This window comes from Ursus americanus, chromosome 2 (genome assembly GCF_024610735.1).
Source record: "Ursus americanus isolate L20-20 chromosome 2, mUrsAme1.1.p, whole genome shotgun sequence".
NCBI classification, from domain to species: domain Eukaryota; kingdom Metazoa; phylum Chordata; class Mammalia; order Carnivora; family Ursidae; genus Ursus; species Ursus americanus.
The window spans coordinates 68,259,785-68,509,016 of NC_142128.1; the positions used below are offsets into that span (position 1 = coordinate 68,259,785).

Sequence of the window (249,232 nt, forward strand, 5' to 3'; positions counted from 1 at the left end):
GTTCCCGTTGTGACCGCTGCCTAATCTTGGCTCCCTAATTATCACATCAGTCCTCTGAAGTGGAAAAGAGGCAGTAATTATCCCTATTTTCTATTGGGGAAAATTAGACATAAAGTACTCAAAAAACTCATATCTATGCCCTGGTTCTAAATGTAAATTTTATTTACATCACAGCGTATAATACGTTACCCTGTATTAATCACAGTAAATGTAAAGGTGCGTGGGGAGGAGGAACATGGATACATATACAGTGTCTCATATTATACATAAATTCTTTCAACGAGACACTTATATTTTAGGTTCTAAAAAGATCCAGAAAAGGATGCATTCAACGATAGTGGAAAGAATATAAAAGCTTTCAATTCAAATTGAATTAACATCCCTGAACAAGTTGCTTGATTTCCCCGAGCCTGTTTCCTGATAATAAAGTGGGAATGGTAATACCTCACAGAATAGTCCTGTGGATTAAATAATACATTCAAGACTACCTAGTACTATACTTGGCACATATCAGCTCACTACTATACTAATTAAATACTAATTTCCCTTCTTACTCCCTCCTTCTTCTCTACCCCTTTTGTGGATCTTAAATTCTTAGGAGACACAGTGGATGCCTTGTCTTTTGTGATTTTCCCCCAAAATTACAAAAAGACAACAATGGGGCATACTAAACTTCTAAGGCAGCAAGCAGGACATTTTCATATTTACAGTGAGCTTGGTTATGAAACCTGTATGATTGATTTAATACCTATACCCCACCAGGGCCTTAGCCCTGGACAAATATAATTAAATGTGCTGTCCATAGTGAAAGAGAACATATACAATTATTAGTTTCTGTAAGTTTTCAAAGTCTTCCATATGTTTAAAATTTTTTATTAAAAATTATTACAAAACTGATTAGGACATTGTGAAGGGAAACTTTATCATATTCCATTGTGAACATTTGTGGGTGCCTCAACTTCCCCTGAGATGAACTGAGAATTAAATGAAAAATGACATGCAAAGTGTTATGTTTAAGAATACCATGTCTGTCCACAATATGCTTTAATCAGATATTCTTAAATACTTTACAAATTCTAATTTTCTTACTACAGAGTCTGTGAATAGTGAATAACAATGTGCAATGAAATAATCAAGATGTGGGGGCACTGGACGCCTGGGTGGCTCAGTCGGTTCAGCGTCTGCCTTTAGCTCAGGTCATGATCCTGGGTACCTGGGATTGAGTCCCGCATCGGGCTCCTTGCTCCACGGGAAGCCTGCTTCTCCCTCTGCCTTCCGTTCCCCCGGCTTGTGTTCTCTCTCTCTCTTTCTCTGACAAATAAATAAAATCTTAAAAAAAAAAAAAAAAAAAGATAAGCGGGCACCTAGGTGGCTCAGTCGGTTAAGTGACTGCCTTCAGCTCAGGTCATGATTCAGGGGTCTTGGGATGGAGACCCACTTTGGGTTCCCTGCTCAGTGAGGAGTCTGCTTCTCCCTTTCCCCTCCCTTTGCCCTTCCCCCTGTTCGTGCACTCTCTCTGAAATAAATAAAATCTTCTTTAAAAAATAAAGATTTTGTTTATTTGACACAGAGAGCGAGCAAAAGAGCACAAGCAGGGGGAAAGGCAGAGGGAAAGGGAAAAGCAGGCTCTCCGCTTGATCCCAGGACCCTGGGATCATGACCTGAGCTCAAGGCAGACGCTTAACTGTCTGAGCTACCCAGGCGCCCCAACATAATGGTTTTGTAATAAGAATTTTTTTTTTAAAGATTTTATTTATTTATTCGACAGAGAGAGAGACAGCCAGTGAGAGAGGGAACACAAGTAGGGGGAGTGGGAAAGGAAGAAGCAGGCTCATAGCAGAGGAGCCTGATGTGGGGCTCGATCCCATAACGCCAGGATCACGCCCTGAGCCGAAGGCAGACGCCTAACCGCTATGCCACCCAGGCGCCCCTGTAATAAGAATTTTTAACTGGGGTAAAATTTTCAGGGATCAATAATATTACATTTCTTTTGGCTATATTATTTTCACATTCAGAATCAGGGAAGAAGAACTATCTGGCTCCAGCTGTATAAATAAGCTAAAATTGCCCAAGTCCAAGTTAAATCCTTCTATTCTTAAGAGGTGAACTTACATTTCAACAGGAAGAATTCAATCTCAATACTAGGAAGTTCCAGGAAATACTGCCTTACTATATTTATTTTATTTGCTTCCGTTCCCCCCTTAGATTGTTAGAGTATATAATACCCTCTTTGGAGATTGTCCTAAGTTCCTTGGGTAATTTAACTGCATCCCTACCTGGAAGGAGAGGAATGTATCTTCAGCCGCATGATTACAAAAAGCAGTAATAATTATTATAATCTAATTAATTTAACTGGCTCAACCAAAAAAAAGTCATGCCACAAAAAAATAAAACAAAATTAATCTGCGTATAATGGCTCAAAAAGTTTTTCAAAATTAAAATAACAGAAGTTTTTTTCTGAAACATCTTCTGCCAACCAGGACGTTCTGAGAATAAACTTATATAATCAGCCCATTAAACAAACATAATAGTTTAGATTTACTAAACAAATACTGTATGCGAAATAAAATCTTTTATACTCAAGTGAGTAAATTCTGGCAAATAATCCTGCGCATAAATAAAATATAATTTTTGTGCTTTTAAATGTACTAAGTGAGCTGGCTATGATGCATCTATATTCTTTTGTGAAGAAACTTTTGTTAAATAATTTCCCACACATACACTTAAAAAATAAATCACAGTATTAGAATCCTCCCTTTTTAAAAGCAATGACACCTGTACCCAGGTAACAAAACATTTTCAGCCTGGCCTCTATTCTCATCAGTTAACATACCTCCCTCTAGTGGACAAATGGAAACTGTACATTTAGTCTGTAGAGTTCTTTTTACCTTTTTTCTTTTGTTCAATCCTTTTCAGTTTAGTTGTCAAAATTATCGGTATTTCCTTGTTTTATGATACCATCTCTCCTTTCCACCAGACTCAACATAGTTCCTGCTTTTTCTAAGAGACATTTTAAAGACTCATTTCTCAGAGAACCACCCAAGGAAGTGATCAGTTTCAGTTCTGAAGACAGAACTGTAATTGAAATACAATTACATTTGGGGTAGGAAGAAAATAAAGAAGACATTGAAGGAATTAAAACAAAATATCGGTAGTAAAATAAGCAGCCAACTCCAGATTTATGACAGAAAACACTTCACTACAGTGAGTAAATACTAACAATAAATGCAAAACCCCAGCAACTACCTGGAAATTAGACTGGGCAGTCCCAGGATTCCTTATGTTTGTAATTCATAAGCTACTTCAGTTGATTCATTCTTTCAATCAATGTGAGGATCCCAAGGGTAGAATCATAGAGTACTAGGGAATGTGTGGATCTCTGGGGGAGAGGTAACATGCATGCAGTGGGCTCGGGGAAACACTGCTATTTAACACCGATTTTAACTAAATGCAGAAATCACTGCAGTGGCCAGAATTACGTTGGTTTGCAAGTTTAGAATGACTGGCCATTATTCCTATGCCACCACTCTTCCAAAACCACACAATGAGCTGAAAGCAGTGAGATGTGGGCTTGGGGTGGGGTGGTGTGTGTGTGTGTGTGTGTGTGTGTGTGTGTGTGTGTGTGTGTGTGTGTGTGGTGTTGTTTTTCCACCCACAGTATTCCCAAAGGCTAGTCAGGTTCCATCCATGTCCTTTAGATTCAGGTCAGGTCCCAGCCACCCATGAACGCTCTTGGAGCCGAGGAACTTTTGAGAAGTCAAGGCTGGCTTGACCATAAACGGGTACTTCCTTGGTCAGGTAGTACCACACTTTTAGAGTTGGAAGAGGGCCTCAAAGCCACGTATTCTAACTTCTACCCAATACAGGGATCCCCTTTGCATCCCTAATTAACTTCCACTTGAACACTTCCAGTGATGAAGGAATTCACTACGTCCCAAGTTCACCTGTTCTGTTCTTCGGGGGTCTCATTGCTAGAATGCTTTATTGGGCTAAATTTTGCATCCCTTTAACTTTCATACATTGATCTTCGATGTGTCCCCTGACGCGGTAAAAATTTCCATTAAATGAAGAGACGTACCACGCAGTCCCTACTCCAGTTCAAATATTTCCAGTTCTCTTCGTTGTTCCTCCTATGAAAGATTTCCAGCTCCTTCCCTGCTCTGACAAAGAGAGCTGACCTCGTAACTGAACTTGCCACCGCACGGGCCACACCAACTGATGCATCCGGTCCGAACCGGCGAACATCCCGGCCCTGATCCACACCTCCGCGCACGAGCAGGAGTGACTGCGTCCGACGCGCGCTCTGATTTGAAAGCGGCGAGAGCGGAAGCCAGGCTCAGAGCGCTGTCCAATTAGGGGCTGCGCTCCTCTCCCGGGCATTGCCGCGGGCCAATCGCAAGCCCCTCGTGGCGGGAGGCGGAGCGACGCCAACCGTCTGGGCGTGCGCTGGCGTGGGCAGCAGCTGGTCCGGGCGGTGCTACGCTGTGAGGTGAGTACCACAGGTAAGAGGGGTGATTTCTGATTCTCCAGCGGAGAGAACGCGTCCCGGCCGTGGTCCCTGTGTATCTTGGGGACCAGAGGTCCTGTTTGTGCCTAATGTCGGAGTTTCCTGTCTTCGGAAGGAGAAGCTGGGAGAAGCGGCTGCTGAGCGGAGGCTCTGCTGGAATCTACGCAGCCCGTCGGTGGTCAGAGCTGCCCGAGCCGCCCCTGCCCCGCAGGGAGAAGTGTGCCCCACGTTTCCAACACCAGTTATTCTGACTTACTACTGTATACTGTAGGCGTTGTTGGTTTAAAAAGGAAGAAAAGATTATGGCGACTATACCCGCCCTCAAGGGATTTTTGTCCCATGAGAAGAAGCGGTCAGAGATGAATAATAACTCCCGATGCAAGTTGGTGTGGAAGCACAGAGAGGGTGACGATGGAAAGGCGTGAAGGATTGGGATGCTTTACTAGAGAAGGACAAGAAGTGATCGTTTAATGTGTACTGTCTGCAGATGGGAAAGAGAATGAAACCCTTAATGGGCAGCAAAAAGGAGTCGGTGTGGCTGAAGCATAAGTTTGTGGGGAGTAGTTATTGGATATGAAGTTGGGGTTTGATTGTAAAGAACCTTTGAGCCCAGAAAATGCGCAGTAATTGATAGCTTTTGAGCCAAGGAGTGTCATATACCAATTCGTGTTAATATAGTGAGATTGGGGTCTGGTTGCCTCCATTAGAGAAATTGTCTTGCTTATTCTCATCCTATTCTAATCCCTTTACCCTGCCTTTCCCCCTGGGTTCTCATTTTATATAAAGGTATGCTCTGTTTCTTGTGGATTCTTGTGTTATTGTGGTCGCTTTCTCAGTATCTGCTTACTGAGAAAAGTAGTAAAGATCTGTGTATAAAACGCAAGGTAACTTATCCAATGAAATACCTGTTTCCAAAAGATGATGGTCTTATGGGTGCGTCTAAGGAAATTTGGAAGTACTTTAAAAAATAATTTATATGAAAGACCGTTGTAATGTAATTCTGTCTAACAGTTTAATTCACCTGTAGTATTATAAATCTCATTTAAATATTTCTGGAAGAGTTTGTGAATTGTGGAGGAGCAGCAAGCCTGGAGATTAGAAAAGGAAGATCCAAAGGACCATTTTGTCTGCAGCACAGTTCAAGAGACTGTCTTTACCTAGCCAATACACAAATTTAGTCTCCTTTAAACATCCGTATGGTGGAGGTAGATGGCCTCGATATAAGTGTATGATTATCATAACAACCGTCCAATAACTACAGTTTGTGCCCACCAGGTAATCTTCTGATTATAATTAGTTTTCCAAGTAGAAATAGCTTAAGGAGGGAATGTATGGGATTAAATTAAAAATTTTATCATAGTCGTACAAATTAATAAATTGACCTTTTAATGTAAATTAAGCCTTTGTGAGTGAGCCTGGAATAAATTAGTACATCTAAACCCTACTGAATCTAGGTTTACTGCCAAATTGAGTATTCAGTTTACAAAACAGAACCAGACCCTGAGATGTATATATGTGTGGACTTTTATGAGGTGACTCTAAAACTCATATGGAAGAGCAGAGGATCAAGAATAACGAAGACGTGCCTGAAGAAAAAGAAGAAGGCGGAGGAACTCAACTTACTATATATCAAGTCTTATTAATAAGCTACAGTAATTAAAACAGTGAGGTATTGGCTCAAAGATAATCCAATTGACCAGTGGAACAAATTGAAGAGTCCCAAAACAGATCCACACCTGTATGCAAATTTAGTTTATGACCCTATCAGTGGGGAAAGGATGGACTTTCCAATAAAAAGGACTAGGACAATTGGTTATTCATATGGAGGAAAAGATCCAAAAGTGGACCTCTACCTCACACTATACACAAAAATCAGTTCCTACTGGATTAAAGGCTTAAATGTGAAAGCAAGATTGTAAAACATTTAGGAGATATAGACAAATATCTAAGTTTAGGAAAAAAGAAAAATTTAATACATAAAAGTGTAACTGTACAGGAAAAGATTTTAAAATTGATTACGTTAAAGTTAATAGTTGTGTGTCTGTTAAAAGACATGAAAAAAGACATGCCACAAACTGGAAGATATTGCATGTAACTCATATCAAAAAGATTAGTATCCTTTGAGTGGCAGCTAAAGGGGAACTAGAGTTAGGAAGGGTGCTGAGTGTGTGTAGGTGCGGGTGTTTGTTTTAGATGAGAGAGATTTTGAGCATATTTGAATGTTGATGGGAAAAAGATTGGAAATACTGAAGAATTGGGAGGATGTGGAATCCAGAATACTTGGAGAAAACCTCAGACATTTAAGCATTCACTAACAAATATCTCAGAGTGACACTATCTCCATCATATTCATTCCTTGCTGTCCTCACAAAGCATATATAGACTTCCTCCCACAGCTAGTATTTGTCAAGCCTTTTCTAGGCCAGGTATACTGAGGATGCAGTGGGGAGCAAAATTAGACCCAGGCTCTACCCTTATGAGTTTATAATTTGTCAGCGGAAACAGACATTAATTGGAAACTTGTAGTGTTTTTGTTGTTTGTAGAACATTTATTTTTAAACTGTGCTTGAATAGATAACAGGAAGGAAATGGAAAAAACTCCCAATTCCTTTCTCAGAGTAGGGATTAATATGAAGAGTTTGTTTTTCACTAAACTGAAGCCATGTGCTAAAAACTCAAGTCGCTATTGCTGACTATTTCAAGGTTGCCCCTTTTCTCCCCAGTGAATCCCAGCCAGCTTCTAGTGTGGTGCAGTGAACGTGGGTGGTTCCTTCTACTTGGGACCATGCAGAGAGCTTCACGTCTGAAGAGAGAGCTGAACTTGTTAGCCACAGAGCCACCCCCAGGCATCACTTGCTGGCAAGATAAGGACAAAATGGATGTTCTGCAAGCTCGTAGGTATCATGTCATGCCTATGACGATCCTATTAAAGATTGTGCTGAAATCTGAACATTTGTATATTCTAAAGTAGAGAACAATGGCAAGGTCAAAGTACCTTACCATCTTTCTAAACCTAATTTGTTTACATGTATAAAAGGTTTGCTTGACATTTCTTCTTTGGCCTTTTATTACACCTTTTGCTGATTTATAGCCAGGATTTGGGCATTAGCTCTGAAGCAGTGTTTAGACCAAAGATCACCATCTCAAATAACTGTGAGGCCAGACAGGAAACATAATTAGAATACTGCAGTACAGACAAAACAAATCTGCAGCTTATATTTGATCTGTGGTCAGTATTTGTTTGACACCATCAACTTTTTGGGTACATTGCTGCATTGCATGAGAAGCTTGTTAAAGCGCTAAGAGAGAATTACTGTCCTAGACCCAACTTTTCTTTAGGACCGTAGACTTTATTAGGAGTAGTCATTCAAATCATCTGATTACCTCTTAATTTCCTTTTTTTTCTTTTAAGAAATATTAGGTGCGGCTGACACACCTTATGAAAAAGGTGTTTTCAAGCTGGAAGTTACCATTCCTGAGAGGTTAGTGTGAATTAGATTTTTTTTTTTTTTTTTTTGAGAGAGAGAGAGAGCACATGAGGAGTGGGGTAAGGGCAGAGAGAGAGAATCTTAAGCAGGCTCCATGCCCAGTGCGGGGCTTAATCTCACGACCCTGAGATCATGACCTGAGCCAAAATCAAGAGTTGGACGCTTAACTGACTGAGCCACCCAGGCGCCCAGTGTGAATTAGATTCTAAACTTGCAAGGTAAAGTACGGTTATTGGAAGATAGAGTAATGTAGTAGAGTATTAAATGTAGGAGTTAAAGGTCCTAGGTTTTAATCCTACTCTTATCATGATGTAATGTGACCTTGGGCAAGTTATTTCCTCTCTCTGGAGTTCGAATTCCTTCTCTAAAAATGGGCTAGATCACATCTAAGGCCTCTCTTTTCTTCATTGTGCTAAAATATGCATAACATAAAATTGATCATTTAAACCGTTTTTAAGTGTTTGGTTCAGTGGCATTAAGTGTATTCATGCTGTTACGCACCTATCACCATCATCCATCTCCAAAACTTTTTCATTTTCCCAGACTGAAACTCCATACCCATTCAGCAGTAACTTGCCAGCTCCTCCTCCCCCCAGCACCTGGCAACCACCATTCTACTTTCTGTCTTTATGTTGAGGCCCCTCCTACTTCAGGTCTCCTTTAAGGTTCTCATCAGGTGAGTTGTAGTTGTAGTTTTGTGCAGAATGGGGAAGGGAAGAAATGAATGTCTAACTGTTGATATGTAGATGTCTTTTCACTAGATCAGATCCTGGCCAAACTTGTTAAAGTCCTGAGAGAAGTAGCTTGATAATCATGTGATGTATCTGTTCTGAAAATAGGCTGGGAATTTCCCAAGGTTTGTGTCTCACTAAAAAGGCATAATAACCAAATGTAGTGGGGGCATCTGCGTGGCTCAGTTAGTTAAGTGTCTGACCCTTGATTTTGGCTTGGGTCATGATCCCAGGGTTGTGGGATTGAACCCTGTGTTGGGCTCTGTGGTCAGTGGGGAGTCTGCTTGAGATTCTCCCTATCCCTCTACCCCTCCCCCACACATGTGCACGCCCGCTCTCATGTGCTCACTCTCAAGTAAGTAAATCTTTAAAAAAAACATGCAATGTATAAATCTTAATTTGATCCTGTTTTTCAAAAACCTGGCTATAAAAAAAAAACTGAGGATATCTGAATAGTAGATGATACTAGGAATACATTTTTAATTTTTTCATAGGTATACTGATAGTATTGCAGTTATATAGGAGAATGACCTTATTCTTGGGAGATACGTGCTTAAGTATTTACAGGATAAAGTGGTTTGATCTAGGTGGTGGGTACATGAGTGTTTTTAATGCTATTATTTCAACTTTTCTGTTGTTTGTAAGTTTTCATAATAAAAATTTGAGGAGAGAAAAGGTTTGCCTCTCAAAGGCTGTCTTCCTGATTAGTCACCAGGAAGGTGTTTATAATATATGTTTATAATGAAACATACTTCAATAAAAATTCTCTATTGTTCTGTGCTTTCAAAGGTACCCCTTTGAACCTCCTCAGATCCGATTTCTGACTCCCATCTATCATCCAAACATTGATTCTGCTGGAAGGATTTGTTTAGATGTTCTCAAATTGCCACCAAAAGTGAGTGGTGGGTAAAGGGTGGACACAGCATTGTGTGGTTCTCATCTATAAAACTTGAATTAGAGTATCACATTCTTAGTAATACAAAAGCAGCTGCCTATCTGTGTATAGGGTGCCTGGAGACCATCCCTCAACATTGCAACTGTACTGACTTCTATTCAGCTGCTCATGTCCGAACCCAACCCTGATGACCCACTCATGGCCGACATAGTAAGTATCCTCATTGCCTCTGCAGCACATGTCCTACTTTCTTCATACCTCTCACTTCTCATGTATGAGGATAGCTGTGGCAGCTGCAACTTAACCGCTACAAATCATTCTTCTCTCCATTGACTCTTCTATGATTTTGTCGCAGTCTTCCGAATTTAAATATAACAAGCCAGTCTTCCTCAAGAATGCCAGGCAGTGGACAGAGAAGCATGCAAAACAGAAACAGAAGGTATGATGATTGTGCAGTTCTGATTTTACTACTATTGTCAATCCATTAAAAGTGTATTTATCTGTAAATGCATAAATGGTTATCAACTTTGCCAAATTTGTACTGTACTCCAGAGCAGCTAATTGATCTTTTTCTCCTATTATTACAACTTTCTAACTAGTTACTCAACAAAATAGCCTGGTAGCTCAACCAACAGTACATTTTTCCTAATGGTTGTCATCTTTGACAACACTAGAGGGCAGGCAGCATCTGCTTAATTTTTTTTTATATTCTTGGGGGTAACAGGATAGAAGAGAGGTGACTCCGATTCTTTTTTGGAAGTTTTCTTTTTTAGCACTGAGAAGGGACTACTGCAAGAATCAGGAAGGAGTGAGAGAGGTATAGGAGAGAGGGGGAAATTAACATTTCTTATGGGACCTTTCATAGAAGGGAGAAGGAAAATTTCCCCAATTTAAGTTGATAGAGCTTCCTCAATTAACAATACAAACTGTAGGAACACAAAGACTTGCATATTCTGGTTCTTGCTGAGTTGTAACATCCTTCAGATTGAGTTAAGTAGCAGTTACTTGTGAAAAGAAATAAAAATTTAAAAAGATACAGAAGACTGAGGAGGATGCTTTGGAAGGGAATATCATATATAAGAGGCAACAAAGAAGTACTTGGAAAGAATATTACAGTAGCACTTCGTTGTTCTCCATCCTGGCTCCTAGTGTGAACCTTACATGTTACCGTGTCTGCTGCTCCTTAGGCTGATGAGGAAGAGATGCCTGAGGCTCGGCCGGAGGCTGGTGACTCAGAAGTGTGCAGCACGACGCAGAAAAGGAAAGCCAGGCAGCTGGGAGGCATAGAAAAGAAATTTCGCCCTGATGCTTAGGGGTTTGTCTTGGTCGTAGTTAATATATTCTTTGTTAAGTTGGTCTAATTTGCCTACCTCTCCTCGATGTTTTTCTCTCTATTTGATGACATTATCATCTTTCGTGTCCTGTAACACAGACCTTGTGTATTTATGTGTTCTGCTTCACACTGATTCTCTGAGGCTCGTTTGTTTTATTTAGCTTGTACATACGTAGTTTGAAACCTTTCAAACCTGAAAAATAAACAACCACTTAATGTCGAGTGTGTGTTTATCCTGAATGTGTGTCTGGGAGCAAACTGTCCAGAAAGCTATATAATAAGAATGTTAAAATATTTGGAATTGTTGTCTTTAGTTTGCCAACTTACCAACATCACTAGGGATGGTCAATGTTTGACGTAGATGTAAAATCGCTGTTGGAAACAATTCAGTTACCACCAGGCCTTCAAGGATTCTAGGTTTTCAGAAGTCTTAACAGAATGTGGGAATAAGGTAATGGACCCTTTTGTTCCTTTTTTTGCAGTTTTCACTTTTTGTGATTTACATAGCTGGTCAGAATTACCATGGTACTAAGTATTTATGGAACACCTGCTGTGTACCGAGCATTGTGCTCGTGTTTTAGAAATAATGGTGAAAAAATCAGACATGAGATGAACCAAATAATCATACAACTTTAAATAAGGATTTTTGTAATCACTTTCTGTCCCTAGCTTCGTTTCATGGCAAGTCCTACTCTGAACAGATAGGTGCCAAACTTGAATCCCCTACTCACGATTTTATAATCTACTTAGAATTTATTATTCTGTTGAGATGACAGAGAAAACGGATTTGAGCAGAAATCAGTTGAAGTGGAAAGAGGCTGCCCATACTGAGTGAAAGACTTTCTGAAGAATGTAGATATTAGGAGTCTTAGGTAGAAAAATAAAGACTGTATTGTCCCTGTCCATGTCCCGGTGTAGCAGTTTCATCCCGGTGCAGTGATTTTATACCTAGGCTAGGCACCGTGCACGTAAAATGGAGCATCTCTGAAAGGGCAATGTCTACTCAACCACCTATGAGTTACCTTGTACCTCTCTCAGCACAGCCTGCCACAGAACACATGTGGTATTGGACTCAAGGCAAACAAGACAAGAAGTGTGAATTTATATAATCCGTTAATGACAGATGATGGCATACACGAAAATATAAATTTCTTTTGTATCTCCCACTTCATCCACTTCCAACTTCTCTAGAATTCTTGAACCCATTTCTCAAAATTAGTTCTCTTTTTAAAGCCCAGAAATGATTTTATTCCAGGCTTTTCTCCTATATTCATGCATATTTAAGCCAGATTTGGGGTTCCTAGATAACATTAGTGTATCAGTTGGGATGCTTTCAGCTGTGAGTGAAATACAACTCAGACTGGTGACAATACAACAAGGAAAGTTCTAATGGAATAAATGGAAAGTCCAGGGATGGGGTGAGCATCTGGGTTGATGTGTTCAGAGGCTCAACAATACCAGGATTTTAGCCTCTCTCCACCTGCCATCCAGAGTAACAACTTTGTCTTGGCTGTCTCCTCCTTAAACATACTCCCCTTTCAGAGTGTCTCCTAGCAGCAGTCAGGGTATGTACTTTCTAATTCACACCCAGCAGGCCATGGAGAGAAAGTTCCTATGATTGGACCCCCCTGAAACCAGTCGCTGTGGTCAGGGAAATGCCATGTGCTGACTGATCAGGGTGAAGCCAGACATTAAGTGTGAGATGGGGAAGCGTTGGAGGAAAGGAGCCCCTCCTATGGGACAGACCCCCTACACAACTGATCCGGCACCAGATCTGGTCAGTTCTACCAGCCACTTCTCCGTCCCTCTACTAACACTAGTTCAAGGCATTCTCGTCTCACTTGTTCTATAGTCACAGCCCTTACCATGTCTGCTTGCCTCCAGCCTTGACCCTCTATAGTCCACACTTCTCACAGCAGCAAGAATGATCTTTTGATGATGTCAAAGCCACATTTTACTTCCCTCCCTCCAAGTGGCTTCCTTTTGCAATTAGGAAAAAAAAAAAAGTCCAGTCTCCTTCCCTGGGCCAGAAGACCCTGATCCAGCCCCTGCTGGCTTTCTCTCTCCATCCTTATGGCATACCCTCTACCCCTATACACCACACTCTGGCCACACAAGCCACTCCCAACCTCTTGGATACATCTAGCTCATTCCTTCTTCAGGGATTTCTACGTTGTCCAGGATGGCCTCAGCTCCAATGTAGCTGCCGCAGAAAGTCCTCGTCTGTCCCATCTAAAGGAGCACCTTGAGTCCCAGGCCCTCTAGCCTATGGCCCATTATCCTGATTCCCTTTATTCATAGCATTTGAACCTATCAGAAAATGTGTCCATTGTGTGTACATTGTCTGACTCCAAGTGCTGGGGATATGGTGGCAACAAGAAACTTCTCTAACTGCAAGAAAAACAGAGCCAGAAGTGATTAGAACTTATCTATCCATCTCTTAGCAAGTACAGAGGACCTGCGCTAGAGAACAGAAATGAGAGAAAATGAGAATGAGAAATGCCCAGGTCCCTACCCCCAGCCCAAGAAACAATGGAAAAAGGGATAAAAGCATGGACACTGGGGTCAAGAAGACCCCAGCCCAGCCCCGGCAGTGCTGCTTACCAACCGTGTGCCCTTAGTATGCTTTTCAATCTTTTCTGTGCTTTGGGTTCCTCCCATAGAATGGGGACAATGACAGTACCTCACTCATGAGGCTGTTGTAAGGATTGACGGAGATAATGCACATGAAACGCCCGGTACAGGGCCTGGCACAGTGCTGACATTTACTGGGGTGGTAAATGCGTGCTGGGGTAGTGCGTAGCTGGGGATGGGACAGAGATAGATAGTGGTCCAACCACAGTTGGACCCCAAAAAGATGTCCTGCCCCTCGCCTACTCGCCAGTCTGCTCTGCTCCTAGGACGAGCAAGCTGAGCAAAGTTTCCCCGCTACACACCCCTAATTAAAGAGGAGAGATGACATCCGTGACTGATCATATAAACATTGCAGATTCCAAGCTCCCCTCTCCTGCTGCCCCCACTCCCTCTCCCCAAAAGCTATCTAAATAAGAACAGATTTTACCACCCACCTTGTGGGCAGTCTCGAAGCTAAGGCTGGGGACTAGCTATTTATCCTTCGGCTGCTGTGGGAATTCAACACACACAAATAAAGCTCCTTTTCCAGCCAAGTGTGTATTTTTCCATCAGCGTGTGGCCCCCCTGCCCAGGTTGTCTTGTTTAGGTTGGGGCAGCCTGAGGGAGGCAAGAACAGGGTGGGGGGTTGGGGGCTGTGGTTTCAGAACCTGCTCCCCAGGCTGGCTGGCTGCAGGGCAGTGTGGAGTCCCACAAAGGACTGCCAGGGAAGCCCGGGAGAGGCTGGATAAGCCCGGGGTGACGGACCCGATGTGCTATGCCCAGAAACGACACGTTCCACTTTCTCCTTGCTCCTTGGCGAGTTGCCCCTGGCTCCTACCATGGCTTCCAGCAAGTGCCCATCCTTTTCTCCGACTCTGTTTCCATCAAGGATGACAGGTTATCCAGGGTCTCTTCCACCCCACCCCCACCTCCCACCCCCACTCCAGGATTTTTCCCCTTCATGTGCTTTCCCCGCTTGCCTTTCCCCCTGATCCCACAATCCCACTAGACTACGTCCCCTTCATTCCATGGTCTGCATCCTTTAACCAGGACCTTGCAACTCTGCTTCAAAAAAAGCCCTGCTGAGGGATCTTTCTCCCAAACCTCCCATCAGAGGCAACTTACTTTTGGGGTGCTGGTGGTGATGGTCGTGGTGGTGGTAGTGGTGAGTTTTTTATTTATTTGCTAGGTTCTCTCCAGACCTGGGAGTTATGTCTGGGGAACTCCCCAAACAGGGTCAGGTGGTGATGTGGTTCCTTCTGGGGGAATGTCTAGGTTTCCGTCCCCTGATGGCCCATGACCTCCAAGGTGTCTCCTAGTGCTGATATCTGGCAGTTCTGTGATCCCCTAACTACCTGTGGGATCCACGGCCAGAGCCTGCTGGCGTCAGACTCACTGATGAAATAAATGAGGTTGGTCTCAGCTACCTTCTCACCTACCTTTCCATCCGCCCCCCAGCACTCTCTTGCCCTGCATTACTCCCTGGGGCCTCCCACCCACCTCCCACTATCCCCACGCAACAGCCTATCCCGACATCATTCTTGCTTCCTTATTCCCACTCTATAACTGCCCTGTCCACCCTGACAGTTGGTAAGAGGTCAATGGGTTTACTCCTGGGCCATGGGGAGGGGGTGATCGGTGGGGGGGGGGGTTGTCCAAGAAGCCTATTTACAAGTGACAGACTCTAACGAACTCACACGAACAAACGAAAGTCCTCGTATCACAAACTCAGAAGTCCAAATGTACTGTCAGGCAAGTCTTCAGAAGGACTTGAGATAGGAGCCCATCCTTGGACCGATCACTGCGGCCAGGGAATAGAATAAACCGAGAAGACTGGCTCGAATCCCAGCTCTGGAACCTAGAGTGGAGTCAACACCACCAGAACCACATGCCTGAGGGAGCAGTGGGGATCGTTGCCTTTGGAAAAGCCAAACTGATGTTCCCGGAAGAAGGGAAGCGGCCATGGGGCCGGGGCGGCCAAAGCAAGACGGGCCCCAGGCAAAGGGCGCGAGCGGAAGGAACAGGGAACTAGGATGGTGGAATTCCAGCACCGTGCTGGCCAAGGGAGGAGCTGTCACAGAGAAGGGGGTCAGGGAACTTGAGGGCCCTTCAAATCTCACCACAGAAATAGCTGCCCACTCTGCTTTCTTATAAAGAGAAAGGACATGTGCAAAGGGCACGACACAGGGCTACTGAGTGGAGTCCCAGTTCTCAGGAACAGAAACGCAGTTCAGACAAGAAGCCATCTGTTGTTCTGTGTTATTTGCCTGTTTTGACCAGAGGTCCCCATTAGGCTGGGAAACAGAATTTTTACGGATTACTTAAATATGTTAATTTTTTTTTCCCCAACAGAAATTGAGCACCTTTTTTGTCCAAGGCCCTGTGGAAAGAACTGAGGACACAACAGTGGATAACACCAACAGGGTCCCTGCTCTTGTGGAAACTTCCTGGCAGGCCCACTGTCCGTTCTGAGAGAAGAGAGGCAGCTCTGAGCAGCCATAATTTGTCTGATGGGATCCCGCATGAACATATCCATTCCTAGGCTACAATGTAGTGGACTGGGACAGGTACTGGCCTGAGCAGTCAGGCCGTTAGTTGACCACTGACTTGTGATCTGACCTAGTGTAGGAAAAGAAGCTTGGCTAGTCAGGTTCTCCATCTCTAGGAAATACCAAGGGAAAACAAGGGAATTAGCCAGGAATGGAAGCCGAAAGAAAGGATGTGTAGAGAGGGCTTGAGGAAGAACAGGGGTCATCGTGAGGCCCACGTAAGCAGAAGTTATGCATAAACATAGCCCAGGAGTCAAAAGAAGCCATGAGGTAAAGAAAAGATATTATTACCTAAAACTCTTGTCTTTTTTTTTTTAAAAAGTCAGCCCTCCGCGTTTACGGCTCACTCACACCAGCTGCACAATGCCGGGCAAACGGTCAGCGGCGGTTCAGAGCCCAAGGCCAGATCTGGGCCGCACTGGGTTTCATCTTGGGGCCTCCGATGGCAGCAGCGAGGCGGCCTGGTCCCAGGGAGCCTCTGCCTTCTCCTTCTGCCGGACACGGACCCGCTTGCCCCTCGGGGGCTGACCATCGGGGCGCCCCCAGGCTGGTGCTCTGCGGCTGCTGGCACCCAGAGGAACTCTCGGGGTGGGCGGTGCCGGGCCCACAGCCAGTGTCGGCTCCAGGCCCCAGCTGGGAAGCCCCACACCGCCCGGAGTCCCTGGTGCTCGGCGAGCAGCGGCGCCCACACGTGCGGCTCCATGGCTTCAGGAACAAGATCTAGAACTGTCTTTTGACCCAGCAATTTCACGTGTGGGACTGTGCCTTACAAGTATACTTGCACGTGTGCTAAATGACATACATCTGATGTTACTCGTTGCAGTGTTTGTAGAAGCAAAAGTTTAAGCAAACCACACTTCTGTGAGAAGGGGGGCATAAAATGTAGGGTACATCTGTATAAAGAGATATGAGAGACTAAAAAAAATGAGAAAGCACTCAATACTGATAAGGAAAGATCTGTGAGCTCTGTTAACAGGTGAAAAATTCTGCAGAAGCAGAATTATGGTACACTACCTTGGGCGGAAAGGAGAAGTAAGATTATATATGCATTTTGTTTGTATATGCATGAAGAAACTCTGGAAGGATATCCAAGAAACTTGTAACAGTGGTGACCAGTGAGGGTTTGGGAAATGGGCAAATGGGGACTATTAAACAGATATATTTTATTCGAACCATGCAAATGTATTACTTGTTCAAAAATTAAATTTATAAAAAGACTTTTAGGTAAGAAGGGGGTGAGGAGGAGCAGTGGACTGTGGTGAGAAGCGGACAGAGGCCAGAGCAGGCTTACAGGGGGCAGCTTTGCTGGGCTCCAAGCCGACTGGCCACAAACTCCCACTGGCTGGATCTCAGAGCTGCCTCGCATCCAGAATGGCCCTCGGGTTTCAGCCACGCCAGGCCCAGCCCCGCTGCTCTTTCTGGTCTTAGATGTACTGAGATTCCGCCTCCCTTCTTGCTCTCCACAGAGCCTCTTGGGAACACCCAGCGGCTTCACTTAGCCCCTGTGTCTCTTTCAATCCTGTCCGGTACGAATAGCTGAATGGTGTTTTGCCAGTTGGGCCACAAGGATGGGTGGGTTTGGAATTCCGTCTTCAGTAAGAGTGGAGGAAGGGTGCTCCTGGAGGCACAGTTTGGCCTCTCAGAAGGGAGTCAGGCGCTAGGCCAGTAAGGCCCTGACGGGCTCGCATCTCCTTCCCATGCTTGCAGGGTTTTACTGAACCCAATCTCTTTCCCTTACCTCTAGAAGGGAACTGCCTGCTTGTCTTGGGGACATCACCCCACTCTGGGTCCAAGCTTCGGGGAGAAGATTTTCAAGGCAGAGAGTGGGTGAGGAAGGTCACCCAAGTAGAGGAAAGGAAGCTGATTCTTTGGGATTCACAGAATCAGGAAACCCCAGGAAGACGCTTTGGCTCTGATGCTCAGGGACTGGGTAGCAAGAAGTCCACAGTGTTGCCTGCTTTCTCTAGATTATTCTCCACCTAACCCAGTGTCCAGCACACAAAGGGTGAGCCAAATTGATTCTGATCCTTCTAAACTTCAAACCTGAGCCTCCTTGGCTGTGCCCTGGATGCCCCAGAACTCAGGGGACAGGGTGAGGAAGAGCCTTGACTCTCTGATCACTCCTCTCTCAAGAAACCAGCCCCACCTCTGGCTGCACCCCACAGAGCTACTGGCGGCAGCAGAAAAAGTTGAGGGACACACGTGATACCTCACTGGTGCTTTATTATACAGAAGAATCCAAATATTTACATCTTGACAATTCTTACACTTCACACAGCTGGAGAGGGCATGGGCCTGGAACCCAGAAGTGATATGGGGGTTACAGGGTGGGTGGGAGAACTTGCTACACCAGAGCAGAGGTAGTTAGAGGAGATGGTGCCAGAAAAGATCAAGGATCCTAGCTACTTCCCATCATCCTCACTTTATTCAGGCCCTACCAATTGTTGGCAACTCTTCCTCCTTCCCCTCCCTCAATCCTTGAACCTTTTATTCTTCCTGGAAAAGGAAAGTTGGGAAGGAGGTTGAGGAACAAGAGGTGGGGAGAGGAAGGCAAAGAGATGGCCCAACTAGAGGCTCTGTTAAGCCATAGTCTTCAAATCTCAGCACCGAATTAAGGAGTTTCCTCTTGATGTGCACAGGGGTGCTTTAAAAACCATGGTCCACTAGAGAAAGTTCTCTTCCACAAGCTGGTCTGAGAGGAGACTGTGGTTGGCACTGTTTGCCAAGGCACAACACACAGAGGCCAGGGCAGCACATCCCAGGTCAGCAGTTCCCAACGTTTCTACCACCACAGCCCTTTGGATGGATTCGTCCCCATGGGCACCATTTTGGAAGATTTCACATGCATTGCGTCATTTGGTTTTTGCTTTTGTGTTTCATCAAAGACGTACAAAACCGTCATAATCTTCTACTGATTCTAATGGAGATAACCAAAAGAGTAACATACTGACTTGCTAGAAAGTCCGTCAGAAACAAAGAAACTACTTCACCACCTTATTTTGGGTAAATGTACATCAACTAGGTTTTTTGAATAATGAAAACAGTTCATGGAAAACACCTCCACTCCCTCCCTCCACACCTCTCCTATGTCCAGAAGGGCCAGACTTGGCAAGTGCCCAGGTCTGTAGGAGTAAATGATGAGATGACAGCGGTGCCACCCTAGAGCTTGCAGCCAAAGAACACTGGCACCCTTTTCACAGAAGAGGCCACCTGCAGGGGACTGTTCCCATGAGTCCTAGACCTCCAACACATGGCCACTTCACTCCACATTCCACTCAACACTGGCTCCCTGGCTCCAAGGGGGAAAGGGATCACATGGGGTGGGGGTAGCTGTGAGGAGGGGCCCTGGTGACTTCCTAGAAGTCAAGGCTCCCAAAAATCACACCAACTTTGTCATCCCTGGGGCACCTCGGAGAACTCTCCCCATAACAGTCACCAACTCCCAGTACCCAAAGTGGAGCAAACTCCTTCCATGAAAGGCTCTTGATCAGCCCTGGGACACAGGGGGACAGCCCTGGGACACAACCAATTGATAACTGAATTCCCCATCACCTAGCAAGTGCCTACTCCGAGGTGAACCCTGTGCTAGGACCCCAAGGTCCTTCTGTGATTACAAGGTCAGCACATTTAGCTTCAGAGCCAGTAAGAGTCCAGGCAACTTAGTTGCTCAAACGAAATTTAGAAATGTGCCAAGTTCCACTCACGGTCTCTGCTTCACCCCTCCACCCCAGCCTGGGCAGCCTTGGGGACTTGCGTCAGAATTTCCACTGGGCACCGGGGGCAATGGGGAGGTAGAAGAGAAGCTAAACTGCAGGCTAGGAAGGACCTTCTCAGAGTTGTCTTAATAGTAGAGCCCCTTTTCTGTGCCTTGGATTCCCTTCTTGTGTCTTTAAGAATGTCCTAGCTCTTGCCTCCTCAACCTGAGATAGAATGCGTGTGTATTTCGGGTGGGGAGCGCTAGAATGCTCAGAGGCGCTTAGTGACCCATAAGGTAGGAAGGTTATGACCGGAGAGGCAGAAGCGTCATGCTTCTTTGGGGCCCCCAGGGATCCCAGATTCCTATAATGTTTCCTACAAAACAATACATACAATGCAAATATCCCTCCAGTTTGCTGGCCAGGAGCTCCCTGTCCCACAGAGAAGGCAGGACCTGGGATGCGAAGAAAGAACTAGGCTTGTGGCAGGAGCTGGCAAGAGGCATATGGTGGGGAACCACAGGAAGGCAACTCAGAGCCAGAAGGAAGCCAGGCAGCCATAGGCTTCCCTGTGCGTACCCCGCCAGGATCCGGGGATGCTCTCTCTTACTGAGGGCAGAAGTTTCATTGGTGGTTCGGCTTGGGGAAGAGGTGGGACCCACGTGGGATCCCCTAACCCCTGCCCCAATGTGGGGGGCCGAGGCTGGAACCACAAAGGTGGCCTCTTCCCCATCCTTCCCAGGGCAGAACAAGAGGGATGGGAAAGCAGAGACTGGAGAGTCTTCTCTGGTTGATGGAATCATCAACGTTACCCCAGGTGAAACTGCTACGATCAGGGTTTTCTAGGATCGGTGGCACCTTGTGATGTCACTGGGTAGCACGAGGTGGTGGAGAGGTGAGGGCCCTGGGAGAGAGCAGTGTTACATTCTGTGAGACGTTAACAGCCCATGATAACCAACCAAACGAAAACCTGTTGTCAAATAATTTGGGGAAGTGGGTTAAACAAAGGTCAACAGACTTTGCTGTGGGAATTCGTGGCCTTTGCTCCACTAACATGCACCGTGAACCTCTCAGAAAGGGACAGAATCTGTAGTCTCTTCTAAACCTGATTGTGGCAGAGTCTTCTTCAAGGCGTATCTCGAGATTAACAGAACACAGAACACATTTTGTGTCCAATCCGTGAGTCAAAGGGCAGATGCCCAAATGCCTTTGGCAGTGCCATTACAGGTCTTTCCCGGTGAGGTCCCCCTGCCCATTGTACCCTGATCCTTGACCCGCTCAGCCCCCCACCCCAATCATTGTTTAGTGCTTCCCTCATCCCTCATTTCCCTTAGGCAGACAAATGTCCAGATCTCTGGTCCACCGCTTCACACGTGACTGGAAAGAGGCCCAGAGGAAGGCCAAGGGGAACCTAGGCCGAGAAGCGCACGTTGGTGATGGCCATGGGAGAGAGGAGACCAGTGGAGCCCAGGGCCCACGGCCTGGGCCATCCTGCTGTGGATCACACTGTTGAGTTTTGGTTGAATTTATTTTACAAGCAGCCATCATTCATGGAGTGGGAGGAGAGGGGAGGGAAGAGATGGGAAAAAAGAGTGAGGAGGGACATTTATAAGTGTGAGGCAAAGGTGGAGCCAGAGGGCTGGAAGGCCCTGCCCACGGACAGGCCCCCACCTGCTGACATGGCTCCCTCTGCCCCGAGCAGCAGTTCTCCATCCATGGAGGGTGGTGGGTTCCCAAAGTGGGTGCCCTCTGGCTCTACAAAATGGCTGCCCTCCAACCTGGGGCCCCCCGGCTGCTGACAGGAGATGAGGGTCACTGAGGGGAAACCATAGGTCTCCAGCCCAGGGGGCCGCCCCACCTCAGAAGCTTCCAGAATGAGATCCACATCAGAGAAGGCCACCAGGGCCTGGGTAGAATCGCAGGAGCTCTTCTCCAGCTCGCTGGCAGCGGCATAGGCCAGGGGCCCTGGGGTCCCCGTGCAGGGCCAGAGCCGCCGCAGGTCATCCCGGAAGTGGGGGTTGAACAGCAGGTAGAGCAGCGGGTTGAGGCAGGCGGGCAGGGGTAGTACCACCAGGAGGACAGACTTGACGGCCTCCGGGGTGACGGGAAAGAGGCCCAGCATGGAGGCGAAGCTGAGGAAGGCCACGGGACAGTAGAGGAGCCCATCCGCGAAGATGAGCCAGGCCACGTGCCTCACCATGGCACAGTCCCACACGGCCTCGAAGTCGCCCCTCGGCAGGTCGCAGTAGAGTTTGATGTAGGCCCCAGCCACGACCAGGAAGCAGAAGGAGTTCATCATCACCAGGGCCACGGCAAAGCCCAGGGCAGCCGGCTGGCCCGCGGGTGGGGCATAGGGCAGGCAGAGCGGGGACGCCCCGTATTCTCCCACCGAGGCGAGGGGCAGGGCCGCGGCCAGCCCGGCCAGCATCAGGCAGCCCAGGGCCCCCGCTCGAACGCTGCTCAGGGACGGGGCCTTCCCGTAGGCCCGGACGCAGGAGACGGAGACGCTGCACTGCACGGCGGCCAGGGTGAGCAGCAGCACGGACGCCTCGGACCCGAGCACGGCCAGGAAGCCTGTGGCCTGGCAGCCCAGCCCCATCTCCCAGCGGGCTCCATACTGGGCGAACTGGCCAAAGGTCAGGGCGTCGACGGAGGCTAGGAGGCCACAGGAAATGCCAGTCAAGGCGTTGGCGCCCGCAATTGCACCTATGACAAACTTGACCGGGGGCAGGGCGCCGGGCCCGCCGGCAAAGACGCTCAGTAGCACGAGCCCGTTACAGAGCCCGGAGAGCAGCACGATGGCCCACACGGCCAGGCGGATGCCCCAGCTCTCAAAGAGGTGCTCGCAGGGCTTGAAGGGGCCTGCAGGAGAGAGGGTCACACATTACCCCGGGGTCAGAGGCTGCTGGGCCTGGGGTCCTGGGGATGCGGCCAGGGAGGCTGGCACTGCCTCTGTCCTCAGAGAACTCCCAGGCTGACAGAGGCTCACCTGGTCTCTGAAAACTGTCAGGTGGGGTGGGGTGGGGGGGGGCGTGGGGACACACACAGCTCTTCTCCCAGGGAGCTGCAAATGGAGTGAACACTCACCCAATACGTGTAGAAACAGAAACACATACTAAACAAATTCGTACACAAAGTACAAATTAATACAGCGCCAACCCAGGCATTGAGGAAACGTTCAGCAAAGCAGTCTTTTCCAAGCAGCAGGATTTAGGAGAAAGGAAGGGACAAGGCGGCATAGAAGAGTGGAGGGGGCATCCGAACTGGGATACGCTGGGCTGGAGACACAGGGGTGTGAGGGGCTGCTCGGAAGTGACCAGTCTGCATCCCAAGGCTCTGCTTCTCCCAGCCGGTGCCCAGGGATCCACTAAGGACCCCACCGTGGACGAGCGCTGGCCAGGTATTGCGCCCAGCTGGCTCTCCCTTGCTCTGTGACGGGGAGACAGGCCACAGTCAGTACTCCCAGGGTCCATCAGTATTCGGGAAGAAAAGCATAATAAGTAAATGAAAATAAGGATGACGCTGGGTTTTTCCAACCTGGTTTTGTACAAATGGCTGAGATCGTGGTGTTTTCCATCTCTCCCTTCAGGTTCTGTCCTTAAATCACCCTGTAACTTTGGACATGTTACGTCTTCATTTCTTTTGGCTTCAGACTCCTGTTCTCCAATGTATTTCTAGTAGCTTGGGAATTTGAGAGGCTTTTGTGGGAACTATTTTTTAAACATATTTTTTTCGACTACCATATAATAGAAGGTCATCGTAGAAAGTTTGGAAAATAGAACACGGAAAAATTAAAGCTGCTTATCTTCCCACCTCTCTGAAAGAACTCATCGTTTTGCTATTCCTCCTTCCATTTTTAAAAAAATACATACATACATATATGTTTTTTTAACTAAATCGGGATTTTCCGTATATAGTTTTTAGTTCCCTTTTTTAAGTTAAAATTTTATTATGCACACTTTCTCACATCTTTATCTTCCTCCAAAACAAACGTTTTCCGTGGCTGCGTAGTAAATTCTTGCCCATATGGATGCACCATAATTTATTTGACCAATTGGTACGATCTATTTTTAAAGCAAGTTCAAGTTGGACTTTGCCTTTTGGAGCCTCCTCTTTTACCTCATCACTGCTGATTATTGGTTTTCAGAGGTAAAATTTCTGTGGCAGCGTGAAGCATGTGGGTTTCCAAGTCAGGAAGAAAACACCACCTGTTTCCTCCAGACCGCGTTGGTGTTCTTGCGCTGGGCTGGCACTAGAGGGCGTGCTGTAGCCACTGAGCGCTGCGAGCAGCTGTTGGCAGGCCGAAAGCACTGTTTTGGCTCAGAGAGAGCAAGGAGAAGGCCAAGGGGTGCGAACGAAAGAGAGATGTAAAACTGGAAAATGGAGGGGAGACGAAATAGAGATGCACGCCATTCACTGCTTTCTGTTCATTCCGAACAGTTCCTGTCCTGGCTTAAGCAATGTGCCACTGCCTTCTGGGGGTGGCCTGCTAGCACGTTATACCCAGGGGAAGGGGCTTCTTCACTCTAAACACGTTAGGCTGCATTGCATCGAAGGGAAAGAGAATTCTCTTTCTTTCTTTACAGCAAGATTCAGGTGAGACTCTATAGGAGACTTTCTCAGCTGTAAGGGCTGGTAAGTCCTATAAGGAGTTATCCAGGGGTACTGTGGAGTTTTTCCATCCCGAGGAGTTTTAAGAAAGAGAGCAGAGAGGGATGGAGAAGGTGAGCTTTCGGAGGCTCATCTGGCTCTAGGATTCTGAGAGCCTTAGACTGAGGGAGTGCTCAGAGCAGTGCCACACTCCACCCTGAACAATAGGGTCAAGACATCCTTTCCTGCTTCTCTCTTCAATGAAAGACACTTTCTCCTGGACGTTTAACTTCTCATTGGCCGATTTGTGAAGGTTGCTTTGACTCCCTCTCCCTGCTGTCACTCCTCCCCCACTGCTATTCCAAACGGCCACCCAAGGGAAGAACTCCAGCTCCTTCCCTGGGAATCACCAGAAGAGGCTGTCTTCCCCCCAGAATGTTGGCTCTTAGGCAGAGAAGGTGCGAGAAGCATGGTTACAAACATGCCTGCCTGAACTGGCATCTCATCTAAATACTTGGGCCCTCCTTCCCCGGTCCTGCCCCGTCCCCACACCAAGGCACCCATCTCACCTGGAATGGGGCTACACTGGACACTGGGGCGTGGCTTTGCATCCTCCATCTCCAGCTGGAGCTCGTCCAGATCCAGGTCATCTGAGAGGTGAGACCAGAAAGTGGCTTGGGGCCCAGGTCTTGGTGACAGTCAAGTTCCACCTTCCTCCAAATGCCCACCTCTTTAAGCTGTCATCCCCAACTCAATCTGCTCGGCACAGGCCATGCCAGCAGCCCTGCACATCTGTTGTACCCTCGGGTATAAACATTCAGTCAGTTCCTATTATCCACGTGCGGATTATTTGCATTGTCTGTTCTTTACAGCAAACTTTCATCTGAGACTTGCTCGTCTCATCCTACAACTCAGCATGCTGTGTCCTCTCCAGGCAGCCTAGTTACCGTGCATGCTGCTTAGAGTTGAGGTAACAATGGGAGCCGGTAATCAAACAGTTCTCCACACCGGCCAGTCCCCCACTGTAATTCCCTGTCCAGTTGTGAACGCCATGCACTAGGAAGAACATCTTTTTATTTTTTTAAATATTTTTAGAGAAAGAGAGAGCCCAAGCAGGGGTTGAGGGGCAGAGGGAGAGAGAGAGAGAGACTCTTAAGCAGGCTCCATGCCCAGCGTGGAGCCCGAAGTGGGATTCAGTCCCAAGACCCTGAGATCACTACCTGAGCCGAAATCAAGAGTCAGACACCTAATCAACAGAACCACCCAGGCGCCCCAGGAAGGACATCTTCTTAAGACAGGGTAGTGAGCTGGGCTGTATTCAGAGGAGGTAAGCCAGGGATAGTGAGTGAATGGAAGCCATACGCTTGAGAAATGGGCAAAGCCGCTAGGGGATTAACTCAGGCAAGGCAAGAGTAAGTGGGGAAACCATGGCCGTCCTCAAGGAGCTGAGGCCCCATCAGGCATAAAGGAACTGTGCTCCTACATGCTGTGTTGTTGCGGGGGTGGGGGGGTGTAGAATCGGGATGGCTGGTAGAAGGAGGCAAATTAACAATCTAAATGGAGAAGTTTTCCTTCTTAGTAACACAAACGAGCTCCCAAGCTTAGAGCTGACCAACAGAGGGGTGGGCCTGAGGTCCAAGAGTGCTGCGGGCAAAGCCTGTCATCCGCAGGTGGGCAAGTGCAGAGGAACTCCAGGATGAATAAGACGGTCCTGTTCTCGGGGAGCTTAGGGGGACGGAAGTGGATCAAGTACTCAGGTCAGACGCACTGTGCCAACTAGCGGATTTACGTATCAGTGAGGGCTAAGGGTCTCTGAGCTCTTACTCTGTGCCAGGCTCTGCCCAGAGAGTCGTCATCTTCAGGTCTCATTAATCTTCCCAGCAGCCTCACAAGGCAGGTGTCCTTTGAGACCATTTGACAGATGAGGACACTGAGGCTCCTGGAAGTGAAGCAGCTTGCCCCGGGTCTCCCAGCCGGTGCACCACAGGGCAGAACTCCAACCCCCGTCTGACTACAGAGCCCAGGTATTCAACCGTTATGCTTTCCTGATGGGGGGGGGAGGGGATGGTGGGGGCAGCTTTACAGATGCACGAGCTGGGCATAATTTGTCACCAGAGGGGCTGGAGCAGAAAGCCCCAGGTGTGAGAAAGGGCACTTCTATGCTGAGTGGGAGGCTGGACTAGATCCAATTTACCGATCCTTCCCATTCTAAGTCTAGACCCTGCAGTTCTGTCAGCCTGAGAAAATAGGATTAGAAAGATAAATCCATTGTTAAAGAAACTCTGTAACTTCTTTGAATCAAGTGGGATTTTTTTCCTCCTCTTAGTCACTATTGCGATGTTTCTTACACCGGAGCTGGTGAACCGCAGGGGTGTCAGGGATACCATGGGGATCCCTAAATTCTACAAGAATTTTGAAACGATCATCTCACACATCTTATCATTTATGAAGACAAAACTCTTGCTTGCGGCAAAATTCATCATTGAAAGACTTTTTTAAGAATAAGACTTCAGTTTCTCTAGTGAGACTGGGCAATGTGTCTGAGGCCCTAAGTGGTACGAGAGACTTGCTTCTCTTCAGAAGGACACCTGTAACATTACCCGGGCTTCAGGGACAGTGCCCTGTGGGCTCGCCCTCCACCGCACACATAAAGGAGAGATGACTCTGTTGTGCTTGCCCCCATCTTTGACTCCTGTGGTTTGTTTCCTTCCTCCCCACTTAAAGGGTAAACACCTTCAGTCGGGCATTTTCCCAGGAGGCAGGAAGGCTCTGTGGAGCTGCCCTTGGCCCAGACACCATGAGGGCGGGCGGGAGGCCGAGGTGTGCCCACAGAGTCCTGGCATTTCCTCTCCTCTCTACCTTTCACTCCCTGCCCACTCCGGCTCTCCAAAATGGAGCTCAGCAATTCTTTGAAATCAGAATGCATGAATGAAACGCAAGGGGTGAGGCCCGTGGACTCCGTCTGAGGCTGGGAAAGTCACAGCCAAGGTGTTAAGTAACCACTCTTCAAACGAGGAGGAAATCAAATCTGGCTGCATCCGAAGCTCCTGGCTTTCTTCCTCAAGGCTTATTAGCTCCCACAGGAAGTGGGGGGGCCTGCCCTAGCTCCCGTTACCGGCGGCAGGCAGCCCACGATTCTGACGCCCTGTGGCTCTCCAAGACCTAAGCCTGGTGGAAAGTTTCACCTTGAGGAAGGAAAGTTTCCATTCCTCCTTCCAGCCCCCTGAGGGAGTGTACAGCAGACAGACATCCGGGAATGTCCCCTGGGGATAGCTGTCTGTCGGCCCAGAGCCAGCCTGGCCACTGGGCTCCTCACGGGGTCCTCACGCCCTCCCCGGGGAGGGGTCTGGAGAGAGACCCCAAAGACCCCCTAACTGCTTGTGCAACACCGGCCTCCATAAACTGTGTCCCGGACTACGCAACACACCTTCCCTCCACGCGCACACCGGGAGGCCCCCAGTCCCAGCAGTAAGAGCGGGCACGCCAGCAAACATGCTCTGCCCTCTAGGAGGCATGTAACATCATCCTCGTTGTGCAGATCAACAAAACAAGGCTCAGGGAGGTTCAATAGCTTGTCCCAGGCAGCTCAACTGGTAAAGGGTGTCGCTGGGTTTAGAACCCGGGTCTGTCTACATCACCAGATGTTCTGCTTACATGTTTTGTTTTGAGTTTTCTATTTAGCTTCCACTGTGGAGAGACAGAAACTGAAAACAAAATCCAGATACGAGGGGTCCTTGTTGCTTCCTCCCAGTCCTACCTGTGTTCTGTCACGCGGGGTGAAGGCGAGGGGGATGGAAGCCTCCTCTCTGCCCTTTATCTAAGACACCAGTTGACAGACGACCCCTTAGAGTCCCTTCGGCTGCCTACCTCCACCCTCCTTCCCTTTACCCCAACTGTTCCAGAAACAGACCCATGGGGCCCTTCTCAGCAAGGTCCTCTCGCACCTAGTGGCCTCTGAGGGGCAGGATGACCTGAACAGTGATAATCCCCACTCTGTTCCATTTGGCTCTAGGACATATAGCAAGGGACTTTTTTTTTTTTTAGACAGATTTAATTTAATTGATTTAATTCAATCCTGCTTGGCTCAGGCGGATTAGAAAGTGGATGTCCTCTCTGCGAATGCCCTGAAGTTGAAGGGCCCGTGTAGCCAGGGGGCAGCTGGGGAGAAGGAACGTGTGAGCCACGAGGGCAGCGGTGTTCCGCAACATGCGGCTTGGGAAGTGCCCTGGGAACCGCGAAGGGCTTAGCGAATATGGAAACATTACTACTGTCCTTGTCCATCTTCATCGCTTCTCCCCAAGCACCTCTGGGCTACGTTCTTGGAGAGATAAGGTGCAGAGTTCACCTCCCAGGTCACCCTTGGGGTTTCCCTCCACAGCTGTGCCAGAGCCCCTCTCAGGGTCCCCCAGGTCTCCTCCCTACCTTCCTCTCCACAGCCACCCACCTGCCCTGGCCAGGGCCCCCATCACTCACAGTGGTTCTCAGCTTGTCCAGCAAGAAGGCCCGGGGGCCTCTTCGGAGTGTCCTCCTCATCAAGGTGAAAGTCCTCAGCCTCCCACTGCCCCGAGGCCTTGAAGAAGCTGGCACAGACGCCATAGGCACAGCACTGGTAAGCATAGGGCACCTCCAGGATCCTGGGGGTCGAGGGGCCACAGGGGTAAAATGAGCTGCTTTAGGAATGGTTAAAATGCCAACCCAGGGACCTGGCACTCCGCACCAGCCTTTCAACCCCAAAGCACCCTGATTACTGTGCAGGCAGGCCCCTGGGCTTTCTTTGTACGGATCTTACAGCCCAACTCCTGCCTCTGAAGGGCTCCGAGTATCTTCCAATCTTTTCCTCACTCATCTTGTGAATGAGATGGAGAGAAAAACTTTCCATCGCTTACGGAGTGCCCTCAATAGGCTCAGCGTGGGGAGCAGCTCACCCAAGATCACACAGCACACCGGTGCTCGGCTGCTCTCCCAGCAAGCAACTCTTCTTTTGTATTTCAGGAGCCGGGGACTCCTAGTGACTCTCGCTTTACCCTCGCCCTCAGTAGGACCCACGCCCTGTCCCCCAGCCCCACCCCCGGGCACAGCAGAGCTGAACGTGTGCCCTTTGAGGGCGAGGGCAGATGCCCGCAGGCATCTCGTTGGCTGGCGGCGGAGGCGGCTTGGGCCACACAGGCTGTGCTGCTTCAGGCAGAAGGCCTGGATGTCATTAGCACTGGGGGCCAGCTGGGCTGCTCGTTTTCCGCTCCCCAGTGCCCCGGGCTCGGCCCTGACCACAGGGGCCCAGACGCTGCCCAAGGGAGGACAGGCAGTCTGCATGCACTGAAGGGGACAAGGAGCAAGGAGGTCAGGGGGGCCTTCACATCATCTTACTCTTGCCCTCCCAGGAGGTCTCAGCGTCCCCTGGGGCTGCTGCTTGGGACGGAGAGAAACGCTGTGAAGGAGATGAGGAGGAAGGGGAGGCACGAGCCCTTCCCACTCCATAGTGGCCAAACCCTATGCCTCTGGGCCATCAGGTTTTTCTCAAGGTGAAGCCCGGTGGCTTTCTCTCTGTCCTTCCACAGCCTCCCCAGCTACTCCGGGGCAAACCCATCTAGGGGTAGGGGAAAGCCAGGCCCTCACCTCAGTTTCGGGAAACTGTCCTTGGAGAAGGCCTGGGATAGAGCCGGGTTCCCTCTGAGCTTCAGATGCACCAGGCCCCCAAGTCCAGCCAGGGGCAGTGCGGCCAGCTGGTTGTCTGTCAGGTCCCTAGGACAGTGCATGGTCAGGGTTATTGGCAGTCGGTGGGATGGCTGAGGGGGCAGGGCTGTGCTGAGGGTGTGACCAGGCTGCCTGGGATGGAAGCAAGAGGAGAGGAGCAGAGGACAGAAGATCAGCATAGAGAGACGAGAGCACTACATGCTGGGGAGGAGGGTGGTCAAGGGTTGCTAGAGGCACCACCCATAACTCACTCACTCACTCACTCATTCATTCATTCACTCATTCATTCATCAAATATTGGAGGTCAACTATATACCAGGGACTGCTCTAAGGTAATGTCAAGCCATCCCAATTCGTAGGTCACAGAGTCCCTTAACCACAGCGCCCAGGTCCCAGTCCCATCCAAGGGTCCCTGTCCACCCCACAAGGGCATCTGCCGGTACTTGCTTGCCCCCATTTCCCTGCTTTTCTGATGACATGAGAGGCCAGAGTCAGGGATTGGACAGAGCTGGCCTCTGGCTACATGCAGGGGTTTGGTCATCCATTCTGTTTTGCAGGGCTGGCTTTGTAGCCAGAGATGAGGACATGCACGGTCTTCTACTGGAGACACACTGCAGGGAACCAGGGCTCCAAACCAAACACCAGGACCACAGACTGTGCGTCGTGGAAACAGCCTGGCCTGAAAGGCAGGAAACCTGGCGCTGTCACCGACTCCCTGCATAACCAAGGGGAGTCACAAATCTGCCTGAGTTTCAATGTCCTCATCTTTCAAAGGGATAAAAATATCCACCCTACCTATCTGGCAGGAGTAGAGCAAACAGGAGAGGGAAGACCGAGGTGCGAGTTTTGCAAGGCTCCGGCCCAGAGCCCAGAGAGTGGCAGACGGAAGGGGCGCCGTGAACTGCCTGGGAGGCTTGCGTTCTGGCCTTGCTTTGAGTGAGCTTCTCCCCCCCCCCCCCCGGGCCTGGAGGCCTCCCCTGTGAAGCGAGGGATTGGGCTGGGTGATCTCCCAAGGCCAGGGCTGAAGCTAGCCCGTGGAGTCTGGGTGTTAATCAGAAAAGGGTCCTACTGGGGTGGACACACCTTTAGGACATGCAAGCAGTCAGCTCCCCCTTGGGTGGGAGCCCTTGTGCAGTACACAACCTGCACCACAGTGTGTGGCAGCCCCATCAGACGTCCCTTTTAGCTCTGACCCAGTCATCATGCAGCCAGCACTGTATGCTCCCTGTTTGCATCCTATGTAATTTAGGGGACCTGGGATTCTCTGCCCACCCGGCAGAATGGCAGCCCTCTAGAGTTACTGCTCACGCAGGGGACTGCTGAGCTGAGACCCTGGCTCCCACGTCTGCTGCCACTGTTCCAGTTCGTGAAGGAGTTTCGGGCTCGAACATCCTCTTTGTTGGTACATGTAGAGGCTGGGGGAGGGCCTGAGACGGGGGCACCAGGAGGGCTGAGGCAGCCAAAATGTTGCCAAACATTAGCAGATGATGTTCCAGAGCTTGCAGGAGGCAGGCTTTCTGTTTATCAGGCCCCAGAGTCTGTCAAACGGACTGTCAGAATGATTGATTAGGCTGGAGGCCACCTCCCCGGGATGTGTGGTCAGACATTTATGCATGTCCCCACTCTCGGGTGGGCCCTCCTGCCCCCCTGGCCAGCCCGCGGTCCTGACTGGTCTCTATCAAGTGGCATGAACGAGCCGTGAGCACTTACAGCTTGACTAGCGAGCGCAGGGTCACGAAGGCCTCAGGGTGGATAGACCGGATGGCGTTCCAGCTCAGGTCCCTGTGGGCAGAGAGGGTATCACAGGTGGGACCAGTGACATGTGGAGGACTCATTTTTCCCATCCTGAGTTCTCGTCTTACTCCCCATCTGAGCCGCCCCCAGTAGCAGAACCCTCAGCCTTTTGGGGAAGGTACCTGCTGCCAGGCTCCCAACCTAGCTGTGGCCACAGAAAAACGGATTTGGCAGACTGGCTTCAGAAGCCATCTGGAAGGGGAGGCATCTCTCCTCGTGTGTGTGAGCATGTGTGTGAGCGTGTGTGTGTGTGTGTGTGTGTGTGTGTGTGTGTGCGCGCGCGCACTGGGGGCAGGGATACAGAGCAGGGAAGCTTTGTGCATACCACTGTCACGTATGCTATGGCTATGGAGCACGCCTGGGAGAGGGGCACCGGGGGCCCTATAGGGCCCACCCCTGGATGCTGCAGGATACTCACAGGGCTCGCAGGGAGCTCAGCTGGCTGAAGGTGTCAGCTCCAATTTCCCAGATGCGGTTGTGTTGGAGGCCGCTAGGGCAGCAAGAGAGACTGGATGAGCCAATAGGCTTAGACCCTGGCTCAGTTCCACGCCCCCTGCACGCTAGGAGGAAGAAAGGAGAGCCCCCCACTTCTCCTGGCGTGGGAAGAAAGGGCCCAGCCCGCGGAAGTCACCAGAATTAAAGGGAGCACAAGGAGATCCGGTTGCCTTGGGTAAGTGGGTCAGGAGACAAAGCCACAAACCATCCCTGTGGCCCAAAAGGGAGTCAGCTTCCAGGGTTCCCACCGGGGCTGGCTCCCAGCCCAGCCAACCTCACCCCTGGGTCCTCCAGACCTTAGGCCAGCAGCAGAGCACTGCCCCGCCCTTGGACAACCCTGTGACTGGCTCAAGCTGGGGAGCAGAGCTCAGTGGACTGCTTGTCTGAATGGGAGATGGAGCCTGGGCCTCAGCAATGTTGAAGACCCTCTTTCCTTTGGCATCTAGACAGACAGGACAGACCCTCACATCCCTATCCTGCCTGGGCCCCAAAAGGCGCTGCCCTGCCTCGGGTGCAGGGGACAGACATGGGAGGCGCAGGAGACCCAGCAAGTTTGAAAAAACAGAAGCTGGATGAATAGAGCTCAGACCATTTTTTAAGGGATTTTTTTCCCTGTCAAATTTGAACCCTAGGATCCTTCTGCGGATGAGTGTGCACATGGACACATACACACTTGTGTCCTGCCTCCGAGCCCTGATATGACTGACCCTGGCCCTCTGCTGGCCTGAATCACTACTACTTTTCATTGTTGTGCCTGAATCCCATTGAGCCACCTCGAGCCTGTTTGTGTGGACCTATCATCTATGGTCTCTGGAGGCCTTGTCTAGGCCTCGGCTGAGCCCCCAGACCTAACCCCCAGATTCAACAAGCTCAGAGGAGGGAGAACTGTCCAATGTGCTTGCTGACCCCTCTCCTCAGACTTGCCCCAAGGCTGGCTTGCACGCCTTCACCTGGCCCCTGACCCCCCAACTCACATTTCCTCTAGCTTCTGACACCTGTGCAGGCTGGGCAGCTCCTCGATTTGATTATGAGACAATTCCCTGGGGAAGAGAGAGAGAGACAGACCAAGTGAGGGTGAAGCTCGGAGCCAGGAGAAGCCATTTTGGCCAGGACATGCCTTCCTGTCAAGCAGCCGTGGGCTGGGAGGACCCTGCCGGGATGTGGCTGTTGACAGCTCCCGACAATGAGACTTCTCTTCTCTTTCCCCTGCTGGGTCCCACTCCTCACCGCAGCACCTGGGTGGAGGGGATGTGGCATTTTTCCAGCAGGGCTGCCTCACCCACAGGAGGGCCTGGGGGACCCTGGGAGGGTCCTGGGGGAAGGCGGACAGGAAGTGAGAGGGGCACAGGCAGGAGAAAAGGAGCAGAGGGTGCAGGGGCTCTGAGATGGCCAGCAGGGACCATATCATGCCTTACTGGGCAAGCTGGTCAACGCCAACCCAAGTAAATGTCACCTGTAGTCCCCATGCACAGAGTCCCAGGGAGAATAAGCTGGGGCCCGTAGGGATCATCTGGCCCAGCTCCTTCATTAACAGATGAGGACACTGAGGCACAGAGAGGGGACAGAACCTGCCAAGGACACACTGCCAGTCAGTCGCAAGGCTGGGTCCGGAGCCCATGTCTCCAGACACCCAGTCTAGTGCTACTGTGTGTGCGATGTCTCACAGGTCAGTCTCCCCATCCTGAGCTGTGGGCTTGGGTCCGTGTGGAGGAGCCTCAGATTCCAGCTGGATTCAGGAGGGAGAAGAAAACTCCCCTTGACTTCACAGGCCACTTAACTACCTCCATGGTCCAGAAGAGGTTAATATTCTTCTTACTAGATAAATAAGGTCACTGACTGAGCACCTGTTATGTGCTAGTGCTGTGTGCTAGACGTACATTTTTTTCAACCCTTACACATTTATCCACATTCTGCTGATGAGGCATTGAAGCCCTGAGACGTCCAAATTCATACAGCTGGTAAGCGGCAAAGCTGAGCCTCAAACCCTGGTCTGACTCCAAAGGCCATTGTCCTTTTGCCCCCAAGAGAGGACAGCCCAGTCCCTCCCGGACAGGTTCTCAGCAGAAGCCCAACTTGCCCACTCTCCAGAAAGAGAGGAAACCCAGTGGGACAGAAGCAGGAAGGGCCCCTGCCAGCCCATGGGAACAAGGGCCCAATGCCAAGACTGCAGAATGCTCGTGAGCCACTCACAGGACACGGAGCCTGGGTAGCTGTTGGCACATCCCCGGTGGGAGCAGCCGGATGCCTGCACGGGTCAGGGTCCTGCGGAGAGAGCAGAGACAGAGCTGGCACCAGGCCCAGGGCCCTGCCATCCCTGGCCACCCATCTCCAGCTCCAGGCCCGATACTGACAGGGGAGCATAGAGCTGACAGAAGAGGAGTGGCAGGAGGCACAGGACAGGGGTGAGGCTGCAGGGAGAGAAAGGAGCAGGCCTGGCATCTGAGCACAGAGCTCCCCTGGAGGCGGGTGGGGGTGGGCAACAGACAGAGAGAGACACAGCCCAGGGGCTCTCTGCCTGGCAGACATTTCCTGCCTGCCCAGCCTACCCCACCCACCCATCGTGTCCCCACCCATTGTCTTATAGTGGTCTCCACCAACACGGGGTATGTAGGACAGGAACTGGAATCTTGTCTGCCCTCCTCTGAGAGGGGGTATAGCCATGGGCAGGGAGGAGATAGGAAAAATGAAACAAAACAAGCCCAGTGGAGCCATGGGAACGATGCGTGGAGTCTGCTCCCTGTGCCCCGGGGAAGGGGGAAGGGGTGGGAAAGAAGGGAAGGACCTAGGGCTGGGACAGAGAGGGCTGTGGGGGCAGGTTTGGCTGGGGACAGGGTGTCCCAAGAAAGACCCAAGGCCAAGGTCATTCTTGGGGAACTATTACTTCCCTCATGGAAAATTTTCCGGATGCCAGCAAATCTAGGGGAAGACAACAGAGGCACAGAGGAGAGACAGTTCCTGTCTCAGCCATGCCATGAATGAGCTGTGTGACGTGTGGCAGGCCGGTTGGCTTCCTAACATTCACTCTGGGTGTTTGCTTGATTGTTCTATTCATCCTCTTAAAAGTGTTGAGGGCCTACTGTGCTCTGACACCCCTCCCCCTCTCTACAGGCTATAATAATAGAACATATGAGAAAGTCCTTGTTGGAATCACGCTTCAGAAAGGCAAAGGAGATGTGTTTAGACAGCCCTTCTCCCCCGTCACAGGTCCTCAGCACACTCATGGCCTGGGGTTAGGAACTCTGAAATCATGCCCGAAAAATCCAAGCACAGTCAGGAGAAGCCCAGCCTCCTCACCCCCAAACCCTCTGCCACCCCGGCCTCGCCTGCAGCTGTGCCACAGCAGGAGGTGGCCATGGGTCCCTGGGGCTGAGCCGGGTGACCTCTGCACCAGGCTGCAGCCAGCAGCAGCAGCAGGCCAGATAAGGGGCAAGCAAAGGATCTGGGCAGGCCCCCGGGGACGGGCGGACAGAACAGTTCCTGGGGGGGAGCAGGCACACAGAGGACGGGGAGGCCGAGTGTAGTCACTCACAGGATCTCCAGGCTGGTGGTCCCTTTGAGATCTGGGAACTCCTGGATGTCCGTGGCACCATTCAGGGATCTGGAAACAGACACGACAAACTCTGAAGGGTGGGGTCAGAGCATCTCGATATCTGGGCTCCCCCCCAGCACTGATCTCCCCTCGAGTCTCTATCTTTTGGGGAAATGTCATCCTTCCCCCCAACCTCAAAAAACCCCAGCTACTCAGGGCAGAGCCTGGCTCAGCAGGGTCCAAACCTCCATTTCCTTAAGTTGGCCCAGCCCCCTAGAGCCCCAACGACGGAACCCCCAAACTGGCATCTGGGCCCCAGCATGCAAAACACAACAAATGAACAAACAAAAAAATACAGGCCAGGGACATGGGAACAGCCTCTGTCTAAAAGGCTCCAGCGTGGGCACTTCTGAAAAAGTTCTTGGCTGCAGGAGTTTGCTTATTAGAGTCTGAGATGGGGTCTCCCCCAGATCGCCATCCACTAAAGCTTTATCACAACCTCCCCACGAGCTCTCTCTTAGACCACGTTAGACTTGATGGCTTTTCCCCTGCCCGCCATCCCCTACCGGTAAGGTGAGGACAGGGACCCAACAGGAGCAGGGCAAAAACAGGTCCTGCCAGACCACAAGGAGGCAGTGTAGGGTCCAGAAAGGAGCCTCTTGGATCTGGAGTCGAGGGTCCCAGCTCAAGGCAGAGCAGAGCCCCGGAGCCTCATTATCCATCTACAAAATGTGCTACCACCACCGCCTCACACGGTTAGAGTGACAATGAAATGTGATCATGGACATGAAGGGGAAGTATGTGCTTGGAGACATTAGATATGTTCCTGGGATGCCATATGTGGCATATAATCCGTGGAAGATGTTTGAAGAAGTGGGACTTGGGCTAGAATGAAAAGAGTGAGAGAAAGGAAACAAGGGAACACCGTAGGCCCGAAGCAATAACGGTGCAGCAAAGGGCCGAGGGATCCATGCTCCAAGGCCCCTGGAGAACCAGGCCCTTATCCCAGTCACCGGTTCCTTCGGCAAGTATTTATGGAACAGCTCCCCGCAGCAGGACCCTGAAGAGGCCAGATAAAACTCCTGGGCTCTGGAGAAGGGCCCTCTCTCACTCATTTGGGATCTGGGAAGAAGCCCCAGGGGGCCGAAGGGAGGCTGTTCAGTGCAGCCAGAGCTGGGAATAGGCCTGAGCCGAGCAGAGGCTGCAGCCCCGAAGCCCAGGCCTTGCAGTGGGGGCTGTGCCTGCAGGTGTGAGACCTGCAGGAGGCAGGAGGCCGCGGGAAGGAGTGAGGCCTGGGGGGAGGACAAAACTTACAGTGTGTGCAGTTTAGGCAGGCATTGGAATGCTGACCTTCCCACAAACTGGATCGGGTTATCATAAAAGTGTCTGGAAGAAAAAGACCCAAACAACAAATTTAGTTATTTGGTCCTTTGAGCTGGGACCCAGGCCAATCTCTGCCTTGTCCTCTTACCCATGAGCTCGGGAACGAGCACCTAGGGGAAGGCACCCCCTCCCAGAGTCCTGCCTCCCCAGCCCCCACCCCCACCCCCAAACGCGGCTCCGCACCAAGAGACGGGAGAAGTGAGCACTCACATTGTCTGCAGCAGAGGGTTCCCCATGAAGGCCTTTTCTGGGATGGCCTTGATGTTGTTGTTATGGAACCCCCTGGAAGACAACACCACGAGTCAGTGAGGACTTGGAGAGGGTGTAGAGAGGGAGAGATGGAATTCCATGAAGCTTCTGGAAAGCTGACTAGAAAGGCCATAAGACCAAAGAGACGTCAGCCCGGGGTTGCCAGGTTCACCTCCTGCCCGGGACGTGTCTGCTTCATTCCTTAACATACCCATCCTTTTCTCGGACTCTTGTGAAAGGAGTGAGACGTGGAGCCTCAGGACGCAGGGGGGCAGGGCTGAGAGATGTCCCCCAGATGGAGGCTGGCTTGGCCTCCAGGCATGGAGACTAGGGAATCTAGAAGGGCAGCGACAGGAGGGGGAGACGCAGTGGCTGCTGAGGGACTGGGTGGCTGCATGCGGAAGTGAGGAGGGAGGAAGCTGCTCAGTGTTCAGGGCTCTGGAAGCCAGGAATGATAAGCTTGGTTAGTTGGGGCGAACACTGGAAGATAAAAGTTGGACTGAGAAGCACATGATCCGGGCTGAGCAGGCCCCTCCCAGCCACCCTCTTTTTCACTGGAGATTTCTAGTGTCTCCTCATGCCTTCCTTGCCTCCACCCTCCCCTTATTATTGCCACCTTCACGCTCTCCCCACAGGTCCCCCCAGACACCCCAGCCCATGCCACTGCCTAGGCCGCTCTCTCCATTCTCTCGTTCCTTTGTTAATTTGCTCGTTACATGTTTTTGGACTCCTCCTTTGTGTCTAATGCTGAGCTAAGCTCTGGGAGATTTAGGAGTTTAGAGGCCTTGCCCTCAAGCCCCTTTCTCTCAATAGACCTAGAGACCTAGAGACAGACACACCCAGCCCTATACTCATTGGTGACTCATCAGCAGTAGAGGACTTCAGACAGTTTCTCATTCCGACCCTTCCCCCCGTTGGTCCAGGTACTCCTTATGTGCTACACACCAGGCATCCATACCGCCCGACTTCTCACGGGGGTGGCGGTGTCAGGGAGTTGGTCCTGCAGGTTTCAGGTGGTAGCTTGAGTAAAGACGCTAGGCTGCCTGAAAGTGCGGGGCTCTGCTCAGAAATGTCAGGCTCCCTTAACCTGGTCCCGCTTTACTAACAACAGATCTGCTACTGTTCTTGGAGAGCCTCTCCTCCAGTAAGGCTGGTCTCTCTTGTGGTCATCTCTCTGCCCACTCAACTTCCAATCCCTACCTCTCCACGCTTCTTCTGTCTGAAACGCCTCCCCTCCTCCCCCACCATGGCCACCTAAATCCCATGCACCCTGTAAGGCTAATTAATCTCTGATGTATTCGTCCACAATGTTCTTTCCATGTCACTCTGGATTCCCAGTCATTTTAGCTACTACTATACAATTAGGGCTGGATTTATACACCGACCCTAAGCTGCTCTGCCCGGGTCCCTGACAGGCCTAAAGCATCCTCAGGGACAGCCCAGGACTACTGACTCCTTGCCGGTGTTTAGTAGCAAGCATAGTGCTTGGCACAGTCAGCGCTAAAACAGAATACAAAGAAGTGGTATCCGTGGGGAACCACATCCGGCTTCTCATCTCCTCCTTGGAATCAGGAGCTGAGCACGGACCCCGTTAACCAGCCCCCAGCTCCTCTCCTCATCCATCTCTGGATGCACCCCAACCAAGGCAGGGGCAGTGCCAGGCCCAGCCTACCAGGAGGTGGCATGTGCCATGTGTCTCTCTGGGCTGGAAGGGCCCACGGCCATTTCTGCTGATGACACACCGCTCAGAAATGCTCCATGCCAAACTAATGAGGTCTGTGACTACTCAGACCCGCGCTGGGGGCCGGGGAGGGCACGCAGCCCCAGTTTTTACAAGGACCACGGGAGCTGAGGCTGTGAGGGAGGCCCAGGGCCAGCGGCCGCAGCCCCTCCCTTGGGAGAAGAGAGAAGAGGACACCCCCAGAAACGAGCAGAGGAGCTTACAGTTCCTGCAGTCTGCCCAGCGTCCGGATGGCGACAGGGAACTCCTGCAGCTCATTATAATTCAGGTCTCTGGAATGGAGAGCAGAGCCGTCATTAGAAGGGTGGCTTAACGGGGCATGTCAGGGCCCCTGAGAAACACAAACTTGGCTCTGGGATTGGCCGGAGAGATGAGTTTTCCAATTTGTCAGATCCAGCTGTCAGTGCCTGGAAACACATTTTTGGAATGTTCTTATTCCATTCCTACTCCACAAATCCTCCGGCTTGAAGGCTTCCTGGCAGCAGAACTGTTTTGAGGAGACCCATGAGGGATATGGATACCTGGAACTGACTCCTTCAGGAATAGTCCCCGCTGGCTGAGGAAAATACCTCAAGCCTTTGGAGACATCAGTGCCTGGGGAAGGGACGGAAGAGAGAATGAGGTCATCTTTACCACCTTGTCAAGAGCCCTTGGGATTCTAGAAGGTTCCATCAGGTGACTACTTTGGCTAGCTGTTGCCTCTGCTGTCTATCAGAAAGATCAGTGCTTCTTATCTTTGGGTGGTGGCAGAATGGCTAGTTTTTATCTTCTCTTACACTTTTCTTCATGATTTTTTTTTTTTACAATGAACATGTGTCACACGTACAATCAGCAAACAATGGAGGCAATTTTAAAAAGTAGTAGCAACTAGGGGCGCCTGGGTGGCTCAGTCAGTGAAGCGTCTGCCTTCAGCTCAGGTCGTGGTCCCAGGGTCCTGGGATTGAGCCCCGCATGGGGCTCCCTGCTCAGCGGGGAGTCTGCTTCTCTCTCCTGCTGCCCCTCCTCCCACTCGTGCTTTCTCTCTCTCTTCTCTCAAATAAATACATAAAATCTTAAAGGAAAAAGTAGTAGCTGCCGAAGTTGGAAAGGAAGCGGGGAACACGCATTCTAACGCATGATTAGCAGGAGTTTAAATGTGCATAATCTTTTAGACATAATTCAGCACTATCTTTTCAGATTAAAAGATTCATACCCAGTCACCCCAAGTCCAGGGATTTGTCGTACAGAAAAGTCCACCCCTGGGCGTAAAGGTATATGGATGCGGACGCTCCCCACAGTGTTGTTCAGGCGGCCGGGCCAGACCGTCGGCCCACAGGTGATCACAGCTTTGCTCCTTCCACGCTCTGAAGGGATCTTCTGTGTTTGTGCCCTTGTCGCAACGACAGGGTAACGGGAGAGGAGAAATGCACGAGACCAAGAGCCAATCGGATTTTCATTAGAGAAGATTTGGAACCGCCTGTGACAAAGAAGCTCCAAAGGCAGGGGAGGCCCTGCTGAAAGAGAGGGGTGCTTGCGTTGTGGGGAAGACAGTACAAGGTGATTGGGGAGTAGGGAGTAAGAGCCACGGAAGACTTTGCTGAGTTCTGCTCTATGCTATGTGCCAGGATTCCCTCCCTACCACCACTATGAGAGACTTCAGAGGAGATAATCAACCTTCAAGATTTTTTAATATTTACTTTTTTAAAGATGTTTACTTTCAAGTAATCTCTACACCCAGGGTGGGGCTCGAACTCGCAACCCTGAGATCAGGAGTTGCACGTTCCACCGACTGAGCCAGCCAGGTGCCCTCAACCTTCACTTTTTTATTTATATTTTTTTAACCTTCAAGATTTTAAAGTTGACTTTTGTTTTCCTCAGTGGCCAATGAGTTAGCCCCAGGTGGAAATGTGCCTGACTGTGTGGGGGTTGCCCTGGTGTCTCCAGATTCCTGTGGCTGAAGTTTGTGGTACAGTCTCAGGTACAGTGTCCCTCTTGACCCCCCAGGATGACCCCAGGCCAACTTCTCTCCACCTTTTCAAGCCATCCCTGCCCTGACCACTTTCACAAGAGGACTATCCAATGCCACGGCAGGGGACCACGCCGAGGCCCTTTAATCACAGAGTAACTTGGCAGGTTTTGTGGGTAAATACTACTGTTAACACAGAGATAATGACAGGTTCCCCTACATGACAGGGTCATTACACTTAATAGGCCACAGGTAGAGCCAGAAACCTGGCCCAAGGGCCAGAAGAGCAGTGACAACCGTCTGGCAGCCAGTGAGCCAGATAATTGCACCCCCCCAACACACACTAATTACCCGATTACACTCAGACTCCCATGGTGATCTTGGGTAATTACAGCATAAACCCTCCTGCTCTGCTCTGCTCCGTTCCTTCGTGAATCCTACACCTTTCCCTCCAATGACTCAAAACTCGATCCACTCAGATGGACTCTTACTGGTCTTAGATTTTATGAAGGATTCATCCTCACATCTCAGTGTCTCCAAATCAAGGGTCCCCCTTTTAACTTCACTCAGCCCGTTCAGGAATTCTTTACTGTCGCGCAAGGAGGACTGGATCAGTAACAGAAGAGCACCTTCCCTTAAAGCCTTCATATCGCGGTGTTATCGTCAATGCAAAGAACCGCACTGGCCTGACCTCAGAGCTGTAGCTCGCTGTTCCATCTGCCTGGAACACTGCAGATGTTTGCACGGCTCATTCCCTCGCTTCATTCAGGTCTCTGCCCAAATAACACCTCATCAGAGAGGACTCTTCTGATCGCTCTGTTTAATAAATACAGCCCATCACTCGTGTTCCCTTACCCTGTGTAGTAGATTAAAGGTGGTCACAGGTCTTCTCATCTCGCAGTACAGAAGTGTATCAGATCAACAGCCTATATGCCTTAAACTGACACCAATATTTCAAGGATAGCTCAATAAAGCAGGAGAAGAAACATGGCCACAAGTCCTTTGTGGCTTCTCCAATCAAGAAGTGGCCTGTAGGGGCGCCTGGGTGGCTCAGTCATTAAGCCCTTTGGCTCAGGGCGTGATCCCGGCATTCTGGGATCAAGCCCCGCATCAGGCTCCTCCGCTGGGAGCCTGCTTCTTCCTCTCCCACTCCCCCTGCTTGTGTTCCCTCTCTCGCTGGCTGTCTCTGTCTCTGTCAAATAAATAAATAAAATCTTAAAAAAAAAAATGAAGTGGCCTCTACATCCTCACTCCTGAGACTGGGCTGGCTTGTGCCTGGCGCTGGCCAACACAATGAGGCAGAGGTGACATGGTGTGAGCTGCTCTTAAGTCACGAGAGGCCTCACAGCCTGTGCCCTCCTTTGGAACATTCCCACAACCACGCAAGGAAGCCCGGACTAATCCCCTGTGGAGGAGCCATGTGGAGGGGACCGGCCAAAGGCCAGCACCACGGCCCCACTCACAGACATGTGAATGATGCTTCTTAGAGCCTCTGGCTGTCGTTGAACCTCTGGCTGACTGGAACCTCGTGAGTGAGCCCAGAGGAAGGCTCCAGCAGAAAAATTCCCCAGCAAGACCAGCCAATCCATAGATGCATGAGAAATCATACATGACTGTTTCAGACCGCTATGTTTTGGGCTGACCTCTTATGCAGCAATAGATAACAAGAGACACTGCTTTCCATTTTCAAGGAACTTTCATTCTTGGGAAGAAAATAAACACATACATGTCAGATATCAATATGTTCTATGAGAAAAAGTTTCATCTTCTAACCACCAAAAATACTGGCACAGAACAGTAGCTCAACAAATATTTGTTGAATGAATGCATGAAAAGGTCTAGATAAATTGATTAATGAAAAGCATTAATGGACTCTTAAGAGGATCTAGGATATTTGGCAGAACATCCTTAAGATTTTGAGGCAGATGTCAGAGAAGGCACTAGATAACCTTGAGGGGCACTGTGAGGCTTGCCCGGGGCCCCAGAGACCAGGGGACGGGAAGTGATTTTGCTATCACCGAGCCCTTCTACAGTTCACCGGACTCATGTCCAAGCAGCCAAACTGAGTAGTTCCAGCCTTCCTTGGCGGTTTCTGGACAGGAATTCTGCCAGGAATGGCCTAACAGACAGTGGGAAAAGACACACAGTAAAAAGCATGTGAGCTAAAAGGCCATTTTTGGGACGTAGAGAAATGTGGAGAATAAAAACTGTGCAAATGTCAAAAGAAATACTGCAAACTACACACTAAGACATCTACACACATTCAACGACCTGGGTAGCTGGCAAAGTCCTGCTTCATATGGTGCTGTGTAGATGTAATCTCTGGCTCTAACGGTCCAGGGAACATGTCTTTGCAACTCCCTCTGCCCCTCATGGATTCAATTCAGTGCAACGGATGTTTGTTGCCTGCTCAAAATGTGTAGAGAATTCTGCTGGGGAAAGTGGAAGGTAAAGAGATGGATGAGAAGCAGTGCATTTGGGATAAATGCACAAGACAATCGGATGAGTGGCCTCGGCATAATGTGGCAGGTGCTGGACCTTCAGAGATCGCACGGAGTTGGGAAGACCAGGAGGGCTTCGTGGAGATGTGGCATTTGAACTGGGTCTTGTCAGCAGGGTAGGACTTCAATAGGTAGAGAAAAGGGAAGGACAGGTGGCTCAAGCAGAGAGAGAAATGGTTTACAGGAAGTATGTGCCGTGGAGTTTGGAGGACATGTGGCATAGTTTCGTTGAGCAGAGGGCAGTATTTGGAGGTGAGGCTGGAGGGGTGTCTCCCTGGACTGTTGTATACTCTCCTAACTGGAGTCCCTGCCTCCAAGTCATCCCCAGGATAACCTTGGTTGAGTGCTGATTATGGGCCAGGCACTAAGTGCTGTGCCTGAATGATCTCTTAATCCTCAAATCAGCCTAAGAGGCGGATACCACTATTATACCCATTTTACAGTTGAGGAAAGTAAGACACAGAGATGTTAAATAAGTTGCCCAATCACACCCAGTTATTAAACGGCTGTGCCAGAGACCACTGTCTGCCCACTGAAATCCACCCTCTCCTTGCTCTACAGTCGCGCAGCCCAATACCATAGCCACCAGCCACGTGAAGCTGTTTCAATGTAAATTAATTACAAGTCAGTAAAATTCAAAGCTCAGCTCTCAGTTTCACTAGTGACACTTCAAGTGCTCAAAATATCATGGAGTAAGCGGCTACCATATTGGAAGCACAGGATTTAGAACGTTACCATCAGCACAGAAAGTTCTGTTGGACAGCAGCATCCTAGAGTAATGGGAGGAAGAGCCAGGAATGCGGCCAAAGTGTTTTCCAGCCTCCTTTGTGGTAGGTGTGCTCTCCCATGGAAGGTGGGCAGGAGCGATCTGTCCTACATTTAGTGCAGGATTTTTACTTCTTAAAATTTTTTTCAAATTTTATTTTATTCAAATTCAGTTACTTAACATATAGTGCAGTATTAGTTTCACAGGTAGAGGTCAGTGATTCATCAGTGGTCTATAACACCCAGTGCCCTCCCTTACGCTCATCACCCAGTCACCCCATCCCCTGAGTTCTAGTGCAGGACTTTTAAATAGCCAGCCTGTCTCCTCCGTGGTCTACCCTTCCACGAGCTGGATGCCAAAGACAGGCTGTGGGGATGGCAAGATCCTAAGAAGCCAGGTCTCTGAGTCACCACATGGAGGAGGGCCACTTGCCAAGAAGAAACACCCGCTTTGGACTATTATATGATCCCGAAATAAACTTCGATTGTGTTTGAGCCGTTGTACATGTTTCGGCCTATCTGTCACACAATTCAGCTACCTTAACTAATTCAGCATCGCAGCCGGGATGTGAACCCTGGCAGCGCGAGTCCTCAGTCCACACTCGGAGCTGATACGCATCTGCCAGAAAGATCTTTTTAAAATGCCGGGCTGCCTGCGTCACTCTCCTGCTGAGAAATCTGAAAAGGCCTCCTCATTACTCACAGAACAAAGTTCAAATTCGTCAGTGGGCTCTGATGCCGCATGTAATCTTCCGCGCCATCTACCAGCTCGCCCCGCATGGCTTCCCGGCCTCGTGTGTTGCCTCATGTGTTTCCTTGTGTCCCTCATGCTCACAGCCTGGGATGCCCTTCCCCCCAGCCTTACCTGTCGAAATCCCAGCCCCTTTTGAAATCTGGCTCAAATATACCTTCCTTTGTGCACCCAACCCCATGCCTGCAGTCAGTATGAATCATTCACTCTCTTGGTGCTTTTCTCCAGAAACATGCTTAGCATTAGAGTGGAAATAATGGTGGTGGTGGTAATAATGATGATAATAATAATAGTAATTACTATGGAACAGTTGCAATTCTGGGTTATCTATATTAATATATATATAACATATATTAATTCATTTCACTCCTGTGGCAACCCTTTGAGGCAGATACGACTATCATCTTCATTTTGCATGTGAGAAACTGAGGCACAGACAGAGGCAATCTGAGCACAGAATGGAAGAGCTGGGACTGAAGCCCAGGCAGTTTGAGTCCAGAATGGGGTTACCCGTGTACGTAGCGTCTTCCCCATGAGACAGGAAGCATGTGGGCTCCCTTTTGGGTCTCCCGAAGCCCAGGCGCAGGGCCACATATGTGAATAGTCATTGTCAAGGATGACCATTTGAGCTACTGTCAAGGCCTGGTGATGGAGACTGCTTTGGCCTTTGTGGCTGGCCGCACTAGGGCAGTGTTTCAGCCCCTTGGGATTAGAAGCTATCATGCAGAGTCTTGGCACAAGCTCATTTGGTCTGGCTCCTCCATTGCAGGGTGGTGTAGGGTGCCCTAAACTTCAGCTGGAAAACTCATCCCTGGCTTTATAGTCCATTATCTTAAATAGCCCAGAATCAGCCAGAAGCCCAGGAAGAGTTCATTGTTCTGTATGCCACTCCCAGGAGCTGGGAACCCGCGGAGAAGGGCTGAGGTTACCATTCTCCGCTTCCGCCAGGATTCAGTCCAGAGGCTGCAGCTATCTATGGCTAATAGTCCCCTTCCTCTGCTCAGCCACTTACAGGCAAATCCAATCAAAATGGATGGTAGACCCACACAATCGGTAAAAGTAGCTAAACAGGTAAGCCAAGCCCCAAGCTCCTCAAGGACCCACCTCCCCAGTTTTCTCCTTTCCATCTGGCTGTGCAGAAATGGCCAACTCCCGAGATCTCTGGGGAGCCTCCCCATGGATTTAGAGCACAGAGATGGCAGGATTTAACAATCATCTTGTCTAGCCCCGTCTTTTTATCGGTGAGCAAAAGGAGGCTCCAAGAGAGGCAGTAAATCACTCCAATCCCACAGCCTGGATCTGAAATTAGGCCTGTTGGCTCTCGGCTTAACATGTTTTCTGTAGTCCACCCAGAGTTGTTTCCTAGCCAGGCTTCAAGTAGCAGGGCTGAGAAAAAAGTTTTAGGGCGAGTGGGAAGGAGGATAAACGGAAGGGGAGGACCAGGCTTCCTCCCAGGGGAAGAAACTCCCGCGGCGGTCTCTTTGGGTGCTAACAAGCATGTAAAAGCCAGTTGGTGATGAGGCTAGATCTCTATTTGTGTGTTACGCGTTTTAGGGTAGAAACACCTTTGTCCTCTGTGTACCAACAGGATCACCTTGAACCAGTCACTAACTTTGCTCAGTCTGTTAGGGATGCCCATTACATAAAGCTTCTCTGTGCACCTGGTCCAGAGCCTGCACAAAGTAGATATTCAAATAATGCCAATTCGGGGCGCCTGGGTGGCTCAGTCGGTTAAGCATCTGCCTTCGGCTCAGGTCATGATCCCAGGGTCCCGGGATCCAGTCTCACATAGGGCTCTCTGCTCAGCCGGGAGCCCGCTTCTCCCTCTGCCTGCCTCTCCCCCTGCTTGCGCTCTCTCTCTGACAAATAAATAAAGAAAGGGGAAAAAAATAATGCCAATTCTTTCCCCCTCTTCCTTTTACTAGACACGAGACAGCAGAACAGACACTTCTATTCATCAGACACTGCAACAGCAGACACACAAGTGGGTCTATCTACTCTTCACAACAATAAAGGAGGATTAATATAATTAATTGGGCTTCCGCTTACACTTTTATTCTCAAGGCTAATATTTGTGTTTATTTTCAGATCACAGATAAGGGCACATGGAGGAATGTGGGTGAGCCTAGCCCCCCAGTGTGAAACACAAAACACAGACGTTCCTGACTGTAAACTCTGAGCCATTTTTCTCTCAAAGGCCTGTAAACAAAGGCAGGCAACAAATACGTGACTTAATTGCTCTTCCCGTATTGCAGACTGAGCCTTTATCTCTATCTGACTCCACATGCCCGGGGCAGATGACCTGGCGAGCCAGGAACCAACAAAGACTTTATGACTAACAGCATTGTTTTACCTTCTAAACAACCTACATAAAAGGCCACCCATTAATAAATGCAGCAATTAGTAAAATTGTCCTCAGTTTCTATTGAAAGACACAGACACGCCTTCCTCCTAACCTCCCTCCACCTACGCTTGCGTCCCTGCCAGAAAGAAAATTGAGAAAATAGCCGAAGTGATAGCAGCCCCAGTTGTAATGAAAGTTGCCGGCCTCTGACAGGGCTACTACTTGCTTTCCTGCCCTCATGAAGCACCTGGGATCAGAGAAGCCCAGCCCTGGAAGGGAGGCATGGAACAGTGCAATCTGCTCCCACACGGGACTCCTCTCTGAGACTCCAGACGGACGGGGATCCAGTTTCTGCCCGGACCAGGCAAATGGCAGGGCTTCCCGACGTCACCCTGCAGATTAAGGAACCTTCCTCACCCTGAGCTGGAGCACAACCTTTCCTTCCTCCCTCGGCCCGTGTCCTCTCAGCTGAAGAGCGTAAGGTATGCACGACTGTCTTCCAAAGACCATCATCGTATTCCACCCAAGACTTCTTCCACATTCTTTGAAGGTGTGTGGACATTTCATATTCTCACCACCCTCCCCAGAAAAGCCCTACTCACACTTAGGAATGGTACAATAGGGCCCCGTCCTCTCCATGTGGGCAGACCCCGAGGCAGCACCTCCCTCACCTGAATGCCATGGGCCCGTTAATGCAGGGGACCTGAAGGCTTTGAGACTGCCCTGGTCCAAGCAGGATGCAGCCTGAGGATTTGTCCTAGTGACTTCAACTCACTGGTCTAATGTCAGGGTATTGGGCTTCAACCACAGGGCTTATGGGGAGGGGACCCTGCCCCAAGGCAAGGATAAGGGACCATCCCAGTGGGCTCAGCCCATGTTCGAGGCTTCAATTTCTCCATCTGTACTAGGAGAGATCTGGGCTGGAGACTTCACACCACACTAAGTATGGATGACCAGGGCTGGGTTGAATCCTAGAGACTGGATAGTCCACTGCCCTCACAGTTCTGGTGGAGAAACTGAAGCTCAGAGAGGAACAGGGACTAGGCAGTGGCCATAAATCCATCCATTTGTTCAACAGATATTTATTGAGTACCTTCCGTGCCAGGCACCATGTCAGGTGCTACAAAAACGCATGGAGTGGGGCGCCTGGGTGGCTCAGTCAGTTAAGGGTTTGTCTTCAGCTCAGGTCATGATCCCAGGGTCCTGGGATCGAGTCCCACATTGGGCTCCCTGCTCTGCAGGGAGCCTGCTTCTCCCTCTCCCTCTGCCTGCCATTCCCCCTGCTTGTGCTCTGTGTGTGTCAAATAAATAAAATCTTTTTAAAAAGAACAAAACTCGGGGCGCCTGGGTGGCGCAGCGGTTAGGCGCCTGCCTTCGGCTCAGGGCGTGATCCCGGCGTTCCGGGATCGAGCCCCACATCAGGCTCCTCCGCTGTGAGCCTGCTTCTTCCTCTCCCACTCCCCCTGCTTGTGTTCCCTTTCTCGCTGGCTGTCTCTCTCTCTGTCAAATAAATAAATAAAATCTTTAAAAAAAAAAAAAAAACAAAACTCATGGAGAGATGGGAGAAAACCAACAAATAACCTACATAAATAAATAAATAAATAAAATCAATATCAGATTAGTGAGCACCACAGAGAAAATTAAGTAGGAAAGGGAGATGGAGAGTAATAGGAAGTGTCACAAAATGGTGATCAGGGAGGACCTCGCTAAAAAGGTGACATGTGGGCAAAGTCCTGAAGGAGGTGGATAACTGTAGAAAGAACACTGCAGACAAAGGGAACAGTTGGTGCAAAGGTCCTGAGGTGGGAGCATATCCATCTGGTATATCCAAGGAGGCCACTGTGCCTGGAGTAGATTGAGGAAGGGGTGAGACCAGAGAGGTAGCAGGGTGTCACATCACCTGGGACCTTATGGAACTTGTAGGCTTCTTTCCAGAACTTTGTAGAACTTTGGCGTCTTTCCAGAGTATGATGGGGAGCCACTGGAGGGTTTTGAATAGAAGAGTAACATGATATAATTTGTATTTTAAAAGAATCCCTCTGGCTGTTGTGTTGAAAATAGATTGTAGAATGACAAGGATGAAGGCAGAATGACCAGGTCAGAGAAGTGTGTTGGCTTGGGCCAGCACGGTAGCAGTCCAGGGGTAAGAAGCAGTCAGATCCTGGGGAGCTAGGGAGATGAGGTCAGAATGCTGGCTACAGTACACGAGTAATAAGTTAAAAAGAAGTCAGGACTCCTGATCTAGAACTCTTTAGTCTCTGTGAGAGCAGGGGCTGCAATCTTCTTGTTCATAAATGTTTCCCTGGTGCTCAGAGTGACGGCCTGGCACATACTAGCAGCTCAATAAATATTTACGGAATGAGAAAATCCAAAGAAACAGAAAAGAGAGTGGTAATTATTGTTTCTTTTTTTTTTTTAAGATTTATTTATTTGAGGGAAAGAGAGCAGGGGCAGGAGCAGAGGGAGAGACTCTCAAGCAGACTCCCCACTAAGTGCAGAGCCCAAAGTGAAGTTCCATCCCAGGACCCTGAGATCATGACCTGAGCCGAAATCAAGAGTCAGGCGCTTAACCGACTGAACCTCCCAGGCGCCCCTGGTAATTATTGATTCTTACCAGCTCCTCCTTCCCACAGATAATAAGGACCAGACCTGAACTTCACTTCCTCTCCATGGTGTCTGCCAGAGAACCTGTTGCTAAGTGGCTCCCACGGGGTGTCACCAGTGCCCAACTCCCCACCCCACTCCCTTAACCTCCTGCCCCGCCCCCCGGCACCCACTGCAGTCCAGCTGCCCAGGGTGCCTGTGGGAGCAGTGGAAGTTGAGAGTAGAAGCTTTGGCCCCATTGCCAGTGACAAGAATGGTGACCTTGGCCACCCCAAACACCAGGGCGATGGGAAAGGGAATGTTGTACCGGGAAGAACTATTAATAACATGTCATGGTATTAGGACACAAGACAAACTCGCTGGGCAGCTCGATTTTCTGCCTGTGAGAAGTCATTAGTGGTTCTGCAGGGAAAGCCAGAAAAAAAGTTTTATATGGAACAATAAATTCCTCTATAAGCCACAAAACCCCACAAATTTGCAGCTAATAAAGCCACAAATGTAAGATGATTAAGAACTGGCGAGGAAAGAGGTCCTCAGTTCTTACAGGGTTCGCCTGGAGAGGCTGTGTGGTCTGATGGGCTGAAGCTGCGCCAAAGGCAGAGAAAGTAAGGTTCAAGTCCTGGCTCTTAAAGAACTGGATGACCTTGAGTGAGTCAGCCACTCTCTGCCTCAGTTTCCCCACCTATAACACAAGGATGCACAATTCCCGCCTTGTTTTTCGGGTGGGGTAGGGGTGGGGATAAGTGAGCTCTGAGGTGCAACAGCCTTTACAAAACTACTTTTGATTCTCTTACCTGAAGGGAATTACCAGTGGGATGGTCAGCACCTGCCTTAAGATTAGAAAGAAAATTGACAAGATCCATTTGAACCTCTGCCCCACCCACGCGCCTGCCCAGGAGGGCCCGGCCTCAGAGGGAGCTACAGTGGGCGGAACTGTAGCTCCCTCAAAAATATGTCCAAGTCCTCACCTCTGGAACCTGTGACTATGGCCTTCTCTGGAAAAAGGGCGTTTGTTGATGTAATTAAGGATCTTGAGGTACGATGATCCTGGAGTAACAGGATGGCCCTAAATCCAGTGACAAGTGTCCTTGTAAAAGGAGACAAGGAGAAGGCCATGTGAGGACAGAGGCAGAGTCTGCAGGGACCGATGCGTCTATAAGCCAAGGAATGCCAAGCGTCGCCAGCAGTCACCAAAGGTGAGAGGCAGGCATGGAACAGATTCTGCCTCAAACCTCCAGAAGGAACCAACCCTGCCAGCACCTTGATTTTGGACTTTGGGCCTCTCCCAGGGTTTGGTTTTTGTTTTTTTTAAGCCACAAAATTTGCGGTGATTTCTTATGGCAGCCACAGGAAACTACAGAGTAGCCATGCCCTGACTCCCTGGGAAATCCTATCCACTTTACAGAGGGGATGAGTCACCCCATGGACTGCTGTGAAAGGACACCTCTGGGGGCACCTGGGTGGCTCAGTCATTAAGCGTCTGCCTTCGGCTCAGGGCGTGATCCCAGGGTCCTGAGATCGAGCTCCACATGGGGCTCCGTGCTCAGCGGGAAGCCTGCTTCTCCCTCTCCCACTCCCCCTGCTTATGTTCCCTCTCTCACTGTCTCTCTCTCTGTCAAATACATAAATGAATAAAATTTAAAAAATAAAATAAAAAGAAAGGACACCTCTGGCAATACTCTCCCTGCCACCTTAAGACAACGTCAAAAGATGGAGGAGGAGGAGGAGGAAGAAGAGGAAGAGAAAGAGAGGGAGGGAGGAAGGAAGGAAGGAAACAAAGAAAGAAAAGTTATTTAATTAGTATTTGGGGGGGAGGCACATTGCTGTCTATCAAGCATTGAATGGGAGGACAAGAAAGAGAAAGCCAACATAAATTAAGCACTTACAGAGTTCCAGGCATGGTAAATAACGCTATATGAATGGTGAAATATCATCCCCATTTTCTCTGATGGAAACTGAGGCTCTTGAGAGGTCAGATGACTTGCACCTGTCACATGCTGGTGGCAGAGCCGGGATCTGAAAACAGGAGTGCTAACTCCAGTCCAGTCCTTGAGCGACTCTAGGATGTCCCTGAGCCCCGGAAGAGCCTCCAGTGGGAACCTGCTCGGTTCTTCTGTCCAAGCCAAAGGCTGATCAGCAGGCCCAGGACTGAGAAGTGGCCAGATCCTCCAGGACCAAGTTAGAGCAAAATCTGTTGGTGTGGGTGGTTTCAATGACATGGAGACAGAGGAACACTTTGCAGCCACAGCTGCTGTTGGAAGTAAAAATTTTCAGCAGAAGCAGATCACCGGGGCGTCCGGGAGCAGCAGAGGTTTACGTGGAATGCATGATCTTATATTATAAGGCAGAACTTTCTAAGTTCCTGCTTTCCCCCCTCTCCTCCCAGACCTCAGCTGAATGCTGGTCCTGATTTATAAAGGGAGCTAGAGCCAGGACGTTTCTGTTCCTGCTATGACCCCAAGTTCCCCTCCAAAGGGGGAAAGGTCCAGCCAGCACAGGAGCTCCAATGGGGTCTGATGTGCTCAATGAGCTTCTAACAGGGCCCAGATATCGTTGCCCAGGAACGAGGGGGGAGAGGCACTGTTGTCCCCACATCTATCATAGCCCTGCCCCTCTGAGTTCTACCTAAGATACAGACATGAAATTCCCAGATCTGGGGAGTGGGGGCTGCCCCATGGGTTGTAATTGCAGTTGCTAGGCTGTATGTATGTATGTATTTAGCACAGATTTTATTGGTAGGTATAGCTGGGGATTCAAGGATCATGACCCGACAGCACCCGACTAGCATCCTGTGGCCTCTAACCATGGATTTCCAGGCACTGACCTAAGGGCGCAAGGGCTTGGTTTCAGGTCCCTGGGACCTCCTGGGAGAACCTTCCCAGAATCATTCCTGGTCATGCTTTCTCTTATTTCTCAACCTGGGAAGTCCTGTAATTAATCTGACCTCACAGGAGCTAGGGTTACGTGGAGCAATGTATTAGGAGGCAAGAGGTTTGGATTCTAGTGGTTTACCATTACTTACAAACTACAGAAATCTGGGCAACTCATCCCAAATCTCTGGATTTGGTCTGATCTGGAAAGTGGAGGAAAAGGTATTTCAAGGGTTCAGGGCTGGCTCATCTCTGATTCTGAAATTCCCAACAGGGGTGGGACAGCCTCACTGTGGGAGCAGAAAGGAGCTAGGGGTGCAAGACAGAGTTTGTCCTGTCTGCCTCTGGCTGGGGTTTCTTAGCAAGGTCTGGAATGATGATGAAGACATCAGGAAAAATGGGAGCAGGGTCCCAGGGCCTCTCCCTGAGACCTTCTCATAGTGCAGCGAGGCTTGTGCCTGGGCCTGTGGAGTTCGCTCTGCTCACCTAGACCCTGGGCCCTGCCCAGATCACTTGGACTAGCGGGGTTCTTTCAGAGTACAAGAGAACATGGTGCGTGCTCATCTCACTCACTCCTCATGCTCTGAGGTAGCCCACTGTGCAGACAGGGGAAGCGAGGCTCACAGAGGTGAGGCCCCTTGCCCTGGCCGACCCAGCTTGCAGAGGTGGAGCCAGAGGTGGGACCCACGCGGCCTGGCCTCCAGAGCAGAGGGCATAAGCGAGCCCGTGTTGCCATGGGTGTGTTTGTACCGGGTATCTGTGTGCTGTGCGGGGGTGTGACGTGGGAGTGCCCACTGTAGGGTGAAAAGCATGGAGGGCCTGAGCCGCGCGGGCGTGTGGCGCGTGCACTGTGCGCATGCTTCGCCTGCTGCGTGCGGTAGGCGATGGCTGTGTGACCACGCATGCGCCGGCTCGTACCTGGCCCCTCCTCCCCAGGTGGAAGGCCTGGGTGCCGCTCTCCCTCGGAGAGGGGCCTCCAGACAGAGCCAAACCACAGCCTGGGCTAGGGGGGTTTGATCTTCCCCCTGCTGCGGAGATGAGAGAGGTCTAAGTGGCAGAGATTTACGGGGCCCGAGGGAGAACTACCCTTCCAGTGAAGATGCTCACATGAAAAGCTCCGAAGTAATAACCAAGGCTGCAAAGTGTGCCAATTATGCAACAATTAAAAGGTTTGACTATCTTTCCTTCTCCTTTTATTCTCCCAGCCACTCCTCCCCCTTTCCACATCTGGCTGCCCCTGCAGGCTCCCCCGCAAATGCTGGGGGGGGGGGGTAGAGGATAAAGAACACACTTTTCCCCTTTTTAATTGGAGATCAAAAGTTGGAAGACGAGCTTATCCCTCAAGGGCAGGGAGGGAAGGGGTGTTGTTGAGATTGAAGCCCTCAGAGGAGGGGATGGGGAAGAGAAAGGGGTGCAGGGCAGGTTCCTAACATGGATTCCCAGGCTCTGTATAACCGTACACACATCATCTCATTTAATCCACACGTCAACCCCGTAAGATCAGTGTGATTAGTGGTATTATACTGCCGATTAGAAAACTAAGACTCACGAAGGCAGATGCCTTGACCAAGGCCACACAGCTAGTAGAACTGGCATCACCCCAGGCTATCTGATGCTAATGGCCATAAACTTTGCTATAAGGCTTCCTCCTGTCTCTTAGCCTTCCTTGCCTTTCCCATGTGGACAGTGGGTGCAGGCCCTGGGCTTCGTGTGACGGAGCCAAGCACTCTCATAGATGAAAGGTACAGTGGGCACTTAGCGGCAGGATTGCTCTGTAATTAAGCCAACACCAGCTGAGCCAAATGCCCTGCGCAGCAATCCAGTGGCTAATTGAGAAAGAATTAGGCAGTGTGCCCCAAAAGTGAAGAAATAGCTGCTAGGTGGCTTTTTAGAGGTGCCAACCCACACCCAGTATACGTGCCCCCTCCCCACAGGATTTCACAGCAGAACAGCCCCCGCACTCCAGGGCAGATAACACTGGGCTCCTTCCCACTCTGCTGATGCCCAGCAGCTCCAAACACCCCCCCCCAACTCTTGTATCTCCTGAGGGAGGGTGGTGTCGGGGCCATGGACCTTCAGAGGACAATGGCCACTCCTTACATCTGAGATCCCCCAAGCACCTAGCACATAAAAGACTTGCACAGTTCACATTCAACTTAGATGACTGAGGAGAGCAGGGCACTAAGCTAGGAGCTTTCACGGACATTTTCTCAGTCAACACATCCCAGATCTGCTCTGTCCCTAATTGAGGGAGTAACTCTGGAAGCGCCATGCCACTTCCCTGGACCTCAGTTGGCTAATGTGTCGATGGAACAGGCTAGAGTGTCCAGCTTTAACTGGCCAGCTGTCTGTGAAGACCAGAGAAGAGAAACATAGAGCCCAAGTCACGCACAGTGGTGGGGAGAGGTTCCAACTTTCCTGACTCCAGGCTGTGGCATATCCTACCACACCCCACTCCCGGGCACTCAGTCAGTGGCGGGGTGAGGACACGGGGAGAGCTAGACCCAGCTCTGCCATGTGTCCTGCTTCGGGCTGAGCTCAAGAGAGCAGCCGGGCTCCTGGGTCTCCCGCCCACAGGAAAGAGGAACGGAGTGTTGGTCTCGGGCCCCCCCATTCCCTTCCCCTCCACAACCACAAACGCAGACAGCCCAGGCCTCGTGGGCTAGACTTGCCAAATGGTTTTCCCCAAACCATTGCCTCCTCCGGTCACAGCTTGTCTCCCAGCATTTTCTCCTGGGCTGCTTTGGATTCTTGAAAATCCCTCACCTTGGGAGCTCGGGTGTGTGTCTGGGTGTCAGGTGGGGAGGGAGGAGGTAAAGGAGGGGAGGCAAAAGGCACTGTGACCGTGGCCCTGACACCGTGAGCCCTGCCCCAACCTTAGTGACTCATTCACGGTGACCAGGGGTGTCCCTCTCTCCCCGGCGCTGGTGGCCTGCACCAGGTGGCTGTGGCAGCCAGCTCCCTTGTGGGAACTGTGGGACCCCGGCTGGCATGGCCAGCAAACTCAGAGAGCCCAGCCAGTTGTTTGCTCAAATGGGGCCCACTCAGCCCACTCTGTGGGGGCTGGCAGGACTCCAGAGGAAATGATGGGAGCGCTTGGGTGCATTCTGACCTTAACTGAATTCCAGGATGATGATGTGTGAATAATATGGCTTTTTGAGAGTCAACAACTTGGGTGCTTTTTATAGTCAGGCCAGAGTGCTGAATGGGCCATCTCCCCATTAATCATTCGGCTAGTTAGATCAACTGGCAAACGGTACCGGCATGACTCCATGGTATTACCCTCCCTTCTGTCAGCAGCCACCCTTAAACAGATGTCAAAACTGCCATCAAGTCAGCCCCAGCCTCACCCCCAAGCCTTCTATTCCCCAGGCTCAATATCCTCATTCTTCTGGCTCTCCTATCTAAAATGTGCATTATTTCGGTGGTCTCTGCTGGCAGGGATCCTACATTCCCCCTCTCTGGGCTGTGCTGAACTCCCAGAGGGCACACTCCACCCACCTGAAGGAGGAAGGAATGCATTCAGAGTGACATCCTAGAGAGAATGCCAGGGAGGGCCACGTGGGTGAGCAGGCCTGGAGCCAGAGCCCAGCATCCCAGTCTTGCCAGCTTCTCCCTTCACCAGCCTCCCCTCCTGCCTCCGGGCATCCAGGCTTTCCTCACCAGGACAGGGCCCCACCACAATCCCAGCACTCACAGCGTCTCCAGATTGTGCAGCCCCTCGAAGCTGTGGGTCCCCAGATGCTGGATGCGGTTGTTATGAAGATGCCTGTGTGGGAAGGAAAGGCACGTCAGAATGGGTGCCCACAGCATCAGGCCCGGGGCGGGGGGGGGGGCGGTTAGAAAGCAGACGGTGGCTTAAGTCGGAAGGTGGAGGCAGAAGCATGAGCAGACTGACCCCAGTGGTCCTGCCCTTTGTCTCCAGGGACGAAATGATTGGCCAAGACTGACTTCTGAAGTTACAATCTCCAAGGCTGGATCAACCATGGGCTACATGGTTTTAACTTCCTATTGAAGGAAAATGCGAGAGGAGTGCCCAAGGCCAAGGCTAAGGCAGGCTCCCACTAAGCTCTTGGAGAGAGGCCTGATGTCAGGGGGCTCCAGTCTGAGGCTTCTTCTATAGTCCTGCTCCCCAGGACCCAGCCCGCCTGACTCAGTGGCCAGACGCGCTTATGGGAGCCAACAGCAAACCGCTGTAGACAACATATAATTAAAGGCTAAGCTTTCTGTTATAGCTGGAGAGAGCTGTAGACAGGCTCCGAGATGGGAGACTAGTGAGACCAGAGGAGTCAGGGAAGGCTTTACAGAGGTGGTGATCCAGAGCCGAACCTTGAAGGGTGGGTGATCTAGCCAAGCAGAGGGAAGGCCATTCCAGGCAGAGGTAACGGGGGGGAAAAGAGAGGGAGGTGGGAATGAACGTGTGCGTCTGTGCTGGATGGTGAAGGACCTGCCAGAGCGCATGTAGCTTGGGGAGAGGCAGGAGATCAGTTTGGAAGAGATTTCCAAGGTAAACAAGTGACAGAATGTTCTCCTCTCAAATCCTAATGAAATATGCAAAAATAGCAAAAACAAGAGACCCCTGCCTCCAGCCTAAATATTACAAGTAGCAACAAAGCAAGGACAGAGACATAACCCAATGTAAATAAACTGCACCAACTGCTGACCGAGGAAAAGCTCTGGAACTCCTAACAGCCCCACTTTCTCCAGGAACTGAACTGGCAAGAAAACGAAATCCTGAGAATTTCCTCTAAAAACCCAAATCTTAAGAGAAGCAGCTCTGTGGATAAGGTTTATTTCCCCTCCCCATGTCTGGCTTCCAGAGGAAACAGGTGCAACTAGGGAGTAAAAGAAAGGCTCCAGGCTACTCACTGACTCGAGGAAATGACTTGAAGCCCAAGGGAATTCTTGGGTGGAGAGAGGGAACTCACACATTTAATACACTGAATCCGAATGTGCAGACAGAGCAGAGCCCGGGCGGTCTGACCAAGACCGGGCTCCCCCGCAGAGCACACTCCCCCTACCTTCACCCCGCCACCAGGGCACAGAAAAGCAGATGGAACCTCATTTACCCACAATACTAGCCCACAAACTACAGCTTGGAGGGGAGAAACCAGGGGGCCCCAAGGTGACACAGCTAGAACAAGTAGACAGCTTGCTACACATCAGCCAGAACAAAGAAAGCACATGGCAATTACTGATGCATCAGGGAGACCGAGGCCGGGGAGGAGAGAGGGTGCACAGGCAGGTAAAGATCCAAGCCAAGAAATAAAAAATACAACAAATGGATGAGGGACAGAAGGAAATTTACCATAATGGCCTCGTACCATACAACGAGCGCAAAACACAGTATTTCCAAGATGAAATTTTAAAAACAAAAGAGAATATGATATTGTAGGCAACAAAAACAAACAGGACCAAAACTACATTATTAAAAAACTAGTCAATAAACTCGAGCCACGGAACAGGGTCAACGCTGCCGAAAACTGAACTGGTGTTGGAGGAAAAAGCTTGAGATAATCATGGTGAATGTGGCTGACTGAGACAAAAAGGTCAGAACAGAAATGTATAGATGGAGAAGACATAAAGGTGACTTGACACAAGGGTAGTTGACGTGTCTGAGGGAGAGAACCCAAACATGAGATGGAAGATGTATTCAAACACAGAATACAGAAGAAAATTCTTCCAAAGTGGAGAAGGCATAGAATCTGCAGCTCCCAGGCATACACTGTCCCAGGAAGATGGGATGCAGAATATTCTACACCGTGACATAGTCTAGTTAAGCTAGCAGAGTTCAAGAATTAAGAAGCCTCTTCAGGCAGAAAAAGGAAAACACTTACAAGGGGAAGAAATCATGCAGGCCTCCAAGATGCTATCCAAATACCAAGGCGACAGGAGGACCCCATCCAGCAGAGATGGATAGCGATGGGGGTCTTGAGAGTCGTGGGTCCTGTAGGTCTTCCCCATCTTTGTCCCCCTGTGGCAGCAGTTTCCACTGGGAGACAGGCCCCTCCCATAGGCAGCTTCTGATTCGACACGGAAAACGCAGCCCCCCCTTAGCCTTCTGGGAATAAACTATCTCCCCTTAACAAGGGCCTTTGATTTTCCTGACTGCCTCCATGCCTGTCTCCTGACTGTCACCAAACTCTTATCATTTCTTCCTGCCTCCTGTTGGGCTCTCGTTTCCATTTTCCAGCCCTTTCAACTCCCCCAGCCCTTCTGGTCTACATCCTCTCAGCTTCCTAAATATCCAGCTCCAGGGTTCCAACTCCCTCTTCCAAACCACTCACTTAGCCCGGGAATCCTGGGCACGTCTAGCAGCCCAGCCTGGGGCAGGGCGTTGGGGCTTCTAGTCCGAATGAAGAAACAAGATTTGCACGAGTGACACTGCTGCTGCCCAATTAAGTGCCGCCGTCAGAGCCAGAGCAGTGATGCAAAGGCGTTCTGCACGTGTCACAGCAGCCTGATAAAAGTACCGGGTTGGGTTTGGATTCCAGAGAAGCCCCTTCTCCTCCACCCCGCTTGTCTACTTACACCGCCAGCAGACTCCTGTGTGCCAATTGGGTTTAACCAAACTTTCCTACTTCCAGTCTTCCTTATCTGCCTCCTGGGTCTTTCTACACCTCATTCCATAGTCCCTGGACAGCTTCTCCCAGCCTCCCTTCCCCTCCCAGGTCCTGGTGAGTTGGAGGCAGGACAAAGGGGTCATGTTTCCGGCCCTGCCCCAGGCAAAGGGACCAGAACCCCTTGAGCTCTGCTCCTGCACCAGTAGGTTTTCTTCCCTTGCCCCTCCTTTTGCCCGGTGGAGTCCCCACTCCCCTCCCTAGATCTGCAGCACTCCGCCGAGCATTCCAATTCCCTGGTTCCCAGCCAGACTTTGGATTCATTCTTGATTCCCCTTCCTTCTGGTCTTTCCTAGATCAGATTTATCCTTCCTTCAAAACATCCTTCACAGTCACGTTGCCATGTTCCTTCTGCCACCTTAAACTAGGCTTCGGTTGATAGAGGAGAGCCTCTTAACTGTTCCCCTGGTTCCCATCCATCTTCGAAATCAGCCTTCCTGAAATACCCCCCTGCTCATCTTTACTTGAAAACCTTCAAGCTTCCCTTCCCCACTGATAGACAAAAGCCAAACTCCCTGCTCTGACACCGTGAGTCCCCCCCACCCACCTTTCCAGCCACGTTCTGCAAGAGGACCCTCTGCTCCCACCAGACTGGCCTATTCGCTGCCACCAAATAGCCTGACTTTCCCTTCGGACACTGCTTGGAACACTGTCATTGTCTTCACCTGTCTGGTTCTTCATCATCTTCCCAGGACTAGGACCCACCCCACCTTCCCTGAGAAGCCTTCCCTATCACCCCCTACACTTACCCAGCCACCCCAGATTTCTGATGCTGCGTGGATCTATATCTATCATCAGGATCTTGGCATAAGTTACATTACACCATTAGCAGTCTTTCCCCATATTTATTCCACTCTTTCAACCAGACTGTGAGCCTCTGGAGGGCAGCAGCTGTTCGCATACTTCTCTGACTCTTCACTGCCCCACAGAGGGATTCTGGAAACACCTGCTGCCACTTATTTACTTGGGACCCCTCATGTGGCCCTCATTTTCCTAGTCTTGTCTCTCGTGGAGATCTGACCCCATTCCCTCAGGGTATCACAGGGTTGTCACCAAACAAGAACCAGTCACCTCGCTCTGTTTACCCTCCATAAATACCCCTACTGACTCCCAGAAGGAGGGAGGGAATGGCCATCCTGATAGAAGGATGTGATCCGTAAGGATGCTCTTCTTGGTTTTCCAGTCTCCCAGGACAGAGAATCAGACAAACAAACTGGTGCCCGACTTTTCGGCTTTCAGATGGACCTACACATCGTCCATTCTCTGGTTTGGAAAATCACACCAGATTTCCAAGAGCAGGGGAGGCACGGCTACCGTTTAGCAGAGTCACTAACACACATGTTCCCGCAGCAATTGGCGTGTAACCCAAAGCAATTACACATGACCTCAAAGCCCTTAGTAATTACCCTATGAACTTACCAATCACTCGTAGCAATTAGCTGGGAGCTAATTTGCACCCTAAAGTTCCCATCGGGGAGGCAGAGGTAACCCCGGTCCCCAATTCCTGCCAGGGATACTATCTCCCAGGTAATTACCTTGATGGGGCTTTGCTGTCTAATTACAAGTGATGGCTTTTCTCTGTTTCTCCAAGTCTGGGAAATGAGAAGAACTTACCCTATCCCTGTGCCAAAGCACAAGAGTGCGTCATCCGATTGTCGAATGTGGCAGAAATCGCGTAAGAGATTGGTGACTTATATTCCAATCAGGTTGGTATAGTTATTATATCTGCAGAGTGAGAAACTAGTAGCTTAACTCCCGTTTTCTGATTATGGTGTTCTGGCTTCTCGAAGCACTTCTGTAGCTCTCCTGTCATTTGGCCTCACAATAATCCCCATGGGGCCAACAGGAGATGATCATTCTCATTTTGAAAAGGAGAAACTGAGGCCAGAAGGTTCAGTACCATGAAGAGAGAGCAAAGCTATCCAGGCTTCCAACCCAACTGTGGGGTAAACATGCGGCCCCAGCGGGACGCAGCCGGGAGTGGTGGGGGAGGGGAACGGGGCAGAGCAGCACTCACAGCACCACAAGGCTGGTGAGGTTCTGGAAGGCGTAGTCAGGGATGTGGCTGATGCGGTTGAGGGCCAGGGTCATGGCCTGCAGGGCAGGGAGGTTGTTGAGGGCCCTGACAGGGATCTCGGTGAGTGCATTGTCGTCCAGCCACAGGTGGCGGAGGGAAGACAGCCCCTCAAAGCTCCTCTCCGGGACCAGGGAGATGAGGTTGGCATCTAGACGCCTGGTGGAAGAGAGGATGGAAAGGATCAATCCAGGGCAAGATGCAGACCAAGATTTGGGACTGAGCTGAGCTGGGCCAGCCCAGACCCCAGCAGGGCCTTCAAGGTACCCCAGGACTAAAGCTGCGACTTGGCCCGCACTTAGCCTATACCCCACCTCTTCAGGTTCCCAGGTTTCACCTCCATTCCAACCCATAACTCTTGATCCTTTATGCTATATGCTCCTATTTATGGCATCAAGTCTTCCTCTCAGACCCAAAGTTGACCCGTGGCCCCTGTGTGGATAACCAATCTCTCCCTCACACCCGCAGGTTTCTAAATCTATGCCATGGCTCCCCTGCTCCGGGTGTGACGCTGTTCTTCCCAACCCTGTCCTGCGCAAGGCCTATAGGGTTGGGAACATAGGGATGTTCCACCAGCTATAGAGGGAAATCTCTTCCCTCTGGACCCATCCAAAGAAAATGTCTCCCCAAAGATTCAAGCCAATTCCCTGTCACACAGCCCTAGCACCACTTGCTCCTTGTCTCTTCAAGGACCTGGTCGTTGATGAAGTGCCTGCCAAAGTCCTGGGGCTTCTTGCTCAGTTGATTCCCCCTAAATGCTACAGTTGAAGTCCTTGCTAGGCTACTTTCAGAACAGGTAGACAGACGGTGGTGATTCTGTCTGCAAGACAACCAGAGGTTCCTAAGGGACACGGGAACTTCTGATGCAAATTCTAGAAGATCTAGAAGTTCAGCCCAGCAAAACAAGGAGACTGCCCACCTTAGCTTTTTACAGCTGTGTCCCAGCCATGATGTCTTTTATCAATACACTATTGTCTTCTGCCTCCTGGTCTGGGACTTGGGCTGAAATCCGATCACCCTAAGTAGCTGGTCCCACAGGGACCAGACAGGCTGGCCTGTGACTATGGACCTACTCCTGAACTTTTCTATGTTGAGGGAGGCTTTGCCCTGAGGCATGGCTCTCCCACACATATATGGCACCTCAGTCACCGACACCCAGCCTTTGTCCACAAAGGCCCTAAGACTCCATAGCCCTGAATCTTAAGAACAACTGATGTGACTGGGGGTGTGGGGTGGGCAGAGGAAGGTCCAGCTGGGCTTCTATCTCTTCCCTAAGCCATTTCACCAGCACCCTTCTTGCCAAATGTCTTAAGGGCCACTGGAGAAACTCCCTGGCTCACCACCAAGGGGAGTGAACAGGTCAATGCTGGAACCTTAGATGGGAAAGCAAACGACCTGGATTATCCTTGAAAGCTGAAATTAGGAAAGACCTCCCACCCCCATCAAACCTGACCGGATGAGACCAAAAACCCTTCAGTGAGTGCTCTCTACTGGCAAGGCCTATCACTCCAGATGTGGTCTGCCAAGGGTGGTCACCATACTCTTCATGGTCTGACTGGCTGAAACTTCGTGAAAATACAGACTCCCAAGATCCTCCCCAGGATAGTGTAGTTCAGAAACTCCAGAGGGGGCCTGGGAATCTGTTTTTTTTTTTTTTAAGTAGGCTCCACGCCCTGCATAGAGTCCAACATGGGGCTTGAACTCATGACTCTGAAATCAAGACCTGAGCCAAGATCAAGAATCGGGTGCTTCACCAACTGAGCCACCCAGGTGCCCCTGGGAATCTGTTTCTAAAGAACATCCTAGATGTTTCTTGCACAGACACGTTTGGGAAATATTGGATAAACATCACCTATGACGAAGACAATGTCCTTGCCCTTCCTGATGTAGCTTACGATACAGTGGGAAAGCCAGACATATTCACAGGACAGTGACGGCAGGGGAAGCACAGGTGCAGGGCATCTGGAAAGGCCTCCAAGAGAAAGTCATGTTTACATAGAGACCTGGGGGCCGAGGAGGAACTGGTCAGGGGAGGAGATGGGGAAAAGAATCCCAAGCAGAGGGAAGGCAGGTGGGAAGGTGAAGGTGCAGCACAGTAGGGGGCTGAGAGTAGTCAGGTGGGGCTGAGAGTAGTCAGGTAGGGCTGCAGCAGGGGAGGGAGGGGAAGCATGAGAGGAGAGTGTAAGGTGAGCTAGCCAGGCAGGTGGAGCCAGAGCTCGCAGGGCTTGTAAGCAAGGCTGTGTTAAAGGAAACAGGGAGCCACTGAAGGGTTTTAAGCAAAGGAAGAACGTAGCCAGGTATCTGTTTTGAAAAGATTCCTCTGCAGACCTTGTTGGTATAGGAAAAGGGCCAGACTGGAGGCAGGAAGATCAGCAAAGAGTTGATTTACACAACCTCCTTGTCCAGAAAGTCACAGCCATGGCCATAGAAGCTTGAGAAGTGAATCTGGCCACTCTGGTGTCCAGTCCCCAAAACCATCCACTCCTAGTGGTAGTTCCTGTTGCTCCTGACCTGGGGTAGTACTGGGCTGGCCTGGCGGGCTCCCTGGCACAATAAAGTCACCCAGCAGTCCTGGGAGTCTTCTTAGCATCCCATAAGAATGCCACTGCCCCACTTCCTTCCACTCGGTGAGGGCAGTATCTTGGCCCCAGCCTTCTCAGAGACCGCAGACAGACAGCTGAGCCCTGAGTCTGACTTAGAACCACACAGGCAAAGTGCCCTTTGAGACGGCCTTAAGCAAAGATAGGATTCAGACAAGGAGAGGTGGAAGGTGGTGTATCATGAGTGGAGGCCTCGAGGCAGGAGATAGAGGGCCAATGTGGATGCGGGAAGTGGGCACAGATTTCAGACATCCTTAGGAAGTCAAATCGATAAGGCCCAACAACCCACTGAATGTAGGGACCAGGACAGCTGGGGCCTGGCTCGTCAGACAGGCCTGGGTCTGGTGCTCTGCAACTGCCTACCTAAAGGGGGGATTAACAGACCCAGGAAGCTGGAATCCCCAAGATGGGGAGTGCTCCCTTTCTCTCTAAAGCCTTGGGCTGGGAGCAACGCTGTAGTGACAACCATGACACCAACAGCAGTCAACGCTTCCACGTATTGAGCCCTTGTCCTATGCCAGGCGCAGAGCCAGGGACAAGTGTGTGATCCGCACCTTGCAGCAATGCCACGGCGAAGCTCTGGTTAGCCCCATTTTACAGAGATTAAGCGGCCCACGGTCACTTAGCTAGTGAGCCATGGAGCTGGGGTTCCAACCCAGGTTGTCTGGTGCCAAAATCCACGTGCCTCGCCACCGTGTGATGCTCGTACTGGGGGGCATGAGGAGGGTGAGAACCCGCTGGCCTATTTGACAGAGCCTGGGAAACAGGGCAGAGGCCGTGACTGGGCCCCTGCTACGTGGTGGCACCTGCTCTATGGACAGAGGAAGGTGCTACGGGGCAGACAGGAAGCGGCGCTGGGGCAGGGCAACAGGGAAACAATCTTTTCCTCTGTGGCTGTGGGGGCATTTGGAAGCTGCCTCTCGTGCATATGCGTATACGTGTGAGCACACACGTGACCCAACATGTGCACGTGTGCGCTTTCACATGCAACCTGTGGCCCCGATTAGACCACCGCCTGCATTTTGGGCAACCCAGAGGCAGGAGGGCCTGAGAAGGGCCGCTTCTCCCAGAGGCCGGGCAAAGCACAGTCCCAGCTAAGGATGCTCCTTTCCCAGGTAAGGGCTGGACGGGACCCGCCGCCAGGACCCTTTCCGCTCTGTGAGAGGGGACGCCTCTCCCGCGAGGCCTTGCAGATCTCCCGGAGCAGTGCGGTGCAGCGTGCCTGGGGCTGCAGGAGGAAGGTGCCTACAGCCCTCCTGTTCCTGAGATCTGGGGACAGGGATGTGCCAGAGGGGGAAACCAGGCAAGCTGGCAAATGAAGAAGGTGGGATAAGCACATGGAAGAAATCAGTCAGATCTGAATTTGTGTTTGGGGTGAGCAGAAGGTCCAAGGATTTCACTCAGGCCAGGCAGGCTTGGGCTGGGATGTGGACCCAGCAGAGCATTGCTGGATTTAGCAAAAAAAAATACATGTTGCCCATTGAAATTTGAATTTTGGGTAAATAACAAATAACTGTTAGATAAATATGTCCCATGCAATATTTGGGATGGCGCCCAAATTTGAATTTCAGATATACAAGGAACAACTTTTTAAGAATAAGTAGGTCCCACGCAATATTCCTATTTTATGTGGTGACTCTAACCCCAGGGGCTCCTGTGAGCGTGGAGGACGTGTGGGCTTAGTCACAAAGCCCCTCTTTACCTTTTGGGTTGGTTTCCTCGCTATATAATGTGACTACTCGCCCACCCCAGAGACTGTTTTGAGGTTAAGTGCAGACAAAAGGCCCCAGCATTACCTTCCCTTCTAATAAGGAGGCTGTCCATGGGGGCCCTGGGGACCCAAGGGAGAAACTGGGCAGCTGGCAATTATGGGTCCTCCTGGCAGGTTTGCCTGTGAGGACAAAATACCCCCTTCAAAGTGGGCTCCTCAAGGAGCCCAAAGAGGAGTCTGGGGAGGCAGCAGGGAGGAAATGGAGAAGTACTGGCTTCTATATTCCCCTTCCCCTCTTGTGGGACATACCCTCCCTCCCTCAGGGACCTCTGAACCTTAGGGAGCCCCGAGAAGTCCCCTATACTCTCTCCCTGTCCCCACCAAACAGGATAGGGTGCTCCCTGAAGAAGCTGCCTGACCCCCCTGAGTTAGGCTACAGGCTGTCCTGAGGCCCCTCTGGGGCAGGTGGGCCCGGGCTCCCATGCCATCTGGATGGGGGGGCCAAAGGAACCTACAAGCAGCCTGAATTCACCATTTGGGACTAATGGACTTTTCCGAGCAGTTCCTCATCCACAGGTGGGAGAGCCAATCCAGACCGACTCTGGTTTGGCAGGAAGAAAAGAGCAATTATACCAATTAAGTTCTGGAATAAAATCAACAACCCCCAACAGCCCTTCTCTTGCTCCCACGTGGGCCTGGGCTCCTTGAATGATTTCTGACTATAATTCTTACCTGCGGTAATAGGGCAGATTAGCAGGGACCTTACAGGCCAGTTTGGGCTTGCTTGGGCTCGGGGGGGGGGGGGGGGGGGAACGGCGTAACCTCTAGAGGGCCAAACTACTCCTCATACTCTTCAGCCCCGCGCTGAGGCTGAGGCGGGGAAGGGGGTGGGGAAAGCGTGAGTGATGGCTGGGGTGCCTTCCCTCCAAGTCCAAGTCCCAAGGGGCAGGTGGTCTGAAAGTCTCCTGGCCATAGGACATTCCAGAGAGCTGGTGACACGGGGACCCGGTCCCATTGGACTAAAACGAGATCAAGACCTAACTGGGGGCAAGTAGCAGCAAAAGAGATTTAGGTTAGACAGCAAGAAGTTGTTCACTGACAGTGACCCAGAAGAACAATGGCGTAAACTCAGAATCACATTATATCAGCTTGAAGGAGTCTGGCAGCCTCCCTCATTTTATATAAGGAAACTGAAGCCCAGAGAGATAAAGAAAAATGCCCAAAGGGAGTGGCAGGGCTGGGACTCAAACTCAGGGCTCCTTTCCATTTCTTTCTACCAACCTGGCTTCCCTAAAAGGACTGGATGATGGAAAGACACACACCTCTCTGAGCCGTAGGAAGCATGTTTATATTCGAAAACCAAAGTCCCTTACAGCCCACAGAGCATGCAATGGACCCTTTCTACAATTTCTTGCTTTAATCCATCTTATTTCCTACCAGACCTTAGTCAAATACAAGACTAGAAGGACAGATTCAGAGCTCCTAGTGGACCACCAGCTGACTCACAGATGCTACCAGGTATTCATTTAAACGGGATCATTCATGTGAAGCTCTAAGTTCAGTGCCTGCCACCTAGTACCTGCTCCTTGGACACAGGGTGACTTTCAGTCTAAAGGTCAGCATGTCCCAGAGCAGGACCAGGAGGACAGCAGGGAGAAGAGGGTGTACTGGAGGGGAGGGGTGTCTTTCTGTTCTATTACACTCAGGTCAGGTGTGACTTGAGTCCTCTCTCCAGTTCTGAGCTACATGATATGAGAAGATATGGTGATTATAGGACAGGATCCTTAGGAGTACAGAGAGGCTGAAAACCAGGATCCATGAAGATAGATGGGGTTGAAGTAGGCTCTAAGGGCCAGGGACATCTGGGGAAGACTCTTACTTTTCATCTATCTAAAGAGAGATGGTGTTTACAGGGCCCCTCCATGATGTGGCCCCCCATCCTAAGAAAATGTCCCCAGCCAATCTTAAGCTCTGGAACATTCCTTTCCCTCATCAGCCCATCAGGTTTTTGCAGAGTGGGAAAGGGGGGCCAACGTGCCATTTCAGATGCAGAAGCTGAGCGAGGGGGAGCCCCTGGCCGGCTCTTAACCCGTGACCTGGTCACTGAGTTTGGTGGCGCTTCTCTGCTCCAACTCCCACTCCAGCCCAGCTACCTTCTTCTCTCCTTGAAGCTGCTCTCCATCCAGGCCCTCCTGGGCAGGATGGGCTGTGTGATTTGTGGGGCCTGATACAAAATGAGAATGGGAAACCCCTATTCCAACAAGATTAAGAATTTCAAGATGGCAAGAGCAGAGCACTAGACCTTCCGAGCCGAGGTCCTCAATAAACTGCACAGGGCACACGCCCGTGAAGCCAGTCCTACCTCTGAGCTCAGAAATCCTCTAAAGCTGTGGGCCAGACCTTCTGTTGTCAATTCCTAACTATGAGTGTGAGGGTAAGAAGGAGGCCGGGGTGAGGTACCTTGAGGCCAAGGACTGTGTATTTGGCACTCAGTCGTCAACTGGGTGCTCTGAGCAAAACCCAGGCTGGCTTTTCGCCTCGAGGCCCCCAGTCCCCCTCCGCAGCACATACAGGCACAGAGCTGACTTTCATCAGGACAAGGAGAAGAAAAGAGAGGACAGGGGTGGTATGGCGGCGAGGGGCATCTCCGGATCTGGTTGGGGTGGAGTAGAGGCAGGGTGGAAGAGGGAGGATATTGAAAATGAAAAAAGAACAAAAAGCAGCCACCATGGAAATGGTTATTCTGTGGGGAAAATATTCCATGTGGGAGCCGTTCATTGCCTGGAGGGACCAACAGCCCTGACGGAAAGGCTGCCAGGGAAGGTGAGGGTTCCAGCAGGGAGCAGGCAGGCGCCTGCACAGCGGCAAGAAGGTGCCCCCAGGCTGTCCACAGACAGGAGGCCCCAGCCTCCTGCACCAGCACCGGCCGCCAGCACCAGCCACGGGCTTCCACACAGAGGGCCACGGGGCTCTAGCAGTGTGGTGAGGGGCTGCCCCCTATGTGTAGCATGCCCTGGCCCTGCTTAGGAGGGTGTGTGTGTCTGGGGACCAGGCTGACTCAACCAGTTTGGGCCCAGTACTCACGTGCCTTTACCTGTGCACACACTGACAGCCTTCCGAGCTCCTTTGTGGAGACCACAGCCTGCCCCCTGGGAAGGCCCTTTGCGGTTCCCTGAGGGATTCCATAAAGTCTCTACTGCCCCCAAATATCTCCTCACTACCCATCAGGTTGCCTGAAATGCCCCTCGTTACTTGAGTCTCAACTCAATCACCAAGTGTCATTCCTTTGGTCTTGAATTCAATCAGATTGGATTTAGTTCAATCAAAAAGGATTAAAAAATTCAATCCGGTGGATTGGATTAAATCCACTAAACATTCACTGAATACCTACTGCTAGGCCAGCATTGTGCTCGGTGCTGGGATTCAAACATGCATAACACAGAGTCCCTCTTCAGAGAAGCTCTCAGACTATTTACTTTATTATTTAATAAAACAATATAAAAACTTGAGCTAACATTTACTGAGAGTTAGCTGATTGCCAGGTGTGCTCAGCATTTTACATATATTTTCATATTTAACCACCCCCCCCCGCCGCCCCAGTCCGATGGAGTAGGAATCTCATTGTCCCCACCTTACGTGTGGAAGAGGAGGCACACAGAGGTGAAGCCATTTGACTCCGAAGCCTGTGGCTTAAATGCACAACCACACACACTTCAGTCACGTGTATGGTAAATACTCTGGAAGCTGGGTCCCACACTTTCCTCCTGTGGGAGCTCCAGAAGACCTCACAGAGGAGGTGGCATTTGAGCTGGCTCCCAAGGGAGGAGTAGGAGTTTTCTGAAGAGGCAGTACTAGAGAAAGAGACACAAGGCAAAAAGAACAGCACGAGCAAAACCACAGAGGCAGGGAGGGAATCTGGTGCACAGTCAATGATGTCCAAGTGAGTGAGGAGGGTCTAGAGATGAGACAGCTGAAACTGGGAAGGGGCAGATTATAGTGGGTCACAGGTAAACTGGCATTTTAGGAAGATCACTGAGGCTCCTGTGTTGAGATTGGATTGGGAAGGATGGGTGAAGGCAGAGGCAGGGAAACAGGTGGGACACTCTCAAGTACGGAATGCAAAGATGTCTCCTTATGAAGAAGGAAGGCTCTTGGCGGACAGGGCCCAGGAGAACAGAAAGGGTACAGACAGGGAAGGTGTGAGGCACCAAGGAAAAGCAAGCTTAGTTTTCCAAGGCTGTCAGGCCAGGAACTCTGAGGTACACGCCTCACGCCCCTCAGCTGCATAGAACAGACGGGTCCAGGGTCAGGTGCATAATTCTAGAAGTCTTGCCAGTGCTGCTCATGTGCTGGGGGACCTCAGGCTGCCCCACTACCCTGATCCGCTAGCTCATGGGGGCTGTGGGAGTTGAGTGGTAGGGAAGTCCACACTTTGCCTTAGCCAACACCTTTTATTCCTGTCCTACGATGGTAAAGAGTCAGGGGAAGGAAAAGGGAGAAGCTAAGCAACCCCTGAACCAGAGCTCTTCACCTTCAAGTGGCCATCACTCAGTCCAGGCTTATTGATGAGGCTTCCCCTTAGCAAGACGTGAACTGACGTCAGCACTTGTCTTGAAAGGCCCTTTCCGGTCTATGAAAGGAAATTTCCTAGTTAAGGAGAGCGGTCCAGTGGAGGCTCTGAGAGAGCTGACAGTTTGGGGCTAGAGCCAGAAAAGGCACTGACAGTGTGTCTACACGAGAACTAGCAACTAAGCCTTGAAGCAAGTGATCGAACTCCAGACCCAGTTCCAGGAGCTTCCCTTCACACATCTTCCCTGTGCAAGACAGTGATGTATATGTAGTTTGGGCAGCTAAGGACTTCCCAGACCCATGATTCCTCCATCTTGGGGGCTGTAGGTCTCTGATCTCTTCTAAGATAATACTGTTCAATAGGGCTTTCTGTGATGAAAGAAATGTTCAATATCCAAAATGGTAGCTGCTAGGCCCATGTGGCTTTTGAACACTCGAAATGTAGCTGGTGTGGCAGAGGAACTGCATTTCTTAATTTATTTAATTTTAATTGACACACGTCCTTAATGGCTGCCATACTGGATGACACGGCTCTAAGACATTAGTGAGGCTCAACACAGGACATTAGGGAGACAGACATGAATGAGATGTGGTTCCTGCCTGGAGGAGCTAACAGTCTAGCAGTGAGGATGAATAAATAAAATACCAATTGTGATGCAGAGTGTGTGTGTGTGAGAGAGAGAGAGAGAGAGAAAGAGAGAGAGACAGAGTAAGAGCGCAAGAGAGAGAATCCATGTGTGGTATGCATCCAGAGTTGGGGAAACAAACAGAAGGGTGTGCAGAATTCATCCAAGGAAGGAAGGTAGGACAGGTTTCCCAGAAGAGGTACATTTGTACTGGGCCTCGATGAATAACTGAATTTCCATCAAGTGGACAAGGACCAAACATCCCTGGCAGAGAAACAAGTGCGTGCCAAGGTGCAGACCCAAGTACAAGTGAACAAGCCGTGTGTGCCAGGAGCCAGGGCTTGAGCAAGATGGGATAAGTAGTTGGGAAGAAAATGTGCTGGTCCTTGGGGCTTTATGAATCTGAACTTTAACTTGTAGGCAGTGAGAGGGTGCAGGCATTTCTCAGCTGAGGTTGAGAAACAAAACTCTGGTTGGGGAGGGGAGGCTGGCAACAGTCTTGTGCCTCTGGATGCCCAGAGCTCTTGCTCTCAGACAGGTCTCTTTCCCCTCTCTGGGTTCAGTTTCTTCACCTGCAAAGGGAGGAGGATTAGCTCTAAGTGTCTTTCTTGCTCTGTCCTTCTAGGTGTCTATGCCTTCTTTGGACAAGTCTTCTGTGTTGTATCCCTGTGCACCCTAGACAGGGGCTTACCGGGCAGGCCAACTTATAAGCATGTGGTGTCATGCAGAGGCTTAGGGCAGCCAATCCCCACCCCCATGACCCACAAGCATTTTAAGATGAATAAAATTTTACCTATTGGACAATATTCCTTTTTAGAATGCAGAAGTTGCCTATTAATGCTTTTTTTTTTAATCTGGCAAGTATTATTAGGTAGACTTTTAATGGAAAACAGCTTTTTGACAGAAATGTCTGGAAACGGGACACAGACTTGGAATGCAAGAAGCTTAGGGCCAGAGAGAGCTGGGAGAGATGATCAGCCTAGGTGGGAGAAAGGTTAAGGCCAACTTTGGACATTTGAGCAACTTCGCCAAGCTCCCACTTTGATTGCTTTTCTCTCCATGAGACTGGAAGGCCCCTGAGGGCATGAGCTTTGTCCTTTCCCTGAAACTGGCCCACAGTGGGCATTCGATCTGGGGTTTATTTTTTGTTTTTTGTTTTTTTAAGGATTTTATTTATTTATTTGACAGAGAGTGAGCACAGCAGGCGGAGCAGCAGGCAAAGAGGGTGGGAGAGGAGGCTCTCCGCTGAGCAGGGAGCCCGATGCAGGGCTCGATTCCAGGACCCTAGGATCTTGACCTGAGCCGAAGGCAGATGCCCAATAACTGAGCCACCCAGGTGCCCCTGTAGGGTTTCTTTTATTGATGAAATCGTGTGTGTTTCTAACACTGCTCAGAAAATTACCTGCTGAGAAGAGACCACCAGTCATAGAAGTAAGAGCTGAAAGGGACTCCACTCAACCAAGAGAAAGGGGGTGATCATCCAAGGTCAGAGAATGAATCGATAGTAGAGCCAAAGAAGGGTTTGGGCTTTGAGTCCAGTGTTTACTTCTTTCCTGCCCTTGTACACCTGGGAGAAGGTGTTCATCCACCTCGGCCCACACAGTGCCGTGGGGACGCTTTCCCAGAGACCCCGCAAAGGAGGATGGCTGCTCCCCTCTCTGTGTTGCTGGCTGAAGTCTTATGAAGAGCTTGATCTCCGAGGGCCATTTCCAGCAGAGTCCAACATTTGGGTCCCATCCCTTGGCTCCTAGCCATGCCTCTACACACCTAGAACCCATCCCCAGGCCCTCACAGATTGTGCACAAGTTCTGACAGTCCAGAAACTAAAATTCTTGGGAGTTGGAACCAGAACACTCCGGGAGGGGGGGGGGTAGATGGGTCCCACGGTGATGAGAGCATGGGGAGCAGAGAACCCTGACTGAGTCACCAGAAGCTTAGAGAACAAGCTGCCCTGTGGAGCGGGGGGGTGGGGGGGTGTTTGAAGGGACCTTCGATTAATCTGTGTGTTCCTGTCATGATTGAAGGGGAAAGGGCAGCTTAGAGCTACAGCAACGCTTTTCCTTCCTTCTCCCTACACATGGGAAGGTCTGAGTTTGTTGGAGGAAAGTGATTTCATCAGTTCTGATTTATGCCACCTAATAAGATCCTTCCCCTCTCACCGTCAGCTTTTCAACAGATCAAAGGTGGGATATTAAAACAAAGGCAATTTCAACTGGTTCTCCAGGCTATGCTAATGCCCAGATCACCCTTTCTCTCCATCTGTCAGGAGAACTGATGGATGTGCAAGAACCCCAGGAGGCAGGGAAGGCACTTCCTTTGTATACATCAAAGGATGATACCTGAGCATTCCTCCAAGTCATTCCTTGTGTTTTAATCGGCAGCAGTATATAAATATAATTACCCACCCTTCCAGGAGGGAGGCAGGGATAAGACTCTGTGTATAGCCTTTATGAGATTCCCCTGAAGACATAGACCTACAGATCTGGGCTGAAGGCCAGCTTTGTGGGTGACGATCCCAGAATCCTCGGGTGGGGACTACAAAAAGCCATCTCGCCCATCCCCCAGCCTCTAGCCATTGGATTCCAGACATCAGGCTGGCTTCTGGGGACCTTCCTGGGCTGTCTGGGATGTGTTTGAGAGCTGGGTCCTGTGGTTGCTGGGGCCTGGATGCCTGCCCTTGGCAAAAGGCAGCTGTGGTTGGTGGAGGAAGAGGTAGATGGGGATTTTCCCAACTTGCCTCTCCAGAGAGGGGGCAGTGATGTCATGGGTTAAGGGAATATAAGCAACATACAACACTTTAAAGATACTTAAAGGCCATCCCAGCAGACTTTGCAGTAATAGGTGCCATGGGAAACCAAGCCACGTAGTAATACTTTAAATGTACCATGGGAAGAGGAGGAGAAGGAGGAAAGGAAAAAGTCTGTATTGGATCTGGCTTCCTTAACACAGGGTTCCAGTCCTTCCCATTCCTCATTTCTAGGGGCTCCCAACCTCCCTGTGGATCAGTATGAGAACTAGGGAGGTTACAGATGTACGGTATCAATCTTCTCCTCCCCAACCTCTCTATTTCCCATCAGTCTATCTATCCATCGATCCATCGATCCATCCGCTCGTCCGTCCATCCGTCCGTCCGTCCATCCATCCATCCATCCATCCATCCATCCATCCATCCATCCATTCAGACTAGAGAATCCCTCCCTCCTCTGATAGGATGGGTGCGATCTTGTCTTTCTCTTGATCAGAGTCATCCATAGCTTCCAGTAAACTCTAAACACTTTAAGCTTGGGTTTCAAGATTCCTTTTCTGGAATGACTCTCTCCTTAGCCTCGTTTCTCTGGAAGGTCCCCCCTCTCCATTTCATCCAGGAAATATGCCTCTCTGTCTCCCTCCTCGTCCCAGAGTTCATGGTTTATTGATCTCTGTACCTGTGAAAGGTTGGTGCCACCATTTGAAATATGCTTCTCCCACCTCTCTTCAAAGCTCTACTTAAAAATCCTCTCCTTCAGGAGCCTCCTGACCTAACCCCACATGGGGCTGGTCCTTCCTATACTCATCATCTTCTCAGTCCTTCCTGATTGATCTGTAAGTACTCACTGTACCCCAACTCCATATTAAAGTCACTGACACAGCGAGACTAGCCATAATTCCTCTCCTCTGGCCTAGGAGGGAAAAAGAAAGAATGAAAGAAATGAAAGAAACAATGAAAAGAAAACACACTCAAGCTGTTTTCAGTTCAAATGGAGGAAAACTTAGCCACCTTCTCACTAAAACACCCGTGAAGACACAGAAAAATGGATGAAAACTTAGACCTTGACCAAAACGCAACATTTAAGCAGGATCTGATACCTCTGCTAGCTCTGAGGTCAATGGAACCAATGCCTCCTTCCCCATCTATGTATCCTGAATCAGAATCCAGAAAACTGGACAGCCACATTCCTATACTGTGTGAACGATGCTCGTTGAGGTAGCAAATGTATTACCCACCACCACTACCACCCTCACCCCTATTTGTAAATTTACCCAGAGATTTCGACTCCCTGAAAATAATATGGCAGGAAGGTGGAGAGAAGGATTGGAAGGGACACCTTCATCCTGGGAGGTGAGTGTCCCCAAGGCCAGGACCATCCTGTGGCAGATAGAGGGCAGCCCTAGTGGTCACGCATCTTGAGATAGAGCTCCACAGTAGCGTCACCTAAGGAGCTGCCTAAAACCATGGTGCCTGGGCCTATCCCTAGAATTTCTGAGTCAATTCATTCAGGTGGGGCCTAAATATAGTATCATTTAAATTTCTTCCAGTGATTCTAATGTTCAGCCAGGGTAGCAAACCACTGGTGTAGGCTTTCATATAGTCCTTGGTTGAGAGAATCAGAGAACTATTCCCTGGGTGGGGAGTAAGGTTCTACCACAGGACACCAGAGCTACACCAGATGAGTATTTGCTTAGATGCTGCAAATTGGCCTGGGAATCGTACACACCAACCTGCTTTCCATCTGTGTATCTGAGAAGCTGATTGAACTAGCACCAGGAGGCTAGAAAGCAAAACAGTGTAGCTCACATGACCTCCCTAGTGACAATTACTGCACCTAGATAAAATTTACTGTATTCAAAGATAAGGAGAAAAAGCTCAAAATCCAAGAGATATTTGTTAACCCATGTTCCTAGCATTATTCACAAGAGCCAAAATGTGGAAGCAATCCAAGTATCTATTTACGGAAGAATGGATAAATAAATATGGTATATGTGTATACACATACAATGAAATATCATTCAACTGTAAAATGGAAGGAAATTCTGACCCACTCTACACCATAAATAACCCTTGGAGATATTATGCTACGTGAAATACAGCAGTCACACTTATATGAGAGCTACCCAGAGCAATAAATTCACAGACAGGAAGTAGAGTGGTGGTTGCCAGGGACTGGGGGGATTGAGGAAACATGGAGCTGGTGTTTAATGGGCAGAGAGTTTCAGTTTTGCAAGATGAAAAGAGGTCTGTGGATGGATGCTGGTGATGGTTACACAACGCTATGAATATACTTCAGGCCACTAAACTATATACTTAAATACGGTTAAGATGGTAAATTTTATGTTATATGTATTTTGCCACATTCTTTTAAATACATTTTTTTCAAAAGATAAAAATTTTAAAGCACTTTTTAGAAAAAATTCTGAAGAACAAAAACGTGGTAATAGCATCTCAAAACCCAGAAAAAGATCAAATCTCTGAAAATAATTTATTACCAGAATGAGAAGAAAAAAAAAAGTAGAAGCTTTTTTGGCATCCTCAATAAGGTACAGGAAATTATGACCTCTATGAAATAGGGGCAAAAATCCAAAGAAGAAAAAAAGCTGAGACAGAAGAACAACAGCATAAAATGGGAAAAAATAAAGGTAAATCTGGAAGACAAGTTGAAATGCAAAGGGAGCTGGGGGGGGATGTGGCAATGTTGCAGGGAACGTAAAGTTGAAAGAGCAAAATTCAGATTTGCAATGTAGGTAATAGAAGTAGAACTGGCACTAGAGAAAACTGAATCAGCAATGGGGAGAATAAACACGAGACCCGATCTTTGAAGTCAGAATAAAAGATGAAAGTTATGAAAATAAGGAGAGATAAAGAGGAGAGAGAATTGAATTTGAGCTAAAGAACTATAGGTATTCCTGAGGATTAAAGCCAAAGCGAATGGAGCCGAAGATGAGATAGCTCTACCTGGGGGGAAGAAACAAAACAAAATACTTGGAGGCTGAAAAAAATATATTGTTAAGTGTTTATCGTGTTCCAGGTAAACTGAATGAAAAGAAATTCATAGCTAGTCACATTCTGGCAAAATTTTAATTGTAAAGAAGACATTAGGAACATTATCAAAGAATTGACTTCTCAAAAAAAGGTCTGGGAACAAACAATTTATCAGTGAGTTCTTCCAAACTTCTAAGTAAAAAATAACTTCCATGCTTTATAAACTGTTGCAGGAATAGAAAAAGCTGGAATGAGTCTCAATTCGCTCTCTGAATTCAGTTTAGACTAATAGAAAAGCTATCAATGAAAGCACGGAAAATAAGCTATAGATCATTCTCAATCATGAATATTTTATTAGGATATAAATATTCTCCTATAACACTGACAACAGAATAATACAAAAGAAAAATCTACCATCTACTACCATGAGGATAGGGTAATTCCAAGAATACTATAATAATTAAAATAATGAATTCTATTACAGTACAATGGGTTCAGTATATATAATCTCAGTACATACTGAAAAGTTACTCAGTAACATCCCCAAATCCTAATTTTAAAGACTTAAAATGTTGAAATAAAGGAATGCTTTATCCAAATGATAAGTACTACTTATGTTAAAAAATATCAAGCATCATAGTCTATGGGAAAAATCTTAGAGATTTTCCTATTAAAATACAGAACAAGATAAATATATTCATTGTCATAATTGTTAATAATCATAATCATTCTTCTGAAAATTTTGATTAACTCATAAGGCAGAAAACAGAAATAAGAGCTATACTTATTATTTGTAAATAACATTAGATAGCTCCAAATCCAAGAGAACCAATGATAAAACCCTTAAGATTAATAAAGAATTCAATAAAGTGACCAGATAAAAATATTCCACAATATTTTCCTAAATTCCAGCAACAAACAGAGGAGATAATGGTGAAAACATCTCCTTTACATTACTAATACCCTCTAAAATAAAGTTCATGAACAGGGGTGCCTGGGTGGTTCAGTCAGTTAAGCATCTGACTTCAGCTCAGGTCATGATCTTGGGGTCCTGTGATTGAGCTCTGCAATCAAGCCCCATACCCCACATCTGACTCCCCACTCAGTGAAGAGTCTGCTTCTCCATCTCCCTCTGACCTCCCTCAACTCGTGTGCGAGCTCTCTCTCTCTCAAATAAATGAAATCTTAAAAAAAAAAAAAAAAGCTCATGAACAAACAAAACACAATAAATATTGTGGAAAAATTCTAGCAAGAAATACATAGGTCTTGGGGCGCCTGGGTGGCACAGCGTGATCCCAGCGTTATGGGATCGAGCCCCACATCAGGCTCCTCCGCTATGAGCCTGCTTCTTCCTCTCCCACTCCCCCTGCTTGTGTTCCCTCTCTCGCTGGCTGTCTCTATCTCTGTCAAATAAATAAATAAAATCTTTAAAAAAAAAAAAGAAATACATAGGTCTTTAATAAAAAAAACACGAAAAGATTACTGAGATGTATAAAAGATGTTTTGAATTAAGGGAAATAAGTCCTGTATGAGAATAAATTTTATAAATATGTAAATTGTCTACAATTCAACTTATAGATTTAATGTCTTTCCAACTAAGATCCCAATGAGATTTTTTTGGCAGGGGTTGGGGGTATCTTCGCAAAATAAAACTAAAGTTCGTGTCGTAAAATAAATAGATGAGAAAAATATAACCAAAAAATAGACTAGAACTTCCCCCTATCAAACATTAAAATACCTATTAAGAAGCTTTAGAACTAATTAACGAGTATAGCAAGATTGTAGGTTATATGATCAATATATGAAAATCAATTGTATTTCTACACACTTACAATGAACAATCCAAAAATGAAATTAAGAAAATTCCATTTACAATAGTATCAATGAAAATAAGATACTTAGAAATAAATTTAACAAAAAGCACCAGATCTATACTTTGACAACTATAAAACATTGTTAAAAGAAATTAAAGAATGCATAAATAAATGGCAAGATATCTCATATTCATGGGTTGGAAGACTTCGTATTATTTAGATGGTACTACTCTCCAAATTAATATACAGATTCAACACAACTGCTATTAAACTTCCAATGTCTTTTTTTCCAGAAATTGACCAGTTGAGGGGCACCTGGGTGTCTCAGTTGGTTAAGTGGCCAACTCTGTGTTTCAGCTTAGGTCATGATCTTGGGTTGTTAGATTCGGCCCCCCATCAGGCTCCATGCTGGCTGGAGGAGCCTGCTTGGGATTCTCTCTCTCTCCCTCTCCCTCTGCCTCTCCCCTTTCCCACTCCCCCACTTAAAAAAAAAAAAAAAAGAAAGAAAAAGAAAAGAAAAAAGAAAAGAAATTGATAATCTGATCCTAAAATTCATATGGAAATGCAAGGGAGCCAGAATATCCAAAACGATCTCTAAAAAGAAGAACAAAACTGGAGAACTCGCACTTCCCAATTTCAAAATTTACAACAAATCTACAGTAATCAAGACTGTATAGCACTGGCATTAGGACAGACATACAGATCAACTGAATAACATTGAGAGTCCAAAAATAAATTCATACTTTAATGGACAGTTGATATCAACAAGGGTGCTAAGACACTTCAACAGGAGAAAGAATAAATCTTTTCAAAGAATAATCTTTGGGGTGATGAAATGTTGTGCTGGAACAACTGGCCTTCTACATGCAAAATAAAGCTGGAGCTCTACCTCACACCATATATAAAAATTAACTCAAAATAGATCAAAGAACTAAAACTATAAAACTCTTAGAAGAAAACATAGACATAAATCTTCCTGACTTTGGATTAAGCAATCGTTTCTTAAATATGACACTAAAAGAACAAGAAACAAAAGAAAAAACAGACAACTTCATCAAAATGAAAAGCTTTTGTTCTTCAAAGACACTATCAAGAAAATGGAAGGGAGGGGCGCCTGGGTGGCACAGCGGTTAAGCGTCTGCCTTCGGCTCAGGGTGTGATCCCGGCGATCTGGGATCGAGCCCCACATCAGGCTCTTCTGCTATGAGCCTGCTTCTTCCTCTCCCACTCCCCCTGCTTGTGTTCCCTCTCTGGCTGGCTGTCTCTATCTCTGTCAAATAAATAAAATCTTTAAAAAAAAAAGAAAAGAAAATGGAAGGGAGCCTGAGCGGCTCAGTCGGTCAAGCATCCGACTCTTGATTTCAGCTGAGGTCATGATCTCGGGATCCTGAGACAGAGCCCCAAGTTGGGCTCCTCACTCAGCAGGGAGTCTGCTTGAGATTTTTCTCTCTCTCCGTCTCCCTCTGCCACTCTCCTCTCTCACACACCCTCTCTCTAAAATAAATAAATAAAGCTTTAAAAAAAAAGAAAATGGAAAGACAAGCCACAGAACAGGAGAAAATATTTGCAAATTATAGATCTGATAAGGGACTTCCATCTAGAATATATAAAGAACTGTCACAGCTCAACAATAAAAAAAAAAAAGACAACCCAACCAAAAATGGGCCAAGAATCTAAGCAGCCATTTCTCCAAACAAGATAAACAAATTGCCAATAAGCACGTGAAAAAATAATCTCATTAGTCACTACAGAAATGTAAATCAAAACCACAATGAGATGCTGCCCCACCCACAGGATGACTGTAATGAAAAGACAGTAACAAGTGTTGATAAGGATGGAGAGAAATCAGAACCCTCATACCATGCTGGTGGGAATGTAAGATGTTGCAGCTACTTCAGAAAATAGCTTGGCAGGTCTTCAAAAAGTTGTGCGTAGAGTTACCATATGACCCAGCAACTGCACTCCTAGTTAAATACTCAAGATAACTGAAAACATATGTCTCCACAACGTTCATAGCTGCATTATTCACGATAACCAAACCGCAGAAACACCCCAGTGTCCGTCAGCTTGATGAAGAGGTAAACAAAATGTGGTATATCCATACAATGGAATATTTTTCAGCCACAAAAAGAAATGAAGTATTGATTACATGCCTGGATACAGAGATGGATGAGTCCTGAGCACATCATGCGAACTGAAAGAAGCCAGACACAGAATGCAACCTAGTGTATGATTCCATTTATATGGAATGTCCAGAACAGACAAATCCAAAGAGACAGAAAGTGGATTAGCACTTGTCAGGGGCTGGGGGGAGGGGAGATAGGGAAAAACTGCTGATGAGTCATGAAAATGCCTTGGTAAATTCGATAGTGTGACAGATGCACAAGTTTGCCAATACGCTAAGACCCACCCAACTGTCCACTTTGTAAGGGTGAATCTTATGCAATGTGAACTATATCTCAATTTTCAAAACTACTGAAACCTAAAATAATTACACTGGCGCTCTGTTAGTACATTCCTGAAGAAAACAACAAAACGGATCCCAAATAACGTGAAAAGATTTAACGTATCATAAAAGAAGCAGGTCTGTTTATAAGAACATGTGTGTTCATAGAGAAATACACAGAAATGTTAACAAGCATTGCGTCTGGGTGGTACACTTGTGGGTGATTTTTATTTTCTTCTTTTTATTTTTTGTATTTTCTAAATTTTCTACAATGAGTCAGAACAAAAATAAACATGTTTTTTTAAAAACAAAGTGCGTCAGTGTATAATTAAGTCCCGGGCTCCGGAGTGCTGAGATGAGGGAGGCCGGCAAGGGAGCTCTCCACGGAGCCGGCACAGGGAAGGCGCTGGGGAAGGAAGGACCGGAGAGCCAGCAATGGAAGGAGACGCACGGCTTTGTGTCACCTCTATGTCCCACCTTTCCGGATCTTCTGACTAAGCCGTCACCAGGCCCCGGCCATGGAATCTCATGGCCGTGGGCCTCCTCTTAAGCCCAGAGCCATTGCTGTGGCCTCGGCCCTATCCTGCAGTGGCCTAACTGGCCTCACTGTCCCCCTTCAGCTAGGTCCATTGTGCCCTCTCAAAGCCATACGTTTGTCTCTGTGAAAACCCTGCAGTGACCTCTGTTGCCTCCGAGACAGTCCCCGGCTGGTCGTCGAAGGCTCCAGCCTTCCCTGCAGGTCATCTCACAGGCAGGTTGGCACATGGTGCTGCAAGCTAGGGAAGCTAGGCCCGTCCCAAGCAAAGCCGCTGTTCCCTGCATCCAGCGTTACACCTCCCATGCCTCTGTTCTGCTGCCTCCACACCCCGCTCAGGCTCCTCCCCTCCTTTGACCTCCACCTGTCCACCTTTTAGTCTACCTTCCATGCCCGAGTGCGGTCTCTTGCACGGAGCTCTGCTGATCGTCCCAGCCACAGGGCATCCCACACACCCTGAGGCTCTCCTTTCATCTCAGCAGCTGGGATGTCAGGCTGCCGGGACTACCAGCATTGTGACTCCGTGCAGCCTGATGGCCACAATTAGAATCAGATGACATGGGTTCTCTAAAGCCCTAAAAGCTTTGGGAAAGATAGCTGTAGCTCCGTGCATATGTATTTAGAGGCCCTTTATGTTCAGCGTCTCCTTCCTGCCCTTGCTCTCGGTTCCACACGGAGCTACACAGCTGTGCTACCGGCATAGTGACGTTCCCCCTTTGATGTGAGAGGGAATCAAGGACTGTGCTCTTTATGTGTTCAACCTCCATGACAAGACTGATCCAGAAATGCTCTTGGTAGATTCTCATTTTATGAAAGACCCCAGCTTAGCTGGACCACGTGGAGATGACCATGACCTCGGAGGATGAATTTGGGTTTGAAAATCCTGAGACAGATGTGGAAAAGTTCAGGTGTCCACAGGAAATGGTAGATTACACTGCAGATAAGAAAACGGTCTATGCATAACGTATCAGACCCCCCCCCTTTTTTTTTTTTTTACTGAGAGAAGACTCAGACGATACTGCCAAGTGTCTGGAAGGGAGAATGCATTTTGGCATCATTGCTTTCTTGGACAGCGTCATTCTGTTGGACTTGTATTTAAATTATCTAAGTATTTTGTCCTTTAAAAATAAATAAATAAAACCAAAAAAGAAAAAAAAAGGAAACTAGGTTGTCAAACTTCTCACCTCTGCAGAGTAGAAGTTCGATGTTAGACAGACACAGATTTGAAATCTCAGCTCTGATGCTCGGTGCCATGGAGTACTTGGCACAGCGTCTGACACTGCAGGAGCCCAGCAAGTGTTAGCTGCCCCCTTCCCACTGCACTCTGGACCAGCTGTATTCTATCATGTACTGTTCGTGACTGTGCCCTGTACGTCCCGATTGTAAGGTGCTCACCATGGGTCTGCATAATGAAAGGGATACAGGATGGGTGAGACACACTCACTCATTGCAGGGTGACAACCTGAAAGGACCACTCCTGGGGTCAGGAGTTGGGGGAGAACCTATCCCTCTCTGGTAATCTAGTTTTGTGGCAGAGCCCGGTAGGGTGTGGAGGACCATAGTCCTAGCCTCCAGAGTCTATCTTGCTCAGCTCCTCCCAGCCAGGGTTTCTTTGAGCCACCCAAATCATCCTCCTCAGGTCCCCTCACTAGTGCAAAATGATGACACTGCAGGAGACAATTATGGAATTTAGTCTTATAATAAGACCACTATTTACTGCGTGCTTGGGATCTACCTGGTGGAGATTCTATCTGTTACCTATACATTACCCCGTGAGCCTTCCTAACAATCACTTTCTCATCCCCAGTTTACAGACTACGAAGCCAAGGCTCAGAACAATTCACCCATGACCCTTAATCTAAGAAATGGCAGGGCCGGCTTCCAAAGAAAAGCAGCAGCTATTTCCAGAGAAAGACCCTAAAATCACAAGCCACCCTCTGAGCTGAAGGGAGACAGATTCTCTGGGCCACCACAATCTAGAGCCCCAGACTGAGCCAAGACTCAAAGAATGCTAGACCTGTGCCAGGGTCTTCCCAGGCTGGATACATGAGGGTTTTGATTAAGGGGTCAGTGAGAGAGCCCATGCTTGTGCCTGGCACAGCACCAGGCACCCAGCAAATGCTCCCTAAGACTTAATTTCCTTTTGCCTTCTGACTTCCCAGACTCAGAGCAGCTTGGGCCCAGTCAGATTCAGAACACTTGTCAGGTCATACTATGGGAGAGATGAACCAAGAAGGGTAGCCATCTCCCCTGGGCTAGGCATGCAACCCTTTCTCAGAACTTTTCAGACTTGCCAGAAGGTGACCACTGAGTGTCCCTATACCCACCCCACCCCACGCCCCAGTTCTGAAACCAGATCTCTAGACAGTACCTAAAGAGTATTTATTGTCTGTACCCACACCCTGTCCCTCTCCACCAATCTGAAATCTGATGAGCTTCTCCTCTAAGTCCTGCAAAGACAAGAAGAGTTCTGCTTGAGTCTTTCCTTCTCTGCTCCGGCTAGGGCCTCCCCTTCTGCCCTCCTGGTTATGAAGACTGAGGATCCCTGCTTCAGGTACCTAGTGTTTCTCTGTGCCCACTGGGCGCAGAGTTAGATGGACTCGGTGTAGGAGGATTTCCTGGAGAGATGAATGTGGCATTGATATAGGAAGTAGAGAGGCAAGGTTTGGCAGAAAGGAAGAGGAAAAACATCCTAGTCTGAGAAAGAGCTTACGTCCAAGCTTGGGGGTAGAAGAGGACAGGTTTGGGGAGCTAAGGGGAGGTAGGGGTCAGTGACTTTGCTGGAGTGGGTGGAAAGCAGGGACACCAACATGAAAGCAGATAGAACTCAAATGAAGATTTGCCCCAGGTAGTCCTTGGGGGTCTGTGGGTGGCTTCTGATCAGAGAAGCAAGATTACTTACACAGTGCTGTCTGGGGACTTGGAGGAGCCTTGGGCCTCACCCTTCACCACACCCCCTCTGATCCATTCTGCCTCAACAAACAACAGAACTAAGAACCCAGGGACTACTTAGTTCCTTCCAGCCTCCCCAGCACCTCCCCTACCCCACACACCAGACAGTGCTCTCCCATTCAGTCCCCTTTCCCTCTCTTGGCTCCCACCTCCTCTCTCCTCCAGGTGGGCCCCTCCCCTGCACTCCAGATGTTCCGAAGGAGTTTTTACTATAAGGCCCTTCAGGCCCCAGGTTAGCAGATGTGCAGCTGAAAGGCAGGTTAATGGGGGCCAGGGGAGCCCGCTGAGGCTGAGGCTGGGGGCCGAGGCAGCTGCATTGGCCCAGAAGGCCTCGTGGCTCCCTGAGGAGGCCTAGCAGCCTCGTTCCTGTCGGCTGCAGCTGACAGAGCAGGAAGGAAAGGGGAATGGGCTGCGGGGCTGTCCCAGCTGGGGAATAGAGCCTCCTGACTCCCTGGCTGGGATGAATCCGGGCTTTCCTCTTCATCCCCACCCCCACCCCACGCTGGAGCTCTGGAAATTATGAATGCCCCCCAGGTAGTCAGCCTGAGAAGTCAGCTTCCCCAGCCCCTGCTGCTTTATTTTACTAAGAGCTCCATGCCCCACAAGGGCCAAGGGCTGCCGGCACAGCGATCAACCCTAAGTAGCAGGTAGTTCTAAATAATGTTATTCTTGGCTCTGGAAGGTATGACATGGGTTTTAAAAAAAATAAGTTTACCTCCCATTTCTGTTTTATTTAGGTTGATACACACACTAAAGTGCAGCCCCTGAAAACACGCCATCCGATGGTGGGGGCTATGGTCCCACACACCCCTCCTCTCGGTGCACACACAGCACAGAGGGCACGCACACACAGCACAGAGGGCACGCACACACAGCACAGAGGGCACCCACACACGGCCAAAGCCACAGTGTGTCTGTATCAGGCTGTAATCTGCGTTCTTCTCACTTTAAACCCCTTGGGTCACCTCCATGCTCTCACTCCTTTCTGAGCTCTGTCTGCTATCCTACCTCCCCTAAAAGCGACAGGAGAGGGCAGGAAGGGCCGTCGTCCCCTAGACTTCCCGCCTTTCTCAGGGCGGCTCCAATGTTCTCTGGAAGCACCCACAGGCAGGTGGGAGGCAGTGAGCGGTGGTACAAAGCGTGGGCATCAGAATCAGACACACTCGAGCTTAAATCCCAGCCCTCGGTCGCACAAACTGTGTGTTACTGAGCAAATTACTTCAGCTCTCTGACCCTGTCTCCTCATTCATTCATTCGCACCCTCACAAGCAAAGACGTCCAGGCGCCTGCTACATGCCCGGCACTGTACTAGGTGTGGGGAATCCTGAATTAAACAAATGGATCCAGTCTCTACCCTCACAGAACTCAGAGTGTACTCTGTAGAAGGGAATGTGGACAAGGAAACAGGAAGGGAATAGAATTGCAGGCTGCTCTGTGAGTGCATTGTGGGGGCACCAGGATGGATGGATTGGGGGGGTCAGGAAAGGCCTCCCGCAGGAGGAGGCATTTAAGCTAAGGCCTAATGGGTGAGTGGGACTTGGGTCGGTAAGCAGGAGAAATAGGAACGAGTGTTCCAGGAACACTCAGGAACACGGGCTGCAGGCCCAGGGGAGCCACGCATCGTTCCCTCCAGCTCCTGCAAAGGCGGGAGGGTGAACCAGGGGGAGGAAGGCAGGAGCCAGTGGCAATTTGTAGCTGAGCCAAGGAGTTTGGGCTTTGTCTTGGGGTAATTGGGAGCCCCTGAAGAATTTTAAGTAGGGGAATGACATGATCAGATTTGTGTTTTAGGACCCACATAACTGCGATGTGGGGGACAGATTAAGGTAACTTCAGAACGGACACGGGGGGCCATTCGGAGGCTGCTGCTGCAAGCCAGGCAAGAGATGGTGGCAGGCAGATGATGGGGCGCAGGGGAGGAAAGGCAGGAGGACTTATTTCCAAGCAATCCGGATGTACAGTCCCTGGGACTTGACCGATGAGATGTGGGAGTGGTGAGAGTCAAGGAGGACTCCAAGTCCCTGGATGAGGGAGTGACACGAACGGTGGTGCCATCTCTTGGGACAGCGCATGCTAGAGAAGGACTGTCCGCAGGAGGGAAGATGACGAACATGTGCGAAATGTTCTGTGTGAGGTACGTTTGGCTCATCTAAGTGGAGATTCCACTGGGCAACTCACGTGCCTGTCTGGGCTGGAGAGGGTGACCCGGGACCATCAGTGTGGAGGGGAACTGAGCCCACAGGCAGATAAGAAACTGCCTGGGGACAAACTGAGGAGCACACAGAACAAAGGGACAAGGAAAGAGCCCCCCCCCCACATTCTGCCATTTATAGGGTGGGCAGGGGGAGAGGCACCTGTGAAGAAATTGCGGAGTGGCCAGAGAGGTAGGGGAGAAGCAGGAGACCAAGTTCCGTGCACACGAGCCGCAGGAAGAGAGGACTTGGAGGAGAGTGTCAACACTAGCACATGCTGCTAGAAGATGGCATGAGATAAGTTCTGGAAAGAGCATGTTGCACTCAGAGAAGGTCCAGTGACCTCGGTAAGAACCATTCTGATGGTCTAAGAGGCCCACAGAAGCTGGACTGAAGGTGACAAAGTGGAGGCAACTGGTGGGGACTGGAAGCAGGGGAGGGGAGAGGAGAGAGAGCAGCAGCTGGAAGGGGCCTGGGGCAGGGTCCTGGTCGTACTGGCCGGCCGGCTGCTGATGGCACCTGGTGTGATGTCTGGCATATGGGAGAGGCTCCGGGAAAGTCCCTTCCCTCTTTCCCTCCCTTCCGTCTCCTGCCTTCTTGCCTTCTCTTCCCTCAGTCTTGTCCCATACTGTCGCCTTGACACTGAAGAGAGGCATGGGGCCAAGGTCACCTCTGCTGGATGGTCCTCTGTGGCCCCCAACCCCACAAAGGGGCTGCATTCCCACTTGCAAGGTGATCAAGACAGGACATCCTGAAAAAGCCCCTGAAGAAAGAGTTCATTTCTTCTAGGAGACACAGGGAGAGGGGAGAGAGCTGGGATGGCCAAGCTTGCCCTTTTTCCTCAGGGAAGAGATTGCTTTGCAAGGGGACAAAAATGACCTCCTCTCCAGGGGCTGCCAGGGCCCCCCAAGGCTCAGCAACCTTTCAACAGCCACCACCCCAGAGCAGCTCGTCCTCACCAAGCACTGTGAGCCTTCTCTCCTCCCTCTCATCACCCAGGCCCCTCCAAGGTCCCCAAAGGTCCTCCTGACTAGCTCATTGTTGGAGTGATTTTATTTAAGGGTGACAGGGGAAGGAATTGGCTCCCAGTCCAAAAGCAGGTGTTAGGGCTAGAGAGGGGAGAGAAGTCACCCTGGTGAGAGAGTCTCCCAGGGGGTCATATTCCAGAACAACTGCTCTTAAAGCCATCTGGTTGAAGAGGTCACAGAGGTTCATAAATAGATCGTCCCCTTTCAGAGCCAAAAAGCATCTGTTGGCCTGACCTGGGTTCCAGCTAGCTGCAGCCCTGCCACTAACGCACTGGGTGACACCGGGAGAGTTGCCTCCCCTCTCTGCTGCCTGGTTTCCTCACCTGTGGAAGAGGCACTTGGACTGGGTGACCCCACAGCGCCTTCCAGCTGGGTATTCTAAGGTCCTGTGGTCTGGGGTGGGCAGCCTCCACCCACGTAGCCTCAGCCGGTGGCCAGAGCAGGAGCCCGGTGCGTTCACAGCCTTTTCCGGTTGGTGTGTGGATCCCCACACTCCAGCAAGCGGCTGGCAGCCACCTTGGCTCCAAAGGCTCATAAACGGGTGGAAAATTACTCATAGACTCTCGGAAAAGACCACACTTTCCCAGACCCTGACAGTCTTCTCTCACTGGGATGGAGGATGGCGGCAGGCTGGGGAGTGGGGAGCGGGCGGCTGGTGTGGCAGGGGCGCAGCCAGGGACGGCTGGCTTCAGGCACACAGGCACTCTCTCCACCTCTTCCTGGCTCTGATCTGAGCCTTCTCTTAACTCCTCTCTGGACTATTCCAAGGCTTCCGTGGCAAAGACTTTTGACAAGATGTTGTGAGCTCCCAGAAAATGTCAAGAGTGGATCGGAGTGAGATGGGGCCAAATCCCTTCCTGCCCCCAGGCCAAATGTGGCGAGTGTGATTCCAGAGGACTTTCAGAACAAAGTGCTCTACACTTTCCCCGTCCCTGTGGTTTTAGGCAGCTGGGAAGTTCTTCCCAAAGTCTAACCATTGTGTCTCCACCTGCATCCTCCAAGAGATCCTCTGGTACAGCTCATTGCCTCTAGGTGGGTCCACAGTCAAACCATTCCAAACCTCGCATTTCTACCCTACAGGTGCCAAGGGAAGATGGGGACGTAAAAGGGGCTTTAAGGCTTGAGGACTTTGCATAGAAAGTCCTTAGGGCCTAGGGGATAAGGGCAGGCATGAATGGACATGGACGACTGGGAATGATCATGGCCCATCTTAACTGAGGTTGGGAGAGGGGCACGGTGCCCCAGAAGCTCCTGGACAACAGAACAGTGATTCTCAAATTGTAATTGTGTACAGATAGCCTGGAAGGTAAAGGGGTAGGTCTTGTTAAAATGCAGATTCAGATCATTGGAGCTTGAGAGAGGGCACTGCCAACACGTGCCATGGCTCCCCAGTGCTGCTGGCCTATGAGCCACGCTTGGAGTAGTGAGGGTCAGAACAGTGGTTCCCAAATCTGGCTCTGCCTCAGATAGCACCTGGGAGGACTCTTTCTCACATCTGGAGTCCTGGGCATCTGCCTTAGAGATTCCTAGTCAGGCGCTATGAGAAATGGCTGGGGCATTTTGTAAGCTTCCCTAAGTGTTGTGAAGCAGACGACCGTGGGAACCAGACCTCTGGGGTCCCTCCCAGCTACGGGCTTCATCTGCATCGTCTAGGATGGTGGGCTTGGAATTCGGGTGAACTATTTATCAATTCTATGATCAACTTCCCAATCCTTAATTTTCTCTTCTATAAAATGGAAATCATAGTACTTCCTGTAGAAATTTGTCACAAGGAACAAAGGTGATACCTGCTAAGCATTAGCCTAGGGCCAGGTACACAGTAAGCATTCAACAAACATTAACCACCAGCAGGATTCTAATCACACCCTTACTGGGCTTCACCTGGTTTTCATCATTTTGGCCAACTCCCATTTTGCTCTTACACACTAATTTTGTATCATGTCCCCTTGCACTGACCTTCTGTCTTGGAAGCTTGAGACCGTAGTGTATGGGAGGGGCGGAGTGAAGGTGGGCGTCTGGTGTGTGTGATATTCCCACATCAAACCATGAGCTGACGAAAGGCGGGCTTTTGTGTTATGACTGATCTCAGTAACTTCCAGCCAGGCATTCCGGCACTGAGCAAAGCCTGAACAAACAAACCAATGGGGAAGGATGGAAGGGTGGAAGGGTGGAAGGGTGGAAGGGTGGAAGGATGGAAGGATGGATAGATGGACAGATGCCAGGGGCTAGATCTCCTCTTTCCTCTGGACATACCGAGGACCCAGGCCAGGGCTCTGCCCTGATGTCAGCTGCTCAGAGAGGGCATTAATACAAGTGGATGGAAACTTGCCTCTGTCTTCTCCCCACCGGGGAGGGGGTCACCCAATTCTTGGCTCTACCTGGGGCCCATGTGCACCTAAATCACATCTGAGTCATTGGGTCCCACACCCCGACCCAGGGTACTCCTGCCTCTCTCAGATCTCTTGGGCCTAAGCCTCGAAGAGCTCCATGGGACTCAAGGGGCAGGCGGGTGGGGAGACCCACAAGTCTGGACTGAGGTGTTCCTCCTGGGGCTGAGACACCACGCTGCTCCTGGGTGGCCCTGCTTGGGCCGGCTCTATCCCAGACCAGCATTTACAGCTGAAAAAAACCTCCACAGGATCCCAGGACCCAGCCCACCACGGACACTCTCCTAGAGTCTCCTGGAGCCAAATTACCCATGTTCAGAGCTTCATCATATGCAGGGGGCTGCCCGCGTGCCCGCCCACCCACCCACCTCAGAGCAGCCTCTGCCCCAGACGAATGTAGTAATCAACTCCCGGAACCTTGGGGAGATCCAAATACGGTAGCATATAATCATGGAGCCTGAAATAGCTGTGCCAGGGAGGCCATCTGCCACCTCGTGCGTCCCTGGGGACCCCTCAGCTGGGCCCCACAGCACGGCTGGGCCTCAGGGCCCTTTCTGGCAGGCAGGCAAGTTTGGGTGGGACTGACAAGATTCACTAGATCACCTGAAGGGCTCAGGGGCAGCTTGGGGGGGCTTCTCCATGCAGACTGGGCATCTTTGGGATGGGACTTGGATCAGAACTACCTGGACCTCAGGGCCTTTTTCTCCCTGGGCCTGCCCGCCTTGGGCTTTACTTTGCCAGATGGCCACACAGCTGGCTCATGGGCTACTGCCCTCTGTAAGCCTCCTGTTCTCATTCTGACCTGACCCTCGGCTCTTCACCCCATGTGCTCTCCCTGAGGCTGCAGGCTCACTTGCCCTTCTCTGCTCTCCCTCTTATTCCTTGTGGCTGGTTGGAGAGGGGCTCCCTAAAAGGTAAGTCCATGTCCTAACTCCCAGAACTTGTGAAGGAGAACTTATCTGGCAAAAAGGTCTTTGCAGTTGTGATCAAGTCAAGGCTCTTGAGATGAGATCATCTGGATTGTCTGGGTGGGCCCTAAATCTAATGACAAGTGTCCTAACAGGAGACCACAGAGAGACACAAAGAGAAGAGAAGTCCACGTGAAGATGGAAGGCAGAGACTGGGTGATGCGGCCACAGGGAATGCTGGCTACCAAGAGAAGCTGCAAGAGGCCCTGTCGACACCTTGATTTCAGACTTCTGGGCTGCAGAACTATGAGGGAATGAACTGCTGTTGTTTTAAGCCACCCAATTTGCTATGGCGGCCCAAGAAAACAAATAGATCTCTTTTCTCCAGGACTGATTCTTAATCTTCAGTGTTCATGGAATCCCCTGGTGGGCTTCTTAAGACACAGACTGCTGGTCTCTTTGGTCCACAGATTCTGTTTCAGTAGGTCCAGGGTGGGGCCTGAGAATTTGCATTTCCCAGGTAATGCTTATGCTGCTGGTCCAGGGACCACACTTCCAGAACCACTATTCTACAAGTTCTATTCATGACTGTGTTGGCCCATTCTCTCCCTCAAAGGCACCTTCCTTGTCTCCCCCAGTGATGTCCTCCTCCTGCCACCGGTGCTCAGGAGAGCAGAGAAAATGCCTCCTTGAGGGAATTCTCCAGTCTTAGGCATTACTGGCTCTTTCTCTTGAAATCACCCTGGCCTTCCACTGGGGCCTTTCAGAGATTTGCTTCAGGGAGGCTGTGAGTGGTATGGTAAGTCATGGTTGGGCTCTTCTGTTCTCACCACAAGAAGACCCTACTTAGTTCCCCCCCTGACTCCATCTCTAACTCACTGGGGATTCTTGAGCAGAGGACCCCCCTCCCCCGCCGTACCTTCCCTCTCAGGTGGGTCTGTAAAATGGGCTATAAATGCTGGTGCAACTCCTTGCAAGGGTGAAATAGAAAAGCTGTTCCAAAGGCGCTTAGGTGGCTCAGTAGGTTAAGTGTCCAACTCTTGATTTCAGCTCAGGTCATGATCTCAGGGTCGTGGGATCAAGCCCTGCTTTGGGTTCTGCGTTCAGCAGGGAATCTGCCTGAGATTCTTTCTCCCTCTGCCTCTGTCCCTCCTGGCTGCTTGTGCTCTCTCTCTCTCTCTCAAATAAATAAATAAATCTTAAAAAAAAAAAAGAAAAAAGAAAAGAAAAGCTGTTCCTCATGAAAAGTTTCTAGAAAGATCTTAATGCTCTTCAGTAGGTGATTATTAGGGACAACCAGCCTCAGGCCCTCTCTCTTTGGGGGTTATGATCAAAGCCAGTGGTCTTTAGGGATCAATGCTCATGCCAGAGTGTCAGCAGCCCTAGCTCCCCAGGCAACCGATATTCTCTCCTTGTTATGGACTGAGTGTGATGGATTTAGGAGGTGAGGCCTTCAGGAGGTGATTAGGATTAGGTGAGGTCACAAGGGTGAAACCCATGTGAACGGGCTTAGTGCCCTTGTAAGAGTCAGGACAGAGCCTGCTTCCTGTCTCTGCTCTTCCAGACGTGAGGGGGCAACCAGAAGTCGGCAGTCTGCAACTCAGGAGAAGACCCTCATCCCCCTACTCAACCATGTTGGCAAGCTGACCTCAGACTTCCAGCCTCCCAAACTGTTGGAGATGAATTTCTGCCAGTTACGAGCCACGCTGTCTATGGTGCTTGGTGAGAGCAACAAAAACTGGCTCCATTCAACCCTAGAACTGCCAGAGTAAGGGCCACAAGAGCCTAGTCCTGGCTTCTTGGGCATCCCCCAGCAGAATGAACCACCCAAAGCCAGCCCTGGGAGCAGGCGCTCTGGAAACACCTTGGTCCCCAGAGCCCCAGCGATGACGCAGTCCTCAGGGCTTGTCGTCGGCTCACTCAGCAGCCTCAGAACGCCCTTGAGAGGCAGCCCAGCACCACAGTTATATGCGTGGACTCTGAGCCAGGCTGCCTGAGTTTTGGACCATGGCCCTGCTACATACTCACTGTAATAACTTTCATCAAGTCACATCACTCTCCCTGTGCCTCAGTGGTCTGCTCCTCTATAAAATGGGGCGGTGAGACTACCAGTAGTAAGCATCCCAGAGGAGGACTGCGAGGAGTAAGAGAGGTAAGAAGGATGAAGACCTCACACATGGCACACAAGTGCCTTCTAAGGGCTGGTTATTATTAGTCTGGCTGTGGTCATCCATCTGGGGGGACAACTGTCCCTTGGAGGGGGGTCAGATGTATGGGATGAGGGGGACCTACTCAGAAGCCCCTTGCTTTCACCTTTTCTGATCCTTGTCCTCATAGAACTGGCCTCTGGCACTGGCCAGAATGGTTTAGCCATTTTCTCGCGGAGAAGTCTGAGTCTTTCCTCCTCATCCCCCCTCACAAATTCCCAGGAGACTGGAAGGGTTCAAGGAGAATGCTCTCCATTGCACAGAGATAAACTGAGACCCAGAGACAGCAAGCACACAGCAATCATAAGCGACTGAGGAACAGGGCCAGTAATCCCATTAGGGCGTTCTTGTATCTCTGGAGCTTGACACCTTTCTCTTGGGACACCTGTCTGCTAATCAACTCGTTTGACCCTCCCACTTTAGAGATAGGGAACCTTGGGCTCAGAAAGGGAGACTTGACCACGGCCTCACTACTAGTTAGTGACAGAGCCAGGACTTAAATCCAGGTCTCTGGATCCTAAAGCATGTATCTTAGAAGACGCATTAAGAGATAGAGGTTAAGAACATGGTACTTTGGGGGCACCTGGATGGCTCAGTCGGTTAAGCATCCGACTCCTGATTCCAGCTCAGGTCATGATCTCAGCGTGATGAGCTCGAGCCCCTGATGAGCTCCATGCTGGCCATGGAGCCTGCTTAAGATTCCCTCTCCCCTTCTCTCTCTGCCCCTCCCCCTCTGCTCCCTCCTCTTGCACATGCACATGCACACACACACTTTCTCTTTCTCTCAAAAAAAAAAAATGGTACTTTGGAATTAGAGCTCAAATAGAATGCCAGCTCAGTTACATCCTAGCTGTGGGATCTTGGGCAAGTTGCTTAACTTCTCTGGCCTTTATTTGCCCCTTTTATAAAATGGGAATGATAGAAGAGTAGCTTCTATCCCAAAATGGGATTTCAGGATTAAATGAGATATGAATGTGCATTTTGAAGTATGTTAAGTGGGAGCCACTACTCCCTCCCCACATCACCCTGAGCCCAGCTGCCTTCCCATGCACACAGGTACACCCCACACACACACACACACCCCTCTCCAGCCCCGACTTCTCCAACTCTACCCCCTCAGCGGCAGGCAGCCAATGTGTTTTAGATTGGCTGGCTCGCGCTGAAGGACTTGTGGTGCTTCTAACTTGGGTTTCAGTTTGGAATCTGGCACCACTCTTGATTAATTTCCCCAGCTCGGCACAATGTTGGCCAGTTTCATGTGGCTATCCTTTGCAATTATGCATTTCTCCCCGTAGGGTATCCAGGATTGGGCTGTTTTCCTGTTTTCTCCCCTTTATTCCTGCCACTGTGCTTTTCTGATTCTTCTCCAGGGATCAGCCAGCCTGCACTTCCCGGGCCCCACCCCAGCCCCATCCTGAGGTCTTTCTGGGCTGTTTTTCTGCTTTTCCATGCACTCTCCCCCTGGCCCTGCCTCACCCCCACCCAGTTTCTATTTTCCCCCAGGCTCCGCTGGCTTCCCGTGGTTTCTCTTGGCCTTGGCTCAAGCCTGGCGTGACACATCTGGCATTGCCATCCTCTCCCTCCCACACTGGTCGGGGAAGAAGCAAGTGTATCCAGGGAGGGGGTATTGTGGAGCTGGGTGCTACCCACCCAGGTGCCAAGCCAAACAGCCTGTGTACCATGCCCAGCTGGTCACCTAGGGCCCCATCCCCTAAACCCAACCCCACTCCTGACTAATCCAAACCCACTTTCTCTTCCCCAGTGTCTGGTTCTAGCTGGTAGAAGGTGAAGCAAAGGACTGAACCTTCACTGAGGTTCCAGGAATGTCCACAAGAGTTTGTGAAGGGACCCTGCCTTTTGGTGGCAAGGAATAGCCTTTCCCAGAGCCCTGAGCCCCTGGGTGGGTCTGGCCTGCTCTGGGGAGGATGTACCATCCCCAGGAGAGATATGGGCAGGGATATTTCTCCTATATACTGCCTTCCTGATCCACTGACTTCCTACAAGAAGGAGGAAATTTCCATTTGTTTGTATTTATCAGGAAGGAGAGAGGGCCATCCGGTGATAGGCACCAAAAGTGACTTCCCTTGAGCCATGATGGGAAGGGCACGGCAGAACAACACTGGGGTACAGCCCTGCCTTCCCCACTCATTAGCTTTGACCGTGGAATAGTCTCTGAACTTACCTGAGCCTCTATTTCCTCATCTGCCAACAGAGGAGGCAATTATGAAGGAGTTTTTGTGAGATGAAGTCAGATCACACACACAAAACATCTCATGTAGCGCTGGCACACAGAGGGGCTCCTAAAATTGTCATTGGCTCCCACCCTCCCCTTTCAGCCTAGCAACCTGGGCTGGTTTTATTGTCTCTGTCTGAGATGGAGGAACCTGAATTCGTAGGACAGAGCCTCACTTAGAGGTCCCCAGCTTCCAAAAGCTCAGGATATAACACCCACCAAATCGAACATTCGAGTTGGGTTATGCACTCCTCCTCTTCTCCACACACACACACACACACACACACACACACACACTGATGTCCTGCAGGTGGGGTGACCCCCTTTCCAGTTTGTCTGAGATGCTTGGTCACCCTACCCACAGGTACCTCAGCAGGTCCAAAGGGACCTCAGTGTCTCCCCTCTCCCTGTGCCCCTCCCCAGAGCGCTCATCCTCCGGGGGTCACTACTCACTTACACTCTTACTGGGCTCTCACCATGTGCCAGGCTCTCAGCAACCAGCCTCTCTGTCCACCCAGATGTGGAAGCCAGAGACACGCCCATCAGCTTGACGCCTCCTCCCCTTCAACTCCACCTCCAGCCCGCACCACAAGCACTAGTAATAACTGTAGTAGCAGCAGCGAAAGGTACTGCTTTTTTATGTATATTAACTCATTTCATTCTATCTTATTGAGATACACAAACACCACCTCCACTTTACCAATAAAGAAAAGAAAGCAGAGAGGTGAACTAACCTGCTTAAGCCCTTACAGGAAGCAAGTGAAGGAGCCCACCCGGGACATCTGCTCCAGATCCTGACGACAGAGCATCTTGCTATTCCGATGCCTGCCTTTCTCCAGTTGCCATTAGGCTCCGTTGGTTCACCAGCCCCTTACTGGCTCCACACCCCCAGGCTGTCCTCCGTAACTACTGCCAAAGTAATCTTTCAGCAATGCAAGCTCTGTCACACTGCTCTCCTGCTGAAAATTCTCCTGTGGCCCAGGAGTGTTCAAATCCTTAGCAAGGTCCACGCCTACTCATTAGGCATTACCTCTTGCTAATTCCAGATCTCTCTCCACCACTGCCCCTCCCACCAGTCCCCCCAACACACACACAGTCCAGCCAAACTCACTTCCTTGCAAAGTTTTTGGAATTACTGGGCTCCTCATCTTTGTGTCTTTGCACGTGCCATTCCCTCTGCCTGGAATGTCCTTCCCTGATTCTTCGCCCCATTGATGCTTACTAATCCTTCAAGATGCAAGTCGGGTTTTGCCTCCGTGGCAAAGCCTCAAAAATAGATCAATGACAAGTTAAGTGAATAATATCATAATAGCCTCACCACACATCACAGCTGTGCAGAGTCTTCTTTTTACAAATCCCTCTCCTGTTTACTATATATTTGATCTTCCTGACAACCCTGTGAGATAGGCAGGGAAGATAATTACTCCCAACTCAAAGGTGGAAAAACTGAGGCACAGAGATGGTAAGGGACACAGTAGTCGGGATCAGAGCCAGGACGTGAAGCCAAATTTTCTGCTTCACAAGACAGTGCTCTCCTCACAGGATTGCAAGAGCCAAAATCTGTTCATCTGCCTTAAAACTGTGGAAGTGGGGGACTGGGTCTCTGACCCCTGCCCTGACCCACCCAGACAATGGGGAGTAATAGGGCTGCAGGGAGAAGCCAATTACCTAGGTCCCCCAGCCACAGTGGCTGCCCATTTATCAGAAAGTACAGAAGAAACTGCCTAAGAGCATCAAAGCATCATGCCTGGTCTGAAAGACAAGACCTTTGGAATTGCTAAGCAGGCAAAAGATGTGATTCACAATTAAAACAAAACTTAACCTTAAAAATAAGTGTGAAGTCCAGCAAAATTCTAATTTTTTTTCCCTTATGAATACCTCTTTGACGCTTTGGATGAAATGTCAAATTCTGCACACACGAACCCCTCCATTTTTGGCTGCCCCTGCTTTGTTGGTGCCCTAAGCAAATGTTTAGTCTGTGTTCGGGGGTGGAGACCAAGCACAGGATTTGCTGGCCTTTGATCTTCTGATGTTGGCCTCTAGGGAAATGCTGGGTTGCCTGCCCCGTTCAGTGGTGACCTGGATGGAGGGAGAAAAGATGTCCGGGGCCAGAGGCCCAGCATTTGTTGGGACAGAGGGTGGGAAGGTGAGAGAGTGAGTGGAGGCAGGAGCGGGCCAATCAGGCAGCTGGGGGGCGCTGGGGTTCAGACACAGGAGCAGGAGGGTAGGAGACAGCCAGGGCAGGGGTAGGGGAGGAAAGTCCTGACCATGGTTGGGTGTGGCACACATAGCTGGCCAGGGCCCCCACAGCTGGACCCCTCTATTTATGGTGCAGTGGGGCCTGAATATGGGTTATAGGAAGGAAAGCCACTTTCCACCTCCTTCATCCTTCCACCTGGATGGGTGGACAGTTTAGAATCAGATACATCAATGGACTGGGCAGGGACCACAGCAGAACCCACAGGCCGAGGATGCCACGGGCCTTCGTCCTGACACAGTGCATGTTAACTGTGCCTCGGTTTCCCCCATGGTTAAATGTTATGCCCAGGCCTGTCTCTCAACTTTTATTTCTCCCAAAATATCCATTTACTCTCCCATCAGATACAGATATCCTTGAAAATTCAGTTGGTTCAGTGGGCCTGTATTAGGCACCTGCTAGGACCCAGGCCCCTCGATGTGCACTGAGTGAATAACACTCAGCACCTGGCCCAGAGGATCACAGCTGGCGAGCTTACATCACTAGACAGCACCTGTTTCTGCTTTCTCCCTTGGACCGTCTTGCCTCCATGATGCCCCTACTGGGCAAGAAAGGAACTGCAGGGCTCCTCGACGAGATGGCTCTGTCCTGGGTGGCCAATGAGTCCCTGAATGCAGTCCCACCCACAAGTAGGGGAGATGGGTGTCTGAGCCTAGCCCCCCTACAAGCCCTGGGAGCTAGAGCAGGCTAGGTGGGGGGAGATAGCCCCTTCCTGACACTTCTTTGGTTGGCACTCTGCCCCAGGCTCCATGGCAGAACGCCAGACACCCCAGGACCGCTGCCCCGGTGGCCCCACCTAGGGAGGTCCCATTCCCACAGTCCTCCGGTGGGGGCTTAGGGCCTTCCTTCCCGAATACACACGCAAATATACACGTACACACACTGACGACAACAAAAAACCCCGGAAAAACCAAAGCCCGGAGCGGCCTGCTCTCTGGAACATGGAGCGAGAAAGGGGGGCCCGCAGAAAGGAGGGGAAGCCGAGGCAGGGGGCCCGGGGCTGTGAGCCAGGACCCAGGAAGCTGGCTCCCCAGCCCAGCCCTCCAGTGACTCACAGAGACTGAAGGCTCGGCAGCTCCCACAGCGCCTCCGCAGGGATTCCTCCCAGCTGGTTGTTCTGCAGCATCCTGTAAGGGGAGGGAAGGGCTTGGAGGACCCACGCAGCGTGCGCAGCTGGGGGGGTCCTCCCTCAAACCCCTGACCCACACCAGACCCCTCCCTCTCGCCCCAGCTTCCGAGCTCCAGAGAGCCCTGGTCCAGCGCCCTGCCCCGTTAGTGGTGGTTCAGAGGCTGCCGAGGAACTGTGGGCTGTGCACGGGGCTGGAGGGGTCTCAGAAGGGCCTCTGGGACGAGGCAGGGCTGACGAAGACCATGGGGACGAAGCAGAGAAGACATGTGGGGAACCAAGACGACCTGGAAGTCAGACCACTTGCAATTCTGTTGGTCTGGTCAGGAAGGACACTGGGAAACGGAGGTTTTTCTCCCCAGGCCTGTGTCTGAAAGGCTGGAGATGCCTGTGAGGAAGGAGAGGGTGTGGATGAGAGCAAGACCCCTCCCCGGGTGGCAGGGCCCCAGGCAACTATTTTTCTGTGGAATCCATGTCTACAGAAACAGTCCGACGGCCCCATCTCACACGGCCCCACAGAAGAAATAACATGCCAGCTGACGGACATGATCCGCTCAGGAGGCTGCTCTTCTGGAACTGGCCTGGCCACAGGACCCCAGGACCACCCCATAGGTAGGAGTCCTGGGGCTCTTCTGGGCACCTGGGAAACCTGATGGGCAGGGCAGAGGGTCAGAGAGCACGCAGAGGGAAGACATGGAGGCCTGGGCTGTCCCTCCGGGTGGCTCTGCTGAGTCCACGCATCACAGCTGGCCTTAAACATGTTTGAACAAGGTACTCTAAGGCACAGGGACTCTAAGACGCAGGGCCCTGAGCACGGATCCTGCTGGCCTGGATCTGAGGGAGGGAGGGAGTGAAGAAAGGGTAAGGAAGCCCCTGGGTGGCACTGCCATCCGAATGTTCTTTACCTGCAGGCCTGGAGAGCTGGGCCCCAGAAATGGGGAGAAGGAGGGCACACAGGGTATGGGCACTCTGGAGTCCAGAGAATAGCTGGGGAATCAGGAAGGAAGCTGCCCAGTGCCCCAGGCAGAGTGAGTGGGTCCTCCCCCAGCCCAGCCAGCCTGCACAGCACCCCGTCCGGCAGCCCCTGGTCCACACACGGCCCCTGAGGCGAGGGGTGCATCCTGATAGGCCAGGTGCCTCAGGAACCTGGAGGGGATGAGCACTCGGTGAGTCCTACTGTGTGCCAGGTATGGCATCCATCCTCTCCTTAAGGCGACATGTCAAACTTTCAGAGGGGAAAGGTCAGCAGACATACACATCTTGCTTGGTATGGCTCGGGAAGGTCACCGTGCTTCAGGAAGTTGAAAATCTTTAAGTTGAAAAATAGTAGCAGCTAACGTGCCTGATCGTAGAGCTTTGTATGTATTGACTCAAACTTACCCCAGAGGGTTTGGTCCCAGAGTCCAAATACCTAACCATTACACACCTGGCCTCCATCAGCAGGGCAGGGGACAGCGAGGGCCAGAAAATGAGGAGTGGGAAGAGAATACACCTGAGTAGTTACCCAGCCTCCTATGTGACTGTCTTGGTCAGAGCCACACCTGTTACCTCTCCTAAACTTTTATAGATAGGTAAGAATCCCACACATGAACTAAACCATAGGTACCACAAGAACAAAAGAATGTTGGCCTCACTGCGGGCCTGGCCAGGAGACTAAGAAGAGCCCCTGATCCAGGCCAAGCTGAAGAAGGGGGAAGGAGAGCCAGACCCTGAGGTCTGCAGAGAACTGGGGCCTTGGCATTGGGGTCCTCCCTGCCCCTGCCCCCGAGGCTGGCTGAGCGCAGCATGAAGGGAAGGGCCAGGCTGCAGGCAGAGGCAGTGCCCAGGGTCTCCTCCTGCTCATACTTTGTTCTCCTGAAGGAGCACACTCCACGGGCCCCTCTGAGCCAGGCTCTACACAGCACAGGATGGGACCTCTCCAATTACAGTTTTGCTTCAGAGGTAGAATTTAGGGGCACCTTCGTGGCTCAGTCAGTGATCTCAGGGTTGTGAGATCAAGTCCCAAGTCAGGCTCCGCACTGGGCCCCTCTCTCTTTCCCTCTGTTGCTCCCCCCGCAACATGCTTTAAACTAATTAATTAATTAAAAATCAACCTTAAAAAAAAAAACCAGGTAGAATTTAAATCTGAGCCTCCCAGGCTTCCTTAAAGTGTAGCAGTCACACCACAGGCTCAGATGTCAGACAGCCCTGGATGTGGGTCCTAAGCTCTGCCTCTGTCCAGCTGTGTGATAGCTGCAAGCTCCTACTTAAACTCTGTGGGCCTCAGTTTGCTCATCTGTAAACTGGGGGTGATGATAATGACCTTATGCACTGATTAAACAGATTAAATCCAATAACCCCCAGGAAACACGCATCACAGGGTCTCAGGCGAAGGAAGCGCTCGGCACGTCAGTGGGCGTTACTATTGACCTCGTTTATCACAGGCTGGATGGCTCGAGTAGGTTACTCCCCCTCTCTGGGCCTCAATTTTCTCATCTTTCAAAGGAAGAGGCTACCAGATGATACATAAACCCTCACTAAGTTACAATATTCAGGGACCCAAGACATCTGCTGCCCTCCGCCCTGCTTAGTACTTCTATCCTTCTAGACGTGTCCACCTCCTGCATCTGAAGAGTGGGCACTTCACTTGGGAATCTCAGGGGGCTGCCTTGATTCTCATCCAGAGGCCTCAGGATGCTTGCAGCAAGGGTATGGAGAAACAATGGTTGGGGCAAACGGGAAAGGCCACGGGCTGCTCAGGCCACCTCACAGGCCCCCACCCCCCCAGGGGCCCCAGAGGCTGCACCTAGTCACTCTGCAGGCAGAACCCCCCCTCCCCTGAGCATTGCAATGTATCTCTACCCCCATCACCTGCTCAGATCCCCCTACCCTCTCCTCTGTCAAATCCCAGATCTAGAAAGATCTTTACGGTCTCTGAATTGTACCTCTCTCCCAACACAGATGCCTTAGCACCTTTGCAGGGCACGATCATCCTTCCAGTGCCAGGGAAGTCAGCACATCCCCAGACAACACATCCCATGCCAGGCAGTCCGGTCTGTTTGTCAAGAAAGTCCTTGCTTTCATGGAATCAAAACCCACTAAGCTGAAGGTCAGCATGGCAGTTGGCTTTGGGCCTGGCACTGTTCCCCTTGCTCTTCCTGGCCTCCTTTCCCAGCCATCACTCCTTTAGGGAAACACAAATGGGTCCTCAAAGCTGGAAGTGCCTTTAGAAGGAAAGAGCCCTTTGTTTTCCAAATGAGGAGGTGGGGGCTCAGGAAGGGGAGGTGACCTGCCCTCAATTACAAAGCCAACAAATGGCAGAATCAGGCATAAGGCCCGTTCAGTCTCCCAGGCCACTGCTTTGGTGACCACATTTCCCTGCTTTTCTCGCTGGCCCTGGTTCTACCAGAGTCTGTCCAATGTGCTGGGTCTCAACCCTGGCAACACAGTAGAACCACCTGGAAAGATTTTTTTTCTTTTTAATCCCAGTGTCCAGGCCATACTGCATACCCAATTAATCTCCGGGGCCGAATCTCTGGGCAAGGGATTTTAGGCAAGCTCCCAGGTGGCTCTAATGTGCAGCCGTTAGTTTAGGGGAAGCCTAGCCCTCGGGACTCCTCCCTCAGTTACCTATGAAGCACCGCTGGGGAATATCCCTCCAGTTTGAGAGGCATTTGGGGGCAGGAACCATGAGCACTAATAGCTAGAAGGTTCCAGAGAGGTGATCCACCGGTGGTTGATAAAGGTTCTTCCTTTGGTTCTGTGGAGGGACCTTGGAGGTCACTGGGGTGGGTGGGCAAGATAGAGCCTGGGGTCTCCCCACCCCCCTCATCCACTGTAACCAGAGAAATCCTCCCTCATCTGTTTTATATATCAGGACTTCTGTAGGAGGTGTTTGTGTTTTAAGTTTCTGCAGTTAAAAATGTTGGCAAATGTATTCCAATGTCTCCATATTAAAGGTAAGAAAACTGAAGAAGTCTGGGTGTCCTCCTTGCCACCTGTTCTGGGATCTGCAGCACCTGAGACCCATTTCCTGACATCCAGTCTTGACAGGATGAGGGCAGTAGGCTCCACCTCCTGGAGGAGAAGGGCTTAGAGGATCTCCCTGGGCTCCTAGAGCTTCTAGCATCCTTCTCCCAGGACCCAGGCAGGAAGGCCCCACTCTAAAACAGCTCACAAGTCTCTCCTCCCTCGTCAGTCCAATTCATTTCATCAACACCTGTGGAAGCCTGACTCTGGGCCAGGCATGGCTGTTGTCCAGCCAGGTGGAGAGTAAACACAGTCAATCGAAGGCCGCTCAATTCAGCATGAAGAGAGCAACACTAGAGGCCAGCCCAGGGAGATATCCTCAGGGATGGGGCCCAAGGGGTAGTCACTCGGCCCCACCCGTCAGCGGCCTCAGGCTAGGGCTTCGGATGGGATCAGCCACAGCTCCCCTTTTCGAGACTCAGGCTTCACCAAGGCGGCATGAGCTAGGAACCCCAAACCACAGTCTCCCAGAGGTTTGGAGCTCAAACCAGGTGTAGGTAGTCTGGGGAAAATCTCTTGCCCAGCCTCTTGGGGGCATGGAGGGGAAGCAAGTCCTTCAACTGTCAACCCCCGTTTCCCCGATCTGGGTCTGGTGAGAAGCAACTGAAGCCCATCAGGAGTCTTTCTAGATGAGTCAGACCCGCCTAACATAGGTATGGTGGTGGCCTTCGCAGGAAAGGCACCAAGGCTCGACTCACGCAGCCCTCGAGAGGAGGCGAGAGGAGGTGGGCAGATGTGAGGAAAGAGGCTTGTGAGCGAAGAGGTGGCTGGGGCACACTCTCTCTCCCTTTCCCTTTCGCTCCCTCTTTCCCCCTCACCTCTCTCTCTCTCTTCCCCCCTCCCTTTCTCTTCCCCCTTTCCTCTCTCCCTCCCCCCTCTCTCTCCCTCTTCCCTCCCCCGCCCTTCTTCCTCCTCCATGTGAGGCAGGAGCCATTTAGGACAGAACAGCCTCCTCACAGGCCAGCTCCACACGGTCAGGCTGTGGGTCAGGATACAGGAGCTCCAGCCTCCTCCGTCCCCTCACCATGACAGGACACACAGGGCAGGCGCCCTCCAAGGGCCAGGCTCTCTCCCACACACCAGCAGCAGCAAGAACTGTGCTTCCCTTAGGACAGTTCCGATGGTGGTGATGGGCAGGGCCAGGGGCAGTGAACCCAGGTTCTCAGCCTTCCCGACTCTAGAGGACAGACATTCCTACCTACAGTCTGGAGAAAAGACGTGAGACTGGAAATCCCCTGCAGGGCTGGCTCTCTCCACAGGAGCCTGGCCAGAGCCTGTGGGCTCCAAGACTTGGAAAAGCAGCAGAGGAAGGAGAGGATCCAAGAGTAACACCTCCAGGGCAGGCATGGGGCTGTGGTGGGAAGGACAGAGGGAGGGGTCTGCCACCGTCACTTAGGAGAAGATCAGAGAGGGAATCCCCCCTTCTTTGTCCTTTGCTCCTGACAGGAAAGAGGCGGTGCCCTGCAGGGTCAGGCCTGAGAGAAAGGAAGATGTAGTTCAGGTAAGAGTCTCAGACCCCAAGAAGACAAGGGAGTAGCTAAAGGGACGGTGTCCTGGTACAAAAAGAGATTATTGTCCTGATAGTGGACTTTACTGCCCTATTTTTTTAAGTCACCAAGGCTCTTTTTAAGATTTTTTATTTATTCGTTTTGAGAGAGACAGCAAGAGCACAAGCAGGAGGGAGGGACAGAGGGAGAGGCAGGCTCTCCACTGAGCAGGGAGCAGGACTCGATCTCAGGACCCCAGGATCATGACCTGAGCCAAAGGCAGATGCTTCACCGACTGAGCCATCCAGGTGCCCTAACTGCTCTATTTTTCTTGCAGTTCTGAACACTGAGCCATGGAAGGACAGGGCGGCAAGAGAATCAACATGAGGCATCAGAAAGTCCTTCTTGCCCAGATGCAGGAGGAATCCCCTGCTTTGAAGCCCTTGAGTAAGAGAAGAAGCTCCCCAAGACCACCCAACTCCTCTCTCAAGTACAGAACTCTGCAGGCAAAGAACTGACACGAAGGCTTTGGGGACCAGGTGGTCTTCAAGGAGGGGGCAACGTGGGGGTCAATGACAGAGTGGGGAGTGGGAGTCCCGCTGTCCTTGGCTCCAACCAGCAGCCTCTCCTGGCCGCCCAGCTCATGGAGCCAAGGGCGCCGTTTGCAGAAAGGGGGCGGGAGGCTTGTGGTTTCTCTGAGGCTTTGATTTATTGCCTAATGCAGGCAAAGAAGAAAGAAGAGGCTCATCTCTAAGCTCAAGTCTTAGGAACGGGACAGGAGTCTCACATCTTCTGAAGGCCCAGCAAACAGAGCCCGCTCTCTAATCCTGGCTGCAGGTCTGAGCCTGCCACTGGGCACAGACACGCCACCAAGCAGGCTGCCTGTGCTCTGTGTCTGGCTCGGGATGCCTCCCCACACCCCAGGGCAGCGATGTTGACGGGGATCAAGACAGACCAAGAGGAGAAGCAGGAAGGAAAAGTGAGAGGCGGGGCACAGAGGGGCAGAGGGAGGGAGAGCAAGGACTGAGACAGAGAAGGGGAAGGCAGGAGAGACCTGGAGACTGAGGCGGGGGAGAGACCCTGTAGGACCCAAGGGCACTGCAAAAAGGAAGGGAAGGACACGAGACTGTCACAGCCTTGGAGTCAGAGACTCAGAGGCAGATCCAGAGAGAGGCTAAAGGCCAGAGGGGTCCAAGACCGGCATGAAAAGGAAGAAAGTGCTTAGCCATGGACCATGGACTGCTGACCACCTAAAAGCCTGAAGCTCACAGGCCATGGGTCCAAGGCCATTATTGCTGGCCCATAAACAACTCTGAGCACACTCGGAAAAGAGATTCCTTTCTAGGTGGCTATAGCCCCAAGCCAGGCACAGGACTGGATTTCAGCCCCTTCTTACCCATTCAGCCGGATGCTCTGGTGCAGTAAGCAACCTGCTCAACCATACAAAGAAGACCTGCAGGTCAAGTGAGGGCTGAGGGAGCAGCAGAACTGGGGAATGGCTCACCAGCTTAGGGACGCTCCAAATGCTCATTCTATTGCTCCAGGATCAGCCTTCAAGACCCTCATTTTCTTCCCAAACACGTCCCTGTGGTGATGTGCCCTCCCCAGCACCCCCTCCTACCCAATTTCAGACCCTAGGCATCCCCTTCCCCTGTGACCTTTCATTCTCACTCCTCATGAGAACATGAGGGGAGCCTTGGGGGAGACAGTCTTGGTTGGGACAAAGTGAGCCACGGATGGGGATGGAAGGAGATGGTGCCTCAGTTTTTTCCTTCTCGAAAATGGGCCATCAGTTCAATAGCAAGGGGGTAAGTTAGTGAACTAACACAAGGTCCTCTCCAATTCTCACTTTCCTTTTGCTTTAAAGGAAAAATAAAAGGAGCTGGGATGAAGAAGCCTGAAAATAGAGGGAGGAGGCAAGATATTTACTGTGGGAACGGGGACTCAGAGGCATAGCTGCAGAGACCAAGGTTGGGTCTCAGGAGGAAGCACGGCCAAGGAAATCCAATCTGGATTCCTCCTCTCCTGGCCCAATAGGTCTCATGAGGGGAGAGCAAAGACCTGCCTTTCTGGTCATTAGTCACATTACAAACAAACAGACAAACAACGATACCTGACTTCCTGACTTCCGTGGAGGGTTGCCATAACTATCGGGTGCAATGAAATGTTTGTTTACAAATCAGAAGGTTTGTTACAGAAAAGGTGAAAGCAAAGAAATGGAAATCACAATTAAAATGAAAAGTAAAGATGAGGAAACCAGCAAGCCAGTGACAAACCAAGACCCAGGTTACAAATCTGCAACCTGCCCACAGTTCTCAAGGTTGCATCTGTGGACAACGGGGAAGACTTATACTTACAGGATTTTCAGGCTGTAGAGGCCAGAGAATGCTTGTCCCGGGATGTGTGAGAGATGGTTCCCTGAGAGACGCCTGCGAACCAGGGAAAAGCATCAGTGATGTTGGCAGGGAACCTAAATGGGGGGAGTGGGCCCCCCCCTTAGTCAGCATCTTGGGATTTGGGAGGGGTTGATAACTACCATTTATTGATAACAATAAACGTGTTCAATGCTTCATGCCCATTCTCACTTAACTCTCACAATAACCCTGTGAGGTGCCTAGAGTTCTTTCCAAATTTCAAAGAAGGGATCTGAGGCGCAGAGAGGAGGTCAAGTCACTTCCCCTTAGGGTGACAGAGGTAGGCAGTGGCCCAGACCTGATTCGTGTCTAGGCTCCGGGCTGCTCCACAGTGTCACGTCCTCTCCCCTGCTAACCTGGATGACTCACCTGCCGCCCTCCACTGCCGAACTGCACCGCATCCTGTCACCAGGGGAGGGCCAGGTACAGACAGGGTGGGATCATGTCTCCCCATGCCCTCAACTACACAGCTAACCCCCGCTAATCCAGTAGGGTTAGGAAATGGGGTTTTAGAATTAGTCCAACATCCGGGTCTAATAAAGTATCTCCACGTTTGTCATGGGGTGATCACCAGTTCTAAAGGGAGCAAATGTGACAGAATAGCCCTAATGCCCCAACCACACTGAGCAGAGTCGAACCGCGGACGATGCGGAAGGCACCTGGGATCTCCCGAGTCCCCAACGACGTTATTACGTACTTCGGTTCCTACTGAGACACTGTGCGTGTAGAGTCTGGGCTGACATACCTCAGAAGCTGTTGTTTTCTTTTTTAAAAATATATCTTTAATAAGAATCTTGTTATTTGGTATTTGCTTTAAAAAAAAAATTGCATGGAAAGGCATCATGATATCTGAGGTCCCCAAGCTTGGACCCTATAGGTGGGCATTTGGCATGGAAAGGTCCTTTAGCTGGAACCTTTAAAAGGGGCCCAACCCCTTCTCGGGGACCCAAAGATGGAAGATGAGCCTTCGGTTCTCAGGCTGTGCCGTGGATGCCACCTGTCCCGGCGCCTCAGCCTTCACGCCTGCTTTTCGCTCCCACCCAAGATGTGGCATCTCCACCTCAGAAGGCCCCTTGCTGCCTCCAATTCCGTCACTTCCTTCGAGCACTGGCTTCATACTCCTCCCCCAGGAAGGCTTCCCCGTCCACAGGCTAGACACTCCCCCCGACACACACCCTGACCACTTCCTTACCCAGAACCCCCAGGGGTCCACATTCCCCTGCTCACCTGCTGGGCACAGCTCTGCTGCCTCACCTAGAAGCTCCCTGAACTTCTATCTTGTTTTCCCCCAGAGCATCTTGAGCTTGTCTTTCACACAGAGGGGGAGCTCAATAAGTATGGGGCCTAGAAAACCCAGCCACGGCCCTGGGGTTGATCAAATCCTAACTCCAGCAGGGGCAGGCTGACAGCATCTTGGGGGAGCACTGTCTAGGGTGGAGATAGGAAATCGGTTAGGGCAGCAGCCGGGCCAGGGTTGGGGTGGAACTGTGAATGTTTTCAGAGCCAGGAGCGCATGCTTTGCAAAGTTTAAGCAAACCTTAGTAGAGCCCTGAGGATGGACAGTGGTGCAAAAGCAAGAAAAAGCAGGCTGGGGACAGGGGTTAGAGGTTAGGAACAGGGCTGGGATGAATGCGAGCACTGGGAGCAGAGTGACCTGGCTTCCCCAAGCAGACAGGCCGGGCACTCTAACAGAAGAGATGATTTATTCACAAGTACCCCTGGAGTCTGAGGCCAGCCCCAAGGACTGCAGACAGAGAGCAACAGCTGTGGGAAGGCATTAACCAGGGAGGAGTTGCTGGAGGAAGTGGGCTTATGTGTTCGGCCGTGATAGAGGAATGTATTGTGCCTGACATGGTGGGCACCGGTTGGAGGGGAAGTCTCCTGCTCAAATGCAAGAGGGGAAACGAGGGCAGTGAACATGACTGGCCTCAATGGAGCAAAGTTGGCCAGGCAGGTTTAAGCCAGGTTGGACGAGGGCCTTAGAAGTAGATCCTTTGGGCACTGGGGAGCCAGAGAAGGTTCTTGAGCTGGTGAGATGCTCCCTGAAGACAGGCAGAGTATATTGGAAAGGAGGCTGGTGCAGTGGGAATAGAGAACAAGGGGTGCTGGGAGGCTGGTGCTACAGCAGTAGCAGTGGGAATAGAGAACAAGGGGGTGGAGGTGAGAGACACTGCAGAGAACGAACCACCGGGACATGGGGGTGGCTGGTAGCTGGACACGAGGGATGAGAGCAGATCAAAGATGACACCCAGGAAGAGAAGCAACCACTGACAGAGGGGAACCACTGATAGAGCTGGCCTCAGGGAAGACCGAGAGCCAGATTTCTGAGTGCCTATTCCATGTGGTCCCACAGGGCGGCTGGGATTCACAGATGGCCCAGGTATGAGCTGAATACGCTGCTATCAAGAACAGCTTCCCACTCCCTTCCCTTTGACCTCCAGCCCTCCTCCCGGGGAGCCCTAGCTCCTACAGCGATCAGTGGTCCCAAAGCTTCGCCCCCGAGCCCCAGAAAGCATCTACTCACAGCTCCTCCAGGAAGCGCAGGTGATGGAAGAGGCCAGGCTGCAGCTCCGTGAGGTTGTTCATGCTCAGGTCTCTGCATGGAGAGAAAATGGGAAGGGAGCCGTGAGCTGCCCAGTGGCCCCGACCTGTGCCATCCAGGTCCAGACACCCACAGCACACCCAACACACACATACACCCTGCCATCTCATTCCAGAGCCAGCCTGGCAGGAGCAGGTGCAGTCTCTAAGAGTGAGCACTGGGCTGGGAGTCAGGCCTTCCAGGTCCGTGTGTGTGCGTTCCCTCCATGGTTTCCAATTTTGCCCTCTGCCTTTCTCCTCCCTCCGCCAGACTCCCCCAGGAATGGCTGCGGTTAGGACTATGAGGGAAGCTGACCTCCCTGTCATGGGAGAAGCTAGAGAACCATTCATAGAGCTTCAGAGCAGAAGGGGAGGGGTCACTTAATACAAGCAATGCCTCATGCATTCTTTTTACCAAAGGGGGATCCGAAGCCTAGGGATTACTGCCATTTCGCTATATGGAGCAGGTTTATGCAGTATTCACGCACTCGTGTGCTCATCCCTGCAATGGCCATTTATTCGATCCCAGAACCAGTGGGATTTCCCTGCCCTCGGAGCTCTCTGCCAGTCCCTTTCCTGTTAGCTTTCCTCCCGTAGACTCCTGCTACCAGAGGACCTCCAAGCAAGTCCCAAAAGATGCCAAGCTTCCTGAGGCAGATCCTGACCCCTCCATGGATTCCTACCGTGGATCATTCCAACCTTCCCATACAATGTGAGAGACCCAGTGGGTGATTTCAGGATCACTGTCCTCTAAAGATACCTTGACACAAAATAGCCACAATATTAACAGCTGACACTTACTAGGCCTACTGTGTCAGGCACTGGCTAACCTTTAACCAAATAATTCCAGGTAATTCTCACGACAGCCCCAAGGTAGATTCCGTTGTTATCTCCATTTCACATTCAAGAAAACAAAGAGGAAAAAACATTGAGCTTTGGAGTCAAAGGCCCTGAGGTCAACTCCGTCTTCTACTTATTTATCAGACCTTGGGCTCTTAACCACTGTGACCCTCAGTTTCCTCATCCATAAAAATGAGATGAATAACAACAAACCCCAAGGAGGGTCCGTATAAACAAGCCAGTGCTTACAGACTGCCTAACAAATAGTACATACAAAATTGATATTTGCTTTCTTCCCTCCACCTGCCCTCAGTGACCTGTGGGCAAGGGTCCTCACCCAGCAGGCCTGGGAGCTAGGTGGGAAGGAGCTGGTGCTTTCATTGGTTGGTCCTGCACTGTGTTAGCATTTCCTCGGTTTGTGCCTGGGTGAGCCGTGAGGTCTCAGAGTGCCTGTGTGTGTGTCTTCCACATTTGGGTTCCATCCTATTTCGAACGCTTAATAGCTGCTTCCTGCCTCTGCCAGCACCCTCCCTGAGGGGTACAGAGGTGGGTCCGAACCAGACCACCAGATCGCTGGGCACCACCCCCCCCCCCCCCGCCAGGCCTGCCTGCAGCTTTCTCCCTTCCCTAGGAATGCACTTTTGCTGTCAAACCTGAACGTCTCCATTTTCCCCCAAGAAATGAGCGTGCTTTATGTGGATGCTCAGAAGGGCAGGCTGGCGATGATGGGGAAATGTGTGCTTGGGAGCCCAGTTCCAATCTATAAAAAGACTGTTTAGTCTCAAATGTTTTATCTTTGATAAAGCTTAGACTCCGGACGCCATGTCCTCTAAAGAGGGAAGACATTCCGTTCAGGGTAGAGCCAAGGAACTGGCCTGCTGAACTCAGGGCTGCTTCTTGTCCACAGCTTCCTCTCTGCTCCGTGTGGAGACAGGAGGGCCATCCCTGGGCCTGCCCCGTCCAAAAGAGGGCTAGGCAGAAGGGGGGGGCTGGTATGCTGATGGCCACGGCTTAAGGAGCAGAACCAAGAGAGTTCATTGATGAATTTTATGTCAGAGTTTTGTTCTCAGGATGTATCTAGACTCCACTAGCCTGGGCTTCCGGCAGAGAGGTAAAGATGCAGGGGTGCACCAGACTGTGGCAGGGGAAGGAATGGCAAGGCCCACAGAACCTGTGTCTGACTGGACTCCACCCCTTAGAGTCCTAGGCCTGGCGCAGTCTCAGCCAGGCAGGGAAGCACGAGGTGCCCCAAAAACGATTACCTCTAAATATTTACCCTGTGCATTTCTGGACGTGTCTCCACAGGAGTGGGAGCGGGAGTTCAAGGAGCACGCAGGGCATGTGACTCAGACCTCATCACTCAGCTGTCCCTCCAGGGGCCGCACCTCAGAGGCTCTGATGTGGCTCCATGCCCCCACCCCACTCCCTCTGCCCCCCCACCCTGACTAGCGGCCTCATTGTTCTCCCCTGGGGAGGAGGGGGCCTGGACCCCCCAGCCCGCCTCCACATCCTGCCCAGGACAACACAAGCCCAGCTGCAGGGCTCGGTAAGGGGGGGGGGCATGGGAGGTGGATTTCCAATGGTGAGGGGTGGTGGGAGCCCCATTCAGACCTGGCCTTCTCACAAAAGGCAAGGCGTAGGGCTGGTGCCCAGGAAAGGGAGAGGAAGAGGAATGCGTAGAGCTGAGAGAGGGAGGTGCAGGGCAGGTTTCAGAGCTGAGATCCTCCAAGCGGATGCCACAGGCCCTGGGAACGGTGGAGGGCCCTGGCAAGAGGCACCGGGCCCTGCCTGGGAGGCGAGGAGGTGTGCCTGAGCAGTCTCTGGGAGGGAAGCAGCATGCGGGCACTCTGAACACAAGGGTCGTCCTGTGAAGTGATGGTTCTGAGACAGGACTTTCCTGGGGGCTCAGCTGTCCTTGTGCAAGCCGGCGAGCACATTCAGGCCATGCTTGGACCCAGGGCAAATAAAGAGGGCAGCCAATCCTGGGGGCGGGGGCGGGAAGCTGGGGTTTGCTTGTGGCTGCATCTGCTTGGCTGTATGAACTTGTCAGTATCTACGGAGGGGGCTGTATTGGGGTTCATGAGCTCTTGGATGTGCTTGTCTTGTGGGGTGCTGGGCACGCCTGTGCCGTGTGTGAGGACACGTGTGTATCTATAATGCGCGCATGGGACTAGTATACTGTTAAAAGTCATAAACGTTCTCAGAGCATCACGTGTTATAAAGACAAATTCTTTGGGAGAAATAAACAGCCTCACCGAAGTCTCACTCCTGTGGTTGGAAACCTTCTTTGGCTGTGTGACCCCTGGCGAGCCGGGTTCCGTCTCTTGGCTACAGGGCTCCTCTCTGGCCCCTGTCCCGGCCCCAGGAAGGGGCACAGGTCGCTCAGTGACACTGTTTGTTGGTTTCACTTGTGGCTGAATTAGATTCTCCATGCCTGAACCCAAATGCTCCACTACTATCGCCCCGTGGCCACTACGAATACACACGTGCACACGCATGCGTATTCGCGCACACACGCACGCACGCACGCACCAGCGCTCTCCAGGACCAGCTTCCTGGGCATGCGTGTTGACCTGTGCAGTTGCACGCACACCCACGCGGCCCAGCTCAGTTCCATTCTCTGCTGTTGTCGTTTGGGAATCCTTAATAAATTTTGAACAGGAGGCACCACATTTTCATTTTGCACCGAGCCCAGCACATTGCTTCTCTCAATCAGACTGCGGGCGGGGGGGGGGGGGGGGGGATTGAGAGGATGGGTTGCAACCCCATTCTGAAGTTTTCTTGCAGGACCCAGAGGGGCTACATGTTCTTTTAGCTGGACACAGCCATGGGGGGGAGGTGCAGGAGAGGGTCAGGGGGCGAGGCTGGCAGGAGGGGAGGGAGGGGAGGGAGGAGAGAGAAGAGAGGGGCAGCCCTGGGCACGGGAAGTGGAAGTTTCTGGCTGCACGTTAGGAAAATGTTCTCAGAGCTTTACACTGTGAGGCACCAGACCACCCAAGGAAGCTGGGTGAGGCAGTGTCACCATGGAGACAACAGGGTTTGATAAGAGGGAGGATGCTGGGGAACTAAGGGGACAGACAGCAAGACCTGAAACTGGGTGGAGGGGGGGCCTAGGGTACCCTCCCCCCTGGCAATCTGGCTGATCCCCAAGGGCACTGGTGAAGTTGTTCTGTTTGCATTTTTCCTTTGGGAGAAGAAACAGAGAAAGGCGAAGCCCCTGGGCTCTGCTGGAAGGGACTGTCCCCACCTAGCTGGAGAAGCCTCCCAGGAAGCAGGGCCCCTTCAGCATTGTCTCCGCTGTGGGCTAAAGTTACCCGTCTCCACAGCCAGGTAAAGGGCAGTTAGAGTGACCAGGAGATAAGCCCCGGTCCCCAAGCGTGACCACACCCCAAGGTTACCTCCTCCATGAGGCCCCTGCCCAGCCCATGCAGGCAGAGCTGGTGTGGCATCCTCCGGGTGCCTACAATATTCTGTACACGCTCCCTCAGTGACGATGACTGAGCTCCTGCCATGTACCTAGCACTGCACCTGCCTTCACTATTACCCCAGCACAAGGCTAATTAGCTGCGTGATCCTGGTCATGCCGCTTGACATCTCTAAGCCTCCATTTCTCATCTGTAAAATAGGGATAATAATAGTACTCACCTCACGCTAGTTGTAGCAAGAATTATGCGAGTTACTAAATGTAAAACAAACATAGTGCTTAGTAAATATATCTTATTAATGTTATAGTCATCTAACCGAATTATAATGATTAGTATATAATAACCCATATGACTATGAGTTTCAAGGCGAGGACTTAATCTTAGACCTCTCTGTATCCTCCAACCCTAGTGGGATGCCTGGCAAATAGGGGTGTGCAATAGACACCCAAATTAATGCATTATAGACGGAGATCGATGATACAGCCTTCCCCAGCTTCTCTTCTTGTGGCTGACAACCCTTGCTCCTAGGAAGTTCTCCCTGTTTTCTAATTTGAGTTTTTCCCACTGCTACATAAACGTTACAGAGGGCATAACCTCTGTAAAGAACCTAGTCGGTGCTTAGTCCCAGTCTGATGCACAACCCGTGGGGCCTATTGCTAACAACATCTCTCAATCCAGCATCCTCTAGAAAAGGTAAAAGTGAGGTCAATCCTCTGAAGGATCCCTCGGGCACCTACAGTGGACCTTCAGGTTTCTCTTTGGCCTCTTCCTTTCAGGGTAACTGTCTCTGATTAGGGCCTAATGGGCTGCCACAACGTTCCTTCCCCACAAGGGCCAGGCCAGGCCTGGCTCACTTCCCACCAGGATGGGAGACAGCTTGGGGGTTGACGGGTAGCAGGACAAGCCAGTGTAGATATAGCCCACTGTGGGGGATGGGGGAGTCCCTCCCACTGAAAAGGGCCAGTAGACAGGCTGGCTGCCACGGGCACCATCTGGCGCTCAGGGAACACTTGCTGAATTCCTCGGTCAACAAGAGAGGCAGGTGCCACGGTAGAGAGGGAAGAACGTGGAATCCGGAATCAGGGAAGCTGGTTCAATCAGGCCATACTGAGGTCCCCTCCAGCCCTACAGATCATTCTTTCCTGACTGGCTGCAGTATGCCCAGCACAGGGGTAGGCATCTGGAGGAACAGAGACAAAGCACAGGGCAGGGTCTGGGCCCTCCAGGAGTTTACAGTGTTGCTGGGGAAGGATTGTTTACTCACAAAGTAGCAACAAAAAAACCCCACATATGTACTCTGCTTTGCGGTTTACAAACAGCTCCTGCAGCCACTATCCCAATTAAGTTCTGAGCTGTGTGTCCAGACTCGAGACTAAAACAGAGGCTCAGAAGGGGGAAAGGGTAAACCACTATGGCTTCCTGGGGCAGAAACGAGGGTGGGGTGTATATGAGACATGAGCAGCTTGCAGAACTGAGTTCAGAGTGGAAAGCACCCAGACAGCACCCCATGTTACGCAGTGGGGGAGGGGGCTTGTCAGCAGGGTGGACAGGACTGGCCATTCACCACAGGGCTGTTAGAATCCCTGGCCTCACTCCTTAGTACTGGTAGCATCTCCCAGTTGTGACCGTCCGAAACACCCCAGGCATTTCCAAACACCCCCCTGAATGAAAGTTGCTTTCCTCTTCTTGCACTCCATCAGTTTACAAGTGAGGAAACAGATCCAAAGCTGGACAGAGTGACCTGAGGTCACACAGCAAGTTGATGGCAGCGAGAATTAGATCTCCTAAACCCCAGGCAATGCTCTCTCCACCCCACCACATTGATCTTGGGTTTCCTAAAGCAGCCTCCCCTGCCCAGTTGACTCCCTTAGGTGGCACCTCCTTATCGGAGATGACGTGGTACCAGCTGTCTTCTTTGAGATTCTAAGCACACTGGTTGACACAAAGTTCTCTTGGATTTTTGCAGTTTTCCCAGATTTCGAAACAAGGGAGTGTACTCCAATCAGGATAAAATGTATCGGTCTTCACATGACAGCAGGACACATTCTCTTAAGCTTTGTACAAAGTCCTAGATGAGAACAATGCTGTAGTTTTCAATACAAGGACTATTGCCTCATTGTGTCATGTCCTGACTCCCATGTTTGTAACGAGCATGTCTTCCAGACTGGAGTGGCAGGAGGGTGTGGAATGGAGGGGCGTAGTGGACAGTACAAGAGAAGCTGGAGGGGTGGACGAGGTGGCCCTACCCCCCTCCCCTGACTTGGGGCTCATTTCTAAGGGGAGAGAAAGTCCCCCGTGGTTTCTCAGCAAAGGTGAGGCTCGCGCAAGTCAGATTGAACCAGAGAGAGCCAGGACCCCCAGAGCATCCTCGGGCGACCCAACTCATTCAGGGGGAGCAGGGAGGGGTAAGGGCAAGGGAAGGAGACATTCTTACAAGTCAAGCAAAGAAAAGTACAAGGTGGTTTTTTTTTTTTAAAGCCCTGGGTTAAAAGACCACCGAAGTCAGGGAATATCGCTCATGGGTATCATGATATTTCATCTGTGGGCGTGGGTCTCAAGTTCTGATGGCAGAGTAAGGAGGCCAAGGAGGGAAGAGGCCCAGGAGAGGTCCCTTCTACTCAAAGATGCTAGATTTGGGATTTCGTGGTTTGGTGCCATCAGAACCAACCTCAGACCAAACGCTATGGCTCTGCCTTCTTCTTGTCAAACAAATAAGGGGGTAATCTGATGGCAACAGCATGCCAAAGGTGTGGGTGCCTGGGCAGAGCGAAGAAGGGGACAGGCAGTGGGGATGGAGACAGAGTTCTAGGATGGGCTCTGACCCTCAGTTCCTCAGGGCAATCTCTTTGTGAGGAATTCAGGCTCATCCCAGGCTAAGGGACATCTCTGGCTCTGCAGGGTAAAGTGGCTAAGCGGGGTGGCCCACGGAGTCCCCGAATTCCCGTCAGAATTATTACAACATTCAGGTGCAAGGGCTGCTTCCGCCCAGGCAATTAGTCATGACCCTCGGAGACCTTGCATGGGGTAGTCAAGAGTTGGACCAGTGAGGGCTGTCCCTCTGCCCATGCCCAGAGCCAGGCGAAGGTTCTCAAGAGCAAAGCATGGCCCAGGGATCGCATAATGTGTGTATGTGTGTGCTTCTCCCCCACGGCCCAGCCATGCCACCCACAGGTGGAGAGGTTAAAGGGCCGCGGGCCTCCTGGGCCCAGGCAGGGCTGCAGTGTGGTCTGAGAACAGCCCGCTAACGTGAAGGGACAGAGCCTCTGGAAGCTGGGGAGGACGGGTTCCGGACTCCCTTCTGTCCGCTCTCCCTCCTGAGAGGCAGCATAGACCACCGGCCGGTGCAGTACCCAATGCCCACATGTGATTATTTCACTTTAAGTTCATTAAAATTAAATCAAATTAAAAATTGAGTTCCTCGACTCCACTAGCCACATTTTAAGGATCAATAGCCACACAGGGCTAGCGGCTACCACGATAAACAGTGCGATCTAGAGCATGTCCAGCATCAGAGGGACATTGGACGGCACAACGACAGCCTCCGGAGTCGGACCTGTGTTTGCTCTCCAGTTCTGCCACTTACTGGCTGTGTGACTTTGGGCAAGTTACTTCACCTCTCTCTGCCTTAGTTTTCTCACTGGTAAAGTGCTCAGCCAGTGCCTGCCACAGGGTAAATAAGCAACTGATATGACCCGTGAGCACCTCTGCCTGCCTCTACCATTCACCGAGACCCAGCTCGAGTGCCTCCTCCTACAGGAAGCCTCCGGTCTTCATCCGTACATCCATACATTTACTCATCCAGCCATATGTCATTCAGCCAACATTTACTGAGCACCCCACAGGCCGACCCTGGCCAGAAGGACTGAAGACGCCTGCAGCAGGAGCGGAGCGAATCAAGCCAGCCAAGGAAGGCAGCAGTGGCTGTACATTTGGGGACCTGCCCACTGAACCCCGTCAAGCTCTGGTCTCCCCTGACCCACCAGCTCTTTTCCAGCCTTTATTCCCATCTCTGGCTCCATCTAGAAGGGCACCATTTCCATACACAGAGGTGTTTGGGTGTGAATTCTGTCTGCCCTCTCACACTTGAAGCACCATACAGAGGACGATGCCATCGCATTGGGTAAGACCTCACCAAGGGGAAGAACTCTGTGTCCCTCCTCAGACTGGGAAATCCCTGAGGGGTGGGGTAGGAAGCCGAGGGGGCACAGGTGGGAAGGACTAGGGCCGCATGAGGACCAGAGGTGGAGTCCACTTTGTGCGCGGACCACAGCCCTGAGTCCTGTTTGTTCAGCAGCTGAGGCTCTTGGTGCTGCTGTCTTGAGCCTTTATTTCACTGGATAAAGGGACAGGGTGTGTCTGGGGGTGGAAAACCGAAGAAAGGCCCCTCTATTCAGAGTCACATACCTCCTACCCCCACATCCCAGATGGAAGCTTTCCTCTCCTATGAGGATCCCTTCGCCTTCCTGACCCAGCAACTCCACCTACCTCCACGGACGGACACAGGAAGGAGCACCCAATTGCCACCTACTCCCACCCCACCCAGGAGCCCCACCAGGACACCTTTTGCACCTGGTCCCAGCTTCAGTTTGAATCTAGTGGGAAAGGGCAGAAGCTGGAAGCTCGAAGCATATAGTAAGAGCCAATTCTGCTGGGGCAGACCCTGGGCTTTACAAAGGCTTTACAGACCCATTTTACAGAGGACACTCAGCAAAATCAAGGTCCCTCTGATGCCAAAGTCCCAAATTGTGTCCAACCCCACCCCTCTGCCTCTCCAGTTCCCCTCCATTTGAATGTCTTTCCCAGTATATAGAGTTCTGGGACATCCTTGGTCTCATTTAATTTAATCCTTTTATCAAGCCAGGGAGTGAAGCAGTATTTATTCCTATTTTAAATGAAGAAACGGAGGCTGGGAGATACCGAGTTACTTCACATCTACTCACACAGCGAATAAGTGGCAGAGCCAACCCCCCCTCCCCCACCAGCTGGCTCTGTTGAACCCAGTTGCATGGGAGCCGGGAGCCAGTGCGCAAGGCGGCAGCTCGCCCCCCAGGCACCCGTGTCCATGTTGTGGGCTGCCCCTGGGACTGAAGGGCCCGGAAGCAGAGAGGCAGCCGCTGCAGCTCCGGGAACAATGCAGAGGGATTAAGGCTGCCCGGGAGAGCCCCACCCATCTCGTCATCCGCAGGCTCTGAGTCCCGCTCCCAGGGACCCAGAGAACCAGTGGAACTTTCCGGAACTCTGCTCCCCTCCTCCAAGCCCACCTGGGCGCGCCTCGCCCTACTTTCCTGGTCGGCCTCGGGGAGGTCCTGCCACACCCGCGCCGCAGGCAGGCTGCTGAGGTCCCGAATGCCTAGAGCCCCCAGGGACTCCTGCCGCCTCCCCTCTGAATCTCTCGGGTCTGCTGCCTCCGTCCCACCCTCTGGTTGGTGTCCCCAACAACCTACCCTCTTCCCCAACTCCCTACCTATTGGGTTCATCGGACTTGCACAAAGACTAGATGTAAGATCCGGATCTCACATCCCTGCCCAGCAAGAAGTTCTTCCTGAAGTCTAACCTCACTCCCTCATGCTGCAGTTGGACTGAACAGAGTTCTGCGCCTTCCGTTAGGATGTAGTAGTTTGTGGGCTTGGGTGTCAGACTGCCTGAGTTTGTATCTTGGCCCCACCACTTACCAGTTGTTTGACATTGGGCAAGATACCTTTCCTCTTTGGGCTTTTAGTTTCTGCATCTCTAACAGGTTACGTAATGGTTCCTCTTAGGGGAATTGTGAGGGTTACATGGGAGAATCCTTGTGTGTCGGGGGTAGTGGCTGTGCCTATCAAGTGGCATGAATGCCAGTTAACATCCCTCCCCTCCCCTGCATTCAACCCCTACAGCTCTTCCTCCTGGAGAAGCAGCACAGTAGGGTCACAACGGAAATAGGGTGGGGAAGCAGAGGGGAGGGGAGGGGAGGGGAGGGGAGGAGAAGGGAGGGAGGGCGTTCTGGGTCAGCCCTGCCCTTAGGAAGCACCAGCTGCTACTTCTCTCTGCTGCTTCCAAGTGAGTGCCACCTGCCCCAGCCCTGATCTTAGCATCCTTTGATCTTCTGATCTCTGGCCAGGGTCCCCCAGCCAAAGGCATTCCTGTCTCCTAGGCCTCCTCCAAGGAAGAGCAAAGGGCTGGGCTCCTGCCCCTTCCCCCAGGCTCCTGCCTCCTCCCTGTGCGTGTGTGTGTGTGTGTGTGTGTGTGTGTGTGTGTGTGTGTGTAACCAGGACTGCCACAGAAGCCCTGGGACAAGGTAATAGTCAGGTTCCATCTGAGGTAGTGGTGTCTGGGGGAGAGGGACATGGAGAAGGGCTGGCCACTGGACTGCCACTGGGCATGGTGCCCTGGGCTGGGACTGGACCCTGCTGGAAAGGTGCCTTCAGCCTCAGTTCCTTGTTCCGAGTGCCCTTGTGTGCAGAGCCTCGCTGAGCACTGGAGGAAGCATGTGTGCCCGTGTGTACAGACAGGGAGGACTCCGCAGCCGGAGGAGAGATGCAGAACCATAGACCCAGCCGGACAGAGCCTTGAACGTTAGTGCTGGAAGACTCTCCAGTGCCTGGGCCTCAGGAGGAAGCTGACCTGCGGTAGCCAAGAGGGACAGGTTTAGCCATTAGAAAGTGGCCTGAGTACTTTGCAAAGTGGGGGACGGGGCTGGGGTGCTTCGGTTGGCAGTGAGGGATGGTGTAGTAGGCTGAATGGTGGCCCCCCAAAGACACGTCTACATCTTAATCTCCGGACCCCGTGAATGTGATGATACTTAGAATAGGGTCATGAAGAGAAGGATCTTGAAATGAGGAGAGCATCTTGGATTATTTGAATGGGCCCTAAATCTGATGACAAGTGCCCTTATAAGACACACAGAGAAGAAGGTGATGTGGAGACAGAGACAGAGATTGGAGTGACATGGCCGCAAGCCAAGGGAGCTGGCAGCCACCACAAGTTAGAAGAGGCGTGCAGTGGATTCTTCCCTAGAGCCTCTGTAGTCAGTGGAGCCCTGCCGCCATCTTGATTCTGGGTTTCTGGCCTCCAGCACGTGAGAGAATCAATTCCTGTTGTTTTAAGTCACCCTGTTCGTGGTACTTTGTAATAGGAGCCACTGGAAAGTATACAGTAAGTAGTCAGATGGGTCACAATATACTGCTCGGCCCTGCGGCCCTGCCATGGGCTCCCCCTTCCCTCAGCCCTCTCCTCACCCTCCTCCTCCCTCCTGATGCCTCAGACCAAGCTGATAAGCCATTCTGCACATCACCTAGGAAACTCATTCTCACCCAGGAGACTCCCCGGGATCTGTGGCCCCGCTATCCCACTCCTGGATGAACAACCAACAGAAACACATCCAGATGCTCACCAAACGCCGTACAACGCCATCCACAATGCCCCCAAACCGGGACGTGTCCAACGCGCAGCAGCGGTAGGATGGATAGACCGCGTTGTGTTCTCCCGAAGTGAGTATGCGCAGCAATGAGCGAGAGTGAGCGATGGCTGCAAGCAAGAGTGTGGTGTGGACGGATACCTCAAACACGGCGAGGGGAAGAGCCCAGACATAAAAGAGTGCTCCATTTATGTAAAGTGCAAAACACAGGCAGTACGCACCTATGTTGTTAGAAATCATGACAGTGGTTACCCTTGGTGGGGAATGGGTAGTGCCTAGAGGAAGGCATGGTGGGTGGAGGATTTCTAGAAAGCTGTGGACATTCTGTTTCTTGGTCTGGGTGCTGATGATGCCAGTGTACTCAGCTTGTAAAAATTTAACAGGCGATAGGTAGTCTTTTCTGTGATGTATATTATTCTCAAATAAAAAAAGTTAGTTAAAAGAAAGACTCATTCTGAATATCTTCCATGAACCTCAAGCTGGCTAAGGGTTCCCTCTAGATTCCCACGGCATCTTGTCAAGACTTCTCAACTTTTTACCTCATTGGATTGAAATCGGAAGTTTAATCCACGACTCAATATCATCTCACTCATCTGTGGACTCCCAGGACATTGAACACAGGCTCTGGCACATAGTAGGTGCTCAAGAAACACTTACTGACATCTGTTGGCATGGCCAAGGGCTTTGGTGTTCTCAGACTTCTTTCCCAGAGTTCCCTAGCCATCGGTCCCAGCACCCTGGACCACCGCAGGATTCCATGGTGGGACACACTCCTCCCCACTGCTGCTCCCCACCTCCTGAGTACCCCCACGACCGGCCTGTGCCTATCCTCATCCAAACACGTACAAGGCGGTAACCTTCTGACCCACCAGCCTGAGATCTCTACTAGCACAGACCACAGGGCTCACTCATCTTGGACCTTCAGAGCTTAGGCAAGAGCCAGACACACAATGTGGATTGAAGAACCAGGAGCCTCAAGTCCCTGGAGCTCTCTCTCCATCCAAGCCTAGAGGCAAGCACATACCTTTGTTCGTCTTAGCTTGTTTGAAACTGGGTGGAAATTTTCAAAAGATGTGTTCTTTAAAAGAAAAAGTAGTAAAGAGAATGAATAGGAAAGGCAAAAGCTTCTAAGTAGAAGGGTTTATAGAACAGATGTCTCACTCTAATGAAACCCAAGCCTGGCCACGAGCTGGCTAACTGGCAGCTTAAGAGGCTCCCCAGTACGGCTCCGTGCTCACCGCAGCCGTCTGGGTTGGGTGCCACACCTCCGGCCTGCAGCGGAGCCAGGTTAGGGCTACCACCAAGTCTGGAGAGGGTGGCCCTCCCTCCCAGCATCCCTGCACTCTCTCTCAGGTGAGCACACGTGCTTCTGAGGCTGGTTTCTGCTCTGCACCTCCTGCCTCTGGCCATGCATTAGTGATTCATCCGTTAGTTCTTTCCTTCCCTCATCCCACCAATACTTTCGAGCACCCTTGTGCAAGGGGCTTGTGCCAGCCCTGAGGATACCAGGGAGCATTGGTGGCTGGGGCCCTGCTTTCCAGGGCTTCCCAGCCTAGTTTGGGAAACACCCCAGTAACCAGAACTTCGATCCCAGGGGGATGAGCCCTGGAGCAGAGCAGGCACACAGAGGGGAGCCCTCTCCCAGGGTTGAAGGATTAGGGAAGGCTTTCCTGGAAGAAGAGACATCTCGGGTATCCCCTTGTATCCGAAATCAAGCTGATGCTTCCCCTGCTTCCTCTGAAGACTGGCCCCCAGAGCTGCAGGCTTCTTGTCTGAACCCTTCGCTTAACCACATCCTTGAGTAAATCACAGTGATGTCCACGGGGCTCTTTCTTATTGCCCTAGATATAAGCCAATGGGGCATCACCTAAGTACAAACTAGGTTAACGCAATTCTGGGTGGGAGGGTATGGGGGGGGAGTGGCTGGCCAGAGACTGAGCTGATGGGGTGACTTACGGCAAGGAGAAGCTTTGGGGCAGTCCCTGGCGCACTCCAAAAGGCAGATTCTGACTCAGTAGATCTGGGGTGGGGCCTGAGCTCCCGCACACACTAACAGTTCCCAGTGCCGACACTGCTGGTCTGCCACCCATACTTGGAGTCAAAAGGCTTTGGGAGATCCAAGGGACTGAAGAACAGAAAAAACCTTCTTCAAGCAACTCCTCCCAAATAGTTTTTCAATCACTTTTTTGCTAAGTATTGACCAGACTGACTCACAGAGATGTCCAGTTGTGGCCTGGCCTGGACAAGGCCAAGCAGAGGCTAAAATCTGGCCCTTGCCCCACTCACCTACTCTGCCCCCTCCCCGCACTGTGGGGCCACTGGGGCAGTGAGCTGGCTGGCAGCAGCCCCGGGGGGTTGTGGGGCAGGGAGCCGCCGTGCTGTGCAGTCCCCACGGAGGGGCAGAGACCCTCAGCAGCCCCTCCAGGATCCCTGGGGACTGCACAACTTCTCTACCTCCTGCCTCTGAGGTGGACTTTGTAAGGTGGGCTCACGTCCTCTTGGAGAAAGTGAAATGAAATCCAGTCCACCCCCCAGTGCATTTGAGGCTATCAAAGCGGGGGTAGCGGCTGGCTCTCTCCCCTCTGACCAGAACAGGAAGGAAACTCAGGGATACTACAGCAGGAAGAAGGAGGGACACCAGGAAGAACTTCCCAGTGATCACATTCTTGAGGAGCCATGCTAAAGCAAGGGTGGGGTGGTGGAGGACTTGGTCTGCCCGTGCAGGGCTTCTAGCTTGGGTTAGGGGCAGGGGGCTGCAGCAAAACTTCAGGAGGGCCCCCAGGGCAAGCTTCTGAGTTTCCCAACCTTTCCCGTTTGCTACACTCTTCACTCCCTGCCCCCTACAGGCTCCAGCGCTGTCCATCTGGGCCGGGCACACCAGGGTTCTAGGGGTTAGCCCAGGTATTTCCTGACCCCAAGCCCCACCCCCAGCAGGTCCCCCGGGCCCCACAGCATGGTGCCTTTGCACCCCCATGCCAATCTGGAGGGTGAGGCTAATACTTTCTGGCAGGTAGAGGCAGGGCAGGCAGAGGGGGAGGCGGCACCCTGGGCTTCTGCATTCAGATCAGGGGAGCCAGCCACGAAGCGAGGGTTGGCGTGGCGTCGGCTGGCGGGGGGGTGGGCATTCCTCTTTCCGCTGGCTGCACATAGTTAATGGGGGGCCTTGTTCTGGCTGGGCACGCAGCCCTGGAGGTGCTGGTGATGGCCGTGCCTTGTCCCAGCCCCCGGGATCTCAAGTCTCACTGAGTGAAACTGCAAATCTCCGGGGACCCTGGCACCTCCCTCATCCCACAGTCTCAACATGGCCTCGCTCGGGCTCCTTCCTCCCCTTCTCTTCCCCCTGCCTCTTCATTTATACACGATCATTTGTCTCTATAATATCCTGGGATCAGGAACGGCCAGCCCGGGGCGCCTGGGTGGCTCAGTCGTTAAGCGTCTGCCTTCAGCTCAGGGCAAGAACCCGGCGTTCTGGGATCGAGCCCTGCATCAGGCTCCTCCGCTGGGAGCCTGCTTCTTCCTCTCCCACTCCCCCTGCTTGTGTTCCCTCTCGCTGGCTGTCTCTCTTTCGAATAAATAAATAAAATCTTAAAAAAAAAAAAAAAAGGAACAGCCAGCCCGACAGGAAACGGGCCCCAAGAGATCAGAGGACTTGTCCAAAGGCCCTCAGCAAGTTGGTGGCAAACAGAATTCTAGCCCGGGATCTCCTGATTCCAATTCCGCTAACCAGAGAGCAGACCTAGGGCTCAGGTGGGCCAGTGTCCGGGGAGTCTCAGACAAAATTGGAGGAGGGGACCTATTGACATCTTCCCATTCTTCCAGAATGGGCAGCACCTCACTGCACAGTAGCCGGAGGTGGGAGAGGCGGGAGGGGCGGAGCCAGCAGGGTTCTGCAGGTACTGAGGGGGCTCGCACAGGGCACGAAATCTTTGTCTGCCCCCACCCCGACCAGCCACGGTGGCTGTTATATGGAGAACTGTTGCTGCAATACCGGGTGCTGAGCAGGCTGTGCCTGCGAGGAGTAGACACTCAGTAAACGTTTATCAGTTGAATAAATGAATAGTAATAGTTAACGCCCATTGAGGTTACTATGCGTCAGACACTCTTCTAAGCATTTTCCATATATTATCTCATTCAGCCCTCCCAACAGCCCTCTGAGGTGGCTATCATTAGCGTCCCTATCATGTCCAGCTGAGGAAATGAAGGCACCAAAGAGTAAATCCTTTCCCAAAGACCTGTAAAAGTCAAAGCCAGGATCCGAGCCCTGGAGGGGCAGCTCCGGAGCTCATGCGCTTAACTACTCTGCTATTCTCCGAAAACTGGGACGGGCTGCAACTCACACAGAGACCTGCCCATTCAAGCAAAGGCCTTGCCACCCACAGTTACACCGAGATTCAGATGTGCCCCATGCATCATCTGGGCACAGCGCACCCCATACCCCTGGCCCCTTGCAGACGTCATGCTCAGGCCAAGGAGTGCCCCCAGCCCAGGAGCACCCAGTGTCCCCTCCAGCCCTGAGGCCACCTCGGGTGCATCCCCAAGAGGAGCTGCCTCTTCTGCCCTGAGGCATCCCTCCTCAAGGCACCCCTCCTCCCATCCATTCCTGTACTTGCGTCCACCCCCCGGCTCTATCAGGATTGTAAGGACAGAAGACATGTATCTGTCATGTGAGGAATCAGAGGACAGAGCACAGAGACGTGGTCTCATTTGAATCTATGACCACTTGGAATGGGAGATGGGAGGCCGCGCAAGAGATTTCCTCATTCTAAAATTCAGAAATATGGGGCTCGGAGAGGTGAAGAGCAGGACAATTTACAGGACCCCGTGCAAAACAAAAATGTGGGGCCACCCTGTAAGACGGCAAGAGCAGACAGCATTCACCCAAGCACGGGGCCTGTGTGGCGGCCGAAGCAGCCCCGGTCTAAGGGGTGAGCCCAAGTCACCCAGCTCCCAAGTCCGGAAGCTGGTAACCATGCTGGGAGAGCTGGGGTCCAGTCCGGTCTAAGAAGTGAGCTGGCTCCCGGGCTCCGGGCTCTCCTGGGTCTGCCCCCAGGATGAGGGCGGGAGCCCAAGCCCTGTCCCAATTCTTGTTCTCTCTTGCTTTTGTCCTAGACAATAGTCCCCTTCCTTTCTTCTCTCCTCCCAGCCTCCTAATCGGCTCTGTCCACCACAAAGGCAGGGGATTAGTTTACGGCCCCTTCCTGCCTCAGCCTTCACAATCCCTGGACACTCGATCCACCTCCCCTTCCTCAGACACCCCCACCCTCGGGCTGCCCCAGATCTGGAGCCCAGCTGGAGGGAGAAAGACCGAATGCATAGTCCTGTAGTGTTTGTGGCCCTGTTCAGAGTGCCCCCTGCAGGTAGAGGCTGGTACACGTGTATGTGTGTGTGTGTGTGTGTGTGTACATGCAAGCACGTGCCCATGCGTTTGAAGGGGGGTTGTGATGCGGTCCTAAGAGGAAGGGAACCAGGAGCACAGATCCTGCCTTCAGGAAGCTGCCCGTCGGAAGCCCGAGTTCTGGCCCTTCCCAGAGAGCTCCAACTTCTCGTGCAAAGAGATACCGCTCCTGCCCTGAATCTGAACCCAATGAGGCAGAGAGTCTTTGTCAGGGGGACAGACAGATGGACACACACACAGCCCCTCAACAGACATGGGTATGCAGTCCTACTTGATATTTTCTTGGCGGCATGGGGGGTGGGGAACAACATCCTCTACAGGCTAGGCACTCTTCCAAGCAGGACCTTGCTTAATACAACCATTTCATCGGGGACAGACGATTATTCTGTTTTGCAAATGAGTGTCCACCTAGGGCTTCTAGCGCCCACTCCTGTGGTTTTTCCCTTGCACAACTGCCTCTCCAGAGGTTTCTGCATCGACGGCATCAGTTAGCACGAGCTTTCCTCCCTCCATGCGCCTGCCTGCTGCTCCTTATCTGGACCTGCCTGGTGCCCGTCTCACTCCCCGCAAAGTGTCACCTTGATTTGTGTGCTTGTCTTATCTCCCTCTCTGAGCCCCCGGGGCAGAGAAAAGAGGAGCCCCCAAGCTTACCTCTGACCATGTCTCTCCCCCTTCGCCGGGTGTCCCCCTCCCCATCTGAGAGGGGGAGGAAGGACAGGACATCCCCGCCCAGGGCAGATGCAGCAGAAAGCCTTCAGCACCGTGCTCCCAAATGAATATTTGCTCCCCACACAGCGTGAGAGTTTGAGCGGCATTATCACTGACCATTAACAAAGGGGACGGGGAGGGGCAGCTGGGTGGATCAGTCGTTAAGCATCTGCCTTCGGCTCAGGTCATGATCCCAGGGTCCTGAGATCGAGCCCCACATCGGGCTCCCCGCTCAGCGGGAAGCCTGCCTCTCCCTCTCCCACTCCCCCTGCTGATGTTCCCTTTCCCCGCTGTGTCTCTCTGTCAAATAAATAAATAAATAAAATCTTCAAAAAAATAAAAACCAACAAAAAACAAAGGGAACGGGGAGAGCGCAGCATAAGCTGGGACGGGAGCCATTATCAGGATGCGAACAGTGTGCTATGGCAAGTGGGCTTGAACCTGGGTTTGAACACACTCTATCCTCAGAGTTAGCCCCACGGAACAGCACAGTCCTATATGCAAAGGAACATGAAGCAAATTGGGAGAGACCCAGGGCCTGGGGAAAAGAATCCTTAGGCTGGGTCAACCTAAGGGAAGGCTTCCTTCCTACAGGAGGTGTTAAAAGCCCCTTAGCGGCTGCTGCCTTGGCTTGTTTCCCAGGAGTCAATGGTAACTCAGGTCGGGGGACCATTCAAACTTGCAAATCACACAGGGAGGTGGAAAAAACCTCAACAGTTTTGATCCTCCATGGGCCACCTGAGCGAGCACCCCCTCCCTGCCCTGCGGTGACCCTAGCAATGAACTGGGCTGGGGTGGTAGAAGGGGACAGTGATGGCACCTCCTTTGCACCACCACTCCTCCCCTCTTCCCCCTTCAGTAGTCCATCTGCCTTGGCTTTGAGCCTAGGGACCATGTCCAAATCCCTGACAGCAGTGCAATGGAAGGCACTCAGCACCCTCCTCCCATCCGCCTGTCTGGACACTCTCAGGGACACCCCCACCTCCTCCAGCACCTCCAAGGGCAAAGGGGAGGGGACAGTGGCAGGGAGAGAGGAGAGGAGAACTGTGTTCTAGATTCAACCCTCTGGGTCTCACTCCCAGCCAAGCCCTAGATTGACGGAGTGGCATCGGTAAGACGCAGGGCCACTTTGTACCTGCCTCAGTTTCTCTTTCCAAGGGAGATCAGTGTTGGGTAATAGCAATAGCCCCTCTGTGTCGGGCATATGCTGGGTGCCAAGCGCTCTGCCAAACTGCAAGCTTGATACTCTTCTGCCCATTTTGAAGCTAAGGCACTGGCGGCCCAGGGAGGTGCAGAGTCAGGGAGCGCCGTCCAGTGAGTCAGTGCTGGAGCTGAGATTTGAACCCTTGCGGTCAGGCTGCAAACAAGAGCTTCTTCCTCGGCAGCAGAGAGAGAGACAGAGACAGAGAGGGTCTCGGCCCCTGGGGTGCCGGATGCTGCCTGGGGTTGGCTAGACGCCTGTGGCTGGGAGCAGCCTAAATGATTTATCCCAGCTGCTAAACACCTTGAATCTGTTTTTGTTTTTCATATGTGTGGCCTGAGGCGAAAAAGGCCGAGAGCCTGCTCTGGACTATCCCACCTCGAGGAGTGAGATAGAAAATCTATGGTGATCAAGTAACAGAGCCCCAGGATGTTCTGTGTTGGAGGCTCTTGCTTTCCCTTCTCCTGGAGGGCCTTCCCTATCCACCCCCATCTGAATCCCCTGGTCCTTCAGGAATCAGGATGGCGCCTCTCATCCCTCCCCCGGGGCCTCCCCTGACCAGCACGGTCCTCCCTGTCCTCTCAGTGGCCCTGACCTCACTGCTGGTCCTCCGGGGACCTTCCCCATGACCATCTGGTACAGTGAGCCAGCTCTTCCTGTCTCCCCTCACATCCCCATCCCCATCCTGACTGCCTCACAGAGGACCCAGCACCTTCTCCTTCAAGCAGCCCCCACAGAGGAGCTCCTAGAGACCCTGCTGGCCGATGGGATGGGAATGAAACCACCGCCACCTCTCGAGAAAGACAAGAAACCGGAACTAGGCTTTAAGGGACTGTTCCACCTGGGAGTTCAACGTGCCCAGAGTCTCGCCCATTCACTCAGAGCTCCAGACCCCCCCACTCTGACCCCCCGAGCGGCAGTAGTTAGGACGAAATCCCACCACTGGCTAGTGGCCTCAGGCCAACTCTTAGCGTCTGAACGTCCCAGTTTCCTCATCCGTAAGATAGGGATAACCCTGGGCCTTCTCTCCCTGAGTTCCCATGAGCTGAGGCAGGAAACACCAGCTGCTAGGTTAAGGCAGCCAGGCCAGCGCCATGGCACTTTCCTAGGCCCCAGGGATGACCTTCCTGACAATCTGGTTTCTTCCTGGAAGAAAAGTAATAGTCCAGGAAATGAAAATGTCAACCTGGAAGGCATCCCCACTGTGTGCAAGAGCAGATGGGAGAGGCAAAACACTGGGCTGGAGGTGCTTCCCTGGCCCCCGCCTTAGATTCTGTATCTCACACGATTCATCAGAGGGGGCCTGATGCCCCAGGGCTGGGGAAATTCAAGATGCAGACCTTCCTTATGAGCTTTGGAGGAGGAAGAGGACAGTGGCACAGAGGACACCTCGGCAGCTCTAGGGGTGCCCTGTTGCAGAGCAGCTGGGCCCAGCCCCCACCTGCCCGCTGCCAGCCCGCCTGTGGCCTGCTCTGGCATGGCTCCGGGGGGCGCAGTGCCAACCCCTGAGCCCTACCCCCCCCATGTCCTTTCACTGCTTCCAAAATAACTCTGCTCCCTGCCCAAGTTTGGCCTTTTGGGTGTTTTTCTCCTCCTGAGACCTGTTCTTCCATGTCTGAAGGGCGGGAGGAAAGACCTGAGTTGTCATTAGAAATGGGGACCACCCCTTTTTTTAGTAAGGAACTAGCTAGCACAAAGGGGCTCCCACAACCCTGAGAGCCCCTGATTCAGTGAGTCCATTTCAGTTTGGCTAAAAGAAGGCATCTTTTCCAACCTGAAAAAGAGGGTTGGAAATTTCTCCCCCACCCCTGTCTCTTGTACCTTCCCAATGCCCCAGTGGGACTCCTTGCCTTGGCCCTGCACCCAACAGAGTGAGTTACTAGACTAAGGTCACACAGCCCATTAGGGACGAGCTCAGATGAGAATCCTTACTGGCCCCTAAGGGCATGTGGCTGGGGCAGAAATCCCAACTGCCCAGTGAGCACACCTGCTTTTCCTCGGGCTATACCAGGGAAGGCCCTAATTCCACAGAACTCCCACTTCTGGGGAGAAGCTGGACTCTCCAGACAGGAGTGACCCGGAAGCCCAGACTTCTCTTCTCTGGAGAGTCTCCCACCAGGTATCAGACCAGGGCCCATCTCCTCACGTGTCCCTGTGACAAGAGGATCACTTCCGCCATCATCTAGGGGGCTGGGAGCTCAAAGCTGAACGGGCTCTTTGAAAAGCCCATTTCCCTGAGGGACAGTGGGAGGGGGCTTTATTAGGACAGAAGGAGGGAGGGAGGGAGGAAGAAAGGAAGAACGTAGGCCTGTGGGCAGGCGATCTGATGGGGCTCTAGAAGACCACACTGGCACCTTCCATCCCCACCCTGTCACAGGTGGCTCTGTTATTCCCTTTCTGGGCCTCAGCAGATCATTTGCAGTTCAAAAGATGGAGAAAAACAATATAAATTGTCAACCTTTGAAAGTGGGTATAAACATGAAAGACACCCTGTTTCACTTTCTTTGTCTCATGGGCTCCTCCCCTGCCCCCTTCCAAGTAAATACTGTTCCTGCTCCCACATTCAAGATGAAGAAGCTAACTGTGGAGAGGTTAAGTGACTTGTCCAAAGACTCACCGCTCCTAACTAGTGGGGCAGAGACTGGAGGCCACAGCCAGAGCCTCCCGGCCTCCCGGGCAGGGCCTCCCCATGCGGTGCCCTGTCCTGTGCCCCGTCCGTCTCTCGGCCCGATGGGCACGGGGCAGAGTGGGAAGCGGGCTGTGGCACGTGTGGGGCCATCAGGGTTGAGAGCCCACGGCATGGGGGAAGGCGGGGTTGAACGGGGGGGGGGGGCAGGCTGGGGGCCAACTCTGCTCCGAGCCAGGCCTTCTTCTCCTCCGCCAGCCACCCCACCCGGCCGCGCCCAGCGCTTGCTGCTGCCAGAGCCCAGAGGTTTCCTTTTTCTTTTGCCTAGGGTTGTTTCCTGCCTTTCCTTTGAACTGGGGTGTTGGCTCCTCCACGCACTCATCCTCCTCCGGCGACCCCCCAGGACTGCCCTCTGATGGGCCCGTTCCCACAGGCTGCACTTTGGAGGAAGGCTGGCACCCCACTTCCTGGAATCACTCTCCCTGGCTTCGCCCTTCTCCTCTCTGCCCTGGTCTGGGTGCTGTCTGGGTCCCCCTCCTCCCTTCCCGCGGTCCCTTCCCCTACTGCCCACCTCGGCCAAGCAGTTCTCACTGGAGGCTTTCTCTTCCTGCATCCGGGGAGCAGGCTCACGGTTGGTTTCTCCCTACCCCTCCCGCTCCAGTTTTTCGACGAAATGTGTAGACATTGAGGTCCAGAAAAGTTTGGGAGCTCACATCACAGTAACCAAGAGACCAAGGATCAGACCTCACAAATCCCAAGTTTCAGGAAGGCAGAGATGGCTCAGGCTCTTAGAATCTACCAGAAAGGGAAACTGAGGCCTGACCCAGGAAGGGTAGACTTGGAGTGAGACAGGAACTCGGGCACATTGAGCCCCCAGGCACATCCTGCCCAAGGCCGGCTCTCATCTGCTGAAGCTGCTCATTCATGCGTCCTTGCTTCTTCCTGCGATAGGCCCGCAAGGCCCATCAGGACATGCTGGGAGGAGGCTGGCATCTTTCATCTGCTGTCCACCTCCTGCCCCGGGTGCCCTAAGACTGCACCAGCCAGCAGAACACTATAGCTGCTCTGGGTTCCCAGTACAGCGCCTTCAGTCTCCTTGCCAGCTACTCCTCCGTCTCGTGGCCCCCACCACACACACACACACACACACACACACACACACACACCCCAATTCCACGCCTTTCACAGAACAGTCCTCCTCCTCTCTTCCCAATGCTAGCTCCAGGACTTCCTCCTCCAGGAAGACTTCCATGCCTAACACTTCTTGGCCCCAGTCACCATAACAACAACATTGGCTAGCACTGACTGAGCTCTTACCACAGGTCACACACTATGCCAAACCCTTTACAAACACGACTTCAGTGAATCCACATAGCAACACTATGAGATAGATATTAGCTCCCTTTACAGATGAGGAAACTAAGTCACAGATCAACTGGACCAGGTTCACATGGCTTAGTGATGAGTCATCCCTCTGCTCTGTTATGGCTGATGCCTGTGCTCTTAACCCCTCTGCCATCCCCCAGTGGCCTGACTCCATCTGGTCATGGGTAACCCCCCAGGCAGTGATGGGGAGGATGCAAATTACCTAGAATTGAGACCCTTACACACATACGCACACACACACGATGACCTTGAAAACAAGCTCAGTGGTTATCACGGGCAGTCTGAAAGGGAGTGAAGTCCCAAGAAGACAATGAGCAGCCTGACTAGGGCTGCCCAGAGGATTGGCCCCTCTCTTAGCCCCCAAAGCAGTGGGCATTGGAGATGGACACTCAGGGCCAAATGCAAGTGTAGGGGCCTCCCAAGAAGGCTTTTCTCCCACCATCTGCTCCTGATACGGCTCGACTTTGGGAGCAAAAGGAGGCACAGAGTAACTACTCAGATTCTCCCATTCAGGGACAACTCTGGGTCTTTGCCAACAAGTATTTGCTCTCTGGAGATCCCCGTCCCTTCACTGTGTGTATGGGGTAGAATACAGCAAGAGACATCATGTCTTCATGTCACCATCAGTCTGGAATGCCCCCAGAGCTCCACCTCCTCCAGATGGGTTTCCAGAACAGGACCTACCCAGGAAGAAGGTTCAAACCCCAGTGAGGCTCACGGCCACTCAGTTTGGGAGGAGACTTCAAAAAATGAGAGATATTTGAAAGATGGTGACTATTTCAAGCCTGTCCTCCCAACTTTGATCAAACAGGGATGGTGTTGGGGTTCAAAAGAATCATTATTTTTGGACTTGAGTGTCAAAGTAAAGGATAGCAGTTGGGTGTAAAGAAGACTTCCTGGTCTTCGCTAGAAGCAAGAGGGAGGAAGGTAGAGGTGTGTTCACCATGAGAGGTAGCTGCCTAGAAAGAGGGACTCTCACCCTCCTGGGGTGGGGAAGCAGATGTGAAGTAATTTTTATTGGGGCAGGTCTAGGACCCCCAGGTATCTGCTGGAGTCCATGTTCCTTGGTGCCACCTATGGTTCAATCTATGGCTCCGTCTGAGATCCTCAGGTACCCAGGAAGGCCGGCCACTTCCTGCATACCTGTCACTTCCTGTACACCTATCACTTCCTGCACACCTGTCACTTCCTGTACACCCAACTGCCTGAATCTTACTTTTCACCTTCTCGACCCTGTGTCAGGAAGACTCAAGTGTCCACTCCCCTCCCGCCCCCACCCCCACTGTCGACTGACTCCTTGGGCTGCAGGCCCCCCGAACAACCAAGCATCGACCAAGACCGGCACCCGCAGATGACTCCCTAGCACATACCTTTCTTCTTCCTGCCAGAGACCATTCCCTTGGGTTCTTTTTATTTTAAGATTTTATTTAGTTATTTATTTGAGAGAGGAGGGTCGGGAGCAGAGGGAGAGGGACAAGCAGACTCCATGCTGAGTGTAGAGCCGATGTGGGGCTCGATCCCAGGACTCCAAGATCATGACCTGAGCCAAAATCAAGAGTCGGACACCCAACTGCCTGAGCCACCCAGCAACCCTCCCTTGAGTTCTGTACTCACCCCTGGACTCCATTTCCCTCCTGTGTGAAGTGTCCTGGGAGCTTGCTTCCACCTCCATTGAACACCCAGCAGCAGGCATGATAATAATAGCCACTATTTCTACGTCTTCCCCTGTGTGTCAGGCACAGACATATTATCTCATTTCGTCCTCCCTGCTACCCACTTCTCTCCATACACAAACGATGAACCCGAGGCTCAGAGGAAGCTCAGTGACTCAGTAGGTAGCAAAGCTTGGAAGGAACCAGGGTTTGGGGGCCCAGACAGAGAGGCACGGCTGGTTCCATCATCAAACGTAAATCTGCGGCGTCCTCCGCTAGAGCTGGGCTCCTTGAGGCAAGGCCAGCCTGGGCATTTCCTGACATAGCTGGGGAGGAAGCGAGCCCCACGACCTCCCTGCCCTCGCTCCTTTCAATGACAACCCTCATGCCTGCTCCACCTTCCTGAGAGGCAAAGGAAGAGAGCCACCCCCAGGCCAGCTGCCCCCAGCAGAGACCCTTCATCTACCATCCACATGAGACCTGTCCGCAGTCCAGGGCAGGGGACATGTCCCCCCAGTATTCCAGAGCCCACTGTTAAATCCCCCATATTGTCTCAGGACCCTACTCCTCCCCTCTCCCGCTCTCTGAACCACAGTCTGAGTTTTGGGAGAGAGAGGCTTTCTCTATTCCCACAGAGACACAAGACAAGCTCAGACAGTGCCACTGCCACTGAACCCAAATGCAGACCTCACAGCTCCAGAGAACTGTGACAAGGTGGTGGAAAATCTTCCATCGGCATGGATGGTGGGACACTGGGATTCCAAAGGTGGCACTGTACCTCTCCTTCCCCAAGTTCTTCCAGAAAAAGGGTCAGTCTGGAAAGACAGGTGCTGAGAATGGAGGTTGGAGCAGCCAATCTCTGGAAGGTCCCGTCCCCTCACCCCTTCAAGGCCCCATCCCCCCACCCCAGGAAAAGGTCCTTCCTTCTGCTCCCCCAGAGAAAGACTCTACAAATGCCATTTCCAAACTTTCTAGCCCCAGAGCCCTCTCTTCAAATGAAACAATGTCATATACCCCCAATTTATAAAATGGCTCAAAGTGGGGCTGCCCTAGCTGTAGCAGGCATGGGGGCCAGAGCCAGCCCTCCTCTGCCAACTGTGGGGACACCCTCACAGCCCCCCAAGGGGCTCACAGTGTTTACCCCTGCCGTCACCTCCTGGTCTGTGAAGGATTCAATTTGCCCTTTTGGAATGCGGACACTATTTACTCCCCCCACTCCCCGCCCTGGTCCCCCGCCTGTGCTTCTTGAAGGGACATCCAACTAGGGACAGAAGGACTGGGGGCGGGGGGAGCTCCAGGAAGGGTTGCAATTCAGGACCCTCCACACGCCGCCAGGACAACCCCACAACTGAGTGTCCTGATTCCATTTAGCTCAACAGACACTGCTGGACTCCTGTGAAAACTAGCCCAGCCCCCTCTTCCTCAGAGATCGCAGGTCCTGGAGCCCCAGAGCCTGTCCCTGGGACAGAAGGTCCCAGACTTTCCCACCTGAACTCCTCTGAGAAAAGGTGAAGGAGCCTGAGCAGGGCTGGGGGTGGGGGCAGGTTTCCTCCCCAGAGCAAAGGTGGGGGTGGGTGAGGTGGTCTGGAATGCGCTCTCACACCCTCCTCCTGCCCAGGTGGGAGCAGGGAGTGCCCCCAGCCCTGAGGCTCTGAGGGAGAAACTCCTCTGAGCCTACCTCGGGACAGCTGCCCCCAATAGGGTCCCCTTCACGCGCCATCTCACCCCAACTCAGCTCTAAAAATGGTTCTCTGGTTTTCGGCCTCAGAGCCTGCCCGCAAATTAGTGTCTCTGACAGCCTCTTGGGACACGACTTCAGGGAGGCCCCTGGGGGAGCCAGGAGGCCTCAGCAGAGGGAGACGGTGCTGGCAGGGGCCCTTCTGGAGGAGCCAAGAGTGAGCAAGGCCCCGCTCCCAGCTTCTGGGATCCCCCCACCACCACCACCAAGGCCACCCAGCCTCAGTATGACAGCTCTGCTCTCCTTGCCATGGCAGAGGGACAGATGATCTCTGCACCCCACTGGAGCCCCTCCCCTCTCCTCTACCACCAAATCAGTCGGCTTCTTTTCAGCCACGGTCCTGGGCACTGCTGTGCGGGGGGGGGGGGGGGGGGGGGCGAGCCCCGGGGCCCTCCAGCTGCAGTGTCCAGACACCCACCTCTTACCAAGCCTGAGCTCCCACAGTGAAGGGGCCATTCTCATACAGGGGCCACTGAGAAACCGAGGGAAGCCCGGCCTCATCATTTGTCTGATCTGCCCTCTCAGACTCACTCTGCCCCCCCACCGCCCCCAACACACAGGCGCGCCTCAGCCCAGTCTCGCAGCAGTCCACTTGGAAGGGGAAGAGCTCTCCCCGGATGCCCATGCCTCCCGGCCCCAGCCTGGCAGGTGCCCTAGCCGGAGGTCGGGGCTGGGCGCTAGCGGGCGGCCAGGCGGGAGCAGGGAGGGACGTGCGGGCCAGTACTCACAGGTAAGCCGTCAGGGGGTCCAGGTCCCCCGGCACGGCGGAGAGCCCGAGCTCCGAGCAGTCGGCCGACAGCATGATGCCGTCCTCCTGGCAGTGGCAGGGGGCCGGGCAGGCGGCGGGCGCCGGGCCGGGCTGGGGGGCGCCGCGGGCGCACGGGGAGGCGCACAGCGCGGCGCACAGCCACAGCGCCCTGAGTGCCGGCGGGCTGGGCATCTCGGCGGCCGGCGGCCGGGGCACCTGGCGGGCGGGCGGGCGCTCCGGCGCGGTGGCCGCCGCGGCTCGCCTCTGGGTCCCGCGGCCGGGCCGGCGGGCTGCGCCGTCGAGGGGGAGCGCCCCGCGGGCTCTGCTGGGCGTCGTGGGCGGCAGCGGCGGCAGCGCGGGGACGGTGCAGTCAGAGAGGGGCAGGCATTGTTGAGTGATCTTCGTTATTCAGTTTCACAGGCTGGGCTTGGCAAGGGAGGGAGACACAGGGAGGAGGAGTCAAGGAAACTTTCTGTGCTGTGGCTCGCTCCCCTTCCCTCCTTCCGAGCTGGCAGGAATTTCATCCAGGAAAGAAAAAAAAAAAGCAAAGAAACCCTAAGAGAGCGAGCAGAGACGGCACGTCAGGGACCTGCTCTTGCACTTGTTTGGAAACCATGGGATGTCCCAGGACCCAGGCTTGCGGGATGGGGACCCTCTTGCTTGCAGGGTCAGCCACCGGTCAGTGGGACTTGCAGGAGGCCCTCTGGAAGCAACCTTAAGCATTCCCAGAGGCCCCCAACCCCTCTACCACATTTTCCACAGAGACCCAAGAGGGAAATGATTTGTTCAAGGTCACATGGCTGGAGGGACAGACCCAGAACTGGAATTCAGGGTCTATCCTTGTCACCTTGTCTCCTGGAGGAGGGAAGTGAGGACTTGTCCTGAAAGGGGTCATTTGGTGAAAGTTCCACCTTAGGCAAGGATGGGGGCAGTGCGCAAAGAGGAAAGAGCAGCCGGCCCGCCACCAAAGAAACGGGTGCGGATTTCCACCCACTGAATGCTTTGCATGCATGCAGCCCCAGTCAGGTCTAAGGCCCTGGGATCACCTTGATCCTGTGGGGGACCAAGCTAGGTAGACAGACTGAGAGACTGAGCCAGCTGGGCTCTCGGAGGCGTCCTGAAAGTCAGCAGATTGGCGCCACCTGGAGCCCAGTACTGCAGCTGCAGCCCAGCCAGCCGGAGGCTGGAATCCCAGGGTTCTTCTGGCCCATCCCAGGGTCCGGAGGGGCAGGGCAGACGGTGGCTAAGGCTGGCATCAAGTCCCTACTCTTAGACCAGATTGGGCTGGCTGTGCTTCTTTCATGTAGCCTTTTGTTTTCTCTGGTCTCTCCCACGCTGAGCCAAACTCCAGCGCCGAGCTAGAGACTGTTCTGTCTCCCATTTGGGCTCTATCTTCCCATGGTCCATCCAGAGTGTATACCCAAAGCCTGGAGACTCAGAGGCAGCCACTATTCCTTCCACCCCATACCTCCAGACCCCTCCATACCTCACATCATCCACCCCCCCAACCCCGTTCTCTGCCACTGCTGCTAACCTCCCAGGTCCCCAGGTCAGCCGGCAGACCCTGACCCCAGGCTCTAGTTGGGGCCATGGCCCTGAATGTAGTTGAGCCACCTAGGAAAGCCAGAGAAGGTCCTGCACACATGATGCCGGCTCCCATTACCGGAAAAGACCCACAAACAGAAGCCGTCCCTGCCTTCCCAGATCAGCCTGTTTTCAGCCTCACTCATCCACAGCTTGGCTCCATTCCCCTGCCTGTTTGCAGCTCCCGCTGCTCCAGTGTGAGGGGCCCAGGCTGGAAAAACCATGGTTGAGCCTGTTTCAACCTCCTTCATGGAGGGCTTGGGGGGCTCAGAGCTAGTCTCCAGCCTGCCAATTTGAGGGTCATAATGGGGCCAACCTCTGGGACTCCTGATAAACATAGTTTAGAAGAGGCCGTGACATCCATTCCCCCTGGAGGGAGCACCAGAGTCTAACCTCATCCTGGGAAAGCTCCTGATGGAGCAGAGAGCCCTACCTCTGTTCCCCTTCTCCAACCAGGCCTGACAAAGGCTGTCTCTGACCCCGACCCCTTGTACTTTACTAGGAACTCAGACTGGCCAGTGAGACCTCTGCCTCCTCTTCCATTTGGGGATCTAACTGCATTTCAGGGCCTCCTGCTCTGATTTGTCCAGGCTCTCTGTGTGCCCCCCCCAGGGCCCTCCACCAGGGACAATTGGTGTCAAGCATCAGGCACCTTGCCATGCGAAACTGTGCAGTCTAATCAGGGAGTCAGACAGGAGCTCATGAGGCCATATTATGTTCCATGGTGTGCAGTGGGATGGCCTGCTTTCTCCTGGGTCCTCAACCCCACCCTGTTTTCTGTTTCTTCCCTGGTTTTCCTTGCCTCCAAAATTCCCTCACTGCTCTCTCTCCTCCCTTCCTCCTGTGGCGGAGGGGAGCAAGGGGGGCGCGAAGGAGCAAACTTGGCCACTCTGGCCTCAGCAGCAGCCTCCCACGGAGCAGCAAAGCCCCCAGTTCCTGCCCTGCACGTCGGTGTGGCTGCGGGGCCTGCACCCTCGTGGGGCAGCGGACGGTGGCTGAGGAGGACCCTGGGGACACTGGCAGGTAGAGACGACTAGGGATGGCAGGAGAAGGCAAGCGAACTCAAGGAGAAGGGAACAGGATTGGTCGTACTGCGTACAGGGGTGGGAGGTGGGGCAGGAGAACCCTGAGTAACTGGGACTCAATCGTGGCACCCCGAGACACTAGAGACCAAAGTCTAAGGCCCCTGGAAAACTGGACGATGGGGCATCAGAAGCTGCTCCCCGTCAGCGTGCAGGCTGTGGGTCAGCCACTTCGGCCCTAACCCCTGCTCAGGGTTGCCCACCAGGCCCTGGCATTGGGCCCCAGGTCGTGCAAATCTTTGAGGCCATTTCTTTCCTCCATGGAGGGCGGACGGACAAAACACACTCAGTCTCAGGCTTGACCACATTCTTTATTCCTCAGTTCTGCCGCTTCACAACACAGGGCCCAGCGTGCAGGCTGCCCTCCCAGGGAAGCCAGGCCCCAGCGGCCTTGCTGAGGCTGATTGTCACTGCCCAGCCGGGCCCACGGCTTCTGCTCCTGCACAGGCACGGTGACCAGTGCCGACTCAAGGCAGCCCATCCGCGAGCGCGCTGTTCAGACAGGTGTAGAGGTATATATACTGCTCCTGGGGGCAGACGCGGGAGGGAGCTTCACCCTGCCTGCCCACATCTGCTGCGGAAAGGCTCTCTGGTATCTCCCCACCCTCAGCGGTCCATCTGGCAGCATCGTGGTCCCCAGCACCACCTAGTGGCTGCCCAAAGAGTGCCGCCTAGTGGTGGCTCCTAGAACCTTCCCTGCCCCCTCGCCTCTTCCCACAATGGAGCCCTGGTGGCCTCTCACCAGCGTTGGGGTCATGAGGCCACAGGCCTGTGACTGCTGCAAGGCCACGTTAAAGATGTCCACGGTGCACTCGGCCCCTGCCTGCTGCAGCAGCTGGTCCATGGCCAGGAAGGTGCCCAGCTGGGCCACACCCCTGCTGCAATTGACCTCCAGTTGGATGGGGTACCAGGGTTGGGGGGGCAGAGGGGCAGAGAAGGCTGGGGTATCCAGGTATATGGGGAAACCCAACCCTGGCCTGGGGAATGGGAAGGGACACCGGGCATCTGCTGGGGCCTGCCCCCTGGGGCCCGAGGCAGGAGGGGGTAAATTCCCCAGAGATACCAGGGCAGAGCAAGGAGATGCGAGCACTGGGAGACTGTGTCCTTTGGACCCATGACCCCAGCAGGGCTTGGTGAGATGTGACGGCCTGCCACAGAGGCCGTGAAGGGGTCCGGGCACCCCTCCCCCCAGCCCTTTCTTTGTCCAGCAGCACCTGGAATGGCTGAGCAGTGTGCCTGGCTTCGTCTTGTCCCGAGAGCAGCACCGGCCCACGGCAGCCAAGAAGGGTAGCAGGGTGGTGGCCGGGAGCTCGTACCCTGGCTCCCAGCACGGGAATAGCAGTCTCTGCACCTGCCTTTCCTTCCTGCTCTTCCCCTGGGGGCAAAGCCATCGGCACCGGTGCCCAGGAGGAGCAGAGGGAACCCAGCACAAGTCACTTCTCCCCACAGCCCACTGCCCCGCACCCTGCGGCCCCGACACCTACGTGTGTGACCCTCAGGAGGGTACAGGGCCAGCCTGCTGTGCTGCTCTCGGCCATCCAGTGCACTGTCACTATGCTTGTGACAACAGGCCGCGTCTCCGTTGGCCAGAACTCCTGTGACTGGGACCAAGTCAGGGCTGCTCAGGCGGCTTCCCAAACTCTCCACCCACACCCTGGTCACAGGCCATACCACAAGCACCCCCAGCCCGGCCCCAACACCTGAGGCTTCCCCCCCTCCGTCTCTCTGCCGCCCCTCACCTTCTCCCAGGTGTCAGGCGGGCACAGGGAGACCAGCACCTGGGCCTCGTGCTCCCACACCAGCTCCCAGAGCTCCTCAGGCCCTGCGGGGCCAGTCAGCACAACGTGGTCATGGCCAGAAGGCCCACCCTGCAGAGCACACGTCATTGGCTCCCAGGGACTGTGGGTGCCCCCTGCCCATCTGAGCTCTACGGCCCCCAGAAAGACCAGCTCCAGCCTAAGAAGCACAAATGATCAGAGAGGGCAAGTAATAGGGCATCATCTCACCGGGAAGAGCCAGGCTTCGAGCATCTCATTAGGGGGGCTGTCCTCCATCGGAGAAAACCGCACTTGAGAATAGTCGTCTGAGGGAAGATGGGGAGGGTGAGGCTGCCAGAAGCCCTTCACCCAGGCCAGGTGTCGGGGCCCACCGCCTCGACCACGGGCACTCACAGGAGACCATGCTGTCCTGCTCATAGCCAGGAGGGGGCGCTGAAGAGTCAGTCACGTCCTTGATGGCCTGGAGCAGCAGCTGGGGGGGTGAAGATGGACCTTAGGAGGCTCAGCGGGACAGAGCCCACAGAAGTGCTGGTTGGGCAGGGACAGCACCCCCAGTGGCCACTCCCCGGTCTGAAACACACCTTGTACTCCTTCAAGAAGCCAGCGTTGGCATTGGCCGCCCTCCTGGCGCAGGCCTGTGCAAAGTTCGTCACGGAGATGGGCTGGGACCTGGGGGAGGGGCGGAGAGGGGAGAAGGCACTCGGGGTCCCCCAGCTCCCGCTTCTAGTCTTCTCAGCTCTGCCCATGGACAGGATCAGGGGCCTGTTGGTGGGAGGGCACAGGGAACCTGCGCCCCCACCCCACAAGGGCCCCAGGGGAGCTGTGACTCACTCAAAAGTGTCAGAGGGCCCTTCCAGAATCTTGTTCAGGAGGCAGCTGTGCAGGAAGATGTATTGGCTCTGGCAGGAGGAGGAGGGGTCAGTCGGCTAAGGGAGTATGGCCCAGCAGGGAGATTTTGCAGGCTCCAACCAGCAAGGCAGGGATGGGGTGAGGAGGGCGGGCCTTTTGGGAACCTTGCCCATGCCACCGCACGTGTCAAAGCTGGCAGGGGCCTGTCCCACCTCTCCTTTGACAGAAAGGGAGACAGAAGCCCAGATAGGAGGGGGACATGTCCGAGCCCCTCCCCCGCCCCAGGTCCCCTGTGTGTGCCCCTGAGATGTCCCTTTCCTGGCCCCTGCGGACCCCGTGACCCCACGGCCACCCACCTCCCGCCCACCCCTTCAGGTGCCTGGCGGCCCAGCCCCGCCTGCGGAGGCCTCACCGGGGTCTGGATCATGAGGGGCCGGTACAGCCGCAGCGCGTACACAGCGTTGAACACATCCACCGCCTGCTCCTCCTCCAGCTGCTGCAGCAGCCGCGACAGGGCCACGAAGGTGCCCGTGCGGCCCACCCCCGCGCTGTGGGGACAGCCCCGGGGCTGAGCGGGAGGAGGGGCGGCCACGGCCCGAGACGGCCCCCCTCCCCGGCCCCCCTGCGCTCACCTGCAGTGCACCAGGACGGGGCCGGTGCCCTGGGTGGCCCTCGCCTGCTCCCGTACCAGCTCCACGAAGGCGAGCAGGGAGCCGGGAGCCTCGGGGATGCTGTGGTCAGGCCAGGTGGTGAACTGTAGCTGTTTCACCCTCCGCCACTGCGGCTGGGCCACCTGACAAGGGGCGGGACGGGAGCAGGGACCTGACCCTGGTGTCCCTCTGCTCAGCCCTCAGCTTTCTTCTCCAGATCCCCAGGGCAGGGTGGCTGAGGCCTGCCCCCTCAGCAGGGTGGCGGCTATGCCTTCCCCTCAGACCTGATGCTTCTCTTGCCCCCTTCCTTCTCCAGCCTCTCGGGGGTGCCCAGGCAGAGGGGTGATGCCGGTCCCTGGCTTTCCTGCCTCGGTCTGCCCTTGTCTCAGCCTGGCAAGGCAGATGGGCACGTGGGGTGTGGGCTGAGGCAGGAAGTCCTGAGCTGAGGGCAGGGCAGGGCAGAAACCATGGCTTCACCGTGCTCGACCTTTGACACACTGTGCAGCTTTGGAGAAAACTTTAACTTCCCTGTGCCTCCCTATCCCCTCCTTAACCAACTTCCCTGGATGGCAGCTGAGTGCTTGCAATTTTCAGAAGGACGCAGCCAGGGGACCTAGAGGTAAGTCAACCTTCTCAGAGCCTCGCTCCAGTGCCCGCCCGCCCTGTGCCCTGGGGCACGCACGTGCTGCAGCTGGAATTCCCGCTTGGTCCACTCATCCTCAGGCTCCTCGGCCAGCAGGTGGACCGTGACGTGACCATGGGTGACGGGGGTAGGGTCTGATGGCCAGTAATGCTCACACAGCACCTAAGGTCAGAGGGTCAGAGCAGAGGGGGTGGCTGTGCGCCCAGCCCCATCACTGCCACCCCCTGGTTTATCCAGACAACCTTCCCACCCATCTTTCTGGTCTCTGCTACCCTGCTGAAATTCTGCTCTCTGTACCAACCCAGCTCCATGGCTACCTCGTCCAGAAGCCTCTCTCCTCTGGCTGGCCTCCAGCACCATCACCCCCACACCTCTCATACGATCCTTAGGACTTCAGGGCAGCTGCTGGGCTCCTTTGCAAAACCAGGTGGCTTTATTTAGGGCTGCCTGGCCTTGCCTCACTGTGTCAGCTGGAGGAAAAACCCAGCAGGTGTTCTCTCTGTCCCAGGGCCCTGCATTGAGCAACGCACGGAGGAGACATCCACCAGGCTTGTTGAAAGAAAGGATGCAGAATGCCTTATCTTTCATGCCCACCCTGGGCATCTATACCCCATTCTTTCTCCTAACACTTTTGCCCCTCTGCCTAGAGCAAGAGCAAGCGGAGACACTGAGGAACAGCTGAGGTCAGAGGAAACGGAGTCAACCTGGGAGCTTAAGTACCTAGTCCTTCTTCCCGTCTCCCCCTTCTGTGTGGCCCTGGGGACCCCCACCAACCTCCTGGCCTGACTGGCCTCCCTCCTGCCTGACCCACCTTCCCAGACCTAAGACTAAGACAGCAAGGGGGCCGTTCCTGTAAGGAGAACGTGTGCCACCTTGTGGCCATTCTGGGAAACTGCAGGGCATGCTCACCCTTCCATTCTCCATGCCCACAGTCAGCATGACAATGATGTGAACTTGCTGCTCCCACACAAGCCGCCAGAAGTCCTCCAGAGTTTTCTTGAGAGGCCCCTGGGTGGCAATAAATTCCTGTGGGTGGCTGTAGCCCTGTGAGGATGGAAGACAGGAACGTGTTACTCGGGAGACCCCTTGGCCCCCAGACCCCACCAAGCACACAGCAGTGAATGTCGCACGCATGATCTCCAGGAGTGAGAATACCGTGCCTACATGTGTGCAAACACATGAACACACCGTGTGCACCAAGAATTCAAATCAGGAGGGGCAGCTTCAGAGACACCACCACCACCGCCCCAGGGTGACCTTGAAGGAGCCAGAAAAACCTACATGAAAATAGCAAGGTCCTCACATGCCAGAAGTAGTGTCCCCAGTCCAGCCTCTCCACCAACCCCTCTCTCAACCCAAACTCCATGTTTCTTCCATGCTCAAAATTCTTCCATGGCTCCCCATTGCCCTCCAAGTAAAATCCAAAGCCCTTAGCTTAACAATCAAGCCTCTCCTTCATCCAGACCCAATCTTCCTTTCCTGTCTCATCTGCCAGCACCGGGCAACCGCAGCCCCACACACCGCCTGTGCGCTCCCACCCAGCAGTTCTCTGGCTGTTCTTGCCAGCCAGAATGCCCTTCCCCTCTTTCTTCTCTTATCAAAACTCTACTCATTCTTCAAGCAAGTACACGTCCCCTCCTCCAGGAAGCCTTTCTTGATTCCTGAGGTAGACTTAATTTCTCCTTTCTCCATGAGCTCTGAGTACCATGTTTGTTCCCTTAATATGACACTTGTCACACTGAGCAATAGATGTGACACACTCATGCAATGCATGCGTGTGCACGCGCACACACACACACATGCACACTCGGTGTGCTCATTCGAAGGTGAGAATACAGGTAGCCAACTCTGCCTCCTGCAGGCCGAGCACAGTGCCTGGCACACAGTAGGCCCTCAACAAATACCTGCTGGACTGACCTAGAGGAACACAAGCTGGTGATCTTCAGGGACAAGTGCTAGAGCTAGGGTAGGACAGCATGTCCTGCAAAGGGGCCCGTCTCCCAAGCAGACACCCCCCCCAGACTGCCCCGCAGGAGGCCCTTACTGGGATGAAGTTGGCATTGATGTAGTCGGAGTGGGGCTCTCCGTCCAGCGGGGTCAGCCTGACCCGGGAGTGGTCATCTGCAGAGAGAACAACTGAGCGTCCAGCGCCCGGCGCCCGGTGGACACGCAGCCCCCCTGCCCACGCCCGCCGCCCTGCCCCCAGTGCTCACAGGGTAGCACGTGCGGGTATCGGTTCTTGGCGGCATTGGCCGGGTGCTCCGCCTCCAGCCTGGGCTGCTCCTTGCCCACCTCCTTCAGCTCCTGCAGATTGGGGAGCAGGTGCCAGCTGCTGAAGCGGACCGGGCCCAGGAGAGGGATGCGGGTGGGTGTGCTCCGCTGGGAGCTCCCGCCCCAGACGGCAGGGCGGGGCCAGCCCGACCTAGAGGCCCCAGGTCCTCTCTGCTCTGAGCCCGAGGGCGGTAGAGGCCTCACCTCGAACTCCTGAAAGAAAGCCTGGTGTGCGTGTGCACTCTTGGCCTCATAGCTCTGCCGGAAGCTCTGAATCGGGATGGGCCGGTGGGTCCGCCTGGTGGGAGAGGGCGGGGGTAGGCCCACGGCAGAGCCCCGCCCTGAGCTCAGTGGGTCGTGGGCACAGAGCGGCGGACCTCAGTCCCGGCAGCTCCACCTGGTCCCCCGGGGAGCACGAGGACAGACAGACCTGGGCCCCACGCCCCTACACCCGACCCCACCCCCAGAGCCGGCTGGCCTGCATTCTGAGCACTGCTCATGCACGGCGGGGCTGCCGGCCCCCAGTGCAGACAGACAGACAAGGGGACGGTGGGAGGGGGGCAGGGCAGTCAGGCACGACTCGTGAAGGTGCCCGCGAGGCTTTCAGACCCGTCACTGGGGCTGAGGATGGCTTCTGTGCACAGCCGATGCTCCCTGACGTGGGTTCAAGGTGAAGTCAGTGTGAGGGAGCACAGGAGGGACAGAGCATAGAGTGACAGATCTAACAGCCCGAGAGAAGGAAGGAAAGATATTCGGCCCCATATCATCCAAGTGGTTTGTCGGGGATAAGGGCAGCCCCGGAGAAGGTGAATTTGGACGGGGAGGCGGCGGCTGAATGGGCAGAGAGGAGCCAGAGAGCTCTGGGGTCGGACAGGGTTGTGAAAGTGTGACAGAGGTGTGAGGTGACCGGGGAGGGACACAGTCCCAGAGGGCCGGGCTGCCAGGGAGACTGGGGGCACGGCCGCCGTGGCCCGCACAAGGCAGGCCCACACGGCCCAGCACGCCGCGAGGGAAGCCGGGAAGGTGTCCTCACCGCAGGTTAAAAGCTGTCAGCTCTTGGGAAAACAGATTCTTCTCTGCCCTGCAAAGGATGAAGGGGCACGTGGGAGCGAGCCCAAGGGGGCAGGGGCATGGGGAGCCTCTTGGGGAAGATGCCACTCCTCCCCTAGCCACGCTGGCCCCGGCCTGGCCTCGCACTCACCTCTGCCCCTTCACCCTCCTCCAGCACAGCAGACCCAGCACGGCACAGACGGTGAGGACACAGCCCCCCATGATGCCCGCCGCTGCGGGGAGGGGCATGGCTGCCCTGGGGATGCTGGCCCGGGGCTCTAGGAAGGGCAAAGGAAGGGTGGACTAGAGGAGCCCTTGTCCCCCTGTGGAGGACACACCAACCTGTCCTGGACTTGAAACCCTCTGGGTGGAGGGCACGGTGACAACCCACCTCCAAAGTCCCAAATTCCAACCCAGGGCCAGAGATGGCTGCCAGCAGGACCACCTGCCTGGGAACCCAGAGGGCCCAGCCAGCTTTCCGTGCCCCTGGCTCCCGAGAATGCCCCCAGGGACTCTACTCCCCTCCCTGACACCCTCAAAGAAAAGAAGAGGGGGAGGACCTTCTAGAACTGCACTGCCCAATACGGATATGGTAGCTATTAGCCACAGGGAGCTACTGAGTGCTTGAAATACGGCTGCTGCAAATTCAGATTCACCATAAATACACAGGATTTCAAAGACGTAGTAATAAAAAAGAATGTAAAATGTCTCATTAATAATTTTTAAATTGATCCCATGTGGATATAATATTTTTAATATCTTCGTTTAAATAAAAGGTTACTAAAATTAGTTTCACCGGTTTATTTTTACCTGTCTCCTATAGCTACTGAGGAATATTGAGTGACATCTACCGCTCACACTTGGGACTTGCTTTACGTTTCTATTGGACAGTTCTAGACTGTTGGACTGTTCTAGAACCCCGATGGTCTGGGAGCCGCAGCACAGAGAAGGGTAGTGCAGGCAGGTAGTGTGATCGTGGGGAGTGACACACCATTTCACTAATGCCTCTGACTCTCCGACACCCGCCTCAGCCCACCCACCACCCAGGCCACCACGTCTGGTGCCGGGAGCCCCTCTATCACTGGCTCTGGGTCTCCCAGCTCTGCTGGGCAGGACGTGCTCTCCCTGGAGTCTAAGCTCAATCCCTCCTGCTGCTGGTTGGGGATAAGACTCAGAAGGGGGGAGGGTCCCAGCACTCTTCCCCTCCCCCAGGGCCCAGCTGGAACCCTAGCCCAGTGCCCACCCTACCTGAGAAGGCCGAGAAGGAGATAATGGTCTCAGGAGGGCTGTATCTGGTAAAAGCCACAACACTGAACCTGGGGCAGAGAAACAGGACCCTCTGTTGGGAAGGGGCAAAGAGGGCAAAGCCCTTTCCAAGAAACTGAGTCATGGGGTGCCTGGGTGGCTCAGTCGTTAAGCGTTTGCCTTCAGCTCAGGGCGTGGTCCCACCCCTGGGGTTCTGGGATGGAGCCCCACATCAGGCTCCCTGCTCAACTGGGAGCCTGCTTCCTCCTCTCCCACTCTCCCAGCTCATGTTCCCTGTCTCATTTGCTGTCTATCTCTCTGTAAATAAATAAATAAAATCTTTAAAAAAAGAAAAAAAAAGAAACTGAGTCATGAGCAAGAGACGCTCCAATAGTGAGAGCCCCTCTCACCTGCTAAGACGCTATGCGTTATGCTATCTATAACTTTAGAACAAGCCACCCCAACTTCTCTTCCATCTTCCCCACCCTGTTCTGACAGCAAGAAGCCCCAGAAATAGGTACCTACTATAGCCTTGGCAAGCTGAAACAATCCATTCCCCCCCACACTTTTTTTCTGAAAAAAAAAAAAAAAAAAGAACCATGTAACAGATGGGTGTTCTCTTTTTTGCCTCCCCTACCAGGAAGCCCAGTCAAATAACTCTATGGACCCTTATGGACCAGCAAATGCTTTCTCTTTGCAAGTCAGTCCAGATCTTTTGTGGAGAGAATGTACAAACAACCCGCAAGTGAAACTCACCAGGGCCCCCCCTCCCGTCAGTCTTAGCCCTCACCTATACTGGGAACCCGGCTTGAGTTGCCCGTTACATATCTCCTGGGTCTGGCCACAGTCCTCTGTACCCATAGGCACCATCCAGGATCTCGGCACAGCCCAGGGCCCCGGGTAGAAGGGGTTGGGAAGCAGGATGGCCAGGTAGGAGTCACGTCCTCCATAGTAGTGGTCGTACCACGTGTGGTTGATGGCTTCCTGGGGAGGCCGAACCACTGCAGAGGAACAGGAAAGGGGCAGAGCAGAGTCAGCAGTGGGGCTGAAGCCACTCTCCCTGCAGCTACCCCATTTCTCTAGCATATTCCCACCACACACAGCACAACATCAGCCTTATCTTCAAGAATGTTCTGGTCTCCCTCCCTGCCCCAGCGCTCATGCCAGCCTCAGACATTGCATCTTACCAGTCCAGTGTCTGGAGCCCCCTCGCCCATCCCATGCTGGGCAGTAGCCAGGGTCTCCCCGTCCCCTCCAGGCCCAGGACTCACGTGACATGTTGGTAGTAGCAATGATGCCGTACCACTGGATCTGCCCATCGTCCTTGCCAAACATACCCCGTGTGATCATCACCCCCATCCCCGCCTCTGGCTCCAGCTCGGGGGCTGCTGCTAAGTCCGGGGGGTGCCAGCCTGGGGATGGTGAGGGCAAGAGTGAGGTCCTAACTGGGTGCCAGGGCCAAGGGCAAGGACAGTGCGGTCACATCCCCAGCACCTCTTACAACGCCTGGCAGCTAGGGCCTGTTGGGTACAACTAAGTAAGAGCTGGGAACCCACCCGCCCAGGCCAAGGAGGCTCAATAGCATAAGGTACGTGGATCAGGGCCAAAGAAAGTCTTGGGGGCTGGGGAACAGGGAGAGCCCCCGGCGGTGAGAGCCAGGCAGTGAGAACCCTGTGGGCAATGCTGGAGGGGGGCTAAGGGAGCAGAGGGGCTCCCCAGGCCGGGAAGTGCTTACCCTCCGCGGAAGTGGCGCACACCAGGGTGACCCCCCGACTCCACAGACCGTTCCTGCCCAGCACGGCGAGGCTGAGGCGATAGGAAGTGGCAGGCACCAGGCTGGGCAAGAGGAGAGAGTCCCCCGAGGTGTTGGCCTGGAAGACGAGGTGAGCACTCCCTCCTGCTGCCAGCTGCTCTGCCGCCACCAGACAGACGTCCACGTCCCCCGAGGGCACCATCCAGCTCAGGGCCAGGCGCGTGGCCTCGGGCTGACACCGCACATCCTCCACAGGGCCAGGCTCTGCGGGAATCGAAGCGTCTGTGTCGTGCAGGCGTCGGTACACCCCAGGAGGCTGGCGTCTGGGTCAGCAGCTCTCAAACCAGCAGATGTAAAGGGATGGGGCATTTATGTCCACAGAAAGGGGCCCCGGCCACGTGAGAAACAACTTCTCCTTTGGACATCACTGCCCGTCTGGAGAAGCCTAGCAAGCATATCCCCGGGGCAGGGGTGGGTAAGCACCCACATGGGAGGAGCGGGACGGGCAGTGCTACAACCTGGACCGGACCCTGCCACTCAGGGCCCCTTCCCTGTCCCCCAGCAGACACCAACATACCAACAGGCAGCACCACGGGGTGAGTGGAAGCCCGCAGCGGCCCCGCCCGGCACAGCACTGACAGGGAGAGATTGCGTCCGGGTGTGAGGTCCCGCAGAACCAGGCGGGCCTGGCCGAGCCGCAGGGGCTGCTCCCAGGAGAGGTGCCCAGTCTCTGAGAGTTGGGCATGGCACACCCCGTGGCCCAGGGGGCCACCGGCCCAGGCCAGGCTGATGACGGCACTGCCCGCCTGCATCGACACCAACAGCTCATTGGGCGTGAGCGGGGCTGTGGAGGGAAGGGGAGCAGGTGAGCCGGGCTGCCGAGGGCCCAGCGCACGAGGCCACAGATGCGCCGACCCCAGGCGGGGCCCTCGGGTGTGGAGTTTGGGAAAAGGAGCGAACGCGGGGGCGAAGGTACTACTGAGCAAAGAACCTGGGGGTCTCAGAGGCAGCCCTGCCCACCTCTCCAGCCCCCACTCACAGGTCCAGCCGGAGGCGTTGGCTGCTGCCGAGTGCAGGGGCCCAGCTTTCGAGATAACCTCCACCTCGTACTGAGTGCCCGGGGTCAGAGCGGAGAAGCTGGTGCTGTCCACCTGAGCTCCCACGGGGCTGGTGCCTGCCTGGGCACCTGCCTGGTACAGAGTCACATGGTAGCCGTCTTGCGCCCCGGGAGCATGGACCCAGGATACCCGGAGCTGGGTGGGACCTTCAGTGATCACATTTACCAGAGGGGGGGCGAGGGGGGCTGTGGGGAGAGCAAGATATGGGAAGGTTGAGGAGAAGAGAGGTGTTATGGGCCTTCATGCTGAGGTCCCAACCCCCAAGACCTCAGACTATGACTGTTTGGGGGGAAAAGGTCTTCAAAGAGGTCATTAAGTAAAATGTGGTCACGAGGGCAGAACCCTCATCCAACATGACCCATGTCCTCGTAAGAAGAGGAAATCTGGACGCACCCACGCGCAGAGGGGAGAGCATGGGAAGACACAGGGAGAAGACGGCCATCTGCAAGCCAAGGAGAGAGGTCTGGGACCGATCTTCCCTCAAGGCCTCAGAAGAAACCAATCTTGCCCACACTTTGAACTCAGACTTCTTGCCTCCAGAGCTGTGAGACAATACATTTCTGCGACTGAAGCCTCCGGCCTGGGTGCTTTGTGCCGGCAGGCCTGGGAAATGAATGCAGGAGAATGCACACCAAGGGCGCCCGGGGGGGCTCGGTCGGTGAAGCATCTGCTTTCGGCTCGGGTCATGATCCCAGGGTCCTGAGATCGAGCCCAGAGTCAGGCTCCCTGCTCAGCAGGGAGTCTGCTTCTCCCTCTCCCCCCTACTCGTGCGCTTGCTCTCTCTCTCTCTCAAATAAATAAAATCTTTAAATAATAATAATAATAATAATAATAATAATAATAATAATAATAATAATAAAAAGAAGAATGCAAACCAAATCTCTGGCTGCCTTCTCCCTTGGGTGTCCCTCCATCCTTCCCAGTGGGGAAACAGCAGCTCGGGGGGGTCAAATGAGCCCTAGATTCTCCCCGACAGAAGCAGCACGACATCAGGGCTCACTGCTCGTCCCCAACAGCCATGCACAAGCTCACCTGTACCCAAGCTGCTTTCAAAGACCCCCATGTGACTGGGCAGGTTCTCAAGGTCAGGCAATGGCTGGGGCGCCCAAGCAGCACCCCTTCACCCAAGCCCTGGAGTCACAGAAGGCCCAGTCACCTTGTCAATACCTCCTTTGCAACTGGGGGAAACTGAGGCTCAGAGAGGAACGAGGTTTGCTCTGGGGACTGAGGCACAGCTAGCACCCAGGTCTCCTGCCTCCTAGGCCAGAGATCTTTCCAGCTTTTTCTCGGGCCTGTCTGAGGTCACACGGTCCCTGGGAGGAATCAGGGGGGCAGGGCTGGGGGTGGGGGAGTCACCGCACTGGAGAAGGATGATGCTGAAGGTGGGGGAAGGGCTCCAGCAAGAACACGGCAAGCAGAAAAAACAAGAGGAGCCCAGCCAGTGTGAGAAGGAGCTTCCAAACCCAGCTCTGTGGCTCTGGAGGCTTCAGGGGTAAAGGAGAGGCACAGCGTGTCCCATGCTCGACCATTTCCAGTGCCGGCACCCTCCCCCCACCTCTGGAGGTTAGGATGTGGCAAGGAGCACAGATCCTAGATCACAGTGTTGGAAATGGAATCGCAACTCCCCACTTAGGGCTGAGGAACCCAGGACAAGTTACTTGGCTTATCTGTGCCTCAATTTCTCATCTGTGAAATGGACAAAGCCATAGCATCCATCAGCTAAGCTGGTCATCATGAAGGGGAAATGAGAGAACGCAAGAACACTGAGCAAAGGGCCCCGGGAACCTGAGCCACTGCTATTGCTATCAAACACTCCCACCCCAGGGCGGGCTCGAGGCTGGGTCCTGGCTGGGTCCCCACTTGTCCCCACCCCCACACTGACCACTCGAGAGCCTGAGAGTGGCTGCCCTGGCCGCCATACAAGAGCAAACCCTGGGTTCTGCCCACCTTTCAGGATGCCCTGGGGCTTCCCAGTTAGGGATGTGAGGTCTCTGGTGTCTAGAGGTCAGGGAACAACCACCGTCACCCCAGCTGCCTGCCCACAGATGACAAAGACATCAAGGAGAACACGTAGTTCCCAGGGAATCCAGCCAGCAAGAGTGCCAAGGAAGGAAGGGGTGTGTGGGCAGCACTCACGCGTCCAGCCGGTAGCATTGGCGCTGCTGCTCTCATCTGGACCCCGCAGGGTCACCAGCTGAACCAGGAACTCGGTGCCCGGGGGCAGCTGCGCCCAGGAGAAGTTCTGAGCCTCTGGAGCCAGAGTCTCCTTGCTTTCCAGAGTCAGGGGCCTCAAGCGGTAAAGCCACAGCTGGAAGCCATCCCTGCCCCCTGGTGGGGGGCTCCAGGAGGCCGTCAGGGCAGGAGGCCAGGAGGCAAGGCCCAGGGTCAGGTTGGCAGGAGGACCAGGGACTGCAAGGTCAAGGAAGAAACGGATTTGGAATGACCCAAATCCCCTGCCATTGTCTCCCCCGTCTCCCCTTCCCCATTACCTGCACCCTTTTCCTGGGTCTCTACCAGAGCCCCAAACACTGCCAGCCTACAAATCCAGCTTCCATGGGGCTCCAAGCACACTCACTATTCTTTCCAGAGAAAACCACTTGAGGGGCACCTGGGTGGCTCAGTTGGTTAAGCCTCTGCCTCTTGATTTCCGCTCAGGTCATGATCTCAGGGTTGTGAGATCCAGCCCTATGTTGGGTTCCACACTGAGCAGAAAGTCTGTTTGAGATTCTCTCCCCCCTCCCCCTGTGCTCCTCCCCGCCTCTCTCTTATAAATAAATAAATCTTAAAAAAAAGAAAAAGAAAGAAAAAAGAAAACCACTTGAAAAACACGGGTCTCTGCCTTGATGTCTGCGCCCCCACCTCCTCCCCACACTGTCAGCTTCTTGAGGGTATGATGTCTGGTTCACAGGGTCCCCACAAGGCCCAGCACCCACCTCTTTAACCCCTTAGGGCCCTGGTCAGCTTACCTGGTCAACCCACAAGCTCATTCTCTTTCCCTCTCCCTCTTTCTCCTTCTCTCCCTCACCCCCTCACCCCACACTGCCTCTCCTGAGGGCCTTGGTGCATGCTTAGCCTCTCCAGAAAGCCCTTGTCTGTCTGACTCATACCCAAGTCTTCCCAGCTCACTCTCCTCCTCCTCCTCCAGGAAGCCTTCCTTGACTCCCTAAGCAAGTTTCCCTTTTGTGAGTCCTAAAAGATTAGACTGAACCACATAAAATTCCTGATAGTCATCAGTTTTAACCTATGAGAATGGTTGGCATATGGTTTGAAATACACCGTGCATAGTGCTATCACGCATTTACATTTATTACACGGTATATGAAATAGTATACGTTATGTATGTGCATGTGTGTATAAACCTATATATATCCTCTGTGTACTTGTCAGTCTTCCTTTCTAGACTGTCTTGCTCATGACTTTTAGCCTCAGCACCTAGTCCCATACCTAAAACATGAGAAGCACTCACTAAATATTTGTTGCATAGGTGGGTGATGGCTGGCTGGCCAACCCGATGGTAGGAGGTGGAAAACGCTTGCAAACAGATTCACAAAAGGTTTCCCCCGCCTTGGATGGGCCTGTGACCCTCCAAATCCAGATCGTGCACACAGAAGAGCAGACAGTAAAGGAAGCTGGGCCCCCACCCCCGGGAACTCACGGGTGCAGGCACGGGCCCTCAGAACGCTGGAGCTGAGGTTCCCTGCCCAGGTCCACACGGACACAGTGTAGCAGGAGCCGGGCACTAGACTCCTCAGAGTCAGGCTGGAGCTATCTGGTCCCAAGTCGACAAGACTGCCCAGTGACCTCTGGCTGCCCTCCTGCTGCCAGGTGACCCTGTAGCCTTCCTGCTGCCCTGGTACGGGGGCCCAACCAATGGCCAGGTCAGAGGGGCTGCCCCTGCTGGTGACCTCCAGGGACTGTGGTGCCTGGGGCTCTGAAGAGAGGGGCAGTTTGATCAGGGGGCTGTAGAGTGCCTGGGACCCTGTGAAGCCCCTCCCCAGCTCTCCTGAGCCTCCCCCCCCCATCCAGATATCCCTCCCCAATGCAAGGCCTCACCCCGGGGGCCAGGGGACACAGTGGCCGGCACTCACTGGTATGGTCTGGGAGGCTCTGAGTAGTGAGCCGGGTAGTAGCAGGTGGCACGGAGATGTTTCCGAGGAGGCCTGAGGCTCCCTCAGTGTAGAGCGGTGCCTGTGTCCTGGGCTCCCTGGTGGCCGCCAGCCCATCCAGCTGCAGCCTGGTACCATTGTTTTGTCTGGGCTGGGCAGCAGAACCTGCAGAAAATGCAGTTCCTGGACAGTGAGGACCCAGCTGCTTCTCCACGCAGGTGCCCCCACCAGCCCAGACTCACCGTGCAGCCAGGCACTGGCCTGCGCCCAGGCACCATAGGGCCCAGCCAGAGCCCCCAGCTCCAGAGTGTAGTGTCCAGCGGGCAGGGGCCCTGGGAAAGTGGCGTTGAGCGCTCCAGGGCCCCGAGTGGTGTTCTTCTCCACCTGCCCGCTTAGCCTGAGCAGGTAGCCGTCGCGGGCCCCAGGCCCTGCCTGCCAGCTTGCCCGGAGCACGGAGCTCAGGGGAATGAGCACCAGGTCCAGAGGGGCAGAGGGATCTATGGGGACAAGGAGCAAATATGTGCAGAAAAACCTAAACGGTGGGTGAGAAACATCTTCCCCTCCTCATGCCAGCCTCTTTCTGTTTGCACTAGACTGTCCCGTCCAGAGGCAGGCAGCCGCCATGTGCCGTGCTGGGTGAATTCTGGGATCTGGCCACGGACAACAGTCACAGAAATAACAACACATCAAGGGACCAAGTGTGACACAGGCAGCAGGGGTCTAAGGATCCCCATGCACTGTCTCCTGTGTAACTCCCCGCAACGCTACGAAGGAGGCACTATTATCACCATCCCCCTTTAAAGAAACAGAAATTGAAACACAGAGAAGGTAAGTCATGTGTCCAGAGCCCCCCAGCCAGTGAGAGGCACCAGTGAAATTCGGAACCCACGCCGTGGAGCGGTTCCTCAACTCTTAACCACTGCGAGACGGGGCTTCCCAGAGCAAAAACGTGGCGACGTCCATGCGGGCTCCACGAGCACCCAGCCCAGCTCAGGCTGGTGTGGCCGCTCACCAGCTGCTTGACCTTGGGCCCCTTCTCTCTGCACCTCAGCTCCCTCTACCATACACTGGGGGTGACAGGACTCCATTGGTTTGAGGACCAAACGAGACGAACCTCGGCAAGGGCCCAGCCCCGTGGCTGCCATGTGGAGGCCTCGAGTGATGATAATGATGACACCACCCTCGCTTCTTCCGGTGGGTCCCACCACTGGCCAGCAGGAGGGGTGCTCCCTCCAAGCCTCACCCCTTCCCTGCAGGATTCCAAAGGCACCCCCCTCCACCAGTTGTATCCTGCCCACTCAGCCAGAGAAGAGCCAAGGAGCCTCTGCTGCGTCCCTCCCAAGCACTCACAGGTCCACTGGGTGGCACTGGGCCCCGCCACCTGCTGGGGCCCGGCAACGGCACTGAGCGTCAGCTCGTAGGGGGTGCCCGGAGAGAGGTGAAAGAAGGTGTGATTGGAGACGCCACGTCTGACTACGGAGGTCAGGTTGGTGCCACCCAGGAGGTCCGTGAGCACTAGGTGGAGCCAGGCAGCCCCCTCAGAGCCGTTCCAGGAGGCTTGCAGGGCTCTGGTGCTCAGGGTTCGCAGCACCAGCTCAGGAGGAGACAGGGGGGCTGGAAGAAGGACAGAGAGAGCAAAGCCAGGCTTGAGAAAGAGCCCTGGAGTCGGATCCTGGCACCCACCAGCTATGTGGGGACCGGGTGGCCTGTGAGGCTCCGGACGGCCCCCACCACTCCCAGACCAGCTGCCACCTGGGCCTTGCCGAGTGCCTGCCTTACCTGTCCACTGGCGGATGCTGGTCTTTGCCTGGAGGTTGCCAGCCCAGGTGGTAACCTCTAGAACATACTCGCTACCTGGAAGGAGGTTGCTAAAATTGTAGGACGGGGTGCCCGGTGGCATGGAGATGTTACGCACCAACGTCTGGGATTCTAGGTGGTAGAGGAGAAGTTGGTAGCCATCCCGCTCCCCAGAGGCAGCGCCCCACGAGGCCTTGAGGCTGGACGGGCTCCCAGGGCTGTGGAGCTGCAGGTTGCAGACTGTCGAGGGGGCTGTATCAGAGGTAGAGAGAAGCACCAAGGTCAGGGCCAAAGGGGCATCACCCCTGTGCTTCTAGTGCTTCTAGAAGGTCACTTGTACCAGGTCTCCCGGTCACTGTACCAGGCATGGTCCTCAGAGAAGTTGTTCTCCTTGGCTACCCTGTCCCTGGCCAACCCTCCAGGACGGCAACCTCCTGCTCGGACCCCGGGCAATTCCTGCACACTCCGGGCACCCCCCCAACCTGAAGACCACACACCTGTGCGGGCAGTGAGGGTGACAGTGGCATTCTGTCCGCAAGGTCGCAGGGCAGTCACTTCCAGCAGGTAGCGACTTCCTGGCACCAGGTCCCGGAACTCAAAGCTGGATGCGTTGGTGTGGGCCTGGAGCGGCGGCCCTTCTGGAGAGCCCAGGGGACTCAGGTGGGTGAGGCGGAGGGCATGGCTCAACTTGCCTGGCCCTGGGACTGCCCAGCTCAGAAAGAGGCTAGTAGGCCTCCCCAGGCTGCTGACGTTCACTTTCAGAGGTGGTCCTGGGGAAAAGGGGGTGCATTCAGAGTCTCCCAATGCCCTTCCTCCTCTAAAGAAGGAGGGAAGGCAAAAAAGGGCCAGAACAGAGGCCAAGTCTGGCACTGAGAAACCGAGCCTACACCCGCGCTCCCTACCTCCCAGATCCCCCTCCCCCGTTGAAGACACCTACCTCCACTGTCTCCGTCCAGGCTCCCTGCCAGGGTGAGACACTCATCTCCCTGTAGGAAGCAAGGGAGGAGAGGAGAGGAGATGGGCAGAGGGCTCTGGGGTCTAGGCCTCTGTGAAAGCCAGTGGGGGACAGGGCCAGGATCAGAGAGAAGGCTGTCCTCTTGTCTGGCACTCCCCCAGATAGAGCCAAAAGGACATCATCCCTAGGCACACTCAAGGCTCGGGAGGCAGCCCGGGCAGGCAGAAGCAATTTGCTCTTGCTGTCCTCCGAGCCAGCGGCTGCGAAGGAGCAGCCTCTGCTCTGCCTAATGCAGACCAGCTGTGGGGCCCCAAAGAGAGGTGGGAGCCTGGACAGGCCCCGGAGGACAGGGCCCCACCCACCCCCCAACCCCCAGTGCCACCATACCTTGGCCAAGAGACCCCGGAGCCAGAGGAAGGCAGCAAAAAGGATTGAGGGCCTCATCCCGATGTCTGTAAAGGAAAGTTAAGAGGCAGCAGGGGAGGAGCCAGTCCCCCCAACCCTCCCCTTGCCCCGCTGGCTGGCTGGCTGGCTGGCTGGCTGGCTGGCGGGTGGACGGGCAGGCGGGCAAGGGTGGGAAGGCCGAGTTCCAGGCAGAAGGCAGGCAGCAGGCAGCCAAGAAGCAAGGGGCTGCCTCCCAACCCAGACCCTAAGCACTCACCCCGCCCAGCCTTGGCAAGATTCCACGAGGGGAGCAAGACCCCAGGGCCCAGAAGGTCGAAGGGGATTGCACCTGTCAGGCTGCAGACAAGCCCGCCTCTCCTTCTGCCTCCCATGCCTCCACCCCTCCTCCAGCCCTTGACTTTCTAGGGAGGCCTCTGGAAAGACCAAGAAAAGAGATGGCCTTGCCGGTGGACACACAGAGCAAAGGCAGCCAGCTCTCCAGTCCCTGACCCCAGAAGAAGAGTGTGCTTCTATTGACTCTACCAACGTGTGGGAGAGAGGCTGCTTGTGTTCAGTTAGAGGGGAGGGAGGGATCCTGGTGACACCGCGTGGGTGTGTGTCACCGTGGAGTGGATGGACTAGCTGGGAATGTGTCCCGTTCTGGGCCTCCATGCAGCACATGGCCTTGTGGACAGAGGCGCGGGAGCACGTTCTGAAGGCCTTGAGTCACAGCGATCACAGATCTAGAAGAGCCCACCTGGCCCTTGGGACCAGTCTGCTCCCACACCCCCAGTGCCCAGATGAGAAGGCTGATCTCCAGAGAGGGGAAGAGCCCAGCCCCAGAAGGCAAATCCTGCTCCTTACCCCCAAACTGGGATCCTCTCAGCTTGGAACTCTCTGAGGAGCTACTCGAATCTCGAGGCTATCTGTCTTCCTTCGCCCACCCCCTCTACCTACATCAGTGATGTCCCCCCATCCCCCTGCCCCCCCCTAAACCCCCACCAGGCTGCAAGCAGCTGAAGGCCCAGGGAGCTTCCCTGAGGCTTGGCCTAGAAACAAGGCTGCTTCACGCCAGCCTAAAGCCAGTTCCTCACCTGGAACTGCTCACCCGTGTGTCCCCACCCCAAGACAGCTGATGGTGGGGAGGGGAGGGGGGCAACAGAAGGGGAAGAAATGGCTCTGGGCCCTGGGAAAGAAGCCCAGGACTCAGCCGCTAACTCAGGAAGTGGGGAGGGGGAGTATGCAGAAAACAGGCAGGTATAGAAACTGAACACCAAGACCCCTTCATGGGAGCCAGGCTCTGGGGGGGGGGGGCAGTCCCAGAAGGGAGAACAGGCCTGCATAGAGACCCGTTCAGCCTCCCTCTAGTTCAGTTCAGAGCCAGGGGCTGCCTGCCCTCCCCCCACTCCACCCAGCCCCAAACCTCAGAGCCACCCACCCGGCCTCTGGATAGGGGCCTGGAAACTGAGCACTGCAGACTCATCAGATTTTCCAGGCTGCGTGTGAGTGTGTGTGTGTGTGTGTGTGTGTGTACGCATGTGTTCTTTCAAAGGGGAGCAGGGGGGCGCAGAGAGCAACTGGGGAAGCTGATACAGAAGGAGAAGGTCCTGGTCTGGCCAAAAGGTGGGGGAATCATCCTCCCCTTGCCCCCTCCCCCATCCCACCTCACGGGGGGGGGGGGGGCACCTCACTCTGCTCTTTCTAGCAGAGTCTCAGTCGGCAGCAGCACAGGGGAGAAGTGGGGTGGAAACGCCCTAACTCAGAATCGAAGTACAAGAGCTGTGGTAAGAACATGGTTGCAGGTAAGGGGGGAGGGTCTTAGACCCTGCCTGAGAGTCCCCACAAATGAGGGGCCTGTTGGGAACAGCCGAGACTCCACAGCTAGTCCGTGGACAGTCCCAGAGGAGGCACCTGGCCACAGAAGCCACACCTGCCAGGCCCCCTGCAGCCTTGCGGATGGAAGAGGGGGCTCCAGAGGGGGTAGAAAGCATCTGACAGATAAGGCGGATTCTCCCCAGCCCCCAGCATCTCCATTCAGCAAAAAAAGTACCACAAGGGCTGTGTCTTCTGCCCGGCAACCACTCCCACAGACAAACCCACATCCTCTCCCTAGAGAACCCCTGGGGTCCTCCTGAGGTCTCAAAGCACCTTACTGATTCCTTCTGGAGAGAGCCAGCTGGGAGGCAGAGGAGGGCCAGAGACAGGTCCAGGCATCCTGAGTCCCAGATGTGAGCCAGCCTGGTCTCTCCTCACCGCTGTCCCACACAGCTCCCTTCCGGCCCTCCCCCTCCTCTCCCACGGCCTGAAGCCAGGCCTTGGGCATCCCCCACACTAGGGGAAGATAATCACCAGGCAGGAGAGGGGTAGGATGGATCCGGACAGCCAAGTCTCCCGCCCTTCCTCCCACGGCCTGGGAAGGTCACCAGGGAGGGGGTAGACCTGGATTCCTCTGACCAGGCTGTGGAAAGGCAGCAAGGGGCTGGGCGCAGCAGACTGGTGAGGCGTGTGCCTGTGTGCGTGCGTGTCTGAGGGTGTCCAAGGACATCACGGAGCGGAGAGAGGGACAGCAGGGTCCCTGGAAGAAAGGACCATGTTCTACAATAGATGTCCGTCTCACCAGCTCTGGCCTTGGGAGAGAGGGAGGGACTCTCTTCCTTCCTAGAGTCCTCCTACAAGGGACCTGAGTTCCAGCAAGCTGGCAAAGAATGGGACTCTTTCCTGGATCTCCAGGCAGGCTGGCCTTGGCTCCCCAGGTGCTGGCCTAAATCACTGGTCCTTCGGCCAGGGGATGTGGGGTATGGGAAAGTCCCCTTCACCAACAGCTCCCCCCAAAAGGTGTCAGGGAAAGTGGGTCGGGCGGGGGATGAGCTTCCGGGATGGCCAGCACAGAGGCAGGGCCCCTGGGGCAGGCCCGGTGGGTCTCCCTCTTCCTTCAGACTTCATACCAGCGGCCCAGATCACTGCCACACCGCCTAACAGCCATAGTCTGCCCCACTCACCCAGGCTCTCTCTTCCAGTGTCTCCTTGCTTCTCCTGGATGAGGCCTTCCAGCTCCTAGCTCACTGCGTCTCTGTCTCCCCCACACAGCCAGGGGCAAGCAGGAGCCTGTCACACTGGGGCAGAAACAGGCCTAGGCTGGCCCAGGATTTGGGGGCGATGGGGAGGACCTATGAGCCTAGGGCTTCTCGAGAGAGGAATGAAGAGGGCTAGGGAGGGGAGCAAGACATGTGGAATGTGCGGGACCCCAGAGTCCTGGCCCCCAGCAGCAGGCCCCATGCCTAAGATCTTCCCTTTCAGAATTTTACAGGGTGGCAGCCTTTGACGCTGTGGCTGGCAGCAGCCTGGCTTGCTCCCGAGGTACTGCTGGGGAGCAAGAACCTCAGGGAATTCCAGACACAGCTGCCCCTCCAAGGGGCTTCTGACACTGGGGACAGCAAGTTGTGGCTGGCAGGCCTGGGACCGGGGCCTGGTGAGACGAGGGGGGCATGTGCCCAGGCAGCTCTGTCCCTGCAGACTAGCCGGAGAAAGGGAGCAGTCAGGAGGCAGGGGGTCTGGGAGAGAGGAGACATGGATCCTCCTGCCAGACATGATGCCCCCCACCGGCCCCCTCGCTGGGCTGGCTTCTCCAGCTGACAGCTCCCGAGCACTTCAGAGGTCCAGGCCCATTTGACGGATCAGAGGGGGGCCAGGATCCTCTGCCTGGGAAGAGAGCAGCCTGATGTGGAGACTGAGCCTCAGGGAGGTTCAGTAACGGACCCAGAGTCACACGGCCGACGTGCCACGGCTTAGATTCAGTGCACGTGGCTCTTTCTGGCTTTCAACTCTTGCTGTGCTTTCTCTGGAGTCAAGGGTGGCCGGAACCTAAACGCCAACTCCGGAAGGCGAATCAGCGACTGGAGAGACGAAGGTTTGCGAGCTGTCTGGGGCTGTTCCACCCCAGGAATGAGGAAGGTTCTGGGGGCGGAGGAGTCGCTCTGAGGGAACTCCGGGCCTTCCCCCATTCCAGCAGCCTGGCCAGTCTGGGGAGGAGCGGCTGCAGGGCAGCTTGTCCCACCTGAGGCTTGTGGGTGGTACGCTCGCCCCTCCTGAGCTCTAGCCCCACACCTCCACGGATGTCCAGGCATTTCTAAGCAGAAGGGAGAGAGGGGGCAGGAGGCAAGGAGTGACTATTCCCCCAACCCCACACACACCCAAAGGGAACTGAGAGATCCTCAGGGTCTTGCCTAATGCCGTTGCCCCCACCCCCACCTCCAACTACCTCTCCCATCTCCTGGCCCCCAGCTTCCTTGCTCTTCACCCGAGAAATCAGCTTCCAGCTCCTCAGACTGCTGCTGGGCCCAGCCTTGGGAAGGTAGAGGGTGTGCTCATGGCCCAGCATGAGGCCCAGCCCCTGGAAACCTGGTAGAAACCTGGAGGCACTGGCGGACCCGTGGGGGGAAGGCTTTGCCTGCTTCCTCCCCCCCACCCCTGTGGTATCCTAGCTTCCTGTTCTTGGTAACAATCAACAGTGTGGCCCCGCGGGGGTGGCCCTCTTTCTGATCCCTTCCTGCCCCCTTCTTTGATCCCCAGGGCCCCACTATCCATTCGTGGAGATACTGGTGGGTTTGGGGGAGCGGTTGAGGCAGAAGCCAGCCTCAGGTCACTTCCCACAGATTTACCAGGGATTCCCAGGCTCTCCTGCCCCCGCCTCCACTCTGTTCTGGGTACCAGGGCTGACTGCTACTCCAGCTCCTCCTTTCAGGGAAACCACCCACTCCCCAGAGTGAAGAAGGGTCCTGGACCAGCTGGCCCTGGAGGGGCTCAGAAAGGAGCCGTGCCTGGTCACCTCCCCGCCTTCCAGGAGCAACATCAGGCCCGCAAGGCCTCCGGAGCTCCAAAGTGTCATCCTGGTCTTCATCCTACCCCTCCTCCCCCACGGGCCAGCAGCAGAGGCGAGCCCCCTCCCCACCACCCCTCCTGTGTGCGCACCCCTGTGTCTATTGTAAATCATTTCTTTTTTGCTGTCACCATTTGACAGCTGAATCAGAGAAGTGGGAGGAAGAGAGAGGACGGGGATTGCGCGTGTTGGGGCCGGGAAGGGAAGGGTGTTTGGAATGTTACAAGGTAGAAGAAGCCGTGCAGCGAGCATGAACCAGCTGGGCTGCTGGCCAGCAAGGGGCCTGCCGAGGCGAGGCAGGGGTGGGGGGCAGTGGAGTCTTGGATGCGGGGGCCACTTCCTAGGCCCCAGGCATCCAGGCGCCCCAGAGGCGAAGAAGACGCAGGAGTCCCCCCCCCCCCCCGCCCCCGGTGTAAGGGCCAGAGACTGTCCGCTATCTGTAAGTCTTCTAAATAGATGTCAGGACTCTGGGAAGGTGCTTGGAGGGGCTGGGGGCAGGGAGAAAGCCCCCCAGACTCTCCTACAAACTGTCTCTACTATCTACTTCCTGGCTGGCTGGTCCATCTCCAGCCACAGGTAGCTGACAGCTGGGGTGCGGCCCAAGTCCTGGGGATGACCCTTCTGGTCTGGCCTGGGCCTTTCTTCCCCAGGGTGGAGCAAGGATTCCTGCCTCCTTCCTCCCTCACCCCACCTCAAGTCCGCACCCACCTCTGCTTTGAGAAGGTGCCGCCTGCACCTGACCATGAACTCGCAAGGCTTGAAGGGGGAAGGGCTTCCAGGACCAGGGCTCTGGGGCAGAAGCAGAGAAGCAGAAGCCAGTCTCTGGACTGGGCCAGCTTGAGCAGGAACAACTTGGAGTTTCTGTGCGGGACAGCGAGGAGCTGGGGGTCAGCTGAGCTCTGCCTAGTAGGCAGGCAGAGACTGGATGTGACAAAGACCCAGAGGACAAGAAGTCCAGGGAGCGAGGGGGTTTGGGAGCTAGGGGAACCAGGGTGGTCAGGAATGGGCTGGCCCCTCCTTCTCCATCCCCCCGGAGCAGGGCCTTAGGTCCACGGCAAAAGTGCTGGGCCACTGCCAGCCCACCCCCAGAGGGGCACAGGCAAGAGGCACCCGACCCCTGCTGGTGGCAGCAGGCGCAGGAGGGCAGCACGCAGCTGGGGTGTGCGTGGGTGGCAGCAAGGAGGGGCAGAGGGAGGAAGCTGGCTTCCTGAAGCCTCCTCAGCCCTCAAAGACCGACCAACAGACAGACAGACAGCTGGCAAGAGGCAGCCTGGGGGACACAGCTGCTCCAGTAAGTACCTGAATGGGGGGAGGAGGGGCCCTGTGGTCCTGGGGTGGTGTGAGCCCTGGGGAGGTGGGAGGGCATCTCCAAGGTGGGTGTGAGTGAGGCTGCATTGGGGGCCATGGTGCCTGGCTGGGGAATGGGTGCTGACCTCGCTGATATCGCCGAGGGGCATGGGGCACGGGAGCCGCAGAGGGGTGTAAGGAGAGCAGAGGCCAACAACTCCCTTCCTGCTTCGTGAGAGCTTCTTTCTACCACCCACATCTGCACAGGGCCCACTCTGTCCCCTCACCTCTGTGACTGCCTGCGGGCTTAGCGACTCTCACACCGCCCCCACCCCTCGGAAGCTGTGACCTGGCTCTGGAAGATAGGGACTGTCCCCCAAGAGGAGACGGGCCCCACCACCTCCATGCCCCCTCTTGTGCCCCCAGCTGTCGCCTCACCATGCGCTGCCGCTCAAGGGCTTGGTGAGGCCATTTCCTGTGACGGTTACAGAGGCGGGAGATGGGGGGATGGGCAGAGGAGGAAGGAAACACCCCCCCAGCCTACCTCCCTGGACAGAGACCCCAGAAGTCAGAATGACTTGGAAACAGCCAGCAGTTACGACAGGGTCTACCAGGGTCCCCAACAGGCTCCAAAGCTGCAAGAGGCCTCAACCCTCTCATCTCAGAGAGGGCCTGGACTAGAGGTGGTTTCTGTGACTTTCTTTCTCCCTTCTACACAGAACACATCGTTTCTGTTTCCTCCCTTGTCTTCTTTCACCTGGGCCCCAGCTTAGAGCCCTCTGTCCTCTGGCCTTGGGCAGCCTCTTCTCCCCTCTCTCCCTCCTTCTGGAGTCTTTCCTCCCCTCCCCTCTCCTCCCAATCTCTGCTCCTTGTCTGGCCCCTACCCCAACCCCAGACTGCCCACCACCTGGGTCCCCTTGTAGAGACCCCGGCTTTCCCGCAGCGACAATGACAGCACGGCTCAGTGAACAGAAGACACCCCAGTGAAAACTGAGGTGCCAGAAAGCAGGCAGCTGGCCTGGGTTGGGAGCCTTCTCCTGGCCAGTTGGACAGGCCAGAGGTCAGCAGCTGAGGGGCCCTATCTTTCAGGTGAAACTCATGGCTGAGTGAGCCTTCCCTGGGCCCAGCACCCCACCCCAGCATGGTCCAGGACTGTGGGGGGTGCTCCAGAGCACAGCTGCCGACTTGGTCTCTGGGGGCAGCCATGACCCAGCCTCCACCTGCCAAGGCACCAGCCAAGAAGCATGTGCGGCTGCAGGAGAGGTGAGATCTTTCCTGGGGCGGGGGGGGGGCCTTCCCGGCCCTGAGACCCTGCCTGGTTCCCTCCATCTGCCCCTCCAGCTCTGACAGCTGGGTCCAGAGGGCCCTCAGCTGTTGACTCCAATCTGGAAAGGAAACCCAATGTGTTCATTTGTGTGTCATTTGCATGTCATTTACATGTCTGGGTTATAAAGTTTCATGTCAACCCAACGCCTGCTCCCCAAGCCCTAAATTGGGCTAAGCAGCCCCTGGAGCAGGGCTGTCTTGGGTCTGGATGTAGGTCTGAGCTTTAGGAGCCTGGAAGGAATGGGCAGAGGCGGGCAGCTGGAGGTTGAAGGCTGCCCTGATCTGACTGACAAAAAAAGGGCACATAGCAGGGGACTGAACCCTTGAATCTCCTGGGCCTCTGGGTCCAGGGGAAGACAAGGAGCAGCCTCCTTAGACGCACCCTGTAACAGTAATAATGGCTAGGGCAGCCATTGTTTCCGGGCACTCACTGGGCACTGGTTGTCTGCGCCCGCAGGCGGGGCTCCAATGTTGCTTTGATGCTGGATGTGAGGTCCCTGGGGGCCGTGGAACCCATTTGCTCAGTGAACACACCCCGGGAGGTCACCCTACACTTTCTGCGCACAGCTGGACACCCCCTCACCCGCTGGGCCCTGCAGCATCAGCCACCCAGCCCGAAGCAGCTGGAAGAGGAATTCTTGGTAAGAACTTGGGGTCCCCTCCGATCCACTCTGCCCTTCTGAATCAGAGACAGCCAACGGGCACCATACTATCATAAAACGGGCACTCAGGGATGACGAGAACCCCAGTGCCAAGGGAGAAAACCACCCCCTGCTCCCCCTTCTGCCCTCCACCCCACCCAGACCTACTAAAGCCACAAGGGAACAGCTAGGACCAGCTCCACTAGATCGGGGCGGGGTGGGGGGTGGAAGGGGGGAAGGAGGCTGAGAAGAGGTATCGGCTATTCACTCATTTCCTCCCTCTGCCAGAAGATCCCCTCAAACTTTGTCAACTCTGAAGACCTGGATATTCCTGGCCACGCCTCCAAGGACCGGTATAAGACCATCTTGCCAAGTAAGAAGCGCGGCAGGCATCAAGGGAGGTAGTGCTGTCCCTGGGGCTGGACAGGTAGAAGGCAAGACACACAGCCTCAGCCAGCGAAGAGCTCCTTCACACGGGGCACCTGCTTTCAGCAGAAAAATACCAATACCTCACCCGGGCTGGGGGAAGGAGGAGCAAGAACCACAACCATAAGGACCGGCGGCTCATATTTGCCGATGATTACTGTGGGCCAAGCAGGGCTGCAAGCCCCTGATAGTAACTCATTTCTCGAAATGTCCCCGTGAAGCTGATGCTATGGTATGATTGCTCCCATTTTACGAACGAGGCAGCAGAGTCACATCACTTGCCCAAGATCACAACTTCTTTCTGCTCTTCCCCCACTGTGGGAAACGCCCAGCAGAGGTCCATAGTGGGAAAGGCACATCAGGACGGCTCCCAGAGAGAGGGCTTTGAGCAGCTCAGATGCAAGGCAGCCGCAAGACAGCAGTGACAAGTTTGGAGATGGGAGTGCAGGGGCTGTAAGCTGTTGACCCCGACAGCTCAAGGGACCCAGGGATCAGCCCCTCCCACTTTTCAGAGGCAAGCAGGAGACCCTTGCAGACTCTCTCCCTCCCCCCCGCAGAGCAGCCTTGTCTGGCCAACCCACCTCCAGCAACTCCCCATCTGGAGGCCTCAGCTCACCACCAGCTCCTGCGGTTCCAGCCCTCTGCCCGCAGGGGTGGGTCAGCACTCATCAAGTGAGGGGGAGGGAGCAGCCCTTGTTCTTGGCCTAAGTCTAATCAGACCCGCAGCCACGAGAGAGGGGAGAGGTCCTTCTGCCTGCAATCCCTCTCTGTCCAGAACCAGGCCAGCACCCGGAGAGCTAGTCTCCTTTCCTCACAAGCTAGGTTCTCTGTCCCTGCTTGGATTGGATCTGGAGAAAGCCCTCCCCCTTTGAGGGAGAGGCTGACACACCCAGTAATGGAATGGGAGTTCTGGCCCTGCTTCCCCACTGTGGGATTTTAGGCAAGTCACTCATCCAAATCCCGTATTCACCATCAGAAAAAATTTTCTCCATGACATCTCTTTTTCTGCTCCTATTGGTACAATCCTGTTCCACATCCTTACTGACCTCAAGGCTAGCCTATCTCACTCACCGCCCATTAAGCCCCTGCTGCTCTACTCCCTTTCCTCAATAGCCCGTCCTACAAGGCACCACCCGGTTAACCTTCCCCAGTTATTCCTTTTTTTTTTTTTTAAAGATTTTATTTATTTATTTGACAGAGATAGAGACAGCCAGCGAGAGAGGGAACACAAGCAGGGGAAGTGGGAGAGGAAGAAGCAGGCTCATAGCAGAAGAGCCTGATGTGGGGCTCGATCCCATAACGCCAGGATCACGCCCTGAGCCAAAGGCAGACGCTTAACCGCTGTGCCACCCAGGCGCCCCCCCAGTTATTCCTTTGATCGTGTCACTCCACTGCTCTGAAACATTCTGTGGCTCCCTATTGTCCACATATAAAATAATTTAGTGGGTCTCTGGCCACCTGCTATACTGGAGGTACTGTGAGAGGCACAGGAACTCACCTCTTCCTGACCCTGTTGGCGTGTGCATTAGTCGTCCCCTTCTGACCTCTGACCTCTGCTGATTTTTACTTCCTAGATCCCCAGAGCCGTGTCTGTCTAGGCCGGGCACAGAGCCAAGAAGACGGAGACTACATCAACGCTAACTACATCCGAGTGAGTGGCCTGGCTGCGGCTGCCCTGCAGGGAATGGGGGGGGGCGGGGGGGGGGCTGTGTTTGAAGACATCTGTCCCGGGAGAACATCTTCCAGTTGCGGGTTCCTGCTCCAAATCACAGCCGCCACGGCCCCGCCTAGCTGGGGCCGACACTGAAGAGGCCCCAAGCCACCAACCAAGAAAACAGAGCACGTGTTAAGCCGAGAAGAAGATACCACCCAGTCTCCTTCATGCCCGCTATCACTTCATCCCTCCCCACCCTCTATGCGGGGAGGGTACGCCGGGAGGAAGTTGCATTTTTGAACCCATTCGCTCATATCCCCAGGGCCTGTCGCTCTTAGCTCTGCTGGAAGGTGCTGGCACGAATAGGAGCTCTTGGCTGGCTCCCTTTTCTCTCTCTCTAGCCTTAACTGCTCCCCAAAGCAGCCCCTCCTTTGTGGAGATGGTTAACATCAAACTACAGGAGCCAGGGAGGCAGGGTGGCCTTTGGACCCCAGCTTCCCACCTCTATTGGCCCTAAGTAGATGCAAAAGCAGTGCCCCCTAGTGGCTCAAAGTGGGCAGGACAGCGGTCCGAGGTGCCAAGAGGTGGAAAGCTGTTAGCCAGGGCCCGGTGAGGAAAGAAGACCTCCCACTCGCTGCAGAAACGTAGGGAACAGTGGTCGTCTAGATTTCGTCATCTCGAGGTGCTGAGATTCTGCAGGGGAGAGGAAGGGGCCAGCAAGAGTGTGCTACATCTTGCTACTAAGTATAGAAAAGTAATATATAAAAGTGAAACACTCACTCCACGCTGTTGAACACTGTTTTCTTATTTCGCGCTGGTAGAAAGTAGCAGGGGAGGAAGGGAACACACTCTGACAAAGGATTTGGTATGTGCGAGCCTCTCAGTATGCTTCGTGGAATGTAATCTGTACCATATTCCTGCAAGTTAGATATTATGTCCAATTTACAGATGAGAAAGCTGAGGCTTATGGAGGCTGGGTAACCTGCTTATGGTGGCATAGCCAGTAAGCGCAGAACAGGGATTTGAACCCACGTGTTCCTCCCTCCAGAACCTCTGTCCTCTCCACCGTGTGGCTTCCAGTGCACGCATGGGTGCGTCTGCGTGTGTGTTCAGTGGCTTCGGGCTGATCCCAGGACCTGCAGAGTCCAGGACTCCCCCAGAGAGCTAACTCTCACCGCTTCCCACCCTTCCTTGTGTGCGTGTACTCCCCAGGGCTACGATGGGCAGGAGAAGGTCTACATTGCGACCCAGGGCCCCATGCCCAACACTGTGTCGGACTTCTGGGAGATGGTGTGGCAGGAAGAAGTGTCACTCATTGTCATGCTCACTCAGCTCCGAGAGGGCAAGGAGGTAGGAGCCATGGTTCTTCGTGAACCCAGAAAGGGCTATACCTTCCCCCACCACACATGCCCTTACTCAGGGCCGCTCAGGACTAGGGGCTCCCCTGGGAGCTGACAATAGCCAGGCCCAGCTTGCACTCTCAGAAAAGTTTCTGAGATATATGCCATGGAGGCTATCCACAGCGAGAGTGGGGGATGGGGTAAGCACTTCACCTGCATGTGCCAGGCTCAGGAGAGCCCGCCCCAGGTGCTGACCCAGGCAGTGCGCAGCCCCTCCAGTGGGGGTGGGAAATGGGGAGGGGACCCCACTCCCCTTTCTGCTGTCCTGGCCCCTGCTCCGGCTGATAGACACTTCCCCCTTCTGACTCCCAGCTCCCTCCCTCCTAGAAATGTGTCCACTACTGGCCCACAGAGGAGGAAACCTACGGACCCTTCCGGCTCCGCATCCAAGACACAAAAGAGTGTCCGGAATATACCGTGCGGCAGCTCACCATCCAGGTACGGGGAGGTCAGGCCGTCTCCAGCATCTCTGAAACTCAGGCCCAGCCTTCCCTGGGAGCCAGGGGTTGACTCATCTAAACCTTCTAGAACACACATCTAAAGAAGAGCTTGAGGCACAGAAGAAGGAAAGACAGGGGGACTGCCCTGGTCTAATCGGGCAGAGCCAACAAACCAAGCGGGAGCACCAGGAAGGCCCATCCTGCTGTGCTGAATGGCCGGGAAAGGAGAGGTGGGGCCCCCACATCATGCTGTAGGAGCCCCAGGAAGTCCAGAGAGATGTATGATAAACATATGAAGTGCTTCAAAATGCCTTCTCTTATCATATAGCGTTGGATACTTTTCAAAGCGTTTCTCTACCAACTCCTTATCTTCCAAGCATCCAGAGAAGTAAACCAATAAGATATCACTATCTCCTTTTTCGAAGTGAAGAGAATGAGGGTAAGGGACTTTGCCCAAAGTCATGTGCTGGTTAGAGGCTGAGCCAGAGCTAGGACTTGAACGTGGGTCTTTCCCCACTCCCCGGACAGCATTCCTTCCAGCATTCCAGAGGAGGGAACCGTGGAGTTTGAAGAGCAGGAGAAGGGAGGGCTGACCTTGCCTGCTCGGGGTCCCTGACTGTCCCAGGGAGTCATTCTAGCCCTTGACCTCCTCTGGCACCAGAGATGGCTGGCAGTGCCCCCTCCCCTGACCCTGGTTTTCATGCCTTGTCCTTCTGCCAGCACCAGGAGGAGTGCCGGGGACTGAAGCACATCCTCTTCTCCGCCTGGCCTGACCACCAGACCCCAGAATCAGCTGGGCCCCTGCTGCGCCTGGTGGCCGAGGTGGAGGAGAGCCCAGAGACAGCTGCCAACACTGGGCCCATCGTGGTCCACTGCAGGTATGCGCACCCCCCTCCCGGGCAGCCTCGAAGCAGGCCCCTCCTCCCTTGCCACTGGGTCTATCCTTGGAATGGGTCCAGGAAGGACAACATCAGGCAGGCCCAATTCTTCCCAGGATGGGAATCTCTAGGTCATTCAGCAAGGTACCCAGTGTTTATTCTCTCCTTCATGCAGAACCTGGCCATCTGGGCCGGACATTCAGACACAAGCCAGAGAGGGGACCGACTCTCAGAAAGCTTCCCAGTCTGCTGGGGAGGGAGGTAAACATGGTCCCTGCTGGTGAGAAACTCATGCTTATTGAAAACCTGTTACTGTCAGGCACAGTGAGAGATGCTAAGGAGAGAGCTTGGCTTCTGCCGACAGGCTTACAGTCTGGAGATGACAAGACGAAGCACTGCGACGGCGGCGTCTGGGAGCACAGAGCCAAGTCGCCTGTCCCAGACTTTGGCCAGAGAAGGTTTTCCACGAGAAAGGACATTTAAATTAAGTGAAAACCTGAGAGGTGAATTAGCCAAGTGAAGAGTGGAAAGGCGAAGCATTCCGGACAGATGGGACAGCGTGTGCAAAGGCCCCTCGATGACATTTTTAAATGGACACATCGCTGGGAGTGGAGTTAGAGGATGAGGGCCTGGAAGTCATGTGGGGGAGGGGAGGAGAGTGATAAGAGAGAAGTCTGGAAGGCCAGAGGACGAGAGGCCTCATAGACTGGCTAAGAAACTTGGATTTAGCCACGGGAATACTTGGGCTACAGAATAAGACTCTGATTGCGAGCGAGCGGGGGTCACACAGGGGAAAGCTTACAATAAGGAAACCATTCGGGAGTGCGTGCCCTGAATAGAACATAGTGGCAAAAGTACAGACAGAGGCAGGACGCCTGGGTGGCTCAGTCGGTTAAGCATCTGCCTTCAGCTCAGGTCATGATCCCAGGGGCCTGGGAACGAGTCCCGCATTGGACTCCTTGCTCAGTGGGGAGCCTGTTTCTCCCTTTGCCAGTCTCTCTCTCTCCCCCTCTCTCTGACATAAAATAAAATCTTAAAAAAAAAACCAGACAGACAGAGGGGACTCATGAGCCCCTTCCCTGCAGATAGCACCTGGGCATAAGTGCTGGCAAGTCATCGGGGCTCAGACAAGAAGTCTTCCCTAGGAAGGGGCCAAGAAGATTTTGAAATAAAGAGCGAGACAGAGTGGAGTGCAGGAGCCGGCTGTGGGAAGGACCCGAGGTGGGGAAAGGGGGCAGCTGTGGACATAAGTCATGGCTGGAGGAGGGAGAGGGCCTCAGCAAGCCCGGCGTGAGCCCTGACAGCCGGAAACCACTGCCCACTGCTAAGCAGAGGACGGGTCCTCGAAATGTCCACAGGGACTGGGGGGGGGGGCTGGGATAGGTTTAGGGCAAGGCTAGTGAGAAATGGAACCTCCTCCAGCGCCAGCTCTAACCTGCAAAGGTACCGCCACCTTCCTCTGTCCTCATGTCCCCACCCCTGAAACAGAGTGCCCGAAGTGCCTACAGCTTTCTCCGCAGTTTGAGGCCTGGCACCCACGTTCCCTGGTCACCGGTCTCCCACGTTCCCCACTTGCCGGGCCTCCGTGTTCCCTGGTCTCCTGTGACCTCCCTGTCCCCTCCCTGGCTGTGTCCAGTGCAGGGATCGGCCGGACTGGCTGCTTCATTGCCACCCGAATTGGCTGTCAGCAGCTGAAGGCCCGTGGGGAAGTGGACATCCTGGGTATCGTGTGCCGGCTGCGGCTGGACAGGTGGGTCAACCGCGTTGAGGAGTAGCCTCCCGGGCACCAGAGCACTTAGAGGAACGTCCCCATCAAGCACCTCCCTTGAGGAAGGAAGGGGCCCTGGGCTTCAAGAGCTGTTTCTCTTGCAACTAACGCCCAGGAAAGAATCTCTATCTAGAGTGTTTGCTTGGGGGGCTGAGAATGAAATATGCCCCTCTGTGGATATCTGAGCCTTACATCTTTTATTTCCCTACTCAGGGAAAGCTGGAGGAATAGGGGATGGTTGGCTCGAGACACCAGGCAGACACAGATAGCGCACAGAAGCCCACTGGATCCCGAGACAGGGAACCGGGGTGCAAATCCTGCCTTGCATCTCGCTGAGCTGCCACGATATTTCTCTGGGCCCCCATTTCTCTATCTAGAGAGAAATAATGGCTCCTTCCCCCAGAGAGCTGTTGTAAGCAATGAGTTAACTCACTGTGAATGAGTTTTTTGAACATAAGAACCTACTATAAAAATACGTGGAGTCATTATGTTTAAGATGGGGAGGAGGAAACTTGGGGGCTCAGGCATATTCCTGGCCCGGTGTGAGGAATCAGGGGTCTGGTTCTGCCCCAGGAGCTGATGGGTCAGAGAAGCACAAGTTCCGTCATGGGCCGTCTCCTCCTCCTCGACACAGCCAGCCACGGGGGCCAGCCCTGAGTACGGGGCCAAGGGGCTTTCCTTGTGGGGAAGGTGTTGAGGGGCAGCAAACAGGAGTGGGAAGCCCAGAGAAGGACCATATGAAGTAGTTCACGGGTTCTTTGGGAGAATCTCCCTGCAGAAGTATGAAGATGTTTGACCTGACCCTCCCTCCTCTGCTCACGGTTTGCATACTTCCCTCACAGGGGTGGAATGATCCAGACCACGGAGCAGTACCAGTTCCTGCATCACACTCTGGCCCTGTATGCGGCCCAGCTGCCGGAGGAGCCCTGCCCCTGACCCCTGGCGTCCTCCACCAGCCCAGGTGCCAAAGTCCCCTAGGCCTGGGCAGGTGGGTCTGGGAAAGTGGACCTCGTGATCTGAGGGATGGGAATGGGGAATGGGTGCCCCTCAGGCGGCGCGTGCATTCACCAGAAGCTGCATCAGCGAGGACTGGGACTAGACTCCAGGTCTTTACCACTGGCCACTCTTTGGCTTCCTCTAGCAGCCCCGAATGGACACTTGGGGGAACCTCCCCTGTCTCTCTGACCTTCGAGCTAGGAGCCGGCATTTACCACAGAGCTGAAAAAGGAACCCAGGAGTCCTGGTCTTGTCTAAAGTGCTCTGTGAGCTTCACCTCTCTGTCTAGGACACGGACATTAGGTGCTTTGCTGCCATAGGGAAAAGCAATCAGAGAAGTTCCTAGAAGCCGCTCCGGCTGTATCCCCTTCCTGGGGCTGGCAAGACAGTGATGCCAAGATCATCATCTTCCTTCTGGGCCCTGCCCATGAACAGGCCAGATGCCAGAGCTGGGAAAATCTGGTCCTGACCATGGCCAAGTTCTCAACATCCCAGCAGTGACTCTGCTTTCTCACCCCACATCTGTGAGGGCTGGATACCCCACCAAAGAGAACAGGGACCCAGACCAACCCCGTGCCCATACTTGAGTCCCAGGATCAGGCTACAGAGGAGACCAGGCCAGGCAGTTGGAACCTCTAGAAGAGGGAAAGTGTGGGGAACCCCTCAGAGGTCCAGAGGGCTACCCCTGCCTCCATAATTGCCAGCCACTCACCCCAGGTACCCTCTAGGGAGGCCCAGCATCCTCTATCTTTGCCCACGACCTTGGAAGACCCCTGAGTAGCGGGAGGTACAAAAGAATGAGGAGTGAGGAAGAAACGAAGAGCTTGGCCTGATTTTTAGAAAACCAGCCCCCCGCCCCCTGCCATCCACCCCTGCATTTGCAGAGGGCACCTGGAGAGCCTGGCTGTTTCCACGAACAATCAGGGTGAACGCATTCCATGCGGACCTGGGGCCTCAGACTAAACTGGGATCCCTCATCGTCTCTCCGAGAGAACGAACTCCCTTCAGCATCTTAGTATCAACACAACGTCCAGGGCACCCAAGATCTATCTCAGGGATCACCTACACACCCCGGGGAAGACATCCAAATCCTTCGTCCTTGAATCCACGATGGGCTGCTCGTGGGGAGGAAGGAAGGCACCATCTCTCGGGCACCCAGCCCCTGGGGTCTGCTTTGGCTGATGCCAGTTCTCTGCGGAACCCCCCCAAGGAGCTGGATCCTGGAGGACCGCTGAGCCTCCTCAGTCATGACGTCCCTTCTGAAGAACCTGCAATGTTGAAACTGAGGTTAATTTTCTTACTGCTTCTGCTTGGTCTCACAACGAAATTCCTCCTTCCTTACAGCCCCGGGAGCGGGCTCACCTGCGCCTGCGCCTGGGAGGCACTTGCAGCCTGAGCCTGGGAAGCTGGGCGAGGAGCTCTCAAGTGCCTGAACCCGCCCTGAGCTCACCCCCAGCTGGGAGGAAAGCAGCTGCATGAGCAGGGCCCGCAGGCTCCCCTCCCTGGCACTGTCACCGACCCCATTCTAGAACTTAGAGAGTAGGAGCTCTGGAAAAGGAACCAAGTGGGAAAATAAAGGCTTTTTGGACGACCGATTCATTCCTTCTTCCCATCTTTTTCTCAGGCCTCTGGACCCTCTTTATAGCAATAGAGTAAGAATCCCTAGACCAGGAATAGGCTGCAGATCCTTATCCCAGGACACGCACATTTCTAGCACTTCTTAAGACACACGTAATGACACTGGAGTCAGTTTAGGAAATGAGGCAGAGATGTACCCTTAGGAGCTAGATAGGGACCTATAAGGGGCAGAAGCTAGAAAGATGATATTTGGCGATCCCTCCACTTTGGCCACTGTCTGATCATTTGGGGTCATCTTGGGGAGGTTTGACAGATATGGTTTAGGTCGACAGTTACGCACCCTCAACTATGAACAACAGACTACATGTGAAGACGTTTGAAAACCAAATACTGGGGCGCCTGGGTGGCTCAGTTGGTTAAGCGTCTGCCTTCCACTTGGGTCATGATCTCAGGGTCCTGGGATCGAGCCCCACATGGGGGGGGGGCTCCCTGCTCAGCAGAGATTCTGCTTCTCCCTCTCCCTCTGCCCCTCCCCCCACTCATACTCACTCTCTCAAATAGATAAAATCTTGAAAGAAAGAAAAAGAGAAAGAAAGAGAAAGAGAGAAAGAAAAAGAAAGAAAGAAAAAAAAGAAAACCAAAAACTAAGGAGCACCCATCCTAGGTGGGGGACTGCCCTGAAGCCTGGGACCTAGGGGCACAGCCGTCCCTGGGGTGCAGGCCCCGTGGCTACTCCTCTGAGGCCGGCGGCATCTTGGCCTGCCCTACGCCTGCTGCCGACAGTTCTCCTGAAGAAAACTTTGGCTGTCACCAAAACAGGCCAACTTTTTCATCCCCCACACATCTTCCTCACTGGAACCCCCCCCCCCCCAAGCAGGATTTTATGTGTGAATTATGGGGATACTAGGAAATATCAGCCTCAGCCTCAAACAGCTGTTGCACTTAGGGCCAGAGGCTTCCTACACAAGCCCTTCAGGTCAACTGTGGTTAACAAAACAAGATGGAGTATTAACACACCCAAACCCGGTTGTTACTCTCTGCTTTTTAGGTTTTGAGAGGGTAAGATCAGTCCCCAGAGATGTTCAGAGGCAAGGACTCAGGGAACACAAAGCCTCCACTCGCCTGCCTTTCACAGACGTCTCATCTCCGGGTTCTGGAAAGTGGGTGAACCGTCCTCCCCCCCCCCCCACACCGCTTAACGGGTACCTCACCCACCTCGGCCCACCACCCCTTACGAAGGAAGGGGGTGCCAGCCAGGGCGCGGCAGCCCGGGAAGGAGGGCAAATAGAATTAGACCTCTTTCCCCGAGAGCCCCCTGGGCGCCAGCAGGCGCAGGCCGTACCCCGGAGGCGCGAGGGCTCCCCGCGCACCCCCACGCGCCGGCCGGGCTCGGGGCGAGGGAGGGGCGCGCGCTCGGGTGCGAGCCGGACACGGCCGGGCAGCGGCGGCGCGGGAGGGCGGCGGCGGCGGCGGAGGCGGAGGCGGAGGAGGGCGCTGAAGCCACACCCATCGGCGAGCGGATCCGGGGGCAGCGAGTCGTCGGCCGCTGCGCTCGAGCCTCCGCCCGCACCGAGCCGCGGGACCCGGGCCGCACCGGGGAGGGGCCGCTCCCGGCCGCAGCGCGAGGGCAGCGAGGGGCGAAGGGCAGCCGGCACCGGGCGGGGCCGGCGGCAGCGACCATGATCGCTTTGTTCAACAAGCTGCTGGACTGGTTCAAGGCCCTGTTCTGGAAGGAGGAGATGGAGCTCACGCTGGTCGGGCTGCAGTACTCTGGCAAGACCACCTTCGTCAACGTGATCGCGGTACGGGGGCGCGGGGCGCGGGCCCGGGGCGCCGGCCGAGGGTCGGGCCTGTGTTGGCCCGCGCCGCGCCCTGGTGAGCTGGGGTCGCCGCCTGGCATGGCCGGGCACCGCCGGGCGCCGGGCGGGGGAGGAGCGGGGCCCGGGCGCTTGGGGCCTAGCACGGACCGTGGGGGACCCGGGTGGCGCGCGACCCGCTCTTCCGCCCGGGCCGGGATGGCACGGCTGGGGGCGGGGAAGGGAGACGAGGACACGGGCTGGGGCCCTGGGACTGGCGACTCCAGGGGGTCACGAGGCAGGAGGGATCCGCCGCCTGCAGAAACAGGCCCCCTCCGGTCCCCGCGCAAGGGGGCATGACGGGGCGAAAGTGCCCGGGCCTGCCCGCCCCGCGGGCGGAGGGTCGCGGGACCCGGCGGCCCGAGCGGCGTGGGGAGGGGGCTGGGGCGAGCCCGGCCCCACCCGGAGGCTTTAACCCCTCTCTGCCGGAAGAGGAAGCCCCGCGCTATTGAGGGGGAGGGGACGTACCCCCTGGGGCTGGTGGCATCAGCTGAGGCCCTTAGCTCCGGCCCAGACTCCTCCTCTCCGGGAACCGCGGCGTCTTAGCTGGGGTCCGGGGAGGATGGCATCATAAAGGGAGTTTGGAGTCTCCGCCTGGCTCAGAAGTTGCCGCTGGAGGTGCCTCGGACCAGAGGACGAGTTGGAGGGGCGCTGCCCACTCTGGGGACATGCGAGAGAGTGGCTCTGAGGGCTTTGGGTAGTCGAGTCCGAGGTGGGCAATTTTCAGTCTTTGACTGCCAGCGAGTGGTGGGGAAGGAGTTAAAGTCTGTCTCAAAAAAAGGGAAGACGAGCTCCATGGGTGTGTGAGCTGAGGCTGCAGTAATGGCTGCGGCCTGCGTGCAAGAACCTGGCAGGACTGGGCGTGGGGCCGAGGGACGCTTGGGCCAGGGGGCGCTGGGGTGGTCCCGGCCCGGCCCCAGTCTCCATACTAGGGTTTCTGAGAACTGGGCATTGGCCACATACTGGGCCAAAACGCGCATCAGGAGAGAGGTCAGAGAAGAAGTATGGCCGGTCAGCCTAGGTACCCCCCTGCGCCTGTGTTGCTGCCCATCCGGGAAGAAGGGGGCCCCTGACGGATCTCAGCATCCCAGAAGGAAGGCCACCTGAGGCAGGAGGGCAGAGGGAAGGCTGGAGCCTGGAGCTGCGGTACCCCATGGTCCCATGTTTGGGCACCAGCTTCCTTTTCCAAACATGCTTTGCGAATGACCTCTGCCCCTTCCTCCACGCCGTGGTTCCTGGCTCCTTATCTGGCAGGGCAGGACCTTCAGGCCCTTGCTGGGTGTTTTGGCCTGACAGGCTCCCTAGCCAGGGTGTGCCCCTGAGCTCCCATCTGCCCAGGTTCTGGGCCTAGGGTCTGGCCCCCTAGTTAGATCAGGCATTGACTTGGGCTCTTGGGCCCCTTGGGCAGGAGCGTAATGCCTGGACTCTGATCCTGCAGGCCCTGGTGGCATGGCTTCTAGTCATTTCGATCTGGGAGATACCTCCGGGAGATACCTCCAGGGTAAGGCCAAGAGGAGGAACAAGTTGCTGCTGCTCTTGTGGCTCAGGCTGGGTGTCACCTCCAGTCCCCAGGGAAACTCTCCTCATGGAGCGGTTCTGAAAGCCGTGGTCCTGGGCAGAGACCCACAGGCCCCTGGGTGGGTTCCACTTCCTCCCCTAGCCCTGCATCATATCCAAAACAGGAACAGAACTCAAAAGAGTCACAAATGGCACTTCCAGGGGCAGAGTTTCTGTGAGGTACAGGGAGTGCGCCCCCCTCCTAACCCATGCACTCCCCTTTCTAATATTCAGTTTGCCACTTTGGCTTGCACCTCCTGAAAGTGCAAGCAAAATTTCCCTTTAAAGAGGCTTCCCAAGAAAAACCACCCCTTGTGGACTTCAGTGGAAGTTCTAGCATCAGGGGAACTGGTGTTCTCGGATTCTCCAGGGCGCCCGCACCGGCATTTCTGCCCACCTTGCGCAGAACTGCAGTAGAGTGTCTTTCAGAAAGAAAAGAAAAATTGGGACCCCTGCGCTCTGTTCTGATGCCCACCACTGACTCTCTGAATCACCTTTGCCTGTTAATTTGGCAACTGTTTGTCTTAGCTTTTTCCCCATTTGGCTTTTGCTACTCGCTAGATGAGGTCTGACTGTAAATAGAAATTGAGTTGATGTGTCTAGTCACTCAGCAGGCTGATGTGAACTGGAAAAAAAATTTTTATAGAGACTTCACAGTGCTTCTAAGAACCTAAAACTGATCTCTTGAGTTCTAAAAAAGTTGTGATGTAGAAAGTAGGAGATGTTTTGCCCGAGGGAACCAAGAGAGCCTTTTCAAATATTTCAAGCCATTTCAAACCATTTAAATATGTAAAAGACTGTCGTATGGGAGAACTAGTCTCAGGGTACCCGAGCCTTTGGAACAAGGGATGGGAGTTCCAGGAAGATGGATTTTTGCCTCATTATAAAGAACACTCAGAGCTGGAGCCCACCCAAGAGGGAATGTGCCAGAGGGTATTCAAGTCTGAGACCAGAGGTTAGACCATGTGACTTTGGGGTTACTTCCAACCTTAAATGAGGAGCTTGTGAGATCAGAAGGCATTAGCAGGGAAATGAAGTCATAACCTGGTTCCAGCTAAGCTTTGGTTCACAGCTGAACTGGAAATATGGGTGCCAGGGAGCCTGGTTCCCTGGCGGTTCTCCTACCCAGGAGCACATTTGGCCAGGCTAGCCTTTTCCTTTACGCGGGAGCCTGTGGGTCTTCTAGTTCCCAGAGATGCCAGGTGGGTCCTCATGCTATATCCAGACCATTTCCGGGCACGTTGTGAGCCTTATTTGCCAGTCTCTAGGAAAGGAAAACCCTTCTCCCCATTTCACAGAAGGACACCTTGAGGCTCAGAGAGGTTGAAGTGCCTCGTCCAACCTTTTCCATGGTGAGTGATTAACAAAAACTGGGCTTTCTTCTTCAGACCCTTACGTTCTTCATGAGCCCAGATGGGGGAAGTAGACTTTGGTTCAGCAGGTGCCCCCATCCCCACCCTGGCACCCTGCTGGGGTTTGGGACTTAGACTGCGTGTGGTTAGGGTTTCTCTCCTTAGTGAGAAAAAAAAGCCACCCTTCTTCAGGGCACTCCTTTCTCTCAGTGACTCCTAACTTTCAGGGCTCTTGGGCCCTTTCGATACCTGATAAAAATACAAGACCCTTAGCACGCCTGGCTGGCTCAGTCGGTTAAGTGTCCGACTCTTGGTTTTGGCTCAGGTGATGATGTCAGGGTCATGAGATTGAGCCCTGCATCAGGCTCCACACGGGGCATGAAGCTGGCTTAAGATTCTCTCTCCCTCTGCCCCCCACCCCCTGCTCATTCTCTCTCCCTCTCTAAAAAAAACCAAAACACGTTAGAAACCCTTTCCCCAGAGAAGTATCCATACAAACAGAAATTTTGCACATGCAGATTGGGTGCAATTTCGGGGGGTTTGGGGACTCTCTCAAGTCCAACTGTGGCCCACAGGTGAGGGACCCTTGCTCTGCCTTGTCGTGAGCATCAGTCAGGGGGACTCCTCACTTCTGAGGGCCTTGGTGAATGAGTCAGGGTGATTCCTGCAGATAAAAGGGAATCAATCAGTCTCATCCAGATGGGACCTCAAGAGTCCTCACTCAGGCCTGCAGGCTCTGAATAAGAAGTCATCGTCTCCTACACCTTAGCTAATGGTCAGAGCCCCTGACTTCTTTATGTGACCTGAGGCAATTATTCCTGCCACCTAGCAGAAAAAAATGGCATGGTACAGAGACAAGGCTGTCACCCTCAGATTCAAGGTGAAATAAGCCCTATCTCCTGCATCTGGGGGCGGGGGGTGGGAAGAAGCGCCCTACGTGGGGGGTGCCTGGGTGGCTCAGCCGTTAAGTGTCTGCCTTCGGCTCAGGTCATGATTCCAGGGTCCTGGGATCGAGCCCCGCATCGGGCTCCCTGCTCAGCGGGAAACCTGCTTCTCCCTCTCCCACTCCCCTTGCTTGTGTTGCCTCTCTCGCTGTCTCTGTCAAATAAATAAAAATAAAATATTAAAAAAAAAAGAAAGAAATGTCCTACATGGGAACATGGAGATGACCTTGGAGGGAGCTTGGTCTGGCCTTACCTCAGGCCTGGGGCTAGTTTAGTTTAGAGCGATCTAGACCTCTTGGAGACGATTTAGAGGGGGAGAAATGAAGACCATTAGAATTTGAAAATGGGTTATGGGATACGGAATTATAGTCAACGCCTAATTATTCAGCACACATTTGCTAATGTTGTTAATGGGGGCATGGTTTCCCTCCCTGGGAAGCTCTCAGTCTAGTGGGAGACACATGAGTCCACAGGGAATGTAGAGGGTGGATTATCCGTCCTAACAAACGGAGTACGGTGCAAAGAAACCAGAACCATGGGTAATCCAGAAATTGCTTGGTGTGCAGTGCATTTTGGGGGTGGCCTATTTCCCTTCCCTCAGATATTTACTGCTAGTTTGAGGATAGTCTGCTTCCCTTGAGGTCCCCTGACTGTTTACTGTGACCTGTTTGAAGTTCTTTTGCCGGGACCTAATTGTTCTTCTCCCCTGGAGACTCAGTGCAGTAAAGGGGCTTCCCTTTACGACAGAGAGGTGTTGGTTAGGCCTTAGGAAGAGTTTTTTCTGGGTCTGGGCTGAGAGACTTTGAGCAGCCTGGAGAAGACAGGGCCTCTTGTTCACAGGAGTGCCATGTGGAGTGGGGTGGACACCTGAGTTGTTTATGGCCATCCTGCCTGAAAGCAAGGGACGCTCAGGCGATGACCCCGTGCCCCTTGCAGAGGGGTGCCTGGGAAGCTCTGGCCTGGCCTCTGCTTTATTCTTGCAGCCTTGTGGCTGTGGCTGCCAGGGACAGCACATCCGGTTCTGTCCATTGGCACCCCTTTTCCAATTCTGACTCTTCCTTGCAGTCAGGACAGTTCAATGAAGATATGATCCCCACCGTGGGTTTCAACATGCGCAAAATCACCAAAGGGAATGTGACGATCAAGGTGAGTGGCAGGAAGCCACAAACTCTGGCACATACTCGCTCGGGGCCACAGAAGAGCACCTGCGTGCCTGCTGGGGCGGGCACCCAGAAGGAGTTGGGGAGGGGATCTGAGACCCGTGGGAGGAGAAGCTGAACGAAAGCAGAGGCTTGGAGAAGTGGGAAAAGAGCTCAAGACTTCTGAGGCAGTCAGAGGGGCGCAGGCACTGGAGGGATGGACAGCAAACCAGTCCCTGGGTGGGGGAGGGGGACGGGGAGCCAAGATGGGTTTGGTTGCTGCCTGCTGCTGAGACCATGTCGCCCTCTTCTCACTCAGCTCTGGGACATCGGGGGACAGCCCCGATTCCGCAGCATGTGGGAGCGCTACTGCCGAGGAGTGAGTGCCATTGTGTAAGTGCAGGGCCTGGCAGGGTCTCAGGGCTCAGCCTCCCCTGGCTCCCCCCCACCCCAGCCTCACTGCCTACAGGGACCACAGGCCACAGGCGCAGACTGGATTGGTCACAATCCTTGGTTCAGGATACACTGTCCAGCCCACATGTAACCTGCCTTTACACTTGTGCTTCGTGCTTTGTATTTCTTATTTGCAAAATACTCTGAGCCCCTCCCGGCCAACCCTAGAGCCAGAGCGCCAACCAGCTGAAAGTACATATGTCTCCCTGCCTCCTGCAACCTAGCGTCACCACTATCCTGAATTTTGTATGATTTAAATGGTTTGTTCCCTTGCTTTTTTAAAAATAATTTTATCCTACGTATATATGCCCAACAAAAGATTGTTTCATTTTCATTGTTTTTAACCTCACATTTTCGAAGTATCTTGCTGCAAGAAAGTCTGGGGCTGCCTTTGCTTTTTTCACTCAACCATGGCTAGTCTTCTCATGAAGACCCAAGAGGGTCACCTGGGGAGGGATTTACACCTAATCTTAAAGGGCCAAGCTTCACCCCTCTCATGACAGCTTGTCCAGAGGGGACTTCCAGGTGACAGGATGATGGCAGTCCGTGGAGGGAGGCCCAGGTAGCCCATAGATCCAGAGGTGACCATGCCCCAACAAGGTGTTTCCTCCTGAGAGCACAGCCCCTCTTCCTGCCTCCCAGCCTGTGGTGTGAACATGCTTGTTCCCACCTGCTGTCCCCCAGGTACATGGTGGACGCCGCTGACCAGGAGAAGATTGAGGCTTCCAAGAATGAGTTGCACAACCTACTGGACAAACCCCAGCTGCAAGGCATCCCGGTCCGCAGGCTAATGGATGGGAGGGGAGGGAGCCGCTGGGAAGTCACTGGGGGCAGGGCTGGAGGCATGTGAAGGCTGGGGCGCTGTCAGTGTGGGGGAGGGGAAATGGATAACCTGGCACGCGGCCCTGGACCTAGTCCCTGTCCTCCCTTCTCTGTAGGTCTTAGTCCTGGGTAACAAGCGAGACCTCCCAGGAGCATTGGATGAGAAGGAACTGATTGAGAAAATGTGAGTTTGGTTACTCTTCTCTGTCCTTCCTCCCTGCTCCCCAAATTTCCCAGGCCTCGGAGAGACGCCTTGCTGCTGCTCTCAGTATCCGCCACACGGTGGCAGCAGAGCCCACCTCGCGAGGAGCCTCGCGCTCTGGGTTGTGGCTCCTTCAGCAAGAAAAGGACTCCGTTGCCCCCAGCCCCAGGCCCCCTGGGCAGTCCTAGCCTCAGCAGGTTCCACTCTGGTTTCCCCCCAGGAATCTCTCTGCCATCCAGGACCGAGAGATCTGCTGCTACTCCATCTCCTGCAAAGAAAAGGACAACATTGGTGCGCGTGGGTATGGGGGAGTTGCTGACATTCTGGGAATAGCCACAGGGCGAAGGGGGGAGCAGGGAGGCACTCCTGAGAGTTCTAGCACAGTGGCTCTCAAAGCTGTTCCCTCCAGAACTTTCCCTGAAGCCCAAAGCTCAGTAACTCTCCCGGGGTGGGACAGGCATCCAGGAAGCTCAGATTCTGAGCTTTATGCCGGCTCTGCCTGTGACTGGCTGTGTGGTCTTAGGCTAATCACTCACTTCCCCCACTGTAACATCACAGGGTTGGCTCAGGCCGTTCCCAGGCCCCTTCTGGCTGTGCCATCCCAGGGCTCTGTCTTTCACAGCACCCACACACAACCCTGCCACGCATCTGGGACTGTTTGGACCTTGATGGCTCTGGGCTTTTGGTGCCCTCAGAGTTGATCCCCAGTTGCAGTGTTGGAAGCCCTGGGCTTACACCATGCCCCTAGGTGTTTGCTCCCCACCCCCACAGTCGGCCCAGCACTGGAAGGCCTCTAAACTTCTCTGTTGTCCCCCACCCAGATATCACCCTACAGTGGCTTATTCAACACTCAAAGTCACGGAGAAGCTGAGACTGCGGTCCTTCCCCCTCGGACCAGGGACCTGCTGTCATCCAAACCCGAAGCCGAGCTCCCCGCCCACCCCGCCGTCCCCCCTAAGCCCGCCCCTCCTCACTCAGCGTGGGGAGGGGTCCTCTGGGGATCCCAGAGTCCTGTTCTGCTGAGGTTTGAACTCCTGATTTTATTGTAAAATAAACTGCTCCCATTCTGGTCCCCTAACCTCTGGCCCTCCCCCTTCCCTCTGCCCTTTGCCCCCCTGCTTTGTCCCCTTAACAGCCCGGGCCCCACAGCCCCTGCCCTCCTCTCTCCCCTGTCCCGCCCCTATGCCGCCCTTTTCAACACTCTTCAGTTATTGTCCTGTGTGTACAGTATATATATGTATATATATTTTAATTTTTTAATTTAAGCAAAGACTAAAATCAACCATTTGATGCTGCAGGGGCCCGTCAGGATCTGGGAGAGGGGCGGTGTGGAAAGAAGGCAAGAGAGGCAGGGCTGGCTCGGGGCAGGTCGAGATTAGGAAGATGAAGGCTAGCTCCTGGGGCAGGTACCAGCCTGGGCACTGGTGGCCGTCCCCATGTCCCGTTTGTTTCCACTTCCCAGTCAGGCTTGTCCCTGCAGTGCTCGAATGTCACAGGCCGACAGGAGTCTCCAGAGGCGCCCCTCTCTGCCCCCAGTCTCAGTAGGGCCACCGGGCACACCCGAGTGCCAGAGACCACCGGGCCAAAGGGGCAGGGGGCCAGCCTCCACGCTGCCCCAGCAGCCCCTCCTGCCCGCCCCCGGCTCCCAGCTCCTGCCCCTTCCTAGGGCCCCCAACTTCATGGGCCACCTCATTTTCTGTTCTCGTTTTGCAGAGTTGCACAAGGAGAGAACTCAGCATGGGGGGTTGGTTCTTTGGGTTTTGTTTTCTGTTTGTTTGTTTATTTGTTTAATTTAATGATTTGTAAAGTGATGTTCCTCTTCCTTTTTTACACTTTTAGCTCATATTTAACCTCTGTTTGGAAAATGATTCTTGTAACTGTACATTTTTTGCCTCCTAACAACAAGAATAAATGACCGGTTTTGTGTTGGGGGGGTGTCCGGGGCTGGGTGTTTGTCCGCAGATGCCACAGGGGGACTGGCGGGCCCGCACCCTGGGCACGAACAGCCGCAGCGAGCGAGGCACGCGCTCACACTGGGCACACAATGGCGCTTCACAGAGCAGCCTCGTGCACGTGTGCCCAGGCCTCGCCCGGCCTCCTCCTCCCTCCCTTGTCAGACTTGCGTGCGGTCTGGCTCTGAGCTTGCAGCTGCCAAGGGGAGCCCGCAAGCCTGTGGGCTGGGGTCAGCGTGGCGGGAGTGTGGGGCTGCCTCCCCAGGTGTGCCGGCCTGGGCCTCTGGATCCCGGGGGTCCGTTCAGAACCCCACCTGCAGCCAGCGTTGGGCAGAAGGTGAACTCCGTCCCCACCCATGCTGGAGCCAGTGACTTGTCTTCCAGGGGGAGTGCGGGCCTCCAGAGCCCGATGGCGTCCCTCCTCCCCTGCTCCCCTGCTGGTGTCAGTGCTACTGGTGTTCTGGGAGAGGCTGCCCCCTTAGCCCTCTGCCCAATCCCAGTCCTCTCCCCACTTGACCCCGACCTCCAGAGCCTGGTCCCCCCTCCTCCTCGCCCACAGCTGCTGCCTCAGAGCCTTGCGGGCCCTGCTTACCCAAAGCCGGGGCCATCTTGACCCGGTTTGGCAGCAGGCCCCGCCTCCCCCCTGCTCCGCTCCCCCCTCAGCCTCCCTTCCCTCTGGAAAACGGAGCAGGCCCCTACAGCCGCTCCATGCCCTCTGGGCCTGCCTCTGCAGGAAGAAGGAGCTGCAGTTTGCTAAGATCTGGAAGTAGGGATCCTGGGGTTCAGAGTCCTGGGCCTGCCCTGTTGGCTCTGAATTTCACCAGCCCTTCTTGGGGCCCAGGCTTCCTCCTGGAGGCATGTCTAGCCAGAAAGGACTTGCCTGGAGAGGTAGTTCCCCACTGCCAGAGGAGTCTGAGGAAAGAATGTGGATGGAATTTGGCAAAGGGAGCAGAATGATTTTAGGGTGTCTTCCAGCTGTAAGGAATAGGAGATGTGCCCCCTGGCTAAGGAGGTCGAAGCTGGAGCCAGGCTGCCCCTGTGCTCTCCCGGCTGGCTGCCGAGGTGGCAGGGGCTGCCCCGGGCCTGGGAGGCCGAAAGAGGCCTGTCACTCATACGGGGAGCAGGACAGGACGGGTGTCAGGGTTGACCTGCCTTTCCCTGTCCTGAATCCCCGGATGAAGGGTGACATTTGAGATTATGATGAGCCGGTGACCAGCAAGCAGGCGTCATCCTACCACCGGGCCTGCATGCAGCAGGTGCCCGATAATGGCCTAAAGAACTTGCGAAGCTTGGACAGGGAACAGACTGCGTACATACGCAAATCCTCGTGCGTGGGACCCTTTGAAGTGCTAAAGCCTGGATGAGTTTTGAGAGTACCCTGGCCAAGCCTACCTACTCTGTAGTACTAGAGAATTCATTTCCCAAAAGGAAGGAAGAAAAGGTGCCAGGCGTCATGCCAGATGCTTTCTATGTCTTGTCCTGTTCAATGACTAGTGCTCCGTGAGAGAGTTATTCCATTTTACAGATGAGGAAACTGAGAGGCTCAGTGACTGCGTCCAGTGATTGGAGGGAGGCGATTGTCACCGGGAAGAGCACGTGCTCTCGGCCCCACAGTCCCAGCTGACGGGGGAGGCTCCGTGGGCTGCCCTCTCCCCCCCTGGCATCAGGGTCTGAGGGCTGGTCTAAAGTCTGACCTGAGGGGGAGGGAGAATGTCTGTGCTGCCTCAGAGCATCCCAGCTCAAATCCACCGCCCACCACTGTGCCAACCTGCCCCCCCACCCATCCCAAGCCTGGGACCCCTAAGCAACAAATACCACATTGTTTCCCCCAGCTGGCCCAGGCTGGAGGGACAGTAGCTCTTTCCCAAGGCCCTGCTGGCCTGCTGACTAATCTTGCAAGCCATTCACGTTGGCAGGCATGGGAGGCAGTGGTGGTGGCAGGGCCTTGGAGACACCACCCCCCACCCCCCTTCAGCTCTGAGCCGGCCAACCAGCAGGAGGGAGAGGCAGGCGTGGGGGCGGGGTGCCCTCTGTGGAAAAGGCCCCCCAAACAGGATGCTGAGGTGCCCCCCTCCCCTTCCCTCAGCCTTCCATCCTCAGCCCTCTCCTGGTGCCAGACTTCACCTCACTTCACCCCGGGCCCCCTCCCTACATCCCATAGGAAGCTCCTGGTGAGTCTAGGACTGAGGGGTGGGAGTGGGGGTAGAGAGGGAGTTGGCGGCATGTGGGGGAAATGGCCCCAGCAACCTCAGTGCCACAAGCCTGCCTTTGGCCCCCTCTCCAACCTGTCCCCCACCCACCCGTCTTAAGTTTCTACAGACAAAGCTGAGGGCTTCGGTCACTGTGGCAACAGGTCTGCTGAGAAATGGGTGGGTGTCATTCCCCAGCACAGAGTGTGCGCATGGCAGCCTCATCACTTAGCAACGGCCTCCCTCTCTCTTGGCGTCACCCGTCTTGGGGGTGGGTGCCAGGAAGAGAGAACAAGGCCATTAAGATCCCCAAGAGGGGGGGAAGGAGGCTTGGGTCCGGGCCGGGCTGAGGCCAAGGGGTGTGGGTGGGGTGGACAGAAAAGAATGGGGCCCAGTGCACTCAGCAACCGGGGTCCCTCATCATCGGGGGCTCCTGGGACCCTTCCGAGGTCCCCGGCAGAGTTTCTAGATAGATCTGGCAGGCCGAAGTTGCCGGTGGGACCCAGAGCTGCACTCAGACAGGAAAGGGTGGTTCTGAAGGAAGCTGGGCTTAGGAGGCAGGGAGTGATTTGTGGCCTAGGCCGAGGTGTCCCTTCTGGTTGACCTCGGGCCAGCTTCTCTGGGCCAAAACAGGGTTAAGGGTGCCTTTGGAAGGGCCCCAGAGGGGGACCTGGCGGAAGCGGGACACCCAGGGCAGGACCGGCAGGAGGAGCTGAAGGATCACTGGGGGCACAGGATGGAGCTCTGGCTGCCAGGAAGGGGGTGTGCTGGGGGCAGGGTGGGGGCAGATGGGGAACAGGCAGCTGGGCCGTCTACAGGCAAAACTGTCTGTTCTAAGAAACTGAACAAGAGCAGCTCTCAGAGAGGCTGGAAGTCCCGGGCTCACAGAGGGAAGGCTGCTGGCTTCTCTAAAACGGGGGCTTTGTGGAGAGCCAGGAGCAGAGGCGGGGGCTCCAGAAGAGAGAAGCTTGCAGCCTTTTGATTTCCCAAGGATGCTCGGGCTCAGGTCAGGATGAAGACTTAGTCTCCACTTCCCAAGCTCACCCTTCCATTCTGCCCCTCAGAAGCCAGAGGGCTGTAGGGCTGGGCCGCACATCAGCCACAGGCCAGAAAGGGCCAAAGGTGGCCCAGAGGAATCGCCCTAGGGTCCCACCTGTCCTGGAGAAGGGCCAGATGCACCTGGGCACTGTCAGGGTGTGGCACAGGAAACTCCAGTGGGCACAGGGATAGTTCTACCTAGTTTATTGTTTTTGAAGAGGGGCCTGCTACAGGGGAGACCTACCAAGGGAGATGGGGACAGGGCAACCCAGGATATGTCAAAGAAGGAAGAGGAAGGAGAGAGAACCCCTCTGGAAGGAGGGGAGTTGCCAGGAGGAGAAGGAGGAGGTATCCAGGGCTAGAGCAGATCAGGTCCAGGAAGAGCCAGTAGGGCTGGCCCCTAAGGACCCCGTATTCTAGGATGGGTGAGTGTCAGGGAGACGATGCTTAGAGAGGGCCCAACTAAAGTACAGCAGATTCCAAGGTGAATTTCTGGCTCCCAGCTGAGGCGGGGCGCGGGTAGTTACTGAGAGTTTCTAGGCAGTTCTAAAGACCCGGAAGTATCACCACCCAGCATTTGAGAGCCCAGGGCTGGAAGGCTCCACAGAGTGATAGGGAAGGCCCTGCTGGGGGAGGGGGCTTTGACAGGCCTAACCCCGAGCCCCAGCGAGATGAACCAAGTCCACCCCGAGACAGCAAGACGGCAGAGAAGCAAGACCTACGGGGACAGAAACACCAGACCCCGGTTGGGGGGCACCCTTGCCGCCCCTCTGCGCCCCCGCTCCCGTGCCTCCCCCAGGCTGGAGCCCGGCCTCAGCAAGGCGTGCCCAGGGGCAGGAGCGGGGGCGACTCCCTGGGCTTGTGGAAGTAGACGGAGGAGGGCATCTCGGTCTTGAGCGTGTGGTCCGGGCAGCCGGTGGCGGCCGAGGCCTCGGGGGTGCCGCACTGCCCGCAGCAGCAGCAGCAGCAGCCCAGGAAGGCCCGGCCCAGCGGCCTGCAGACGCAGAGCAGGAGCACGGGCGTGATGGCTCCCTTGAAGAACGCGGAGAACTGGTTGATGAGGCCCAGCAGGTCTAGGGTCTGGCGCGTGAGCTCCGTGGAGAGGTAGGCCACCACGATGTTGCAGACGTTCTCGGGGAGGGTGCAGAGGGCGTAGACCACGGTCAGGCCCACCACGGTACTGTTGAGCTGGCGCTCGCACTGCTCGTGCTTGCCCGCGCGACACTCCGGCTTCCTCCCCGGGGGGCCCCGCACGCGCCACGTCACCAGCTGGCAGGTGACGGTGAAGAGGATGGGCAGGCAGAAGTAGCAGCCGAAGTACCACCACATGCGGGCGTTCTGGTAGGTCATGACCAGCGAGTACAGCGACTCGGGCAGGCTCGCCGACGGTTTCATGATGCACGAGTCCAGGGTGCCTGTGGTGGGGGCAGGCTCCTGAGACAGCTGCCACAGCAGGAGCTCGGGCACGGCCAGGATCATGGAGCCCACCCAGATGACGGCCAGCTTGGCCAGGATGGACTGGCATGGCTCGATGGGCCTCACCTTGGGCAGGGTGCTGGTGGCCACGTGGAAGCGGTCGATGCCCAGGGCGCAGAGGCTGAACGTGGTGACTCCCAGCGAGGAGACCTGTGGGCAAAGGCGTGGAGGAGAAGAGCACGTGGTCAAACCCAGGGGGCCCGGGGAGGGTGCCTGGCCTAGACGGGGAGCTGCGTGGTAAGTGTAGAAGTGATAGGAGCGACATTTAGCGAGCATTTCCCACACATCAGGTGTCAGGCACTTCACACCCATCACAGACCCTTGCTGCTGGCCATCCCAGACCCTTGCTGCTGGCCATCCCACACGGGAAGAAACTAGCTCAGGCAGGACGAGTGACTCGGTGAGTGGCAGAGTTGAGGTCCACATGCAGACCGGCCCGCCTCTTTCCACCCTGCTTCTTTGCCTCTTGGGCCAAGGAATGAATGGCCTGGGTCCCACAGACCCTCACGCTCTCTGAGACTGTGGAAGATCATCTCTAATGAAGCATCAAGACAAAGACTAGAAGTTCTGGGTCTTCGCAGGTCCTTCCATTCCCACATCCCACTATGTGCATCAGGTGCAAGGTTTCTGAAACATGGCTCATGCACACACACTCACATACCCACTCACTGTCCCCATCCTATCCAGAAAAGCCCAGGGCCTGGCTGTGTGGGGAAGCAGCCCCCCTCCAAAACAGCCTGTGCCCACCCTCCCCGACGCTATTCACTGAGCACTCAGGAAAATCACTCTGGGAGCCAAGAGAAAGAAACCAGAACAGCAGGGGAAGAAAGTGCCAGAGAGAAGAGAGGAAGAGGAGAACCCTCCCAAGCTGTCGGATGATGCTGGACCACACTCCCGGACTGTGCTCAGATCCCCCCTTCTGTCCAAATTCTTCCCTCTTCCGGCTGGGGGAACACAATCCCTGGCTCAGTAGCACTGCCACCAAGTGATCTTTGTGAGAACCCACACCCCTCCCTTGGCAGGGGAGCCCAGGCCTGCGGAAGAGCAGTCTTTGGACAAAACAAAAAAAAACAAATTCCAAGTTGCCTTCTGCTGCTCCCTCTTGGGGGCTGTCCTGGGGTGGATCCTCCCTTTAGAAGGGTTCCGGTATCTTAACTCCTACTCCATCACCTGGCCGAAAGGGGGGGCTCTATCAGTTCATGACCATCTCCACCCTCGAGGAGGTGTGGAGCCGGTAACCTAGGAGGATGGAGGCCACAGCCTGGTCATTAGGTATGTTGAGACCCACAGTCAGGCAGGGCCAGGCGTCCATGCAGACAAGAGTTCCCATACATCTGCCCTCCTCCTCTCCAGTTCTTAGACCCTTTCCTGGCAAAACCCAACACTTACTGAATTATTTCAATTCTAAGGACTTTGTAGATCTTACCTATTTAATCCTTCAATAATTTATTCAGGTAGTTTTTATTATTATTATCCCCACCTTACAGAGGGCAAAACTGAGGTATAGACAGGTTAGGTCACTCACCTGGGTCACTTAGCTAGTGAGGGGCGAAGCCGGGTTCCTAACCTAGTCCTGTGTCCAGACTCTCACAGGGCACCTGGGCTCTGCACCCCACGTGAGAACTAGGACGCCGAGGCTAGCCTCAGTTGCAGGATCTTCTTTCAGGTTTGAGTAGCTTTGGGCCCCGCTTGGGTGGTCTCCCTGGGTTGGGAAGGACATGGAGGGCTGCACCAACTGCTGAACCTTGGTCTGTCCAAATATGAAGTCATCACTAATACACAGGGAACTGGGGACAGAGTTGGGACTAGGGCCCAGACGCCTGATCCTGATTCCTTCTCCACCCCAGGCAAATCACCCATGTCCCACAGCATCCTCCACTCTCCGGAAGAGCAGCAGCCTTCACGGGGAGGCCAGTCCTCATGAGTACACACCCCCCTCAACATAGTCAAAATTTAAAAAGCTGCTTGCTTATTCTGTGCTCCTGTAGAGACACAGTGGCCAGCCTTCCTGGGTCTTGCCTACATGCCCATAGATTGGTATAGTTTTGTAAGGTTTTGATGAAGCTCTCTGTGTATGATCTACCCCTCCATCATCACCCAAGCACCTGTCTTAAGGTGGAAGTCCCCAGAGGTGAGGATGGTGGTTTACTTTGGAATTGTGCTGGAAGGGCCATCTGGTCTACCCCATGGTTGGGGAGCGAAGCACGCTGGATGGGAGGTGTGACTTGCCCAGTGATACCCAGTGTGTCAGAGACAGAGCTGATACTGAGCCCCCCACCCTTTCAGAGAGCAACGACCATCACAGTTAGGAAGGGACTTTCGGGGCACCTGGGCAGCTCAGTCGTTAAGCGTCTGCCTTCAGCTCAGGGCGTGATCCCAGTGTTCTGGAATCGAGCCCTGCATCAGGCTCCTCTGCTAGGAGCCTGCTTCTTCCTCTCCCACTCCCCCTGCTTGTGTTCCCTCTCTTGCTGGCTGTCTCCCTCTGTCAAATAAATAAATAAAATCTTTAAAAAAAAAAAAAAAAGAAGGGACTTTCCTTCTGGCGTTTGTGTTCATGGGGAGTGGACACTGACTCGATCTGGGGGAGGACTGCAGGAAATTGAGATCTCCCTTCACACACTGCTTGGGAAAGCAGCATATTCAGAAGTAAAGAGGGGCAGGGCAGCGGCAATTTGCAAAGAGGGAGGAAAAGGAGACATATGGCGGACAGAGTGATTTCCTGGGTGGACAAATGGAGGGGGGTTAAGGCAGGAGAGGGGACAGCTCAGAGCAAAGAGAAAGGGGGAGAGATTCACCATGAGGCTGTTTCCGAAGCAAGAGACTGAGCTGGGGCTGGCCCCCAGGGCTCCTGCCCCCCTCCCCGCTCCTCTCAGCTGGCTGAGTTTACCTGAGAGCTACCAGGAACCAGTGCAGCATTTGTCCCCCTGCCCAAACTGGGGGAGAAGCGAGACAGAGCTCCAGGCCTCTGGGGTCCTGCGCACCCACATATCCCACTTCCGACGGCCCAGAGCCGAGCTCCAGCAGGACGCGCACTCACCTCCAGGAAGGGCACGGCCCGGCAAGAGGCGTCCCCCAGCAACCTCTGCGTGGTGAGCTCATTGAAGATGACGATGGGGAGGCAGAAAAAGAGGACCAGAAAATCCCAGAGGGCCAGGCTGGCCAGGATGGAGTTCCAGGCGCTCTTCAGGTAGTAGCTGTGCCAGACGATGCACATGACCGAGAGGTTCCCCACGATGCCCACGGCAAACACCAGCAGGGCCAGGAGCATGATGGCGTAAGCGCTGTAGGAGCTCTCAGTCACCGGGTACAGGGGGTTGTGAATCCGCAGCCTCTGGCCCGGCGTCCCTGTCAGATTGCCCCGAGGCTCCTGGCCGCTGCCTGCGGTGCCCCCGTCCTTGTCTGGGTCAGGGCTGGTGGCCACCAAGGGTTTGGTGGGCTGCAGGCCAGCCGGGTGGATGGGCCGGGGGTACTCGGCCCAGTCCTCGGGCACATACTGCTGCACCCTCTTGGTCTCCTCATCCTCGGTGCCCCTCTTGGACCGGCTCTGCTGCTCCTGGGCCTCGGCCCTGTGCCGGCCCGAGGGCAGGGCGGCACCCCCAGAGACTCTGCTCAGCCCCACAGCCAATACCACGGCAAGAGAGACGGCCAGCGGCCACAGCCGCCTCATGGCCGGACGAGCAGGAGGCAGCTGCCCCCCGAAGAGCAGGTGAGGGCAAGGGACCCAAGAGCTGGGCTGACCGGAGAGAGGCAGCTGGCCGGTTGGTCCTCCTCCAGTCAGGCGTCTGGCATCACCAGCCTGCTCCAGTAGACTCCCTCCCACCCGGCCGGCCAGGGGCTGGGCAGGGCCCTCTGCTGGACACGGCGCACTCTTTGCTGCCCTCACACATCTCGCCTTCCAGGACACTCCTTCTCGGGCCCTACAGGGCAGCAGCAGGTCCGACCTGCGGGGCCCTCGGAGGCCACCTGCTCCCATCACGGAAGCCAGAGAGGGAATGTGGCTGGCCTAGGGTCCCGCGGTGTGCAGAGGCTGAGCCGGGACTGAAGCACGGGCCTCCAGATTCGGCCTCAGCAGACACTTCTCAGACAGTTCCTGCATTTGAAACCCGACAAGAACACTCGCTGTCCTTTATCAGACACTCACTGGATCCTAGCACCCGGCTGACTTCCCCATTAATGCTCACAACTGCTCGACTGGGCGATTGCTACCATGACCACTTTTCAGGCTTGCAGAGGTCCGTCACTTAGCACGTAGCTAATACACGGTAGAGCCCGGCTAGTACCCCGATCTGACTCCAGAGCTTGTAACTCAAGAGGCACCAGTCCATCTGCCTGCCTCCTCAGCACAGGGACTCCCCTCAGAAAGCTGCAAAATCATAACTTTAAAACCACGTTCTGATCCAGACACGCGATGGATGGACTTTCGCAATAACCAGTATTTACTGGGGCGCCTGCTGTGCTCGACGGCCAGAAGACAAGTGTAGAAGACCTCTGCCCCCAAGAACTTTCCGTCCGGAGGGGGAAAGGAACGCGTAAATAAATAACTATAATTCAGTGCGATAAATGCCGTGAAAGGCAAAGGACAAGACGCTGAGGGACCCCACAGGAGCCTGGAGGGATCTGGAAGGCCTCCCACATGAGCGGGCATTTGAGTGGTTCCTGAGACATGACTGCGTCTGCCAGACAGATGACAGGGAAGGCAGGTCCCCGCAGAAGATGCAGCAGGGCAACGTCTCAGAGGTGTGACCGGGACAACGCACCTGAGAGCCAGCAGGAATGTCAAGGAGGCTGGGGCACAGGGGACTGCGGGGAGAAAGCCTGGGAGCTTGGTGCGGGGAGCCTGGAGAGGTCAGCCGGGAAGGCACCGGGAAGGACTGTGTCTGCCAGGCCGAGGGGTTTCCATTTATGCCAAAGGCAGTGGAGAGTGTCACAAGCTGGGCAGAGGAACAGTGACTTGAGCTGGTTACTTTGAGGGCTCCCTGATGATCGGCTGGGGTCCCGGCAGGCAGCCAGGAGCAGAAGGATGCAGGAGGCCGGGAGGCAGGGGCACCCTTTGGAGGGGGGGGCAGCAGTCTGGAGGGTGGCAAAGAGCAGAGCGCAGGAAAACTGCCAGCACTGGGGGACTCTGGTTGATCTCCGGGCACAGGGTGGACACGTGAGACATCTGTGGGGAAGATCGTGGCGTGAGGGTGGGAGAAAGCCTCAGCTTTGCGCTCGTGGAACCGCATGGGCCATGGTCATTCGTGTCAAGATCTGGGAAGAAATGATCTGTAGCTCCCAAGAAAGGCTAGAACTGGACAGGGAGATAGGAGGGTGGAGGCCCAGGGGGGTCAGGGGGCCAGAGAGAGTGTGAGCACAGGGAGGGGAAGGTGCAGGGTGAGGCCCGGGGAGCCCCTTCACCCACAGGCAGCCCCAGGAAGGGGCGCAGGAAGAAAATGGACAAAAACAAGGAAAGGGCCAGCTGCTGTGTCCCGAGCCTCAGAGCCAGAGCAAGGGAAGAGCAGCTGGACCTCAGGGCCTGGGCTGCAAGTCACTCACACACTCAGCAAACATTAGCCAGGGCCTCCCAGGAGCAGAGCAACTTGGAAGTGACTTTTCTGGAAGACTTCCTGACTCGGAAAACCTCCATATCCAGACGGGCCCCGACCTGCCGTGTAAAAATTAGGAATCGCAAGGGAAAAAGGAAGAGGAGGAGGAAAGGAAAAGAAAAAGACTGATATACCCTCAGACGAGGTCAGGGAAGTATCTTCGGCCTTTAAAACATTTTCTCTTTCTGGCTTCTTACTGTTCGTCCTTTTTGTGGGGACAGAAGGCACAGGTGGCTGCAGGCCTAACCTTGTCTGGGGTTCAGTGTCACAACAAAGAGGCAGAGGTCCACCAAGAAGTTAGATCAGCCAAGGACTCAACCGTCACCTTTGTTGCCAGCACCCACCCTGCCCCCCCAGCCACCCCCCCCCAGCAGAGCGGAGAGCCAGGACACAGGCTCCCATCCTCGGAGGGTAGAGGAGGGGCTGGAAGAGATGGACCCGGCACCCAGCCCTCATCCCCAGCATCCTGTGGTCCACCCTTGGAATTATGCTTTCTTAATCCCACTGGAGAACTGACCCCTGGCCCTGGCCCTGGCCCTGGCCCTGAGCGAGTCAGATCCTTTCAAATGCCCATGGCACTTAGGCTGTTGTTGTTGAAACTACCTTTGGCCTCATGGCACGGCTATTTTGGTAAATAGAGCCATCAACCACATTGTCACCACTATTTATTAAGCGCTCACTAAGTGCTGGGCCCTGGGCTAAACACCTGATATAATGACCATACTTAATCTTGAGACATTAGTACCCCGGCCTCAGAGAGGTAAAGTAACTTGCCCAGGGACACACAGCTCATGAACACCAGCTGGAACCCAAATGTAGGTTTGTCCGACTCCAAAGCTAAAACTCTTAACCTCTCCTTTGTGTAGCCTTACAGAATTTTTATCTGGGGGGAGACCCTAAGGATGAACTACAGCAGCCCTCTGACTTTTCAGAAGTGGAAACTGAAGTCCGGAGAAGTCAAGGTCAGGGTCTGATCCCCAGTGCTCCAGGTCAGGCATGTGCCAACACAGTGTGGCCCTTAGCCCAGGCCTGGCATGTGGTGAGCGGGGAAGGGGTTAGCCCTCTGCTCCTTCTTTATACACGTGGATACGCCCCATTGTAGGGCAGCGTGTGTCTGGCATGGAGTAGGCCCTCAAGAAACACCCACTGGCTGAGGGAGCACCGCCTCTGGGGGTCCTGCGCTTCTTGGGTTCAGCGAGGACGGCTGGAACATCGGAGGCCTCTAGGTGGAGCCAGATGTTCAGTGATGGAAGTTAGGGCAGGCCTCTCTCCTCCCGAACCCCGCCAGGCCCTGTCCTCGACTGCTGTCTGCAGACCAGACAGGGTGGGTTCCCAGGGGCCCGATAGCTGGGGTGGGGTGTTCACCTATCCACTACCTACCGTTTCATCCCACCCTTGCTGAGGGCACCCAGCACAAGGGCCCCTAGGTGCTCTTCTCCTATTCCTGCTTCGGCTTCCGAGGAGTCCTGTCCCGGGCCCACTGCAAGCAGCTCCCTCACTCAGGAAGCGCACCGGGCAGAAGGCAGAGGCTTCCCTAGCCCTTGGGAATGTCTCTCCCGGATCCCAGGAATTCCCCACTCTTCTCCCTGGGAATTTCCCCAGTGCTGGCAGAAAAGGGAGTGCGGCGGGACAGGGTGGGAGAGAGACGGGGCCTGTCCCCTGGCACTGAACGAGGCGAGGGCCTCTGGGCCGTGGTGGCAGTGCCACCCTGGAATCACAGGAGCTGGCGTTTCGTGGAGAGGGTTTCATGGGCACGCGCCCTCTGGCTAAGCGCGTACTCTGAGCCAGCCTGTCTGGGTGTAGCTCCTCGATGGCTCTGCACTGACTAGCTGTGTGTGTGTGTGTGACTTTGGCCAAGCACTTAACCTCTGTGCCTCAGTTTCTTCATCTGTAATTTGGGGATAATAGCAGGCTTGCTGTGGAGGCGAAATGAGTTTAGCTGTGTAAGTCGCTGGCACGACGTCTGGCACCCAGGAAGCAAGTGCTCGTGGCCACGAGAGCTCATTTAATTCCGGAAACAATCTTCTGAGGCAGGGTGCTCTCACCTTCACGTCGCAGATGTGGAAACTGAGGCGCAGAGAGGGGAAGCAACCGAAGAGGCAGGGAGGGCAAGTGCCGAGCCAGGTCTCCCCCCTGCCAGGTTCTCGGCCTGAATAGGGACTGCAGCCAGCACCAGATGAGGGTGGGGCAAGGGGAGGTGTGGACACCGCTGACCCCACGGGATCCCCTGTGCCAGCTCTCCATTCTCTGGGCTCCGGGGCCCGAGGGGCATTGGGGTCCTGCTCTGGAGGACAGGCAAAAAGCCCCAAATGGGAAAGCATGCTTCTAAAAGTCAGGGGATCTGAGACCTGGTCCCAACTCTGCTACTAGTGAGCCCTGTAATCTTAGTAATCGCTCAGTCACTCCTTTTACAAATACTTATGGAGTACCTACGATGTGCCAGACATCATCTTAGATCCCCAGGACACGGTGGACAATACAGGCATGACCTCTGCCCTCCTGAGATTCACATTTGAGTGAAGGAGGCCGCCACTGGAGAAACTAACCCCAAACGGCAGGCCGATGAACGGTGAGCACACGGAGGAAAGGAGGACGCCGCCATGGTGTCACGGAACCTCTCTGTCCTCCCGTCTCCTCCTTGGTAAAAGGTAAGGAACATCATCTCGGGCCTGAGATCTCCAGAGGATGCTACTGCTGTGAAACGTGGGCATCGTGCAGGCATCCGGAAAAGGTAAGACGTCTGCAGTGATGTACGTCCGTGGTTCGCCAACACCTGGACACTTATTTGAAATGCATGTTCTCAGGCCCCTCCCTGACCTGCTCCATCGAAAGCTCTGGAGGTGGGCCCAGCGAGCCCCGTCTCAGCAGATCGGCTGCAGGTAAGGACTTTCCGCTGCGGCGGGTGGGAAGTGTCTCCACAGAGCCTCTGGGCTGTGCCTCTGGGGTGTTGGGGGGCATGGGAAGAAACAGGGCCCTGGGGAGCTCCCAGAACACAGACCCGCTGAGCTCCTTGGCATTCAGTGGATGCTTGATATATGTGTTTAAGAAAACAAAGAGAGAGAGAAGAAATAAACAGTAAGCAGAGTCATAGAACGACTCACCAAGTCCTACTTGTTCTGATACCCAAATCCCACACACTGGAAATCTCTGGCTTTCTCAACAAAAGGAAGACAGAGCTGCCACGATGGTCAGTGGGAAGACGTCCGACAGTCCCCAGACGCTCCTTTCCTTGGGGCATCTCTCACTATCGCTCTTGCCCAGCCCCCCAAATGCTATGTTCCAAACACATCTCACCTTTCCTCAGCCCTCTGCAGTGCAGCTGAACCAAGGCCGGAATGTTCAGACTCGGGGAAAAGTTTGGTTACCACGTTGATAGAAGCATAACTAGTTATGAGCAACCCGACAATCTGGCCAACAGGGTGTCATTCTACCTTCCAGACCCCAGAGCACCTTGGCGTGATTCCCCGCAGCCAGCTCGGTAGAGGCGCTACTCCCCTCCAGGGTGATCGGAGGTCCTCTCTTGCTTACCTAGACAGCCCACTGGGTTAGGGTTCCCTCATCAGGATGCTTTGAAGATCGGCCTTTCAGGACCCAACTGGTTGGCCCCATCAGCACAAAATCCCCAATCTTTACATACTGTAGGAAGGGAGTGAGTCACGTGGGATTTGTTTAACGAATGTTTACTGAACGCCTACTATGTGTCAGACACATAATTAACGCTCAAGAGCATTTGTCACTAATGAACAACAAGCCGTTTTTGAAACCCTCTCCCTCTCCTTTTAAAAAGATTTTATTTATTTGTTTGTCAGAGAGGGAGAGCACAAGCAGGGGGAGCGGCTGGCAGAGAGACAAGCAGGCTCCCCACTGAGCAAAGAGCCCGATGTGGGGCTTGATCCCAGGACGCTGGGATCATGACCTAGGCTGAAGGCAGCTGATTAACTGACTGAGCCACGCAGATGCCTCAAAACCCTCTCTTGACAGAGAGGTCACTGCCATTCAAGGCGGCCCATTCCCATTTTAGACGCTATAATAATGCGGAAGTTGCTCCTTTATTAGAAATGTGATTCCAGGAAGACCCACCCATTGGTTCTGGATCTGTCCCTTGGAGGAGACAGAGTGCACACACACACACACACACACACACACACACACACACGCCATCTAGCATGAGCTAGTCAGCAGACCGAAAATCATTCGATAAGGGGTAGGACTGGCCCGAGCAACAGGTGGGGGTGTCCAAAGGCGGCCAGCAGGCCAAGAGTGCTTGAGGGCCATCGGCAGGTCTTCGGGGAGTCAAAGAAGGCTTCCTAGAGAGAAGTCTCACAAGGGATTTCTTCCTCTGGGTGGAAGTGAGGGAGCTGGTTTGGCAGAAAGGAGGTGGGGCAAACCTTCCCGGCAGGAAGGTGGGGAGGAAGGTTTGATTCCAGGCAGATCCAGTCTGTTGGGTGAAGTGGAGTGTCACGCAGCAGGAGGACAGAGCCTGGCCCCAGAATCGCAGGAATGGGCAGGTGAAGAGCCGGGCAGCAGCGGGGTTGAGGATGAAGGAGTCTGGGAAACTCGTGGAGGGACCATCCTCTGTCCTCTCCTGGTCTGCTCCTGCCCAGGTGATCGCAGGCACCGGGGCACCTAGGTCCCTGGCACACTGGACTGTTCCCTAAGACACCTCTACTGGATTCTTGTCCCCAGGAGCAGGTTGGAGGACTCTCGGGAGCTGGGACCTGGTTGGGATAAATCTTAGGGGACAGCCAAGCCCCAGGCTGTGACAGTTAGGGGTCTGGCTGCAGCCAGGGGAACGTGGGGGAAGCCGCTTCAGTTTCTATTGAAATGGGGACTGCCTGGGAGACGAAGCAGGCCCTAGACACAGTGTAGTTCCAAGGTCCTGACCCCCACGGCTCCCCACTGCCTCCCCAAGCTCCCCCCTTGCCCACACACACAGCCCCTTGGCCTCAGGTGCTGGCGCTGGCGGCCATCTCCCCTCTCTACCCCGCACCACGCAGCCTCAGGGCAGCCCGGCCAGGACAAGCGGATTATTCATTGCCAGGTGCCCTGGCCATGTCCTTTCTGCTTTCTTGCCCTGATGTCCTGACACAAGCTGCCAGCCCGAGCTCAGCACAAAAGAATGTAGTGCGGAGCCAAGGAGGAGAGCTTAACCCTTGCCTGGGCAGCACCCGGGGCACAGGTAGGGTAGGTGTCTAGGGAAAAGAGAGGTGAACTGCTACTTTGTCTTTCTTTTTCTTTTTTTTTAAGTAGGCTCCAGGCCCAACGTGGGGCTCAAACTCACCACCCCGAGATCAAGATTTGCACACTCTACCAACTGAGCCAGCCAGGCGCCCCTGAACTTCTATTCTCGAGTCCTTCTGAGCCCAAGAGTGACAGCGTCTTGCTCTCTTTCTCCGGAGTTGGTGCGTTGTCCTGGACGTAGCATGACATTAGGTTCACACAAACCACTCTTTCCGCAGTTCTAACTGTGGCCTTGGGCAAGTCACTTCACCTACCTGACCCTCAGTGTTCCTGACTGTAAGTGAGAATAGTAACACAAACCTCGAAGGGTGCTCTGGCCCTTAAATTATATAACTCAAGTGACGTTCCTGACACAATGCAGGGGTTTTAAAGATTTTATTTATTTATTTGACAGAGAGAGAGACGAGCGAGCACGCAAGTAAGCAGAGAGGCAGGCAGAGGGAGAAGGAGAAGCAGACTCCCCAACGAGCAGAGAGCCCGATGCGGGCCCGATCCCCGGACCCCAGGATCACGACCTGAACCGAAGGCAGATGCTTAACTGACTGAGCCACCCAGGTGCCCCAAAGCAGGTTTTTAATAAATGTCAATTCCCTTTTTGTCTTGTGTATTCCTTCCCTGTCCATGACACCTGCCTCCTTCCTCTGGTCCCACTAAAAGCACTCCTCAAAGCCTCTGCACCCTTGTGCTCACGATGGGCAGCCCCCTGGAATCTCCACGTCATGAGGCCTCTGGACCTGCTGTCCAGTCGGCCTCAACACATAACCCTGGCTCAGGTTGCCGATGGGACTTCGTGCCATGCTGCCAAGATCCTGGGATCTGAGGGGCCCCGGAATGAGCTCAAGGATCTTCTCTCCTCCTAGGGGGAAAAGTTTCATCTATACCCACCTTAATCATTGCCCCAGACTTGGATGAAGAAAGACAGGATGCTTCAAAGGGAGGGAGACTAAAAGTCCCTGGCTGCACCCCCCCCCAGGACCCATGGAGGAAATTCCCCAGTATGCAAAGGAGGCTAACGACAATTTGAGAGACACCCCCCACCCCAGGTTGGGCTTGGGAATCACAGCCCAGCCCGTTCCCTGGAACTAGCAGGGACAAGCTGGCTGTCCAAGGTCTCGGGTGAGACTTGACCCATGGATGGACAGCATGATTTCTGGCCCCAGGCAAAACTCCTCCCACCTCTGGCTCTCCTTGGCTGCAGAGGTCAGATCTTCCCCTTCTGAATCCTCCTGGGATTCAGGTGTTTTCTTTCCGTCTAAACCAGCTCCAACTCCCGCGGGTCTACTTGCAGACTTGCTCATCGTTTTGCCTGACTTTGGATCCCATGATGGTGGGAGCTGAGATGGGAGGGCCTTTGCTGAAGCTACCCTCTGTGGGTACAGACTGCAGGGAGGCAAGTGCCTTGTTCACTGCTGGCACCCCAGCACCTAGCACGGCCCCTGACAGAAAGTATGCACTTCATACATACTCATTGTTTTTGTTCTTAGCAGGGCTGCGCAGACGGTGTGACGGGCTTCAGTGAGGCCATGCCTGGGAGCTCAGCCCTTGCAGCAAAAGGACCCCGCCTCTGGCGACTTGAGAACGTGTGGATTTCTTCTGAGCCCTCCTCCTGGGTTACCCTGTGGCAGACCGTCCCCATCTCCCTCTGTTGAGGTCCCTCCAGCACACAGCCCTGAGCTCCAGCTCCTGTGAACTATGAACTTGCAACTCTTTGACTCGGCCTTGTGTCCGTCAGAAATGACAGGATGTCCCAGACTTCTCCACACTTGGGCAGGCTCCAGGGTAAGAAGGTTGGGAAGACAATACATTGCCCCTTTCCCATGTCTTCCCCGGGGCAAGTCTGACTCACCATAGCCACTTCGGGGGTCCCCACTTAGGACATCCCCCAGGTTGGCCCATGTGGCCACAGTCTGACCTGGATCCTAGAGCTTTGGCAAGATGCCCTTGCCAACAATAAGGAGCACTGTGCCTTCCTTTGGATAGAGAATTCCCCTCGCTGGGGCTCGGCCCTCATCCATAAACTTCGGCTTTGCTAGAAGAACCCAAGTCCCCTTCAAAGCCTAGTGTTCACAGAGGGGCTTTAATGGGTGGCACCTGTTGAATTTTTGTTTGCTTTCGTTTTTTGGGTGAGGAGTGGTTCACAGACAGCTGGCACTGGACATTGGAGAGACATATTCAAGTCTGTTGCAACCTCCTGGACCTTTTTTCTTTTGCCAATTCTAACCCAGGCGGATGGCATTCGTGTATGTCTCTGAGCTCAATACATATCGGCGTGCATCTCCCTCCATATTAGTTACAGAGCTCTCCGAAGGCAGCTATATACAGAGATTTACATTTCTTTCTGGAACGGTTGGGGCAGGGGTGTGGTCCAACAGATGGCTAGCAGGTTACAGGTGTGTCTGGCTGAAAAAGGTCTCTGGCTCAGCGCCTTCTGATTGGCTGTCCGTGAGTCACTGTAGCTGGGTCCCTGGAGCAGAGCTAATTGGCTGTCATGGAGTCGGGTTCATGCCCTGCCTTATCTTTAGAGCCTTCTCCTGCCAGCCCAGACGGACAATGTTCCCTGTATCGGCAATGACACTTTCAGGCTGCTGCTGACTGCGGGTCAGTGGGACATGCCCTTTGGGTAGCTTTCCCAGCAGTCCGTGGTTTCACCTTGACCTTGCCACACCCCGACACCTCAAGCCCTCCCGTGCCCAATGGCACCCACCATGGGAGTGATTCGAGGGGCCCGTAACCTGGCAAAGCCAGAAAGGGGTTTCCTCCGTTCTGAAAGTCTCACCTGAACTGACTAACAACATAAAATGTTTGTGGGTAAACATTCTAGAAAGTAATTCCGGACTCTGGGAAAGGCCTCCAGAGAGCCGGGCAGGGAAATGTTGCCATGGTAACTCAGCAATCTTCTGAGGGTCTGGTAAAGAGGAGGATAAAGGCGGGGCAGGGGCTGGGTAGGGAGGAAGGGTCCTCTGCCCTGGTTTTTCAGACACAAGGGACCCCTGGACATGTAGGCCGTGGGAAGTGTGCTGTCTCCCAGTCTTGGGTCACACGTACCCACAGAGCTTCTCCCTTTTCCTAGGCCCTTTGTGGGTGTGGCTTCATGCCCCCCCAACCTGTGAGGGCTGGGCCCACAAGGTTATCCCCATGTTTGAGATGGGACAAAGCGAGGCCTGGACAGGGATACACACTGCAGTCACAGGATGGAGGCCAGCAGCCAGCAGGAGTGGATACAGAGACATCCGACCCTCATAGCGCTTTGCAAACTCTCTTTCTGCCTGGCTGTGCCACCAGCTGCAACCCTCTGTCCTCCGTTTGTGTCCAGGGATCACTCAGCACGGGTACTGGAGCTGGCACGATCGTCTTGAACGAGGGCTGCGACTTCAGAGAAGCTCCAAGATTTCAACGAACAACCATGAGCTTCCCTATCACTCCTCCTCCCCCCTCTGCCTCCCTGAGCAGAAGAGTTTTTGTGTCTGGGCAGTGGGGGGCTGGAGAGGCTGGGCAGGCCCCTGGCCAGCTCCCTGTGGCTGCCAGGCTGTTCGGTAGTACCCTAACTCCCAGATCCTGCCCACCCAGACTGGCTCAGTTGTTGTCCAGGGCGCCTGGGCAGAAAGCCAGAGGGAATTTTCCACCTGCCCCGCTTTGTTGTCCGCTCTGTGGTCTGGAGCCTGCGCCTGGGGAGGGGCAGGCCTCCTCAGGCACCTGGAGGAGAGTTCCTAGGTTGTCTTGGGTGATCTCACACAGGACTGACCAACTCTTGGCTTGTTCCATGGCTGCCGACAGGGTCTCGATTTTCCTCTACAGAGGGATGCAGGAGCTTAAGTTGCCACTGGGTCGTGAAGCCCACCCGGGTGCCCAGCAGAGTGCCAGGGTTAGAAGGAGCCTTGACTCACCCAAATGAGCCCCTGCCTCTTACAGATCGGGCTCTGAGGCACCGAGAGAGCAACGGATACGACCCAGGTTACGGAGGGAGGTGGTGGCCAAGCCAGGACTCAAAGCCAGGTCTCCAGACTCACAATCCAGTGTCGTTGACCACATCGTCTACTCTTCCCCCAGAGCTCTCTTCTCCCCTCACGTCGCTCCTCCATCTCACGTTTACACGGGCTGCCCATCTCCCAGCCCTGCTCTCTCCTTGCACACCTTGTCCTCTCTTCTTTTTTTTTTCTATGATTTTTAATTTATTTATTTGAGAGAGAGAGTACAAGTGGGGGGAGGGGCTGAGGAGAGGGACAAGCTGACTCCCTGCTGAGTGTGGAGCCTGAGGTGGGACCCTGAGATCATGACCCAAGCGAAAGTCAGAATCTCAACTCACTGAGCCACCCAGGCCCCTTTTCCCCTCTCTTGACACAGGGTTTGTGGGGCCCGCCTCCCCTCCACACGTCCTCAATGTGAGAAACAGCCCTGGTAGACCCACCTCCTTCAGGGTGCCCCACCAGCCCCCCCTGCCCAGGCTGAGCTCTCCCTGGGGGGCCCTTGGGGTCAAGGGTGGGGCCAGAGCTGCTGTAGGAGTAGCTGGTGAATGACGAATACTGAAACCACCGATGAGCAGGGGAGGCTGGAAGACTTCCCTCCCGGGGAAGAGATTAGAGGCAGATAGCCAAGGACTCAGCAGCTGGTGGGGGGCGGAGGGGGTGCCTGAAACCTGGGGCCTCTGGGAGTGGCAGAGCCAGTGGGGGCGGCAGGGAGCTGGTTGCTAGGCCACTCAAATCTCTCCACTGGCTTGGGAGCCCCAAGACTCCATCCTGGCCTTGGGCCACCTGCGGGGGTATGGAGTTAGACAGTGCCCCCCCCCCCCGTGTCCCCAGGCCCCATCTCCCTCCCGCCTTGAAATGACCCAGGTGCACCTGCTCCTGGGAGTAAACAGCAAATGCAAGGCCTGCGGCAGGGGCGGGGCAAGGCTGAAACTGGGTGCCGGGAGCTGGATGAGTCACGCTCTCGCTCTGAGGCCACCAGGGTAGGAGGGGGAGTGGAGGATGGGGAAAGGACAGAGGCGGCCACAACACAGGCTCATCCAGGCTCCACACAGCCCTCCTCTGGGACTTCTGGAAGTGTCCTCAGAAATCTGTCTCCAAACTCTTCATTTTATTGCGTTAGGGGGTTGCGCCCTATAGTTCCCAGAGAGGACAAGTGGCTTATCTAGAGACACACAGCATATCACTGGTCTTGGGACTTCGGAGCTGTGGGTTCGAATCCCAGAACCAGGAACAGAATTCCCAGCAGGCTTGCCCTGCCCAGAATCGGACCCCACAGCCTACCCGGAAGGAGCTCTGAGAGAGATTTGTAATTATAACCATTGCTAAAGAAGTAGGCAAGTCCCAAAGCTGTCCTGGGAATGGGGAGACCTGCGTGCGTGCGTGCGGCCCCACCGCATCCCTGCCGTCAGCCGGGTGTCACCAATCCCCGGAAGCCCCGCCCAATGGCATGACGTCACGGGGCTGGACCTGCTCTGCTAGAAAGAACGGTTCCACGGTTCCACCCTGGCCAAGGGATCCAGGTCTGGATTGTGTCTGCGGCCAGACCCAGCTCTTCCTGCCCTGCAGGAGGCAGCAAACCCACTGCTGGGGGTACCGAAACTCCCCACATTCTTCCTGCTGCCCCCCTTCTGCGCCCCCTGAAAGCCAGGACCCTGTGTGCTGCGGCCGCCCCGGGGCTGACTGAGTGAGTCAGTCATCTGGGGCCAAGTCATGAATAACAAAGTCCGGCCTTCCCCAACTATGTGTGGTATTGCGGTTAGGAGGGTGGCATTTAGAGAGATCAGAGGAGCAGGCCATCCTAACAAATCTCAGCCTGTCACTCGTCAGGTCAGCCGAGGCCTGGGCAGGTTTCTGGCCTCACTGAGCCTCGTCGGTGAAGCAGGGATGAGAAGATCTACCTCGAAGAAATGTTGTGGAGATTCAAAGGAGTGACCTGAGGATAGATCTGGTGTAAGTCCTGGCCTATTGCAATAGGGGCTCGAGTTTGGAAGATAAAAATAGTAGAGAAGAGGACTCCAATATGCCCTGAGTTTACATCACAGAAGAATAGGGCAGAGTCTCTGTCTTTCATTTATTCCATAGACTTTTCTGAAAGCCAGTGAGGAGGTGCTCCTCCGACCCCCACCGTGGCTAATGGAGGCAACGTGGGTCTCCTCCTCCAGAAGCAGAGCGCGCAGTTGGCCTTGAGAGGAAGGCCGGAGAACGGCAGGAGCTTTCTGGCTACTGCACCAGTCCATGCACCCTCTCCCCTCTGTGCCTGTCCTCAGGCTGTTTCCTGTCTAGAGCTCTTTGCCGTTCACTTTCAACCTCTTCGCTACCGGTTCATTTCTGTTCCTCCTTCAAACCCCCCACCCACCCACACAGAGATGCTGACACAGAGCAACGCCCCCCTCCGGGCAGGTGAGCTGCCCTCCCCAAGGCCCCACAGCACGCCCTGCTTCCTTTCTCGCCATTTGTCACAGTGCTTATTCAAGCATTCCACACACTCTGTGATGAGTTGTCTCGACTGACCGACCGCAAGCTTCCCTAGGCCAGAGACCTCTTGCTATCTTGAATTCTCAATCGAGATAAGAGTAAAGGTTTGTGCCATGAGCGCATGGACCAACCAGGCTCTCTCAGGGACCTGTTTCTCTGGGTCTGTGGGGAGTAGGGGAGGAGGGCCTGACGACTGTCCATCTCAGAGCGCCCAGGACAGACGTGGTGTATGCTGTTGTCCCGTAGGATTATTTGTTGAGCACCAACTTCACATGCCAGAGGGTCCAGGTTTGAAATGTTAGAGTCAGTCACCCTGAGCCTGAGAACCCCGGACAGGAGACGTGGTCTTGCCAACCAAAGCTTTCGTGTTAGCCTTCTCCATCATTTCCTTTCTGTCGTTCCTTTGTTCGCTTTCCCAACTGTGCTGTGGGACATGGGTGGAGTGCTCCTTCCCAGCCTGAGCCTGGGTTATAGGGGATCAGGGAACAGTAAAGAGACCTGTGGGGCAGAAGGACCAGAGTTAAGTACCTGGACATGAACATTCCTGGACATGCCTTTGGGTGGAAAGTTCCACCAGGAGAGTTCCTCTCCTCAGACTCTTAGGGGCCTCTGGGGCTGATTTAATTAAGGAAACCGAGACTGAAAGGCAGTGAAGTTTCCAAAGAATTCAGTAGGACCAGATAAATATGTAAAGAGGAAATTACCATACAATCAAGCTCTTTGTGTTTCTAAAGCCACAAGAGTTCTCAGGGTGGCCAGCTACCCCCTAAAGTGAGTGAGCTCCCAGCCCCAAAGTACCCAGGGGAAAAGCCTGGAGACCTGAAACTCCCGCTCCCAGGTACACACCAGTGTGGGCCCTCTTCTCAAGCGTGGCTGAACTACCTCTCAGGGGAGGGCCTTAAGGAGGCAGGGGTTCCTCCGTGTCCTCCAGCTCCGGTGGGGAGATCTTTTCTGTTTCCTTTGTATTTCAGTGCCCAAGGGGAAGAGGGGAAAGGCTGGGGGAGGGGGGCAGGAAGGGAGAGGGAAGGGGTGAGAGGGAGGGAGGGGGATAGGGAGAATAAATGAGTAACCATGGCAACCAATCCATAAATGAAGATTCATCAAGTCTGGAAGAGACCTTGAGGAGGCGTCTAGCCAGCACCTCATTCAATTTATTCAGCAAACATTTATTTAGCTTTATGGGGTGCCAAACACTGGGCTAGGCCCCGGGGATACAGAAATGATAAAACATTCCTGCCCCATGAAAGCTCGCAAGCTTCCGGAGGGGAGGAGACCAACAAGCAAGCTGGCCGGGATGTTGGGATGGAGGGAAGCCAGGGGTGTTGCTGGAGCCCAGGAAGTGCCCAAACCCAGCAACTGTTGGTGGTGGGGGCGGGGGGGGGGCATGTCACAGACAGGACACCTGACCTCAGGCCTGAAGGAGGAATAGAGTCAGCCAGCTGAGAGGAGATAGCCCCCCCCCCCACCAGCCGGAGAAAGAGACAGGGAAGAGTGGGAGGATTTTAGTATTCTTTCTTTCTTTCTTTCTTTCTTTCTTTCTTTCTTTCTTTCTTTCTTTCTTTCTTTCTTTCTTTCTTTCTTTCTTTCTTTCTTTCTTTCTTCTTTTTGAAGATGTAACTGCCTTTATTAAGCGATTCATGAATTGGACAGCATCCCGTCCAGTAAGTAAAGAGATGCTCCTTTTAATATGCCTTCTTAAGAAAAATTACCCCCAGACTGGGAATAAGGCGAATGCGGACTGCGTGGTCTTTCAGAATATCCTACAGCACCCACAAGGCCATCTAGGGACCATCAGCTGCTTTAGGGAAGGCAGCTCTGTTTGACTTACTGTTCATGACCGAGTGGGGTCCCATGGGGCTCTGCAAATGTAGATGTTACCTGGCAGGAAATTGGTAAGTTGCAAGTGATTTTATCCGGTAGAAAAGATCCTGTCAGAGGGTGGGGTATTACTGTCTCATAGGACGGTCACCAGTTTTGTATCTAACTTCACCGTCTTCTTCCGGCATTCTGCTTCCCACCGACTAGATGCATGTGGTCTCTCGTCCCCGCTGCCGAAACTGCTTCACACTTATATGAACTAGAGCTTTGAGGTGTGTTTACTATTCACAGGAGATTCATGTTTTAACTTTCTGAAAACAGTACTTTGATGGAGTGCCTATGAAGTCATGGTGGAGAAGGAGGGCTTTGTATGTCACGTTCAAATAGAGGTGAAGGTGGACGTTTGACTTTATACACACTAACCGCCTGTCCGGGTAGTTTCTTATGAACATACCCTTATCATACAACCTGCTAATGCCGATCCTAGTGTCTACCCGAGAGAAATGAAAGCATATTTCCACCCAAAGGCATGTCCAGGAAGGTTCACAGCAGTATTATTCATTATTAGCCCAAACTTGGAATCAGCCTGTGTTCAGCAACAGTTGAACAGATAGACGTATCACGGCACATCACACAGAGGAACATTACTCAGGAGGACGGAGGAATAACTGCTGGTATGTAAAACATCATGGGCAGATCTCAGAAACATGACTCTGGGTAGAGGCAGCCAGACGCAAATGAGGACAGGCTGCATGATTCCATTTATATTCTAGAAAAGGCGAAACTACAGCGACAGAAAGAAGACTAATGGTTTGTCTGGGGCTGGGGAAAGGAGGAGGAGATGTATGGCAAAGGAGCTCCAGGGCAATTTAGGGGTAATGGAAATGCTCTGAAGTCGATAGTGATAGTGGTGGTAGGTACAGGATTGCACGCATGTGCCGAACTCATCGGGGGTATCTGTAAAATGAGTGTATTTTGTTGTCTGGAACTGATATCTCCAGTAAGCTGCTTTAAAAAAAAAATAGGTAGGGGAGAAGGGGAAAGGTCCCTGAGAGCACCGGAGGAAGGGTTACCAAAGCAGGAAAAAAGAGTGTTCCTCTTCTGCGGAGAGGGGTGGGAAGGAGATAACAGGGCTGGAATCCGCAGGTGTCTGCCGGTGGGAACAGGCTTTGTTTGGGCAGGTCCCAGCTCTGTGCGAGAGAGGAAAGCACTCCGCTGGGTGTTCAAGCCTTGCATCTCCTGCGTGATGCAAATCACGATAGTGTTTCAGAAAGAACACCAGACAGGCCCTAGAGGACTGCTTTCTTATCTTGACTCCATCTTTTCCACCTGCGGCTAATTCCCATAAGCTCCCCAAGTCTCAGATTCTTCGCGTGGAAATACAGATATTAATCCTTTCCCTGCCTACCATCACAGGGTTATTGGGAGGATAAAATCAGAAAATGCCCGTAAAAGCACTTTACTGCAGGGGCCGTATATAAATGGGAAAGGTGAGAGAGCATCCCAGAGCTCCTGTCACTTCACCTGGCTTCCTCTGGCCGGTGCGAGGCTTGTTCTGTTGTGAACTCCTTGAAGACTGGGACCTCATGTCTGCTTCTATGCTCCTCGTGGTCACCGGGGAAGGTAACCTGCAGAAGGTACAATAGCTGTTGAAATGCTGGGAGGTCTTTAAAATAAAAGATTTAAAACTTGAGGGCTCTTCTTGGTGGCTTTTTCTGCTTTTCTGGGCTGTTTGACCTGTTGCTGCTGGTGCTGTTACTGAGGATGATAAGGTAGAGGAAGAAAAAAACTTTTTCTATTCCCTCTTAGGTTCCGTAGCTAGGATATGCAAATTAAACTAATTAAAAACCAAATGAATGGGAGAAAAGGCACACAAGTATTAACACTTCTTTGATGTGAATGTTTTAATATTTACGGAGATGCAGCCCTTCACAGAAGTGAAGCGAAGATACAAAGAACAAGTTAAACTTACCATTTTAGGGGCGCCCAGCTGGCGTGTGACTATTGATATCAGGGGGTGCGTTTGAGCTCCATGTTAGGTGTAGAGGTTATTTAAATAAATACATGCTTTTAAGAAAAAAAAAAGCTTTCCATTTTAACAAACAGGGATAAATCGTAGGCATTACAGGACAAAGGAAAAGGGATTTGGGCTTCTAGAGGTGGTAAATTGGGGGAAAGTAAATATATGTGGGAAACTAGTAAGGATTGTTTAGTAAGATTTAGCTTATACGACTCATCTCCAGCCATAAAGATTGTTCTCCTTTTCCCGGTACCAGAGCAGGGGACAGCTTCACAAGGGAGATTTATGCCTTGTTTTTAGGCAGCTAGGGGAAGGGCAGAGAGCTTTTCTGTGTCTGATTTTTCTCAGTTGTCTGCAGCTCAAAAGACTCTTTATGCCAAAGGGGCATGTTTTGGGGTGGCATATTCTGATCCCCTTCTAACATTTATGGGGCACTTTTCATATGCCAGGCACTGTTTTAAATATCGTCCATGCAATAACTCATTCAATTCTCAAAAATGTTTTATGGTAAGTATCATTAGAATCATCCCCATTTTACATACGTGGTAACTAGGGAGCCGAGAGATTACGAACTTGCCCCAAGTTCTACTATAAACTGCGGAGGGGTAAAGCCCAGATCCAAACGCAGGTGGTCTCTAACCTGAGAGCTGACTCTCCCAACCTCGGGTCTGAACATCAGCCATTCTCAAGTTTTTGGTCTCAGAATCTCTTTTTTCTCTTAAAACTTACGGAAGGCTCCAATGATTTTTTTGTTTATGTGGGTTACATCTATTGTTATTTATCAAATTAGAAATTAAAACGGAAAGATTAAAAACATCAATTTAAAAATAACAATAGTAATCTCATTTTATGGAACATAAATAACATTTTAACTCAAAAACCATATTTTCTAAAACAAACAAAAAAATAGTGAGACCGTGGCATTGCTTTGCAATTTTTCCCAAATCTCTCTGACATCTGGCTTAATAAAATACATCTGGATTCTTATATCGACCTCACACTCAATCGATTGTGATGTGTTTGGGGTGAAGTATAGGAATAAAACTCAGCCTCATACAGATACACGGTTGAAAGAGTGAGAAGTATTTTAATAGCTTTTTCGCATATTGTGGCTTTTCTTCCACACTAAACCGAAACTCAACAAATGGAATTTCTTAGAGGTTAGTTCCAGTTGTGGGATCTGAAACCGTATCAGGGAACTTTCTGTACTCTGTAACATTAAAATCCATTGTTCTATCTTTCACTCTGTGGAAAAATTTGGGGGGTTGGTGGGTACGTTCCCTGTTTTTTATTGTGCTGTTAGTTTCACAGATGTATGCGAATGTTGAAACTTACTAAATTGTACAATTGAAATATGTGCAGTTAATTGTATGTCAATTGTTACTCAATAAAACTGTTAAAAAAGAAAAAAAAAAACCCGAGAACCAGATTGTCCTGACTTATTCAGAGAAGCAGAATGGCACGAAGGAAAATGACAGATCTGGGTTTGTCTGGCACCTCCTAGCTATGTGAGCTTGGGGCATTTGTTAATTAATGAATTAATGTATTAGTTCATTCATCTCACATGCATTGAATGTCATCAAGATCTCCTAGCTGTTGGCCTGAAGCAGGGAACAAGGCACAATCCTCACGGGAACTTACAGTCTGGTCGGGGACACAGACAATGACGAAACAGAGTGGCACAGAGCTCTGCAGAATAACCAGAAGGGGAAATTAATCTGGGTGGGGGGGATGTGATCCAGGAATGCTTCCTGAAAGAGGTGCCATTTGAACTATGACCTCCCTAGGCATAGGGTAGGAGTTAATCAGGCAAGGACAGGCAAGATGAGTTTTCCCAGCTGAGGAAATAAGATCGCAAAAGCCTAGAGACATGGAGAGGGGTTTGGCAAGCCCACAGCAAAAAAGAGTTTGGGGGAGCGGGAAGGGATACCAAGAGAGACCAGCAGTTGGACCAGGATGGGCCTTGTCCTGGCTTCATCCTGTGGGCAATGGAGAACCACAGAAGGATTTTAAGAGTATTGAGATTGGAGGTATACTTCGGAAAGATTCCTTGGTTACACAGGAGAGAATAAACTGGAGGTGGGTGCTGGGGAGTGGGCACTGGGCTGAAGGCTGAAAACCTGTAAGCAGGCCGTTACGGTGGGCTCGGCAAGAGGCGCTGAGAGCTTTTTTATTTTTATTTTTTAATATTTAATTTATTTATTTGAGAGAGTGAGAGTGAGAGCATGAGCAGGAGTAGGGGCAGAGGGAGAAGCAGGCTACCAGCAGAGCAGGGAGCCCGATGTAGGACTCGATCCCAGGACCCTGGCATCATGACCTGAGCCGAAGGCAGACGCTTAACCAACTGAGCCCCTCAGGCACCTGAGGCTCTAACGATGGTTTGCATGAAAGTAGAGGCTGACTGTGGGCAAAGACGTTTAAAATTGGCTTTAATTACAAAAGTACTGCACATTCTTCAAAGCATCTAAAGCAAAGACTAAAGGCCAGCTCCACTCCCAACACGGTGGAGTAAACGCCTGACAGACCGGCAGCGGCTGGCAGGAACCGCCGCAGAGGGGCGGGTGCGGAGCCACCAGCCAGGCCAGGAGCCCTCTGCTCGCACAGCTCCAGCATCAGCACCGAGGCAGCCTGATGCTGTGATGTGTTCTGGGGAGTTTTCTTCTGGAAGCTCAGCCTAGATTCTGTGTTTTGAGCCCTTCCAACAATTCTGGGAGCTAGTTTCATGCCTTAAAAAAAAATCCCCTGTTGCTTAAAATAGAATGGAATCTATTGTTTGCAGTTAAGAGCACTTACAACTTATGCAGAAGAATAACTAATGTGTAAGGGGGTTAAAAAGAGATTAGAGTGACAGGCTGAGGTCTGAATTGGATTTGTAGAGAACAGAAGTAGAAAGTATCTGATAGATCCAGGGACAAGGCAGAAGCGTCCTGGGCCTGGAGGTTTCAAAATTCTGTATTATAGAGACTAGGAGAGCTGTAGAGGGAAAGGGGACGTCGTGGGCTATTTGAATTTAAGATTGAAGTCATAGGGCAGTTCTGAGTGGTGACAGAATACAGGACGTGGTCATGGAGATGGCGGGCTGACCTGGAGGGGAGGGAAGATCTTTGGGGTTGAGGTCAAGAAGCAAAGAGGTTACCGGAGTGGATGGGGTGTCTCCATGGACTTTGAAACCACCCAGAATAATGGCAGGATGAGGAAAGACACCCACACAGGCATCCCCATCCATAAAGAAAGAGGCCAAGTAACCAGCAGGTGGTAGAGAAGAGTGACGAAGAGGGGACAGATAGCAAAGTCAGAGAGAAGGGGCCTTATTGGAACCTCTGGATGTGACACTACTGGGCAAGGGCTGCCTGCAGCGCCTGGAAGGTAGGGGTCACAGCCACCCTGGGGACGCTGCTGGGAAGTGGGGTCCTCAGGGGAACCAGGTTCCTGTTGAGGCCACAGGTGCTGGGAATAACCCATGAAAGGGCTGAGTTGAGCATGTAGAGAATTTTCATGGGTCAAGACTTTTAGATGGCAAATGGAAACGTCTAGAACAAAGGGAAGCAGTGGAAGGCTTGGTCTAAAGAGAGGAAGCTGAGACCAGCAAGGGGATGAGCATATGGGGAGTGAATCTATGCTCAAGGATTTCATCTGCATGACTCACGGGGATGCTCAGGGCTTGTGGCCGTTTGGCCTCCCTCTCTGGAGAGGACAGTCTCCATAGAAAGCTGGAGATGAGGATGGGTTTGTGTCTGCGGAAGGGATCAGATCTAGATAAAACTGAGGGGCTTTGAAGGAATCCCAGGGACGCCTGGCTGGTGCAATTGGTTGAGTGCTCAACTCTTGGTTTTGGCACAGGTCATGATCTCGGGGTCATGGTATCAAACCCCGGGTCTGGTTCCACACTCGGCGTGGAGTCTGTTAGGACTCTCTCTCCCTCTGCCCCTCCCCTCTATACTCTCTCTCTAAAATGAGTAAAGCTTAAAAAAAAAAAAAATAAAGGAATCCTAGACCAAGTGAGAAAGTGATTTAACCTCTCTGGGACTCAGTTTCCTTACTTATAAAATGGGTAGGAGAACACCTAACTTGCCAGGTTGTTGCGAATTTCAGAAATAAAGTTAAGATAAGTCACTTAACCAAGTATCTGGCCTAGGTATGTTTTCAGTCAACAATAGCTGCTATTAGTTTTCTCATTGTTATAATTAAGTCCCTTTGGGAAAGCCGAGGCATGATGAGAGATGATATGCGGTTGAGGTCAGAGGGTGTGAGAAACCTAGGGGTCCAGTCCATGTCTTCCTCTCTTCCTTTCCCTACCCCTCCTTACCTTCAATTGGCCTCCTCAAGAAAGGTGGCCCTTGGCTTCTCATAGGACCCAGGCTTTCTCTGTACTGAAAATAGAGAGTCCCCCATCACCAGACAGAAAGCCTCCTACGGGTAGACAGACCATCCCTCGCATCCCATCATCCAGAACCCAGGGCACCCACCCAGCTCCTCTCAGTATCTCAGGCCCACTAGCAGGGGGCTTAGGGCTCACCCCCACCTCTCAGCCTGCAGCAAGGCAAAATGGTCTGGAGGACTAGCCATGGGCAGCAAAGGCAGGACACTAAGCCCTTGGCCAGCCATCCCCATCACCATGGTGACAAGCTGGAGGGCCTGAAGGCGCCGTGGGGAGCAGGCCCAGAAGAAAGAAGCCCACCTCCAGCCAGCTCCTTCTGTCCCTCTCTCCTGTCTTCCCAGCTGCCTTTCCCTCTACCACCTTCTCCCCAAGTCCTCACTGTCTTAGTCCTCTGTCCTTCACTGGCTCTCTTAAGGCCCCATTCCAGCTGCCCCAATCTCTCTGTGGAAAGGAACAGAAGACATGAAGGTGATTTTCCAGATTTGGAACTCTATCAGTTTTGCATACGCATATGCCCACGCGTTCTCCATCTACCCCTTCCAGCCCTTCTTCCCCATCTCTGTTCCTGCCCGCCCTTCCGAACTGACGGCCCTTTCCCTCACTTCTCTCACTCTTCTGCCCGCATCTGTATCTGCCTGTCACCTCGTCCCTTCTGCCAAGACAGGAGTGATCTGGGCTCCCCTCTTGGCATCTGCGGAAACGAGATCCTGGGTAGAGCGCGGGGATGCTGTCAAGTGGCACAGCAGGGAGCTGGCCTTTGAAGCCCCAGAAACCTGACTATGAATTCCATCCCTTTTGTCCAAATCACTGAACCTCTCCATGCCTGTTTCTTTTCTTTTCTTTTTTCCTTTTTTTTTTTTTTTTTTTTTTTTGAGAGAGAGCAAGTGAGTGTGGAGGGGCAGAGGAAGAAGGAGAGAGAGAATCCTAAGCAGGTGTCATGCTCGGTGCAGAGCTCCATGTGGGGATCGATCTCACGACCCTGAGATCATGCCCTGAGCCAAAACCAAGCATTGGACACTTAACCAACTGAGCCACCCAGGCTCCCCAGTGCCTCTGTTTCTTCATCCATACATGGTTTGTTGTGACAAATGAGGAATGCATCTCTAAACCTCAGCTCATTGTAGGTGCACCGTTAAGAGAAGCTCATAGAACAGCAGCTGACGTCCCCGCAGCTCTTCTCTTTCCTCCCCCTGCCTTGTCTGTCTGGGTCTTCGGGCTGAGACCAAGAAGAGGCCACTCATTCAGTTCTGATGCCCGCCCCCCCCCCCAGCCCTGGTCTCACTCAGCAGGGCCCAGGTACCACCCTCTCTAGGGACAGCCCCCCCTCCCCCCAACCCCCTCCCACCCCCGCCCCATGCCCGCCCACTGGCTTCCTCTGCCCGGGCCGCAGCCTGCCGCAGCCGGCCCGAGCAGGACTGGGTTGGGAACATCTCCAGCTCCAGCAGGGCCCAGTGTCAGTTTCAGGCCCTTCTGGGGTAGAAGGAGGCTCGGGGTGAGGCTGCCAAAGTCAACATAGCCCGTCTCAATGGGCAGGAACTGGTTTGGCACCTGCAGCCCACATACTTGGGTCTTGGCCTCTTCTGGGGTCAGCTGGAGTTCTCTCCCCCCTAGTTCTCCAAGTATAAAACTTCTCTGTCTCCATCGCACTGTCTGGTCCCTGTTCTCTAGGACCATAGCACTGCCAGCCACTCCACCCCAAACCCCCGACAAGCCCCTAGAGAATTTAACCCTCTCCACCTACACCTGAGACAGAGAATACCTACCTACGCAATTTATGGTCACATTAGTATGACTTTCCTATCCCATAGTCTCCATTAGCACAATGTTACTAATTCCAGGTACAAAGCCCGGTCGTTTACGATAGGACCTGTTGGGAAAGACTTCAACAATTTGCTCCTTAAATTCTTTAAATCCTTTCCTTTGAAAATGCTCCCTTTGCTGCTTCCACCAATCCCTGACTGTTGTTCTGGGACGAACTCTCAATTCTCAGTACATCTGGACTTTGCTGTCCCTGCTCAAGAGGCTTCCAAACCTCTGTGGGATGGCCCTGTCCCTCCCCAAGGTGAAGGGTAAACTTGGCCTTGTGTTATCAGTAAGCTGTGCTGGTAATATTTGGGGAGTAGACATTCAACACTTTCTGCTTTTCTTCTCCCTGAGATGAGCCATTCTGGCCTCTGCAGGTGTGGCCCTAATAAGACCCCAAACCTGGTCTGCAGCCCCCCTGAACAGTATGTCTCCTGAGTTCCTCAAGGTCAAACCCAGCTCCCTGCCCTTCAGCTGCCCCCGACCAGGAGGCTAGGCTAGAGCCAGCCCCCCCTCCGACCCCCCAGATCTTGTCCCATGCAGACAGAAGAGATGGAGGGGAGGGAAAGGGTTGGATTTAACTAACAAATGGGTGAGGGGTGCGACTGGCGTTGGACAGAATCCCCACCAATCCAGACTTCTCTCACTTGCGCTGGAAGGAGAGCCAAACTCTCACCCTCTCCAACGGCCTGATTTGTTTTGCAAAATCTGAGGCTGTTCTATACCTGGGCCCCAGGGAAGCCACAACAGCAGGTGGGGAAGGGCAAGAGGCAGCTCCAGACTGGACCGATTCTACTGCATTAAGAATTACCACCTCCCCCCCATGCTCCCTTCTTCCTTCTTATTTCCAAACATTCTCCAAATTCTCCTGACCCCCAGATACTCTGTACTCCAGACCCTCATTCTCTACCCTGATACCTGTGTGCTCAGATGTGGGAAACGGGCAACGAGGAGCCAGCTCTTCCCTCAAACACGGCGGGGGGGGCGGGGGCAGCGGAATAGCCCAATGCCAGCCAGCATGCATTTTGCGTCCCCGGCTGAAGCAAGCCAGATAGGAGCCCCCATCCGCCCCATCTTGGGCCTGGGCGTGCCCCTCAGGCAGCAGTGAGACGTCACTAATGCCCTTTGCCCATTGGGGCGGCTCACCGGGAGCCTACAGCTGCCTCACCCAGCGCTGCCCTGCCCCCCAACCCCTGCCACCTCGGGGCGGGGCCGTCCTTCCTCTCCCCCAGCGGCTCCCCCCGGGGCTCGGGTCCCAGGGCTGTACAAAGAGTCCTTTGTCTGGATTGGAAACAATTGTTCTCCCCTTTATGGAAACATGGGCTGTGCCTCATAATCAAGCTTTCAGAGGCCAGGTCAAAGGGCACTGCAGTGTGGGGCGTCGGGGGCTATGCTGTTGTCCTCAGAGCAGCGGGTAACCTGTAGTGAGCCCCAATCCATGCCTGCCTGAGCCCACTGAGAACACGCTTTCTTCCCTGGGCTGGGCCTGTGTGAACCTTGGAGTGGAAGAGAGTTGGGGGAGATCGAGGAGGACAGGGTGGGTTCCCGCCCAGGTTCCCGCCCCCCCCTCCCGCCGCCTCCCCCAGCACCTGGGCTCAATTTACAGCCCTCGCCAGCACAGCGTTGGGTGTGAACGTGCAGAGAGGCACTACCTGGTGAGAAAGGGTGGTGCCTGGTTTGGCCCAGCGCCACCCCCATCTCCCAGATCCTCAGTCAAGGAGGGGCGGGCAAAGCCTCAGACTCCCAGGGGCCTCTTCTCCCATTTGCTCTGGCGCAGGGTGAGTCTCTATCCAGAAGCACATGGGCCCAGGTTCCCTGTCCTGCCCCAGCTCTGCAGTCTTCTGCCTGTTACCACCTCCAACCCCTGCCTCCTCCCCGTTCCTAACTCACCTTGTGGCCCTTCCCACCTTCCCTGCACCTCCCATGTGGGAACAACTCAGAGCCAGCATCTGGGAGGGCCTCCCTTCTCCACCACACAAGGTGTCCAGGCAGGAGACCTTGGACACACAGGTTCTGGACCCCAAACTCCTTCTAGGCCTCCATGAATCGATCCCATGTACCCTTTTAAAGAAACCAACAAAAACAAGTCTTCTATCACATGGAGGTTCAAACCAGTCCCTCCCTCAAGGTCAGAGCCCCCCTGAGCCAGCGTGACAGTGAGAGCACAAAAAAAAAAAAAAAAAAAAAAAAAAAAATCACATTCTCAGAATTGGATGAAGGCTTAGGGACAAATCTAGAAGCTTGTTACCCCGTCCCTCCCAATCACTAGCCATTTGACCAATCTATTCGTTATTGTAGGGAGAAGCGTAGATTTTGTCGATATTTCAAAATAATGTAAGAATCACTGACCTCGCCCAGTCCACATCACTTTACAGATGGGGAAACTGAGGGTCAGAGTGGGGAAGTCACGCAGCAAGGTTAGTGGTGAAGGTCCCCTACCTCCCAGGCCATGGATGTGAATCCCTGCTCTTTCCTCTGTGTGACTGTCTCCCGGCCAGCAGCCACCCACAGGGGTGTATGACCTTTTGCAAAGTCAAGGTTAATTCAGATGTCAGGGAGACCCAGTCCCTCCCCTGAGGAAGCTTACAGTCAAGCAGAGATGAAACAGATCAAAGCTGACGGATGCGGACATGAGTAAACACATGGTTCATTGTAATGCACAAGATTACATGGAAACCATGTCTACCATGGAGCACGCGAAGTCTTGTACCTGGAGGGAGGCCGGCTCGCACAGCCTTGGTGCCAGGCCAGGCTGGCTGGGGGCAGCAAAGCCACACCTCTACTGCCTGACGGGGGGCACAGTCAGGTATTCTGGGTGCTTCCCAGCTGAGGTACCCGAGGGACCCCCAGGGGGGTCAAGCACAGCAGACCAGCCAGCCAGCGAGCAGACCACTCGTGGACTAGCCCCTGACTGGGTCCAGGTGTGTGGCCTAGACTCTGTAGAGAGAAGAAGGAGGCAGGGATCCTGCTCCGAAGACATGTAGTACCCTCTTCGAGAGAGGTCCCCACGCGCTATTCCCCACACAGCAGCCACATCGTCCAATCACTCCAGGGGCTCCTCGTCTTACTCAAAGTGAAAGCCAAAGCCCTACAGAGACCCTACATGATCTGCCTCCGCCCTGGGCCCCATCTCCTCCCAGCCTTTGCTTTGTTCCAGCCGCACAGGTCTCCTCGATATTCCTGACGGCAGCCTCGCTCTGCGGCCTCCGGGACCCCATCATTGCTCTCCGCCCGGATCCTCTTCCCCGTGGTGGCCCCACGGCTGACGTACTCAGGTGTCTGGACAAGCAGTCCCTTAACCATGAGACTTTCTGCGGCGAGCCCACACCCTTAGCCCGGCTTCATCTCAGTCCCTTTACCCTGCTTTATTCTTCCTCAAGGAACATCCCAACACATGACATCATTATTTGCTTATTGATTGGTCGTTGTATTTTTATTGTCAGTCGCCCCAAGCAGAGTGCTGGCCTCACGAGGAGGGAATTTTTGTCAGTTTTGCTCAGCTCAGGGCTGTATCTCTAGTACCTAATAGAGCAGACAGTGGGAGCTCAATAAATATTTGAATGACAGTTGTTGAAAGAATAAAGGGAGAGGAGTGCTAGGTAAATCCCACAGCCCTGGTTTCCCCACATGGAAAAGGCGTGTGTGTGTGTGTGTGTGTGTGTGTGTGTGTGTGTGTGTGTGACACTGGACGTCTAAGATTCTGTGGGTCTGCAGGTGTCAGACAGGCTGCGCAGGACGGCTTCGGCGGGGCTGGGAGGGGCCCTGAGGAGAACCAGGCCATGTGCCACAGGGCGAGGCAGGGTGTGCAGGGTGGGGCCGAAGGTGGACCTTGGTAAGGACCTATCCAGAACATTTCCGACTTCCCAGGAATGAGATAGGGCCGAGATGAGGGCAGCCCATGGTTAGGGCAAGGGACCCTTCAAGTAGAGAGCAGTGTTTCGATAAAGCACAACACCCCTATCTACTTAACATAAAGCCATCCTTTCTTTTCCCTCAGTCCCCACATCGGCTCTCAAACCCTCACATCTTCCCAGTCCTCCTGCCAGAAGAGCCAGCTTTATGAACACCAGCCTGTTGAGCGCTTATACAGGCCGGTGTCTGTTCCCAGCACCTGTTCCATCCTGCCGGCCCAGCCAGCTAGCTGTTGTCACCTTCCCTCAAGCCCCTTCCCTCCTTCACTGCTCGAAGGCCCTGCCAGTGGCAGGTGGGTCTCGGGCTGAATGTCACCTCCTCCAGCCGCCTTTCTGGCCACAGCCAGTTACCTTCTAACGGGTGTCCTGTTTTAATTCCCCACAAAGCACTTGGCCCTCCCAGATGGCTTTCTGCTTCCACGTCTGACTTCCCCATTAGGATGCAAGCCCCACGCCAGCCCGGTCCCGCCCGGTTCACCATGGCATGCGCCCCCCAGAGCAGCATCGGGGCACGGGGGGGCTCCATTAAAACAGGCTGAACAAAGCCCCATTTCTGGCCTGTGAAAACAGGGGCACAGAGAGGTTAAGTGACAGGCCCAGAGTCCAACAGACAACGAGAGGCAGAGCCAGGAGTCATCTTGCCAGGCTGTGTTTCCTGTTACCAAGATTGTCCCTTCCATCTTGTCTCCATGCAGCCACAAAACAGCCACAAAAGAATTTTCAACATGTACATCAGCTTCCCTCTGATCCAGCTTCCCATGGCTGCCCATCGTGCATGTAGCCATCTCCAAACTTCTTATGTGGGCCCATCTGGCTGCCCTCACGGGGTGCCTATCCATTGCTACCACTCTTGGCCACATCCTGCTTCTGCTTCTCCCCCAGACAGATCACACTCCCTCTGACCCCGGGGCCTTTGCGCTGGCTCTCTCCAGAAAGGTTTTCCCTTGGCCTCTTTGCATCCTCCAGGTCTCCTTAGAAAGGTTGTCCGGACCAGTCTATCCCAAGGCACCCAGCCGCCACCCCCCAGTTACCCTCCACATCTTGCTCCCCATTTCCTCCATGGCACCCACCACTCACTGTCATCACTGGTTCATGTCTGTCCGCGGCCGCCCCCAGAGCATCAACCCCATGAGAGCAGAGACTGTACCTGGTGGAGTGCCTGCTATATTTCTGTGCCCAGAACAGTGCCTGGCATGAAGTGGGCTCTCATAAAATATTTGTTCAATGAATGAATGAATGAGTGAATGCATTTGGGAAGAAGGCCCAATGGGTAGCAAAGAAATGAGGTCGGAAGGCAGGGCTGTCTGCCAACAGGCATCCGTAGGACGAGAGCAGAGGCCTGCAGGCCCACCCACAGACACCAGCAGAGCAAGAGACCGGGACCATGGAGGCTCCTGGCGGTGCTGGGGGAGCTGACTTAGGGGTAGAATGTTGGCACTGAGATGGGCAAGCAGGCCAGACAGGGGGGCCTAACCCTGTGCATCTCACTCCTCTTATCAACTTTCTCTGAAGTTCTTATCTCTCTGGACTTCAAACAGCTGCCCCTTATCTTCAGCCCAGCCCAGGCAGTTATCAGGTTCTAGAATAACAGCTTCCCAGGCTGCTAGGAGCCCAGTGCCAAGTCTCTAGTTTGGCATGGGGAAGGCTGCTGTGTACCTCCCTCTCTTCACTCATCTGGGCCCTATACTCCCAGCCCCCTGGTCCTCATCACCATCTAGGGAGAGACGGGGGACAGGCTGAATCTCCAGGAAGCCCCCTCAGGTGGGATCAGAGCTAGAAACTTTAGCCAGGGGTCCAGTTGGTCCTCACTAACCTGTTCAGGGATGGATACTAGGCCTCCTCTTACAACCTGAGCCATGGGACCTCAAAACATGCCCTGGATATTAGGCTTCCTCTAAGAATATCCCCGTCTGCAACATCCTTTGGAGGGAAGAAAAGTTTGCCAGGGAGAAGTAGGCCAGCATGTCCTGGTCTACCCTGCCCTGAGAAATCACCTCCCACCCGCCCAAGTCCCCTTCAAGACTTTGACGCCCAATGAGCAAGGGGGAGACTGGTTCACGCTGCCACAGAGACCAGGCCCTTGGGATTCTGCCTCCTCACCATCCCCAGCAGAACACTGGCTCCCCACGAAGCTCAAACAAAGTCCAGAAGGCCAAGGCTGACAGCTGCCTCACCTTATTTCACACCAGGTGGTGCCTTGGCCCAGGCCCCATTGAGATAGGAGAGCCAGGGCCCTGACTCTCCCTACAGCTTGGAACAGGGGCAGGAGAGGGGACAGGAGAGAGGGCACTGCAGTGCATGCCCTGAAGGACTTGTGCGACTGCCTTCCACTGCTGCCCTCCTTCTCTTAGCTGTAACCTCGTGCGACATCTGCAAAAGTCGGCCAGACCCCTCAGCCCCTGGCACCATTCCACCCTGAAGCAGGGGGGGAGGCCAACAGGGAAAAGGAGAACGTACAGAAGTAGAATTAGGAACATCTTGTGAGCACCTATGCAGAGCCGCTTATCAGCAAATAAAGGCCAGTGTGATTGGAAGAGAGAGAGGGAAAGGCCAGAGATGAGGCTGGGGAGATGGGCACATCTCGCGTCACCTGTGGCCTGCTGAGCTGGGTTGAGGAGCTTGGACTGGACCCCAGGGACAAAGGAGAGCTGTCAAAGGCTTTCTGTAGGGGCTAGATAGCACCAAATCTGCGGGGAGTGGGGGAGGGCACTCAGAGGGGAGTCTCTCAGGCTTGCAGGCAAGACATCTCTGGAGCCAGCACAGGGGGGAAATGACACCCTGGGAAAGGGCACGAGTGCATGTGTCTTTCTCCGTCTAGAGATACTGGAAGCCAAACTCTAGGATGTAGAGGGTCCTTAGAAATTTTTAAACAATTTTTTTCAAAAGGGTCTTCATATCCCAAAAGGCTGGGCAAGCCTGTGGCTACGGGGTAAGAGGCAAACCCCGTACATAGACCAGCACCGTTTTCTGCGATGTGGCTGCAAGCCTGTCTCCTTCTCTTCACCCCTCCCTCTCCTCCCGGGGGACCACAGTGCCCTACGCCTCCACAGCACGGTGCAGCTGCTGTCCCCTCTGTCTAGGGCGCCCCTCTCCCTCTTGGGTCCTGTTTGACACCCAGTGCAGTGGCTGGCACATGGGAACCCCTCCATCAGTCTGTTTGTTCGATGCACAGTGGAGTTCGTCACCCCCTCGTCCACATCTCCACGCAGGCTGCGCGCTCCTGGAGGGCTTGCACTGGGTCATTTTCATGTTGGTGTCCTTGTGGCCCGGTACACAGTCAGTCCTCAAGGGGTGCTCGTGGAGTGAATGGATCACTGCTGTCTGAGCCCTTGAGTAACCACAGCACATGCGTGCTCTCTCCTGAACCCCCCGCACCCCGCCCCCCCGGCACACTCTGGTGCAGCCAAGGGCTCACCCAGGGACCTCACGCAAATCCGGGTCCGAATCCCGGCTGCAGAATTTAAAGATGACCTGGACACCCCCTCGGTTTCAGTTTCCAATTGGGAACGTGAGGGCAAGAATAGGACATACTCCATGAGGGGAATGGATGAATACAATCAGGCAATTCATGGTTTGGCAAATGTCAAATCAATGGTAACTTTGTTACTCTGGCCTCACCCAGTGTTGTCGCTCCCGGAATCCTAAAGCCCGCCATTTAGCACCAGTTAGGAAGATAAGCTGCCCTAGGTGTCATGAAGATTCAAAGTGAAGATAACATTTTTTTAGATGTATAAAACAAGGGATGAAAAAAGCAAAAACAAAAAGGGAGGCCAGTGGGGTGCCTGGGTGGCTCAGCCTGTTAAGCGTTGGGCGGTTGGTTTGGGCTCAGGGCTTGATCTCAGGACCCTGCGATCATGACCCGAGCCCTATGTTGAGCCCCCATATCAGGCTCCACACACAGGGAGGAGTGTGCTGGGGATTCTATCTCTCCCTCTCCCTCTGCCCCTCCCCCTGCTCGCTCTCAAATAAATAAATAAATAAATAAATCTTAGGGAAAAAAAAAGGAAGGCAGGTCAGGGCAGCGACAACGTTGGGAGGGACCTCGAGGCTGCCGGGGAGTGCCCGTGTGCATTGGTGTGGCACAGCCAACCGTCAAGGGCCGGCCACCAGCCCGCCCAGCAACCAGGCTCTGGGAGGCTCATCTGGCCCAGGCTGGATGAGCGCCTCTGCCCCCACCCCTCCAGGGTCCGCCTTCTCCCACCTCCCCAACAAACCTGGATTTTCTGGAGCTGCTCTCCAATCAGGGATGGGAGCCCTTGGAGGTAAAGGACAGAACTGTCACCGGGAACTCAGACACGCACTAGCAGATGGTCCCATTCCCCAGGCTTCATAATTCTTCATCTGTAAATTGGGATAGCAACACCTGTCTTGTAGAATGTCGATGATTAAATTAGATGATGCGAAGGTGACCGTGTAATTTATTATCCAAGCTGGGACACATCTGAGAGTGAAAGGGGCCCACTGGTGGTAATGAATACCAGGCATAAATCCGGACCGTCCCGGGCACCCGGGGAAGTCAGGTCAGCCTAGTTTCTGTGTACAAGTGCCACGGACCAGGAGTAACTGTCTGAGCCGGCATGCATTGGCTCTGCCTATGTGAGCTGTAAGGTTCTAGGTGCTTCACCTCATTTGATCCTCACAATAGGCTAATTTACCTATTCCACAGGTGGGTAGCCACCCTTTTACAGGTGACGAAATCAAGGCATAGAGCGGCTAGGAAATGTGTCTTAAGCCACCCAGATGCTCATGGTGGAAACGGAAAGTGTCCCTGTGCTGTATTAGACCATCTCAGCCTTGGTGAAAGCTATTACCCTAACTTTTTTTTTTTTTTTTTTTTTTTTGAGAGAGAGAGAGAGAGAGCATGCGCACAGGTGGGGGTGAGGGGGCAGAAGAAGAGGGAGAGAGAGAATCTTTTTTATTTTTAAAGATTTTATTTATTTATTTGACAGAGAGACAGCCAGCGAGAGAGGGAACACAAGCAGGGGGAGTGAGAGAGGAAGAAGCAGGCTCCCAGCGGAGGAGCCCGATGTGGGACTCGATCCCGGAACGCCGGGATCACGCCCTGAGCCGAAGGCAGACGCTTAACGACTGCGCTACCCAGGCACCCCGGGAGAGAGAGAATCTTAAGCAAACTCCACATCAGTGGGGAGCACAATGTGGGGCTCAATCCCACGACCCCGAGATCACGAGCCAAAACCAAGAGTGTGGACACTTAACCGACTGAGCCACCCAGGCGACCCTACTACCCTTCCTTTTAAGCCATCCCACACCGATCCCCAAGAGTCAGTGGGCCTTGGCCCCATCTGGAGCAAGCTTGTTCCTCGAGGTATCCCTTGCTGGCATCTCTTCCTTCTTCTGGAAGGCATGGCCATTTTCTCCCCGTGAGTCCTCTCTCAGCATCTGCACCCCTTCCCTGGTGCCCCATCACATGGCCTCAGCTACCGCGTGAGGTCTTCTGAAGCCCAGGCTTCTCTGCTGAGCTCCAGCCCAGCAAATTCAGGGACCTGGGCATGTCCGGTGTCCCTCCTTTTCACCCACAGCACCCTAGAAGGGGCTGAGACTACCTTTGGCAGGGTCCAGGGTACTCCAGGGCAGACTACCTAGAGTAGAGGAATAGAGGAACCCACCTGTCGCAAAGATGGTCTCTCAGCAGAGCTCCTGACAGTTGCTGCGCAGCTACGCAGAGAGACTGTTTTCCGACGATCCCTGTGTCAGCGTGTCATTGGTTGGGTTCTTAAGAAGAAGCAGCTGCTGAGTCATAGTTTGGGGCGCAACATGCTTCCCACGAACGGAAGGGGAAGAACAGCAGAACCGGGCGGAGGGAGAGGCCGCACGGCAGCGTGGGTCCAGTAAGGCGGCCGTCAACCTGGCACGGAGCTCGGGAGCGTCGCCTCTCAGGCTCGTCCCATGCAGGGCTGAGATTGCCTGGCCCTTATACCCCCACGGTACTCATCGGCAGGATGTGGGTGCCCAGGAAGAGCCTGAAGGATCTCACAGCTGGAGGCTGGCTGGTGACTGCACTCCCTGCAGCGGGGCGGCAAGTCCCCCCACCTGGAAGGGCCTGGAAGGTGTGTCCTCCAGTAGTTCCTCCATGTCTGTCTGGGGCATAACTCTGGGATCCTGGTGGACCTTGCTGCCATTTTTTAATTTAATATTTTATTTATTTATTTATTTGAGAGAGAGCAGGAATTGGTGGGGGCAGAGGGAGAAGCAGACTGTCCGCTGAGCAGGGAGCCTAACGCAGGGCTTGATACCAAAACCCAGGGATCATGATCTGAGCTGAAGGCAGACGCTTAACCAGCTGAGCCACCCAGGTGCCCTGGACCTTGCTTCCCTGATGGGGAACTTAGGAGGGGAGGTGAGTGGGACACACAGCACTTTCAGGGGCTGCGTCTGGTCTCGGGTTGGCCATAAATGCTCACCTTCTCCACCTTCCAGCCTCCATTCTAGATTCGCCCACCTCTGGCCAGCTGGAGGCCTCCGGAGCTGACTTACCTGGTAGAGCGACCCCCAGGGGTCCCTGAGCCCCTGGTCATCACGCCCCTTGCAGAGCAGAGGTTGCTGCGCTTACCCATTTACCGTCACCCTTGCCCCTCTGAACAGCACATTCCTGCGGTCTTGGCCAAAGGTGGGTCCTTGGGGCTTTCCACGGAACAGGAACCCTGGGTGGGTCTTCTGACAGGACCCAGTGTGTCTGCGTCAGTCCGCCCCCTTCCTTGCTCCTCTCATCCTTTCCCTCCCCGTCAGCACAAGGACGCTGCTGCTGCAACTTCACGCGGTGTGGACGGTCACTTTCCCCATGCTTCCAGAAGTTATCACCGTAGCAAGTTCATGCTATCCCCCGGCGTCCTTGCCGGGTACTAAATCCTGTGTCTCAGGATGACTCCAGAAGGCAGTATGTTCTTTTGACTCAGTTTTATGTTCCAGCCCCTCGATCTGGCATCCTCAGCATCCAGTTCTGGGCAAACCCCCCGGCTCAGCTGGGCTTGCTCACGGGTTCTTGCCACTCGCGTGGAATATGGCCCTTTGGCTCTGGCCCTAGGCCCAGCCCCTCCCCATCTGAGTTACAGTAAGACTCAAAGACCAAGTAGCCAGGGTAAGTGGTGGGGGTGGGTCCTGATGGGGTGATGCTGTCTGGTGGGGGCGAGGCCTCTTCACTGACTTCAGGCGGAGGTGGGAAGGACCGCACTAGCTCTAGACCTGGGGGGCTGGACCACATCTGCAGACTCAGAAGGAACTGGGACATCAAAATCTTTGGGAACCTTGGCTCAGATGTCTCCGTCCAGAGATGTCTGCATCCTATGTGTCAGGGTCCCGGAAGTTTCTAACCAGGGCTGTGACTTTGGTATAATGGGCCTGTCTTAATTGAATATTTAAGCTTTGAAATCCAGATGTTCTGACTTTGAAATCCTAGGCCTGGTCTTCAGTTTTCTGGGCCTTGCCAGTGCAGTGCTCCTTTGTATCCAACCAAAGAGGCCCTCGGGACTTCCACACCTGAATTTCAGTTGCCTGTTATTCCCCTCGGCTGTTTCTTACTTTTCTTACTACGTCAGTAACTTAGAGTGGTCTTCCCAATATCCATCTTCTTATAGATGCCATCTCCCTGACATCTCTCAGACTTACCTCTAGTGCGTTCTGTCCCATGGCCACCACATCCCGATTTACCACCAGCGAAAGTTTCAGCGATGCCCCTCGTGCCATGGGGGGCTGCGTGATCTGCTGACCATAACCCATGGGGTTTCCAATGGCAGCCAGGCCAGGAGGCAGCCAGCCCCCAAACCCATCTCCCTGCCTGCTTTCTTGGACCACTCCCTGCTGGGCTTGCAGGAAGCAGATGCTGAGACAGAGCTGGACTGTAAGAAATGTATGAGGGACCAACACTTCTGAAGGACAGGGCGAGGAAGCAGGACTGGACAGAGGAGTGAAACTGCCGTGAAAGCCAGGGCCAAGCAGCGGGGAGTTCTGGACGGAGTACTGGCTGTCAGGGTTGGCCCGTGCTGGGGCGAGATGGTGGGTGTTCTCTTGCTCAGCTCACGGGGGCTGTCCTGGAACTGGGAGCTTCCGGTGACTTCACTCCCCGCTCCACAGAGCAAGTTCTCCCCTGAAGGGGATCCAGGCATCGTCTGTCTGTATCTACCAAGGAGCAATTCAACGTCCACTCACTCAACAAACATTCTCTGTGAAGCACTGTTCTGATGCCCCAGATACAGCAGGGTGGAGACAAAGCCTCTCTCTCTCTCTCTCTCTCTCTCTCTCTCTCTCTCACATGGAGCCCTGTGACTTAACATTCTGTTCAACTAGGGGCAACATTCTTCTACTGATTGTTATAGGTCTGCTTTAATGTGTGAAGAATGAGGAATCGAGGCCCCAAAGTTACACTCCATGTAGCATGGCCTTGACCATTATATTTCTAAACAGCTTTACTGAGATAAATTCACGTACTATACAATCCGGCCATTAAGAGTATACAGTTCAATGGTTTGCAGCATGTTCACAGAGTTATGCAAGCGTCACCACAATTTTTTTTTCATTTTTTAACTTAAAGTCAATTAATTAACATATAATGTATTATTGGTTTCTGAGCTAGAGCTCAGTGATTCATCGGTCTTATATAACACCCAGTGCTCATTGCGTCATGTGCCCTCCTTAATGTCCATCACCCGGTTACCCCATCCCCCACCTCCCTCCCCTCCAGCAACCCTCAGTTTGTTTCCTATGACCAAGAGTCTCTTATGGTTTGTCTACCTCTCTGATTTTGTCTTGTTTTATTTTTTCCTGTCTTCTCCTATGATCCTCTGTTTTGTTTCTTAAATTCCACATATCAATGAGATCATATGATAATTGTCTTTCTCTGACTGACTTATTTTGCTTAGCATAGTACCCTCTAGTTCCATCCGCGTCATTGCAAATGGCAAGATTTCATTTTTTTGATGGCTGAGTAGTACTCCGTTGTATGTATATGCACCACATCTTCTTTATCCCTTCATCTGTCTGTGGACATCTGGGCTCTTTCCATAGTTTGGCTGTTGTGGACATTGCCACTATAAAGTCACCACAATCTATTTTAGAACGTTTTCATCACCCCCAAAAGAAACCCCACACAAATTAGCAGTCACTCCACATTCTCCCCCAACCCCTAGCCCTAAGCAACCACGAATCTACCTTGTGTCTCTACAACTTTGCCTATTCTGGAAATTTCCTATAAATGGGATTATACAACATGTGGTCTGCTGTGACTGGTTCTTTCCCTTAGGGTCATGTTTTCAAGGTTCTCCATGTAGCATGTATCAGTCCTCTGTTCCGTTTCACGGCTGAATAATATTCCACCGTACGGGTCCACCACATTTTGTGTATTCATTTACCAGTTGAAGAATTTTAGCTTATTATCAATAATGCTGCTGTGAACATTGGTGTGTAAGTTTTCTGTGAACCTATGTTTTCAGTTCTCTTGCCTGGGAGTGAATTGCTGGGTCATGAGATAACTCTATGTTTTGTATTTTGAAGAACTGCTAGATTGCTTTTCCAAAGTGGCCGTGTCATTTTACAAGGGAGAGTTCCAATTTCTCCTCATCCTCGCCAACACTTGTTATTGTCTGTCTTTTTTATTACAGCCACTGTAGGGGGTGTCTCATTGTGGTTCCCTAGTGCCTAATGATGGTAGCATCTTGTTACGTCCTCGTTGATAGCCTCAATACTTTAAGCTTGGAATTAAAATGATCCTGTTTAGGGTTTTTCACACTTGCTTGAGACTTAGAATTTTTTTTTTTCCAGAGGAGAGTGTGCAGGAAAGTCTAATACACAAAGACATAGAACTGGGGGTTAGGGTTGCGGAAGGGCGATGGGAACTGAGGCTCATGCCATCACTCTGCCCGGTGTCTTCCCCAGAGCCTACCCCTCATGACGAAAGTTCCCGAAACGACTAGAACTTTGCAAAGCATAGTTTGAAAATCACTGACTAGGACAACATCACAAGATAACTGATAAGACAGAGCAGTAAATAATAGGGACAGGATTGATCAAGCTAAATGAATGGTATTTAGCTATCATATTTTACTAACCAAACCAGAGTTGCAGAATCTGACAACAGAATATTTGAACCTGAAATATCTTTTGAAGCTCCCGCCTTTATTTATTATCTTTAAAGATTTTATGTTTACATAATCTGTACACCCAACATGGGGCTTGAACTTACAACCCTGAGATCAAGAGTCGCATGCTTTACCAAGAGAGCCAGCCAGAAGCCCCGATCCCGCCCTTATTGAACAAATATTGAGTACCTTTTCTATGCCGGATTTCCTACGTTCTGGGGATTAAAGCAGCACACAAGACAGACAGGGCCCTCCTCTCACAGCGTTTACATTCCCACAGATGGAGGCAGACCACAGAAAAACGACTAAACAAGAAAAATATCAGATGGTAAATTAGGGCTTTGCACTGATGGAGCTGCCACCAAGAGACCGGCGGCTGCTTTAGATTAGGGGGCCAGGGACCCCCTGCAAAGGTGACATTTCAACTGACAGCAGAAAGACCAGACGTCAGAGGAAACCGACACAACCGACAATACGGAAGCCCCCTGCTGGGACCCAGCATGACCTGCTCAAGGGGCCCCAAGAAAACTGAAGCAGACTGGCTCAGGGAGAGTGGTGGGAAATAAGACTGGAAATCTTGCTGGTAGCCAGATTTATGGGCCAGGAGAAGGGATTTAGATTTTGTTTCAAGTGTGATAGAAAGTCACTGGGGATTAAACAGGCAAGTGACATACCTGGTTTATATTTCTCTTTTTGGAATAAACTTTTTATCTTAGAAAAATTTTCAATTTCTAGAAAAATTGAGAAAATACCAAGAGTTCCCATATACCCCATATCCAGTGTCCTTTATTATTAGTGTCTTACTTTAGTATGGTGCATTGGTCACAATTAATGAACCAGTACTGATAACAGTATTATTAACTGAATTCCATACCGTGCAGTAATTCCCCCTTATCCTCGGAGGGTATGTTCCAAACCCCCAGTAGGTGCCTGAAACCAACTGTGGTACTGATCTTTATGTATATAGCTTTTTCCTATACATACCTACCTGCGATAAAGTTTAATTTGCAAATTAGGTGCAGTAAGAGATTAACAGCGATAACTAATAATAAAATGCAACAATTATAACAATAGACTGTAATCAAAGTTATGTGAATGTGGTTTCTCTCTCATAATCTCTTACCATACTCACCGTTCCTGTGATGGTGCGAGATGATAAAATGCCTACGCGATGAGCCGAAGTGCGGGAATGACGCAAGCGCTGTGACGTCACACGAGGCTGCTACTTCCTTCTGACGACTCTTCAGAAGGATGGTTGCCTGCTTCCCGAGTGTGATTGACCACAGGGAAACTGAGACCACAGACAAAGGCGGACCACTGTATTCAGGTTTCCTTAGTTTTTACCTAATGTCGTTCTTCTGTTCCAAGATCCCGTCCAAGATACCAGATTAAATTTAGTTGGCATATCTCAGACTCTCCTTGGCCGTAACAGTTTCTTAGGTTTTTCTTGTTTTTGATGACCTTCACAGTTTTGAGGACTCCTGGTCAGATAATTTGGGAAATGTCCCTCAGATGAGATTTGTCCGTGTTTCTCTCAAGATCAAAAATGGGGTTGAAAAGGCAAAAGCTGGATGCCGAGAGCCATCCAGTAGGACACGCGTTTATTTACGTTGATACGGACACATGGACATTTACTTGATGTGTTTGGTGATAGCCTGATACTCCTTTATTCGCTTTGTTGTTCAGATCGTTCCAGCCTTGGCCATTGGCGCCTGTGTCCCGTTGACATGATGAATCCTAAGACGGTAGTGGGAAAGGCCAGAGACAACTCAATTTACAAGAATAGAACATGGATCAATGGATCCTCTGGTCCCTCAAGCCTCCAGCCAACATCTTGACTGAAGCCTTTCGGGAGACTCTGACCCAGAGCCCACCCAGCAAGCCCCCCAGAATTTGTGAGGCAATAGGGGTTTATTGTTGATCTAAATCTCTAAGTTTTGGAGTAATGTGCTATGTAGCAATAGAACACAGAGTGCAAGAGGAGAATGCTAGGAAGACGATAGTTAGAAAATAGTTGGAAAACAAAATTGAGGAAGTCTTGGGGCGCCTGGTGGCTCAGCCAGTTAAGCGTCTGCCTTTGGCTCAGATTGTGATCCCAGGGTCCTGTGATCCAGCCCTGCATTGGGCTCCCTGCTCAGTGGGGAGTCTGCTTCTCCTGCTTAGGCTCTCTCACATGCTCTCTCTCTTTCTCTCAAGTAAGTAAGTAAGTAAGTAAATAAATAAATAAATAAATAAATAAATAAAATCTTACGCAAAAAATTGAGGAAGTCTTTCAGAAGATAGACCTACAAGGCTATGAGATATAAAATAAGAGTGAAAAGATGAAAAAATTAGAGAATGAGTCCTAGAGAGTTAAACTTCAGAGAAATAGGGGTTTTTGAAAGAGAGAAGAGAGAAAACAGAAGAAAAATCATCACTGAAATAGTCCAAGAAAATTTCCCCAAACTGAACTGAAATATCCTTCAATTTCCACGTTCAAAGGGCAGCAAGTATCCAGGACAATGTTTGAAAATAGAAATTAACTAAGCCACATCACAGTTACCTTTTAGAACTCCAGGAATAAAGAAAGAGGTCCTACAAGCTTATATAAATGAAGAGAAAGAGACAGAGAGAACATATCCAAATGACCAAGAATCAAATGGTTTTGGGGGTGCCTGGGTGGCGCAGTCGTTAAGCGTCTGCCTTCGGCTCAGGGCGTGATCCCAGCATTCTGGGATCGAGCCCCACATCAGGCTTCACCGCTGGGAGCCTGCTTCTTCCTCTCCCACTCCCCCTGCTTGTGTTCCCTCTCTCGCTGGCTGTCTCTCTGTCAAATAAATAAATAAAATCTTAAAAAAAAAAAAAAGAATCAAATGGTTTTGGACCCTCGTTTTGGGGGGGCACACCTTCCAGTAGCTTTCTGAGAAAGAATATGTGGAAGGTAACTTTTTTGAGATTATTAATAGCTGAAAATGTACATTCCACTCTCACACTTGGTCGAAAGTTTAGCTAGGTGAAGAATTCTGAGTAGGAAACGTTTTTTCCTTCAAAAGCATTTCTAGAAACTGTTTTGGCTCATCTGGGGAGAATGTTCGCAGGAGGTCAAGGATGGAAACAGGGAGACCAGCTGAGCGGTTAAAGTAGTAAGTAGTCCAGGTGGGAGACAGCCATGGCTAAACCTAGGGTCTGAGGGGTGAAGATAGGCAGAATTAAATAAACACAAAATACTTTTAAAGTTTGATAGAATTTTCTGGTAAATTAAATACGAAGTAGCAGGGTACAGAAGAGGCAAGGATAACTTGATTTGGGGCCACAGCAACAATGGAAGTGCCAGTTACTGAGCTGAGAGGGAAGACTGTTTACCTCACCTCAGGCCCCCGAGGGCACGAGACACTGAATACTCCCAAGGTGACCAGGTTGCAGGGGGAAGAAGTGACCACAGAGTGGAGCCAAGTTGCACAGAGGCCAGAAAGTAAGGAGGGTTTGGTGGGAGGTGGGGAGAATAGGAGGTTAGATGAAGCCCCTTGCACAGAGGGGATGAGTGTACAGGGGGGCAGAGAGGACCAGACAGACTGAGGATAACAGGGCTGTGGGTATATATTCATTTGAGAGAGAGAGTGGTGAGAGAGAGAGAGACAGCACGAGCAGGGTGAGGGGCAGAGGGAGAAGCAGGCTCCCCACTAAGCAGGGAGCCTGACATGGGGCTCGATCCTGGGACCCTGGGATCATGACCTGAGCAGAAGGCAGATGTCCAACTGACTGAGTCGCCCAGGCGCCCCCACATTGGTGGCTATTAATGAGAGCGGTAGGTTCGTAAGACTTTGCCCTCTTGACATCTAGCCTTTGCTTACATACCTCTGTGTCCCCTTTCCAGAAGGAAATTGCCCGTCCTCTGGTTGGAATTCTTCTACTAAAACAACATCTGCCTTCAAGTGACCTATGCTCATTGGTCCTTGATTTGTCCTCTGGTTAACTATCGCAGAGCACCCCCACGTCCTCGCTTCCTCACTTTAAACATCTGAAATTTTTTTCCTAGTGATACCAAGGCAAGAACAATTCCACAAGCCACTAGCAAGAAGGATCAGTTCTGCAATGGGTCCCAAAGACCAGGGCCAGATTGTTTTTCAAGGTGATTTTGCACTTCAGGCTGTCCTTACTACCTCAAAGACCTTCATAGGGTCCTTCAGATGATCCATCATCAGAAAGACTTCTCAGATTCCAGAGCTTTCTTCTCTGATCTTGTGCCCCTTTCTCCAGGAGGACCTAACTGTTCCCTTCTTGGAACTCTCCATAGCTTCATTCATTCATTCATTCACTTGTTCATTTTTTTAAATTAATGTTTATTGAGCAACCAGTATGCTCCAGACTCTGAGATTTAATAATGAATAATAAAGACACAAAACCTCTCTTATGGCACTTATCTCAGACTATGTCATATTATAGTCAATCATGCATTTATTCATGGAGTCAACAAACGTTTACCGAGCACCTTCTGGTGCCAGATTTTGTACCAAGTGCTGAGTACACAATAGTGCCCAAGACAGACTCCCTTGTTACTTTGGGTGAAGGAGACAGGATCAACCACCAATGATAGAACGATGTGGAAAGGGCTCTGATAAGTGGATGGATGGCTGGCTGGATGGATGGATAGATGGAAGGAAGGATAAATGGATAGATGGATGAGGGGAGAGTGGAGAGGAAGGAGAGAGGGAAATTGAAAGGTAGGTAGGTACAGGATGGTAAGGAATTTATATCCCTGGCTTAGCTTCACTAGATTTTAAGCTCCACGAGGACAGAACCCATGCTTCATTCAGCTTCATCTTACACGTAATAAGTGTTCTACAGGTGTTTATTGAATTAATATAAAATTGTCCCCTAGTTGTGGCCAGACGCTTCTGGGTCTCCCATCCCAGCCTACTGGCAGATGAGACATGTGGGCTCCACTCTTCCTTTCTTTCCATTCCCGAAACCAGAAAAGGCAGTTTTGCTAGCTCCCCACCTACCTTCATTCCCCCGGGTACGTTTCCAGTGAGGATCACAGGATCCCCCAGGCCACCCCCACTCATCTTATTAACCTGCCCTCCCAAGGATAACCCTGACCGGAACACAGCAAGGACACTTCGGTCAGCGATGTGTGATGAGCCCCACCCTCTGCAGTCACGTTTGCCTTCAGCGCCGAGATGACAACCCGGCTCAGTGTTTTGTTGGGTTCGTGACTCGAGTCTATTTGCAGAGTGCTGGCACCCAGCTCAGCTGGCCAACAGGTCTGACGCTTGGTTCTCTGGCCCCAGGCCCACACGGCCACACCCGCCCACACACCAGGGAGACCAGCTCAAGTTACACTGGTGTGTCCATGGTTACAAAGGAGGCCAGGGACTGGGTGGGAGGGCCTCGCCCCATCCCCCACGTAGCTTGGGTGCCGGAGAAACATAGCAGGGCCTTGTCTGAGGTCTCTGGGAGAACTGTCAGGGCGTGCAGCGACCTTCGTTGTCATAGATACCAGAATCTTGGGGCAGCTTCATTTCCTTTTCCCAGGATTCATGGTTTGGGGCCTCGTCAAGCCACTTGGGGCTTGTCCGTACTTGCCCTGCGCACCTAAGTCTAGCCTCTGTGCCGGTCTTAGCCTTTCCCTGTCTTGACCCCACGAGGGCTGGGAAAAGAGTTCCAGATCATAGCAGCAGTCGCGGTGAGCATTTGTCATCTGGGCCTGGCCCCACTGCTGCATTACCACCCCCTAGGCAAACGCCTTGACACCACTGTTGGTTCCTCTATTTCTTATGCAGACACAATCCATCCACACACCCTTTCCGTTCTACCACCAAAATATAATCCTCACCTACCCACTTCCCACCATCCCCACTCCACTCCATGCACCACTACGTCTGCCCAGCACCGTTGTGATGGCCTCCTGACTGGTGTCCCGCCTCCATGCCTGCACCCACCTGTGCTCTCCACGTGGTCCCCAGACGGAGCTTTTACAAGGAGAGATGGGATTGGGTTACCCCCCAGTGTAAAGCGATGGCATCCCATCTCCCTTGGAATGCCACCCAACTGTTCACTCTGGCCTACAAGACCGTGTGCCTTCTGGCCCTCCAAGTCTACGTCTTTGTCTCCTCTGGTACCACACGCGTTCACTGGCCTTGGCACACACAGCTTCGCCGCTTCCTCAAAACAGCCAGCCCTCCCCAGTCTCAGGGCCCACCTCTCTTTCCTCTCCCATGGCTCAATTGTCTTCAGAGAGGTCTTAGCTTCGTCTTCCCTGTTCAGAGAGGCCTTCATCCAATCCCTTAGCAAAAACAGACCCTCTTCCCAACTCCGCCCACCTTTCTAGCACAGCGTCCTGTCGTCTCGTCTTCAGAGCCCTTATAATCACCTGAAATTATTCAGCGCCTTTCTTTCTTGGTCATCATCTGTCCCTGGCTGACTTGAGTGTAAAGTTCCCAAGGGCATGACCTTTGTTGTCATGTTCACATGTGTGTCTCCAGGGCTCCAAAGGCGAGATGCTCAACAGAAACGTTTATGAGAAATGAGCTGTGCTAACAATTTAGATACCTTCTCATTGCTATGCCAAACTCAGGGCCTACCAGGTCTTTTGTAAAATATTGGTAATAATAAAACATAGTTGAGATATTATTCCGTAATAAAAAAGAATGAAATGTAGTCAGTTGACCCTTGAATAGCATGAGGGTTGTGGACTGGCTCCCCCGTACAGTCAAAAATCTGCATATAAATTTTGACTCCCCAAAAACTTAACTACTAATGGCTTAGGGTTGACTGGAGGCCCTTCCGATAACATAAACAGTTGATTAATACATGTTTTGAATGCTCTGTGTATTTATACTGCATTTTTACGATCAAGTGAGCTAGAGAAAAGAAAATGTGATGAGGAAGAGCATAAGAGGGGGCGCCTGGGGGTGAAGCGTCTGCCTTCGGCTCGGGTCATGATCCCAGGGTCCCGGGTTAGAGCCCCATATCTGGCTCCCTGCTCAGCGGGGAGTCTGTTTCTCCCTCTGCCCCTCTCCCCACTTGTGCACTCTCTCTCTCTCACTCTGATCTCTCAAATAAATAAATAAAACAAAATAAAAAAATAAGAAGAGCATAAGAGGAAATACATGTCCAGGGCTGGACCGCAGAAAACGTGCATCCAGGTGGACCCCCGCCGTCCAAACCTGTGTGGCTCAAGGGTCCACTCTACGTGCAACATAGAAGAACCTTGAAATCGTTATGCCCAATGAAAGAAAGCAGTCACAAAGACCACGTTTTGTATGATCCCGTCGATATGAAATGTGCAGAAGAGGCAAAACCATAGAAACAGAAGGTAGATTTGAGACTGCCAGGGACTGGGGGAGGGGCACTGGTCCACAGTGTGAGCATTGCAGGATCTCCTTAGCAAGCTTCCATCTCTTCTAAGGAAGTCTTTGGGGACACTCAAGCCAGTGTGAATGCTCCCACCAGCTCTCCAAGGTCCCCCCGGTTTTGCCTCCCGGGGTAGAGAACCCACCGAGCAAGGGATCTCTGGAAGGCGGAGCCTGCGTCCTGCTGCCTCCGTTGCCTCACCAGGACTCCAGGAGGGAGCCTCCATGATTAGGTACGTGTTTATGAAATGAATGAAAAAGCAATGCATTAATAAATAAGCGGAATAGTTCAATTCAAGAGTAAATCTGACCCTGGAGCAGCGCTCCAAAGAGTCTCCGAGGTTGTGAAGAACCATAAACCATCATAAACCATCATAAACTGTCTTCCCTCTGCACTGGGGTAATTTTAAAATTTATAAAACATCTCCTGTGCCTCGGCTCTCCTGTGTTTTCCTAAACGTCTATGGAATGTCAATACATAAGAAGGCATCACCACCCCATCTTCGCATTGAATGAACACAGGTTGAGAGAAGTCCAAAGTCTTTCCCCAAGTCTTGAAGAGGGAGCCCCCAGAGTGTCTCCCAGATGGTGCTCACTCCAGGGAGCTCACAAGGGCTAAGGTGGGTCTTCCCCAAGGACAAGGACACCATCAGCCAAGTATGGCAGGTGAGTCATAACCAAGTCCTGATTATCCATGTAGTCCAGCCATCCCACCCCAGAAACTGAAGAAATCCATATTTTTTAAAATCCTGCTATTACCAGTGATATTACCCTCTGCAACCCAATGGCTGCTTCCCTCCCAGCACCCCCCCCCCCCCCCCGCCGGTCTGCCAGGTGGTCCCTGAGGATGGCCGCTCTGAGTAAGGGTCAGCCAGATCCCCTTCGTGCAGCCTGTGATGTCTCTCCAGACCAGAGCCAGCCCACGTGTAGAAACTTTTCCAGCAATCCGGGGGTATGATCTTATATCTGTTGATAGAACAACAACAAAAGGGGGCTCGTAATTTGTGAACGTTTTTTTCCTTTTCCTTTTTGTAGTAACTCATTTTTATTCTGCCTTGCAACAGTATTTGATTGAAAAAATAGAAACAAACCCAAACCAAACTGTTCTTTCACTACAAACAGTTTGGGAGACTCTGGTGTCCAGCCTCCCCCCCGCCCCCGGGTGCTGCCACTTTGGCCTTAGGGGGGCTCCCTCTCCCGTGAGGCTCTCCAGTCCCCCAGTAGCGCACGGGGGATCCTAGCGCTGACCTCACGGGGCTCCTGTCGGATTGGGATGAGACAGCGTATGTAAGCGGCTCACAGATGGAAGACGCAGCTGCCCCCGCCCCCCGTCCCCTTCCTCCCATCCCTTCTGCTGCCTCTGGGACATATGTTCTAAGGGACAGGAGGACCCTCGTGACAGACAGGCAGATGGAGCAATCATGGCTGGAGACAGGCAGAGTCCTGGCTCTGAAGAGTCAGGGAAGCAGAGCGGCACGGTCCCTTGTAGAGAGAGCAGGGGCCGTACAGAGGCGCTCGGCCTCCCGGGAGGCCTGCCTCACTCAGACCCCGTGCTCCTCGAGGGCAGAGGTCTCACCTGCAGGCAGCTTGACCCGGTCCTTTGTCTGCCAGTCGTGGACACCCTGGCGTCCCCTGTGGGAGGCCTGCAGCTGCTCGGTGACCGCAGGCCGCTGAGGTACCCAGGGGCCCGTGTGGAGGAAGGTGTGGGAGAGGGAATGTCTGCAGCTGTGGCCTAGAGCCTGTGGGCTGTGAATCCAGCAGGGGGGAGACCGCAGCCTGGACCACAGGGGGCTGCAGGGGCGGCAACAGGCTGCTGTCCCATGTCTGCAGACGTGCTCCCCTAGACTGTGGCACGGTGGCACTGTGGACTTGTGGCAAGTGGCAGTGGGCCGTGGGCATGGAGGAGACACACTGGGGGCTGAGAGCAGACACGAGAAGCTAGGAGACTATGTGGGCAGTGACCTGGGGATAGCACTCCTGACCCTCCCTGGGTGGGGGGACCCCTTCATTTGGGGTTGGTTAGGAAATCTCTGGTCCTAGGCTGCCCAGAGCCTCATCTTGGTGCCACCATCGAGGAAAGGAGAGAAAGCCACTCGCCGAGGCCTGCTGGGGTGTCCCACCATCACACACTCTGTCTTTGACAAAGGGGAGATGAAAATGAAACCCAAGGAGTGGTGTCTAGGACACTGAGGGTCAGGTGCGGGGGCTGCAGGCCGTGGCTCGAGCGTCCTGACGCAGCTGGTGGGATGGGCCAGTTCTCAGCAGGGCACGCTGGGCCTCCTACCTGCACAGCAGGATCCCCTGAAGTGGGGCCCTTGAGGCTCTTGGACATGAGTCTCTGTGTGCTGACCACTTCCCGCACCGTGCTGGGATGGGACACCCCACAAAGAGGGCGGAGATGGCAGCCCCCACGCCACTGGGAAAGAAGGTGGTGTGGGTGCAGATTCATTCGGTGGGGCAGGACCAGAGGGTGTCCTGTTGGACTTCCTGACTGTTCTGGTGAAGGCGACAGCAAGATCATTTGGTGAGAGGAAAGGAGGGGGTCAGGTTACAGGAGCTGGAAAAGAGGAATGGGGGGTGTTGGGGGAGTACAAGGGGGCTCTGCCTGGGACAGCCCCGACCGGATGGGGGGCCGGGGATTGGCAGACATACCAATGAACACAGAGCCAGTGACTGGATCGTGGCAAAGCACTGTGCATGCAGTAGGCACTCAGTACGTGCTTGGTGACTGAGCGTCCAGTCGGCACCATCGAGGGACAGAAGAGACCATGGGGAAACACATGTTACATGAACTTGCTCAGTTAATCATGCCCCGTGGAGGAGGAAACTTCTCCCCATGGAGTCACACCCACCCGAGGCCTGCAGGAAACAAGCCTGGGGGCCGGCCACCCGCCGTCCTTCCTCCTTTGAGATAGAGGTTCCACCTCCGAAGTCTCCACCACACGGGCCTCACCTGACACCTTTGGTCCTCCCCATCCACCCCTTCCCCAAGCCTGCCTTCTCCCCGCCTTCTTGCCGCAGGTGTGAACTCCAGGTTCGCCCTCACTGGCTTGACTGACCCGACAAAGGCCAGAGAGGCAGAGCCTCCCCTGCTTCCAGGGCGGGACTGAGCCCCGCCCCAGGGCTGCCACCTCTCCCGGGGCACAGTGGGGGCTCTCATCAAGGTGTCCAGTGGCTCAAGCACGGATCTTATTGACAACTCTCCCCTCTCTCTCCCTCGGCCTCAGTTTCCCTCTAGGAAATGCCCACTGAGAACAGAATTGTTGGTCCTCCAGCCTCTGGTGACTTGGCCATAACTTGACCGGACTCCTCGGGCAAAGGAGCCCCCCTGGAGGCATCTCATGCTCTTGGAGTTGGCTAAGAATCCCTGGCCCAAGGTGGCAAGAGCCTGGCACCAATGGTGCCCTGGGAAGGTACAGAGCTTGCTCCCCAAGGGCCTGAGTCACCTGCCAGTACTGCTGCCGCTCCCCACCCCCAAGAGCTCTGCCCAACCTGTCCTACAGGTGTGTCTGGCCCGGAGCCAGTCGGGCCCGGTGCCCAACTCATTTACGGGAAGGAAGGATGTAAACAGAGGACAAGGGGCGGGCGGAGGACAAAGGCGACCCGGGTCTTTTGTTTGCACCTCACTCAGCTCAGAAGCTGCTCGCATCACACCCCAGGGGGGGCTGGCACCCAGAGACCTGGGGACCGGCCCACCAAGGGGCAGCACACGGTGCCAGGGCTGCCCTCACTTGCCCTCCACCGTTCCCCCTTCCCCTCTCCTGGGGCTGCCCTTGGCCCACCCGTCCTCTCTCACAGCCGTGGTCTCAGCCTCAGGCAAGGCCCTACCACTTAGCCTCTCTCCAGGACACGGCTAGAGAGCGACAGGTGCTGAGTCACCGGTTTGCCACGTGGCCTGCCCAGAGGAAGGAGGCCCCTTAGGCTTCAGCTCCCCATGGCAAGGAGTCGAGAGGAGGTAGCAGACAGAAGGCTGAGGATGTCTGGAAGGGCCTCAGCAATCGTCAGCTAGGAACCCAGGCAGAAGGAGGGGGACACTGCTCCCTACCTCTCAAGGGTAATCTGTCTCAGATGCTTAGGAGTACTGGGGCCATAGGAAATTCAGGAAAATTCCATGCATCCAGCAGACTTTTGCTGACTATGTACCGTGGTCAAGCACTCTCCTAGGTGCCAGGATCCATCAGTGGACAAAACAAAGACCCTACCTGTGCACGTTAGTGTCCACTCTCGTGGGACGGTAGACATTAACGAGAAACTCATCAATGTATTGTGCATGACACAGTCATTAAGTGCTGAGGACGATGAAGCAGAGAGCTGTGGGGAGGGGTGGCCAGGGCGGCCTCCCTAAGCGGTTATTTGAGGAAAGACCTGAAGACAGTGAGGGAGCCGTCCTGTTGAATCTTGAAGGGACAGCATGGGGGCAGAGCAAAGACGCCACACAAGGTCTCGAGGGGTGAATTTGAGTGGCATGGTGCGGGGGGCTGGGGAGAACAGTGAGGAGGCCAGCCAGGCTGCAGTTGGAGGTGGGGGGCCGTCAGCACCACGCTGTGTGGGGCTCTGCTTGTACTCGAGTGAGAGGAGCCACGGAGGGTTCTGAGCAGAGGAGAGTCGTGGACTGAGATAGGATGCACCTGGACAGCTCTGGCTGCTGGGTTATATATATATATATAGTATTTATATTATATTATATTATATTATATTATATTATATTATATTATATTATATTATATATTATTTTTATAAGATATTATATAATTATTTGAGAGAGAGAGCATGAGCAGGGGGAGGGGCAAAGGCAGAGGGAGAAGTAGACTTGCCCTGAGCAGGGAGCCCGATGTGGGGCTCGATCCCAGGACCCTGAGATCATGACCTGAGCCCAAGGCAGATGGTTCACCAACTGAGCCACCCAGGGGCCCCAGTATATATTATCATTAAATGCTAACTATTAGTTTGAAATTTTTTCAAATTGCACAATATACGTAGCATAGAATTTACCACTGTAACCACGTTAAAGCGTGTGTTCAACGGCAGTAGTACATTCGCACCGTTACGCAGCTGTCACTGCCGTCCGTCTCTTCCATGTTCCTGCCCTGCAGCTCTGTGTCCAGCAAACACTAGCTCCCCGCTCTCCACCCCCGGGCCCAGTAACCCCCACTCTACCTTCTGTGTCCCCCGATTGCACGGCTCCGGGCAGCTGAGGGGCGCGGGATCACACAGCATTTGTCCTTCTGTGTCTGGCTTATTTCGCTTAGCTACTGGTTTTTTATTCCTTCGTTACGAAGTGGGGATAATGACACTTTTTTTGACTCCCTCAGGATTGTCATGGGAAGACCCAAGTGGGCGATGAACGTGAAGATGTTTCGTAAATGGCAAACCCTGATTCCACGTCGGGTATGAGTTGTAACTCGTTCTTGCCGAGGCAGGTCTGCCCCGCGGCAGTCCGTACCGGAGGGATTTCTGAGCTTCCTTGAAGACGTGAAAGGGGCAGTGAGGGTCACCATGCACTGGGAAAATGGGGAACTGCTGTCGGGGGGTCAGTGGTTTGGGGCTTGTTGGAAAGGCCCTCGGGTTGCTGTTTGCCAGGTCCTCTCTCTCTGCTGCCCTTTGGCTGGAGGTGAAGGCCTGGTGGGCTGACCCTAATGAGGGTCTGGAAGCTGACTCTTCCTACAGCCGCTCCTGGTAAAGATCCCTCACCTGTTGAATCTGTGTTGCTCACCGTACACACCTGCCACCCAGCCGGGGTGACAGAGGCACCCCCTGTGCCTTTCCCTAAAGCGACAGGCCGCCCTAGTGCCAGCCCAGTGCAGACACCCCCACGAGCAGCTGTACCGGTGACTTACCCCTAACAGCTCCTGGATACAAATGTGGTGATGGAGACATTTCCACGGAATTAGGGAGCACACGGGAGGACCTAACCCGGTCACGTGAGTGGAGGAGGGTGTCAGTGAAGGTTTCCTGCAAAAGGTGACCGAATATTGCTCCTTCCTCTGCTCAGTTATGACTCCAGTCGTAGAGACTTAGGAGAGACGCCACGCGTGATTTACCTGCATTACAGCAGGGGAACTTCTCACTGATCCCACGAGGTAGAAACTCTTAGCATCGCCATTTGACAGCTAAGGAAATTAAGGCTCAGAGAGGTCAGCCACTTGCTCAAGGTTACATAGCTCAACAGTGGTGGTGTCAGCAGGGGATCCAAGGTCTTCCTGACCTCCTCAGTTGGCACCCCCTTGAACCTTCGGCTGCCTCCCAAAAGGCAGGACACCCAGGTGTGCGCAAGCGTACTGCTGACGATTCACGATCATTCACGATGGTCCGGACAAACATTTCTAAAAATTCAATATGTGAATTCATTTTAACGTATGCTAGGAAAATGGTAACTAGCGTGTCAAGCCCTTGATGAGAGATAGAAATGTGAAGTTTCTTTTTGAATTAGATTTATTTTAGGTAAAAGGGGAGGCTTTTTTTAAAGGTCTCAATCCCATTCTAATTAAACTCTCCTAGGTATCACATAAAAATGTTATATTTGCTAAACTAGGGTTTTTTTCTTGGGTTTGGTAAAACATACAAACAAAATGGACTATTCTATGATTATTTATTTAGTTTTTTTTAAAGATTTTTAAATTTATTTATGTGACAGAAAGACAGCCAGCGAGAGAGCTAACACAGCAGGGGAGTGGGAGAGGAAGAAGCAGGCTCCCAGCGGAGGAGCCTGACGTGGGACTCGATCCCGGAACGCTGGGATCACGCCCCGAGCCGAAGGCAGACGCTTAACGACTGCGCTACCCAGGCGCCCCTATTCTACCATTTTTTAAAGATTTATTTATTTATTTGAGAGAGAGAGCGCATGTGGGAGGGTGGGGGCAGAGGGAGAAGGAGAGAGAGTCTTAAGCAGACTCTGCACGCTGAGCTCGGAGCACCAAGGGCTCGATCTCATGACCCTGAGATCATGAGCTGAGCCGAAATCAAGAGTCGGGTGCTTAAGAGCCCCCAGGCGCCCCAACCAATCTACCATTTTTAATTGTACTGTTCAGTGGGATTAAATATGTTCACATTATTTTGCAAACATCACCCTATCCATCTCCAGAACTTCTTCCTCATCCCAACTGAAACTCTGTCCCCATTAAACAGTGACCCCCATCCTGTGACCCTCCTCCAGCACCTGCTTACCATCATTCTACCTTCTGTCTCTATGCACTTAACTATTCTAGATACCTCATATAAGTAGAGTCATTCAGTATTCGTCCTTTTCTGTCTGGCTTATTTCACTTATATTATCAAGGGAAGCCAATTTATAGAGGGGGACGCCTGGGTGGCTCAGTCGGTTAAGCATCCAACTCTTGATTTCAGCTCAGGTCATGATCCCATGGGTCGTGAGATGGAGCCCTGAGTTGGGCTCCCCACTCAGCGGGGAGTCTGCTTGAGATCCTCTCTCTCCCTTTCCCCCGCCCCTCCCCCTGCTCACTCGTGTTCTCTCTCTCTCTCTAAAATAAATAAATAAATAAATAAATATCTTTAAAATAGAGAAAACAGCAGAATAAATAAATTGCTTAGCTGGTCTGCAGATGTGGCAATGGCATGGGGCTGAATAAGATAGGAAATTGTCAGGCTGGGAGAGCAGAGGACTTCTCACCCCTCCTGTCTTCAGAGGACAAGCCAGAATTCCATCTGCTATGCCCGGATGTGTAGGAAAAGTCAGGGATACGAGGAAGAGGAGTCAGTGAAGGAGGCAGAGAAGGAACCACGTATAAACTCCTCATCCAAAAAATTAACTGGGCTCTTCGGGGAGACTTGGCCTTCCCAGAGCCCTTGCACTCCCAGAGCCTGGGGATGGGCTGTCCACTCTGTGACTGCCTGAGGGGACGTCGATAGATGGCCCAATCTACAGGCTACATCTGGTTCCACTCCAAGCCTTCTGGTGCCATTTTTTCCCACCCATCTAACTGGGCAGGGCCCAAGCGATGGCATCCAAAGGACTTCGAAGTGCTGCTAACCTAGGTATGTCCAAGACACCAAGTGGAAACCAATTACTGGTCACGTATCTCCAGGATCTGAATTGGTAGGCAGGAACCAAGCAGAGAGCAGACAGGCTGGGAAATCCCCAGGCACTAGGCTCTGGAGATTGCAACAAATGAAAGCATTTTCAGAATGGAGAGGGAGGCTAGTTCTTCCCTGAGGGTTGGGGGGTCCTGGTAGAGTCCAGACCCAAGGTTTGAGCAGGCAAACACTTAGCGCCATGGCCCAATGAACCAGAAGTGTCAGGAGGTATGATTTCTTGCTGAGAAACACATTCATTGCCTGGCATTTTCTAAAGAAAGGTAACGTGCATGCTGCAGGGTGCTTTGAGCTGGGTGGGCGTGTGCACTCGGGGCTGTGGGAGGGGCTACTGCGTCTGTGGTTTGGATACCTCTGTGCGCGCCAGCCCTGGAAGCGGATCAATTAGTTTCTGACTCAGGTCAGCTCTAACGAGCAGCCAGGCCTCACCCAGCTGGGCAGTTTATAGGCTATTATTCTTTAATCCCACAGACTATAAACCCTTGAGAGAAGGGATAAGCTCTGTTCTGTTCCCCCGTTGTACCCTTTACCGAGCACAGTACTCAGTACGTCTACCCAGGTAATGCAACTCATTAAATATCTGTGGGATGAGTCAATGTACACATGATATCGACTCTGGTCTCTTATTGAATTTTCGTCTTTCTGCAGTGTTCTTTTAAAGATACATGATATTGACATGTATTATATGTAAGCGTATGTGCATATACATGTAATGTATATATGTTTGTGTAAACATATAACGTGTTAGCTTTATATATCTAGTTTTATAAACTTCTAGAATCTTGTGATCTATCTTGAGAAAAAAAATTCGCTTTCTAAAATATAATCTGCATCTGCGTTGCTAGGGGACCACGCACCTTTCCTACAATCAGTGCGTCTACCTCTGAGAGCTCCACACCCGCCACAGTAGTTGTTCCTTTTAAAAAATTACAGTAATCCTAAGAAATCTTCTTTTGAAAGAGGACACAATTCAAATGTGAATGGAGTTATCACGGGGGAGGACAAGAGCTCCAGCCAAAGTCCTTTCTATGCAACGTTCCCCTTGGGGGAACAACATTTCTTCATGAGAGGAATTCCATGTTTGTCCCCAGTCAAGAACTTTCTGCTCCAAGTTGCTAATCCTATTTCAATATTTTATTTCAGTCTTGGGTCCGTTTCTGGGGTGGAAGAACTTTTGGTGTCGTGGAGAATCTTAAGAATGACAAAAGGAAGAGAGACAATGCTGAGATCTTAAGTAGTAGAAAGTATTTTGTTTTTAAAGATTTATTTATTTATTTGAGCAGGGGTGGAGCAGAGGGAGAGAGAATCTGAAGCCGACTCCGTGCTGGGCATGCAGGGCTCGATCTCACGATCCTGAGATTACCACCCCAGACAGAACCAAGAGTCAGACATCTAACCAACTGGGCCATCCAGGTGCCCCATTAAGTGTTAGAAAGTATCTTAAAAATACATGCCCAACATGGTTTAGATATCGATATATACTTTTTGGACAATACTAAACGAATAAAAAGCCACCTGAGCCTGTGCGAAATGTAAAATGTAGTTTGCGTCAGGAAACCTTCCTTATCACATGTGTATTTATATATACTGTGGTCACGTGGTCAAATTACAATGCTCATAAGCGGTAATGCAGATAATAAAGCAGGGGCTGCCACGTACCCAACTCTGGCCAAGGGGTCTCCTCTGTGCCCTGCCCTGTGTCCGTGCCACCCAGGCCACCTCTTTACGGCTCTGCCCACCCTGGCCGCTGGCCCTCTAGTTCCATTTGGAGCTGGTTAACCATTTGCTCTGCTCCAGGGTGAGGTAATCCGAGCTCACTCGGGAGAGGTGAGGGCCTGCGGGCAAACCAGCCCAGCCTGCATCGCAGGGCTGATGTCACCCTGACCCTTCCCGAGCTGCCCTGGCCAGGCCTGGAGTGGGTGGGGAACAGGGGGTGCTTTCTTGAACTAAGGGCACATTCCAAACTAAGTCACCCCTTCCCCCAGCCTAGCTATCTCATAGAACCCCCTCCCATAAACCCAGCCTTGGGTCCCGGGTGCTGCAAGAGGAACCATGCACTAAAGGAGAGAGAATCTCGGGGCACCTGGGTGGCTCAGTTGGTTAAGAGTCTGCCTTCGGCTTAGGTCATGATCTCAGGGTCCTGGGATTGAGCCCCCGTGTCCATCTGGCTCCCTGCTCCGCAGAGAGTCTGCTTCTCCCTCTGCCCCTCCTCCTGCGCTCGTGCTGTCTCTCAAACAAATAAATAAAATCTTTAAAAAAATAAAATAGAAATAAAAGAGAGAGAATCTGGAAGAGCCCTCCCGCCTAATTTGAGGGGCACTTGATGATGGGGGCAGGCTGTGTGTCAGGGCAAGAGACACAATA

The 249,232-nt window shown here is 53.3% G+C and overlaps 6 protein-coding genes and 1 long non-coding RNA gene across 16 annotated transcripts; 4 read left to right on the top strand and 3 right to left on the bottom strand.

Moving 5' to 3' along the window:
• The first annotated feature begins 4,417 nt into the window (after positions 1–4,417).
• Positions 4,418–11,174, top strand: UBE2T (ubiquitin conjugating enzyme E2 T). 2 transcript variants are annotated; one of them, XM_045787649.2, is made up of 7 exons: positions 4,418–4,489; positions 7,231–7,401; positions 7,920–7,989; positions 9,516–9,621; positions 9,733–9,831; positions 9,977–10,060; positions 10,809–11,174. In XM_045787649.2, exons 2-7 carry the CDS (start codon positions 7,293–7,295, stop codon positions 10,932–10,934), a joined length of 594 nt encoding a protein of 197 aa, XP_045643605.1. In that variant the 5' UTR covers positions 4,418–4,489; positions 7,231–7,292; the 3' UTR covers positions 10,935–11,174. The 2 variants fall into 2 exon arrangements, with proteins under 2 accessions (XP_045643605.1, XP_045643606.1); XM_045787650.2 differs by having other exon boundaries at positions 4,440–4,502.
• A 7,161-nt stretch (positions 11,175–18,335) lies between these two features.
• Positions 18,336–136,893, bottom strand: LGR6 (leucine rich repeat containing G protein-coupled receptor 6). Its single transcript, XM_045787893.2, has 18 exons — positions 136,667–136,893; positions 109,516–109,587; positions 106,935–107,006; positions 99,012–99,083; positions 61,701–61,916; positions 56,761–56,832; positions 39,487–39,555; positions 37,504–37,575; positions 37,225–37,296; positions 35,911–35,979; positions 34,572–34,643; positions 33,356–33,421; positions 32,305–32,376; positions 31,803–31,874; positions 30,015–30,140; positions 28,875–29,035; positions 24,971–25,051; positions 18,336–22,673 (listed from the first exon to the last, which is right to left on the bottom strand). Exons 1-18 carry the CDS (start codon positions 136,876–136,878, stop codon positions 21,418–21,420), a joined length of 2,904 nt encoding a protein of 967 aa, XP_045643849.1. The 5' UTR covers positions 136,879–136,893; the 3' UTR covers positions 18,336–21,417.
• Positions 136,894–139,650: 2,757 nt separating this feature from the next.
• LOC123785742 (receptor-type tyrosine-protein phosphatase V-like) lies at positions 139,651–163,664 on the bottom strand. Of its 2 annotated transcripts, XM_045787656.2 has the most exons (35): positions 163,536–163,664; positions 160,100–162,077; positions 157,955–158,019; positions 157,550–157,598; positions 157,110–157,382; positions 156,595–156,864; positions 156,166–156,429; positions 155,058–155,312; positions 154,798–154,980; positions 154,365–154,640; positions 152,846–153,118; positions 150,631–150,894; positions 150,169–150,435; positions 149,574–149,855; positions 149,110–149,250; positions 148,629–148,839; positions 147,842–147,909; positions 146,745–146,871; positions 146,577–146,624; positions 145,748–145,841; positions 145,486–145,576; positions 145,317–145,393; positions 144,182–144,316; positions 143,312–143,434; positions 142,612–142,772; positions 142,392–142,527; positions 141,962–142,029; positions 141,712–141,799; positions 141,524–141,602; positions 141,359–141,435; positions 141,092–141,220; positions 140,837–140,953; positions 140,567–140,727; positions 140,095–140,230; positions 139,651–139,879 (listed from the first exon to the last, which is right to left on the bottom strand). In XM_045787656.2, exons 3-35 carry the CDS (start codon positions 158,009–158,011, stop codon positions 139,820–139,822), a joined length of 5,040 nt encoding a protein of 1,679 aa, XP_045643612.2. In that variant the 5' UTR covers positions 158,012–158,019; positions 160,100–162,077; positions 163,536–163,664; the 3' UTR covers positions 139,651–139,819. The 2 variants fall into 2 exon arrangements, with proteins under 2 accessions (XP_045643612.2, XP_045643611.2); XM_045787655.2 differs by lacking the exons at positions 160,100–162,077; positions 163,536–163,664 and having other exon boundaries at positions 141,712–141,868; positions 157,955–158,881.
• A 15-nt stretch (positions 163,665–163,679) lies between these two features.
• On the top strand, positions 163,680–173,730 carry PTPN7 (protein tyrosine phosphatase non-receptor type 7). Of its 5 annotated transcripts, XM_045787660.2 has the most exons (11): positions 163,680–164,118; positions 164,382–164,576; positions 165,204–165,377; positions 165,898–166,081; positions 166,370–166,454; positions 168,082–168,158; positions 169,374–169,511; positions 169,889–169,999; positions 170,722–170,879; positions 172,516–172,629; positions 173,490–173,730. In XM_045787660.2, the coding sequence occupies exons 3-11, from the start codon at positions 165,256–165,258 to the stop codon at positions 173,581–173,583; spliced, it is 1,083 nt and encodes a 360-aa protein (XP_045643616.1). In that variant the 5' UTR covers positions 163,680–164,118; positions 164,382–164,576; positions 165,204–165,255; the 3' UTR covers positions 173,584–173,730. The 5 variants fall into 5 exon arrangements, with proteins under 5 accessions (XP_045643616.1, XP_045643614.1, XP_045643617.1 ...); XM_045787658.2 differs by lacking the exon at positions 164,382–164,576; XM_045787661.2 differs by lacking the exon at positions 164,382–164,576 and having other exon boundaries at positions 166,373–166,454.
• A 2,989-nt stretch (positions 173,731–176,719) lies between these two features.
• ARL8A (ARF like GTPase 8A) lies at positions 176,720–185,475 on the top strand. 4 transcript variants are annotated; one of them, XM_045787664.2, is made up of 8 exons: positions 176,720–177,023; positions 178,516–178,578; positions 181,996–182,076; positions 182,389–182,462; positions 183,207–183,300; positions 183,461–183,528; positions 183,744–183,837; positions 184,368–185,475. In XM_045787664.2, the coding sequence occupies exons 1-8, from the start codon at positions 176,901–176,903 to the stop codon at positions 184,593–184,595; spliced, it is 825 nt and encodes a 274-aa protein (XP_045643620.1). In that variant the 5' UTR covers positions 176,720–176,900; the 3' UTR covers positions 184,596–185,475. The 4 variants fall into 4 exon arrangements, with proteins under 4 accessions (XP_045643620.1, XP_045643623.1, XP_045643622.1 ...); XM_045787666.2 differs by having other exon boundaries at positions 176,753–177,023; positions 183,767–183,837; positions 184,368–184,624; XM_045787667.2 differs by lacking the exon at positions 178,516–178,578 and having other exon boundaries at positions 176,724–177,023; positions 183,767–183,837; positions 184,368–184,624.
• Positions 185,476–188,914: 3,439 nt separating this feature from the next.
• On the bottom strand, positions 188,915–193,989 carry GPR37L1 (G protein-coupled receptor 37 like 1). The gene is made up of 2 exons (XM_045787663.2): positions 193,239–193,989; positions 188,915–190,351 (listed from the first exon to the last, which is right to left on the bottom strand). Exons 1-2 carry the CDS (start codon positions 193,866–193,868, stop codon positions 189,539–189,541), a joined length of 1,443 nt encoding a protein of 480 aa, XP_045643619.2. The 5' UTR covers positions 193,869–193,989; the 3' UTR covers positions 188,915–189,538.
• A 1,527-nt stretch (positions 193,990–195,516) lies between these two features.
• LOC148110648 (uncharacterized) lies at positions 195,517–201,692 on the top strand. The gene is made up of 3 exons (XR_015722309.1): positions 195,517–200,478; positions 201,034–201,303; positions 201,422–201,692. It is a non-coding gene; the product is annotated as an uncharacterized LOC148110648 (long non-coding RNA).
• The last annotated feature ends 47,540 nt before the right edge of the window (positions 201,693–249,232 follow it).

Bases quoted from the DNA above. Each gene is read 5' to 3' on its own strand.
- UBE2T (XM_045787649.2), top strand. From the start codon at position 7,293: ATGCAGAGAGCTTCACGTCTGAAGAGAGAGCTGAACTTGTTAGCCACA. The intron at 7,990-9,515 runs GTTAGTGTGAAT...GTGCTTTCAAAG, and splicing joins GAAGTTACCATTCCTGAGAG to GTACCCCTTTGAACCTCCTC. The intron at 9,832-9,976 runs GTAAGTATCCTC...ATTTTGTCGCAG, and splicing joins ACCCACTCATGGCCGACATA to TCTTCCGAATTTAAATATAA.
- PTPN7 (XM_045787660.2), top strand. From the start codon at position 165,256: ATGGTCCAGGACTGTGGGGGGTGCTCCAGAGCACAGCTGCCGACTTGG. The intron at 165,378-165,897 runs GTGAGATCTTTC...CTGCGCCCGCAG, and splicing joins CATGTGCGGCTGCAGGAGAG to GCGGGGCTCCAATGTTGCTT. The intron at 166,455-168,081 runs GTAAGAAGCGCG...TTTACTTCCTAG, and splicing joins GTATAAGACCATCTTGCCAA to ATCCCCAGAGCCGTGTCTGT.
- GPR37L1 (XM_045787663.2), bottom strand. From the start codon at position 193,868: ATGAGGCGGCTGTGGCCGCTGGCCGTCTCTCTTGCCGTGGTATTGGCT. The intron at 190,352-193,238 runs GTGAGTGCGCGT...CTTTGCCCACAG, and splicing joins GGGCCGTGCCCTTCCTGGAG to GTCTCCTCGCTGGGAGTCAC.
- LGR6 (XM_045787893.2), bottom strand. From the start codon at position 136,878: ATGCCCAGCCCGCCGGCACTCAGGGCGCTGTGGCTGTGCGCCGCGCTG. The intron at 107,007-109,515 runs GTGAGTAGATGC...CCTGGTTCGCAG, and splicing joins CTGCGCTTCCTGGAGGAGCT to GCGTCTCTCAGGGAACCATC. The intron at 32,377-33,355 runs GTGAGTTGGGGG...TTGCTGCCCTAG, and splicing joins TGTCAGAAGCTAGAGGAAAT to CGGCCTCCAACACAACCGCA.
- ARL8A (XM_045787664.2), top strand. From the start codon at position 176,901: ATGATCGCTTTGTTCAACAAGCTGCTGGACTGGTTCAAGGCCCTGTTC. The intron at 178,579-181,995 runs GTAAGGCCAAGA...TCTTCCTTGCAG, and splicing joins CTCCGGGAGATACCTCCAGG to TCAGGACAGTTCAATGAAGA. The intron at 182,077-182,388 runs GTGAGTGGCAGG...CTTCTCACTCAG, and splicing joins AAGGGAATGTGACGATCAAG to CTCTGGGACATCGGGGGACA.
- LOC123785742 (XM_045787655.2), bottom strand. From the start codon at position 158,011: ATGAGGCCCTCAATCCTTTTTGCTGCCTTCCTCTGGCTCCGGGGTCTC. The intron at 155,313-156,165 runs GTGAGTGCTTGG...TTGTCCCCATAG, and splicing joins CAGTGCCACCCAGTGGACCT to ATCCCTCTGCCCCTCTGGAC. The intron at 150,436-150,630 runs GTGAGTGGGGGC...TTCCCTCCACAG, and splicing joins CAACGCCTCCGGCTGGACCT to CCCCGCTCACGCCCAATGAG.